At 35.4% G+C, this 288,358-nt stretch overlaps 3 protein-coding genes across 4 annotated transcripts in view; 1 reads left to right on the top strand and 2 right to left on the bottom strand.

Annotated features, from left to right (window-relative positions):
- LOC138693431 (uncharacterized) overlaps window positions 1-94,176 on the top strand; it is a 106,577-nt gene extending 12,401 nt beyond the window's left edge. The window contains exons 2-3 of one of the 2 annotated variants that reach the window (XR_011330309.1): window positions 65,768-66,056; window positions 88,502-88,639. Coding sequence is in view for 1 of the 2 variants with exons in the window: in XM_069817380.1 (XP_069673481.1) it covers window positions 76,169-76,174; window positions 88,502-89,095 (600 nt within the window). In the remaining variant the exon portion in view is untranslated. Of the gene's footprint in view, window positions 1-65,767; window positions 66,057-76,016; window positions 76,175-88,501 lie in introns of those variants that run through there. The other variant, XM_069817380.1, reaches the window with a different exon arrangement.
- A 7,581-nt stretch (window positions 94,177-101,757) lies between these two features.
- Window positions 101,758-110,333, bottom strand: LOC138693432 (uncharacterized). Its single transcript, XM_069817381.1, has 2 exons — window positions 110,185-110,333; window positions 101,758-103,660 (listed from the first exon to the last, which is right to left on the bottom strand). The coding sequence occupies exons 1-2, from the start codon at window positions 110,227-110,229 to the stop codon at window positions 103,259-103,261; spliced, it is 447 nt and encodes a 148-aa protein (XP_069673482.1). The 5' UTR covers window positions 110,230-110,333; the 3' UTR covers window positions 101,758-103,258.
- A 42,794-nt stretch (window positions 110,334-153,127) lies between these two features.
- spz6 (Spaetzle domain-containing protein 6) lies at window positions 153,128-287,387 on the bottom strand. Its single transcript, XM_069817027.1, has 8 exons — window positions 287,234-287,387; window positions 201,552-201,723; window positions 183,591-183,705; window positions 180,876-181,013; window positions 176,385-176,537; window positions 170,128-170,403; window positions 161,359-161,668; window positions 153,128-158,959 (listed from the first exon to the last, which is right to left on the bottom strand). The coding sequence occupies exons 1-8, from the start codon at window positions 287,309-287,311 to the stop codon at window positions 158,852-158,854; spliced, it is 1,350 nt and encodes a 449-aa protein (XP_069673128.1). The 5' UTR covers window positions 287,312-287,387; the 3' UTR covers window positions 153,128-158,851.
- Window positions 287,388-288,358: the final 971 nt, after the last annotated feature.

Here is a 288,358-nt window from a genome sequence, read left to right as displayed (position 1 = left end):
TGTGTAAGAGACGCTAGCCCCAGGGTGCTCTGCGCTGACGACCCCTGATATAATACATCACGCACTACTGCAGGAATGTATGAGAAGGTATACGTCATTCGCTATCTAGTGAAACAAAATGCTTGTGTGCGTCGTAGCTCATAGTAAGAACCTTATGGTGGGAGTAAGCGAGCTAGTTACCTGCAAGTGGAAGTGTAGCGAGGGAGGAAAGTTTCCTAGTCCACTCTTTCTTTCCCCTTACGCGCAATTTTGTTTCACGAGATACTGAATGGCCCAGAGTATGACTACACTATTGGTTAGAGCAGAGGCGTTCAAAGTGGGGTTTTAACTCCAACCCCTGGAAAGAGAAGAAAGGGCACACTACGTAGTGCGTACCTCTTTCCAACACCTCCGCGGGTAGAGACAGTGTTGACATTTAACTTACTGTTGTTAGCAATGTCTGTGTCGAAGGCGTGTTTTTCTGGACCGGTTTATTTCTGAGTGGGAAGAAACGTTCTTTTATCGCGAGCATGAGTGCAACATCCAATGTCTTATTTGTTTTAAAATTATACGTGGAATGTATAAAACTTGCACAACTGCACTGATTTTGAATCCATAATTTCTAGTCACAGAAGCTGCGCGAAAGAAATTGAAGAAGAAAACATGACAGTGGAAAAGAAACAAAATGTCAGTAAAAAGTAAAAAGAATAAAATGAAAATGAAAACGACACTTTGGGGCCGTTAAACATTTTTATTTTTAGAAACTATTTTATGTTAGGCTAATTACCACATGGCTAGAATTATTAATTATGTTAGTGAGTTTACAAGTCAGTGAACGTACAGATTAATTTTTGGTCCTACAGAATATATCTGTTAAGGTAACAATGGTTATTAGAGGAGAAAAATTCGTTCCGGCACAGGGGATAGAACCCGGGTCCTTGTGGATTGAACTTCGGCGAAGCTCAGTGGTTAGAGCACTTAGTACGTAGAACCAAGGACCCAGGTTCGATGCCCGGCCCCGGAATGAATTTTTCTCCTCTAATAAGTTAGTGAACGGTTCATAAACATAATTAATTTGTTTCCTTTGTTAAGGTTAAAAATTTAGGGGTTTATACTGAAGAATAAAGTTGGGCTATGTTATTTGTATACAGGTATTTAAAATGTTTGAATGTAAAAATGAACGGTTTTTGTTTTTGTAAATAGTATTACTCTAAAAGTATCTATATTAGGCCTATATGGTTATTGATTTCATAAAGGTTCACGACACTAAATACGTTTTATTTTCGAACAAGCATCAGCTTTTTTTTTTTAATTTCTTAACACTAATGCAATGAAATGTTTCTCGTTGAAATATTTCTGTTTCTGCCACAATTTCATATAGTCCGGATAGGAAGAAATGTCAACAGCGAAAAATAAGCTGAAACAATATTAGTAAAATCACCAGGTAAGTTTAAAGAGTAGTTGAGAGTTGTTAGAATCTCTCAGTTTGGTTTGTAACATGCAATATATCCACTGCGTATTGGTTAGTTCTGAAGAGCGTCCAACTTTCCCAATATCAAGTCAGTAAACATTTGTAATGTGGAACATTAATTAAACAATTTCAATTAATAACGTAATAAGCAAAAGCTTTTGATTGCTGTGTTGTAAGTGGTCTTGTGTTTGATGAAGCCGTGCTATCAGTTTGGCTTTAAAATAATAACATTGTTTATTTTTAATTAACACCCGTGCATTTAACGCCATGTTCCTATATATAATGTTCGTTGCCTAGTAATACGCCTCCTGTGATCTGTTTTAATTCAAGTTCAGTATATTTTGCAAGTCTGTCAAGTTTTAATGTCTCGTGACAGTTGGGAATTTCTCAGAAGGAAGACCGGGTTTGGAACAATTGCTGCCGATTTTGATATAATATTAGTAGACTACTGGAGAAATACACAGGGTTTTTCCTCATATTGAGATTTCTTATGTCTGTGATGATCAACTGACCATTATTTCGTAATCTTTTCACCTTTATTTTCTTCGCCTCGGATCAGCACAGACACAGATAAGCAATTATGTATATAGAAAAAAAAAATATATATATATACAGGGTGAGTCAGGAGGAGAGGTACATGGTGTGAGGGGTGATAATATTGGTGATTCTAAGCAAAAAAGTTTCTATGATCATATGCCCTGTTCTTAACAGAATCTGATATACAACTGTTTGAAAATCATTGGCGTCAGTCTCATGTCATTCATCAGCACTCATATGCGAACATAACCAAAACGACATTAGGTTGTAGTAGAATCAATGAAATGTATCCTGGGCGTTGGATCGGTTGCGGTGGAGTCATTTCTTGGCCACCTAGGTCACCCGATATTATTGCAATGGATTATTGTGCGTGGAGATGGCTTAAGAGCGAAGTCTATAAGCGCAAAGTAGAAACTTGTCACTTGCATTTTACATGCTTATGCTCAAGTAAAGGAATTTCCTAATCAGATGTTACCAGCAACACAGCAGCTATCTACAAGAGCTGCAAAGTGCATTGAAGTTGGCGACGGACTTTTTCAACATGTTCTGTAAAAAAGTACACAATTGAACAAAACATCAGGTAACAAAGTTTTAATTTACTATCACCTACACTTTTCATGTTCCTCGTTGTTTCTATTAGATTTCTCCGAAACCGTTAAAACAGGATATATGTTCACATGAACTTTTTTGTTCAGAATCACCAATATTATCGATTCTCAAGCCATGTACCTTTCCTTCTGACCCACCCTATATAATAAAAGGTGTAACGGAAAAAGTGGGTGAAACTAAAGGTACGGATTCCTCATATGTAAATACAGAAAAAAAATGATTATATCAACATGGGTCAGGAAATTCTTGGTATCCACCGCTGTGGAGTAACGGTTAGCATGCCTGACCATGAAACGAGCGGGCCCGGGTTCAAATCCTGGTTGAGACAAGTTATCTGGTTGAGGTTTCAACCCATTAAGAGCAAATGCTGGGTAACTTTCGGCGCTGGACCCTGAACTCATTTCGCTGGTATTATCACCTTCATCTCATTCAGACGCTAGATAACCATAGCAGTTGATAAAGCGTAGTAAAATAATCGATTAAACATTTTTGGTTTCTGAGTAGAGCTTGCACGTATGATCATAGTCACTCCAGTGAGTTTGTTTGCTGCAATTATTTTGATGCTTTCTGTTTACACTTCCTTAGACTATCTGTTCAAAATATCCACCACCTGCCTGAATACAGGTTGACGCTCGTCGTTTCATTGAGATCTAAACATACTTCCAAATTCCCGGCATAGTTTTTATTGTCTAACAGTCTTGCAGTACGTATCCGCTGACGAAGAATTCCTTAATTATTTACAGGAGTCGAATATACAAACAACTGTAAGTGTCCCCACAGAAAGAAATGCAATGAGTTGAGATCTGATGATTGTAGACGCCAAGCTTGTTCGGATCTCGATGGCACGACGAGCTGCGGCTTGTTGGTATTCAGGCAGGAGGTCGACGTTTTGGACAGTTCAAGTAAGGACATTTAAACAGAATGTATCAAAATAATTCCAGCAAACGGAAGTACTGCAGTGCACTATGATTATACTTGCATGCCCTATTCAGAAATCAAGAATTTCCGTACTCACGTTAATATAACCGTTTTTCTTCTATACATATGAGGAATCCATATCTGAGGTTATTCACACTTTTTTCATTACATCCTGTATATATTCTTTTCTAAATCGTACTATCAGGGACTGGAATGCTCTACCTGCAGACTTACTAAAGGCTTTCCAATAACCAAAAATGCATTAAAAATAGGCTTAAGTCTATTACGCACACTATTTTGTTCTTTTACAAGTATAGTGAGTAAAGAGAGAAACATAGTGAATTTCCAGTGATTTATATTGGGTGTGCAGTGTGTTGTAGTGAAAGTGCAATGAGCTTCAAGCAAATTCTAAGAGTTATAGTGGCAGAGAAAAGAGATTGATTTACCGTGAAAGTGTGTGGCTTGTAGTGAAAGTACTAAAATAGCCTGCAATAGGGTCTAGGCTAGCGATTCTATGGAATAATAAGAGTGTAATTGATGTTTTGTTATTTGAAGTGTTGTATCAGTGAAGTGTTTTTGTATCAGTGATGTTTTATAGTTTATAGTGATAGTGCAAAGTATTTGAACAGTGAAATGTTTTTGAAGTGTTAGTGAAAGCAGGATAGTGTCAGTGAAATGTGTCGTAGTTCCAGTGCAGTGAGGAAGTTGAGTGCTGAAAGGTTCTTGTGCATGTATGAACATATCATACATACTCGTGGGTTTAAGTTCGAACTTAGGTCTATGATACAAATTAGATTTATTTTAAATGTTATTTTAAGTGATCGTGCTTCATTTAATTTAGAATGCTTCTTGTTAGTATTATTATACTATTATTATTATTATTATTATTATTATTATTATTATTATTATTAGTAGTAGTAGTAGTAGTAGTATTAATTGTAATTCATTATTAATTGTATTTATTAGTAATTGTCAATTATTATTAATAGTCATTATTGAGTGTAATTAGTTACCACTGCCACCGGATATTTACCCATTTGCAGTGTGAAAAGTACATACATATGAAATGCGTGTGCACGTATATTATATACAGTATGTATGTATGCATACATGCGCGTATTTTTTATTTTATTAATCACATGCTCCATTACAACAGTAATGCTACGTACATGTTAGAATGTTCTTTTACTACAGTATTTGAGACGATAATTGTAATGAATATTGAGTTACAATGTCAGACTATAAAGCAATAAGTATTGTTTGCCTTGATATCTATCTTGAGTAAATAGTATATACATTAACTTCTGTTGTTATAATTATACTGTTTACGATAATTATTAATATTTTCTTATTTACTTTACCCTAATTGCAATTATAATGAAGTTGACTGAATTTTAATAATTACCATTTAAAGCAGGTATTGATATTTTATTATCAAAAGTGATTGACTATGTACAATTTACCGTTTTTTGGTATCTATTGAAGTTCATTGAAGTCCATATTTTCAATGATCGTAAGGAAGGCATTTAAGTGCTTCTATAAGAGATCACTATTCGACTGTTACTCATTAGCCTAAAAATTGGAGAAAGACAATGGAGAGATCATGGATGAAGGGGGACTTACTAAAATTGTCATAATATGCAGACCTCCTGGAAAAAGACAAATGGGAATACTGCTCAACAGATGACACCAAGTCAGACAATATCGTCCTGTGAAAACACTCTTGAAACGGGAAAACCTATAAAAATAAGAACATTTGACAAATCAAAAATAAAAACAAAGGTAAATGTATCCTGAAGCAGGAATTACCTAAAATTACTTTGAAATTTATACACACATTTGTAACTTTATATCAACCAGGTAAAATAACAATAGTATTTATTAAATACAAATGTGTACAACTTTCAGCCAATTTTTATTTGTTCTGGAAGCCTGAGCCATAAATTCGCAGAGTGAGAAAGATTGTGGAATATGGTGGATTGATGATAATGGTGAGGGGAAACGGGAGAACCCCGAGAAAAACTCCTCGCGCCCGCTTTGTGCACTACACATTCCTTCGTAACTGAAACGGACATCGAACCCGGGTCGCCACAAACCAAGTAAAATGCCTCCTGTAAAACATCCGAGATAATAGTTGTTAATGATGATGGTGATGATGATGATGATGATGATGCTGCTGCTGAAGATGATGTTGACGACGACGATACAGAAATGCTGGAAGAAATAATATGGAAAATACTTTCTGGGGCTTAATTAAGGGATAATCCCTCCACAAGCGACGTAAAATGAGTTAATGTTTTCTTTCGTTACTTTTTGCGCACTCTGGGGACGGCATTAGTACTTCCAAGTAAAATGAATCCGGATTGAATTAGCAGGTCGAATCTCAGCTGTTCTGTACTGGGAGCAACTTAGATTGCCATGGATACGTTGAACGAGGCCGCGCTCTAGCGGAGCTTGCAGGAATTGTTAAGATCGGGTGGAGAGCGGCCCTTGCAATTAAAGTGGTGATCGACTCCACGGAGACGTCTGCCATGAGGTTTTGCGGTTTCCTCTCGTGCGAGTGATACAGGGGTCACGTGCTTCGTTCCAACCAGCATTCCTGCGAAATCTCACCGTTTAATTTCCTCTTCAGCTTTACTGAATTTAATCTCTTCAACCGGCTACATAGACGGTCGTCAGATTTCGATTGACAGAGGTCGTTAATCTTCCATTGAAACCCATGTGGTACCATTTCCGGCCACAAATCCAGTGGATCTGATTTCGATTCCAGCAGATATGAGAATACTTATGCCTCGTTTTATAGATAGTAATTATGCAATAATTGTCCTTTTCTTTTTTGATATATTCAGATCATCATCATCATCATCATCATCATCATCATCATCATCATCATCATCATCAAACTTTTAAGGGTATAAATTACTATCGACCTTATTTCATTATTAATTTTTGCAATCTTCATCTAGACATTCGGTTTACGCCATAAATTCATTTCGTTTTGTATTTTTTTACTATTTACCCTCCCCCAAAGAGGGGTTACTTTTAGTTCTTAACAAAATTTCGTAATATGGTTTAAGTCTGGTCAATTATTGTATCCTGCTGTTCTTCGCGTAAGTTAAATTTTTATCGGATTTCAATCTGGTTATATCTTTGGCTCTAAATCATGTCAATTCTAATAGTTCTAGTATTAAATTTAAAAAGTTATGTATGAATTTCATAAAAATTGAAGAAATGTAAATTTAAATTTATATATTCTTATTGTATAGTAGTCATAAGACAAATTGTATTATAAACTTCTTAATTTCAATTCAGGAATCAACCCCTGAGCACGAGTTCTACTCTTTCAGGGGCGAGCTAAAGTTTTTCTGTTTATCTACTGTATATTTTATGTTACAATTATTAGCAACATAAATAAATAGATAGATAGGTGGGTGGGTGGGTGGGTGGGTGGGTGGGTGGGTGGGTGGGTGGGTGGGTGGGTAGATAGATAGATAGATAGATAGATAGATAGATAGATAGATAGATAGATAGATAGATAGATAGATAGATAGATAGATAGATAGATAGATAGATAGATAGATAGATAGATAGATAGATAGATGAATGGTTAAATAAATAGATAAATAAATAAACTGTCCAACTTTCACTACCATACAATAACACAGAAAGGAGTTGAAGCGGCCATAACTATATTACTGGTACATCAGAACCTCTAATAAATTCTTAGACTTCAGGATATGCGGTTTATCTCAAATTTATTTTCACCTTAGTGACTCAATATTTATTGAAGATTAAACAAGTTAAACACCCAACATTATTTTTTTGTAACATGAAACTCACACTCAGAATTTGTCTTTCTAAACCAGCGGTGACCAAAACTCGAGCTGCAGTGATTACATGCGACAGACAGCCTATGAAGTAAGAAGACGGAGGAAAGGTACTTGGCTTGAAAACTACAACCAGAGGTGGTTCCTGTACTAACAAATTGATCAATCCTGCGGATAAAAATATCAAGCTTTGCTGTTTCAGTAATGTCACTGCTGTCATTAAGAGCCAGTGAATAATAAACGATTTTTCTTGCTTCTTTTTTTAACCTTCCTCTTGAATACGATCAGAAATACTCATCTCTTATAAACTGTCATGATATGATATGATATGATATGATACTCGTATGATATATGATATGATATGATACGATATGATATGATATGATATGATATGATATGATATGATATGATACTCGTATGATATGATATGATATTTTATTATAGTTCATAGACAAAAAATATACATACATACATACATACAATCATTGAAACTTTATATTACATACTTTATAATTTACATATAGATATGCAATCATTACTCTTTTGAGAAATTCTGTTCTATAGACCAAAAAAAAGATATAGACCTATTTGTCTTTGTAACTTTATGTTATTATTATTCATAAGTTTTCTTATATATATTAATCTGTAGTAACTTTTCATTTATAAATTTCATCCGTATTTATTTTGTATATTGATATTCAAAAACAATATGAATGTCATCTTCCCTATGTCCACATATTTGGACACGTGCTTTGAGGTATATTACCTCTGTTATTTCTTAATCTCCAAATCCCCAGTCTGAACCAGGCTAGTTCAAATCTTTCTTTCATTTTCATATTACCTATACATGTACTCCGTCCCCATATCTTTTTATATTCATTAAAAAATATTAGGGAGCGCATTTCATTGATGCTACTAAAATAAATTTGTCTAGTAATATGTTTACATCTTGATTTAATTTAATTTAGGCTTGCTGCGCTATTTTTAGTATCCAAGTTATCCCATAAAAATAATAATAATCCTATATTCAAAATGGTGTTTTTTATTTTTACGATTGCCATATTTATTTTGTCGTATTTGCAATTTGATTTAATAATTATTGTTTCAAAAACGTATTTTGGTCACTTTGGATTCTTTTAATTAAATATTTTGTGTTTCTAACTAGGATTGTACTCATGATATTGTTCATTCCCATTTCTATTCTGGCTGCATTATTTGAAGAAATAAACGGCCATGAATAACTGCTTGTTTAAGGATAAAATGAGACTGTTGTATAGGAGAAATTCGGACTTGTGTGAAAATGTACAAAGAAAATACAGTAGCATGAAAGCTTATCCGCAAAGGATGTGTTGGTGACTGCTAAAGCGTGTAAGTTAGTTCATGTTTTAGGAGGCGATCAGTGAACATGTTAACTATTCATGAATATGTGAACAGGTACCACAATGGCGGCGTCCTGTCAGCACCAGGAATGTCTAATTAGTCAAGGATTTGTGCCGGCATCATTGTTCTTCCCGCTCCTATTCATGAGCGCATATCACTGTCACCCTCTTTTGCAGGCCGAAGTAAGAAATTGTTTTCCTCTTTGCGAGTTCATGGGGTAATAACTTCAAAGGAATCTGCGAAGATGATCAATTTAAGTTACCGCATGTCCCACGAGTTCCTCTCTATGTAATAAATAAGTAAATTAACACGACACTATCCACATTGCAATTCAAATCCGAAGATCGTTGAGTATGTTTTCGTGACGATCCTATCGAAATAAAAGAATGAAGCTCGACGAGACTACATACTAAACTTGGTGAAAGTGCTAGTGCAAGCCGGTGCATCCGTACCTTCGTAGAATTAAATTGTTTCTTATCGTACGGATTTTAAAAAAGAAAGTATTAAGATGATATTTCGAGATTTCGAGGAAATACGTGTTTTTCAGTATCCTTGATATCGAAAAATTGATTTTGTGCATATTTATATATTTACATCGATATATTATACTGCACTGGACGAACTTTGTTCATATTAAATATTTACAAAAGATCTGGGCGCTATTAGCTCCATTGAGTCATTGTAGACCACTCCTCAACTCCCCACTCCACCTTCCCAGACCGAGACTGTTATGTTTTGCTGCGGTACTAGCGGACAGGTAGGTCAGTGACGAATTGTATCAGACTTTTACGAATTTTCGACTCTTGCTGGTCGCCTAAAATCCACCACTGATGCACAGAGCCTTACTCTGCGTTTGTTTGTAAGGCGGTGTAAGCGAAAAGGACATGGGTGGGGTTACTGCGTCTCTTACACTTTCCCTCTTATACCCAGGGGTGATCTACAAACTAGTTTATCTGGAAATAATGCACATGAAATATAATAATTTTTAAATGTGATAAAACGTTAACAAATTTTTAAATGAGCTAATGGCTTTTAGTTATGCACTGTGTTAAATATGAAAACTTCAAAAAGTACTACGCTTTAGTGACTAGTTTCGGCGTGGTGTCCGTCATTCTCAAACAGTCTGCGGGGGTTTTGAGAGTTGCTCTTCCGATGTCTTGTTGCTTGATGTTATGGGATGGGATGCATGGATAGTAATGTGGGAGTCGGTGTGTTTATGATGGGTAGTATTGTGTCTAACAAGGTGTGTGTTTTGAAATTCAGTTGCGTATTGAGGATTATGTTGTTTGTGTTTTTATGTGTTTATATGTTTCGTATTTTCATATCCTTAATTAATAATTTTATTTTTCTCTTTTCTTAAAAAAATTATAATCATTAAAATAATTTCTTTGGAACCTTTTATTTCATTTCAATCTTGAAAATAATCTCTTTCACAAATATGTGTAATTAAATATTGACATATTAGTCGCCATGGTGGTCTAGTGGCTAGATAATCGTGTGGACCCGGGTTCGATACCCATTTATAACTTGTATTGGGCAAGTCCAGGTAACACAGGGGTTTTCTCCGGGAGCTCCGGTTCCCCTGTGGCATCCCAACAAATCTCCATCATCATCTCATCTCATTGAGGGTGTAGCGTAGACCAGCCTCCTATGACGCATTCTGGGCAACGATTCTGTCGGTAAATTGGTCTACACAACTGGCTTCATATGGGTGAATGACGAACAGTCAAGTACCCACCATTAGTTATATTGACATATCGATGGCTGAGAACCAGACTATTCTAAGTCCAATTTTTTGTAAGAAAGAAATCTCCGTTTCATTGTGTTCCAGTTATTGTCTGCATACATTAACCGAACAGAATTGTAAGTATTCCTTTCTATAAGGTTGTTATGAAGCTATTCCAAATTGTTTCATGAAACTCTGAATGTCAGGACCTTAAAAAAGCTCTCCTGAAAAAAAAATAGTAAAATGGACTTGGAACAGTCTGGTTCTGAGCCATCGATATTTGGACAGAAAGCTTATGATGTTAAAAAATTGTGGAGGAAAATTTGTGTAAAACTGTTGCAGATTTATTCTGTTACGGAACTTGTCATGTAGTTCTCTGTCGTATTTTATTTCAAGTAATTCCAGTTGGAAATGACGAAGCATGTCATTTTCATTAATACTAATTGGAATTATAGATATTTTAAGTCTGCTTCAAAAGTTTAATAACATGGGATCATGATTTCATAAATTATCTGTAAAGAGATATAATTTCTCCGACTACCTGTTAAATTACAGAAAGGAGGAAGATATACTTCTCTTCAAGTAAATCTGACACAGATATTGTGTCTATTAAACAGAACACTGATACGGCACAGCTAATACGTCATTGCCAAGTCTCAAGTCGCCACAAGATTATCGGTATATGGTACAGCACTCAGAACTTCACGCCTATAATTAAGACTGCGCTTGCACGCCAAACCTCAGACGACCACTACTGTATTAAGGCCCCTACTTAACCAGCGCCACTTTGTGGCTTGTTGGTGACGCTTACAAAACGTTGGTGGCCCTACGAACGCGGGTTTGAAGCCCTACTAACGCGTGTTTTAAGCCCTGCTTAATACACTAGATTTCTGTATGTAATTTTCCAGTGTTCCAGTAAGCATGAACATAGGAGGAGATATACTTCTAACGACACTAGTCATACGGAGAAAGAATAGATGCAGAAATAGATGAGTTTGGATCCATCCATTGGTTTTGGAAAGACTGAATCGAGGACTGTTTCAGACTTTATTTGATGATTTACAACAAGAAGTTAAAAAGTTTTTCCCCTTATTTTCTCATATCTAAAAAGTAATTTCACACAATGTGGTGACCCAATAGGTTCTATACTATCATTACGGTGTATAGAATTGATGGTCCAACATTCGTACGTTAGCAGCGCCACATACGCGCTACTAAAATATTGGTGTGGGTGGCAGTTTCGTGAAACTCAAATTTTATTATTCAAGTATACGGTATCACGACGGGAAGCGCCACTTTTCGTGGCCACCACCGGCGGCGAAGTCAACTACACAGACCGTCTGCAGCGCCACTGTTCTGTGACCGTGGCCGTGTGTTGAAGTCCTCATTTATATATATTATTTACAAGCGGCAGCGCTCCTGAGAAGCGCCACTAAATGACCTCGTTTGAAGGCGGGAACTCTAGAAACCCGTTAAGATGTTTTTTTTAGATCTTTCTGACGATCTCTTTCCATAATTTTAGATTTAGAATTTGAGAAGAAATTTGAAAATACTCTGTTAGAGACATAACTTTTTTTTTTCATCGAATTCGATATTTACATACTTAAACACAAAGTTCGAAAGTGTTACGACTATTATTATAATCCTAAAGGGAGAGGGTAAACCCCTAGCTTTGTTAAGGGGTTAGGTACAGCTTACAGCAGTAAAATTTTGTAAATATTCAACATTTTTTTCCTCCATTACTGTATCTTCTACAGCAATGAAAATTAATATGTGTAAAACACTGTCCTTTTGCTATATGAAAAAAAAATTAGGATTTAAAAAAATTATTTACATTTTTTTCTTTTTCAAAATTCAGTTCACAGTGCGGTGATGAAGCGTTTCCCACATAACTAAAAAACTATACAGAATTATGTGATGAATTTTTTATGTGTATTTATGCATGTCATACCTACTATATGGTGCAAGATCACTTCTCTACCTTTGATAGATTGTCTGATAGAAAATAAATTCATTTAAAAATGGTGAAATATCAGTATTTTTTTAACACAAAATAAAAAAAAATATTAGGTATTTATTAAAGAATGTAGTTGAAAGAGCATGATATTGTAAACATTAGTTTTAGCAATAAACCAAAAGAGAGAGAACATGAAAAAGTTAACAAGTTTATGAGTTATGAGGGAAACGCTTCATCACTGCACAGTAAACTACCACCATTTTGATTTTTGAAAAAAAAAAAATAATTTTTTTAAATCGCAAAAATATTTTTTATAGCAGAAGGACAGTGATTGCACATACCAATTTTAATTATTGTACAAGATACAGTAATGGATGAAAAAATGTTGAATATTTCCAAAAATGTTACTGCTGTAAGCTGTACCTAACCCCTTAATCATATTGAACCTTTATTTAACACCTGGTTCGAACCATTCCCACTCACTCCAGTTGACTGCTCTAAGTTCGTTGTGCATCTACTTTTCATGCAGGAAATCCTGCATCTCTGGGCCATTTCTCTTCCATCCGCGCGGTTCGGATTCGATTCCAGTCCTGGAATTTATGATTGATAAAGCAGACGTTGCAGAAAGTTTCTCTCACAGTACTCCCGTTTCCCTACATCATTCCCCCAACACACTCCACCTTCCCTCATTTTATCTTTAATCTTCAATAGAAATAGTCTGGAGTGTAGTATTGGAAGTAATACTGGTTTTCGATGTGGATAAGGAAAGAATTTGGGTCTCCGGGCCTCGGGGTTTATCACATACTCTTATTCATGAGTGTTACCAAGGTCACTTGTCGGACTTGGACATCATAACCAGGCTTCGAGACTTTGGACTCGATACAATAAGTTTACTCTGCATACACTATAGGTTGTTGTCTCGCTGCAGGTAGATAGAGATGTGTTGAGGTAACAACGTTGCTATTTAGAGTAGAGTACGGTAGTATGGGGAAACACACACATATGTACATTCTGAAAGTAAATATACATTACACAATGATAATGTCAAAAGAATGTGAAAAGCATTTATTCTCCTGTCTTTTATAACCATTTGTGTTTAATTATACACAGTGTTAATGGTGGAAATAAACATGTAGCAATTTTAATTTTTTCATTTATCCTATTGGTCGTCTTTAGGAAGTGCAGTTACAGTACCGAAATGCAATGTACTACAAAATACATTCTCAGTGTCTCAAACGTAAATCTTTTTCGGTTATCTGCCATAGTTTGTACTGTAGAAAGTTGCGGTCTACGTCGCATAACGTGATAGGAGCAAAACGAAAAAACGTAACATCATTGCAGTTTCTAAGAGACAGTACTTTATTCTCGGGTGACTCTATGTCCAGTAATTTGCTATTTATGTTACACAATGTTCCATATCCGTTATTTTTACATAAAATTGATTTCCACTTCTGTTTTACACGTTCAGTAACCGGTGTACTTGATGTATCATTAATTCTCTGCATCATTTTCTAAATTAATTTGAGGGCTTCCGGCATCTCTTGCTCTGACTTTTCTAACCGTGTAATATTCAGGCACAGTTTGTATGAAAACCAAATTATTCGTCAGAACCTTCAAATCCAGAGCGTTTTCCTTTGCGTATTTGTTGGCATTCATTCTACAGTACCCCAACCCATTGTACGCTTTACCACTATACTCAGTACGCCGTTATGCGGATTTCCCACTGAACTGCTCTATTGGGTCCGAAGTCTCGAAGCCTGATCATAACATATACGTACAAGCTACATATGGCGTACAATAAGCCAAAAAACAAGAATAAGTGCAAGTTCCGTGCCGGGTTCAGCCTTCGAAAAACTAAGCCAAGCCACTATGGATTTTTCAATTAAAAATTCCAGGCCTGGCCGGAACTCGAACCGGAACCGCCTGCGTGACAAGCTGACGTTCTAGACTCCATGGCCACCGCAGCAATTTTACAGTTATATTAATTCCTGAAAAATTCTATTTCTTTTTTTAGCTAGTCAAGTGTATTCTCCTGCAGTTCCTAAGAATTTCATATTAATTGATACAGTTTTCTTTGACGCTGTGACGATTGAAACAAATCTCAAAACGGTTTGCCAATTAAGGTCAAGCCAGTGTTTTGTTGTTTAGTAAACTATCCGAAGACTGGTTTTAACTTCAAAGGTGACACCAATAAGGCATAATTTATGACGCAACTAAGCCAGGAGATAATGGGATAGGGTGACTAGTTTTTTCCCCTCTTCATTGTATACATCGCTGACTAGTAACATTTTACACTATTTAGACTTCAGATGTATACAAAAAAATATTGTTCTTCCTCTGACACATATCGTCAAGTGAGATATACTGCCTGATAATAGATGTATATATCAGCCAGAACCTCAATCAGAGGTAGCCAGTGTTTTATAGGCTCTTATTTCAGTGCGTTTGTTTTCGGAACAATTTCGGTTTGACATCATGATTTATTATACCCTTGGTTGTATTATATTTTTGCGTTTTTAGCTGTAACATATAGTAGTGCTCCGTTTTGAGTGAGGGGTATTATTTCTAGCTAAAAATGTAATGGACTCGGATTCAAGTCCCGAGAGAGAAGTGGAAATTCATCTACTTCCGCCAGAGAATGGTTATAGGCACCATGTCTTGGGTTTGCCATACGTTATCATAAGAGATAGCTTTACACCAAGCTCATTACATGATTGGCGAGTTATAGTGACTGAAAATATCTTATGTTGGTTTATAATTCCGACAAGAGTAAGGACAAAACTGACCAAGGGGCACAATCTCTAATGATGACTCAAATGTAGTATTCAGATATGCGTGATAAGCTGATAAATGTTGTATAAGATTTGAATTTCAAAATGTACATGGGAGTCAGTATAATTATAATCACATGAAAGAGTATTTTAAACATGTGCAAATTAAAGGATATATTGTATTATTCAATTTTAACAATAAAAGGAAATTAAACAACAAAGATAAGAGTCTGTCTTAAGACCTCATGCCAACTAATTTGAGAACCGTTTAGCGTATTTGGTGGAACACAAATTGCATATGATACACAGTGGGATACTAGTAACGGCATAGTTTTAGAAGTCTTTATAACAGCAAACGGGAAGTCCTGCATGGAGTGCGACACATCGAAAACCTATGACGACCTCCGACTTGGCAATGAGTGTGTTGTGTGAATGTTCTGTATAGAACTCTTTATTGGGTAGATAGAATGTCGAAATGTGAGAGTTCTTTGAAGAAAAATATGTTCTATTCCACTCTATATATTAATAGACAATGGCGGAGGAAATTATTTATTTATAAAATTTGAGATAATCCGTTTATGTAAACAAATTATTTCCGTGATAGAAACGAAAAGTTGCAAACAATATAATTTATTTTAATGCATTAATTTAAATACACTATTTTTTTCATTTAACTACTGAAATTTTTAAATAAGCAGTAAGAATTAGCTGTGCTTAGTTACAATAGAACATTTACTTTGGTTAAGAATAAAAAGGCTTTCTGAAGGAAAGAAGGACTTAAGTAAGTTATTTTACATTAATGTAGCACAGTCTTTAATTTCGAAAGAAGTGAACATTAAATGTCTAATTTATTATAAGGTAATAATAAATATTAAAAAAATATAGAATATATGCTTTCTTTTATGAAGTTAAAAATAACCAAAATTTTAATTATATGGATCATACTGTACTTATAAGCAGGATGTTACAGTTTCTTTGTTATAAATTGTCAGGGTGACAGAGGTCATCAATATTAATCATTTTCATATAGGAACCTATGTCAGCCACCAGCATAGCTCAGGCAGTAGCGCGTTTGCCTGTTTATCCGCAATTGCGCTCGGGCGTGGATCGGTTCTTGCTTGGGCTGATTATCTGGTTGCATTTTTTTGGAGGTTTTCCTCAAGCGCAAGGCGAATGTCAGATAATCTATGACGAATCCTCTGCCTCATCTTGCCAGATACCAGATATTTCCTAATAAGAATCGGATAAGTTTGTGACTTGTCCGTCTTTTTCTAGAAAGATGTTGGACTAATCCGATTTTTGCAGAAACACTACATTTTCAAACACTCATTTCAATGGCACAAATCTGGTTTTTGTTGGAACTTGTTATGTAAATAGATGTCGCTTGAAATGAAGTGAACTGTAATTACTATGATCGGAATTGGAATTTTTGGACTTGTCCGGTTTTTGCTATCAACCCTTCAATTATTGTAATTAGTTTAGAACAATATTTTCCCAATTAAATATGAAGCCAATAAATACAGCGTAAATACAGGAACATTCTCAGCACATTGTGTGTCACTATTGTTTTCTGTATAATTTTACCTTTCCAAGAATCATAGGCCTACTTTCCTCGCTTTGATATTTTCTGAAATTCATAAGTTATATTGTGCATATTGTATTGTTGCACATGACTGTGAGATTAATTAACACAAACTAAAGTCTGTTAATTCACGTCCAAGTACGAAATACAATTTAGTCAATTAAATTAAAATGTACATGAATTGTGCGCTTGAAATTCTGGCACAATATAAGCAAACTCGCCATTATACTCTCACGAACAATAGATCTTGAATTTAAACGATTTTCTATTAACCAAATCAGCAGATAATGACTAAAAGTTACAAAAAATTAATAAATTGACTCTATTTAGTACGCTAATTAAACAACTAACAAACCAAGTCTGTAAACGGCACTTTGACCCACAACTCTTTAACAACTTCAAATCAGACAACGTCTGGCTGAAGTTAAGTATTGGTTATTTATCACCAGACGAAGAGAATACAATACAGACGGTCCTGAAAGAAATATCCAGTTAAGATAGTTGGGCAATACAGGGTGTTTCATAATTATAGCCAGTGAACTAAGACAAACTGTCCTAATGAACATAGATCCGGAAACTAGCCGTTTCCAAAACATATGTTGTTTTATTATGTCTCCAGTACAGGTGCTCTGGGATAACATAACATCCGACATTCACTGAATGAAGAGAACATTATAATTTGTGCTCAATATGGACACCGTTCATGACAGCACATTTCCCCATTGATAATCGTACACGTTCGAATATCCCTGGTCTGTCTCCAATGCGTTGACAACTATCGACAATGTATTTTCAGAGTTCACAATAGGTCTATTACATCCAGCTGCACTTTTTTTTAGGAGATTATTGAAATGATGATAAATATTGGAGTGGAGAGTAGTGGTGGAATGATGAGGGAAACGGGAGAACCCCGAGAAAAACCTTCATAAACTTGATTTTGTCAATCACAAATACAACGCCTCCTCAATCGCCGGGATTTGAGCCCGTATCACATAATATATTTTTTCCTAAAATACGATAAAAAGTGCGTAAAGAAATTTCCAATCGGGAATAAATTTCTTAAGCATGCATCGTAAGGAGAGGTAAGCTTATGCTTCAAGAAGAAATTTGCAAAAGAAACTGATGGATGTAAACATGATACAAAGTAAACTGTGTCCACAGAAACATTCCGTCATTATAAACTGTTATAATTTTGTAGCTATGCGTATTACGAAATTCATACCGGTGCCATAAGAAAAAACTACACAAAGAATTTCAGGAGATACGTAATTGTATGTAATTGTTGGCGGAAAACAATAGATGGCACCATAAGAAAAAAAAAGACGCTGTTCCCGCTCTTTCGTTTGTCATTATGGCATTTTTGGATAGAAGTAAATTATTGTGTTAAATGGTCTAATGTTATATTTCAACTCAGTGTGAATTCTGCAGCATTTAGAGAGTTATGGCGAACCCACAGGAACGTAGTTGGTGTGTATTGTACCAACTCAGACTCATCTTGTCAGTAGATGCCTCATGTTGAAACGCTTCCAGGACGATACGTCCACAGCAGTACGTCCATAAGACAATTATGTCCATTATCTCACTTCCACAGCTATTTTGCCCAAGGAAATTAGTCCAGCAAACATTTCGTCCACCAAAAAATTTGTCCATTAATATTTCGGTCAAGAATTTATTGCGTCCATAATTTTTTTCCCCAATTTTTCTTTGTCCACTAGTTTCTGTGTCAACTACAGTAAATGTTTTGTTCTCGAATATTTAGTTCATTTTTTGGGAACAGGTACTTCCAATATGCAATTTAAAAAAGAAGGGTTGCTATGGAAATGTATTTAAATATTTTGTAGCATAATAATATTAATTTCTATGGAAATATGAAGTTCATTGGTTGAGTATTAAATTTTGAAGTAAATGAAACCATTTAAAATGGCTTCTATGATAACAATCGTAAGAGGGCGGGGCATGCTAGTCCACAACAATATACTTACCACTTTCATTCACATTATTATTATTATTATTATTATTATTATTATTATTATTATTATTATAGTGGTATAGTAGTAATAGTGTATTAGTTTCAAACTATTTATGCTAATGGACAATCAGGAATATTGGACACAGTATTGGACGAGATAATAAAATGGACAACTTATTAAAGAGAACAAAGTTAAATCTAGGACATAATAAAATGTGGACCAAACTTTCAGAGAACAAAATAGCACAATGGACATTTAAACTGTGGACGAAATAATAGTGGACATAAACACCAGAGGACGAAAAAATTTAGTGGACAGAATATCAAAGAGACGTACGAAACAGTCTACTAAATATCCATGGACATAGCGTCTGGGAACCTTTGAAACTCCCGTCTGAAGGCACGCTGAACTCTCACTACACTCCGTGTGGTATGGTATTTCCGTCAATATTTCATTACAATTACACATCCCCTGAAATTCTTTCAGTCATTCTTCCTAATGGCACCAGTATGAATCTCGTAATACGCATAGTTACAAAATTATAGCACTTTACAATCACGAAATGTTCCTGTGGACACACTGTATTTTTTTAAGAAGGTGGATAATTGTATATAATACCCTCTAATCTGATTTTACCAGCGGTGGGGGGGCAGCATGCGCATGCACTCTATGAGATTATTGTTGACGGATAATCCGCTTGAAAGGTTGGCATCTCTGAGATAGTACTCTGTCAACTGAGTACTTGAAGGTGTAAGACTGCTTTAAATTTCAACCGGGTACAAAAAACTTATATTTCCCAGAACCGCCACTGCGTGTAACTGGAAGGACCGTGACTCTCTTTGTAAGAGCGTAAAACAAATTAATTATGAAGGGAATCTGAATTTGTATTTCCATTGTGTTTTGAATAACAACAGCCTACGCTCAAGATATGCCAAGTGCTGCATGAAAACCCGATCTCGTTACGTAAAGTGAAGACAGACCATTAGCTCAGAAGTAACAGTTTCGCACGAATGAATAAAATAAAACAATGTGAGGGAGAAAAAGAGACGTGAAAGAAACAGAAGAGAAAGGATCGAAGCAGCCATTTTACATATCAAATATATAATAAAGAAGAACTGCCCATTCATTTCCTACTAGACATTTCTTTCTGTGTATTAATTTTACTTTCATTATTATATCACTTCAGCATGTTGTATAGGGTAGGCCAAAGGAACGTAAGACTTATAAATAGTGAAATGAAATTTTATATATAGAGTATTAAATTAACTTTTATTATATGAAAATATAGAAAATGTAGAATATGGAATTTGCATGTAACCACTACTTCTTGAAAATTACATCCTTAAAATGCCATCTACCAACGTTCATACATTCTTGTAATCGTTCTTTGAAGTTTATCATTACACTTTGCAACTTTTCGACTGTGATGTTTGAAATTTCTTCACGAACTGCAGTATTCAGTTGTTCAGTGTTTCGCGGTTTGTTTGCGTATACCTCACGTTTTAAGTAACTCCATAAAAAGAAATCACATGCACTTAAATCGGGGGATCGTGCAGACCAGGAAATGTCCCCATTTCTCGATATGACATGATTTCCAAACAAATTTTGCATTTCTGTCATAGAGATGGCTGCAGTATGTGCTGTTGCACTCTCTTGCTGAAACCAAGTTGATCTGTTGATACGAAAATTTCTTCTTCTCAGTTGACCACTTAAATTCATTTAATCATTATCACATAACGAGCTGCATTAACAGTTCTGCACAATTGGCATGCTAAAAAAATATGGCCCAATAATTCTTTCGGAAGAGACAGCACTCCAAACGATCACCTTCTGTGAATTTAGGGACAAACCCAGATTTTAATTGCATGTGAAGAGGGCACAGGTTCATGACAACGGAGTTGAAAGTGGCGACGAAACTCCCTACGAGCAGCTTCAGCACTCCCTACTCCCTAGTGGGCTGAATCATTTTTGGGAAATTTCCTGGGGTAAAAACCGTAGGTTGTTATTCATCTCACATCTACGTCCTGTATACATAAAGGAATTTATGGTTTTGGCTTGGCCTTACGAGAGCTGAACCCAAGGACTGGTCCGTACACTTAAGCATGCTTTGACTCATTCTGCGCCCTACATATGTGATGATTGTTCAAGTCCGACAGGCGGCATTCGTGAATCCGATGTTTCTTCAGCCCCTGTTATAACCAGGTCCATTTCGAAGACGAGTAGCTTAATAACGCTTATGGGTACGGAGCCCAGACCCTTCGTATATAACAGCGGTGACCAAAGCGGGTGTCCTGATTACATCGTGTAATCATAGACATTCAAACGGGTATGAGGAGTTTCCTGTACATTACTGTGTGTTTCATTCAAGTACTGAAGGCAAACAGTGGCGGTACCATGTCGCTCTGCAAACTTTGTCCCTACAAGATGATTTCGTAAAGAATCAGAAGAAGAACTTTTTTGTTTTTCTGTCGGACAAAATGTAATATGTTTACTTTGCTCAACGGTTCAATTAGGAGTATATAGAAATATTAATTGCCATACTAAATAATGTATTATTATTATTATTATTATTATTATTATTACTGACAACTAAGTATGTGTTTCTATAATTCTTCTGTACGTCCATGAATATTGATATGTTTTAGATCTTCTCCCTAGGAAGATAAAATTATTAGGTTTTATCTCAATTTTAATCGTCTTAATCTTTAGAAGAAGGCAACTATTTATTAGTTATTCATTTAATAATATTATTGTAGAAAAACTAATTCAGTATTATGTGCCAACGAACTGTTAAATCCCAGGAATTGACATGTCTTAAATTATAACCAGGAAGAGAAAGATGAGATAAATAAATGTAAGGAAGTCAGCTACCTAATGGGGTTTGAAATATCTCGTGCTCTAAAGTCTTTTAATAGAACAGAATTTCTCAAAAGAGTAATGATTAATAGTACATTATGCAACGAGCCTATAATGGTAGTAATTAAAACGCAAGTATGATTGTTTATGAAACGAGCGCAAGCGAGTTTCATAATTTTCATACGAGCGTCTTAATTACCATTATAGGCAAGTTTCACACGACTTTTTATGCTCGACCATATTTCTAACTTGAAAGTATTCAAAATTATGGTTATGTGCGAACTGACCTGAATTGTGAGATGTGCGCAGACGCGAAAGTATTGATTTTTTTCCGAGGCCGAATTTCATTGACCTTGGCACAGAATAAGATGAACATTACCCTGGTATAACCTGAAAATTGATTTAGAATTGAAAAACGAGATGACAAATTGAATTTATTTGAATATTATTTACAATTAACTCTAATTATTATAGTAACAGAACATAACCTTCTGCGACAGTATTGGATTTCCAGCCTCCGTGACTTTTCGCTAATTCTCTTTCGATTGCATATCCGAGAATAATCGATACTTGCGGTTTTATAACGGTAGAAAGCTGACTTGCCATTGGCTGAGTTTTATAACGGTACAAAGCTGACTTGTCATTGGCTGAACACCTGTACTTTAATGATTAGGTGTACTTTAATGACATGCATTAAAGGACTGTACCAGGTGTAGGTATAATTACTACATTTCGGCATGGTCGAGCATAAAATAGCTTAAATAACTTGTCCATAAAAACTGAAAGTTTTTAATTTTGAAAAACTACGAATTTTTCGACCAAGTATCGAGAGAAGAATTTAGAAAATTCCTAATTATATTCAAGAGGAAGGTTAAAAAAAGAAGCAAGAAACATCTTATAGTATTCACTGGCTCTTGATGACAGCAATGGCATTACTGATACAGCAAAGCTTGAGATTTTTATCCGCGGGATTGATAAAGATGTTAGTACAGGAACCACCACTGATTGTAGTTTTCATGCCAAGAACCTTTCCTCCGTCTCCTGACTTCATAGGCTGTCTGTCGCATGTAATTACTGTAGCTCGAGTTTTGGTCACCGCTGGTATATAGGCTACTCGTAACATCGGAAGCCCGTACTACCTCCAAGTGAACTCCAGCCTATTTTTTACTATTGCAGATGATAGATGAAATAAGGAGGAGGTAGAGTGTGTTGGTGGAATGATAGAAACGGGAATACCTTGAGAAAATCCTCTGAACGTTTGTTTTTTCCATCACAAATCCCATCACGACCTGACCGGAGATCGAACCCGGGCTGCCTGAACGGAAGACTAGCATGCTAACATCTGAGCCACAGACGAGGATGAATTTATGATCTACTTGCAGAGAGACTTGCAACTGACCTTCCACACACATATGCGCATAAGCGCAAGCACACACAATCACATACTCGCGCGCACGCTCGCACACACATGCAGGTCCCGTATGAAAGCTCTGCACTCTCTTAGCCGAGAAGAAAATGAAAGTAACATCAACAGTGAAAGAATTTAACAAAATATAAGTAAAGCGAAAAATATTTTTCATGCTTTAAAATGTGGCGCCGCAGATCTTGACAGTGGTGATTTCTTTTCCTAGAAGTGGTTCAGGCCTTGTTAAGTTGAATGCAAATTCATGCCGCCGTTAAATTTATGTGACATAAGAAAGATGGTAGATACCAGAGCAGAGTGTAAACAATTGATCACGATTGCAGCTCTGTGTCTTCCAGACATACGATTACGTGACTCAACTGGAGACAATGATTTCTGTCTTGTGGTGGCTTCGTCTGTATTTCATTTAGGAGTTCGTGGAACTGTGAAACAATGCGAGATGCAATCTGAATAAAAGCGAATGTGCTTGAAACTTTTATGATCTTAAGTTGACAAGAAGAGAGACACGCTGCCACCTCCACTATGAAAATAGAATGTTGTAGTCTCAGGAGATGATGTTATTACTTCTTAACTGGATTATTTTGTCTTTTACTTTCTTCTTCTTTCTCGTCTTCTTCAATAAAGTCAATTACCGATATAGGCCTACGTCAAATAATAACCGTAGGCCTACTAATAATAAGCTATACTAATAATTTATTTATTTTAAACTTTATTTCATTATTAACATCAAAACCACCTGCATATAGTCAATGACAACCGAGCGAGTTGGCTCATGCATATCGCATGGGACTCGCATTCGGAAAGTCCGTGGTTCGATTCCCGGACCGACCAACCTGACTGTGGTTTTTCCGTGGTTTGCCACAGTTATTTAGGCAAATACCGGGTTGGAATTTTCATTGTCACGGTCCATTTTCCCTTCTCCTCCCGTGTAGAAAAAAACATTAGATTTCATGTTATATCATTCGTCTTTCTCATCCCATTCAATAGACATATTCATGTCAAGACGCATGTCTTCATCCGCTTATGGGAGGGGGCGTCCTCTCTACAACCTTTCCTGAGTTCCCAGCCTTCCGCAGCCTTTGTCAGGATTCATTCCTTAAGAGCACTTCCAAGGGCGCTTCGGGACTTTGCAAGGGCCGTTGGAATGGATCCTGTGCTGCTTGGTCACCTTGGCGGTATGAACTTAGAGTGGGGGAGGGTAGGAGGCTCCCATTGGGTGAGCAGGTGAGGGATCACCTGCGGCCGGTGGGCTGGTACACCCTCATTCTCATTCATCCCATACAATTCGGGGTGTACAATTGGCCTCAGTAGGCCGACGTGCAAAGGGTCGTCTTAACCCGCCCGGTGCCACCGTGATCTTACCTAACCTAGCCTTAGTCAATGACAGGTTAGCGCAAGTAATCACTCTGTGATATAAGTATAGCCTAATACAGTAAAACCTGTTTATAAGAGATCTTGCAATAAATGGAAATCTCTCCATAAAGGTTTTTTTTTCTGGCCCCGTGGATTTACTGATATAAAACTATATGAAAGTATCTTCTTTAGCAGAAAGTAACTCGGGAACGGAAAGGAAAATCTAAGACTATAGGGTAAAGGTTGATAATATTGTGATACTAATAATATTATGATAGTACTTCTTTTGAGAATTTATTACAATTTAGTGAGTGAGAGAAAGACCGATTTTGTGCAGAAACTTGTCCACGAACATTCCCTTAATACGTTGATGCAAATAACCGATCTTCCTCTCGCTTAGTAAAATTGTAAAAAATTCTCAAAAAGAACTATCATAATAATTATTAGTATCACAATATTACCAACCTTTACCCTACTTATTTGTAGTACGTAAAGTTATTCTTACATGTGTATTAATCTAATAATGTGATCTTGTAGATATAGTTACGTTTCGTTCATCCTGTTATTGTTATATATTTCAGTTAATTGTTTGTTACAAATATTCAATAAGCTATACTGCTGGATGAACGAGTAATTCTTACTGGTTACAACAAACTTAAAGTTTTGTGAAACAAAGTAGTTTTTGTTGTTATACTGTAGTAGGTATAATCATAGAGTGTTAAACAAGAAAAATCTATTGTCAATTGCCTGGCTTTTATGTAATATTGCGCAACTATCTTATTTTTACACTTTTTTCGTCACGCATCGCAGCTTTTATATGGACCATTGCAAAGAATATTTCTTCGATAAAAAGGATTATATTCTTTTTCTGAGTAGGCGGGTCTACCACCACTGGAAATGTCGCCACTTAAATGTTGCATGTCTCTTCCATTTACATATCACTCTTCATAGATTCTGTAAGACGCCCACGAGGAAAAGAAATACAGCAACAATCCATTGTAGCCTATACTTTGTGAAGATATGTATATATACATTTTTGATTATACAATTTTTAATCAAGGTATATTTTCTTGGAATTCTTGAACTGAATTCTGGGAACTACTACAAAGAACGCTTTATTAAAACGGAGGAGAATATATGCGCTAATATCACTACGTTTAATTGGCTACTTGAATAAACGTATTTGTAATATTCGTGTTGCACAAGTGTAATATAATAATACAATTTAGATCTTCGAGCTATTTGTTCTATTGTTCGTAGTTTACAATGGGACTGTCTTCTTTTATGAATCAGTGGCTATCTAGCCGGAGATAAACCATAGCATATTTATTAATGTTCCACCCTATTTCTTATTTTGCCTGTTAGAAGCTTCTGCAATGCCATGGCTACAAGGAAATATATAGTTAATCTCCAATAACATCCATAATGAAACCAGGGAACTTCAACCGTATGAAATCGAGAGAGAGTCAGTAAGTTACAAGCGGCTGGCATTTTAATGAGGCGCCTAAACTATCACCGTTAGATGGCAGTATTATCGATGTGCGCACAAGCGAAACAAGAAAGCAGTAGTTGCAAGATGCCGGCACCTCTGCATGAGTCAGTAGTGGCAAAAAAAAAATCCGGACTGACCCCTTGTAGCTGATTTCAGAGCCTTGTTCACTCCAGAGCACGATAGACTGGTAACTAAGACATTTGTGGTTGGAATCCTGCCTGGGAAGGAAACTTTTTTTTTGTTCCTTATTCAAATTTATTCCCAATACTTTTGATTGCTGGTAGAATTCATGTTCTGGGAATAATAAGTTAATTAAGTAGTAAAATATCGCTGCAATTGAAAAGTATTGGGAATAAATTTGAATAAGGAACAAAATAAAAGTTTCCTTCCCAGGCAGGATTCGAACCACGAAAGTCTTAGTTACCAGTCTATCGTGCTCTGGAGTGAACAGGGCTCTGAAATCAGCTACAAGGATCGGTCCGGTTTTTTTGTCACTACTGTACAGTCAATTGCATTAATGCCGTCACGTTTTGAAGTTGTGTTTACAGTCAGTACTTCATCCCCCTCCTACTGCTATGCTAGTAGGTATGTATACAAAACACACAGAAAGCCATTCCTAAGAGCAGTGGCGTGCAGTTGTATCTCTGAAATGTTAGCATACATCGCAAACGAATTGCAATTGTGTAGCCACTGTTCTAGCACGAACACCACTGAAAACAGGAATACACAATATATGTGAGTCAAGCTGCACAGGACTGAGGGTAGAAGACGCAGTTTTGTTGTCAGTACGATTAAAGAACGAGACGGCATTAATGGAATTCAGTGTATTTTTATTTTTTAATTGGTTCTTTTACGGCTCTTTATCAAGTGCTATGGTTATTTAGCTTCTGAACTAGATGAAGGTGATAATGCTAGGGTCCAGCACGGAAAGTTACCTAGCATTTTCTCTTAAAGAAACAAGAAGAATATTTAAACCATGTTTTAAGGATGACTGAATCTAGGTTGCCACATGTCCAATTCCAGTACAACCCACGAAGAGGAAAAAGGAGTAGAGGACGCCCAGAAAAACGATGGGGCAACCATAATAATAACTATTATTATCCTGAATGTGAGAGAAAATTCTAATGCTACGTTCATCTGAGAGAACTATTACGCTGAACCCCTGCAGATGCATTTCCAAACTATATATGCTGACCATGCTAAGGTTCGCTGAATATCCAGGTTTCGAAGCAGGCAATCTCGCTCGTCCTTAGGGCATCCCCTTCCTCGCGTCCCAAGTCGGCGATCATGAATTCTGTGGAGTGATGGTAAAATAGAGTTCGGATGGATTCTGTTCATATGCAACGTGGAGAAACGGAGAACTCCAAGAAAAACCCAAACTGAGACCTTGCCCACTATGAAAAATTCCAGACCTGATCGGGACTCGAACCCGGAACTTCTGTGTGACAAGCTAAACTGTAGCTCCCGGAAGCTATCCTTGTTAAGTAATAGTTCAGCCCACCTCCTGGGTTTGAGGAGAATGGCTCGCTCAATAAGGTGACCTGGCTTTGTGTTAGCAATTCAATCAGTATTCAGTGGCGGATGTAAGTAGATTACAATGTCATCGTGAAGGACATATTACACTATGAATGGAGGAATAATATTTTCTGTACAAGAAACGGTGAAGTCAGATGCTTCATTTGCAATAAAGGATTAGCATATTTCTCTGAGTATAATATTATAGGGCATTTTAAAAGACACCATTATACTGAGTTATGGTATGTTAACCCTTACATTCACAAAGTACCCTATAGGATACGACAGGTTAATAATTATGTGCTATAATTTTAGAACAATAGAAAAATGGTAGGAAAATTAAATTTAACCAAAATTACATAATACTATAATATATTGTACAACATACAAAATATGGACATTGCGATAGTTGTTTTCTTTACAGTCCGACACTGTTTAATAAACTAGTGTGAGAAATGAAGTTTTGCCAATTTAAGGGTTAACGCAGTTAATTTTAATACAGGAAATGTGTAAGAATAGAATTCCAAGTTCTCTATAAAAGAAATTTGACGAAAGAAAAACAAACGACGTAAGTTCCAAACAAGAAAACTTACTTGGCAAAACAGACGAAGTGAGATAAAACACTTGAAAGGAAATTAATAAACTTCAGTATTAGCAATAATTCAAAGCGACAAATAAAAAGTGTGGAAATTTGTTCTTATAATTAGTTTAGTTTTCCAATTTCAATTGAGTTCCTAAATTCATTTGTAATTAATTCTATTGTTATGTCGGGAATTTTATTTGTATCTTAGAAAGCATGTTGAAATGTTCAGATATGTAGTCAATATAATATGATATAATATCTATACTAATAATAAATCTGTAGCCGAAATTTTTCTGGTAATTTTCGATTTTCCAAAAATAATTGGTCCTAACATATATAATTAACCACCCTGAAACCGAAAATTGCTTTTTTGACATTTTTGTTTGTTGTCTGGATGTTTGTTACCTTTTCACGTGATAATGGCTGAACCGATTTGTATGAAAATTGGAATATAAATTAAGTTCGTTGTAACTTAGAATTTAGGCTATATGGCATTCAAAATATTTTATTTAAAAGGGGGGTTATAAGGGGGCTTGAATTAAATAAATCGAAATATTTCCCTTATTATTAATTTTCATGAAAAATATTACATAACAAAAGTTTATTTAAAAATAAGTTCAGATAAGTTTTATTCCATGCAAAATTTTGATAGGACTGATACTTAATGAGATAAATGAGTTTCAAAATTAAAATAACGTCATCTAAGGCGGTGTGATGAAATAAAAAACAAATGACTTCGTCTATAAGGGGCCTTGGACAACAACAATCGAAAGCTATGAAACATAGCCTACAGAGAATGTTTCTGTGTTTGTATGAAGTAATATCGGAAGCTAAATTAACCGATTTGTATAATTAATTATTAATTCACCATTGGAAAGTGTAGTTTCTCTAGATGGACATAATGCTAGGCCTATAATGTTAATACAGTAACTTCTCAGTGAATCGAGGACAGGTAAGATTAAAATAGCTTCTTATGCACAGAAAACTTGATAGGCATTTGTTTCCTGTATTTCATAAAATAATTTTTAGAACCAAATGAGTGGTCTCTGGATCAAAATGATCGCATTTTAATTTTTTTAATACAATTTAAATTAAGTAACATAATAAACGATTTATCCTTCTATCAAACACGAATGTTCCCTGGATCAAATGTCCTATTTTAATTATGTAATTACTTTATATTTATTTCTAACGGGTGCAGCGGAGCGCACGGGTACGGTTAGTAATATAATATTGTTTAATTAATTCAGTCTAATTGACATATCACAAATATAAAAAGTCAATGGCACTTACCCATGTAAGTGATCATTGTGTACTGTACAAATAAAAAAAAAATTAAGCAAACGTTTTCGCCCTTCGGGTATCATCAGGCTTTTTTACATACAATATCTTGTACATTTTGTCTCTTATTGTGGAAAGAATGATTAATCACACCCTTTTTAATAATGAAATAATAACTATTTAAAATTGACTTATGGTAATTAACAATCTAAAATTAATGTACAGATGTGAAAATTTAATACATAATATGATATAAAATAGTGGCTGATGTGCTGTGTTGTGTTTAAATTATAACGTCATAAAACTGTGAACATGATAAAAACATTTCATTCCTCTTTAAACTTAATACTTTCATTAATTGGATGTCTTGCTGCTAGTCTTGTCTCAATGGTTCATTACTTGTTATGGTGAAAGTCTGCAAGATCATCGTAACTAAGTCAACCGCATTTCATCATAAAACCCAGTCTCAAAAATCGTCTCAATGTAAATGTCAACACAGATACCTGTGCAGTTCACACGATCTTAAATGTTGATTTCGCCATAACAAGTAATGAACCATTGAGACAAGACTAGCAGCAAAACATCCAATTAATGAAATTATGAAGTTCAAAGAGGAATGAAATGTTGTTATCAAGTTCACAGTTTTATGCTGTTATAATTTAAACACAACACAGCAGTGCAGCCACAATTATATATCATTATTATGTATTAAATTTTCATATCTGTACATTAATTTTAGATTGTTAATTACCATAAGTCAATTTTAAATAGTTATTATTTTCATTATTAAAAAGGTTGTGATTAATCGTTCGTTCCACAATAAGAGACAAAATGTACAATATATTGTATGTAAAAAAGCCTGATGATGCTCGAAGGGCGAAAACGTTTGCTTAATTTTAATTTTTTTTTTTATATTGGTATAGTACACAATGATAACTTACATGGGTAAGTGTCATTGACTTTTTATATTTGTGATATGTCAATTAGACTGAATTAATTGAATCGCACTTTTTAGAAAGGAACTAAGTCAAAATGTTCTATTTTTCAGGAGTGCAAAAGAACTTACTTTCATGAATAAATACCAGTGTATCAGTGCCGTAATATAAACATCAACTCGATGTTAGAGATACAGAGAAAGGTTTCTTTAAGTTCCTTCCTTTGTTTATCTTTGCGTCTTGGAAGTATTAATCATTTCATCAGAAGAAATAAAAATGACAAATTCTGACTTAGTTCCTTTATAAAAAGTGCGATTCAATTAAACAATAGGCCTATTATATTATATTATATCATATTATATTTGTAGGTGAAGGTAATTTACAAAAATTGGCGATATGAAAGCGCCAAAGTTTCTGACGTTCTGATAATCTCGTAATTTCCGAACTCATTGATAAAAATATAAACCACTTCTTTCTTTCTTTCTTTCTTTCTTTCTTTCTTTCTTTCTTTTCTTTTCTTTTCTTTTCTTTTCTTTTCTTTCTTTCTTTCTTTTCTTTCTTTCCTTCTTTCTTTCTTTCTTTCTTTCTTTCTTCCTTTCTTTCTTTCTTTCTTTCTTTCTTTCGTCAGTTTTACCTTCGTTGTATTACTAAGTATATGATTATGTCTCGTGATCAGAATATTGTACGAAATGGAACTATAAAAGTTGGAGATTTATCCTTCGAAGAGGTGGAAAAATTCAAATATCTTGGAGCAACAGTAACAAATATAAATGACACTCGGGAGGAAATTAAACGCAGAATAAATATGGGAAATGCCTGTTATTATTCAGTTGAGAAGCTTTTGTCATCTAGTCTGCTGTCAAAAAATCTGAAAGTTAGAATTTATAAAACAGTTATATTACCGGTTGTTCTGTATGGCTGTGAAACTTGGACTCTCACTTTGAAAGAGGAACAGAGTTTGAGGGTGTTTGAGAATAAGGTTCTTAGGAAAATATTTGGGGTTAAGAGGGATGAAGTTACAGGAGAATGGAGAAAATTACACAACGCAGAACTGCACGCATTGCATCCTTCACCTGACATAATTAAGAATAAATCCAGACGTTTGAGATGGGCAGGGCATGTAGCACGTATGGGCGAATCCAGAAATGCATATAGAGTGTTAGTTGGGAGGCCAGAGGGGAAAAGACCTTTGGGGAGGCCGAGATGTAGATGGGAAGATAATATTAAAATGGATTTGAGGGAGATGGGATATGATGGTAGAGACCGGATTAATCTTGCTCAGGATAGGGACCAATGGCGGGCTTATGTGAGGGCGGCAATGAACCTTCGGGTTCCTTAAAAGCCAGTAAGTAAGTAAGTAAGTAAGTAAGTAAGTAAGTAAGTAAGTAAGTAAGTAAGTAAGTAAGTAAGTAAGTAAGTATTACCGATTTACAATCTAAAGCGGTGTAGAGGAGGGTATTATGATTTGACCAACACTAGACAAGTACACATTGCTGATTTCCCTGTTCATGTGGTCAGCACTACACAGGGCCACCGCTAAGACTACACAGAACAACATATTTTAAGCAATATACATACAGTTATTTGGACGAAAGATAAATATCTTCCATTGCTCACACAGAGAATCAAACCATGGACCGCTTGGTTGGGGAGAGCATGCCACAGTCTACTATATACAGTCAAGAAGCTTGAGTTTTGAGGGTGCTAGAAACAATAGACTGTGACGGTACTATTTTGCATTGCCTGTAATGAGGCGATATTAGCGATCCTCGTGGTGAGCAACTATCTAATGTTTGCATATTTACTACGTATTGAGCTTCGCGACTGTATATACTAGACTGTGAGCATGCGTTATCCATATAACCAAGGCGATGCAGGGGACTGGAGTCATTTCATAAAAGGAAATTGATAAAATAAACTGTGTGATTATGACAGCTGAAGAAATTTCTCGCAGGTTTCTAGATGCTTTTTTACCTTTTAAGGCTTATTGGGAATACCATGAGAAGGAGTATTGAAGAATTGGGGTAATATAGAAGCATACGACGAAAAGGATGTGAGAAAAAACGGGCTTAAGCCGAACGTTTGCGAAAATAATATTATACATTACTTAATATTTAAAGTGCAGATTCAGAAAAATTTGCAGCTATAATTTCATGTAATTTTTGCAGCCTCATAATCACAAATGGGCATTTAGTGGTTGGTGACCCGGAACTGCATCGAAACTTCCCTCCAACGCCAAGAGATGGGGCTATGACTTATAGTGCCTATTCTCATCAGTTGTTATATACTGTTCAAATCAAAACAATTGAAGGAGTCATAACCAAAGAGGTATAAAAGCACTTACGTTAGTTTTGACAAAATGTGATTGAAAATGTTTAAGCTTTCATAAATTTCATGAAGTTTTAATTTTAATTTTAATGTGTGATCTACAGTAGTTAAAATATATATTCATTTGCCACTAAAATTGCTTATATGCTTTAGTTTACCCTGAATGCGCTTAATTAATTTTTTTTAGAAATGTCATTTGTCTGAGAAGTATAAGTGCATTATAAAGAATGTAAGTTTTAATTTTAATCTCATTTTTCACAAGTTTGCGTTTTATTCAAAAGGAATATTTTCTCAACTTTTTTTTTTATAGAAAAGTGAAATTTTCAGATATGTTTATTTACTAGTCACACAGGTACTGAACCAATGTTTTCGTAAATAAAATATATTTAAATACGTATTACTGAAGTTAGTATGCTGAAAATTTTGAAAATATTCGGATGGAAAATGTTTGTAAGGAAATTAATTAACAAAGCAACTACTGTTACATCATAAACAAAAGATATGCACCCATGTGTGGTAAAAACGTCAGCTCTATAGCTTCAGTAGATATCGAGAAAATAATTTAATATTCTGATGTTAGGAAGTTGCGCACCAATATCACCTTAATAGCATGATGCGATAAGAGTTTTGTTACTGTTAAAACATATACCTAGATAACTTTGCTTTGTACTATAATATTGTTTTGATTAGTTTATTGATTACTTTTATAAGGCTAAAGATACCATCAATATCAATTCCAACTTATTATGTCATACTTAGTCTCTTTATTTGGGATATCACTTGGGATGATGTGTTTCATTCGCTTAATGCAATAGGCCTATAGTTGTTCTACTCTGGAATTTATGTGAATATTCCTTCTTAACTCTTTATTACGTTATTAACATTTAAAACACAACTGCAATATTAAGAAATTAGTGTCAGTACTTTTGTTTTACAGAAAATATAATTATATAATATCGAACAGAAAGAAATCATATAAAAATAACGACATAAAATTTCACATTCCGTTTGAAGTTTGTATACCACTTTTCTTAATTCAACAGGCTGCTTATTCATGTACGTACATAATTCTTCCTCCTTCCATACCTAGTGCTTGATGCCCGCGCACGACGTCAAGGTTAGAAAAAATGCGCTTGTTTTGGCATCACTGATCTCCGGTATGGGAACTCTAATTTAACTTCCCTTAAAATTCATTGTCTTCGATTGCATTTCGAAACAGCGAATTTCGGACCCGACGACATGTGCATGAAACATTACGCCACTGAAAACATCTAATGGTAATGGTTTAGAGCGTAAGAGGTGACAATGTTCATTTGTAATTTTCACTGTTCTAAGTTTACGTATCTTATTTAGTTTTATGGACTTCCTGGTGTGTTTATGCAATATTTGTATGAGACATAAGACTCGTATCGTCCGTATGAATGTGACTTTCATCAAGAAAGTCGTTTCATTTAAGTTAACGATTAATTCTGATTGCCACTATTACGTGTATAACAAGAACGAGGGAACCTGTCTGGCTGAGGTTGTAACAGCTGCATTGAAGTGGGGTTTAGAGCTACGAAACTCTAAAAGGAATGGTTATTGCCCTATAGTCAATGTAGAAATGTTTACAACTTTGATATAAATGACAAAAAATTGTATTATCACTGTCATTAAATATTTAATGACCTCCTTACTTGTTATCTTCCTTTAAAAACTCTAACTCTAATATCACGAACAATTACATTTTCCCCCAGTCTCTTAACTGAGCATAATATTGCACGTCGTAATGAGAAATCCGATTGAAGCTTAATAGCAAATACTATTAACTCTGACTCTTATCTCTATGTGTTTGTTAATTTGTGGAATCATTTCCAATTTACTGTCGATAATATGAATCCAGTCTGGAACATGTATCACCACATGTAATACCGCGAGTGATTTTGAACTTATCGATAAGACTGCGGGTCACTTTACTGACAAGGGGATTTATCTAGAGAAGTTAAAAATTACGAGTTGTATGAACTAATGGGGACTAATAAAACACATAAAATAAGATACTATTTCAAATACAATAAATAACATCTTAATCTCACAACATTGGTCACTGCAGCTACGATCTTAAGGTTGTCAACATAATCTATACTGATAATAAATCTGTAGCCAAAATTTTTCTGGTAATTTTCGATTTTACAAAAATAATTGGTGTTAACATGTATAATTAATCATCCTGAAACCGAAAATCGCTCTTTTGAAATTTTTGTTTGTATGTCTGTCTGTCTGTCTGTTTGTCTGTCTGTCTGGATGTTTGTTACCTTTTCACGCAATAATGGCTGAACGGATTTCGATGAAAATTGGAATATAAATTAAGTTCGTTGTAACTTAGATTTTAGGCTATATGACATTCAAAATACGTTATTTAAAAGGAGGGTTATAAGGGGGCCTGAAATAAATAAATCGAAATATCTCGCTTATTATTGATTTTTGTGAAATGTGTTACATAACAAAAGTTTCTTCTAAAATGATTTCCGATAAGTTTTACTCTTTGAAAAATTTTGATAGGGCTGATATTTAATGTGAGAAATGAGTTTCAAAATTACAATAACAACGCCATCTAAGGCGGTGTAATGAAATAAAAAATAAATGACTTCGTCTATAAGGGGCCTTGGACAACAACAATAGAAAGCTATGAAAGATAGCCTACAGAGAATGTTTCTGTGTTTGCATGAAGTAATATCGGAAGCTAAATTAACCGATTTGTATAATTAATTATTAATTCATCATTGGAAAGTGTAGTTTCTCTAGATGGACATAATGCTATAATGTTATTACAGTAACTTCTGAGTGAATCGAGGACAGGTAAGATTAAAATAGCTTCTTATGCACAGAAAACTTGATAGGCATTCGTTTCCTGTATTTCCTAAAATAAATGACTGGATCAAAATGATCGCATTTTAATTCTTTTAATACAATTTAAATTAAGTAACATAATAAACGATTTATCCTTCTATCAAACACGAATGTTCCCTGGATCAAATGTCCTATTTTAATTATGTAATTACTTTATATTTCTTTCTAATGGGTGCAGCGGAGCGCACGGGTACGGCTAGTTAATAAATATGAATTAAAAGTGGCTCTGGAGATTGTAATAAATAATATGCAGAGTGGAAGTGAAATAATTCTGCAGATTGTAAGGGACGATAGGGTACATTTAAAGAAATAGAAAACCTACATTACGTTTTGTGATTAAATGCACGGTTAATTAGAAAATTAAGTTGGAAGTTTCAGAAGTCTGGCAACATCGCCGCTAACACAGTCCTCTTTCTTCTCGTAATACAGATGTAAGAAGTCGACGAACTCAGATCTGTCTTCCTACGCAAATCTCTCTCTCTGCTACAACGTTGCAATTTGGTTGCATCGTTCAGTGGCTTGAAATGAATGGTTTTTTAATTAAATTTACACGGAAATCATCCACACTATTAAAATACGCCAGAGGGATAAATGATTCTTTATTAGATATTCTATCGATATGGACAGAAATTACGATCCTAGTCGCAATAGTTACCGAATAAGAGAGTGATAAACATTTGGGAAAAAACATTTTTTTCTGAGAAAACCATGAACTTTCCACCAATATGGTATTACACTTTTTTGTTACATACAACATCTGCTATTCTTTCTGAAAATCTGCAGGGTTATTTCACTTCCACCCTGTGTATAATATACGGACTGTACCGTAAGTAATGCCATTAATTTCAGAGGATTAATCTTTGAGATATTTCAAACAAAAAGGTTTAATACAGTTTTGCTCGTTTTTGCTTCCTTTCCAAGATAAAGAGTGTTTTATATGAAACATTCCATAGCATGTTTTTAGGATTTTTTTTGTTTAAAATATATCAAAGAATAATCCCCTGAAATTAATGACATTACTTACGGTTTACTTTGTATAATATATCATTTCTATTCATTTCGATGTTCTAAGGCTTATCGTGTCGAATTAATTTTCTTCCTCATTTGTTGCTTGGACAAATCTTTCAGAAGTCATAATGTCTGAATTTAGCTTACCTCTACAGTACTACCACTGAAGCCAACATTACAATAATGAATACTAACACCAATTACAAATATAACCAACACGGACCATAACGTAACAATCATCGAGATCACAACCATCAACATCAACACAATTGAAGAGCTTATTTCCAAAGTGACTTAAATAAAAAAAAATAATTTTTCATCTTTTTGCTTTCATAAGATAGTTTAAAGGTCCCCTCATCTTACGACAAACATTTTAATCTCAATACGTCTTATATTCCATGTTATTAGATGCGTTTATTTTAAAAGTGACTTAACTCCAATGTGCAATTATTTCCAATGTGTCTTATATCCGTTTTGACCAATGTCTTATATCCGTCACGTGAAGTGATGCAGGAAGATGGCTGCTTAATGCTTGGAGGGGAATACTGTTGGGAACTTATTTTGTGTTTTATAGTGGTAAATCAAGACCATGACTAACTTTGAAGAAGATGTAGAATATTAGTTTGTATGAACTGCCAGGAAAAAGGCACGTACACCGTCGCACTGGATGAAAAATAGAAAGAAAATGAGGAAATGTGCGAGTGGTGGCTCTATTCCGAAAGCAGCATGTGGTCATAATGATGACCATGCCTGGCTACTAAGTTGTTACATACCGGCTGGAGACGTTTTCATACATTATTTTATGAAAGACCAAGCAAAGTTGAACAAGATGCATTCAATAAAAATGCGGTTCAATTGCAGAAAACTAGAAAAGTTGCTGATCAGTTTGCCATTACTGTAACTTAAATATAACATTCATTGTGGCGGGACATAGTTACTTGTCTGTAAATCGCGAATTTAGAAGATTCGAAAAGATGCTGCGAAAAACCAATGGTGTTCTTTTGTCTACGGAATATAACAATATTTTTGGAAATGTTGGCACTGTAAATTTTCTTGGCAAGGACTGTCATCTCTACACATGGATATTCTCAGCTAAGGTACAGGTTATATCGAAACTGGATTTTAATATCTCAAAGTTGAAATCTGTTGAGATAAGTGCAAACAAAGTGTTCTGCAAACGCACATATTCAGGGATTTCAGGATGTTTACACATTATTGAAGAAGGGTAAAAAATGGTCGTCTCTCAAGCTCCGACAAGAACAATTAGGTCACTCAGTGAAACCGGAGAAGATGAAAGACATGAAGATGTTTTTAAATAAACTTGGTATGATAGAGAATCATCCTGCAATGCCACCTTATTAACAAGTTTTTCTTCTCTATTTATAATGGTAGTGACAGTAGCGACGATGATTGAAGACAATGTAATGTACTTCATGTTTTCAATATTATTTTAAAATTTATTTTGCTCATGTAAGATCTGTAATAATTGCTGGAATTCATTTTTTATAATCAGTATTTGAAATATGAGTATAAACTGTTATGTTTAAACCACTTAAACGTTCATAAAAGTCACTCAAAACATATGTTAATATTTAATTTAGTTCTAAAATGTCGTAACTCCACGTTAAATGGTGAAATTTTCACCATTTCCAATGACACGAGGGTTTTTAACACAGTGTCACGATGTGCATAGTCGTACTAGTAATGAATGAAACTACATTTTATTCATAATCCTATCTAAATTTAGTTATAAGAAAACAAAAAATCGTGATTTCTGAGGTTTTGTATTTCAGGAAGTTACGTCACTTTGGAAATAAGCTCTTCAATTATCGATGTCAACGATGACATCAACACCATTACTGTCAATTCCACTTTAGCCACTAGCGTATCTCAGGGACAAGGAACTGGTTTTCTGATTCGAGACTGCGCTCGGGTATGGGTTTGAATCCCAGTTACCTGGTCGGGTTTTTTCTCATAAGGAAAATGCCAGGTAATGCATGTCGAATCTCGATATCATCTCGACAAAATCTCTCGCTATTGCCAATTCCACGATTGCTGTAAAATCTAGCAGTTGATACAGCGTCCTTAAATAACTGATAAGGAAATCAACACCATTATTATAATCATTATGTCTATCACCAACACGACTGTTGTCAAAGTCGTTATCTCCACCATCACCACGACTATGTCTAAGCCTAATAACATTATTACTACCAAAATTGTACCATCACCAACAGCGTTAGTACCATACCACAGTCGACGTCAATGCTACCACCATTGCCATTAAATCGAAACCACAGCCACCATTAATTTTAACTTTCAAAGTATGGCTATTTTCACTACCAACACCACTATGTCCATCGTCAATAAAATACTGAAGGCACCAAATCTTAAAATTCATTGTCAACACAGCCACCATAGCTACCACCACTAAAATAAAAACAACTTCAACTGTAATAATTACAGTATAGAAACACCGTTAGGCGAACGGCTACAACTTTGACTTTCCACTCTGGTAACCCGCGTTCGAATCTCGGCCGGTCCAACTGGAATTTGTACTTGGCAGAGACGGTGCCCAATGGTGGGTCTTCGCTGGGTACTCCTATTTCTCCTATCGGGATTCTACCATTACCCCATTAATCAGCATCATCATTCATAACAGTGCTATGTAGTTTGTCTCTCATGGTGTAGCAAGAGCAAAATAGGTGACCAGTTGAGTGGCTCATTGCCAGAGTTGCCTAAGCCACAATTACACTAAAAAAAGTTATTGAAGTATACATTCAGACCTCGTTTTTTAAAATATATGCTCTTAATTGGAAATTATTTCTCATTTACTCTAATCTAATATTTATCTAGTATATCTACTTTGGTACACATATAAATGACACTTTACAGTCTTTTATGCAGAAATCTGAGGCTAAAAAATTGTGCTTTAGGCAAATCTGGCACTGAGTCATTCAGTTATGAAATTTTTTACAGTTTTTCAGGAGGTCTATAGTAAAAATTGTAAATCAATGCAAGAAATTACTCTGAGTTGTGCTACTAAGTAAGAAAAAAACAGGTGCAATAATTCTGGCCAATGTATGTACGAATGTACAAAGAAATGCCTGTTCAACTCAGCGAAATTGGTCATTACAATTATTTTTCGTAGTAGCAGAGAACTGAATGAAAGCTACTTAAAAAAGCAGGCCATGTACATTTCCGATTATATTTCTTATAAAATCCAAAAATATACCACAACCCTTCTGCTAAGCAATTTTATTATAACAGAACATAAATACTCTTGATTCTTCAGGAAACTTAACCTTACTTAAGAGACGCAGAGAAGGACAGCTTTGACGTCAGGCATCCACAAACAAACATTATACTAACAGCGTACAAACAAACATGTGGCGTAAGCAAGATTCGAATATAATAAGAAGGTACACCACCTCCAGCGCAAATTTAATTAAGTTGGATGTTTGTTATGTAATGTGCAAGTTTTATGCAATACTGATATTTTTAAGAAATATAAAATGAATCTATATAGCCTGCAAACTTTCTTCCTTCTTACCTAATGTGCAAATTCAAAGCTTTCTCCTAAGATCTTGTTTCTCATATCGGTTTCTGAGAGCAATTAACTATGAGCTTATGCAACATCATTTTTTATGCATATGAAGGTAGAGACTTTGGTAGTCCTAAGGGCGTCATTTCTTAGAATTTCAAGAGTCTAGTGACGTCGTTAAATAATGGAAAAGAATAACTTTAGTTTTCTGCATTGCATAAAAGAAAAAAAAATGAATTATGAATTATCAGTCCATAAGCCTAAACTGAAAATTGTCGTATTAATTGATTTATATGTAAATGTTACGGCTTAAGTAGAAGTTTGTAGTTATTTTTTCACAAATTTGCATAATAGCTGTAATAATTATTATATTGAAAACACTTCTGATATTATTTTTCTATTTACACATATAGGGCCGAAGGTCGCGGGTTCTATTTCCGATGGGATTATGGATTTTCTCAATTGATGTAATCCTTCCGGCCGCACTTTGGTACTGGAATTTACTTAGCAATATAATTGAAATGAATACTAAGGTTATTTCTTTGGGGTAAAGGCGACCGGCACGTAGGACTGATATCTCTACTGTCATTAATTCCGACTGTCTGTACAGGTGGGAGCCTTAACCTCTCGCCAACCTGTGGGCCTCCATGGCCTGTAATGAGGATGAAAAAAAAGATACACATATAAATATTAAAACTGATACAAATGTTACCCGATATTAGTGGTGTGTGGAGACTCCTTGCTTTTAACTCTAAATTATTAAGACCTCACTTCAGTGCTTAACCCACGCTTAATGAATGAATGGGCGGTGAACCCTCACTCCCTGTTCTCTGCTGTACCTGCTATGCTGCGTAGTCTATGACGTCTGAGAAGTTAAGAAGTTCGCAACGAAAGGTATAAACAATTCTGACTATAATAAATTGTTATTCACATTCAGAACATTTTTTCACCGATACAAAGTGATCAGTTCCATTTTTCGGTTTATTATGCGTAATAAATAAATTACGAAGAAAATCGTATGATGATTGTTGAAAAAAGTGCCTTTGTGTTTTTGATTTCAAAGGATCCATTAACTTTTAACGAAATTGCCATATTTTTAGGAGAGTCATACATTCGATAATTTGACATAATAGGCCCAGTGATAATATTATGTTCAAAAAATTATTGGTACTGTGAACGCACTTCACAAACAAAACACCTTCTAAAATATTGCCAATCTCTGTTCGAATTCTGATAACTCTATAGAATAAATAGTCTTGGAATAAACGAACGTCTTACAACACGATTCTCCATTTATTCTATAGTTGGACTATTCCAGGATTTATTCCGCGATCGTACAACTGAGCCTTAGACTTTCAAAATCTTAAAGTCAAGTAGTGCATTGAAGGCCGTAACACATGAATAGTGAGCTCCTTTTTTATATAAAAGTTGAGATTAACAGAGTTTACGTGGAGATCTGATTTGTATGTTGTATTAAAATTATAAATGTTTTGATTAATAATAAACGTATCTTGGTTTTTAAAACATAAAACACGATCAGGGGAAGAATGTCCTTGTAAGTTAAATTCAGTATTTCTATATTTTGGAAAATATTTTTACATGATGTCCTTTTATGCACACTCGTCATTATTCTCAGAAGACCGCTTGCTTGAACGCTTCTGATGCTGCTTATACTGCCTTCTCATAAGACCATTCTAACAATGCGTTTGCTGAAATGGTAGATGGGAGCACCAAATGTACTATTTTCATCCGTATGTCTGCTCCAAACTATGAAAAAGTTCGATCTGTTTTATGCCAGTGTGACATATTGAAGTGTGTTAGGAATAATAACCACTAGAAATATGTGTCAGAAACGCTTCTGGATAAATTCGTGATTTAAGGTAGTTTCAAACAGAAACAGTTTTCCGGTTTTTTTGTTCTTTCTAGAGCAAAGAATATAATGGATTGACGAAGAGGAAGAAGAAGCTATTAGAGTCGCGAAACGAAGTAATATTTTATTCACATACCGTACTACAAACATAAAACATATGACCTATATCCACAAGCAACTTCACTGGCCGAAAGGAGCTGTCATCTAGCGACAATTTTTTGCTATTCATTTTACATATTTGACCATTGAGTGAGCAGGCAGTATAAGCAGTCATCGGATGCATGGATGAGTTCGAGCAGGCGGTGTCTTAGGGCATTCTTGGTAAAACAAAAATAGCCTATGTTTATTTTCAGATGAGTTGTCCAAAAATACTAATCCAAATTTAATTAGAGAATGAAAGTATATAAAGTACGTCATTTTAAAACATAAGTGGAATGATAAATGATAAATTTATTGCTAACAAGAAACACATAGACATGAAGAAGATTTCATGTTCTAGTACAGCGTTTCTCAAACTATGGTCCGCGGACCACCTGTGGTCCTCGAGGTCTGCCCTTGTGGTCCTTCAAAAAAGAGAGAAGAAAAAATAAAATTCTATCGAACTGCGTACCACACCATAGCTTAAAATCGCAGGGTTTGGAAATGACACATGCCAATCGAATTTAACTTTTTCTCCATTTTATGAAATTTATTACCCTACCCGTCTATCGACTTCTCACTCTACTCTCAGCAGCAAAAGAGGGATTTAAAGCACTATACACATGGTGTTTCTCGCATCTTTCCCCTGCACATTTGGCGTCGCGCCTGTCACCCAGCCAGGGACCACCCGAATTCATAACAGAGGACCAAAGTACCGAACCTTAATTCAATTTAAAAATATAAGTGTACTGGTATTGAAATATGCTATGAAAATTATAAATTTGCTTTCGAAGGGAACAAAAGTAAGGTGGTCCGAGGAACTGTTCTGACTTTAAAAAGTGGTCCCCACTTCAAAAAAGTTTGAGAAACGCTCTTCTAGTACATCCCTGAAAGAGTAAAACTCATATTCAGGAAGCATAAAGAAAATAAGCAATAGGCTTATTCACTGTGTACATTTCGGAAATCTGAAAGAAATTTTTTGCAGCATCGCAGTTTCTTTTCTAACGAGAAAGTAATAATTGTAAATTAAGAACCAGTAACATGGGGATGTTGGGTACATTACCAGTCCCACACTCCATCCGCCTTCTACCCCAAACGTGCAGGAAAACATGACGCGTCATTTTATAGGAGTCTTGAGTGAACACCCCGCAAGTATTCCGGAAGTCGTGGCGAGTTGAAATTTCCGCCTCCTCCTGGAATTGAATCCGAACTCTTCCACTCTACAGTCGCAGTCGAAGAGAGATTAATATCTTCTCCCCTGCCGGGAATTGAACCCAGACTCGATAGATTGTAGCGGGAAACACTAACACTAGAGCCACAGTGGAGGATTAGATTAAATCAAGGGATGGATAAATGAATTGCTAATAGTCTATGTACTGAAATTGACAGATTGAGAGTAAAGAGTGGGAGTGATGGGTGGATAGACAATCCAATTCAAGGTCGCTCATGTTTTTCGAGACTAATGAACACACATAATTATCAGTGTCCATTACATGCCTGGCTTTAATGAGTGACTGATTATAAGCATTAAGCCGGATGATGCGCTTGATGGGGACACACCGGGCTGCCTAATATTCAGGTGCAGTCGTCTGTGGCAACCCATACGTTTATAAATATTGATCAACTAATTGTGCAGGTATGCTTGTCAAGCATTGATGTAATATATTAAAATGCAAAATTCATTAGTATATTATACAATATTCTCTGGGGGGTTATTTGCTGTAATTACAATGGGTCACATGTTGTGAATATCGAGGTATTTAGCAGTGATATGCAAAATATATTGATATGTTTAACGCATTAATTTTCTTCTCTCTGAACTTCTTTTGGTCGTCTCCATCTTTCATTGTCCCTTTTCCTTCCTTTCGTCTACTTAACCCCTTTTTACTTTCTTGAATGCTTCTCTCTTCATTCTCTTTCTTGTGATCTTTCCCAATTCTCTTCCTTCCTCTTATCTTCTTCTACTTCTCTATTATTTCTATTTTCATTTTATTATTCTTTATAAATGTTATATTTTATTTTCCTTTTGTCACCAATTCTTTCTTTTCTTTATTTCTTTCTTTTTATTTTCATATAATTATTTTGTTCGCTTTTCTTTCATTATTTTTCCTTCTGTCCTAATTCTTTTCCTCTTTCCTTCCTCTTATTCATTACATCTTTTTTCTTCTCTTCACTATCTTATTTTTTCATCCTATTTTCAACTTTTTACTCTCTTTATTTGCATCTTCTTTTCTATTTACATAGTCTACTCGTCTTTTCATCCAGTCGTATACTTTTCATCCCCTTTTGTTCTGTTTTAGTCCCTATTATTCTTTCTGTTGTGTTTTTATTTCTCTCCTCTATCTTCAGTTCCCTTTTCTTTTCTTCCATACCTACCTTTCTTATGGGTTAAAAAAGTATCCAATATTTTAGGAGGTGATGGTATGCATCAAAACAAGAAAATAATGTCTAATAAACATGGGGTCTACAACACATAGCTACTTTCTGAGATCTGAACACTTGTTCATAGGAGGTGCTCAATCTGATGTCCATTCATGACAATGCATTCCTCTGTCCTTCGGCGTAAGGAATCATGCACTCTTTGAAATTTGTTTTAATACGTTAATAAGAAAGTCCTGATAACGATATCCAGTTAATTTCTGTGGTAGCACGTATGGTCCTATTAATCTATCACCAAGAACGCCTGCCTATAAGTAGATTGAGAATCGGTGCTGATGCTTTGTTTCTTCAACTCCAGGGAGATTTTCATCAGCCCACACATGCTGATTGCGAATATTCACAATATCATCTCTGCTGAACCCCGCTCATATCCTCAACCAGACTTTTTTTTCAGTATTCCTTGCGACGTATCATTATTCCCTGCGAAGGGTGTCAACTACGGTATGATTATCTGGTAGTCTGCTGTATTGTAGGGCAGAGAAATGCATTTCCATGAATGGACGCCACATTGAACACCTCCTATGAACAAGTGTTCAGATCTCAGGAAGTGTGTGTTGTAGGACCCATGTTTATTAGACATTATTTTCTTGTTTTGATGCATACTATCACCTCCTAAAATACTGGATACTTTTTTCTTAACACTCTTTATTTTCATAATCATAATTTCCTTCTTTTTATTTCCTTTCTTTCCCTTATTATTTTTATTTTGTTGTACATCTTTTTCCTTTCGTCGTTTTTTCTGTTTTTCCATCTTCTTTCCTCCATTTCTTTTCCTTGTGTTCTTCTTCATTTCTCTTTGAATTTCTTATCTTTTTAGTATCCTTAGAAATTTCCTTTTTTCATCATATTTTCCTCTTTCTAGTCTTATTTTACTGCTCCTCTCTGCGTTATACATAATTCCATAAAGCCTACGTCCTATTTATCCATCATTTTGTTCTAATGATCTCTTTTTATCGTTTCATAACTGAATTTGACTGACTATTACACTCTTACTACGTCATACTACTTTTGACCAATAAAACGGTACGAAAGGACGTATTTCAACCAATCATGGCTGCTTATCGCACAATTTTATCGCGTCCCTAGCATTTGTTTAATTTTATCGCGTCCCTAGCATTTGTTTCTTTGTTTGCCAACATTTGAAACTGCGCTGGTCTGGACGTCAAAAAAAATATATATAAAATTACAAATCACTCCAGTCGATGCACAGCAGTTTCAAATATGACTCGCAATGGCATTCAAGAACAAGAATTAATAAAAATCACTGATCATACCTATGCATCTTCTGAAATCCGATTTACAAATAAATGAAGAGCACCATTCGGAAATCCTGAATAAGATGAATACACCATGTAGGCCTAAATCAACGAGTTCCACTTCTATTACGCACACGTCCAATATAACATCAATTGAACCACCAACCACATTCAAATTTGAAAATTGTACATTCAATAATTATTCCTTTTAAAATTATTCATTCGGAAATCCTGAATAAGTTGAATACACCATGTAGGCCTAAATCAACGAATTCACTTCTATTACGCACACGTCCAATATAACATCAATTGAACCACCAACCACATTCACATTTGAAAATTGTATATTCAATAATTATTCCTTTTAAAATTATTCATGTTTATTTTTTATGTCATCGTCGTTAATTAAAACTTTTCTAACACTTGTGTACAGTATATTAGTTAGGTTATGTTATAGCTTCTGCTATATGATATTATGGATAGTCACGTATCAGAGATTGTTTAATATTAAGATTTATTGAAAATCATCTGTCAAGTGACGTTGATTACTGGGATTCGGATAATTGAAGTGGAATGTTGCATTTTAATAAAAATGAAACTGAATCAACAATGCCTTCTTGACTAGTAACAGTCCACAGAGTTCAATGATGATTCCATAGTTGGCACAACTGATACCGGTAACAAGAAAACATAACCATAAAACACTACTGCCATCTAGCGTAATGTTGAGATGGTACAATAATAATAATAATAATAATAATAATAATAATAATAATACTTATTTGTCAGAAACCAGTGTACAAGGCCTGGATATGACATCGTCAGGTTCGATAGTTGATACATTTGAAGACAGTTGTATTTTCATAAGCCAATTAATATTTTATTGTATTGGAGTACTTTGTTACTTCTAATCTTTATATACTTTCTTCTAATCGTGTAATAGTCAATTAAATCCCACTCGAGTTTTGATTTTCTCTAGATAAATCAAAACCTCTAGTGAGATTACTGTTGATAATTATTCAGTATAGATTTATGTGTGAGACATCATTATTATTCATATTTTATTTAATTATTTAATATTGTGATACTGAAATATTATCGTTAGCGTATGATGATGTTGATAACAATAATAATAATAATAATAATAATAATAATAACAATAATAATAATAATGTAAAAAAATCGAACTTCAATTTCTTTCCGTGCGCTAGCGCTATTGAAGATGTTGTATCAGTAAGTATACAGGAGCGAGAGAATTCCCTGGGCATATGGTTACCAGAGCGAAAGAGAAGCTGTGTTGAAATTAAAATGTCGGTGTAAATCGAAGTAGAAACAACTTGTATTACAACCGCTTTGTTCACAAAATAAGTTAGTGAATTGATCCGGAATGTAAGGCTGCCTGAAGCCATCCACCTAACTGATGAACAGCAAATGAATTGTAATTGTCGCCTACTACTATGACGATTAGTGTCAGAATTGTGGATCTTCAACTTCTACTAAAATAACACAGGACACCCAAAAGCGTTAGGACTGAGTGGGGGTTTGACACGTTCGATGTGCGTTGCAAATAATCGCCGAGTTAATAAAGCCGCTCATGGGGATACAGCGTCAAGTGGTCCTCTCAATGCGTCACTCCAAGCTCACTCTGACGTCACAATTGCTCTTGTGGCCATGGATTTTGTTTTATTATTTCAAGTTCGGTTTTTAAACGTCAAGTTTCGAGGTCACCAACTTTTTTCTCTAATGAGGATATTTACTCCATAAACCCGAACTCTCCTTCTAGTATAATGTATTGTATTGTATTGTATGTGTGTATGTATGTATGTATGTATGTATGTATGTATGTATGTATGTATGTATGTATGTATGTATGTATGTATGTATGTATGTAAGTATGTATGTATGTATGTACAGTATGTGAATATATCCATGCATGCGCGTGTGTATGTGAGTATATACGAGTTATCTTGTGGCATCCCTGGGAGTTTGTCTTTCAAGCGTTGATGAAAATTAACGTCTGTCACCAATTTCGATGTAGTAAATCCATACCTACACAGCTAAAATCATTGAAATATAGGTCTATATAATTCTATATTATAATAATATATATTATATAAAATATAATACTTACTTACTTTCTTATGGCTTTTAAGGAACCAGCAGGTTCAGTGCCCCTCTCACATAAGCCCGCCATCGCTCCTTAACCTGTGCAAGATTAATCTAGTCTCTATCATCATTTCCCACCTCCCTCAAATCCATTTCAATATTATCCTCCCATCTACGTCTCGGCCTCCCTAAAGGTTTTTTTCCCTTGCGGCTTCCCAATTAACACTCTATATACATTTCTGGATTTGTCCATACTTGCTACATGCCCTGCCTATCTCAAACGTCTGGATTTAATGTTCCTAATTATGTCAGGTGAATAATACAATGCGTGCAGTTCTGCGTTGTATAACTTTCTCTATTTTCCTGTAACTTCATACTTCTTAGTCCCAGATATTTTCCTAAGAACCTTATTCTCAAACATCCTTAATCTCTGTTCCTCTCTCAAAGTGAGAGTCCAAGTTTCACAACCAAATAGAACAACCTGGTAATATAACTGTTTTATAAATTCTAACTTTCAGATATTTTGACAGCAGACTAGATGACAAAAGCTTCTCAGTCGAACAATAACAGGCATTTCCCACATTTATTCTGGGTTTAATTTTCTTCCGAGTGTCATTTATATTTGAAGAGTCCACTGCAAGAATGATGGATGTCACTTTCTTGTCGAAAATGAACAAAGACTGTGAAAGCATAGCTTAAGACATATAGAATGTACACAGAGAGTTATATGACATTAACACTGAGAGTCATTGTCCAGTAAAGATCGGAAAATCACAATTAAGCTTTGAGCGCTAAGCATTTCAAACTTTCAATTGCTTCTCCTGCAAAATGTATTCCAAATGACATCCATCATTCTTGCAGTGGACTCTTCATTTGTTACTGTTGCTCCAAGATAAGTTATTTGAATTTTTCCACCTCTTCGAAGTATAAATCTCTAATTTTTATATTTCCACTTCGTATGATATTCTGGTCATAATCGTATACTTTGTCTTTTCGGAATTCACTTCCAACCCTATCTCTTTACTTGCTTCAGTAAAATGTCAGTGTTTTTCCTAATCGTTTGTGGATTTTCTCCTAACATATTCACGTCATCCGCATAGACAAGAAGGTGATGTAACCCGTTCAATTCCAAACCCTTTCTGTTATCATATAAAATATAATAAATATATACAAACATATAATATATGAGTATATTATATAAACATAAAGGTCAACGTTGAAGAAGGTAGTTGCGCTTACTTACTTACAAATGCCTTTTAAGGAACCCGGAGGTTCATTGCCGCTCCCACACAAGCGTGTCATCGATCCCTATCCTGAGCAAGAAATGAACCATGTATAATTGAGAGGAAACAGAAGAATCACGAGTAAAAGACCTCATTCTTTATGTCCATCAGAATTCAGAAGTACAATACCACTATTGTTAAGGCTGAGGATTGAATCGTGCCCTTGATAAGGCCGAATTCACAGAATGTTAAAGTCGCGGTATAAAACTGAGTAATAGGAAGTAAAGATGCAGTAAAATTGGTAAAAATATGTCGAATGACAGGAAAAAAGATGACAATAGGCCTATTGCCTTGACTTAGCAACGAAAGATATGAAACGCCGCGAAAAAGGAGATGACAGATCTCATAAATCGCAATACATATACGCTGTGGATATCGAACTATGCATGTAGTTACCATTATGACTAAAAACATGTTGGTGGGTGGGGATGCACACACGTAATGCTATCACAATCGACACATGCAAATTGACAACGCTGGAGCGGAGCAAAAACTGCTGGCAACTGAGTTGTCAAACACATGCACAAAGCGTGCAGGTCACAAAGCTCACAGCACTCCAGGGTCCTGTCTGCATGCCTGCACTTTATTAGCAGCTTCATAACAGTTATTTCATAGCGCCGTGCTCAGTTGACGTGCTGCTTATAACCATTTTCATTTCCTATTCAATTACTGTTAAATTCTCTAGTATAATAATTAATTGAAGGAAACAAACTTTAGGACAAAGTTGCGTGTTTTCCTGTCCGTTCTCGGCGGGTCCCGTTAGATGTACCACGGAAAAAGTAGTTGTGAGGTAGGTTTCATTTGGAAAATTATGTTTCCTGCTATTCTTATTCAATAATGGTCATATCATTTACCAGCGTGTCTGTGGCTCAATGCTAGCGCGTTGGAAGAAAATGAAATGATAAACTTGATGAAATTAAGGCCCATTCACAGTGAAAATTAAACATAACCGTAACATAAACACAGAAGTTTGCGCCCAGGCTACCAAATGGGATCATTCACAATGATTCACATAAGCATTGACATTACCGTAAAACGTTTAAATGAAAGTTTGCAAACTCCAAACTTTCATGCTTATGCTTACGTGATTTGCAAACAGAACACAATCGTGGAGCGCTAAAGTATACGACAGAATATGAGGAAATGGCGTCATTGTTATGTTTCCATGGTTACCAAGTATGTTTGCTGTTATGTTTATGTTCCCATCGTGAATGATGGTATGACTTCTTGATTTTACCGTAATGTTTATATTCTTAAGTTAACGCTTTCGTTATGTTTAATTTTCATTGTGAATGAGCCTTTAGACTTTGGCCTAGGGGCGTAATAAAAGTACTATAGGTTATTCTGAATGTTGTTATTATTTTACATTGATTTACTATAATAATAATAATAATAATAATAATAATAATAATAATAATAATAATAGAGTTAGCTCTGTGGTAGCACATCTGCCTCTAGATTAGCCGGCCCGGGTTCGGTTCCCGGCGGGGGTCAGAAATTTTCATGTAAAATTTATACCTCAGCACTAGGAGAGAATGGCGGTGCAGAACTTCTAATCACTAAATTATACACCAATATTCCTGAGTTAAATCCCAAATCTCTCTGCAGTGCATATGAAGAGAAGGCATATGTCACTGTTGATAGTGATTCGTCTGTCGGATGGGGATGTTAAGCCTGGCGGACCCCTTGGTGCTATTCGACAGGATTAGGCTACTACCGGCACCGGGTTTCCCCTTCTCGCTTCCCCACTTTCATCGTCATCCTCACACACATTCCCTACACTACACATATACGAACACTTACCCATACACTCACCCTAGTACACGACATAACTCTTCACAGATATACATCATGTACAGCGTGGCTCGCCGAAGTGGTGTACAAATTGAAAATATTTCACAGTACTGTCATCTATCCGCAATATACGGAACCCGAATCACGCAAGTGAAGCGGGTAGGCATTCGATACACACATGATAATAATAATAATAATAATAATACTAATAATCATCATCATAATCATAATAATCCATGACTTTACAGCCCTTTAAGAACCCAGACCGACCACTCGGCTACTGGCCTCACGTCCACAAGCCAAAGCAGAGGTGGGCGATCATTCAACCAGAATGAAGGTTTCTTGTGGTTAGCGTGATGATCCCCCCAGCCGTTATAGCTAGCTTTCGTAACCTAATTTCGCTGCTCCCCAAGTGCATCACGATGCTGTGTGGGCACTGGCCCCATACGCAGGCCGAAGTTTCATGAGAAAATTACTTCCACCATGAGGACTCGAACCAGCGCGCATTCCGTAACACGAGTTCCAGGCAGGATGCCTTAGACCACGACACCACGGCGCGGGACTGATTCCCTTCGCATTTGTTAGTTTTTATAGTGATACTGTTACATTTTGGTTGAAATTACTTGAGTAATTACTTCCATCTAGCAGAGCCGGTGTATGTATGTATAGTATGGTAGTATAGTGTAGTGTAGTGTATGCATGTGGCCTATATTTGTACGTAATAGTATTGTATAATGTAATGACGTAATGTATGCATGTGGACTATATTTGTACGAAGCAGTATTGTATAATGTAATGTAATGTAATGTAATGTAATGTATTCATGTGGACTATATTTGTACGTAGCAATATTGTATGCTGTTGTAGGGTTAAACAATATCGTATTTTTCGTTTGACAAGTTGTGAGACCTTTCTAGCAACTTTCATGAAGTAGTCTGTTAAATTAGTTGTTTAAGAAATGGATCGAGTGGCATTTGTACTGCAGGTTGCCTTCAGCAGCACTGCCCATAATACCCACACAAGTTCTGTCGGAATGCTTTATTGTGACTACTTCTCCTAATGTCCTTTCCTACCAACCTTTCACAATTCATTCCACACAGATTTCTTTAAAATGATTTCTTATTAGATTAAGTAAGGTAAAACATTTTGTTTAAAACATTTTGTTCTTTTAACCAAAACATTAATTTATAAATGTCATTCGGAACCGATGAGTTGATAATATGATAGAAAGAGATTATAATATGATTGGAGCTGCTACCAGGAAGTCAAAAAGAGGATAGCAATGACAAAGGAAGCTTTCAATAAAAAAAGGAGCATCTTCTGCGGACATTTAGAAAAAAGACTAAGAAAGAGACTAGTGAAATGCTTTATGTGGAGTGAGCACTGTACGGGAGCAGAAACATGGACATTACGACGAAGTGAAGAGAAGTGATTAGAAGCACTTGAAATGTGGATATGGAAAAAATAGAGCATGTGAAATGGACAGAGAGAATAACAAACGAAGCTTGTTGGAAAGAGTGGGTGAAGAAAGAATAATGCTGAAACTGATCAGAAAAAGAAAAAGCTGGGTCACTGGCTGAGAAGAAACTGCCTACTGAAGAGTGCACTGGAAGAAATGTGAACGGGAGTAAATTTCTGGACAGAAGAAGTTGTCAGATGATAGAGACATTAAGATAAATGGATCATATGAGGAGACGAAGAGGAAGGCAGAAAATAGTAGACTAGAGAATGCTGGGTTTGCAGTGAAAGACCTGCCCTTGGGCAGAACACTATGAATGAATGAATATGGAATCGGAAATCTACAAGCAGTTTGCCCAATAAAATCAGAAATATTTTATTTATTATCACATTCATTCCGTCTGGTGTGAAGTAAAATAGGCTGTGTTCTTTACCATGCCATACTTGAAGAGTCAGTTGTCAGCATCAATTTCATGCATTCCATTGTTATTTGATTAGTAAATTGTTCGTCGTGAGAAAATCTTGAATAGTAACTTTTGGTAAAATGTTTTACAATGCAGTAAGTCCAGGTTGCTAACTACACCGATTATAAGGCAAGTTTGTGTAGGACTTCAATAGTATGGTAGTATTACGTTCTGATTGATATGCAATTTTATGATATCAATTTTATGCATAATTCCGGACTGTAATATCCCCGTGTTATAGAAAGAAATAAGAATTCCCTTTTTCTCTTTTCTGAAAAAAAAATAGCAATTTCCTTTAATTTACAATTAATGGGCAAACAGAATCAGATTACTCTGAGGAAACATATTTCACTTCAGTCACCGTTTTTGGCGTGTGAAATAAATAATGTGAACGTTAAGTACAAGTGTTTTACCTTTGCCGCAGTAAGTCTGACAACTGTGTTTGGCAAATGGCTGATGTGACGTGTATAGGAAGTGGTACCATTTTCAGCTGTACTAGCAACATGCTCACAAACTGGGCATTATACTCTAGGACACATGCCAAAAACGCTGGCGCCAGCCGTACCACAAACTTTACTTGAATTCGCCACGATTTGAATTCTCGTCTCCAATATGTGAAGGTAGTATTGAATCCGTTCAAGTAATGATGAAATGTGATTAAGGCTCAAGTTGCTTCTCTCAGATATTCAACATGACCGAAGAGCCTTTATGTCAGTTCGTATGTCAGAATGTTGAATGCGAAAAGCATGGAGTTGATTTTTGTTAAATGTACGAGAATAACGCTTGCAGCTAAATGCGTTGCGTTACTTCATACATGTTCTGAACAATGCTCTATGTCTATGTAATCTGTACAAATTTAATGCTGTAATAATGAATTTTCTGTTTCGACGCCATATACCGACATATTAAAAACGCAGTTGTAAATACTGGATAATTATGTGTTGGTTTAGCAGGTCTGTCACAAGCTTCAGTCCTGCATAAAACAAATATAAACATTTTGTCAAGTTTATTTTAAAAGCGCTTCTATAGAGCCCGAGGGCTCGCTTAAGAGCTGTGACCCCATTATTACGTTTCAGCAGTGCCAGAGCAAGAATGACACAAAAGAACATGTCGGCTTCTGCACAGAATCGTGCTTTGTATTCATATGTCCAGGATTTAGCATTTTCATTACCATAAATGTCACCACCTACTGAAGCTACCATAGCCATTATCACCACCTTAATCATAATCATTACCATTACAACCGCCAAAACTACAACTACCATCATAACCACTTTCATAATCACTACCACTACTCTTCTGCTACTACTATCGCCATCACCACTATAATAACCAACGTCACTATCATCGTCATCATTATCAATATCATTATCAACAGTAATCTCACTAGAGTTTTGATTTATCTGGAGAAAATCAAAACTCGAGTGGGATTTAATTGACTATTACACGATTAGAAGAAAATATATAAATATTAGAAGAAATAAAGTACTCCAATGCAATAAAATATTAATTTACTTATTAAAATTCTATTTTACTAATGTTAGCTTCACCAAAACGTTTGAACGTAGCCGTCATTTTCAGTTGATTATCTATGCCGTAAACAAATGACGATCGCAAAGCATGTTTTATAGTACGGTAAAAAAGTTTGCAGTTTGAAATGTTGGCAAACAAAGAAACAAAAGGTAGCGAGGTGATAAAAACAGAAGAAATTATATAAAGATTAGAAGAAATGAAGTAGGCCTACTCTAATACAATAAAATAAGTTTTAATTGATTTACTGAAATTCTATTTCACCACCAAAACGTTTGAACGGAGTCGCAATTTTCAGTTGACTATCTCTGCAGGAAACATATGACGATCGCAAAGCATGTTTTATAGTACGATAAAAAAGTTTGCAGTTTGAAATGTTGGCAAACAAAGAAACAAAAGGTAGCGAGGTGATAAAAACAGAAGAAATTATATAAAGATTAGAAGAAATGAAGTAGGCCTACTCTAATACAATAAAATAGGTTTTAAATGTCGTACTGAAATTCTATTTCACTAATCTTAGCTTCACCAAAACGTTTGAACGGAGCCGCCATTTTCAGTTGACTATCTATGCGGGAAACATATGACGATCGCAAAGCATGTTTTATAGTATCGTAAAGAATTCGCGGTTTGAAATGTTGGCAAACAAAGAAAGAAATGGTGGGGAAGGGATAAAAACAAAAAAAATGCTAGGGAAGAGATAAAACTGTAGCGACAAACATCCATGATAGGCTAAAACACGTCCTTTCGTACCGTTTTATTGGTCAGAAGTAGTATGACGCAGTAAAAGTGTAATAGTCACTAATACTATTAATAATAATAATAATAATAATAATAATAATAATAATTATTATTATTATTATTATTATTATAAACACCGCTTCAACAACCATCACCACAACCATTAGCACAACCACTGTCACAAGTACTACCATCAACACTATTATATCATCACCACCACCACTACAGTCACCAGCGTAGCTCGAGTGGATTGCGCGTTTGCCTGCGCTCGAATGTAGGTTCGGTTCCTACCTGGTTGGATGTTTTTTCGACGAATCCTGGGCCTCGTCTCGCCAAATGCCATCTCGCTATCACCAATTCGATTGACGACGTTAAATAATCTAGTAGGCCTAGTGTGAATGGAATGAGATTTCGGGATGGGGGCACTGCACTGCGACCTTGTCCACTACAAGTGTCACTGAAAAATCCTGAGCCTGATCGGGACTCGAACCCGGATCGCCTGCGTGATAAGCTGAAGGTCTGGCCACTCAGCTCCCGTAGGGGTTTTGGTAATAACTTACTCTCGTACGCCATACCTTGTAAAGAACGTCATTACTTGCGGAAGAGAATACTGATGCCAGTAGACCTCGAAACTTATTACCAAGGTCATTGTCAGATTAAGACAGAGGACACATTGCAGCCAAGACGGATCGTGGCTGGAGAAACTATTGTAACTCGCATGCAAGTCAAGAAATTGATCACGTGCCAAATTTTATGTCTTAAATGCTGCCCGGTAAATCATATATGTATAATTCTTCATTGAAAAAAAATGTCTTTACTCGCGAAAGATATCTACTCAGTTCAGCTTGACCAATTTGTCTGTATCTTGGGGTATTTGGACACTTTGGCGTGCAAGATGCCATTTTAGGAAACTTTACAGAAAATGAGTATATAACAGAAGTTTAAAAAGATTTTCATCTAACTTGCATATTATTACTGTCTTAAAAATCCATGTTGTTTCACTCTGATTTTATAGGATTCTATTTATGTCGGTGGAAAGTTTTTAGGGCTAATAAAAATTTTATTACACTTATCCAGTCCCCTACAGCTGATCAACCCACCTTTGTGTTTTGGATATGAGCGAATGAATTTGATTAATTGCAGTGTTATATATGATAATGAATTTTTATTGTAAATCGCTAGTGAATTTAGTAACAAACTCTTGTTTTTTTTTTTTAGTTGAATAGTTAACGACTCTGTATCAGTTACTAAGTTATGCACTGTCGATGAAATTGGTGATAGCGAGTTGATATTTGGCGATATGGGGCCGAAGATTCGCCATATATTACCTAACATTACCTTTATAGTTGGTGAAAACCTCCGAAAAATTCAACCAGGTAATCAGCTAAAGCGGGAATCGAACCTACGCCTGAGCGCAGTCCCCGATAATTCGAAGACTGAAATATATCTAGGTTCATTTTATTGAAATCTCAGTTAATAAGGTAACGAATTTGAAGTCATTAATTTGTTTCAACAAATTATTACCGGTAGGCCTATATATTATTTTCTAGAAGATACGTAATTGAAGTGTAGCATAAGCGCGGCCTAACTTACAAATACGCTAGATGAGAGCATTTTATTTCCAACTTCAGTAGTACGTGCGTGTTTATTTAAAGTTTAGGCAACTTAATACATTTCGCTGAGAGCCTAAAGATAAGCCTATTCCTTAAAAAAAATCCACACCTGTGGAGTAACGGTTAGAGCGTCTGGCCGCGAAACCAGGTGGCCCGGATTCGATTCCCGGTCGGGGCAAGTTACCTGGTTGAGGTTTTTTCCGGGGTTTTCCCTCAACCCAATATGAGCAAATGCTGGGTAACTTTCGGTGTTGGACCCGGATTCGTTTCACCGGCATTATCACCTTCATCTCATTCAGACGCTAAATAACCAGAGATGTTGATAAAGCGTCGTAAAATAACCTACTAAATATTCCTTAAAACATCGATGCCCAATCTTTTCACTATCACGAAACTCTTGAAGTTCATATCTCATTGGCAGACTCCCAAAACGTTACGTATAATGTAGACTGGTAATCATGTTCTAGTTATTTGCATAATGTAGGGAATTAGATATCCTTAATAAAGTGACAGCGATATTAAATTCCAGTTTTGACTTTTGAATATAATCTGAAAATACATAAATACATAATTATTTTAATTATATCATGTCATTGCTGTGAAAAATGAAAGCGGTCTTTATCAGTAGGATGGTTGATGTTGCTGTGGAAAATTAAACCAGTTTTTTTGTACTTAACATAAAATTATCACTGGGATGGTTGTTGTCCCCCCCCCCGAAGTTTGTCTCAATTGTAGATACTCTTAAATCGCAAGTCTACTGTAACATTAAGTTTACTTCTATATTTGTTTTTCAAGAAAACTCACATAAATATGCTGACGCAAATGGCGTTAAATGTTGTATTGTAATTATTTGGAAACATCGATGTATGTGGATGGTGCACGCAACAAAGACATTGTAGGAAAAATGATGTTTATGCTCGAATCAGAAGTTAATTATTAAAAATTCTAACATCCTTTCTTTTATGGTGTGCAAACTATTGTCATCAAGAAAGGATTTTTCATACAGTTGTTTTTTTTTACTGCAAAAAGGATAATATTTTCTTAATTTTAACGTCAGTCAATGAAGATGTTTTTATACTTACAAAGATATAGAACGACATTTCATCATCGTATGTTGAAGTGATCGAATTCTCCGTTGATAACTCAGCGAGACCACAATTTTAATTTTTTTTATCGTTGCTTCTTTCTTGTCCTGAACGGTGAACAAGATAAAGTTGGACTATGAAGTTTAGAATTAAAAAGAAAAATAAACTGAAATAAGGGGTAGTGACTCAAGACTTGCAAGCCAAGAGAAGTTCCTCAGGCTATCTCAATTTGTTAAACTCAGTGTCTCAAGGTATGAGAAAAAATTTCCAGCAAGCTGATAAAAATCAGTGAACGTGATAAAGTTAAAGTTAGTTAAAATATCGTTTGAAAAGATACCTTGGTTCCGCGGACCCTTTCAAAATAGTAGCGGACCACAAGTTAGGAGCCACAGCTTTAAAATATACTCGTACAATGCTCAGTCATTTATGTTAATAGTACGTAACTCTTCACATGCATAAGTCGAAAATGGAGACTATTCTCTGTTAATCACTGAAGTGTATCAAGATAGGCAACGCTTCATACTTGAATAAAAATAGAACTGGTTTATCAGATAATTCTAAAGCATATTTTGAAAGTAAAAATAATACGGGCAGCAGAAGAAGTTAAGGACTATTGAGTTATAGTATAAACTTCCCAGGTTTTATTTTTCCTTTCGGAGGAACAGCATGCCATGTACATTGAATTTAAACTCGTAAGAAAAAATACAGATGATGATAAACTGTTAGTTTAATTTTTGTGTTTAAACTGTGTTAGATAACGGAGAATGAACATTGCTTGTTTCAGGTTAAACAAAATCTTGGATAATTTAAAATAAACTCTGTGACCTAATTTTAATTAAATATTGAGAGAACACAGGCAATAAGATACGCTTCTTTTAAAATAAATGGATAAGATTAAGAAATATTTCTATACTCCCATTCCAATTTAATATTTTAGAGATCGTAAACAGTAATGACGCATATTTCACATTATACAAACAAAATTTTAAAATATTAAAACTAAAGAAAAAATAAAAATACGATATGCATATTTCACGTTAAAGTGACGAATAAAATTAAAATAGTAATATTATGAAACAAGTATAGGCTATAATGTTAATAGTTTATTGCATGAGTAATTGTTATGAAACGAACGTAGTGAGTATAACTATACATGGGTTTCATATAGACTACTATTTTTTTGTACAACAGTATTATAAAAGAATATTAATAAAGAAATAATATCAGATTTGCAATTATGGTCTATGAGAAAAGAGGTTGCTATGACAAAATTTGATATATTAAATATTATAGCACTGGCAAATAATTTCATAATGTTAACTTTATGATACAAGTTATGCCTTCTTAATAGAATTCATGACGTTTTAGTTATCATGGTAATATTTTACGGCACTGTTACGATAATGTGGCATATTAACACAGTCAAGTATATACAGTCACGAAACTTGAGTTGATGAGGGTACTAGGAACAATAGACTGTGGCGATACTGTTTCACATTGTATGTAATGAGGCGATAGTAGCGATCCTAGTGGTTAGCAACTACCTATGGATGTATATTCCCTACGTATTGAGCTTCGTGACTGTATATACTAGACTATGATATTAAGCACGATTTTCACTAACGATAAATATTGTTTATAATGCTGATGTACAAACAATTTTGTTTTCAAACTCTTCGACTTAATTTTAATTACATGTTCGGTGAACACAGCCAAATAAGAAAAGCTTATTTTACATTATACAAATGAATTAATGGTTTAAAAAATCTCCTTTTGTCGTACTACGGGCATTTTCTTCAGCCAGTTAGAAATATGATGAAAGATGAGTGGAACAGAGAAAAATTCTCTCCGGCACCGGGATTTGAACCCGGGTTTTCAGCTCTACATGCTGACGCTTTATCCACTAAGCCACACCGGATTCCCATCCATAATATATAAATAATATAATATATAATACAGTTAGAAATAGCCTAGTTATCTCCCACTTTAATTTTTAAAGTAGTAATCGGTCTCGTTGTCTTACCCATTCTTTACATACACGAGCTGCATCTGTACAGGCAGCTTTATAGTGTTGTTACAGCGGAGATAGGTTTAAAATTACTTTGTGGAACGGAAACTTCCATACTTTGGATCAAATTTCTGCATATTTAAAGGACAAAACTAAAATTTGTTCAATCATTTATTATCAAAATACACTCCTCTCTTAAACTGACTGAGCATATTGGGATATAATTTCAATGGCTTTCCAAAAATACGCTATGAAATGCTTCATATAAAATATTTTTTTTTCTCGAAAAGAAAAGAAGCACAAAGGAACAAAATTATATTAAACTCTTTTGTTTTAAATAACTCAAGGAATAATCCCTTGAAATTAAAGACTCTCTGTATACTCTTTCTTAAAGATAAACACTGAGATTCCATCACACGCTACGACAGACAGAGATGTATAGATTTTATGGACAAATAGGCCTATAAAGGCTGCATGTAACGTGTAAGCACTGTATGATGTTGAAATGATATCGTAGAGCCATACAACTCAAAAATATAATGATCATGCTGCACTCATACTTCGTAAATTGCAATAATATACAGTTTTAATGTTTTTAATGTTACAATAGGCTTGCCTAAACTTGATATGCATTTATGCTGTAGTAAACTGAAGTTACGGCCATAAAATTCATGACATCTGTTCAAATATTTCAGTAATATAAAAGCTATACTTTATGGAATATGACTGAGTTTTCATAAACTGAATTAAAACTTTCTAACTTTGATAATATAACGAATGAATTTTGTTTTAAGTTGGCTCTTTTTTGTATGACGACGATGAGAATAACTGCGAAATAAATCCAACGGTAAATCCCTTTGAAGTTTCCTGTTTGTTCTGAAGTGGGTTGAGGAAAAAACGCTGGGGAAAGCAAGCTATACAAATTTTACTTTTCAATATACGGGTCTGTGGTCGTCGTAAGTCAGCGTTCTGCCAGCTTAGCCACCAAGAGAGATAAGTCGCTTTACCAGGATATAGACCAGCGATCGGTTTGTGTGCTATGCTTTCGTTTCAATCAAATCATTACTCAAATCTTCCGTAATACTTGTACTTTGAACTCGCGCCACTATGTAGCAACAGACAATATTTTGCTCCCGATTTAATAGTTTCAAGGACCGGAAATGTATATAGTAATCTCGCTTAAGGGGTTAGGTACAGCTTACAGCAGTAAAATTTTGGAAATCTTCAACATTTTTTTCCTCCATTACTGTATCTTGTACAATAATGAAAATTAGTATGTGTAAAACACTATCCTCCTGCTATATGAAAAAATATTTTTACGATTAAAAAAATATTTACATTTTTTTTTTTTTTCAAAATTTCAGTTCACTGTGCATTGATGAAGCGTTTCCGACATAACTAAAAAACTATCCAACATTCTGTGATGAAATTTTGTGTGTGTATATATGCATGTCATATCTACAATGTCATGCAAGATCACTTCTCTGCCTTTCATAGATTCTCTGAAAAACAGTAAATTCATTTCAAAAATTGTCAAATATCAGTATTTTCTTCTAACACAAAATAAAAATTGTATATATTATTTATTAAGGAATGTAGTTGAAAGAGTATGATATTGTAAACATGAGTTTCAGCAATAAAATAAAAGAGAGAGAACATGAAAAATTTAACAAGTTTATGAGTTATGAGGGAAAAACTTTATCACTGCACAGTGAACTACCACCGTTATGAATTTTGAAAAAAAAAAAAAAAAACATACGTATATACCTATATATTTTTTCATATAGCAGAAGGATTGTGTTTTACACCTACCAATTTTCATTATTGTACAAGATACAGTAATGGAGGAAAAAAAAATGTTGAATATTTCCAAAAAATTTACTGCTTTAAGCTGTACCTAATCCCTTAAACGGATTGGAATCCGGGTCTGGTAGATGTACGAGTATGATAAGAAGGGCTACCATAACAGAATAAATAGACGGGACAATTTCAGAGTTTCCCGCAGTATTTTGGTCCATAGAACATTCGCCCTATAATAATAATAATAATAATAATAATAATAATAATAATAATAATAATAATAATAATAATAGTAGTAGTAGTAATAGTCTAATAATAAATACAAATAAATTGTAGTAAATGTACAAAATTCAACCACTCCCCGAAAGAGTGTGATGTTCGTGCTCACATAATAAAGTTACATGCATAAATTACAATAAGATAACATCTAAAAAATTATTTACATATAGTATATTTTAAATTTGAAACTGGAAAAACTGTTTGAGTTAAATAGATGTTATAAATTGTAGGGTTGATATTACTACTATAATTGAAAGCAGAGCTCGTTAAACACTTGGATTGAAACAAACGTATTGTGTCCATGGCTTTGGTTTTGTGTGTGTGATTTTATGATCTGAAATATGTGTGATTTTTATTACCGGACCATTCTATTTGTGGAACGGCAGTCGTTTGTACTAAACAGCGCACCGCTGTTACGTCACCTATGCAGTACGATCGCTTTTTTATTCTAGTCATAGACAATGTCTTTCTCTCTCGTAAGAGTAACAATATAAGATCGCAGCGTCACTGTTTACGTTCCACATACAAAATGGTCACTTACGTATAAAATTTAATAATACAGTACATTGATATAAATTTTATGTATTTTCAAGAATTTAAATTCTAAAAACAATTTTTCGGTAGGATAATCAATAGGTTTTTATACATATTTTGATTATTCTTCTTTGCAACAAATTTAGTGGATTAAGATTAGTTTTATAGTACCATCCTAACCTAATATTCCATACTGGGTTATAGACTGAAATAACACAAGGTAAAGTGTACGTAGTACATCTATTGGTACGTAATTTCGTAATTAAACAAAGTAAAATATAATTCTACGTAATTTGTTACAAACATAGTCGATATGTTTCTCCTATTTCAGATATTTATCAATTATGATCCTTAAATATTTAAATTCATTTATAATTTGGAAATTAGAGCGAATTGCGGAACAACCCGAATTGTATAGTTTAATGTTTAGGGGAGAATTATTTATTTAATTATTTATTTACTCTGGTGGAGTTAAGGGCATCAGGCCTTCTCTTTCACACCACCAGAAATACAATACAACTTCAAGAAAAATTACACATCAATGCAATTAATCTACAGTAATAACGAGTGACAGAATGAATATGATTTAAAAAACAACTGAACATACAAATACAAGTTGAAAATAATAAAAATTACTCTAACATATTAAATGATGCAAGCAATTAGGCAATTTATAACATTTACTAGTTAATGAAAAAAATAACTATAGTCTTAGTAGTGTTAAGATAAATAATGTTCGATTTGAGAGCAGATGCCATCGATCTGAGGAGGCTGCAGAGGAGCATCACAGGGAGACAGAGGTGTTTGTTTTTTTTTGCGTAAAATTAGAATCTGATGAGAAAATTTTAGATTTCCACTTAGAAAACTAAGTTGACCTTAAAATGACCTTGATATCTTCCACTAAATAAAAAATAGTGCCATTATATTTTTCTCTTTAAATGAAGAAACGTTTATTCAAAGTTATATTCTCGCAAACGCGTTGTTTTCGTGTTAAATTATTGGAAAGTTAAAAAAACACCCAGTACTGGTAATGCATTGTAAATAGACTAATTCATTTTACAAGCATAAACAGTTCTTCAATTGAGTAGAAGGTATTAATAGGTATAAATGTTGTTAATTTTTTTCTAAACTTTTCCCTTTGATCCTTTAAAGCTTTAAGATAAGTAGACAGTGCATTAGTCTAAATACATGAATTAATAAAGTTTTTCTTTAATAACAGATGAGAAAAGGTTTTCGATAAAAAGCCCTAAACATTATTTATGCAATCCTGGTATTAAAACACGCTTGTTATGACGCAATTGACCTAATTCTGGCACTGGTGCCAGAAAAGATTACCTAGCAACTAGTATTCCATGACGTCATTACCGACTTCACAACACAATTTTATACAACGTACTGTCAGCGTATTCCGAATCTCACCGGACCGGTGAACAACAATGACGTCACGCTGCAGCAAAATAGGAATAAAACTGCTGGAAGGTTCGATGGCTGTCATGGCGGCTGTACAAGTTGTTGTCTGTGCTACGCTAGCAAGATTTTGCGAAATTTCCGTACTGTCATCCGTTCAAAGAAAAGAGAGCATAAACAATTTATTTCTTGAACCAGTAGTAATAACTGGTCCGTTGACATGTTCGCTCATAAGCCATTAACATATGAAGAGTCCATTGCAAGAATGTTGGATGTCACTTTCTTGTCGAAAATGAACCAAGACTGTCAATGCATAACTTAAGACATATAGAATGTACATAGAGAGTTATATGGCATTAACGCTGATAGTCATTGTCCAGTAATGATCGGAAAATCACAGTTAAGCTTTGAGCGCTAAGCATTTCAATTGCTTCTCCTGAAAAATGTATTCCAAATGACATCCATCATTCTTGCAGTGGACTCTTCATATTGTTTTTACATTGTGCTCATTACAAACAATACAGCAGAACTAAAGCAGAACACACCGCCATGACACAACAGTGCACGATGTCATTCGTCTGCTAATTCCCGCCGTATATAAGAACCAATCAGATTCACTGATGGCGGGTGATGGAGATTGCCACCACCTCTGCAAGCTGATGGAACCGGTGCGACACCAGTGGAGCATCAGTGACGTCATTTATGAAATTCGGAACACTGTGATGCCATCAGATTGCTCAGCGCTGAGATTTGGAATATGCTCTGTAAGAAAAAACTTCAAAACAACAACATAATAACATCGGCTTACAAACGGTTACTTAGCAACCATGCAATATATTACGTCATATCCAGTACTCATGTCTCTACTACGTCATAACATTACATTGCGTAAGTTTATAATAGTTTTTATTTTACATATTTTAATGCTAGAATAGCATAAAAGATTGTATGTAACAATGTATAATCTTAACTATAAACACTCGTGAAAATTGCCAAGATTAGTCCTATACACTAGAGTCGACGGCAATTCGGAAGGTGGTAGTCTGCTAGCGTTTGCGTCGAGAGACAGATAGAGACAGCAAGGCAGCGTACAACATTGCCACATCGTACTTCACGCGCAAGTGCAATACAAATAGCGCAGGAGAGAATTGAAATTATCAAAAGACAATAATGACTTTAGCCGTTGATTACTGTAAGCATTACACCAAACAAACCCCCTTTCCTTCACTAACAGTATTCTTTGCACTGTTCTCAATCCCACACCACATATTTCTGCAGTCGTTTCTTGCGCGTTGGCAACATTACAGCCAGCATCAAGATGGCCGGCAGCGTTCTGCTCTTCAACGTTTTTAAAATAATTATACACCTCAAACACTATTTTGCGCACCTGCCTGTACAATACTTGTCTTTTTACAGTTTTTTCTTCCATTTATTTATCTTAAACGCATACAGTAAATGTTAGTTTTATTTATTCAATGTATTGAAACACTCACACGTGAACAAACGAACACGGGAAGTACTTGTTATAGACTGATTCCGATTGGTTCTACTGTACAAGCTTGTGACGTCACATACCAAAAATGCTACGGCGCATATAGCAGCTGACCGCCTTCCGAAATGCCGTCTAGTCTAGTTACATAAATTACTATTATTGAACTTTAAGAGTGCATGACATTACAATATACCAATCGTCCTTAGAAGTATATATATATATATATATATATATATATATATATATATATATATATATATACTGCATATTTTGCAAGCGGTATTCAATTACCGAAAAGTATTAATCATATTTCGTTGACGAATGATGAGTCATTGCCGTTACTTCGTCTGCTTGTAAGCTGCTAACTAGCTTAAAATGTCGGTGTAAAATATTGTGAGCAAATGGAAGACTATGTAATTGTACAGAGGACTTTGATGGTCATGTTAAGAAATATACGTAAAACAATTAAGTCTACTACATATAAGGAGCCATTAAGTATGGCCACAAAATAAAATATAACTTCGCACTTATGATTTCAGGAGTGAACGTGTTTAGCAGTAGCAGTGGCGGATTCGCTAGGCTGCTGCCATGACACTACTGGTGTTCCCGACATTTTCCGCGTCAGTATGGCTGCTACTGTTCTACACCACGCTGCTGGTGCTCTTCAGCCCGTTCGTGCTGCTAGTGGTGGTGCTGCTACCCGCACAACTACCTCTGCTCCTGCTTCGCAGGATTTCCTCCATCCCGATGGAGTCAATTTGATGATGTCTCGATGCGTTCATCCAATTTCTAACGCTAACTCTAGGATTCATATTGTTCTAACAAAAGGTGAGTTGTATATTGTGTTCTGGAACACAATGAAATGTTATGTAATGAATTAGAGTATAATCACAGTCTAGTATATACAGTCACGAAGCTTGAGTTTATGAGGGGTCCACACCTGTGGAGTAACGGTCAGTGCGTCTGGCCGCGAAACCAGGTTGCCCGGGTTCGAATCCCGGTCGGGGAAAGTTACCTGGTTGAGGTTTTTCCGGGGTTTTCCCTCAATTCAATACGAGCAAATGCTGGGTAACTTTCGGTGCTGGATTCCGGACTCATTTCACCGGCATTATCACCTTCATTTCATTCAGATGCTAAATAACCTAGATGTTGATACAGCGTCGTAAAATAACCCAATTAAAAAAAGGGTACTTGGAACAAGACTGTCCCAACCAGGGTTTGAACCCGGACCCGCTCGTTTCACGATCAGACATGGCATTCGTTACTCCACAGCAATGGACTAGAAGAACTTCCTTGCCCAGGATAAGAGAAAATGCCCACCTCGTTGTTAGGAACCGAATCCGTACCATTTAAATGTAGCTACGTAGATGCGCTGCAATTGAGTCAAAGCAGAGGAGTAATCGACTGACTACAGTAAAATCGAATCACAATATCGTATACCACGTGACAACATGATTTTAATCTTGCATTTTGATTCTCCTTTTTATTGCAACAAAATGCACAAACCTCTGAAAATTTAATCTTGCATTTTGATTCTACTTATCATTGCAACAAAATGCACAAACCTCTGAAAAATACGGTGAGTTATAAAAGCCTCCTGTTTCCGTGAAGCTAGAAAGCAAGGTTACAGCGCTTACTTAAAATAATTGTTCGCTTTGTCTTGTTCTTTAACGAGCAGGAGCGATATGAACTTTCATTTCCTTGTCGAAGTTGTCCTCACATAAACACACGTCAGGTCACATCTCACGCCCGGCTGGAAGTTCAACGGTAGGATGCCACATCTACACGCATTTATAATTCCCGTTCTGGTTCCCACTGATTAACTTCTCCGAATATAATTATTACTGTTTGTATTATAAACATGATTAGTCATTATTTTCTTCTTCCTGAAGAACTTCAGCATGGTTAATTTTTAAACTATATGAAATTCCTCTCAGATATGTTTCCAGCCGACCGTAGTTCTTGTAGTCTTCATACCGTGTAACAATTTCCCTAATGCGTTCATGATTATTGACATATGTCTGACGTAATGGTGCACGGACTTGAGTTTCAACAATTGAGTGATCACCTGCTCATTTGATTCCTGTTCATCCAGCAAAACTTAAAAAACTTCCAAGTGCTGGGATGATGAAAAACCATGCGTTTTTTTTATTTTAATTTACTATGCCAACCTTCGACGGCATTATTAATCTTCTGTTCCCCACTCAAGACTGCTTCTTACACATACCATAACCATGTTTCCGGTGTTATAATTGTATGTGGGAAACACAAATATGTACTTCGGAATATGTATTATATGTCTTTCTCGTGTTAAATTTTACCGTACCTGGTTAACATGTTTCGGCCTGCTAATGGCCTCCTTCGAAACTGGACCGAAAAATGTTAATCAGGTATGGTAAAATTTAACACGAGAAAGACATATAATACATATTCCGAAGTGATATAGTGTTAAAAGTTGTGTAATCAAGATGTACAAAATATGTATTCTAAGATGGACGAAAGGTTATGAACATAAAAAGTGTAGACAAAAAGTATGGGTGGACGTAAATTGTACGAACCAATCGGTTGTGGACAAGAGAACGTGGACGAAAGTGAATGGACAAAAGGTAATGAACGAAACAAGTTGTGGACAAAAGGTAGTGGACGAAAGGCCCACAAACCGTACGAATATGCAATTAAATATTTATAGCTTATGAACATGCGGTTAAATTGATAAACTGTAAAATTTCTGGATGAATAAATATGAATACTATATTAGTATCAATTGAGCTAAGAATTAAATTCATAAACATGCTAAAGTAAATAAACTTTTAAAAATTTCGCAGACTCTGAACAGCGTTCAGAATTTAGAAGACCGAACACGAAAGAATAGGTACAAATTTAATACATAATTAAACTTTTGGTTGTATTTATGTTTTACTGCTTTTAGTTAGTGGCTTTGAGTTTAATTTCTTTTTATACAAAGTGAATTCATTAGTTGTATGTCACAGAATATCAGTACGCCTAACGCACCGCATTGATATGAATAACGTAATGGAATCTTCACGATATATCACAACCATAAGATTTTACCTCTGCCTCGCTTCCTCTGTTTGATGATGAAGCAGTTAATGAACGAAACAATCCTCTTATCTGTGTTGATTAATTGCTTAATGCAGTATGCATTCATCAATCGCTTAAATAAATGGAGGCATATTAGTATGTCACAGAATATACTACCTTCTTTTCATACGTTGTAATCAAACGTGATCAGTTTCCATGCCATCAGGTAAAATCGAAACTTCCTAAATAAGAGATTATTGAACAGATACAGAAATTTAGTTGAGTGCAATGTTACATATTATCATTATGGATATGATCGAGAGTTCGTTCAAAAGTTGCACAAATTTCGAAGTACATTCATCACCTTAAAATTATACATCTTGATTACACAACTTTTAACACTGTATCACTTCGGAATATGTATGGTAAGACTTTCTTATGTTAAATTTTAACGTACCTTGTTTACATGTTTCGACCTATTTATGGGTCATCCTCAGAACTGGTCGTTGTTGGTCTTGGCGCCTCTTGTTGTTTCCTGTGAGGGTGCGTTCGTAGTGTAGAGTCAAAGACTGTATGTGTTTTGAAATTGAGTTATGAGTTGAGAATATCGTTGGGGTGTGTTTTCGTGTGTCTGTATATTTCATATTGTTCTAGTGTGTTTAGTTTCTGGCTTTTTGGTTGGATGTGCAATATTTCCATGTCTGTGTTGATGTCTCTGTAGGTGTGGTTGGCATTTGTGATGTGTTCTGCATATGTGGAGGTGTTTTGTAATTTTGTTATGGCTGTGATGTGTTATTTGTAACGTGTTTGAAATGATCTGCCTATCTGTCCTATGTAGAAGTTGTTGCAGGTGTTACATTTGAGTTTGTATACGCCTGTGTGGTTGTATTTGTTTGTTTGTGTGTTGAGATGTTTTTGTAGAGTGTTATTTGTTCTGTATGCAATGTTGTAATTTAATTTCTTGAATGAGGTTGCAATTTTATGTGTGTTTTTGTTTTCATATATTAGTGTGATGTATTTTTTGTGTTCTTGTGTTTGTGTTGTATTCTTCTGTTTCTTGTGGTTATGTTTTGTCTTACGTATTATGTTGTCTATTATGTTAGGGTTGTATCCGTTTTCTTGTGCTTTGTATTTCATTGTGTTTAGTTCTTCGTTGTAATCCGGTTGGTTCATTGGTATGTTGAGTAGTCTGTGTACCATTGTTCGGAATGCAGCTTGTTTGTGTCGTGTGGGGTGGTTGGATGTGTTGTGTATGTGTGTTGTTGTTGTTGTTGTGGGTTTTCTGTATACTTTGAATGTGTGTTTGTTGTCTACTTTTGTTATTGTATATATAAATTAAATTTGTTATATTATTATATATAATTATTATAAATTATAAATTAAAATTATAATTATTAAATAAGATTTGTTATAACTAGATAGATTAGAATTGCATTTCGGTTACGCGAGCATTTAAAAGGAGGAATTCATTAGCCTTATGATTGGGCGACAAGGGGAACGATAAATATCAAAATTGAATTCTTATAAAAGCGAGGAAAGCTCAGTTTTCTGTGCCATTTTATTCCATTTTACTCCATTGTCTTTGTATCATTACTTTATCACCTCCGTATAGACTTCTCAAATACAAGGAGACGATAATTAAGGAATATATTTGTCAGGCTCAGTTTTCTGTGCCATTTTATTTCATTTTACCCCGTTGACTTTATATTATTACCTTATCGTCTTCGTATAGACTTTTCAATTACAGGGAGACGTTAATTAAATAATTTAATTATCAGGATTAATACTTATGTACCTACTACAGTCACCAAGAAAGCCGTTGTGTTATGTGCGTTTTGTAACTCTAGTTGTCGTGGTCCCCTGCAGCCTCCTGCCAAAGAGAAAGTACGAGTTTGCTGCAGACGCAACTGAAAGTGAAGTCCTTGACCTTGATCTATATTGGCAAGAAATTCGTTGCGCAAGGTGTAAAAGAGCTAATCATTCTTTCGGATGATGTAAAATTGCGTTAGGTATATCTGCAATAGTGTAGATCAACATGAAATATTTGGAACTGTTCACAGTGAGACATGGATTAGCTGAGAGTTGCCCAGATGTTTTACAATGTTGAATGCAAATACCAAATGCAGAGTTACAGGCACATACAAAAATTTCCTCTGAGTCATTCATTTCCTTCTCTTTTGTGTACTTTCCTTTTGACATACCCATTCTTTATTTCTTAAATTTCATTCCTGTTTTTTTTTTTCAAATTACCTCCCAGTAGCTAAACTTCATTGACTTTTATTAATGTTTTGTTTCATGCTCTCTTTCCAATGTTACATTTCCGCACCTTCTTTTCTTACGTTTGTGATTTTCCGTCCTTTAAATTTCGGCCTCTTTATTTCTTGGTCTTAGACTTCAATTCTCTGCTTTGTATTTTCTATTTCTATTTATTCCTTGATCTTGAACTTATATGTATCTGTTTTTGTATTTTCTATTTCTCTTTATTCCTTGGCTTTAGACTTCATGTCTCTGTTTGTGTATTTTCTATTTCTCTTTTCGTTGGAAAGTCATTGTTAATTTATGTCTACTTTTCTTTCTTTTCAATTTATTATCTGCAGTTTATTTCATTGTATTTTGCTTTTATTTATTTATTTATTTATTTTCCCATCTTCTCCACTTAGGCCTACCTTTTCTTTCCTTTCTTCCTTTTTACCTAATATTGCCTATACTTTCTATCATTTTCCCTCAATTTTGTATCTCTTTATCCTTTTCCTTTGCCTGCTCGCTTTCCATTTTAATTACGTTCCTTTCTTATCCTCAATTTTCCTTTACAGGCAGCGGGAAGACATAGAGCAAACCTAAGTACTTCAACCCAAGTAGACTTTTGTGCACTTGTTACGGAATGGTTTGCGTGCCGATTGTACTATACTATCAGGTTAAACCAGCTCCACTATCTGCCACACAGTGAATTCTTCTCCAGCCATCAAATTCATGTACCATACTTCTGGTAGTGGCGCGTCATATCTCACAGATCCATTATCATTTCTCCTGCTGAAAAAGGGGAGGCTCCGATGTTTCTTTTGCAGATCTACAAGTTGACTAGAATCCACTACCACTACTTTCTACCATCTTTGGACAAACTACTAGAAACACCCATCATGACGGACGATCAATTCGACGCCGTGCAAACACAATTAGCACCCTTTTCTTTTTGGAGTCGTAGATGATAATGAAAGTGGAATTTTGAACATTCTTTGTGGAATGACGGAGAAAAAAACGGTAGAGTTCCGAGTAAAAGCCTCACAAACTTAGTTGTCCACCACAAATGCAACCCCACCATTACCGAGATTTGGCCACCGGTGTAGCTCAGTCAGCCGAGGCTTGCTTGCTGATCTGAAGTTGCGCTCGGGCGTGGGTTCGATTCCCGCTTGGGATGATTACCTGGTTGGTTTTTTCCGAGGTTTTCCTCAATCGTAAGGCAAATGTCAGGTAATCTATGGCGAATACGCGACCTCATCTCGCCAAAAACCATCTCGCTATCACCAATTCCGTCGACGCTAAATAACCTAGTAGTTAATACAGCGTCGTTAAATAACCAAGTAAAAGAAATCGCCGAGATTTGAACTCTAGTCCGTAGTCGTCGAAAGGTAGTGTTTTACCAATCCAGCTGTTATGGCAGATACCGTCCCTTTATTTCTCTCGTTCCTCTCTTTTTCTGCCTTTTTCTTCCCTTTCCTTTCTTTTTATTGTCTTCGTTTGTCATTCTTTTACTGTTTCTTGTCTATTATGTTTCTTCACATCTATTTCGATTCCTTCCCTTTCTTTTGTCTTTAAGGTTTTTTCTTTTTCTTGTTATTACTTTCCCTTTATTTTTATATTTCTTTAATTTCCTTTCTTCCTTTTCTTTTCTGTCTTCGCCTTTCCTTCCTATCTCTTATGTTTGCCTATTTTCCTTGATTTTCTTTCCTTCGTATTCCTTCCCTCATTTCTATTCTCTTTCTATACTTTTCCTTCATTTCCTTCTCCTTTTTATTTATTTTCGTATATATTTTCCTCTATAGCTTTCTCCGTTCCATCAGCTTCTCAGCGAGGAATGGCTTCAACAGTTCATTCCGATGTGTTGTGTTTAATACAGCATTAAAACATACTGCACAATAGCGTTGAATTTTCCATATCGCATTTACTGTTACACTTCTTGTCACCAGAAGGCAACTGAAATTGAGACTGGCCTTGATAATCATAATGTCAAGTTCACGAATTAATTTATCAGACTCGAACAACGCTAACTGGAAACCAGTATGCAGCTCAAGGCTGTGGGAAACGTACAAATAACAACTTTGCGTTTTTTCTCTTTTGAATATTTGTTTTAGGAAAAACTGGAGACTGCAGGGTTTGCAGTGAAAGACCTGCCCTTGGGCAGAACACTATGAATGAATGAATGATTAATATTTTTTATACATCTTGATTACACAACTTTTAACACTATATTACTTCGGAGTATGTATTATATGACTTTCTCGTGTTAAATTTTACCGTACTTGGTTAACATGTTTCGGCCCGTTATGGGCCTTCTTCAGAACTAGTTGTTGCTGGTCTTGGCGCCTTTTGTTTTGTTTCCTGTGGGGATGTGTTTGTGTAGTGTAATGTGGAGTCAAAGAGTGTGTGTATTCTGAAATTGAGTTCTGTGTTGAAAATTTCATTTGGATGTGTTTCTGTGTGTCTGTATATTTCGTATTGTTCTATTGTGTTTAGTTTCTGGCTTTTTGGTTGGATGTATAGAATTTCCATGTCTGTGTTGATGTCTCTGTAGGTGTGGTTAGCATTTGTGATGTGTCCTGCATATGTGGAAGTGTTTTGCAATTTTATTATGGCTGCGATGTGTTCTTTGTAACGTGTTTGAAATGATCTGCCTGTCTGTCCTATGTAGAAGTCGTTGCAGGTATTATATTTGAGTTTGTATACGCCTGTGTGGTTGTATTTGTTTGTTTGTGTGTTGAGATGTTTTTGTATAACAGGCCGAAACATATTAACGAAGTACTGTAAAATTTAACACGAGAAAGATATATAATACATATTCCGAAGAATATTTTTTTGCAAATCATGGATCAATAGAATAGAAGTTTTGTGTGTTATTATTCGTTCAGTTTACGAGTTTCGTTTTTAGGTAAGGAAGCCACTCTTTGTAGAGTGATGTAGGTGATAGAGAAGTAAGAGAAGAGGACGCTTCTTGCTGCATTACCCATTCTTGGGAACTTTCACTATAACTATTGGTAAACCTTAAATCCCGCAAGCCCATACTGCCATTTGTTTTTTACCTCAGTAAACTTTTTGAAAGATATTTCAGCATGTATTAGGAAGTTATTGGAACAGTGCAATGTTTCTTAATAAGTTCGGACGCTAATTTCTTCAGTTCCCCTTCTAGTAAATTGATAAAAAAACAAATTAATTGATTTGTACATTATGTGAAGAAGTAGGAATTATACATTCCTTAATTGCTGTATAATTGCAACTTTTTATTATCGAATATCCTCGAGAAAAAATGTATTACCTTGCTTTCAGGAAAGCCTTTGCATGAAGAATTACCTTTACTATGTACATAAATTGTCTTTCTAGTCTGTTGTTTTCGCGTAGTAACAATTTTAAATCAACTCCACTCCTTGAACGATAATGTCAGAGTCTTAAAGCATAACTTGACAAGTTTTTGTTACTATTACGTTCACTTTTGTAATAACAGTAATACTTGGTAAAGGCAACATAGATCGATCTATTCTTTCTTACTGAGATTCCAGTATTGACAAAGCTTCGATAGCTGCAAGTGTTGCATAGTAATCACTGCAGATCTTGAGCTGATGTCATTATAGAATAATACCTGAGGCAAAGTTTTATGGTGGTGATTTTATTTCCAGAGTCCTGTTAGATATCGGATTGCATTAAATATATCTTTTGAGGCAAAGTTTTATGGTGGTGATTTTATTTCCAGAGTCCTGTTAGATATCGGATTGCATTAAATATATCTTTCGTTTAATACCAGAGTTCAGTTTTATCTCAGTTAATTATCTGGCATATCTCATAAAAATACTTGAATTCGATTCTGAACACTGCCTGCGAGATATTTCTTGGACAACCGGCTGTAATGCATATTTTAAATTTATGCTGCTATAATAATTTCACATTTACTCCATTATGGTCTTACGATACCTTGTGTAATATGAATAACTCGTATAGACGAAAACAAATAAATTAAATATTGCTGTGATTGTGTTAATAATTTAATGCCACGATAAAATGAATATTCCTGTTGACTGTGCGAAAGTCTTTCTTTCGATTTGTACGATTATGACAGAGTTCCCGATTTAAAATCCGGCGAAAAATGTTTGGAATCCTGAGAGAGAGAGAGAGAGAGAGAGAGAGAGAGAGAGAGAGAGAGAGAGAGAGAGAGAGAATGAAATTGGAGCCACCTTTTCTTGTGTAAAGCTAACCAGTTTTGGTTAAGAATCTGAACAAATATATTAAATAATCAAACACTGAATGGTTTATAATAATAATAATAATAATAATAATAATAATAATAATAAATGGCCATATTTGAAATATTTTGAAATGTAACAACTAAATTCAATCTACACTGATACAAAAACATGAAAGAATTTTGTCAAACATAAATAATTACAATTCTGTTCCCATATCAATGCTCACGTCATATCCGGTAAAAAGACTATGTGTACTACAGAATGAACCAGCCAAGGCTAGACTCCTAACTGCACTCACGGCGGCTGATTCATATGTAACGACGCTACTATATGCGGAGGATTCGTTCCGCGCTTTTGCGGTTAGTATTGCTTAATGATGTACTTACCGAATTCACAGTTCATGTTCGAAATGACATCCTTGTAATATCTGGCAGGCTGCACATCTCCTGCAGACATGTTCAGCAATTCGCTGCAGTTCGTTCTCCGAAATGACTCGAATTTATGTCATGTAGCGGTTATTTGTGAAAATGGTGTGGATTTTCACTGTTCCAGTAACGATTGTTTTGAGTGTTCACGTAATCACTGAGGTGGAACCATGCTTCATCACTATAACAATTTAAGGTGGAGTCAAGTAGTCCATCATACACACTGTTGGAACCACATGCAAAACCTAAGTCTGCTCTGAGAATCGGATTCCTTGAACCTGCGAACTACACAAATTTTGTAAGGTTTTAATTTTGACTAACACTCTTTATGCATTTCTGGATTCGTCCATATGTGCTACATGCCCTGCCCATCTCAAACGTCTGGATTTAATGTTCCTAAGTATGTCAGATGAAGAATACAATACAAGACGTGCATTGTGTAGGAATTTGTAGAAATCTATAGTCACATTCTAATATTATAATTGAGGTAACAATTTATTTTAAATTTTATTCATACATGTCCTATTGTACTAGCTATTTAAAAAAAATGATCTACGTTTCTAAGCGAAGCAATTTGAGAACACTGCAAAAAAAAAGAAACTTATTTAATTCTGTAATCTTGCAATATTTCAAGCTTCAGTGAGTTGAATAACTGCAGTGTTAGTTTATTTGCAGCAAGAGAAATTTTATAGCGCCCCCTGGACATTTGCCCCTCGTGCCTCGTTTTATAATCTGACAACGCAGCCATAAAAATCAGAGCATAACCGATCTTGAAGCAAGATAAGACACTGAGATATAGCCAAGGTTAGGTTAGGTACGGGTTCCCTGTTTATCGGAGGGAGGGGCGACTCCCGGGTTGCTGTCTGGGTGAAGGCAGTAGCAGCGGCAGTAAGCACTCGAACCCTGAGAGGTGAGTCTCGCTCCGACAGGCTTGGCAATGTATATATAAAGCACCGCCCAGCTTTCAGAGCGCCATTAGCTCTTTGTTTCCTCCTTGGTTCACAGAGAGGACGCCCGGCTGGAGATGAAGGTAAGAAGTAGGAGAAGTGGCATGCCACTCTACCAACTGGTTTCGTTTATATGGGTGAAGTAGGAGAAAAGCAACCGTTACACTAGTGTTACGTAATACATCTGTGTTTTTGTGTCTACATTGGAATGTTTGATTCATGCTATTTTATACCTTGCAACGGAACTGGATGAAGAAGCACTTTTTAAATGACTGTGCCAAATATATCATAGGCCTACTGTGTGCGAACTGTGAATTATTTTCGCGTAGAAATTTGAACGCATCGGCTTTTTATGTCAGAGACCAAGGTTTATGTCCTGGTGAATTTTGGTAGAATTATTTATTAACTTAGGCAATGTTGGGATGTATATTTTCATTGTTAAATATTATTCTGGGTAATTCTTCAGAAGAACTACACTAACGAAGGCACATCTCTCTCCCCCTCTACTAATAAATAATATTCAGTTAGCTAATATGCGAGTGGTCCAGGACGAATTGCTAGGGAAAATGTCCATTTCTCTAGTATTGCGTGCTGGATCCTCGAGTGTTACATTGATAATATATAATATGTGCTAGTCACCAGTGTAGCTCAGTCCAAGGCGCTTTCCTGCCGATCTGGAGTTGCGCTCAGGCGCGGGTTCGATCCCTGCTTGGGCTGATTACTTGGTTGGTTTTTTGTACAGGTTTTTTCCCAACGGTAAGGTGAATGTCAGGTAAGCTATGGTAAATTCTCGGCCTCATCTCGCCAAATAACATCTTGCTGTCATCAATCTGACGACGCTAAATATCCTAGTAATTTATATATCGTCGTTAAATAACCAAGTAAAGAAAAGTATGTGGTACAACGGTGCATTAGAATATACTAGTAAACCTAAGTATCAAATGATTTTCATGTTGGAAATATTTATATATGCTAACTAAAACCACATGTTTATCACTGTATATGTGAGGAGGCGAAACCTGGCATGCGAGCTGCGCGAAAAGGGAAAGAATGAGCTATCAGAAAGAGAGTTTCTTTCAGGATGGTTCATAATATACGGATCTAGTGACACTGAAGTTCATCTCAGACTGAAACTTATCTTCCCCATACCCATTGGTGTTATAGCCACGGCACATGATAAGGTCACAGGACAGGTTTTGGCTCTTCTTCTTTACACTTCTCACAGAAACCAGTAAAGCAAAATAATAATAATAATAATAATAATAATAATAATAATAATATTAATAAGTGCTTCCGTTAGTGTAGGCTGAATTACTATTTCCTGCAACAAAATTCTGCAATATCCCCATTACTTAAAACCATTATTATCGATGAAGAAAAAAATTAAAAAACCACCGATTTTGGTAGGAAACTATATAGACCATCAGTTATGATGGAGGCCCGTTTCAGAATTCTTCTGCGCATTCAGTCACGTGATCCCACGAGCCAAATTTAGTCAGTTTATAAATATTGAAGTGACTTATGAGTTGTAATCTCAATGTGAAAACATTGTTACTTACTGTCTTACCTGGTAGATTACTATCTTTCTCTTTTGTGTTAAATTAATGTTAATGGATAAATCAGAATTTATTTAAACAAACCAGTATATAAACCAATCAAGAGCGGTGTGCAACTGTTGTGGCTAGTTCACCGGCCTGTATTGGTATAAACCAGATCGCTTCACGAGATTGTGTGATAGAGTATGAACAGAAAGTGCTCTAAACTAGGCCACTTTCATACTTGGCGATTATTATAACTAATCATAATCCAATAAGGTCCTTACAAAGGACATTGTTTGTGGTCAAGAAACCACTTAACTTCCTGGAAGTGGTGTTTATACCTGGAACTGATACCAGAGTTTTTGAATACTGACTTGGATGAGGAAGCTTTCTTTCGCTAGTGTCAAAATATCACACAATGTGCAATATTTTTAATTGGTTATTTTACGACGCTTTATCAACTGTTAAAGTTATCTAGCATCTGAATGAGATGAAGGTGATAATGCCAGCGAAATGAGTCCAGGGTCCAGGGCCGAAAGTTACCCAGCGTTTGCTCTTATTAGATTGAGGGAAATCCCTGGAGAAAACTTCAACCAGATAACTTGTCCCAACCAGGATTTGAACCCGGGCCCGCTCGTTCTTCGGTCAGGCATGCTAACCGTTACTCCACAGTGGTGGAATATGTGCAATATTGCAATGAACTCTATTCTAGAGTTTTGGATAGCCATCCGATATGCTATAGGCCCTAACGTGTGATTTCCACATTGAAGATTTTAATTCAGATTACGACAAGTACGAACGGAATTTCTGGTGAATAAGGATAAGGTTAAGCAGATTTTCTCGTAATAGGCTACTCCATCCCCCATCCAATAATTCAATAGACCAACATCTTCATGAGTAATAAGGCTGCTTCTGATTGAGGTTCTGGCTGATATGTATACATCTATTATCAGGCAGTTACATCTCACGATGATGTGTCAGAGGAAGAACAATTTTTTGTATACATCTGAAGTCTGATTAGTGTAATTAGTCAGTGATGTATGAGATGGATGGGGAAAGGAAGTGGTCATCCTCCCTATTAACTCCTGGGTTAGTTGGTTCATGAGTGATGCATTATTGGTGTCTCTTCTGAGGTTCAAACCTGTCTTCGGACAGTTGACTAAACAACAATTAATAAAACAATAGGAAACTTTTGGATCATAACAACTTCTATGGTACACTGATTGTAAGGCATCTCTCGTGATTTGAAGCTGCTTATTTTTTCGGTTATTTTTTCTGAGCTTTAAGGTGAATGTTAAGTAATTGAAAGGTTCAGAGCCATAGTGGGCCAAGTGCCATTTATTGAAAGCAGAGAAAGCAAGGGTTAAATAAAGTTAAGTGATTACCATAGTTTAATGAAGATTGACATATCATTCAGTTTTAATGCGCATACTTTACATTACTGTACTTTTTGCACGTTTCATTAAATTATGGTATTCATTTAAATTTAACCCTTGTTTTATATGTTTTTAATATATGGTGCTTGGCCCACTATGGCTCTGAACTCTTCAATTGAGTAGTAAGTTCTCGGATTCATCATACTATAATACCATCTGATTATGACAAATTCCATGGAAGCTAGATAATAGTGCAGTTGATGTAGTGTCGTTTCTCCTGTTAAAAATTTTCTATGGTGTCTTCAAGCAGTATAATGATTATACTTTCTATTGAGCAAGTAAACACTTGGATCTTTTAAGTTGGCATGGATACCTGAGTATATGCGTATGGCTCCATGCAACCAGTGAGTGCCCTACAAGCTGACTGTATTAGACTAGACTAATATGTAGTACGTGTGAGAGTTGCATAATAGCTGTATTATTTGTGTTTTTATGTACGTGTCGGAATTGAACAACATAATAATATGATGTTATTTCACTACCAATACTTTTGTATGACTGTGAAAGCTAGGACGTTGCATCATATCATAAAATAATAATTGCATGCAGAAAAATATAAAGTTATTGTACTGCTATACAGAATACTTTATCGTGAAAGGAACGAGGTTCGTAACAAAAATTAGTATATGTTTAAAATAGTTATGACACGAACATGCGATATATAAAATAACTGAGAGGATCATCTGTTAATCATGCCTGACCTAAGAATAGCAAAAATTGCGTACTTATACAGTCTTAAAAGAACAGACAAAATACGATGATTGTCGAAGAGATGACATGAACAGCTGTAAAGAGTCTGCATTGATTAAAGATTTATTACTTTATGAAGAAAAGAGAATTTTGATTGTGTATGTTAGCTGAATGAGATGATTTTTTATACATTAGCATTTTACATTTTAAACTCCCGAGTTACGTAAGTGTAGTTCTTTTTAGCGAAAAGCAAAATGTTGATATAAAAATACACGCTACACAGCTTAGAAATTTAGGGTGCTATGCATAGACATTTCGCTAGCCTGCGCTACGAGCGTGCTAAACTAGCCCCGGCTATCGACTGATTACTTGTTCAGGATTCATACCATATTATATCGCTAACACTGGTTTATGAATACGAAAAACGTTAGTTCGCTGATCATCCACCGGAAGCCCGCGTTAAGAATGTCTACGAATATGGCCCTAATAGATTAGAGATGGCTCAAACTGTAGCCTTTGGCTATATGTAAATCCATAAGAACCAGTCTCGGCTTCCTGAAGGCAAGGAAGATTTATCTCCTGCCCTTAGGGACTGGGTGTGTGTCCTTTGTCTTATATTAATTTGTCCCCTACTTACCTGCGTGATGACCTTGAGCCTGGTTGGAACACAGTAACAGGAAGTACCGCTATACGTCAATGCTTTTTGTTCCTTAATAACTTGAACAAGCATATTCAGCGAGAAAATTTACTGCTGTTACTCCAGGACTTGCTACTGCTATCATTACTACTATTGTTCCGACTAGTGATAGTATTATCACTACTGTTACTAATAGGCCTACCACCGTTACTTCTACTACTACTGTTACTACTACTACTACTACTACTACTACTACGACTACTACTACTACTTCTACTACTATTACTACTACTACTACTACTACTACTACTACGACTACTAACTTACTGTTATTTCTACTACCATAGTGCATACATTTTATCTTCATCCGCTCGCAGATGTAGAGGTGACGTAGCAGTGCACAGCACAGCTGCACATATCCGAGCGGAAGAGATAAATGTATGCGCTGTACAACTAGATCTACTACTACTACTATTTACTGATCCTAGTACCATGTCTACTACTATCTGATGCTGGTACCAGGCCTCCTAATACTACCTGATACTGGTATTATACCTACTACTACTACTACTAGTACACTACTACTACTACTACTACTACTACTACTACAAATGTTATTTTAAGTGATCGTGCTTCATTTAATTTAGGATATTCCCTATTATTATTATTATTATTATTATTATTATTATTATTATTATCATTATTGTTCTTATTATAAATTATTGTTAGTATTAATTATTTGTATTAATTATTGGTATTATTATTAACTGTATTTTTAATTAATAAGTTTATTATTGTCATTATTGAGTGTAATTAGTTACCACTGCCACCGGGTATATACCCATTGCAGTGTGAATAAATAAATAAATACATACATACATACATACATACATTCATACATACATACATACATACATACATACATACATACATACATACATACTACTACTACTACTACTACTACTACTACTACTACTACTACTACTACTACTACTACTTTAAATGTTATTTTAGGTGATCGTGCTTCATTTAATTTAGGATATTCCCTATTATTATTATTATTATTATTATTATTATTATTATTATTATTGTTATTATTATAAATTATTGTTAGTATTAATTATTTGTATTAATTATTGGTATTATTATTAACTGTATTTTTAATTAACAAGTTTATTATTGTCATTATTGAGTATAATTAGTTACCACTGCCACCGGGTATATACCCATTGCAGTGTGAATAAATATATACATACATACATACATACATACTACTACTACTACTACTACTACTACTACTACTACTACTACTACTACTACTATTACTATTATTGTTAACTTCTATTACTGACATTTCTACTACTGTTACTACAATGATTGATACTACTAGTACTACTGTTACTAATACTGGTACTGATACTACTGCATACTGTGATTACTACTGCTACTACTATCATTGGTAGTTACTATTACTGTTACTACTTCTACTGCTACTACAAGGGAAAGTCCACAACAGAAGAAGGAAAGGAAGACCTAAGAAGAGATGGCTGGATGGGGTCATCAGGGACCTAGAAATAATGGGAGTGAGGGGTTGGAGAAAGAAGACTGAAGATAGGACAGAATGGAGGACTGTTGTACAAGCGGCCAAAACCCACCCAGGGTTGTAGTGCCATTTGATGATGATGACTTCTACTGCTACTACTAGTACTACTAGTACTCATCGCTATCATTACTGTTAATAATACTGCTGCTACTACTATTCCTGTTACTACTACTGCTCTATTGTTGCTCGTACGATTACTGCCACTATTGCTTACATTACTAGATCTATTATTACTCCTACGCCTGCTATTATTATTAATGTTAGAACTTCTGCCAATGCTATTAGTACTGTTTTGGCTGCTGCCACTTCTACTGTTGCTGCCGACGATTTGTATCTTGACCTATTTTGTGCTGTATATCTTGTGAGGACATTCAACCAACGCTAGACATTCACAAGTAGCGGAATTTCTGGTCATTTCATTTGCATAGCCTAAGGCCGCCGCTTAATTTAACAAGGTACAAACACAAAGCAAGAAAAGGTTGGCATCCTGCTCACTCCATATCACGCGAGTTCTATCTTCTAATATCATTTCGTAAAAACCTGTAAGGAAATTGACAAAGGGGAAAACCCCGTAATAATAATAATATTAATAATAATAATAATAATAATAATAATAATAATAATAATAACGTAGGTTATAAACGCTTACTCTGCTTATAGTGGTTGTACATAACTAATGTAATTTTGTTTATATTTTTTAAAGTATCTCCTGGCTTAGTTGCCTCATGAGTGATGTCTTATGGTGTTACTTATGAGGTTCGGACTATTCACTAAACAAGAAGTTGAACAATGAATTAGCTAGGCTTCTCTAATACAGTTTTAATCGTGGTAATAGGCTACATATAGGCACACAGTTCTACCTTATATAATGAAATCAATTCATATGTGGGGAATCGGGGATAGGCTCCTTGAAAGTCGTGTAAATATTGTAGAGGAAACAATTGAACCGGAATGTTGAGAAACCCTACATGTCTATAAAACTAAACTTTTCAGGATATACAAAAAACATCTCAGGTCCTATATTTGTGCTCTTAGCTAAAATGAATGTTGATGGGAATATGTGGGTTTCTCTTCATAATATCATGAGTTTACATGTTTAGAATACGAAATCATATATAACTCAATTTCGTAAAAAAATGAACATGTGGTGTTTCTCAATATTGTGATTCAATTATGAAATAATTTTTCTCGAAGTACTTAGGTTTTCTTTGCCATTTTAATTTAACTGTTACTCATTTATATTCGTCATATAGCTCGGCAGGTGTGAAAGAGCTTGAAAGTAAATAGGTATATTTATCAATTTAATATATTAAATACAAAGTCAAATGTTTTAGTGCCTACTTTTTCATCATAAATACTAGTATTAGGAGTAGGATGAGAATAATGATTTAATATGTTCAGTTTCCCCACATTATGTATAAAACTTGTGTGTTACCAAGTTTAGCTCGGTTAGACTTGCTTCTGCTCGACTCATGTCCTACTCGACCGCTCTTTGTTTTTTTTTTCCCTTTGGCGTGTATGACATAATCCATTTGAGGTATCGTTTGTTTGGTATTCTCTTCATGTGGTTTGTTCAGTTACTCGTACTTCTAGTTAAATTTTGACATTCAGTCGCTATATATTTTGCTTGTCATACCGTCGTTTATTCTCTGTGTATTGGTGACACCGTAACATATCTCAGGAACCTCGGTTCAGATATTTATTCACATCGTTTACAATTCGCATGCATAAATGTCCGTATTCTTTCATAAATTGTATTAGATCACACTTGTGATACAACTTAAAAACATTGCCGCTTTACTTGTATATACTACGAGTACTACGAGTGTCACAGTGAAAACTTTATACAGTACTTACACGAAAGAAAGAAAAGATAACATTTTGAAGTTTTGTGAGGTAATGGTTATAGGCCTACATGCATTATTTGATGAATCAGAGTGCTGAACTCTAACAAGAAACAGTATCAGCTAGCTGTCAGAATGACTTCCGGCGGCTGATTTTGGCAATTCCGGGAACACAGTTGGATCACTTTCGGCTATTTCCACCTTACATAATTTTCGACATGATATAGGAACTGAGTCCTTTAAACGCATGAAATTTACGTAAAGTGTCACCTTCCAGTATTTTAGTATTATATTTTTCATGACTCCACTCCTATACAGTAAAAGTATTTGTGAATTATCTTATGATTGTTTCTCGGGATCGCCTAGTCGTAAGGTAGTACAAGGATTGTCATTACAATATGGCTGTTCAACTATATTTTAAAATATTGTCATTCGTTTACATTTTGATTTACGTTAAAAACTAAAGAAAGTTAAAATATGTTTTCTACTATTTGATTGTTCATTGATAAATTTAACTCTTATAGAATTCTTCTTCCAAATGGCACATTTTAATTTGTTTCCTTAACTGTATTGAAATTAAAGTGTGTGTTTCTTTTAAGGATATACTTCAAACACTTTCGCGAAGAAGAGGTATATAGACTATTGGAGCTTTTTACTGATGTTCATAAATAAGGAATTTACAAGTTTTCGAAGATTGATTCTATCGTCTTCAGGTGAAAAAGAAGGCGGTGTGAAGTAGAGTACTGCAAAACCGATTGGGAGAAAAGAAATATAGTGCTACTGAACGCCTGACGATGTAGGCAGTATGCAAAGCACTTGCGTCTTGCAACTATCTTAGTGTTCTGTTTAACGAATGATCGATTTATTTTTCTCTGTGATGGACGGCTCTGGGGTATAAAAGGTAGATCACATTGAGTCATCCAGATACTACAATTGGGTATCTTCAAGAGCAACAAGATAATAATAATAATAATAATAATAATAATAATAATAATGATTTATTTTAGCTGGCAGAGTTAAGGCCGTAAGGCCTTCTCTTCCACTCAACCAGCAAAAAGTATACATACATATGTAAGAACTTACAAAGAATTCAACAATTTGATTTAGATAAGAGCTACATGTATACCAGAGTTATTTACGAATTAAACAACAAAATACTATGAACTATTAATTAAACACTGAAATACAAACTATGTAGCAGAATTAAGCTAAAATACATAGAATGTTAATATATTTCGAATAATGTTAGATACTAGAAAGAGATAATTATGAGACAAGTTTGAAAATACAGCACTATCAGGATGCATGTCTAAAGGAAGGAGTAACAATGTAGACAGTGATAGTTTAAGTCAGTATGATTGGAGTGAAATGCTAAGAAGGTTATCTTTTAAGCTGTTGATGTAGAGTGAAACTGCAACCATTAGGAACCTGAAAGTAAAAACAACATTATTTGTTAAAAATAATATTCTTCCTTAAAAATGATTTATTTATGAATGAAATAATAATGCATCTGCTTAGAGTAATTAAAATCATAATATATGGACAACTACTTTTTTTTAGATATAGGCTACATTTTGAGTTTAAAGTGTAAACGTTATAATGGAATGTACGTTCATGCTTGCTGTTTTCTTTTGTGATTAATTGTAATTAGGATATTTTACATTATACATTATGCATATTTCCCTTGCTATTAGCGGTACCCATTTGTTCATCTGTCTAATATTTACGAAATTACTGCAAGTTCAAAAAAATAATAAATGTGTTGAAGTATCTAACCAACTGTTTGCTTATTTGAAGCAAACATATTTTATTTATTTAGACAAAGTAAATTTCCTTCACCTGTTACCTCTATTACTTTCGTACACTCAAAAAATTCAGTGTTTCGTGTATGATAAAGTGCGCCTGGTGTTGTGTCTTACCTGCAAAACATTAAGGGTAACCACTTGAAAGTCGAACTTTCGGTCGGATGCTCCACCTTGACGGATGTTCTCTGGCCACTCAAATATAAACCGGTTTTAATCTCTACTATGAAGCTATAGTGTGAAGGGTACCCTATTCATTGTGATCGTTACAAACGGTTATTCTGTTTGTCTAATCCTTCGGTTTTTCACCTGATGACGGTCAAATCTTCGAAACGTTGTGAATTTCTTGTTCACCAATGGAAAGAGTTCAATTTATATGTTTTCGTAACTATATACGATTGCTTGATCCTTATTTTACATCAATTTTCGTAAAGATTTTTCATCAGGGGTCACGATTATCTGAACTCCGGCATTCAAGAGAGTAAAAACCTTAGTTCACGTAGTAAAATCTTGCAGCTAACTCAATCATTGTTTAATTATTTGATTTTTATAAATAAATATTAAAAACTTCAGAGATTAACTACATCCTTGTTGTAAATTTAAATGTGCACATTTAAAATTGTTACATATGGACAAATGTTGAATGCTCAGTATGGGTTAACTGTAAAATGATAACCTCTTGTAATAAATCAATCATAATCAATTAAAGGTTCTAGTTGTGGTTATTCTCTTCCCAGCCGACATTTTATTTCCTGTTATTATTTTTCAACATGTACACCAATTAAAAATTACACATTCATTAATTTAATAACGCACTAGAAACATTTGTCATTTTATAAAGCCACAAACTTCATACAATGATTTTAATCCTAAATCCATTTTAAAAGAGATACGCGAAAGTGATCATATAAGTTCGTCACTGATATAGCAAGGTATGTTAACCTGGGGTACGAGTAGGTCTATTTAGATCTGTCATTGGCACCGGTTTAATGGCCGGAAGTGGTTTTTTATTATTATTATTATTATTATTATTATTATTATTATTATTATTATTATTATTATTACTATTACTAAAATCATAAATACAGTTTCTTCATAATATAGTACGAAGTTAGAAATCTATATTGGTACAGAATCGTGTTTTGAAACAGGATCAGACAAGATTAAATGGCACGTTTGTTATTCCCAGAACGACTCGACCTCTGTTATTCTGCTATCTGAACGCGTATTCGTATCAGGATGACCTTCATTCGTTAGTCTGGATTTAATTAAAGGATTGTTACAATGCAACTTAATTTACTGTCGTCAGACTCCCCTTCGCCCATGGTAACTTTTCCTTGCCCTATTTCTGAACTCCTTAATCTCATACTACAGACATATGTTGGGATTGTGACTTCGTGGATTAAACGAGATAGGCCTACTGTACCTCTACATGTGATATTGGGAACAATACACAGAAATGTGTATTATTATTATTATTATTATTATTATTATTATTATTAATATTATTATTATTATTATTATTATTATTATTATTATTATTAATTGGATACCACACTCATAATTAGAGCGAAGGTTCCTGGGTTCAGACGTGGATGAGGGAGGTGGATTTTTAGGAATGAAAAATACTTATTATTATTCTGGCTTCTGTCGGACAGAAAATAAAGTTTAGAATCTAGTCCTGGTTTTATGGAATGTAAAAACTATTTATACATTTTTGGGCTTTCATTAATGAATGTGTGCATAAGTAGATTTTTGGGTATTTCAGCCACCATCATCAGGGCAACTAATTGATAATATTGTTAGTACTGGGAAGAAAAAGTCTAGTCATTAAGTCTCATAAATTAGTAATGTGATCAGTAGGGGGCGGATGTTGATGACGTAAAAATCTACTTAAAATGACAAATAAAAATGCCCTTAAATAATGGAAAATGACATAAAATTAAAAGAAAATGACATTTAAATATTATTCATCGCACCACAACTTCTTAAAATTAGTCACCTTATTTCAATGACTGCCTTGCAAATGTCGGAGACAGGAGACAACTTACTGGAATTTGACTAAGATGAAGGAAAAGAGCATGCAACAAAATGGAAGTTTTAAAGGAAAACTATCGATTTTAACGAGGTTTTACAATGTGTTTCAATCAAAGGTGGGTCATGTCAGTGCCTTCATTATCCGTCTCTTCCTCCTCCTGCTCTTCACTTTTGTTACCAGACCTTCTAGATGGGGAGTGTAAATGACAAAACAAATTGTGAGTGCAGCGTGCATTCTTGCAATCTTTGTGTTAAAAATACTATCTACTCTAGTACATTCCTTCCGAACCATATTGGGAACAGTGCATGAGGGTAGGCCACTAGAGGGAACCGAAGAGGTGGAACTTAAACTGAGGGGATTCGATCAGACATCGGGATGGGAATCCCGTGTGCTTATTGGATAGAGCGTCAGCACGTAGAGCTGAAAACCCGGGTTCAAATCCCGGTGCCGGAGAGAATTTTTCTCCGTTCCACTCATCCTTCATCATATGATGACGCAGAATTTCTGCACGGAAATATCATATGTACTTCGGTACATCGTAATAATAGAGATATTTATAAAATTAAAAGTATAAGTAAGTACTTTCAGCTTTGAATATGTAAAGATACAAATGGGTGTTAAACTTCATATAAGCGAAAGTATACACAATGTAATTTTAGAATGGTCTATGTATATATATATATATATATATATATATATATATATATATATATATATATATATGTTTTAAATTGAACAGAAGAAAGAATGAATATGAACAATGTATATTTTTTAAATTTAAAACAAAAAAGTGTATAAAATATGTGTTCTTTCGTCTTTCAGTTGTCAACCGTCTTGGCATGCGCTCTGGTAGCGTTGCTTAGCGACAACGCGTCTGCCGGTCTGCTCAGAGTGCCCAAGGTATACAACGCTCTCATCACCACCAACGAGAAGTTGGTTCCCAGCAGGGCCATCCCCATATCAGCCCCGGTGCTGCATCCCATCAGCTTCGGGCCCGTCGTTCCAGGCGTCGTGGTCACCAGCCCTTACATCAATGTTGGCGACCTTGACGACAAGTCCAACAAGACGGAAACCGAGCCAAAGCCGGAAGAGGAGAAAAAGCCAGAGGACAAGAAGCAAGGTGTTAATAACACTGCCGGGGCAATTCCGGTCATTACGCCATTTTCCCTTCCCCTAGCGTATTACAACTCTATCACTTACTATCATAATCTCTGGCCTTATTCCTATGCGTCCGTTTCTCCTGCCTCTTTTGTTTTCACTGCACCTTTTACGTATCCTGGAATATTCGGTGATATTTATGGTACTGTACCCTGGAATCCTCTTAACAAACAAGATAAAGATTCTTCTAAAACCTCCGATTTGCCGGAAGGAGCTAAAGATGACGCAGAAAAAGATTCAGTCTCCACTGATAGTTAATTATTTAAAAATTAATTTGAGTTCTAAATTCTTCTTCAACGTCTAATAGAACAGTGTTTTCCAAACTCAGATCTACGAGCTCTGCATGGGAACATATTACGTGGTGCGCAAGTTAACTATAATAAATTGTTAAGGGCACTAGGGCAGTGATTTTACAAGAAATTTGAATTTTGTTTTAATTTTATGTCTGGCCTTCAGATGGAAAAACAAGATAAAGATTTTTTTAAACCTATTTTCTCGTGCAAGTACAGCTTATCTAAATCAGAAAGAAGATTTATTCTAAAATGATATTTAATTAAATTAATGAAATACCTACCTGTTATAATTCTTATTTAACGTCTAATAGAAGATTGTTTCCCAAACTCTGGTTCGTGATAGTTCTTGAGAATATATCATATTGTGCGTAAGTTACTGTTTTTGTGGTGAAAAAGTACTAAATATTCCAGACCAGGAATTTTACGATAGACATTGGCTTGTTATAATTTTGTAACCTGCACTCTTTTTGGAAAAAAAAAGGCAAAACTTTGTTTAATACTCTGTTTTAGCTTAAGGAGCAAGTAACGATACAGGAAGAAAATTTAATCTCTCGTATTACCTGATTATTTTAATGAAAACATTTCTGTGGTGTCTGGTCAGAACATGATAATTCCAAAAATGACAATTTTTAGCTGAAAGCGCAGCCCTATATAAAACAATTCTCTTTCGTTTGGTATAGCCGTGATCTATCAATCTAATCTTATGTTATTTTCATTAAAATTTGTGTAGGAAAAGTGAAAATAAAAGTGCTTGTATCTCAAAACAGGTTTTTTTGGTGTTATCATGTTTTGACTAAACACCACAGATTTTACTCTAAATTATTCTTTAATGTCTAGTAGAACAATTTTGTCTAAACTGAGATAATTAAAGTCCTGAACGGTTTACTAATTTCTGACTTAAATATCAAATTTTGTGGAAGATAACTTAAAATGTTGAGGAATAACAAATAAATGTAATGAATTAAAATATGTTATCTTTTTAGAGATAAAGGTAATCATTCAGGCGTTCAGGAAAAAAAGAGCAACTCTCATGCTTTTTGGATGTCAGATTCCTGAGATGAGATCTGTTACTCCATTTTACAATGGAACGGTGATGTCAGGTGCCATTATGGAAGTTAATGACGATTTTGAATAAAACCACAATACGGCCTTGAACTCAAGCTCCTCCAGTTCGTCTAACGACAGAGTCAACTATGCTGTAATTATTGACTTACACAAGGAAAATGCTTACAGCACGCATTTATTAATCATTTTAGAAACTCATAATGTCTGAGAGAGACTAAAATGCCCGTCGTAGAAATGGGTAATGTATCAGATTATAAAGTGGACTTGGGTTCGATTTCCAGCAGGGATATATGTCTACCTTCCGTAGTTCGTAGGCGTGTGATTGTCCTACGTTGACTATAGTGTTATCGTTACGCTCCACATAATAAAGAGAGGTGAGATATCATTTCTATAAGGTAAGGAAAGATAAGACTAGCTTCTCGAATGCTGTTCTTGGTCGTGGGTATTTGTGATTGGCGTGATTTTCCATTGCGAAGAAGTGTGGAATCTGGGAGTTTGGGATTCATTGTACTCAGAGTAGTCCATTATATATATACTGTTATCAGTTCCCATGTTTCACAAATATTAATCCATTTTACTGTCTTTATGTGTGGTTCAATCCTCATACTTAAATATAGTTAAGAGGTATGCAATGCTTTAGTTATTACTATTTAATTACTGAGGAAGGATGATAAATTCATTAGTTGCTTCTTGAGTTAATACAATTCTTATTGGTACATACATATAAAACAAGCTACTGAGACTAAAAATGCCATTGAGGTGATTTAGAATAACAATAAGAGGACAGAAGCTGAAAACTTTGGTCCACACAGAATTTGTCTAGCGGAAATCTAGCAAGATCTGATAAAAATAGTAATTTTACAATTAATGAAGTTGGTCTTTAAATATGAACTAGATTTATGAGAACAGAGTAACAATTAGAAATATAATTTCATGAATTAAATTTAATAAGAACAATCGCTGGAAAGAGTGTTTTATAATATTAAACACAAAATATTTGTAAATTACATCATAGAGGTAGAATGTATGGAAGACGTAAGCGTGAAATAGGGATTTAAATATTTTGTGTTGAAGATATAACACACTCTTTCAAATCTGAAGCTAGAACATATATATGAGAATTTTAGGTTTTGTAGGTAATGATACATTTTAACTTTCGGAGGTACTTCACTCTTATCCATTAACTTCAAGGATCTCCTGTAGGAGCAACGTATTAACATTTATAAGTACTTAGACGTCTTCACACTTTGCCCATGGTTTACCACGGTAAGTGTACATACGTATGTTACACCAGGGTTACGATGATGATTAATGGAATGCAGTTATAAGAAACTGAAATATCACTTATAACTTACCTCGTACACAGCTTTTGTTCATCGCAAATTTCACTTGACTCATCGGGATTTTAACCATGCAAAATTAACGTTGTAAACGTTCTTTTAATGGTTAATAATTTTTATTTTGATGTTGATGAATAATGTTTAAAGATGGTTTTAAAATGATATACAGTTAATAATTTTCATATAATTTTTAAAATTAATGCCCAAATATTTGTGAAACATGGTAATATGTACGATGTTAATAAAAATGTTGTTATAAAAGTATAAGAAGAAAGGAAACAAGCAATGAAATTCTTACCTCTGATCTTTTACAAGTCCAGATCTTATGTCTACTTCGTGCAAAGTGTCAACAGCAGCGGACGTACGTTTCAGGACGGACTTTCCATTGAAATGGTCGATTTCCCCTTTCTTTTATTCTCGCTTTACTGGTAACAAATATTTATTCTGCTGCGTCAACACTGTGTGGCCAGGCAGCTGGGGAACAATTTTGTGGCGGGTTTGTTTAGATACTGACCTCCATATTGCATTGGTAGAGCAACCGAAAGTGAGTGGGAATTGTGAACATTTCGTTATTAGTGGACTAGAGACTAGAAATATATGTATAAAACAATTTTGGTGATAAAACAACAAATTATTTTGAAATTCGTTTTATTTTAAATGACTTTTAGTGGAAGAAGTGTGAAATCGAAATGGAAAGGACTGCTTATTTTGCACATAAATGTTTACAGCTGTTGCCATGGTGATATGTTGAGTCCGAGTATTTATGCAAAGGCAGATACTGAAAACTGAATTAAAAAATTGACCAAAATAATGTAATTACAATACAATTGATATCATTCCTATCAATTTATCGTATTATCTGATGTTGAAGTGTGTTCAAGTACTCAAATTTGTTCCGAATTTTTTTCTTCTGTAAAACTTGTACGTTTGTCACTAAAGAATGTTTTATATAGTGAAAACATTCTTTCTATGTGACAAGACGTTGCCGGTACTCGCATATTAGAGAAACAAAAATGAGTATGGCTGTCATATTTGGTGCACATAATGTAATATTAAATAGATCGAAACTTTTACACTAGCCATTACCGTAAAATTGCTTCTCTCTCTCTCTCTCTCTCTCCCCCTCTCTCTCTCTCAATCAATCAATCAATCAATCGATCAATATGAACCTTATACTGACATACATTTGGAAGTTAATACATTTCTTGTATGAATATAAAATTGCTAATACAAAATAGTTCTTCATCGGAAAACGTATTTACGTGTACCATGAAGTGAATCTAGGTTCGTCGACTAAGGACTAATTGTCACAGAATATTGTTATTATACAGAGGCTATAGATACAATTAGACGATTTAAAATTTGGAGAAGAACACTCTAATTACTAAGTCAATACTTGGTACTTACATGAAAGAAATCTGAGAAAAATAGCATTGCATTATATGTGACTTTATTTAGGTGAAATAATTGTTTCTAGAAAAATCCCAACATTCCACTTAATACTGAAAAATACGTTCTATGAAATAAGTGAAATTTCGACACGAAAGATATGCTTCAAGCTTTGAATGTTGGGGAATGTAATGCATGGAATTTTTATTTCCAATAATTCCATAGAATGAAGAAATACGTTGATAAATGTGGTAAGTCTAAAGCCACTCTACGCCTCTGAAACGAGATAGAGCATATTCTGCCGAATAAGCAAAATTTAAAAACTAATATTATGTTTCAAAGTCTTCAATGATGTGAACTATATTTGCATGCAATTTCTGTTTCCAATAACCCCACAGAAAAAAGTCACATTTTGACATATCTAGTGAGCCCAAAACGTCTCTGAAATTAGACATAGCATGTTATGTAGAATAAGTATAATTTAAACTCGAAAGTAATGTTTCAATGTCTTCAGTGATGTAGACTATATTTGCATGCAATTTATGTTTCTAATAACCCCACAGGAAAAAGTCACATGTTGATAAATCTGATGAGCACAGAGAACACTCTATGTCTCTGAAACGAGGCAAGACATAGTGGGTAATTCATTGCCCAGCAATGATGAAAGGATTCTCATCTATTAGTGCTGGCATAGATTGCACCATAGAAGCTGGATCTATGCTGCATTAGGTTAATAATGCAATGATGGAATGCCGTTATTGGATAAAAAAAGTACTCCGCGAGAATCTGGCACCAAATACAACATATTCCTTTCGAACTCATTAAAGATTTGAACCTGAATAGCCAACGTAAAAGACGACACTCCAGTCATTGCTATTGCATATGACTGAATAATTTTTTTAAATTGTTTCAGTGAATGATAGAACATTTTTAAAAATGCTTTCGTGGCACACTCTCATAATTTCTCTACATATTCTCTGTTAGAACAATGAGCTCTCTATACATCGTCGTTTATTTTGGTTTTCCACGTGGCAAAACAAGATGTTGCCAAATTTAAATAGTCTAATTGTTTCTATATGTCTCAAGATGTTGTATGTAATATGTATTTTGCATACCTTGGACTCTTACGCTATTTATAAAATAAGCAAGAGAGATTCGGTAATGGCTTGTAGATTGTGAATATTATGTTGATTTTCTTCGGTGCTATTTATGTAAAAAGAAATAATAAATAAACATTTGTTTTATTGTTTTATATTTTGTTTACTGTATGTTAATTTGTTATATTAATTTTACCTCTGAGCGATTTGTTATTTAAAAGATTACAAACTTTTGTGTGAGATATTCTTATTTACAACATTAAAACTTATTATTACTGCCTGTATTTAAAATTCATCATTAAAAAGGGAGGACACATGTACAAAAGGTAAGAAGTAAAAATGGGTTATTTGTTTATTTACTTTTCAAATTAAGCTGATGAAAATTTGTTGATATTTGCTCTTTGCTAGATTAATTTTATTTGTTTGTTTGTGTGTGTGTACATGTTTAGAGACACAAGATTATGTATGTGCCAAGTAAATAGATTTTTATTAATTTTTCTCAAAACAGGAGTGTGCAGTATTTCACCAAATCGAGAAAGCCGCACTAGATACAATATTACAAACAACTATTGTCCATCGTCTTTTACTGAACCTGCCAAACATATGCAATAACATTTAAGATTAACTATTATTTTGATGTAGAGAGTGGTTATGACCCCTACATAAGTTAATAGTTTTAAGATACTATTTTACAGGACGTGAATAAAATTGCGGTTACTTTATATAAATTAAGTTGTCTAACATTTTAGAGATACTAGATACACAGTTATATTTTTTAGGGACAAAACAGATGCTGAGCAATAGTACTTGTAAACAAAATAATAATAATAATAATAATAATAATAATAATAATAATAATTTATTTATTTTTATTTTATTTATTATTAATATTTGTTTGCTGAACAACAGCCAGAGGCCAATTATAGTTCAGCACAAAACACAAACAGAAAATACAAAGTTGCAAAACAAAATAAATCATATCTTAAATAAACAAAAACATACATAAATAAAACTGAGAACAATAACAGTAAAAACTAATAATCAAAACGAAACTAAACCTTAAAAGGATCTAAATTGTGCTCATGCAAATTGGCATATTTTATGCATCTACAGACTGGAGAAAGTGATTTTGAATTTCTGTTATAATTTTTTTTTTTTAAATCTTAAACCTTTTGTAGGAATACGAAGGCTGATATTGTTTATGATAGACTCACAATCAATATCACCCTTGATAACTTTGCAAAAAAATTGATAATCAAGATTTAGACATCTAGCATAAAGGCTACAACAGTTAAAATATTTACAGGTAATCTCATAGTTAAAGTCAGAGGAATTGGGTATATATCGAAAAGCACATAAGGAAATAAATTTTCTCTGAATATTTTACAATTTAACCGAATCGGTTATAATAATAATAATAATAATAATAATAATAATAATAATAATATATCGGTAATATATATTATTACATTTTAATTTATTTACTCCGTTGTTTATTGGCCCGTCTATCCAGATCCAGTACTATCAGCAATTCAATCCACCTAATTTCAACTATTCAAAAAATATCTTTCTTGCCTATTGGTTTATGTGCCCGTTCTACTTCTGAGAATTCTGTTATGTATTTCGTTCATTCGCAAGTACATTAACATAGCCAACCACAGAAGTGAAAGGTGCTGTTTCTGCATTGTTTTATATCTGTACAAAGTACTTCCACTTATGATGTCATCTGGTTTATTGACGTCTGCGTGCTTGAACCGAGTGAAAGGGTCGGTAATGATGGCCGGCAGAAAATGCATAAGCCTGTATTAACGCATTTACAGACCTTCGCTTCAGCAGAGGTGAAGGATGGGAAAAGTGTCGAAATCATACATATTGCGGCTGATCTTGAACCCAAGACCTTTATCCTCATGCATTATTGCATCCATGGTACTATTTTGCAAGACAAGCCTGTAATTAAACAGGAATTAATAGTTCGTGAGTTTGTGTTGGCACGTGATGGTGATAGAATCGATACCACGATATTATCTATAGGTAGTTTTATCGATTACTGTCGTAGTAGGAAAAATGAGCATAAGTGCCTCTGCGTGTGTTAATAAGCTGTTAAAAATGAGTTTGAACTAGAACTATTGCATTAATAACATTTTGAAATATTTGGTTTCATCCTGTATAACAGACTTTTACTCTACACGAATCAAGAGCATTTTTCCAATATAGGTCTACAGAGTGCAAAGACATTGAGCGCTTTTAGTTTAAGGAGTAGTAGGGGATAGTATTTGTAGCAAAACAGATTTGTGTAATTTTATTGGTGTATACTTTTAAATTTTTTCTCAGGAATCTAAACGTCAATGTTTCCATATTTTCTTTACCTGTTGTAGATGACAACTTAATGTTAAGGTGAAAGTAGCATTGTTTAAACATACCCGTCACAGCTGATAGTGAGGTATCTAGGAGTGTCATAGTAGTGTGTTGCGAAGGGACGTGCCGTATCGGAAGCAGGTCGCTGCTGTAGGTTTGTTTCATGCATGATGCATTTAGAGGTGATCGTATAACTAATGTCATGTTTTCGTTACAGTATTATTATTATTATTATTATTATTATTATTATTATTATTATTATTATTATTATTTACTTACTTACTTACAAATGGCTTTTAAGGAACCCGAAGGTTCATTGCCGCCCTCACATAAGCCCGCCATCGGTCCCTATCCTGTGCAAGATTAAGCCAGTCTCTATCATCATACCCCACCTCCCTCAAATCCATTTTAATATTATCCTCCCATCTACGTCTCGGCCTCCCTAAAGGTCTTTTTCCCTCCGGTCTCCCAACTAACACTCTATATGCATTTCTGGATTCGCCCATACGTGCTACATGCCCTGCCCATCTCAAACGTCTGGATTTCAAGTTCCTAATTATGTCAGGTGAAGAATACAATGCGTGCAGTTCTGTGTTGTGTAACTTTCTCCATTCTCCTGTAACTTCATCCCACTTAGCCCCAAATATTTTCCTAAGCACCTTATTCTCAAATACCCTTAACCTATGTTCCTCTCTCAGAGTGAGAGTCCAAGTTTCACAGCCATATAGAAGAACCGGTATTATAACTGTTTTATAAATTCTAACTTTCAGATTTTTGGACAGCAGACTGGATGATAAGAGCTTCTCAACCGAATAATAACACGCATTTCCCATATTTATTCTGCGTTTAATTTCCTCCCGAGTGTCATTTACATTTGTTACTGTTGCTCCAAGATATTTGAATTTTTCCACCTCTTCGAAGGATAAATCTCCAATATTTATATTTCCATTTCGTACAATATTCCCGTCACGAGACATAATCATATACTTTGTCTTTTCGGGATTTACTTCCAAACCGATCGCTTTACTTGCTTCAAGTAAAATTTCCGTGTTTTCCCTAACCGTTTGTGTATTTTCTCCTAACATATTCACGTCATCTGCATAGACAAGAAGCTGATGTAGCCCGTTCAATTCCAAACCCTGCCTGTTATCCTGAACTTTCCTAATGGCATATTCTAAAGCGAAGTTAAAAAGTAAAGGTGATAGTGCATCTCCCTGCTTTAGCCCGCAGTGAATTGGAAAAGGATCAGATAGATACTGACCTATACGGACTCTGCTGTATGTTTCACTGAGACACATTTTAATTAATCGAACTAGTTTCTTGGTCTACCTTGTAATATTCTCCACTATGATTCCTATGAATACAGAGATGTAGGACGACCATATCGTATATGGATTGTCCTTAGTCTCAGAACAGAAATTATATTCAGGTGACAGATCGAAAGAAAGAGGAGATTAATTATAACTTTAGTTGGCTATGACAATGCTATATTTTGTTGTTCGTTTATCTGACAAATAAACAGGGATAGAGACTGCATAAGAGCAAGTTCTTGTTGTCGTGTGGTATGTGGAAACAGAGTCAATAATTTGGAGCATGAGAATTACTGATGAATGAACAGAGGAGATGCAACTGATGGGAAGACAATTAAGGCATAGTTGGAGAAGTTTATGGAGGCCGGAAGTGTGCTAAAACAGACCGGGGGAGCACATGAAAGGGATTTTGAAGACAAAGTGTTATAAAGTCGGACGGAGTTTCAGAGTAGTCCAGGCAAATCAATTCACCAAGCATGAAGTCAATTTAATATACAATAGTTCGAGTTATGCACAAGCGTCTTCATTTGTATTCAAACAAAATGTACATTACCCTAGAAGTGATGTCATAAGACAAATCATATCGACAAGAATTTGCTACGGAAATGTTGTGTCGTATCGATACCAACTCCGCCCTTTTCCCAAACACATTGTAATCCAACAAGACACATTCAATAGACCATCATAATATTTGTGTTTGGGTCTCGTAAAATCCACACGTCAAACATGAGCACGTAGAGATAACGTCTTGTGTAGTCTGGCGTGGTCCGTAGAAAACTATAATATTGTATGGTCGTTTATCTTCTGTGAATTAGCATTGGCTGGCGCCGTAAAGGACCTACCTTGATATTACGGAATAGTTCACTTATTCCTAAGTAGCTGAACTGTAGCCCTAAGTTTTCTTTCAACAGAATTGGGTTACCTCATATTGGATTTTGTATGTTCGAGAATATATCAATTACATAATTCCTCGTCTCTTGATCGAACGGAATGGCCCCATGTTGTGGCCACGTAGTCACTCGATGTCACTCCAAAGAATTTCTTTTGCGGAGCTTCGTTAAGGACCGTGTGTATGCGTCTAAGCTACCTGACCTTTTAACTTGACAACTGTGATTGCTACGATGAAAAGTGATATGTTCGAAGGAACATGGGAAGGAAGAAATTAATTTTAGGTTTCATCTTGGCAGTACAGTGTAGGAATTTACTGATAAGCTTTTATGAAGTTTCTTGAGATGCTTTTGCATTTCGTGTAGTTTCATTTTCCAAAATTTCGTATTTTATGCTTTGTGTTTGCATTGGTATAAAAGATGAGCGGTTTGCACGGGATATTCGAACCTTGCTTGACGAAGTTTTTCGTAACAGGTGGATCGGTCGCGCAGGTCCAACTGATTGGCCGTCACGATCTCCAGACTTAACGCCCTGGATTTCATTTTATTAGGATTTGTTAAGGATCAAGTGTTTGGAGATAAACCTCGCACCATGCCAGAATTGATGGAAAGGATGGTTATTCCGAGTGCACGAGGAGTTAGTCTATCACTTGCATTTATGCATTCTTCAGGGTGGCAGACATGTTGAGAATTGTGTAAGTTCATTGCAATTTATTGTAATTTGGATTTTTTGACACTAACCCTAAATTTTAGATTTTATAGCGATAGTTTCATTCATCTCTACATAGGAAAGTGGAGACTTCTGGCGGAAAAACGCGTAACCAAATCCAGTGTATGGCATGTATAGTAGCAGAGATGTAAAAATTAGTCATTACTTATGAAAGACCCTGTATTTCTACAACCTCAGAGATATCAATCGTCCAGTTTCATGAACCTCAGGCAGAGGAGTCCACTGAGTGTGAGTGAAGTTCTATCATGTTTGTCATTAGGACCGAAGTCGTGCGATTTCAACCGGTCGAAGCGGTAGAATCCTGAGTAGCGATATACGGGAGTCATTTCATAAATAATGCACAGGTTGGCATAACTGTGAAATGGATGACGCAAAACCAATGAAAATTACGTCAGTTGCATTGAAGGATTGAGGAAGAAGCTCTTGTATTCGTTTCGTACATAGCATACTCTATGTTCAGGTAATGAGAGCTAGAAATGGAGCCTACACTTGTTTCTCGTTGGGCTCCTCGTTTTCGTGATGATTCTATCAGAAATTTTTTAATGTCCAGGCGTTTCTGCTTCTGTTTAGCAGTCAAGTAGTGAGGGACCCATCGCGGAATGATTTTTCTCTTCTTCAAACGGAATACTGAATTTGGTAAAATCCCCGTACCTTCTGAAAGTTCCTCACACATCCCTCGATGATCTTCTTGAAGAGAATCAGCCACAAATGTCACACTTTTTTCATGTGTTGGTGTTTTCGGTCTCCCTCATATTGCATCATCGTCTAAGCTGACACGAAAACGAGTAGCCCAACGAGAAACTGTACTATGGCCCACTGTAAGCTCACCATAAACATCGCTTCGCTGGGATTTCTATGAGGTTTTTCCACATAAAGGTTCAATCTTTGATCTTCAATCGTCACAGCACCCGAGACACGTGTAGACTCCAATTCTAGCTCTCGTTATCTAAACACAGAATATGCTGTGAACGAAACGAACATTCTTCCTCAATCCTTCAATTGCAAATGGCGTAATTTTCATTGGTGTTGCGAAATCCACTTCACACTCCTGCATTATTTGTGAAATGATCATCGTAGATTCTTAGAGAATATTTCCTCGGAAAGTGAATATATTTCAGAAATAATTCTTATTCCACTTTTCGTCCTTCACCCTAGAAAGCGTTACTGTTAATTTACATAATCATTTATTCTTTTTCCACCTTTTTCTTCGGTAGTTATCTGATGGATTTGGTACTCATCTGAGATTTCTTTGGAGTAATCGGGAGAAATAAAGTGAGTGAGAGATTGCGTAGTGAGCTATTTCGTAGTTGTGTTAGACCTGCATTTCTAAATTCTACCATATTCTTTATGTCCCGCGCCGTGACATCGTGGTCTAAGGCATCACGTCTAGGATTCGCTTTACGGAATGCGCGCTGGGGGAAGAAATTTTCTCATGAGATTTCGGCCAGTGTATGGGACCGGTGCTCACCTAGCATCGTGATGCACTTGGGGAGCTAAGATAGGTAGCGAAATCCGGTTGCGAAAGCCAGCTATAACGGCTGGGAGAATCATCGTGCTAACCACACGATACCTTCTGGTTGGATGATCGTCCACCTCTGCTTCGGCATGTTAGCGTGAGACCAGCAGCCGACTGGAAGGGCTAGGCCCTTCACGGGCTGTAGCGCCACGGATTATTTTTTTAGCATATTCTTTATATTCACTTCTGATCGTTCTTTCATTATACGTACCTATATTTTGTATTCTTGCTTGTTATGATTAAAGTATTTTTGTCAATTTACTAATTTTGTTAATATTACTGAATAGGGCTGTTGTATACTCTACAGTAATTGTTACATTTGTGAGTGTTTTAATTGAACTAGTTTATAATTGACTAATTGCTTACATTAAGTTATATTATTACATACACTAAATAGTAACCATTTAGTTTATATAATTGGAAACTGCAAGCGTTTCATTCATGGTACACATAGACCTCTTTATTCCAGCCACCGGTGCAATCTAATCATTTGTTGCTTCCTGAATATAACGACGAACCGTATCACGACACGGTTATATGCTGTCATGACTCCCTTTTTTGGACCTACGTAGCACTTTTTGGACACGATAACATGAAGAATTGAATGCAGCCAACAATAGAACCAGAGAGCATAATCTCAACTACAGACAAGTATAAGTTGTATAAATGCACAAGCTGAATACATCCTTTTTAGATGGCTCATGGAAAGAGTGAATAAAATAGGTACATAATTATTAGCAATACGGTGTTTTTTTTATTAAATAATGCATTTTTAACCTTAACTAAGGGTAGTAGAATCTATGTAAGAAGGAATAATAATTCTCCATTGGAGGACAAGTTTGGGGCGAGGTACAGGTTTTCAATTGTATAAATTAAGTGTAATTTAGAATTTTATATCTCAGTATCTTTCAGTTCTGGTAAAATGAAATTTGGCATACTTCCAATACATTTCTTCCCCTTTATTCTGCATTTTTAATATTTCCAAAGAACTGTTATTAATTTCTAAAAATTTATAGCAGCTGTCATCAGAACACTGCACTCTCGGGCTAGCGTCTCTTACCCGCAGGTCTCTTACAGCACCAGTGTGCATTCATGGCTGCTGGAGGGTATGCTTCCTCCTGCACGAGGGTGCATGTTGCCATGCACTGTTTACCCGTAACCCATTTCAGCGAGTGCTGACGACCACTGATTTAGACGAAAATGGAGCATTTATCATGCAGTTCCCTGATATTTTCCGCACAAGAATCGCCTAGAATCAAACTGTACTTTCTCTAAATTGTGAAATATGGGATTAGGGCATGTTTCAGTGCTGGAAATGTGATAAACTGCTCGTTCAGAGTCAAACTGGAATTTATCTGCCTTAACTTTAGAGGTACAATCGCCGTTTGGAGTATAATTGCACTAGTTTTTCGTCTTTTCTGAGCAATAAGATTTTTTGATAAAGTGCAGTTTGATTCTAGGCGACTCAAATTTATATGGATTAAAATTATTATTTCTGTAGAATGTTTATAACAATACATGAACAACATAAATGGCAATATTTTTCTGACTTCTTGAAGAAGAATATTTTTCTTAAATGTTTATACAATGCATTATTTTTTTAACATTTTCATTACATGTTACTTCTAAAAAAAACATATCAGAGAAAAGATTCTAGCATATGTTGCTAAGATGTAAAAAAACATATAAGCATACACGCTTTAATTTAAATATATTTAAAGTTTTTGACTTATGAAGGAAAACAAATAGGCTACAACATTTAAAGTTTCGGAAAACGAGCTACAAAGAATAAACTTAGAGGGATAAGTTAAATTGACATGAGCGCATTCTAAAGAGCATATGAAGGGTTCAGAACCATATTGGGCCAAGGGCCATTTACTAAAACCGTAGAAAACAAGGGTTAAAATGAAGTTATTACCATAATTAAATGGAAACATACGCAAGTAATATAAAGTATCATCATCATCATCATCATCATCATCTGTGATCCTACAGCCCTTTTAGTTTAGCCTTGACCTCCTTAAGAATCTTCGCCCAATCCTCTCTATCCAACGCTCTCTACCTCCATCTCCTAATTCCTGCCTTGACAAGATCATCCAGCCATCGTAATTTAATATAAAGTATACACATTCAAACTAAATGATATGTCAATCTTCACTAAACTGTGGTATTCACTTAACTTTAACCCTTGCGTTCTCCGTTTTTAATAAATGGCGCTTGGCCCACTATGGATCTGAACCCTTCGTATCTTGGAAACTATTAGAGATATCTAAGGACTTCTTTCATCATAACATAGAGAACAGTGTAACCTATAAAAATAAATTGATAAATAAATTAATAACTTTCTAGTAGACCATGAAAGTGTAACTCTTCTCCCTTGAATCAAAGATCAATTTGAAGAGTGAATCAGCAACCAAGAAGCGTTCATTCCGAAGTGGACTATGCTTCCACTTCAACTGCGTCTTCAGATACTTCCGTAGCTTCCGCTTCATCCGCAACTGAATCTTCTGGTGCCTCTGGAACAGCTGGTGAAGCCACCACAGAACTCACAACCGTCTGCGGGACAGAAATCACAGCAGGGGCGGCAACGAACGGTGCTGGAGCGTATACAACTGGCTGGGCCGTATATGATACAGCCACGGGCTTGAGGACGTGCTGCACCACGGGGCTTACGGCAGCATAGGCGTGGCCCTCAGCGGTGCTGTAGGCGAAGTTGCCACCCAGGCGATCGGACTGTATGATGGCGCTGTCGAAGCTGGGGGCTCGAACCAGAGTTGTCGATACAAGGCCACAGCTGACAGTCCCCGCCATCAGCGCGATACACGCGGCCACGCAACCAATCTGCATGTTAAATAGGACGCACCTATCAGATCGCTGCCGATTAATTGTTGAAATATAATTGAGTGCAACATGCTTTGCTTGTTTATTTAGGCATTGTATGCGAATTGGGAGTGTCGCTGAATACCTTGTGTCAGCTCAAATGTGAACAGGTTGCAATGAATGGGATATACTCTTAAGTAACTGTTAAAATCAAGTGTTTGACAGGTATTTATGTTGATTAATGTAATGTAGTACACAATATAATATAATATAATATAATATAATATAATATAATATAATATAATATAATATAATATATTCTTCTTATTTTCCCAAAACTTCCAAACTCGCTGGGTCAGCCGCTGCATCTGCTGTTAAAATTAAACGCAATAAGTATCTCGATCTTCTGGATAGATATAATTTTGTCGTTTTCGCCGTAGAATCTATGGGCCCATGGTGTTCCGAGGCGAAGTTGTTAACTTCTGATTATCAGCACTTAACGGTGACTCTCGCTCTACGGCTTTCCTCCGCCAAAGAATTAGTATTGCCATTCAATGAGGGAACGCTGTAAGTGTTATGGGGACTTTTCCAGAATCTAAATCGTTGGAAGAAATATTTTACGTCGTGTAGAGCTGTAGAGAGTATTTCGCATCCTTTAGTTTTGTTGCTAATTTCTAGTTTGTTCCTTACTCAATTGTTTAATTTAATTTCAAAATTGAATTAAAGTTTATTTTGTATATTCGGAAAATGTAAACAAAGAAATAAAAAGTAAATAATTTTGGATATGGATGTATATTGTATGATTCAATATTGTTGCTATTTTGTGCTAGTTGTATTATACTGGAGACATTATACATGCACAAAATATTTGAATATAATATACCTATTTACTTTTATTACTGTGTATTAAAAATGTACATATAGACCTATGTATGCTGACATATTTTTGAATATAGTATAATATATTATGTTCAGTTAAATCTATGTCAATGTAAATTACATAGAATTCATGTTACATTTCGTTAAATGTCACTATTATATATATATATATATATATATATATATATATATATATATATATATATATAATATTGTTAAAATTGAAAAAATATAAGATATTTGTACTTAATGTCTGTGTGAGACAGATTCTACGTGGTGTTACGCAAATATTACTGATGTAACGATTATAATTATTGTTTAGAGAGAAAATAGAAACTAGTTTCAATTACTGTAAAATATATATATATATATAACATATTACATAATATTTAATATAGGCCTGCACTGTATGTACAAAGTGAAGAAAATACTGCTGTGTTTAGATAGCTTGGCCGATGTTATGCGCCAACATCTGAGTAGAGCTGATGTAGAGTGAGTCAGTTTCTCAGCATATTCAGTGGGGCAGGAGGGGAAAGGAGGAGAATTGCATGCATGCTAAGTTAAGTTATAGCTATGTTGATGCAGTGCAGTGATGAAGCATTTCCCTCATAACTCAAAAACTTGTTACCTGAAGAGACACTGAAGACGACGACAAATAGCGTCGAAACGGGCCGTCTGTCGAAGATAAATACCTATTTAACAATTTTAACACTTTTAACGTGTGACAGTAAATTTTATGTTTTTAACAAAGTGTTAACGAGAACTTTAATCAATGAATAAATAATATTTTTTTTTTATTTTGTGTAATAGAAAATACTGATATTTAACCATTTTTAAAATTAATTTATTTTTTTTTATCAGACAATCTATCAAAGTTAGAGAAGTGATCTTGCATCATATTGTAGATATGACATGCATAAATAATAAAAAACAATTTCATCACAGAATGTTGGATAGTTTTTGAGTTATGTGGGAAACGCATCATCACTGCACAGTGAACTGAATTTTGGGGGGGGGGATGTAAATATTTTTTTTTAAATCGTAAATATATATATATTTTTTTTCAAATAGCAGAAGAACAGTGTTTTACACATACTAATTTTCATTATTGTACAAGATACAGTAATGAAGAAAAAAAAAGGCAATGTTGAATGTTTCCAAAATTTTACTACTGTTAGCTGTACCTAACCCGTTAAAAATTGTCTTGAAAATTACACTTGTACACAAGGATAGTAGCTGGTATTTAAGATAAAATTTTACAGCAAAGATTATTGTAATATAAGCTTAAACATTTCACTCAGGGCAGTACATACGTTACAGTTATACCGGTATTTTAAGTTAAAATTTCACAGCAAAGTTCATCGTAATATAAACTTAAACATAGCATTAAAAGCGGTACCTTTGAAACAGTAATATTTTAAGTTAAAATTTTACATAAAAATTATTGTAATATAGGCTTAAATATTTTAAGAGTATAGTGGCTCTGTTGCAGTAACATTTCAAGTTAAAATTTTACATCAAAGATTATTGTAATATAGTATCTTAAAAGTATTTATTTCAGTCACTGACTTCACAGCATATAGGCTTAAAATGCTAAGAGTATAGTATCTCTGATATAGTAACTTTTTAGTTAAATTTTATATCAAAGATTATTGTAATATGGGCTTAAACATGTTAAAGAATAGTGCCTCTGATACAGTAACATTTCAAGTTAAAATATTACATCTGAGGTTATTGTAATATAGCCTTGGAATGTATGTAATATATTTTGTAATATAGGTTTTAATATGTTGAGAGTATAGTGTCTCTGATACAGTAACATTTCAAGTTAAAATTTTACGTCGAATATTATTATAACATAGGCTTAAACATTTCATTAAGAGGAGTGTCTGTGAAGTAACATTTTAAGTTAAGTTTGCAGCAAAGACTATGTTTCTTCTTTTGTAATACTCAACACAGCCCTACTCTTGAAATTATTCTTTTATGTGCGTGTTTGTTGTCTTTGATGCGGGAGTAATCGTACAGCATCACGCGCCACTACTCTTCGTCAAGTCATTTGCCTCATTGCACAAATTCCGTATAACTTAACTTCAAAGAGAAATGACTAAGATTCCGGTCTCTAGTCATAATGACTCCCCAGTAATACCACAGTCTAGTATATACAGTCGCGAAGCTCAATACGTAGTAAATATGCAAACATTAGATAGTTGCTCATCACTAGGATCGCTAATATCGCCTCATTACAGGCAATGCAAAATAGTACCGTCACAGTCTATTGTTTATAGCACCCTCAAAACTCAAGCTTCGTGACTGTATATAGTAGACTATACCAAGACCAAGGTGACAGAATAAGCAAATGACCTAATCGATGCTTTTATCCTTTATCCTCTAGTGATAATGGTAGTTGAGATGAGATCAGTAAAGAAGGAAAACATCTGGATGTAGACGATACCAGCACCGAGAGGAAGAGAGTGTCCTCGGTGTTACAGTCACACATTGGACACTCGTTTCAAGTACCGTTAGAGCAAAGCTGTACTTGTTCCGACTTACAAATGAGGTCGTGAGAAACGAAGGCAAGTTCCGAGGAAATGTCCCCATGTGACACAGTTTTGCCTTTGAAGTGTTAACGACTATTATAACTGTAGCGTCTGGCTAGGCAATAACATGATGTCTGAAAGAATAAAGGATCATTTCAGAGGAAGCTGTTGAGGTGTGTTTCTAGGTGCTAAGTGGAAGAGAAGAAGAGCATGCACATCCTGTGTCGTATTTAATGCGAATTTAATTTAATGTCCCTTACCAGTCGTAGATCACTTGCTGAGCAACTTTTATTGTATAAATATTCAACGGTCTACTGGATAATAGCGAAATATTGTCACAAATCCAACTTAACGATAGAACCATTTTAAGAAATCTTCAATAAATGAAGAGTCCACTGCAAGAATGATGGATGTCATTTGGAATACATTTTGCAGGAGAAGCAATTGAAAGTTTGAAATGCTTAGCGCTCAAAGCTGAACTGTGATTTTCCGATCATTACTGGACAATGACTATCACTGTTAATATCATATAACACTCTATGTACATTCTATATGTCTTAAGCTATGCATTGACAGTCTTGGTTCGTTTTCGACAAGAAAGTGACATCCATAATTCTTGCAGTGGACTCTTCAATTATTACATTACAAAAAACCACAATTCAGCACATAACAATACACCAGTGTTAAAAATGTGTCCATATTTCAATGAAACATGTAAAACATTGGATATAGGCTATAGATTTCGGCATTTTTTACATTAAATATAAACATTATCTTATTAAATTTTCGAAGGTTGTTGATTTTAAATAGTACTGCTATCTATATGTTACTCTGTAATTTTCATATATAGATACAAATTACAACTTTTGCTTTTGCTATGTATATATATTTTTTATTTTGTAGCTTTCATTTATATTAATATGTGTCTTTATTTACGTATATTTTATCTCTTTTTTCTTTTTTTCATTTTCCATTTGTTTTTTTTCCTGTATCTACAATTATTATATCTGTTTTTATCTCTTTTTCATGTTATTACCTCCATTTTTATGTTCTGAGCAACTATTTGTACTGTCTATTGCAATTGGGGCTTTGCCCTGTTAAAGACAAATAAATAAATAAATAAATAAATAAATAAATAAATAAATAAATAAATAAATAAATAAATAAATAAATAAATAAATAAATAAATAAATAAATAAATAAACACATAAATAAATAAATAAATAAATAAATAAATAAATAAATAAATAAATAAATAAATAAATAAATAAATAAATAAATAAATAAATAAATAAATAAATAAGTAAGTACAGTATATAAACAAACAAATAAAAGCAACAGAATTTCCTTACAATTGGTTGCTAGCCAAGAGTAAGTAGAAATAATTGGCAGCAGCACTTCAGCACATAGCTTAATCCCGCATCCCTCGTCAGATTTTGAATTACCATCCAAGAGGAAAGAGATCTTTAGGAAGACCACTCAAACGATGGCACGAGACTGTAACAGGCCACCAGGCCTAATACATGGGAAGAAGAAGAAGAAGAAGGAGAAGAAGAAGAAGAAGAAGAAGAACAACAACAACAACAACAAATGAATGAATGAATGAATGAATGAATAATTAAGTAAGTGAATGAGTGAGTGAGTGAGTAAGTAAGTAAGTAAATTTCTTCATAAAATTAAAAATCGGAAAGCTACAAGAAATGTTCCAAACTTGTTACTGACACTGTTTCTTTATTAACAGATATAGAAGTGTCCACGGAAAGAACGTGCCAAGTAACTTTTTGTTTATTTTTCTTTTGCTGTCACATGCTAGCTCATAAGGTGAACTATCTTTCTAGTAAATCAGAATGACAATAAGCCTGCATTGTAACTTGTTGACTTAGCTAAATCATATATACTAAATTAATAATATTTACGCAGTATCAAAGTTAAGAAAAAATAAAAAAGTGACCTACCGTGTTCTTTCCGAGGACCATTCATTATATTATAGTGCTTTGACGGTAGTCATTTAAAGAAATTATTACTAGCAATTAATGAGTTATTTTTTATTCTAAGCATTTTGAAGTTTGTTAAAATTTTATTTTGTTAACTTTTGATTTATTAGTATTTAATTGTTTTACTGGAATGTTTTATTAATTTATTATTTATTTGTAATTATGATGAAATTAGTAATTTATACATTTATGTTTATGAAATTGTTGTTAACATTTTAAAAGGTAAACAACACAGAGTACAAAAGGGCTATTATTGTGTGGAATAGGTTACTACTCCATTCCATTGTTTCTCTTTGATGTCCCGATTTCTTCGTTTTTTGCTTACGTAATGAAGTAACTTGTATGGAACACTACATATAACATCCTTGAAACGTAATCACGCCAATTGTTTTTGTATTTTTATACTAGGATAAACTAGGAGTATTGACGGGTGAGTGAGAAGAGAAGGGCTCTAAATTCCAAGGATTTTGCCATTTGGTGAAAATTTTTTGAATCTGAAATCCAACAGGTAAAAACATAAGAGAAACAAAAACAATATTATGAAAGCGTCCTGCGTCTAATTGTTTTGAATTGTAACACAGAGAGCTCAAATACATTTTATTCTTCCACGCTTTGAACATCGTCTTTGAAAAGGTAAACATTTTTTAAGAACTGCACAATTTCAAATTGTAAAAAACTGCTTATCTCGCGTGTTCTGACTAATAAGCGAGCCCCGCCTGGGCTTGTTACCTGGTTCGATTATTTGCGAGATTTTTGCCAACTGTGAGGTGAATGTCAATTAATCTATAGCGAATCCTCGGCCTCATCTGCATAATTTTTTTAATATAATGTACAGCATAATGTGTGTTTAATATGTACAGTACATAATTTGTTTGACGGTGTGACAATAATTTTCTCATGGGTATATACCGAGGCTATAAAATTTACATTTCCACTCCATCAGTGTTGCAAAATAAACAGAAACTATTTCACAATAGCATTCTTCCAAGGAAACTGTACGGCGAATTCTGTAAAGGGGAAGTAATCCTGGATTTGGAATCTACTTCTGACATATGCAAGGAAATGAAGAATATGTAACCTATTTATGTCAACATTTTGAATTGTGAATTTTGCTTAGCACTACATGATCACTTACCTTCATCTTTCTGGACGCTGACATCGCAGACAATGCTGGTGACATGCAGCGTATAGTCTCTTTTATAGCGATTATGTAGCATTATACTCTCGTTGTTACACATCACCACGCCCTGACAATCCGATGCAAAAGGCGGATCCCATCTGCAAGGCCGCCTGCGGATCACCGACAAGCAGAGCCACATACTAGTGGGTGACATCGGAGGAGCGAGAATGTAGGTGTGGCCGTTTGCAGTGGCTACTCATGCCTTGATTCAAATATTACAGATAAATACAATAAGTCCGTAAATCAATGAGAATATTAAATAATGAACTAATAGTAAACAAAACATATATACTAAATATTAAAGATTAAAATGTACAGAGACATCATTTTATTTTTACTAATATTTTTAATATTAACTTGCCTATACCTGTGGATCAACGCCGTTTGCTACCCCCTTCCACGACTGGAGTTCGATTTTACTGGCGTAATATACAAACAAATCACTTTACTAGGTATAGGAGGGAAGAAAAGTAGTTCATCCATTTACGTAAACTAGGAAATATTGCGCTTTTGAGTTTGATCATTTTTATTAGGTTTTTTTTAATCAAAATACAGTACTGTATTAACAATGAGTGTTTTTACTCACGAACTGAGCTGTCCATGTGGACGTATTCGTTATGCAGTGTATATTATACTGTCTACAGTACATTAGCGTACAATATAGAGAATGAAGTTAAATTGAAAAATAATCATAATATGGATATTTAAAAACATTTTTGAAAATAGTGGCCGTTCATTTCGATACAGGCTACAGTTATAATGTGCATATTATCGCACTATAGACTATTGTACCTAATCCCAATTACCAGTTTCGTTCTTCGTACTAGTAACTCATATTGAAATAATTCTGTATCTTTTCTATAAAAGAGTACCTTACGTACTGTAAATTTAATCTTCACTTCTGCCCGATCCGAAAAGATAAAATTACTCAGACATACTATCTACTGTCCGTCCAAATGGTTATGTTGTAGGGTCGTAGAAAGGGAGGAAATCACGTGACAGTTAATTACTTAACGAGGCCCTTTTATTTAAGTTATTTTAAACAGTTGTATAATATTACGTAGACTTCCAATTCCTAACAGAAATTAATGTTCTCAGGAAAGAGCTAAGACAGTCCAGCCACTAGCTGGCGAATAAAAGCTGGTGGGGGAAACCGGGATACGACGTAGGCAAACGGACGACAGTACCTGTGCGAAAATGATTTAATATTGAAAGCTCTTTCGTCACTGGAAAACGCGAACATATTTTTGAAACGTACTGTTTACTACGACCTTAAGGCTACTCTGACTGTATATGCGGTCTTAGTTCTGTGTGGAGGACGGTTGAACTTCATTAGTAGAAGTGGTGGGAGTGAAGTACATTAAAAAACTCAGGTACAATAAAAATTGAAGTAAAAATAAAATGATGTCCCTGTATTAGCACTATGAAAAGTGAAGATCTTCATTCGATATCGAAAGTTTCCGCTATTAGGTTGATACTGAAGTTCGTAGATCGCAGCCGCCAAATTGCTCTTCAAGGAACGGCCACTCACATAAATTGAAGGACAGTTTTCTTTTCTCGATTGTACTATCAGACACTGGAATGCTTTATCTGCAGACTTACTAAAAACTTTACCAGTAACAACAAATGTTTTAAAAAATAGGCTTAAGAACTTGACTAACAGGATGGTGCTATAAAATGCACGCTATTGACTGACTAAATTTACAGTACTTATACTTATAGCGTGTAAGCAGAGCGTAATAGTCAAAATGCAGTGAGTTATAGTGTGTGTGCAGTGAGTTACAGATCCAATTCACTGAATTATAGTGACCGAGTAATGAGTCAGATTTTCAGTAAAAGTGAGTGAGTTATAGTGAATGTGCAGTGCATTGTTGTGTAAGTGCAGTGAATTGTAATGCATGTACAGTGTTTATGTAGTGAAAGTTTAGTGAGCTACACAGCTAGTTCAGTGATTTTTAGTGACCGAGTAATGAGTGAAGTTAATGTGTACTGATTAGAGAATGTACAAGAGATGTTGAAAATATAGTAGTACCACAGTCTAGTATATACAGTCACGAAGCTCAATACGTAGAGAATATGCGTCCATAGGTAGTTGCTAACCACTAGGATCGCTACTATCGCCTCATCACAGACAATGCGAAATAGTACCGGCACAGTCTATTGTTCCTAGTACCCTCAACAACTAAAGCTTCGTGACTGTATATACTAGACTGTGGTAGTACTGTATAACATATCTCTTTTAGAGACTTGTTCGTTCTCTTTTTGCTGTCCTTGACTTGTTTTGTTCATATTCCTACTCTGTATTTCTTTAGTTTTACTGTCTGTATATCCAGAGGTGTAGTAGAGAGAAGCAACATTTTTTAGTTCCGTAATGTATATTTTTTAACTCCAGTGCGAGCCCCGAATCCCTTAGCCAATGGAGGCTGGATAAGTCACTCGTCTTTCTGGCGCCACACACGAAACTAACACGGCATTTCCACATAGCTATATTCCCCAACTTTCCTTCCGCGCTTATTTACCTGTCCGTCCACCCGCCCGCCCTCCAGATGATTGTCTTCCATTGGATAAGGGGTAGGGAAATGCTGTTTAGGCCTAGTTACAACGTCGCACTTTGGAGAATAGATTGTACATTTCATATGCTTTACTAGACACGTCAGAAGTTGCATCCTTTCCTCTGACCATTATAATAGTGCAATCCAGGAAATGAGAATTCATCTTATTTGAGCGCGTAGTAAACATTTGTCTATGTAGCCTATGTCTTTAGAAAAAAAAATAAAAAAATAGATTATGAAGTATAACATGATTCGCAATGTTATGAAGGAATTGATACATTAAGGAATGTGTAAAAAAAGTATAGGCCTAATGTAGAAGTAGGAGTCAGTATTTATGACACTCTTTTTTCTATTTGTCGATATTTTGAGAAACATGGGTAAATAATCTCTCACATTTTGATGTAGAATACATTTTTCCTCTCACCGGGAATGATCACTCGTTCCGGGTTCTGTGGTGAAAAAAAAAAGACAGAATTTCAAAAGTTTACTGTAATGACGAGGAAATGAATTTATAGATGCCAAAAAGAGAGATTGAGGACTTTATAAAATCCTGTTTACGACTTTTAGGAGTTTATATACCGTAAAATTAAATTTTACTTTAGTGAATATTGCATTTTAGGAGGAATTTATGTACAAGGAACTGGTGCTGCTGAATGAAGACTCAGATTCTATTAGTGAAAGAGACTGATTCCTGATCGGTTAGTTTCATTTCGTCCAACCTGAACAACCTACACTTCTTTTATATAAGGATGGACTTTTCGAAACAAACTTCGGTTCCAGGGAATTAGGTAAAATCTTTTTCCTTCTCCTTCTAAGACGAATATGAAACGAACTTACCAGACCATTGTTAGTCCGTATAATATATATATACATATATATATAATGTGATAATAGATACATATGATACACTTTTAGTGAACCACAGCGAATAATTTATTCGCTGGGACTAATAATTAGTGACGTCCTGAAATAATTTTGGAATGTTGCTTCATATGAAGAGAAAATATATTACATATCCTTTTAGTATATATATGCAGAGTGTAAAAAAATACGGGGCATAATTTCAGGTATGCATTTTCCACATGTAGACAATCAAAATAGTTCATTACAACATGTGTCCGGAAATGCTTCATTTCTGAGTTACGGCCTTCACAACATTGAAATTCACCGGAACGTTTTTCTTTCCGCAGGTTGTTGTCATTACAGAAGATGTTCAAAATGTCCACCTCCTGCTTGAATACAGACCTCACATCGATGTCTCATTGACCTGCGAACACGATCCCAAACTCCAGGAGTATTGCGTATGTCCTCAGAACATACCACAATTCGATTCCGAAGGGATTCCAAATCAGGCACCGGAGACGAATAAACCAATGATTTTAATTGGCCCCACAAGTAGAAATCAAGAGGGTTCAGATCAGGTGAGTGTGGAGGCCAAGCAATTGGGCCACCTCTACCTATCCATCGATCAGGAAACCTTCGATCCAAGTACCGGCGAGCCGTACGACTGAAGTGTGCAGGAGCGCCATCATGCAAGAAGTGAATGTGTTGACGATTGATCAGTGGAGTGTCTTCTAAAACATGAGGTATGGTGTTTTCCAGGAAGTTTGTGTACGCCTGCCCCGTAAGTCTGTTTACAAGTACATGGGATCCAACTAATCGATCGTTAATGATACCAGCCCACATGTTGAGGGAGAACCGCACCTGGTGATGAGATGGAACAGTTGCACGTGGGTTTTCATACCCCCATACATGCTGATTGTGGAAATTTGTTATGCCATCTCGTGTGAACTGTGCTTCATCTGTAAATAATACTAAGGCAGGAAAGTTCGGATTTACACCACACTGCTGCAAGAACCACTGACAGAACCTAACTCGTGCAGGGTAATCTGCTGGTGACAGGGCCTGTACACGTTGCAAATGATAAGGATACAATTGTTACCTACTCTTTCAACAGTCTCCAGACAGTCGTATGAGGAACATTGGCTTGCAACGCTACCCTTCGTGTGCTGATAGAAGGAGTCATGTTCACAGCCTTCAGAATCTCCTCCTGTACTTCTGGAGTTGTAGATCTTGGTCGTCCCCTTCCCAAACCAGGAGAGTTAAATTTTCCATACTCGCACAGACGGTAATGGAGACGTACAAATGTCTTCCGATCTGGACATTGTCGCTGTGGGCACCTCTCCTGGTACAAACGACGAGCCAGCGCAGCATTGCCGTCCGCCTTACCGTACATGAAGTGTATCTCTGCCAGCTCTTGATTTGAATACATGTCGCACAGTCTAATGTCTACACAACACTGAATGTAACCTTCGCCTCGGAATGAACTGTCAGAGTGCCCTCTTAATATCTCCTTTGACGGCAACGACCTGCGGAAAGAAAAACGTTCCGGTGAATTTCAATGTTGTGAAGGCCATAACTCGGAAATAAAGCATTTCCGGACACATGTTGTAATTAACTATTTTGATTGTCTACATGTGGGAAATACATACCTGAAATTATGCCCCGTATTTTTGAAACACCCTGTATATATTACAGACTAACAATGGTCTATATATACAGTACATACATTTTAAATAACATTTTTGTAGTTTTTTTTGGATATTTTTGCATTTTCTGTACTGATATTTTTATTTCAGATGTACGAAAATTAATAAAAAGTCGTTCTTCAGGCACAAACACAATGTTTAGGAATTTATAGGAGTTTGTGATTAATTTAGGCGTTTTAGGTCCGATAGAATTTTAATAGAGAGATCCTGTGTACATGAAACGTAGAGATATTTGAATAACATAGTCTAGGACGTAACAAGCAAAATAGGTACGGAACTAGAAATTCGTTCCCTAGTAATAATACTATGAGTCACAGCGTTAGTTAGGCCTTGATCCAATGTAACTTGTGTGAACACGTCCAATGATTCCGCTTCCCCTCGCTACGAATTTATGTATATAATTAGCAGTGTCATGCTGCCTCTCTCAGTAATATCTCGGCATCGACAGTAGCTACAGTCCTGTGCAATCAGTCATATGATTTGTAATATCAAGTTTCGCAATATTAAATGTGATAATAGATACATACGATACACTTTTATTGAACCACAGTGAATACGAGTAATTTATCAGCTGGGACTAATAATATAATTAGTGGCATTCCGAAATAATTTCGGAATGTTGCTTCATATGAAGAAAAATGTATTACATGCATTTCCTAAATTAATTCCTTTATCATACTTAGATCCATACTCTCCAATTGTAAACTGAAACAAAAATAAGGATGTAATGGAATTGGTTTCCAAATCTGTGAATCGGTTCCCAGTTCGTCCCAGAGCTATAACAGAATTGATTCCAGGTTGATTTCATCTGTGTACTGCAATTGGTTCCCGCGCTAGATCAAGTCAGAAAACATTTCCCTTCCCATTTTATACAGACTTAGGACTGTCAACTACTGTCTACAGCAGTAGATAGGTTAAAAATGTTTTGTGCTTGGCGGACACGCTGCGTCGAATAACTTCATTTATTTCTCTACTGGTAAAAATTGGTAACAAACGTGTCGGAGGAATGTATATATATTTACACCGCCATCAGAAAGTTTTTCCATCCAACGTTGCACAAAAGTTACCTTTTGTTGCATTATCTTAGGCCTACATTTACTTTTGCTTCTAAAGACTGGTTCACAATAAACCGGGAACGCAAACGACAAGAAGAACGAGAACGGAAATATTGTTAAAATAAATGTATTCAAGTGTGAGCATTCAAAATTAACTATTGTGAATACTCACATTTAAATACATTTATTTTAACATTATATCCGTTCTCGTTCTCATAGTCGTTTCCGTTCCCGGTTTATTGTGAACCAACCTTAATCGATTAACGTCCCCGTCCCACATAGCCTTGGAAAGTGCGTTGTTGATATTTGAACACGGGGAACCTATTCACGTTGTTGATATTTTGTTTGGAAACCGACTGAAGAACAGCGAAAAATAAAACATTCAAACCAACACAACTGTAGTTTTATTCCCGAAACTGATGTATTCTTCATACAGGGCAGAATTTTTTTTTCATAAAAGCACAGCATTTTATTATTGACACTGCACAGTTGTGTAGGTTGTAAATACGTAAGTGATTTAATCAAACGCTTCACTGTTTACATCTTATTTGTAACACCTGCTTCATTGATTTACAACTTCAGAAGACATTCCTTCCTTTTTTCCTCTCCTGTCGTCCTTGGGTGAACAGTTACCAAGGTTGCTATGACAATAGCTATTTTCAACGTCATACAGAAGCCGTTAGGAGTCTATGAACCAGATGAAGAGATAGAACGTGATGACGATAGTTTTCTTACAAATAATCGTAAAAGACTGGAAACCATTCAGATGGAAGCAATGGACCATGGCCCATAGATTATAAGCATTCGACGATAAAAAATACATTTTTGTCTTACATCATGAGTTCCGCTTTCGTCCACTTCTGCGAAGAGTGGGCATAAACACATGATAATAAGTCAATTGCATCAAGGAATGTTCAAAATAAGTGCCTGGAAATACGGGCGGATATCTTGATATGAACTAGACCTGCATAAATGTACAGTAATGGCAAAAAAAAAAAAACCGGACCGACCCTTGTAGCTGATTTCAGAGCCTTGTTCACTCCAGAGCACAATATATTAGTAACTAAGACTTTCGTGGTTCGAATGCTGCCTGGGAAGGAAACTTTGTTTTTTTGTTCCTTATTCAAATTTATTCTCAATACTTTTCGATTGCAGCGATATTTTACTACTTATTTAACTTATTATTCCCAGAACATAAATTTCTCCAGCAATCGAAAATCATTGGGAATAAATTTGAATAAGGAACAAAAAAAAGTTTCCTTCCCACGCAGGATTCGAACCACGAAAGTCTTAGTTACCAGTCTATGGTGCTCTGGAGTGAACAAGGCTCTGAAATCAGCTACAAGGGTCGGTCCGTTTCTTTTGCCACTACTGTACATTATTATTTAGATACGTCACTCATCGCATCGTACTGTATGGATATCGTCACGTCTCTGTTCTCAAGACATCTCAATCTCGCAGACAAAATAATCCTTGCAAGTGACCATACGATGCCTATACTACTGAGACATCTTTTTTCACTTCATGGTATATAAGTAACTATCTGCCTATTTCGCCTTCAAAGGTCTTCCGTCATCGCTTACTTGGTGTCGGCCTAGTTGGCGCAGTTGGTATAACGCTGGCATTCTATGTCCGAGATTGCGGGTTCGATCCCGGGCCAGGTCGATAGTATTTAAATGTGCTTAAATGCGACAGGCTCATGTCAGTAGATTTACTGGCATGTAAAAGAACTCCTGTGGGACAAAATTCAGGCACACCGGCAACGCTGATATAACCTCGGCAGTTGCGAGCGTCGTAACATAACATTTATTTCTTACTTGGTCTGCCTACAGATGTTTCCATAGGTTCATATTTCCATAGTTTGGGCAATATTGTGTCTGACAATTTTTTAAAATATGCTATCCATTGTAGTTTATAGTCTTTCAAATGTTAACATTTGTAATTCTTCTCTTATGTCTTCGTTTTTTATTTGATCACGTTTTGTACATATTTTAACTCCTTTCAAAACTTAATTTCCCAGGTCTGTATTTTACTTCCGTATTTTTTTTTTGGTTCACTTCCGTAGAATAGTATAAATATACCCATAACTTTGTAGAATTTTAATTTGTCACTTGCGTACTTTATTTCCAAAAGTACGGTTAAAGATAGGCGCTCGCTTACCGGAAAAAATTCGTTCGTTGCGTTCGAATTTTTATTATAGTATCGCTCACTTGTCCGTTTTTCCGAATGAATCATCAAAATATTTAATAGTGTTGTAATTTACCGCTAGAGTGCATTATTTCAATGTAGTGCTCTGAACTGAACCTGGAAATAAAACAAATAGCTCTGTAACTTAAATAAACTATGAAAGACATATCTGGTTAATTTAGTATTTTCCCAATCTCATCCCTTATGATCTTTCTCCATATTACATTGCTATAATTTTAATTTCATAAAGTATAAAGCTCTTCATACTGTTTGACTTAATAAAATAAGCTACGCATCACCCATTTAATTATACCTTCAATATTATTGGAGGCCTTGCAATCGATATATTTGCCATGACATTCTCTATTTCGATTTTAGATCGTACAGAAATTGGTTTAGTTATTCTCTAGCAAGAATTCTGATCGGAATTCAGTCATGCAAGCAGAAGCGATACGGTCAAGTGGACGAGGCTCCATTTAAAATAATGCAAAGAATTAAAATCCGAACGCGCCGTACGGATCCGTTATATCTGTAGAACAATATTATGGTAGGCGCTCGCCCACCATAATTGTTCTACAGATATTCTGGAGTATTGAAATACAGAACGTTCCAGCGATAAGTACCGGTTTATTCTTCGGCCGCTTGAGCGAATGCCGGCAACCGGGCTCTTAAACTCAGCGCTTCACTAACTTACATACTTACCAGTAGCGGCTGGTGGTCAAAACAATGAATGTGCTACAATCTCTATATCGGCCTACTGTATAGGCCTACACTTACAGTATATGTATTTATCTTAATTTGAGTCTCGCCTAGTGACGAAATATGAAGTCCATACGACGTTCCTTCCTACTGCAGAACTTGTCAATTACCCTGGTATTAAACCCTCCATCTTGGACATCATACTCTTTTCTGTTGACAGTACTGCAAGAGCAGTGAGACGATCCTGGGACATAGTGTTCCTTAAACATAGTTTTTATGCGTTTCAAGCAAGAAAAACAATTTTCTGGCTCAGCAATGGTCATTGGTGTTGTAACCAAAATATTTAACAACTTCGTTACTTCACAGAATGGATCCTGTAAATTGTTGGAGACATGTATTGTAACAATTGAACAGACATCTATATTTTGGAAGTCGGGTTTTCCGTATAGAACTCCAAGTTGTGTCTTTAACACTCTTTTGTTCAGTATAGTATAGCTGTTGACAGCAGCTTCAAGTTCGCGTTCACGATAATTATACGAAAAATTCTCAAAAATTTTGCTGTTTAACAATTTTTTGCGTCTAGGTAGCTTAAAGACTGGAAACGGTGAGTAGTTTCCTGAATTATACAGTCACATACTTCCTTGGCTTCAATTTTCTGGGATTCCATTTTCCGTCGCTTGCTAGCTGATTCAGGAGGAACCTCATAGGCCTACAGGTAGATGGCAGCAGCAGTCTGATATTTGAATTACCAAATACATTGTAAATAGTTCCGAGTTCTTCCACAAACAAGCATTCTTTCGTTACGCTTTACCTTTGCAATCTCCATGCTGTGTTGTGCTGAAGCTGACTACAGCACTTCCCCGCGTAAAAATAGCCAATCAGAACAGTGATTTCAGCTTCGCACATGCGCATAAATGTCTACATTCTCATACGAAGTTCAGAATAGCACAACGAACCCCTTGAGGCACCAAAGAGCGAAGAGCGAAGACTAAACACTCGATAATGCGTCATGAATATAACCACGGGAAATTTTTAAATGACAGATCAGATACTATGGCATTACAAAAACATTATTTGAGCAAAAATTATCAGTGTGCTGTAGCACCGTAGCACATAGGGACGGGCCGCCCCTGATACTTACTAACCATAATATGTTGTATTTAACATTAATTATTATATGTTATATTAACAGAGTGTGTGCAAATAATCCTCGCACAATTGAACAACTGAAAGATAACATTCGTGACGCAATTAGGCAAATCAGTGCAGTGGAGCTAATGAATGTGAACGATGCTTTTTTTTTTTGGCGATATGAACTCTGTATAGCGCAAAATGGTCAACATTTCCAACAGCTACTGTCATGAGGGTGAGTCCAAAATTCTATAATTAATATAACATATTATAGCATGCCTCGACTGGCATACCGTATTAAGGACGGTGCTCTCAGCACGAGGGAGCAATCATGTCCACACCCAGTCTCTCTCAAAGTCGTAATTAACGAACTATCCTATGCCCCTTTATATTAATCACAGTTAGTTCTCCACATAGCTAATATCAGAGTTCTTTTTCAGCGAGGCGATTCCTCGGCCTCATCTTGCCAATACCATTTCGCTATCACTAATTCCATCGGCGCTATAAACCCAGCAGTTGATACCGCGTCGTTAAATAACTAAGTAATAAAAGTACATACTGTATCAAACTTTGACTATGTGGGTTTATTGGTTCGCATTTTAATCACTAGTCCATATAAACGTCTATTGTATCTGAGCTGAAATTTTGGACAAATACAGTACATCTTATATGTGTATGAACAAAGATTGCTTTGGATTTCAACATCGAATGTAATTTTTACTGTTCAAGATTTTTTCTTTAATTCTTTTATTTAAAAACGGATCACTATTGCAATTAAACCTGTGAAAATTTATACTAGGACTAAAGTCTTTCCTCTTTTAGTTTGGGCCCTAATATAAAAATTAACCACGTGCCAGTGACTGCAAGATATTCTACTCGCAGAGAAGTGGTGAACGGAGTATAAATATGCATAAAAACCCACATCACATTTTAATCCTTGTACATATTATAACATTCTCAGTAATTTTAAACTGATTTGGATGAGGACTGCGTCACAAGGATCATTTAATACACGGAAAAATGCTGAAAATTAAAGAAACTAAACTAACGAATGAAAATCTAAGTTACTCTTTCACAGTCCAATAACATAGATTTATTTTTAAGACTTCTTTCTTTTAAAGTTATTTTCTGCCATATTTATTGCCCTCAGCCCATTTTCTATTGATCACAGTTACTCTTTCTGCTTTGAATAACACGTCCGATGTCTTGTGACTTAAGAGGGCAAACCTGTAGTGTGAGGAATGGTGCACTGTTAAAAGAATGAACTACTTTCAATGGCTTATAATGCCCCATATTGAACTCACTAACAGTATTGCATATCCTAATCTGGAATCTAATGGAAAGTAAGAGAATCACTAGTTATTAATGTTGAATGTTCTGAATAAGTGCAACATAGAAATGAATGTAGACTCTATCTGATCAATCGTGCAATACAGATTTTTTCTAATTTATTACATGCAGCGTATAAACATTGTAATCGCGTCAATTTCCTTCATGCCAGTCACATTTATCACACTCATTTATTTTCAAAATCCCACGCGCTGGTTCATTTTACATATTCAATTATTACGGTCCATGTATTACAGTTGTGATGTCCATTTTTAAATATTTTTTCGTCCGTTCTGTAATTATATAATTTATGCTACTGCACAACGCTGAATCATAATCCTCTCTCGTTTTAATTAAAAAAATTATCTGGGTTGAAAAATCAGATGAAATCTTTTTAAAAATTAATTCTGCTCGTGCATATACATTCAAATCGCATTAGAACGATATTTGCGGATCATAATAGACAACAAACGCTACCGCGATGTGTAGGCCTACAACGGCTGAGACGCAAATGTACGTTGACTGGAACCCATGGTCATAATTTTGAATAAGGGTAAGAGAATGCATCCATTAGTTCCCTTCAGGGGAGGGCGCCGGAGACTGCCCTCGCACCTAGGTCACTTGGGTGGGCCTATTGTACTTTCCGGAATGGAATGATGAGCATGCCCTAAGCCCCCATGAGCTACTGATTCCCCTGCGGACTACACCGAACTCTCCTACAGAATTATTTTTACCTTTTTACGTAGTCATCACCGCGGTCCCTCAACTCCGATTCTATAACATAGGCCTACCACAACCCAGGAAAGAGTCCACGGTACATAGCACTACCACCAGCAACTAATGAGCACATACCACGGAGTCCAAGTTCGATAGTTGACCGTAGCCGACTCTACATCGGACGCAAGCTCGAGTTATGGGAAAGGAGGTGATGATGAAAGAGGGAAAGTGTAATTATGATGGCAAAATGAGCCCGAGTTCCAACGCCGAAACTTACCCAGCAATTCTGCTTCAATTGGTTGAGGGGAAATCTCGGAATAAACCTCAAGAAGGACGACTCGCCCATCAGCGTCGATTCACGAATGCCACCCAGGCTACCAGTTGGACTTGGGCAATCATGACATGTAGGGCGCACAATGGGGCAAAACTTGCAAAGTGTACGAATCGATACCTTGTCCCGGGTAAAGCGAAATCATCAAAAGCCAAGCCAATGTCAAGCCAGGCCAAGTCAAGACAAGCCAAATTTCTTAGTTGAACCATATTAAAGGAAACCTCAGTCTTCGTTGGTAATCTAAATAACTTGTAATAAGTCCCCCAAAGAAACTGGAAGAATCGAAAGAAGACGACTACTACCGCTTACTTACTTACAAATGGCTTTTAGAGAACCCGGAGGTTCATTGGCGCCTCATATAAGCCGGTCATAAGTCCCTATCCTGAGCAAGATTAATCAAGTCCCTACCATCATATCCCACCTCCCTCAAATCCATTTTAATATTATCCTCCCATCTACGTCTCCCAAAGGTCTTTTTCCTTCTGGCCTCCCAACTAACACTCTATATGCATTTCTGGATTCACTCATACGTGCTATATGCCCTGCCTATCTCAAGATGAAACAATTGTTTCATCTTAATAACTATTCAAAAGATTGCCCGTCTGGATTTAATGTTCCTAATTATGTCAGGTGAAGAATACAATGCCTGAAGTTCTGCGTTGTGTAACTTTCTCCACTCTTCTGTAACTTCATTCCTCTTAGCCCCAAATATTTTCCTAAGTACCTTATTCTCGAACACCCTTAACCTCTGTTCCTCTCTCAAAGTGAGAGTCCAAGTTTCACAACCATACAGAACAAGCGGAATATAACTATTTTATAAATTTCAACTTTTAACTTTTTTGAGAGCAGACTGGATGACAAAAGCTTCTCAACCGAATAATAACAGGTATTTCTCGTATTTATTCTGCGTTTTATTTCCTTCTGAGTGCCATTTATATTTGTTACTGTTCCTTCAACTACTGCTGCTACTGCGAATAATAATAATAATAATAATAATAATAATAATAATAATAATAATAATAATAATAATATAAAGCTTTTATTAACATTTTAACATTTCTTTATTTTCAAATCTCCTCATGCGTACATGGGTTTTCTCAACAGATAAAACTTTAATTTATATTTTACATAGATAGGCCTAATTCCAAAATCATTGGCAATATTAGCTTCCTTAGCTGTGTCTAATGTAAGCCGGTAGTATGAGATGGAATGGTGCCTGATAGTCTATGTGTTAGCTGTAAGTTATAAGTTAATAATCTCATAATTGTAATCCAAATGCAGTGGATGTAACAATAATACTTTTTTCTGCAACATCAAAAATAAATGTTTAGCAAATACGAGTAAAGATTCTTGACTAAGATGCTCGTTGTCACACGGCTGCCCAACTGGTTAATTTGTCCAACAGTGGAAATGGGAAATTCTAGAGCATCTTCTTCCGTATTATTCATATATGAGTCTCTGTGAACACGGCCTTTTCACTAAGATGATTGAACCACTGACCAGAAGAATACTCTTTAGAGACAGACAGGCCATTACAAGAGCTGTAGAGCAGGCAATTAGAATCTTAGTGTTAGAGCAATGTGACGCTGTAGATGGCAATCGTCGCTTTCCAGAGGTATGGGGACATGTACGTAATACTGGTCAGGTTGATGTTTAAGAAGTGCAATTATATAAATTGTGAATTAATAAGGTTTTAATTTTTAATTAAATTGTTTTCGCTGATCTTCGAATGACTGTGTAATATAGGGAAACTTTAAATGTCTGTAATGAGTTAGTACGTCCCGCGCCTGAGCGCTGGTTCGAGTCCTCATGGGAGAAGTCATTTTCTCATGAAATTTCGGCCAGTGTATGGGACCGGTGTCCACCCAGCTTCGTGATGCACTTGGGGAGCTACAGTAGATAGCGAAATCCGGTTGCGAAATCCAGCTATAACGACTGGAAGGATCATCGTGCTAACCACACGATACCTTCATTCTGGTTGAATGATCGTCCACCTCTGCTTCGGCATGTGAACGTGAAGCCAGCAGCCGGCTGGTCGGTCTGGGCTCTTCAAGGGCTGTGGCGCCACGGATTATTAATGAGTTAGTACACTTCCTTATTAAAGTCTGTTACTATTGTATAATGTTAGAATGGAAGTATTTCTTATTGTGGTGAGATCATTGCATTTATAGAGTCCTCAGTAAATTTACAACTAGGTATACGAAACATTTCATATTGAGCCAATACCCTGAATGTTTATTTCAATTCGTGGCTATTCTATTGGATGAAAGAAGTGGTTGAAGATCGGATGTCGACGACCTTTGAACCTAAAACTGTCGCTATGCTCCTTAATTTTCGTGATGACCTTCCTCAACCGTTTTATTGCACTCTTAATGGCAGAGTATTTCCTCGCCAATTCCAAGACCGTAAAAGCTTGCGCAATAAATTCCATATTTCCTGTAAGGAAAGGAAGTAAACTTAGAGGGGATTTTGTTTATAGGTCTTTTTCTCGTGCTATTTTACTGTAGTGGGGAAATATCCTACATTTTATCTCGAAGGTATATGAGGTTCCGTCGTAGAGATTACCGAACCCAGATTCCAGTTTCTTGCCACATCTGGCTGCACGCTTCTGATACTTTGTTGTGTTAAAATTCTGTTCTTTGACAATTCCTATGGTTTTAACTCTTTCACGGACAAATAAAAATGAAATAATAAGCAATAACATAACGGCCGTGAATTAGCTAGGTAAAGTTCGGAAAATAGAGGCTAATGACAACTTTATTGTAATACAGAGAAATGGAAATGTTGCCGTCCTACGCATGACTATCAAATTGCAAGGCCATGGGGTGTGGCATCGACTTCCTTTTTGTTTTATTGTATGTGGTGACTGAACAGACACAAAGGATCTTTGTGTTTGTTTCTTTTAAGGATATCTAGAACTATTTTTTTATTTCCCGCAAGTCAAGTTTTGAATAGATAGAAGAAAATTCGTGTACGGTACCGGTACTTTTATTCTCACATGAATTGAGCTGCGACTAATTTATGGGGAACTTTGTTACATAAAGACGCCCATTTCCAGTAGCATATTAATTTATTTTATCACAAAACTTTTCTTCTTCATTAGTTCAAAAGCTTCTTCTGGTCTTCCTACACATTAAGGAAAGGTAATATTGAAATGACATTAGCATCTCGTTATAAAGCTGTCACATTTTGTTAAACGTTTTTGTTACTTTGTAATGGAAAGCCAATGACAAAATAATTGCCTCACTGTTATATCACGCCTCCTGGACAAGCAAATAAACGCAAGGACTGGGAATGTTTATTACCACCAATTTTTCATTTCCCATTTGGTTTATATCGCCACTATACGATATCGACAAATTGCCTTAGGCAGAAATAAGGGGTATACAACAATACGAAGTGTAATGACAGTAGTTTATAGAAGTGTTGGGGTGTATGTTAATAGGCTATATTCTAATGCGTGAGATTTTAAACGAAGGAATGATACGGCTTCTGGGAATGTACAGCTTATGAGTCACACACTCACTACCAGGCGCTTTGTTTGAATCTGTGGCAGAGGGCCTGCGTGACGCCAACATTTCAAGATATCTAAAATTAAACTTGTCTTGTTTTCCCTGTAACTGATTTCAATGATTTTAAAATGAGATAAATTTATTATAATGCTTTATTAAATTTTATGCACACAATCTCAATGAATTGAAATTGTATCATTATAAAAACATAACTAAAATTTTCCACCGCTGTGGAGTAACGGTTAACATGCCTGACGATTAAACGAGTGGGCCCGAATTCAAATCCTGGTTGGGACAAGTTACCTGGTTGAGGTTTCTTAAATATGACTTGAAAAATGACATCTTACAAATACTCGTACATAATATTGTAGGCCTATATTAATTATGTCATTTTTATTTTATGTACAGAATACAGTATAATCTTGCAATAAATCATTTTTGGACTTGAAGGATAATATTTTGAGAGAAGCGTATTTTAAAAGTTAACAGATCGTTCTTTCCAGTAGGCTTAACATAAATACTATTGTAAATCCACGAAATGATAATACAGATATAATTTAGCAATAACACATATTCGGACATGAGCAACAATATTTTGAAAGACATATAATTTAGAATTGAGGCAGGTTCCGGAATAGGGGCACATAGGCTTATCGAGCATCTCGTGTGCATCGGCCATTCACTGCTCATAGGTATATCATTCTGTCCGTACGCTGTTGTGCAGTTGGTTCGACCGTTTATAGATTGAGGCCTACAGAGTGTGATGTTTTATTTGTAACAATTTAAAAACTTATCTTTTAATTATTATTAAATAATGGAAGATACTTGGAGTAACTCTGTTATCATATTATTATCATCAAACACTTTCCCTAAACAGGGATTGCCTAGAGGACAAAGTATACCATTTACAAAAACAAAATTTTGAATAGTACGTATTACATGGATAATTTGTTAGGAATATAAAAACCAATGCAAGAAAGAGAAAAAAAATGCAGTGCAAAGTCTTATCTGAGGTGATTTCTTAACAATGCAATCGAACCTTTCAACCTTTTAATGCTTCATCGAAACTCCTACCTTATTTAATAAGTTGGCTCTTTGAAATCAAGAGGAAGAAGCCGAAACTACATAGTGTCTCTGCAGTTAATTATCGTTGTATTTTTTATTTATGGATTAAGTAAATGTGGCCTTAAATTGGTTATGTAAACATTTTGCAATGTAACAAGGTCATAATAAGACAGGATGATGTCCTTGTCAAGAAATTTACGTCTTACCTCTTTGCTCTTAATTTCAAACCACAAAATTAAGCCAAATTTTCACTCATTTAATGATAGAAATGTTCTAATAATTGTACCCATATACAGTAAAACCTGTTTATGTTAACCACCTCCGGTTTCATTTAACTTGATTCATTCATAACAGGTAGCCAGCTTACGAGAAATCTTGTTTTGTTACTTTTAATTATATAAACTGGTGATCACCTTACTTAAAGAAATGACACAGGCTGTATGAATTCAAGAGTCTTTACATCTATTTCTGTGCTTTACTAAATGTAGCATTTTTATTTATCATTATATGAAGTAGGCCTACAATACTGCAGCAAGTCGATTCCGGCATTTTCAAGGAAATGCACATTTTCAACATAATTGATATCCAAAAGCTGGTTTTGGATTTGCCGTCCTGGATTTCAGCATATCGGTTACAGTAATTGAATAGTTGGAACTGAAATATATCTTTTGCTGAACTGGACTTGGCTTATTTAAAGAGTAATATTTTATTAAGCGATCAACGCATGTAGAAATCTGTGAGAGTAGCTGTCTTTAATTTATGAATTTAGAGTTGTTATAAGACACAGCAGAAAAATGTTGTACCGCAACTTTTACTTTCCTGTAATAAAATACCATGTTTTGTTCTCAGAATGGAGATTGGACACTGATCAGCTTAACTGATTACATCTTATTGTTTGAGCAACAGCAACAAACACTGAAGTGCAGAAGTCCGACGTTTCTTAAAGCGTCCTTAGTAAAGCTGAAGAGCTCCACTCAAAACACATTTCGCCTCTCTTTAACTTAAGTGAATACTATCACGTATTGAGCTACTTAATATAGAATTCACCAACTACATTCATATGCGCCATTTACTTACAAGCGACATCTTCAGTCACTTGTAGTCCACACCTGTGGAGTAACGGTCAGCGCGTCTCGCCGCGAAACCAGGTGGCCCGGGTTCGAATCCCGCTCGGGGCAAGTTACGTGGTTGAGGTTTTTTCCGGGGTTTTCCCTCAACCCAATACGAGCAAATGCTGGGTAACTTTCGGTGCTGGACCCCGGACTCATTTCACCGGCATTGTCACCTTCATTTCATTCAGACGCTAAATAACCTAGATGTTGATACAGCGTCGTAAAATAACCCAATAAAATAAATTCAGTCACTTGTAGTAGCTGCTTTAACTGCCGAGTCTGTTGACTATTGGTAGTTGCACTGGGATCCTGCTCAGATAAATTATTTCGAATTCATCAAGTTATTTCTATCATTTAACTTTTGGTAATGTGTTTGTTTTACATTTTTATCAACTTTCGAAAGTTATTTTGTGTATTATAAATGCCAAATTTTCCAATTGTATTCCAACACTATTTCGCTGAGGGAAATTTTCCATGTTTGACATTATTCACTTATTCATAGTGTTTCTGCTCAAAGGCAGGTCTTTCACTGCAAACACAGCATTCTCCAATCTTTCCTATTTTCGCCTTCCTCTTAGTCTCTGCATATGATTAATTTAGGCCTATCTTAATTTTGTCTACTACCTGATATCTTCTTCTGCCCCGAACTTTTCTTCCTTTCATCATTCTTTCCAGTGCGTTCTTTAGTAGACAGTTTCTTCTTAACCAGGGTCCAGTCAATTTATTTTTCTCTTTCTGAAAAATCATATTAGCAAAGAAAAATCATGTTCCAAATAGGTACTTGCTATACTCTTTAATTTACAGTATGTAAGACTTCTGAATGCAAATATAAACTTAAATGGGAGTATCATTGGCAACATGCATAAAGAATAGGATTGTTGCGAAACGAGTTTAAAGCATAGTAATCTTCAAGATAAATTTTTTTGGCGTGAATACGTCTTTTTTAAAGGAAAAATTAATCAGAAAACCCAACATTTTTAGCGTAACACAAAGTTCAATAAGCCTCCACTAGAGGCTATGTATGATAAAGAGTAGGCCTACACGTACTGTCATCTGTTGAGTATTGCGCAATCTACTTGCAAGTAAATTACAATAAAATACAAAACAACAAAGATATTTTCACGCATTTTATTTTCTTTTACTATCATAAGCGACTTTTCTATAAAACTTTGCGCATTTCTAATAGGAATATGCCAGCTGTTGAACCATATTCTGGACATTTAAGTCGTTGTATATACGACTGTACAAATTAAAGCAACCAGCACAGAACCAAACCTAAGAGATGTGGGCAATTGCTAGGAACTCAAAATTGTGCTGCAAACATCACACGTAGCTGATTAAAACAGGGGCTCACACTCCCTCGCCTCTGATTTCACGCACAACTGACCAAGATCGAAGTGGCACCTCCCCTTACCACTACCGCCGCTCTCCCCTCTTCTCGCACGTCCGTGGCAACTAAGCTAGAATGGGAAGGATCAGAATAAACAGAGAGTTTTAGGATTAAACAGTGGGTCTGTAGTGATATTGTTCTTTCTCTGTGACTAAAGGTTACGGCCACAGTCATCTACAAGTGGTTCTTTTAACCAAAAATATCGGGTATCGATAACGTAAGGCCCCTAGAAAGATACAACAGTTTCCTGCGAGTACTTCTTCCTTCTGCATCCATCCACCGATCCATTCACCCAGCTACATAATTCATTCTTTTATCCAGCCATAATTATATCATCGCATCCATCCATCCATCCATCCATCCATCCATCCATCCATCCATCCATCCAATGTCTAAATGAGGCAGTAGAGCAAGTGGACAGCTTCAAATACTTGGGGGTGTACTATAAACAGTAACATGAGTTATTGTTATTCATCATCTTTTACACTTGTTATTCATAATCTTTTACAGTATCCACCTTGCGTCAATGGAATTCCTTGTCACAAAGTATTAGGGGCTGCAAGACAATAAACACCTTTAAAATAGCTTAAAAGATAACCTTATTAGCATTTCACTCCAATCATACTGCTTTAAACTATCACTGACTACATTGTTACTTATTTCTTTAGACATCATCTTGATAGTGCTGTATTTTCAAAATTGTCTCATAATCTCTTTCTATTATCTAATATTATTTGAAATATATTAACATTCTATGTATTTTAGCTTAATTCTGCTACACAGTTTATTTCAGTGTTTAATTAATAGTTCATAGTATTTTGTTGTTCAATTCGTAAATAACTCTTGTATACATGTAACTCTCATCTAAATCAAATTGTTGAATTCTTTGTAAGTTCATGCATATGTATATATACTTTTTGCTGGTTGAGTGGAAGAGAAGGCCTTACGGCCTTAACTCTGCCAGCTAAAATAAATCATTATTATTATTATTATTATTATTATTATTATTATTATTATTATTATTATTATTATGAGTTGCTGCCAGGAAGTCAAAAGAAGGATAGCAATGGCAAATGAAGCTTTTAATAGAAAAATGAGAATCTTCTGCGGACCTCTGGAAAAAGAACTAAGGAAGAGACTAGTGAAGTGCTCTGTATAGAGTGTGGCATTGTATGGGGCAGAAACATGGAAATTACGACGAAGTGAAGAGAAGCGAATAGGAGCATTTGAAATGTGGATATGGAGAAGAATGGAGTGTATGAAATGGACAGACAGAATAAGAAATGAAGCTGTGTTGGAAAGAGTGGGTGAAGAAAGAAAGTTGTTGAAACTGATTAGAAAGAGAGAAAGGAATTGGCTGAGTAACTGGCTGGGAAGAAACTACCTACTGCAGGATACACTGGAAGGAATGGTGAACGGGTGAAGAGTTCGGGGCAGAAAAAGATAACGGATGATAGACGACATTAAGATATATGGATGAAATGCGGAGACTAAGAAAAAGGCAGAAAATAGAAAAGATCGGAGAATGCTGGGTTTGCAGTGAGAGACCTGTCATTTGGCAGAACACTATGTAAGTATGTATTAGGCCTATCACAGATATATATGCCTACTGTCTATTTGAGCAAAACAAAGGTAAAACATTAAAAATAACAGAATTGTAGTTTCATTTCCAGAGCTGGGTGACCCATTCTATGTGTTGATGTATGCTTCATACAGCGCTGAAATTCTTTTGTTACATACGACTGATTCAGGCTATAGACGCTGTAAGAAGTCGGCGACAATAACGTATGCAATGGTGCAATATGAATCAGAGAGGAAATAGAACACTTTGATGTATCCTGCCACACTGCTTCTCTGCATACCATAGAGGTACAGGATCTTCTACTCCTTTGAGACGACAACCATATCTATTTCAAATTATAACAGCGACTTTTGTTTAAGCGGGCTTGACAGACCAAAAACGAGATCGAGGCGAGACAGACTGAAAGCACAGTCTAGTATATACAGCCGCGAAGCTCAATACGTAGTAAATATGCATCCATAAATAGTTGCTAACCACTTGGATCGCTATTATCACCTCATTATAGACAATACGAAATAGTACCGGCACAGTCTATTGTTCCTAGCACCCTCACAACTCAAGCTTCGCGACTGTAAATACTAGACTGTGCTGAAAGGTACAACAGCGACATTTGTTTAGGCGGCTCGAATACATCTCAGCTGTTAGGGGAGGCTTCCTTGATAATCCAGTTCCTGCCCTCTATGAGTACAACATTAAACGAGCACGTATAACATGGCTAACCTAGTCGATGAAGATTTTTCGTAACTAAACTAAACGAGTCGTGAATATAAATAGCTGACGTGTGTATAATAGAATTTGGTAACAATAATGTATTTCATTTTTTCATAGATCTATTTAAATTATAGAAATAGAACGTGGTGACAGATGCTAAAATTTATTTTTCACAAAGAGATTACGACTAATTATGACATCACAGGCGCCCCTCTGCGGTAAGTTAGGCAACTTTTAGTCCAACTAACCTCACCGAAATTCCTATAGATATGTTATCTATTAAAAATGTTTCTTTGTCTTATATAAGCTGAGACTCGTAATTAATAATCCAACTAACTATAAAAATGTTAACAACGATAATTAATGACTCTAATTTTTGTTAATTTATTTTCATGTAACAACTTCACTTATTTTTTATCCCAACGATTATCTTACACAGTCATAACCATTTTATAAAAGTGAAGGCACCCATATGATGGCGTAATCGAACTACAGTCTAGTATATACAGTCACGAAGCTCAATACGTAGTAAATATGCATCCATAGATAGTTGCTGACCCCTAGGATAGCTAATATCGCCTCATTGCAGACAATGCGAAATATTACCGGCACAGTCTTTTGTTCCTAGCACCTTCACAACTCAAACTTCGTGACTGTATATACCAGACTGTGATCGAAGGAATATAATTGTGTGTTTGGCGGTGTTTCGGGTTCGATCTCTTATTTTGTGGCATCAGTGCAAGTAGAATAGATATTAACGTTTTTATCAGTGAAACTTCACGTAATTCATATCTTTGTATGAATTCAAGTACTTGAATGAAATTTTTAACATAAATATTATTTTCAAACTTTGTAGATGTTGTAACATCACAGAGTGAGAGTTAAATTATTAACCTCATTCACTATGTAGAGCTCCATATCTTGTAAGGAATAGCACTGACTGCGATTATGGAATAACAGGTTCAAGGCTAACTTGCAATATATTGGTTTATATCTTCGTCCAGAGTGTGTTGTGAAGTGAAGTGGTGCTTTTTACGCAAGAGAAATCTTAAGGATATACAACATGGAGACAACGTACGTCATTTCAACCTGTGAGTATTTTTTTTAAGTTAATAGTTACACTAGCTCATGTCTATTCTTCATCTCTTAGATACTGACAGCGCTGTGTCTACGGCTGAAGGTTTCTATATTTATCCTGTAGCACATTTTGGTTCGTTCTCGTTTGGCAAACCTATTGCCAACGGTGAAAACAATGTTTATCTGAATATGTATAGAAGTTTGTCTCCCCACTAGTGATAACACACCTTTAGTTAACGGATAGATTTCTTTGGTATACGTACTAGTATTTAATACAAGCTATTACACTTTACACAATGCTATGCCTATTATTTACTAAATAATAATCTTACAATTGGAGGCTAAACTAGCCTAGAGTTAGTGCCCTTAGTACTCCGTTTATCTACCCTCAAGTGTTTAAAACTTTCTTCACTCATATCAACATAACTTTTGTGACATTACGAAAGTTTCACGCTAGTGTTCACTCACACTATGCCATGTATATACGAATCCGTGACAGGTTAGGTTAGTGTAGGCTTCTGTTATGCCTCGCATATACGAATCTGTGCAGTATTTTTAAGCGCTGGGCAAAAGTTGGTGATTTTATGTTTTTTGATGTCAGTATTGGTCACTTCCGAAATCATCAAAACTGGCTATGCGCTAGTTATACCCGAAATTGTTAAGGTAAATGAGTTCCGTAATGTTGGTGTGCGGTATTTCGGATCCACGTAAAGGCTCGCAATTTGGTTCTAGAGCTGCAGGTGGATACACAATTTTAGGTGTAAGTACGATCGTGGCACACGAGAAAAGACCTGAAATCACTGAAATGTCTGGTAATTTCATAGAAACGGCGCACAGAATTTCAACTGCCGTGATTTTATGTGGTACGACACGATGTAACCGATGCCATAATAATATATGGTAAAAATATAAATAAATACTGTATTTTTATATCATATAAGGGTAAGCGAAACAAGTGCAGTGTAAGTTACGGTAATTTTGAAAGTGAAAATCATCGAATTTTAAGGAATTTTTTGTGTGGAGATATAGTAATATACGTTACAAGAGCGGTATGTTGACGTTTTCATGGTCGAGGAAAAGATTGAAAAAGCGAAACGTAGTTGAGCTTTTTTAATTTCCGAGAACATGAAAACAAACATACCGCTCGTGTATCGTACATTATTTTGTGCGAAGATCGTTTATTACATACCTGAAAGACGAATTTCTAATTAGTTGCAATGAAATCTCCATGTTGGTTTCTGTTTAATGACGGCAACTTCGGAAAACCAAAATATCTTTCATCAACATTGTTGCTATAAAATGTTTTCTGTGTTTACTATACTCCAGCAGGCCGTGATATACGTCTGTCTTTTTTTTCCCACAGTCTATAAATGCGAACTTAAAACAAACGGTAAGGTTATGTAATGATTTATTTTTCATTTTAATATTTTAACAATATTATTTAAATAACATACTGCAGTAATAACATCGGCATCTGGAATCTTGTTGATTTTTTCACGGCTTCCTTAATGTTACTTGCATTACAAATGCAGTAACTTTTGTGGTGTTGTAGAGTTTACTTAATTTTTGCAAATACAATACAAAAAACAATAATTAACATTGCAATTTAGGTGAAATTGCAGTGGTAAGTTTCCAATTTATAATTATTACTATGTTAAACGTCTCTAAAAATAATATGTTAAAAGCCTAAAGCAGTAAAATGACTATGGCGCTTAAGCGGTAAGAAGAGGGAAATTGTTATGTGTGTTACGTTGGGAATACTGAATGTGGTATTTCACACTTACCGCGTATTGGTTCTGTGAGGAAAACAAGCAAATACGCACGATCTCGCACAAAAGATTACATATTACAGTTATATGAACACTAATAAATATAATATAATTATTAAAGACATTAGTAGGCCTAATAGTCAGACATGTTTCGGAGATGCTTCTCCATCCTCAGTGACTATTTACCACGACGGATGGTTCAGGTGATCGAACCTCGTTGTTGCTTGGCTTAAAGGCAGTCTCCTTTAAGCCAAGCAACAACGAGGTTCGATCACTTGAACCAGTCGTCGTGGTAAATAGTCACTGAGGATGGAGAAGCATCTCCGAAACATGTCTATTACTAATTTCTTTAATAATTATATTATATTTATTAGTGTTCATATAACTGTAATATATAATCTTTTACGTTTCTTATAATTACTATATTTCAATTACTTACAAATTACATTTACCTTCGATCCAACTTCACTTCTATGTTCTACCTAACAAAGTAATGTATTGGCCATATCTCAACCTAATTCGGAATGTAATTTTGTGTTTATTGGGGAGCCTACAGCCCCCCCCCCCATATTCCCTGCTTGTACTCTGTCCCCCCAAAACCCCTACTGGCGCTTAATACAAATAAGACAGCATTAAAAACCAATTAAATACACAAAGACAACAAGTAGTAGGCCTACTTCCAGTGAGTTTAACTCAGCGAAAAACGTCATATTATGTAGAAGGTAGGCCTCTCCGACACAATTACCGAAATTTTTATACTTTACATATTTCTACGAGAGAATTCCTTCGCGATAAAAATCTGACATTAGGCCGCTTTTCTAGTACTGCCAACTTATGCAATGCATAATCCCCAACTCTAATATTATGTTTTGTCACTTAACTAACCTCTCATAAAATACACTCTAACCTTTAGACAAACTTCGGCGGGTTACGCTGATTTTACGGTTCAAGGAAACTTTAGAAGCGAATATCCGAGCAAAGAATGTACATATAGGATTGTAGGAGATCACGTGGATTGTCGGGAGAGGGATCCTTTCTGTAGAAACGTGTGTAATAGGGTGGAGTGAATCTATACATGAAATTGTTTTTTATCATTTTTCTAAATGTAATAGTTGCAAAAATCTGTTTTTTCACTTAACTTAGGAATGTGAAAATATGGGGTTTCTATATTTAATTTTTGGGGTGCTCCAAGGGCTTTGAAGTTCCTTAAAATCATAATTTTTTTTGCCCTTTTCTATATATTTTCCATTATCTTGTTTTTCATTATATAGTTAGTGAATTGCTGTAAGGTCAGGTATTTAAACAATATTTTTGAAGACTGTAAATTGGGGTTGCGGTAAACAGTATTTTTCTGTATTGATCATGGTAAGCACGAACCAGTTGTACTATTCTTGTATGACTGACTGTCAGAATAGATGCCTTTTCCCAGATTTCCTTTCTTTTGATAGCAACGCTTTCCGAAATCTCTCCAACAGCAAGTTCTTTTGATTTGAAGTCAGGTTTTAATTCATTTTTGACCATAGATAATATTTCATTACGTCATGATAGGTTCAGCCCCTCCGACATTCCGAATACAGGGCAGAAGGTCAGATTTCTTGTATTAATTGGAGCCATTGTTTTGATTTAAATACCCTGAAATATAAGAAGAATGGATTTTCATTAATTATATTAATATCTTACCTAAGAGTTTTGCGATTATGTCCAATTTCCTTATAAATTGAGGTTTCTGTGACCCTTTAAGACAGGCCTGCAGAACTGTAGATCTTGAGAGCGACTGCTTTCCTCCCCGCTTTTACCCCACCCACCTTTTCTACCTGTGCGGTCACGGCGTTCTAGTTACGCTCGGCTGCATCAACATTCATTCTCGGGGCGGAAGTCGATCATCCCCAATAGAAGTGGAGTGAGGCTGACGTCATAGTTCTCCTACTTTGCGAGATCTGCAGGCCTGCTTTAAGATGAAATGACAGGGGACCAAAAATATGCATAGCCTTTTAACATGCATTTTTTAAATATTTTCCTGGTATCCTGTTCAGATTAAACTACTGGAGAATGTTCTCACTAAAAATCATAACCTCCAAATTGTGTGAAAATATCAAAATATGGTGCTCTTGGGGCACCTCTAAATATTAAGCTAGAGAAAAAATATTTTGCACTGTTCCTTATGATATCAAACCACTAGTTTTCCCTAGTAGCATATTTCATTTTAATTCCATAAACTTCATATTTTCACTCCACCCTAGTGTGTAACCCACCTGGCCGCTGTAAATACTACAATTTATTTTGTACAAGAATCAGAAGAAGAGAAAGAATATTAGTCATTTAAAGTAAGGGAAACCGTTGAAGTAATGTTGTCAGTATTTGAAAAGTGGTAGTGTAGTTGATTAAGGGAAATGCATTTTTTTTATATTGGGTTATTTTACGACGCTGTATCAACATCTAGGTTATTTAGCGTCTGAATGTGATAATGCCGGTGAAATGAGTCCGGCGTCCAGCACCGAAAGTTACCCAGCATTTGCTCGTATCGGGCTGAGGGAAAACCCCGGAAAAAACCTCAACCAGGTAACTTGCCCCGACCGGGATTCGAACCCGGGCCACCTGGTTTCGCAGCCAGACGCGCTGACCGTTACTCCACAGATGTGGACAGTTGATTAAGGGAAATGCATTTCGGCATTTAACCTAGCCCTTCAATTAACCCACCCCACCGTGTCACATTCCTCGTCCTCCTATACCTTGGTCTAGGTTAAATAATTTTCATTCTTTACGCGTAGTGTTTTAATATTTTTGGTTCAAGGAAAATATTATTTTATTCACACGAAATTTTACGTTGTCGTCACCTATAATGTTGGTAGACAGAATGGAAGGAGAGGAGAATGAGGAGAATGTTGCTAGCAGTCGTTTCTCATTGGATACACTAGCACAGACGATTTTTTATTGCGTCGCAACATTTGTCGTCGTGCGGTGAAGGTTACAGTAGATTGTCGAAATATATACATGCGTGCTTTTAATGTAGCAACTTTCCACGTGTATGCAAAATCTCAATATTATAGCCATTGCAAAGACAGGTTCTTATAAAAAGCTACAGACTTGTAAATCTACTGGACATTTTACCAAATGTTTTGGAACGACTCTTTCAGACACGACTGAGTCCCTTTTTAAATTCACCCAACAAAGTTCATCTTAAACACTTTGGATTTAAAACTCATCATCACAGTTGAAAGGAAGCTATTCGTAGACTCACTGTATGTATATGGATTTCGTGAGGAACAACATATCGTTACCATATTCCTGGATATTGAACAATCATTAGGTTATGGCTTTCTGTACAAAATCAACATTTCCGTCCACACCTGTGGAGCAACGGTCAGCGCGTCTGGTCGCGAAACCAAGTGGCCCGAGTTCGAATCCCGGTCGGGGGAAGTTACCTAGTACAGGTTTTTTCCGGAGTTTTCCCTCAGCCCAATACGAGCAAATGCTGGGTAACTTTCGGTGCTGGACCCCGGACTCATTTCACCGGCATTATCACCTTTATTTTATTCAGACGCTAAATAATCTAGATGTTGATACAGCGTCGTAAAATAGCCCAATTAAATAAAAATAAATAAATAAACATTTTCGATCTAGGTAACCATTGTTATTTCCAATCTATTAAAAAATTTATAGTAGTTTATGTGAAGAACAGAAATGTCCCAAGTAAATTTCTTTCCACAACCATAATAAAATTATAGACGCAGAAATCTGTTTTGGGTCCTGTATTCTCCTAACCAGACATACGCTCCCTGAATGCAGACGACACAATAATATAAACAAGTGAAGCAAAAGAGTAATGAGAGGTATAGACTAATGAGTGGCAGCTGAGAGCACTGTGTCAGGTCTGTCACGTGATCAGAGTTTTTGTCTTTACTAATGGCGAGCACTTGATTTACGTCATTCATCCATATGAAGTCCGTTATGTACATAATCGTTGCCCAGAGTGCGTCATAGGAGGTTTGTCTACGCTACACCCGCGATGAGATGATTATGGAGATTTGTTGGGAACCAGAGCTTCCCGGAGAAAACCCTGTGTTACCTGAACTACGGGCTTGCCCACCACAAGTTATAAATCGAAGGATATATCGGGTATCGAGCCCGGGTTCGCAGGATTATAAGTCTTGTAAGTCCAGTGCTCTAGCCACAAGACCATCGTGACGGAATGTGATCCGAGGTGGATTCATACATTTGACTTCAGTACGATAGCACTTAAAAAAAAAACACCTTGATTTTCTTAAATACTTTGAAAAGAATTGATTTAAACTAATTGATGATGGAATAACTAAACACACTAGAACAATATGAAATATACAGACACACAAAAACATACCCCAACGAAATTCTCAACACACAACTTAACTTCAAAACATACACATTCTTTGACTCTACACTATACCACAGGAACACACACTCACAGGAAACAGAACAAGTGGCGCCAAGACCAACAACGACCAGTTCCGAAGATGACCCATAAATAGGTCGAAACATGTAGGTACGTTGAAATTTAACACGGGAAAGTCTTACCATGCATATTCCGAAGTTTTTACTGTAAATATTTAGATATGAACAAGTGTATAGATTGTTATAAATATTTAGAATATAGCAGATATTTAGCTATATATGTCTCATATTCTTGGAACAGATCAGACTTATTTAAATAAATATAAATACACACACGCACGCACACACAGTGAATCGTAAGCAATGTCATTAATATCAGGGGGTTATTCTTTGAGATATTTCAAACAAAAAAGTTTAATACAATTCTGCTTCCTTTTCAAGATAAAAATTGTATGAGTTTTAGGACCCATGTTTGTTAAACTTTTTATTCTTGTTTTGGTGTATACTACTTTCTCTCAAAATAAGCTCTCAACTGTTTCATGAGCAATATCATCATTAATTATTATTTTCAGAATTATTACTTTAAAATTGACGGTATAATAATAATTGACACACTATCCAATTAGAAAATGAGATATTTTTACAAGTAGTTTTTAGTTCATTATCATACATATTTAGTGTACATTTGTAGCAAATTCCTATGAGAATCGGGACAGATGAAGAATTTTTTCCCCAAAGAGAAACGAAGATAAATGCAATTAATTTTATCGCTGCTACATTACCTTGAAGAAGAAAAGGGAAAATAAACATTGAACAGTTTGTAGTGGAAATGTGTGATTTACGTCATGCAAATGAACTCTTGAGGTACGATAGCTGTCTCTCGGCAAAATTAATGTTCAATTGTCGCCAAAAATTGAATTTTGACGCTACATAACTCAGTTCTTGAAAAGTGTCGTTAAATAATATTTTGCCAAATATCACGAATATTTACAATGTATTGACTATTCTCGGTGTTCCGTATTTTGTTGCACAGTAATAAATTATTGTACGTCACAAGGAGGAAGTTCTGACGGTAGTTACATAAAAAAGTAAATCATGTATGCATAGGGCGTACTTATAGTTGAACATCATTATAATACTCTATTAAGCGCTATAATTATACCGATTGTGTAAGGTTATTTTCTCAGATACGAATGTTCTATCTGAAATATATTTAGGCCAGTTAGTTCATTCTCATTTAAAGCCTATTAATTGTTGAGAGAATAAATATGGCTCCTCTTATATGCATACGTGATATACATCTGTAATTTGTAATCCGTTTCTGCACAACTGTTTTGCACTGAAGAGCTTGCTGTAGTATTTCGTGGGCAAGAGCCGCTCTCCCCTGCTCCAAGGGCCGTTCAGTTGCACGGCCCCGATATGTTCAAAGCACTTCTTGTCTAGAACAGCGATGGGCGTTTGAGTGCATTTGCCCTCCGTGCGCACGGGGAATTCCAAGTGTGAGCGCTGCAGCGCGCTGTAATGTGCCAGCAGCTATAACAGAGCTTACAGCTTTTAAATGAGCTGAATTTAGGACTTATGGGGAAAGAAATTCTTAATACACAATTTGCAGACAGAATTGCAGCTTTTAAGGAGAAATTGCTGTTATAGATACGTCAAATGCAAAAGGGCGAAATATATCATTTCCCATCCTTATCTAAGCGCATAGAATTTTGAACAATGAAAATTTCGAAATGTACACATGTATTCTATCCGGTCTATTAGAGGAATTTACATCAAGGTTCCACGATTTAGATTGCCTGGAAATGGATTTGCGTATTTTTGCTACATGTTCTGATTCCAACTGATTATTGGTAACGTCCCCCCTTCATTATTGTGTGAATTGATTGACTTGCGATGTGATCGAGAGATGCGAGCGAAATATGATTCAAGGTCGAGTCTTATGCAGTTTTATGACGGATTCCCAAGAGGACGCTTTCCCAATCTGCATAAGCTGTGTGAGAAAGTTTTGTGTTTATTTGGTTCCACTTATAGATGTGAAGAGTTATTTTCTATTACGAAAATAAACAAATCTCAAACGAGAAATGATGGGCTTTTAACGACAGTTCTTCGCATAGCTTGTGCTAATACAGTTTCTCCAAATCTTGAGAAATTGAGTAATATGAATTAATGTGCAACAGACATGTTTTGTTTTGTGTTTAAGGAAGTGTTTTATTACTTTGTGTTCTTACTTAGTTTGGTAGAATAACATTTTCTTTTGAAACACACAGTACGTACCGCAACTTGAATAAACCGGTTTTCGTGCACTCTATAAGCACACTTCTCTCGTAGTACACCGTGCAAGCACAAAGTGCATAATTCTGCCCAACCCTGGTCTAGAAGTACAAACTGCTCTTTACAGTCTCACTCAATAGTGTACTAAAATGGCGAAAGTTAAAAGATAAGTGTGTGTAATACAAGAAAAAAATTGAAATAAAAAATGAAGACAAGTGAAGTATAGCAAAATAGAATTGAGTTTTAGAAAAGAAATGCCATCGTAATTCCTAATACTATAGAAATATACATTAACGGTAGATTTTCACAATTAGCGTGAGTTCCTGCATAGGTGTTAATAACGAAGTAATTAACTAAGTGGTGAATAAACAAGTAATTGGGTAATAAAAATATACTGTCCATGTATGGTATACCTTCGCTTACTGTAGGATGCCTTTATTGATGTAACAGTAATTACGTAAATTAATATGGAGCGGATTGACTAAATTGAAAAACAGCATTCTGTCCCCTCTTTACCGGACATAATATAATTTAACATAATCAGACCCGATCCTGTTTAACCAAATTCAGCCAAGAAAAATCTTCTACACTCTAATTGAAGAAATGTGTGTTATTTCAACGAATATGAGGTAACTATGGTGTACGATGTCAAATTCAGAAATTGTCTGCCTATGTAATGTAATATATGCCGGAAAATTTAGTACTTGTTATGAAAAATTCCCTTTTTATTATCTTAATGTCATCCCTTCAGTCTGTTTAGTGAAATTAATGTTTGAATATAAAAATAATACTTAACATTTGATGTCATCTTATGGGGATATGTACACCTTTCACTAGTATAAATTTATTAAAATTCAAAATTTAATTTCTACATATCCTGAACTAATTTTCTACTGGATTTGGGTACAGTCATTAGACAATACGAGAATGTTTAGATTAATAAAGAATTCTTAGAATCCAAAAAAAAAAAATTGTTAGAGGTAATTGTTGTTGTTTAATCAACTGTTCGAAGACAGATTGGAACTTTAAAAGTGACACCAATACGGCATCACTTATGAGGCAACTAAGCCAGAGATAATGGGATAAGGTGTCCAGTTCCTCCGCATGACCATTGTATACATCACTGACTAGTAGTATATTTCACTAATCAGACATAAATTGATACAAACAGTTGTCCTTCCTCCGTTAAGTGAAATGTGCTGTCTAATCATAGATGTACATATCAGGCAGAATTTCAATCAGAGGTAAAGGGTAATTATATTTTTTAATTGGAAGAGACCAATTTATGCAGGAAAAATTAGTTTCTTTGATACCTTATAGAATTTTGAATATTTTCTAATGCTTTCTTCTCTTTTTATTTATGATGAATGTGTTAAATCCTGTCCCTTTTCTCCATGAGTCGAAATTTTTTTTTTTACATAAAATTTGAGAGGTGTTTGGCAAAAATGTCAGTTGTCCAAAATGTGATAATTTTAGTTAGAGCGCCATCTGATGCTCCTCTGTGACATGCATGAACACATGTATTCAGTTTTTTAAAAAACGTCAATAGTACAGTGTCGAATGGCTTCTAAAAAATTGTTTCCGTTAAAACGTCAGTATTCCACAATAGGGTAAACTGTATAGTGATTGACCACTTAAGCTAATGTATAATAAAACAATGAAATAGTGGAAAACAGTGGTAACTTATTGAGAGAATTTTAAAGGCATTGGGTCAAGTGAAGATTCAGAAACAAATCAAAATAAAAAAAACAAAAGAAAAAATAAAATTTTAATGCAAAGGTAAATTAAATAAACATAACAAGTCCATTTTTACAGTTATTGACCTTCTACTGCACAGTTATTGACCACACACTTATTAGTGATTGACCGTCTACTGCACAGTTATTGAATACTCACTTATCAGTGATTGAACAACACATTTTCACAGTTTTCACTTTTTTTCTTGTCTGTTTCGTTTCTCTTGTTCTGGTCTTTCTCATTAAGAACTCTTCGCTACCGGCGTAGCTCTGTCGGATAAGGCGTTTGCCTGCCGATCCGGAGTTTCGTTCGGGCGCGGGTTCAATTCCCTCTTGGGCTGATTACCTGGTTGGGTTTTTTCCGAGGTTTTACCCAACCGTAAGGCAAATGTCAGGTAATCTATGACGAATCCTCGGCCTCATCTCGCCAAATACCATCTCGTGATCACCAATCCCATCGACGCTAAATAACCTCGTAGTTGATACAGTGTCGTTAAATAACCAAGTTAAAAAAATAAGAAAAGAACTCTTCTCGCTGCCTTTTCTTTCATCTCTTATTCGCTTCCTTTCTTCTCTTGCCTCTTCTTCCATTTTTCTCTTTTGTGCCTTATCAGAAGCAAGTGTGTGTCATTTCTCTGATGTTATTACAAATGGCTTCACCCAGCACTGGGCGAGGACCAAAGAACACTTTTCCTTCCACGGGATATTTGTTTCTGGACGCTAAGGTTGCTTTTAGGACACCAAACTTCTTGGCAGCTTCATTTAAACCAATTCCACTGCGGACAGGTTCTATAGCGTTTCGTAAAGCTTCCCCTGTATAATGCACTTTACCTGGCTTAGGCATTACAATATAGTATCAGTCCTGTAAAAATCCCCATCATTTAACCGATAAAATATATAGAATTGGAGCAAATTGGTCGTTATTCTAACCAATAATTTATAAACGACCAATCACTGTAGTTTGCGGACATTCACTTTATAGTGATTGACCACGGGCCATTTTTATGTCATATAAGAGCTTTTACAAAATAATATTCTGTGGACGGAAACCTTATACCTTTTCTCACACTGTGAGTGTAAAAACGAGCACCAGAATTTATGTATTCTTTGCAGAATAAATAAATTATTGCGTGCATTATTTTTAGCAATTACTCTAGTTACTTACACTTGTTTACGTTCAGTTGCATTTCCAGTCGATTTCAGTCCTCTCAGACAACAGACACTAACTCAGTGGGATGAACAGCGACAAGTAACCACAAATAAGGGTTGTTACTAGAGGTCTATGCAGAAAAAAGTGAAATCACGATCGTGGTTTATTCACAATATACTTGAAAAAAGGAAGCGGTCAATCACCGTATACTGGTCAATAACTATCTAGTTTACCCTATTTCTTGTAAAAATAAATAGATAGATAGATAGATAGATAGATAGATAGATAGATAGATAGATAGATAGATAGATAGATAGATAGATAGATAAAGTAAATAAATAAGTAGATAAGTAAATAAATAAATAAATAAATAAATAAATAAATAAATAAATAAATAAATAAATAAATAAATAAATAAATAAATAAATAAATAAATAAGCAAATAAACAAATAAACAAATAAATAAATAAATAAGTAAGTAAATAAATAAATAAATAACTAAATAAATAAATAAATAGTTAAATAAATAAATAAATAAATAAATAAATAAATAAATAAATAAATAAATAAATAAATAAATAAATAAATAAATAAATAAATAAATAAATAAATAGCAAGCAAGGAAGCAGATTAGTTACGTTAATTAGTAGGTAAGTAGATTAGTAAGTAGATAGGTTACTAAATAAGTAGATTAGTTAGTAGGTAGGCCTAAGTAAGTTAATAGGTTAGTAAGTAGATAAATTGTTAGGTTAGTAGGCTAGTTATCAGAAGGTAAGTAAGTTAGTACGTAATTAGTTAAGTTAGTAGGTAAGTAGGTTAGTAAGTTGGTAAGTTAGTGAATTAGTAAATAGGTAAGTTAGTAGGTAAGTAAGTTAGTAAGTGGGTAAGTTAGGTTAATTAGTAGGTAATTAGATTAGTAGGTAAATAGATTAATAAGTAGGAAAGTTAGTAGATTAGTTAGTAGGTAAGTAAGTAAGTTAGTAAGTAGATAAATTGGTAGTTAGGTAAGGAGGTTAGTAAGTAGGTACGTTAGTAGGTTAGTAAGTAGGAAAGTTATTAGGTTAGTTAGTAGAAAAGTTAGTAGGTTAGTAAGTTGGATATTATGTTAGTTAGTAAATAATTAAGTGAATAAGTCAATGAATGAATCAATAAATTATTGAATAAATTAATAAGTTAATAAATTAACAATTATTGAATTAATAATTTAGTCTAACGAATTTTATAAGTTAACGAATTTATGATGTAACAAATAAATGTGTTATCGAATTAATCATTTAACATACTAATAAATTAACGAACTAATATGTATTAAAATGAATATGTTAACAAATTAATAAATTAGTAAATAAATTAATAAAGAGATAAATTGATAGATTATCAGATAAATATGCATATTATGTTCTAGAAGCTAAAGGATTTTTTGAGTAAAACTGGCCGAGACTAGAATTTTAGATTAAAATATAGTGAATTGATGAGCAACAGTGATTTGCGCGAAACAGTGCACTTTGAGGTTTTATTTCTGTTTAGTTTCTGTGAACTCTCATTTTCTCTTGTTATAGCTTTAAGGAGATACAACGAACCATGTTTATCGCAGCGTGTATTGTGAACAATCTTGAACTCGGACTACATCATTACTTTATAGTCGTTTCAGGGTTCATGAACTGGCTGAGTTTCTCTCTCGAGTTTTTCTTGTTGATGTTCGTTTCGCTTTTAGTCTTTCCTTCGTAAGCAGCAAATTAGCATAAACAACCCAAGTCACAGAACTGTGTTGTATCTTCAAACAAATTGCTCCCATATTCAAGTGTTTACATCATTACAGAAAATCCTGCATCAGCGACTTTTATGCCCTCTACCACATTCCCAACTAAAATTATAGAAACAGCCTGAGATTTCAATTGGAGCTCAGTTCCAAGTAAATCTTTGTCACATTGGAGATTAGCTTACTGTGGGATGGGTTTCTCGAGAATACTTCGATTCCCCTTCAAAATTAATCCAAAGTTACTTTGTTTCCTTCTCCATCTTCTGAGCAACGGAAGAGCGACTCTTTCTTCGAGGCTACGATCTGATATGGGTTCGTATCTCCCTTGCACTGATTACATTTTTAGAGATTTTTACCGACTGCTATGCGAATTTAAGGTCATTCAATGGAGAATTATCGGTCTAACCACCCCAAAATACTATCTCGTAGTCAGCAACTGCTAATTGAACACTAGATAATCGGATACAGCATCGTTAAATAATCAATACAAATTCTCCATCTTCTTTTACTGCATTTCCTAGCCCAATTTTTATGTTCATTACCATAAACAAGGAATGATCGGTGGAGTGCAAAAACGAAGAAGTAGAATACGTGTAGCTACTCCCTAGAAATTCTTCTTTATTGTTAGTAATATTATTATTATTAATTATTATTATTATTATTATTATTATTATTATTATTATTATTAATATTATTATTATTATTATATTTAATAGCTTACGAAATATGATGATGATAATAGTACTTACTTACTTACTTACAAATGGCTTTTAAGGAACCCGAAGGTTCATTGCCGCCCTCACATAAGCCCGCCATCGGTCCCTATCCTGTGCAAGATTAAGCCAGTCTCTATCATCATACCCCACCTCCCTCAAATCCATTTTAATATTATCCTCCCATCTACGTCTCGGCCTCCCTAAAGGTCTTTTTCCCTCCGGTCTCCCAACTAACACTCTATATGCATTTCTGGATTCGCCCATACGTGCTACATGCCCTGCCCATCTCAAACGTCTGGATTTCAAGTTCCTAATTATGTCAGGTGAAGAATACAATGCGTGCAGTTCTGTGTTGTGTAACTTTCTCCATTCTCCTGTAACTTCATCCCGCTTAGCCCCAAATATTTTCCTAAGCACCTTATTCTCAAACACCCTTAACCTATGTTCCTCTCTCAGAGTGAGAGTCCAAGTTTCACAGCCATATAGAAGAACCGGTAATATAACTGTTTTATAAATTCTAACTTTCAGATTTTTGGACAGCAGACTGGATGATAAGAGCTTCTCAACCGAATAATAACACGCATTTCCCATATTTATTCTGCGTTTAATTTCCTCCCGAGTGTCATTTATATTTGTTACTGTTGCTCCAAGATATTTGAATTTTTCCACCTCTTCGAAGGATAAATCTCCAATATTTATATTTCCATTTCGTGCAATATTCCCGTCACGAGACATAATCATATACTTTGTCTTTTCGGGATTTACTTCCAAACCGATCGCTTTACTTGCTTCAAGTAAAATTGCCGTGTTTTCCCTAACCGTTTGTGTATTTTCTCCTAACATATTCACGTCATCCGCATAGACAAGAAGCTGATGTAGCCCGTTCAATTCCAAACCCTGCCTGTTATCCTGAACTTTCCTAATGGCATATTCTAAAGCGAAGTTAAAAAGTAAAGGTGATAGTGCATCTCCCTGCTTTAGCCCGCAGTGAATTGGAAAAGGATCAGATAGAAACTGACCTATACGGACTCTGCTGTATGTTTCACTAAGACACATTTTAATTAATCGAACTAGTTTCTTGGGAATACCAAATTCAATAAGAATATCATATAATACTTCCCTCTTAACCGAGTCATATGCCTTTTTGAAATCTATGAATAACTGATGTACTGTACCCTTATACTCCCATTTTTTCTCCATTATCTGCCGAATACAAAAAATCTGATCAATAGTCGATCTATTACGCCGAAAACCGCACTGATGATCCCCAATAATTTCATCTACGTACGGAGTTAATCTCCTCAAAAGAATATTGGACAAAATTTTGTACGACGTCAACAAAAGTGATATTCCTCGAAAGTTACCACAGTTGGTTTTGTCCCCCTTTTTAAAAATAGGTACAATTATGGACTCCTTCCATTGTTCTGGTACAATTTCCTTTTCCCAAATAGCAAGTACAAGTTTATAAATTTCGCTATATAATGCACTTCCACCCTCTTGTATTAATTCTGCTGGAATTTGATCGATACCTGGAGACTTGTACTTTTTCAGATTTTCTATCGCAATTTCGACTTCTGAAAGCGTGGGTTCGGGTATAAATGGCTCAGCAGTTTGTATTTCAATATCGTCCCGATCATTTCTATTTGGCCTATGTACATTTAGTGATGATAATAGTAATAATAATAATAATAATAATAATAATAATAATAATAATAATAATAATAATAATAATAAATTCGAAAGTTAAATTATAGGATACATGCTTCTTAAAAAGCCTGCCTCCCTGCTCTGAGCGTGTTCAGAATCGTCTTTCATTGACTAATAACTAGTGTCAACCAGAGCAGTGTATATTGGAGAGTACCGCATTCTTTTGATCCGGCAAATGCCGACGCGGCGGCCATATTTACTCCTGCGGAAACTCAGTACAACGCAAGACTTGCGTAGGGACATAGATTTCTAGTGTGATATTCCATTGCTATCTTGAAGAATGCCGTGTTGTTGTGCAGTTAATCAAACTGTACCGGTAATCAATTGCTGTTGTACAAAATTAGCATTAATTCACAAACAAGACGAGGAATATACTTCACTGATTAATTTTCTCAACGACATAATATTTTCACTGCGGACTAAAGCAAGGAGATGCACTGTCACCTTTACTTCAGTCTTAACTTTGCTCTAGAATATGCCGTTAGGGAAGTTGAGGTTAACAGAGAGGGTTTGGAATTGAACGGGTTACATCAGCTGCTTGTCTATGCGGATGACGTGAATATGTTAGGAGAAAATCCACAAACGATTAGTGAAAACACGGGAATTTTACTTCAAGCAAGTAAAGCGATAGGTTTGGAAATAAATCCTGAAAAGACAAAGTATATGATTATGTCTCGTGACCAGAATATTATACGAAATGGAAATATAAAAATTGGAAATTTATCCTTCGAAGAGGTAGAAAAATTAATATATCTTGGAGCAACAGTAACAGATATAAATGAGACTCGGGAGGAAATGAAACTCAGGATAATTATGGGAAATGTTTGTTATTCGGTTGAGAAGATTTTGTCATCTAGTCTATCAACAAATCTGAAAGTTAGAATTTATAAAACAGTTATATTATCTGTTATGTATGGTTGTGAAACTTGGACTCTCACTTTGAGAGAGGAACGGGATTAACCCTTCGCTGGGCATGTGAGGTCTTTTGAGACCCCATGACACATTTGTCAATACACGTAACATTTTTGAACGTGTCCAGCGGAGGGTTAAGTGTGTTGGAGAATAAGGTAATTAGAAAAATATTTGGGACTAAGAGGGATGAAATCACAGGAGAAAGTTACACAACACAGAACTGCACGCATTGTATTCTTCACCTGACATAATTAGGAACACTAAATCCAGACGTTCGAGATAGGCAGGACTTGTAGCACGTATGAGCGAATCCAGAAATGCATATAGAGTGTTAGTTGAGAAGCCGGAGGAAAAAAGACCTTTGGGAAGGCCGTAGATGGGAGGAGAATATTAAAATGGATTTGAGAGAGGTGGAATATGATGATAGAAACTAGATTAATCTTGCACAGGAGAGGGACCGATGGCGGACATATGTGTGGGCGGCAATGAACCTTCGGATTCCTTAAAACCCATAAGTAAGTAATGACAAAATATTTATAATTGAGAACATCGAGGTGAGCAAAAGGGGAAGCCATCCCCAACTGGAATAATATTGGTAAAAAAACAGTTCTTGATTTTAAAGAAAATTGTCTTAATAAAGCGAACTTCAAATATATTATTCCAGATAGGTGCATGCAGAATGCGTTAGAAAATGTATTTTCTACTGTGTGTTCCATAAATCCTATCCCGGATACAAAATAATTCAAAACTGCATTAAGATTTCCCAGTTTTTCTCAAAAACGAAGCATGGAAATTACGCAGTTTGTGATTCTGAACAATTAATTGAGTTTCTAGGTACAAATGTAAGTAAATCCGAAACAGAAAGATATAGTGAAGATGAATGTTAGTAAAAGGAAATTGTTATAGGCTAAATTGTAATTTAACTGAAAATAGAAATAGTGACTTGAGTGTACAATAAGCTCTTTACTGTTTGTTGGGATCAGTTTTGTTCAAAATAAAACAAAATAAGTTATAAAGTATTTGTGAAAACTGTTTTTCATCTCTAATAACTGATAACAGGGATGAATCTACAAATTTTATTAGCACATTAGTGACTCTCAAGTCGTATAAGGTAATGTCACTTGTAGCCTATACCCTTGTAAATTCGTTTTTGATATAATTCTAAATGCAGAAAAATGTGAAACGTTGGTAGAAAATGAGTTGAAAATAAAGGATTTGAAGTCTTTATTCATTAACACTTCAACTCATACGTTCCCAACATGTTATAATATTTTTGAAAGCGTCTTATGACTGTATTTTAGGACTAGAATATATTTATTGTTAAGAAAATTGTCTGTTATAGCAAATGCACTACAAAAATCTGCTAAATGTGGCGGTCGAAGTGTTGGTATGAGAATTGCAGTAGAAAATTGCTGATGTTATCCCTATTGAAATGGACATAACATAAATAATGAAGTGTTATCTCTTGAGTCATTTCACTATGACAATAACGTTTATTAATCCTTGTCTCCTGAATTCAATAAACCACAACAACTTGTATGATATCGCCTTTAATGACCTTCCTTCTAGCATTAAGTTACTGTTTAGCTTCTATGCCGAGCAAGGAGTAAATATGGCAGCCGCCGCCGCCGCCGAGAATGCGGTACTCTCTGGTGTCAAAGAGTGATTATTCATTCATAGTGTTTTGTCAAAGGACACGTCTTTCCTATTTTCTGCCTTTCTCTTAGTCTTGGCATATGATCCTTTATCTTAACGGTGTCCATCACTTCATACAGGCTACTCTTCTGCCCTGAACATTTCTTCCGTTCACCATTTCTTCCATTGCATTCTTTAGTAAGCAGTTTCTTTTTAGGCAGTAGCACAGCCAATTTATTTTTCTCTTCCTGATCAGTTTCAGCATCATTCTTTCTTCACCCACTCTTTCCAACACAGCTTCATTTCTTAATCTATGTGTTCATTTCACACGTTCCATTCTTCACCATATCCACATTTTAAATGCTTCTAGTCGTTTCTCTTCACTTCGCCGTGATGTCAACGAATGATTAAATCGTAGTTTATCAGTTTTGATGTCTTCCATTTTGGTTTAAATAACCATTAGAATTAAATTTCTGTCACCGCCACCACCACCGCAACCACCACCACCACCACCACCACCACCACCACCACCACCACCACCACCAACACATTATTACAGCTTATACAGGCTGGAATGAAATACCTTGCAGATTTTCAGAGCTAATAGCTCATGTTGTATGTATTTTTTTTCCTATGACCATGCTCTTCGTCTTCACCACGTGTTGCTGAAATAAGTTGTAAATTCAGGATGAAGGGACCGGAGTCTGAACATGGGTCTCCTAGTTTATAAACGCAATATGCTAGCACTGAGTCATTGTGATGATTTGAATAAATATAATTCATAATGTTGCGAATTGTGTAAAATTGAAATGTTCATATAAAACTATATTTCGTGTTGGCCCTTTTACCAGAAGCTTACATTTTAGATATAGTTCAAAGATTTTTACGAAATCATTCGACAGTTGTAGATACTCGTATAATTAAAAATAACGATATTTTCATTCCCTCGCTGTTATTTATACTCGCTTTAACATCTTGGTCATATTGCGAGTTAATCTTTGGTTTAAATCCGAAGGCCTGTGTACTATTGTTGAGACTGGTTCTATTGTTGTGAACTAGATGGCGACTGTATATATGTTACTGCTTTGTTATGAATATGATTTATATGATTTCGGTGATGAATGAGGCCGGTGATTTTCAGGGATGTTGTGGCCCGAATTTCCTGGCATTTGCCTTACGGTTGAGGAAAACCCTGAAAAACCTCAACCAGGAAATTCAATCCGACCGGGAATCGAACCCGGGTCCTCGGCGTAAGAGACCAGCATACTGACCCCTACACCACAGAGGTACTCTATTTCTTTTATTATAGCACTTCCATGCATTAAGATTCCATTAATGTGGAAGATTAAATTATACACAGTAAGAGTACTTTTGGTTACGGATTGTAGCTATATCGACTTATTTTATCTTACATTTCTTGTCTAACGCCCAAATTGGCACAGTGCTAGCGAGATGGATTTATAATTCAGGGGGTCCATGTTCAAATCCTGTTTGATTCACCCTGAATTTATACTTTGTGTTTGACAAGAACGTGGTTCAGGCTGCAGAGGGGTTTTCTTCAGACACTACGGTTTCCCTGTGACATACCAACAGTTTTCCAACATCATTCATTATAATTCATTACGAATGCAATATAGACCCTCTGCCTCTGGTGCACTCTCGATAGTCTCTGACGAACTAAGTGGTCTACACTTCTCTACACTAGTGACATCTATGAATGACTCGTAGAGTCTGGCGGATAACGACAAGTTAAGTACTTATTAAAAAAAACAATTTTCTCTTCTTAATGGTCTGCAAAGTCATATTTAATTACTTTCTACATTTGTAGAATAAATGTGAAATATCTTTCAGGACATATTAATAAAATACAATATAATATGGCAGTCTTAATTTATTTCATTTAAATTGTTGTACATTACATTATTTGCAATTCCATATCTTAATCTTAACATCTGATTTTATAAAAATACACATGCATTCATTCATATCATCTCTCTACTTCTCTCTGCATGAAAAAAACAATAGAAAACGTTTTTTGGTATTTGTTGATTCTATCATTATAAAATACAATTTATCTCTAATTTTATAAATATTAAAGAAATTAGTACTAATTTACCATTGAAGTTCATAATAATCACTTCAGCTTTGCAATCAGATCTTTATTATGGCAGTAATTTAAAGTAACATGTTAAAAAAACTTCTCTTTAATAACTTGTGATTTGAAATATAGCCCCTAAATTAAAACAGTATCTCGATATAGCTCCTGAATAAATATGATGATATTTCGTTGTTGTTTCAAGATTTTCATGAACTTAAAAATATTGTTTTAAACAAGTACATAGAAAAAAATACAGGAAAATTGACAGATTTACAAATTGTATATTGCGCAACTCATATTTACCGTAGAAATGAAAAATGAACTTCAAATTTCTTACAAGTAAATCTTGTTACTTAAAAATATTTTATTTAAAATTCTTTCTTCTTTAATTTACATTAAATTTACCGTATGTATGTAATAAAAAATCAATATCGCTTAAATGGTTTCGCTGTTTGATAACATCATTCTGGTTTTTGAGAAACTAATAAGAAAACTGAAATATATTGTTTGTTGACAATAATACTAAACGAGATATTTTGTTTTGTACTAATTATGAAATTACATTCTTGAAATTTTAATGACTCTTGAGTTAGGTTAATTAGCGCTTGTACTAGAAAAACAAACATGAACAACAGGGAAGATAATTAACATGACTACATAGAATGTAAACCCAACTAAGTGGAATACGAGGGTTCATTTTTGTGGATTCTCTTTGTGCCTCAAACTAGAAGCGCACTTACGTATTTTCTTGTATGTTTGTCAGAAACATACTGAAAATAATAATATTTAGGCTATATTTAAAACTGAAATCAAATAATTAGGCCTGTTGGAAATACTGAGAGAGCATATATCTTGGAATTGTATATTAACTACACTAATAACAGCAAATAAAATATAAATAAATAAATAAATAATCTTAAATATATGTACACAATTAATATTCAAATACGAGAAATTTCTTACATTAGTTTTTAGTTAAGTACTGAATTCATTTGTTTCCCCAAACTTTCTTAGATGTAAACTTTACATGAGTCGCCGTCGACAATTTGCAGATTACTATTGCCACTGCATCTGATTTCATTTACAGTGGACTTTCCTTAGTTCGACAGAACAGAATTGAAAGTTCAGTCCAATAAGGATAGTGGGTGTGGCAAGTGAAATGAATACAAATTCTTATTGGTCATCCATCAACGAACACAGTACTGTACTTGCATTTCCTGCCCGCCCCGAGACTTGTGTATGCGCTTCTAGTACCACAGTGGGTTTCGACAGTTCCGTCTCACAAACGGCACAATTCTCAAATAGAAAAAGAAGAGTTCATTAATTTAAAATCAGTGATCAATATGGATTTCCTAATCAATAAAATATTCTGTTTTCCTTTAACAAAAGTATCACTACAAGACACAGGACCAATTCCCATTCAAACGGCAAACCCATTTCTTAGTGCCCGTATAGGGGCGCGTCTAATTCTCCTACGTAAGCAGTCGATCTATAGGATGTCGAACTTGATTTCCGTCGAACTTAAGAGCTTCCACTGTATTTCATACTCGGCAGAGGACAAACATTTTGATATCTAGTCTCTAAATGACAGGACTTCAGGCCATTTCCTCAGTTTATCTTACTTTGGTTGGATGTTTCTGCAGTTTCTGTGAGACTGAAATTATTGCTATCTAATATTTGAATTAGGAAAACGGAAGAATCACTTCCTTTTAGCATTTCAAAGGTACGTAGGGTTTTTAAAAGTTGTTGAAATTAGAAAAACTGAACGAAATCTTTTAAGTATATTAGCCACAATTGGTCCGTTTGATATTAAGTGTTCACTTTTTGGTCCAATCTAAGAACATGAAATTCTTACGGAACTGTAATTCAAGTTACAATTTTTCAACGTGAAACGTTTATGCGCTTAATATTCGAGAAATTTGGTCAACAATACACAGACTCGTTATTTAAAATAGGCATTCAGTGCCTAAAATAATATGCGTTTAAAACATAGTAGTTCCGAATTCAGCTTGCTGTAACAAAACATAAAGGAGGAAAAGTGAATGTAACATCATAATGAATTCATTATTATTCTTACACAAATGGAGAAATTAATAGTCCAGTTGTAAAGTACTTAAATATGTGGTATTAATTTCCAAATTAATCCAGTTGTCTGTATTGAAATACAGTATTTATCAATCATTATATTTCAAAGAAATCATTGGCATCATAATGGTGTGTCTGCTGTTAATTCTATTGTTGTTTTGGGACTAGACCTCATGGAATGTGAAAGAAATTATGAAGTAATTAACAAGGAGGCTTCGCCTTGTTGAATTAAATGCGGAGAATAAAAGACAAAAAAAATTATTTGAAATCCCAAACATCCTTACAATTCCAACCATGCTCACAATAACAGTTACGAACAGCATACACGTTTCACGCAATTACAAGAATTCGATTAATCCCTTGTCACTTTTTAATATGTAATATCCATGAGCGACAACTGTTACTAAAGGAACTGATTTTTCTTCCCAGACAAACTCTTAGAGGTTAATAATGTAATATTCAATCCTCGTATTTGAATATATCTGAAAATAGGGTATAATATGAGCAACTTATTAAAATACAGTAATTTCTTTGTAATTACATTAAAGATTAGCTTTTCATAATTTTAAAGGTACTAATTTGTATGCCCATAAGAATCAACTGAAAATACATATTAGTTCGAATCACCTCACTCTAAAGAAGTATAGTATAGACCTTTCTCCATTGCTAGTAATATAAAGGTTCAAAAGTGAGGAAGCTAGAATCTCCTTCATTATTTTTTTTATAAGTTTTATTTATACACGTTTTAACATGTCATATCGTGTGTACGATCTTTGGGTCGTTTTTATTATTGAGTTCCTCTTTCTATTGTCGTGTGTTGTGTTCACGTAACTGACATTAGATTTTAATTAATGCATATGATATTGGTGATTGAAGCGGTGATGAATCATGATATGTACATAAATTTCCAATCCGGCATTTGCCTTTGTGACTTAGGGAAATCATGAAAAAAAACCGATCAAATTGACTGGAGACGGGGTTTGAACCCGGGACCTCCCGAATGCGAGTCTCAAACGTTACCGTCTGAAACAACTCGCTTCTTTAGGGTCTTCCTTCGTGTGTTTTGTTAGTTTTTATTTAACGACGCTCTATCAACTACTAGGTATTAGCGTCGATGGGATTGATGATAGCGAGATAGTATTTACCGATATGAAGTCGAGATTTGTCGTACATTACCTGACATTCGCCTTACAGTTGGGGAAAACCTCGAAAGAGACCTAAGCGAGTATCCGAGTGCAACTCAGGATCGGCAGGCAAGCGCCAGCAACGCCGGTGTCGTTCCTTCGTGTTCAGGCGAATAAAGAGTAAGAATTTTGTAATTCATCGCAGTCCGTCACGTGGATTTAATCATTTGTAACAATCCTAATGAATTAGATATCCTTCTCACTCCTCTGTTAAATTGAAAGTGAATGTATATCCAATATCCGAAACTTTGAGAGTTTTTTTTTTTCCTATACTTTGCTAGCAATGGAAAAAAAAAATCAAAGCTACATCTCTTCTCTTTCCGTCTAACTCTGTTAGAATTGTGTATATAGTCAATTAACATTACGGGCTCTTATATTTACCAAATGAATCAACATGTGAAGGATATAGCCTACTCAAATTTACAGCCATAAAGAGACTAAATAATCTACATTTTAAATGTGGAATTAAAAATAGAAAAAGAATTACATTAACAACGTCTGCTTCATTTTTCTGAACCATACACTTCGATAAATATTAGAAATGCTGTGTTCATACTACCGACAAAGTAATTACGATTGAAATACCAATGGTAAGGTTTCTGAAAATTTTGATGAATTATTTTAGGTATACGGTGGATAATTTTTTCCTCAGTGAAAATAAATTAAGTAAATAAATAAAAAAAAAGAAATAGTCCACACCTGTGGAGTAACGGTCAGCGCGTCTGGCCGCGAAACCAGGTGGCCCGGGTTCGAATCCCGGTCGGGGCAAGTTACCTGGTTGAGTTGTTTTCCAGGGTTTTCTCTCAACCCAATATGAGCAAATGCTGGGTAACTATCGGTGCTGGACCCCGGACTCATTTTACCGGCATTATCACCTTCATATCATTCAGACGCTAAATAACCCGAGATGTTGATACAGCGTCGTAAAATAACCCAATAAAAATAAAACAAAGAAATAAGTAAAATAAAAAACATATATAGTGAATCAATAAAGAGAGAACCAGAATTAAAATGTGAGCTACATTTAAATTAATGTTAAATATTTTATTATAAACGGTAACGATATCTTTGACAATTTGTTGTTCAGAAAAATTGAAAGATACTTTGTTAATGCATTTTTTTTCTCATATTCAGTTTGTTACATTCGAAATTGGTATATTTTACAGTATAATATCGATTATCCTTGCGCGGTTTATCCGGTTTGCGGATTATCCCTGCATGGCTTGCCTTCGAAAATAATTTATTACTTATTAATATAAAGTGACAAGAAACCATGAAAACATTATACTGGAATTCAAATTAAAACAGTAGGTTGTGAACGAAGCCTTGCTCCTTCGAAGTTAACGGTTCTCTGTTGAGGGAGTGGGAAAACAAATTTACTTCTGCATTCTACAATCTTAAATTGTAAGTGAATTTTAATCTTATGTATAAAATGATATATACCTATTGTGTGTATTACAGTAAAATAAATATGAAGTTAAATATAGATTTAAAAGTATTTTTTCACCAAATAGGTCTATATACTACATAGTACATGCAAAATAATAAACTTTCGTATTATCTATTTTTTCGCATTACCCAGGTACCTCTTCCCGGTCATTAGCCCGGATAATCGAGAGCATATGGATTTTAAAAAATTCAATCTTTTGTTTTAAAAATACTGCTCTGTTAGTTGTACGATGCTCTTCAACACATATCTCTGAGTAGTTGAATGTCCATTAGAACGGCATCTTAATATATTAACCCATACGGAAAATTCATCTGAAATATTCGAGGGCAGGATTTTGATCTCTTGAAAAGAGGGAATTTCCTTTCAGATCACCTTCTGAATTCATCACTGGCACTCAGTATAATGTAAACATCCTCTCAGTGTATGCGTCCACAATCAGTATAAACAAATAAATATAGAAATTGCTTTAAACAACACTTGGAACACGACTCTTTCTTTTCTAAATTGTCAGAAATTAACAATTCATGAAAACTGGTAGTAAAATTAATAAAACTGAAATTGGCTTAATTAGGCCTAAAAATTAAAACAGAAATTTATTGAGTAAAGTAATATCTGCAGACCGATTGTATTTAAATTTATCTCTTACGGTCATGCAAACGTAACGTCAAAATTAGGAAAAGCTTTGTTGAATCGTTCCCAATGTGTCACTGTTATTATTTATCAGCTGATAATAAATAACAGTATATTATTTTACAGTCGATGACCGGTCCATGTAAGCTGTTAGAGATCTGAGCTAATGACCTTCCGCCTTATGAAGCGCGAAAAATAATCAGGTCTCCAGCATTTACAGCTGCCAGGGATGAGGAACCAGTCGTAGTAGAGACGAACCTGAAATCAAGAAGAATAATAATAATACTTACTTACTTATTGGCTTTTAAGGAACCCGGAGGTTCATTGCCGCCCTCACATAAGCCCGCCATTGGTCCCTATCCTGAGCAAGATTAATCCATTCTCTATCATCATATCCCACCTCCCTCAAATCCGTTTTAATATTATCCTCCCATCTACGTTTCGGCCTTCCCAAAGGTCTTTTTCTCTCCGGCCTCCCAACTAACACTCTATATGCATTTCTGGATTCGCCCATACGTGCTACATGCCCTGCCCATCTCAAACGTCTGGATTTAATGTTCCTAATTATGTCAGGTGAAGAATACAATGCATGCAGTTCTGTGTTGTGTAACTTTCTCCATTTCCCATGTATTGTGGGTCCCTATCACCACGGCATGGCGCGGCCTCAGCTTGCGGATAGAGGAGACGGCCTCCAGATATGGAGGGTAGCTGTGAATATATTGAATAAGCAGTCGCGGGCAGCCGAAGAGGGTGGTCCTCCAGCTTGGGGGTTGGGCGAAGGGCTAACAACCCATCACCGTAAAAAACAGCTTGTTACGAATCCTTCAAATAAGCCTCGGAATGGGACTGATTCTCTGGCACGACCACAGCAAAGGAATAATAATAATAATAATAATAATAATAATAATAATAATAATAATAATAACAGCTACAGGTGACTCCAAGTTTAGCTATTCCTAGCCACTTCGGTAATAAGTTTTAGCTACTTTTCGTCACTAGGTTTTGAAAACATCGAAGTAACTAAATTTGCTGTATTATGCCATTTATGTGAGACTTGACACTAATATCACAGTCTAGTATATACAGTCACGAAGCTCAATACGTAGTAAATATGCATCCATAGATAGTTGCTAACCACTAGGATCGCTACTATCGCCTCATTACAGGCAATGCGAAATAGTACCTGCACAGTCTATTGTTTCTAGTACCCTCATAAACACAAGCTTCGTTACTGTATATACTTGACTGTGCTAGTATCGTCGTTGTTCTTGCAATAACTCCTATGTGCAAAATATGAAATTTTTCAGTAGGAAGAAAGAACACATTTATTCTTCTATGGCAGTAGTGAGTAGGAGATTGTGAATTCTTACATTTTCGAAAGAAAGAAATATAATTACATAAAGGAGATTTTATTATTTGCTGTATCACTATTTAAGTTATTTAATAGAGCAAAAATATGAAAATCGATAAATATGTCGCAAAGGAGTTATTGCCGGAATAACGACGATAAATCATGCTCCCATGGGATCAACACATTCTACTCTTAAATTCAAACAGCATTGCCAACTTGGAGGCTAAAGAATGTGGTTAAAATGTACAATGATATAAAATGTACAATGATATAAAAGAATAACCATAGCACATTGTTTGTCATTTTAATACTGCGTACTTGGTTTTAGATTTTGATGTCACACATATGTTCATAATCACATACGTTTATATTGCCATAATTTTAACCTTGTTTGTCCAGACATATTTTAATGATTGTATTTAAACCAGAAATAGAAGTGTTCATTATGTGTCTTCGTTACTGTGAGATCTGAGGATGCCATTCGTTTGGCGAAAACGTTCGTATCTCGTTATGTATTACCTTATGTCATAATCTAATGACTTGAATTGTTGATTCTTGATAAGCAATTTTGACGGTAATAAACCTATATATATTTAAAATTATATTTAAAATTGTAGAATTCGTAATGTCGAGATTGGTTCTTCCTTGGTCGAATTTAGAAGCCGAAATAATTTTTAGTCAGTTAAACCATGTTAAAACAAGGTCTAGAAACAGAATGTGTGCAGATATGGTGAATGCAATTTCGAAAATCCGTGCTGCGTCTATACAGAAAAAAATCAGTGCTGCTTAACAATATTATTAACTTCCTGCATCAATCCTTAAAAAAATAGGACCAACTGTGGTATACAAATTACATCAAACTCCAACTTCTACAGCTGTGGGCTACTATATAGGTTGGTCTGACAAGATATTAATGATAACTAGATAGCCATTGATTTTTAGGCGAATAACAGTGTAAAGCTATCTTTAATTAATTATTTAATATAATCAATATCATTTGGATGATAATTACCAAAAAACAAAGTTGTTTGGCGTATGTTTTTGCTTTTGACTGCGTTTTTAGTTGGAAAATGTTTTACTGTTGGCAACACTGAATTCAAATTCTCAGTTATAGTTAAGCCATAATGTGGAACAGCATTTTCTGAATATTAGACTAATTCCAACACGGACACAACTCAATTTCTGTGATGTGAAGATAACATCCCCTGCCAGGAATCTTACCCGGATCAATTAGAGATGCATCTAAAAACAGGTATTGCCTAAGGCACACGGAAGGACATTTAACTAAACTAAAGTGAGTCATTACCTGAAAGCAGCCTATATCGTCTACTCCGTCACAATGATTATTTTTTATAGGTGTTTGTGTTGTCAAAGAAGGCGTTTCCGTTGAAGCAGGTGCTTGAACTCCAGCCCTTTTCCGTAGGTATTGTTGATAATTCTGGAAATCATGTACAGGAGGTGGGTTTTCTCCAGTTACAGGATTTCTGTGAGATGGCCACTTTCCTCCTGGAGCTGCCGGTAAGAAAGTGTCAGGGTAATATATTTCTGCCACCAGGAGACTTGTCCATCTTGGAGAAGATAGACATCCACCCTCCAAGTAATGACATCGTGATTGTCTGAAAACAGGAAGTTTAATTCATGTATTAGACATTTTCTGAACACAACGTAAACATCAGTACATTAAACCCTCTTTACTAATACACCTTCTTTGAAGGATTTTTATTTTCTTCCCATGAAACAGAGGTTACCCAGTACTAGACTTGAATATTCTGTGTGTTTCAGCCTTTCGTCCCTTAACTGAGGCATATGGGTCTTCAGACTTGTGATTAATCACAATCAATATTAAAAATTCACAGTACAGTACTCCTTGGTTCTTTGATCAACTTAGCATAATGTTATCACAAGATTACGTGAGAGAAATAAGTGAATAAATTGAAGGGTTCAGAATCATAGTGGACCAAGCGCCATTTATTAAAACCGTAGAAAACAAGGATGAAAATGAAGTTATTGCCATAATTCATTGGAAACATATAGCAAGTAAAATAAAGTATACACATTAAAACTAAGTGATATATCAATCTTCATTAAACTATGGTATTCACTTAACTTTAACTCTTGCTTTCTCCGTTGTTAATAAATGGCGCTTGGCCCACTATGGCTCTGAACCCTTCAATTGTAGAAGTTTAAATGTAATAGACCTGTACTGCATTCTCTACCTCCTGACGTACTCGTGGACGAAATTTAATTACATTTCTGGCATGTGTAGTGTGTACCCTTAGTTCACACCGTATTGTGCGACTCACTGTCAGGGTCTAAAGTTAAAGGGAGCGAGTGTGAGCCATTTGTCTACCGTAGTCTGTTTTCATAGGCGCACTTTCTCCCCTCCGTCGAGTAAGGTCCAAAGATATACAGACTGACTGAATGACTTTTTCAAAATTTGGGGGTGTAGAGGGTGATATGGTGAAGATTTTTCACCCAGGAACCCATAATCGGAAATGACAATTGAAGTGTCTATAGCACTGTGAGATGTTGCTTTTCCTGTTCTTATGATGGCGAACTTCTACACATTTAATAGGCTAGTATGTGGTATCAGCACGACGGTGCTCCATCGCATTTCGATCTCACAGATATTTTCGGGCAGAGAGTAATTTGAAGGGGACGTCAAGTCCCTTGGCCTGCGCGCTTCCCTGACCTCACTCCTCCTGAAGGTCATTGTGTACGCAACACCGGTAGAAACAGTGAATGAGCTTACTCAGCGCATCTTTACAGCGTTTGGTACTATAAGCGGGGAGCGTGGAATCTTCCAGAGAGTAAGACAAAACACGGTTCAACGTTACACACTTTGTAACTAAGTTGGCGGTCGTCATATTGAAAATTTATTGCAAATGTGAAAGTCAATAAAGTTGGTGTTTTATTTAGCCTATTGAATGCGTAAAAAGTTCGTCATCACAAGAATACGAAAAGCAATTCTCATTTCTGGTCATGGGTTTCTTGGTAGAAAATCTTCACCTAATGATCTTCTACATCCGCCCAAATTTTGAAAAAGTAATTCAGTTACACCGTTTAAAAATAGTTCTCTTGCCTCCCGTTCTAAAGCCTACTGTAGTTCCCTTCCCGTTACTACCTATAAACATGTCAGATGACAATAGTGTTCGGAAATATCGATCGATATGCACTTTAATGCATCAGAAAATATTGGCGACTTTGAAATTCCTCTATGCACAGGACGATAAGATCAGTATTTCCGAACGTTAATGAGATTGGGTTGAAATCTATGTAGTTTGGACTGATTATTTAATTGGACTTACGCCGAGGTTTAAGTGACTGTCAGGCAATTGATTCCATGATTAATCTTCAGATTCAGCGCGTCAAATACCATACTTCTGTCACAAACTTCATCGATGTTAGATAATTACATAGTTGACATTAAGTAACTCTATCAATTTTTTATCTTTGTCGTAAGGTAGCAAGGTGATCTCGCAGTGTTTTCGGCTAATTTTGCAACGTTTATTATTACACAAATGCAAGAAATAAAAGACATCATTCCTGTGTGGCTTACGTGCATACATATACATACATACATACATACATACATACATACATACATACATACACACATACATACACACATACATACATACACACATATATACACACATACATACATACATACATACATACATACATACATAATGGGAAAGTGAATGGTAAACTACTTCCAAAGGTACTCTGGCCAAGGCGTTCTTCCCTAGTGTCCAAGATAGACTGAAATTGAAGATAGAAGTAACTCCTAACTTGACGACTCTGTTGACCGGACAAGGAAGACTCAACGCATATTTTCATCGATTTGAAATCAAGAATAGTGCGACATGTGTCTGTGGGGATGGGGATCAGACAGTGGATCATATCATTTATGACTGTACGAAATTAGGAAAGGAAAGAAGAACACTAATCCTGTCAATACATAAATGTGGTGGGAAGTGGCCTGTGGACAAGACAAAATTAGTGAAAAGTTATGTAAAATATTTTATAAAGTTTGCAAATAGTATAGACTTTGAACAACTACAGTAGGCTGGCTAGTATATAAGGATATGTTATTTGGGAAGATAGGTTAAAAGTCAGAATTAAGTGATAAGGGTAAAAAATAGGTTACTTACATTCTGTAAATAAGCTAGAATATTAGAGGATATAATTTATCTGAAAATAGGCTCATCAAGAGATAGTAAATATGTAAATACTGTAAATATTTAAATGATAGAATATGTAAACAGATTCTTGTACTTCATAGGTTAGGAATAGGAAAATAAGTTAGATTAAGAAGTACCAATATTATCTTGGCAGTTACACATCGTAGATGAACTACACTAATCCATATTTAATCTAGAATGGCAACATAATAGTATATAATGTAAATGGATTATGTACTTGAAGGTAAACCTAGGCATGTAGTATTACTTTCCATTTGTAATGGAACATGCTGCTCAAAAAAAGGTTACATACATACATACATACATACATACATACATACATACATACATACATACATACATACATACATACATACATACATACATACATACATACATACATACATACGTGCATTGGTTGAATTACGCGAAAGGATGGTATGATTCTGTGTGATCAATGTTTTCAAGAAAACATTCTTAATGCATTCATATTTTCGGTTCAGGCAGTGTACTATAAGCAAATAGCCGGCATTCGAAACTTTCTTTAGAATTTTCTACTGTAACGCTTCTAGATTTTTCGTTATACAGAGTGAATCTAAACTCAACCGACAAATTTCCAGAAGTTACAGAGGACACCCAACGAAACAAATAGAGGTAGGAAATCAGTGGTCAGAAACCAAACTGTTCACAAAAATAGGCTGTTAATTATTTTGTTTTTAAAACTTATGTGAGCTTTATCACCTACTTATAACACAATCATACTCGTAATTATTTTAATAAAACATAATTAGTTAACAAAACATCAAATTAATACTACAGAATTGTGCATACAAAAAGGAAAAATTTAACATTGTTAATTAATTAATTAATTCATAGTTTGATGCCCAAGTGCAGGTCCTTCACTGTGATAAAGTTTCTCTTCGTCTTCTAAAGGTTTCATATAACCTATGATTAAATAAAACAAAACGAATATCACATTTAATTATTTTCTCAATGATAAACCTTCTTCTTTTTAAATGGAAAGGTGCTTTTAATTTTCTGTGACTCTTATATCTAATAAATTAATATGCGACACCTAAAGGTTTCGTGTAAACTATTCATGTGAAGTCATAAATGTGACTGTAATTAAATCATTTGAGAAAAGAAATATGATGATTTAGATCTTTACTGCTTTGTTTGCCACTATTTACACAAAAATAAAGGAACAATTTATTGAAAATTTTCTAATTTTATGTTTAGTTTTGAAATGAAATTTATATTTTATAAAAATATATTTCACAAAATTTATTCTCATATGAACGAGTTCCTAGTCATAATATTGGTCCAATAATTTAGACGAAATCGTATGACAGAAGCTACTTTTTCTCTATGAGTTGTAATAGAAACTGAATTTCAGTTAAATGTCGATGTAATTGTTTGCTGTCTCTCAGTACATTCTATGAACTACATGTAGGCCTACTGTAATGAGGGAGTAAAACTAAAATTAGCGTATTATTGAACGAGCCAATGATTCCCAAAGCGCACTTTAATATTTTAAACCAATAGGCTATATTTAATCATGCTAATTGATATTTCATTCCCATAGCGTTCCACAGTGTATTTGTTGGAGAACAAGTTCAAATGTTTAATGAAGCCCGAAGCATTCTCCTGAGATCGTATCATTTCACACACGTGTTACTGTAATGTAAACCTTGGTATTAAACAAAGGGATCAACCTGGTAAAGCAATCAGTTCGGCAGTATGGTTGTTCAAACATTCTTGCCAAAATACACTTCCTCACGAAGCTACTGATCTGTTTTGAAGGAGCAAGTGATGTAGTATTCAGAATGTATGTTGTTTCGTCCTTAAAATGGTTTGTCATCCATGATATTTTTTCGTAGAAGTCTTTCTCAGTTCTATAATAATCTTTTTCTTCTTTTCCACTTCAAGGTGTAGACTGTTTGCCTCTTTAGAGGTCTACGAAACAGTAATTTCTTGCTGTATCGAATTTCTCTTGTGTCTGTTCCTTTGGTTGAAATATTATTCTACCGTTGTAACCTGCTATTTTTTTTCCTCTCGGAGGAGAGCCCGCAGGCAACCACCGCAGCCTTAGGCTTATTGTGCAACCTCGTTATGTTGGAAAGAGTGTTGAAGTCCATTAAGGATCAGTCTTAAAGCGCATGATTCACTGCATGGTGTCATCGTATCGATTCAGCCACAGCATTCAGTCCTGACTGGAGACCTGATCCTCCGCCTGTCTGTGATGTTATTCTGCGGCCTCCTCAGATCGATGGCATCTGTTCGAAATTCTGTACCTAAATCTGTACCTAAATTCTGTACCTAAATCTGCTGTATCCTTAACCAGAAGAACATGTTGCAGTCGATTCTGCGACTCACCAAGACACCATCTATCCGAGGGAGCTACACTACCCTGGTTGCCCATAGTTCGCTTAAAAGCCCCTACGGCTCCGCTGGATATGTGGAGCTCCCGCAGACAGATGCCGCCTATAGGCAGATCCTGGCACCGCGTCCGCCATGTACTCCTGGTCAACCTGTAAACTATTTAACGACGCTGTATCAGCTAAGAGGTTATTTAGCGTCGATGGAATTGGTGATAGCGAAATGATATTTGGCGAGATGAAGCCGAGGATTCGCCATAGATTACCTGACATTTGCCTCGGAAAAAACCCAACCAGGTAATCAGCCCAAGCGGGAATCGAACCCGCGCCCGAACGCAACTCCGGATCGGCAGGCAAGCGCCTTAGCCGACAGAGCTACGCCGGTGGCTCCTGTAAACTATTAAGATGATTAATGGAATGATACAAATGAAGGCGAAATGAGTCCGAGGTCCAATGCCTAAAGTTACCCAGCAATTCTGCTTCGAGTGGTTGAGGAAAAACCTCACAAAAAACCCCAACCAGGATTTGAACCCGGGCCCGCTCGTTTCACGGCGAAGAAGGCTAACCGTTACTCCACAACGATGGGCAACTTGCTATTTTAATAAACATTGTCAATTTTTTTGTGTTACTATATACAATTCTTAGTTGCTGAATTTAATAAGCAATTAGCCTATTTCTTGTAGATTGACTTTATGCAGTTTTGTATAACCTTCAAAATACATAATTCAAAATCATATTTCAGCAGTTCTTGCTCGTGTATGTCACTAATAGATATTTTGGCTGTTTGCATCGGGTCATATAGGCCTATGCAGATACTTGCAAATTTTCGGAGCTAAGTCTCGGCTGCATCATTAGGGAAGACAGGGAAAGGGAAAACATATTTGTTGGATCCACTATCGAGAGCTCTTGTCAAGGATTGTAGCTCTATATAGGTATATGACGCGTTGAAAACACCTAAAAATCTCGTGTCACGATAAACACCATGAAAGTGTACCATAAAACAGATTGATTACTGCGATACCAGGAGCCGAACGGGGAGTTTGAAAGGTAGAGTGGATAAGGGTGCTGAGATTCCTGGGAAGAATAAGAAAGGTTATTTATCTTTTCAGAAAATCAGACTTCGTGTTAATAAAAAATTATATAAAAACATTCGAGAATAAAACAGACTACTAAAATTGATCAAATCTATCTCAGCCTTCCTATTTCAATGTAGAAGTTGAGTAATAAGAAAAAGTCGAATTTTCAAATGAGTTAAATATATGTACAGTAAATAAATAAAGATCTACATATATTGATGTGAACAAAATTGTAATGCAAAACAAAATGAAATGTGTTACAGAGTGTTAGTGAAATGTGTGCTAAAGTGTCAGTGAAATGCGTCATAGTGCCACTACAGGGAATGAGATGAGAGTAAAATGAAAGACTATTGAAACTTATGTAGGACCTATAGATAATTATGTAGGTTGTATTGTAAAATTAGGTATTTTATTTTATGTTTTATTATTATTGTGTTAAATTGTATTGTGTATTATTATTGTATTGTGTGTAAAATTGTATATGTGTTGTAAAATTGTATTGTGTATTGTAAATTTTATTGTGTATTGGTTATCATTTTATTGTGTATTGTTAATATTGTGTATACCACTGCCACCGGGTGCTTGCCCACTTGCAGTGTAAATAAATACATACATACATACATACAAAACAAAATGAAACGGATATTTCGAATGGAAAGACAACTGAAGAATATTCCCACTACAAATTTTTACTTAAAGAAAAAATAATTGCAAAACTAGACATTGAGTGACCTCACAAAATATTAACGAATAAGTTTCATCTGTAACAAACAGCACTATTAAATATGTAAAGAAGGAACAGAATTAAAAAAAAAAAAAACTTCACCAGACTTACAAAAATATAACTAGCAGGTTATTTTTTCCAGTTCACTTTTAAACTGTAGCAATAATTAAACGCAGAAACTGGTCAACCAACAAGTGGCAGTGTAATAATAAATAGGTAGCTATATGGTTGTAACACAAAACCAAGCCTTTCCGTTGAATTTCCAGCAGATTTCCATTTTGTTGTCATACGTTCTAATCTTGCAAATGGGGCTTTTCCCACGAGGCTTGTAGACAACATATTAATTTAATATCTTGTCCCCTCATGTATGATAATTTTGCGTCAACATCAACTTCTTGTTTATTAATCTTCACATGGTTTATTTCGGTGTAGCAAGTTTTAGAGGTGGCCTTGATATTACATATGCCTTACATTAAATAATATTCTGTCTAACGGCAATGACGAGGATGAATAAACATAACTTATACATTCTGAACGTTTGTGAGCGTAGAAATTTCTTAAACATCATGTAATATTGTATATCATAGTGCGAAATAAAGTACGAAAGAATAGCGAAAGTGAAGGAATAGAGAGAGGAAGCAAAAAACGAAAATAAGGAAGAGACAAAGTGAAGATTAGAAGAAAAATGGAAGACGGAATGCAAAAATGACGAAGCGGACGCAAGAATAGAAAGATAGGAAGGAGAAAAGGAGAATAATGACGGAAGAATGGGGAATATTGTCGGAAATGTATAAATTTTGGACAATAATTAACGATTTACGTTTACGGACACAAAAGTTAGAGGTAACATGCTCATGAAAATAATCTACTCATTTTCTTAAAGGACTTAAGCACAAGCAGAAACACTTTGATATTATGATTAATTTTTAGTTTATGAAATACTCATCATGTACTGTAGGTACACATGTTGCTTGGAACACAAGGTCATGTGATTCTCTAGTCTAAACTTCAAGTGCATAAACTTGGTGACTAGGTTTGGAGACTGAATACAGAAAGATGATTCTCGAAAGGTCTAATTGAAAATATGTAATAACTTATTCTATTCCATATACTGAAATGAAAATGGGGAGGCAGCGTCATGAGGATACAGCAGGGAAGATGGACCTACGCAACCACGGTATAGGACAACCGACTAGGAAAGAGAGAGGTAGGCCACCCGTGTTAGAGATGGTCTGACGAATTTGTGAAAATGACAAAGAGGAGATGAGTATCAGCAACCAGGGATCAATCATTATGGAGACACACTACAATGAACTAGAAAAAAAACGGAGTCATGTCTATTACTGTTGAATGGAAGACATGAAAGTAACAATGTGTAACTAACTTTAACTAGACAGTCTATGAAATACGTTAGATTTCTCATGGACTGGTTTACAATATGAGACTAATGCACAGCATAAAGGATGATTATTAACTGTCTTTCTTTAGCAGCAGTTCAACATGTATCTTTACTTCCCTTTTTTTCTAATCACGATGTTGTATTGGCCCTATTTCAAACACTATATCATTGAAATATAAGCCTGTGTATATTCGGGAATCCAAGCAGCTATCTCTTCGTTCATAGTCAGTAAAGATAATCACAACACAAAGAAGGCGTCCATATTAAATGTTACTAGTATCGTAAGTTAAAGCTAGGATAGCTGCACTCACAGGCATCTTGTGACTTCTACCGTCTGAGTGAAGTAGCCCTCATATGGGATCTGCACCACATAGCGCCACACACCCTGATAGTTCTTGGCAAATACAGGGGTGGCATAGTCCACTTTGGCAGGGCAGGGCGTCGGCGGGAGGGAAGGGTCGTGGTGTCCAATAGACGCACTTTCACCACGTCGGTACTCAGGCGCTTCTCCGCTGAAGTCGTCCCGACGTTCGACGACGCCCGAAGCGAGGGGCTCTCCGTTGAATGCTCTGTATAGCATGCAGAACCTGTACACAGAAAGAATGAATTTATTGCAAAATGCCTTAAGTCCAGTGACTACATTACTTACTAAGAACTCCGAAGAAGTCCTTGGAATAGTCGATACCAGAAGAGTTCGGTTTATTGACATTAATACATTTGAGCCGGAAGAGACGAAGTTGTTGTAGTTGTTGTTGTGGGTCTAACCATCAGATTCGAGACGCATCAGTGTCAACCCGACTTCAACATCTAACTCCGCTCCATCTTCAACATCGTGTCTTAATCAACTCATCGACTCGAGTGACAAATTTTTCCATAGAACTTCAGTTTTCAACTACCATAAAAATATGGCATTTTAACTTTCAGCATACACATATCTTACGTTTATATTCTTGTAATCATTAACAATCCAAAAGATATATATGCATATGCATCACTTCTTGAATGCATGTTATCATTGAATTTTATGAGTTATTCTAATATTTTGACATATGATAATGTTACTATACTGTTTTATTCATCATGTATGCATTTTATATTTCACTTGTGTTCAATTTGTCTAATTTATTGCTTCCACCTGATGATGATTTTTTGTAAAATCGAAAATATTCGTGGATACAACCAAGAATTATAATGTGATCATTGTAACAAAATTTGTTTTTGTACCAATCTGATAAGTTGTTGGCTGAAATTGTAATATAATTTTTCTTATCATATTATTCAACTTATCTGAACTTTAACTACAACATGACTTTTAAATTTAACCCGAGGAGATTAATATGCAGAGTATCTCTTAATACTAGATTACGGATATTTATGTGCTAAAAAGTTGGAAAATACGCATGCGTTTATGCACTGAATACGCATTTATATACCTATCGAAATTGAAGAAATATACAGTAAAATGGTAGCAATAGATATATAATATTTACAATTTAATATCATTTCATTAGGCCTAAAGTTACTGGATTAATGTTCTTTAGGAAAAGTACCTTAACTTTTTAAGTACAGTAGTAGTTGTGGTAATATACAGTTTATATCTTTTCGACAGTTTCCAATTGTGGAGTGCCTCCGTTTGTTAATGAAAATTTATTTGTATGCTGAGAAGGCTCTCTCATCTTCGAAAGAAGTGACTGGGTCATTTTTATTCGAACTGACGGTAGTTGAATTGCTATGAATCGAATTTAGTTTTCTTCATCACTCTTAAAAAGCTGATAGTGAAGAAAAGAATTAAAATCTTCCGTATGAGAGTATTGAGAAGGGAAAAAATTGATAGAATGACGAAAAGCTCAATATATTATAAATATAAAAAATAAATTAAAATATGCTTTTATGGCAAACAACGTCAATACATGCAAAATATTCAACATCCACATGATTTCATTTTAACCTGAAAGATATGATCGGCAAAGGTATACAAAGTTTATATTATGCAATAGTATGAACTTTCTCAGTCTACTTATTACAAAGCATCGTGTTATGCAATATTAAGGAAATTTCTATGATAGCTTTGAAGGGTTCTCTACAGGTTTTACGGCGAAATTTGTACTTCTATTTAAACTACAAATTTCATTTTGTCATTTTATTTATTTATTTTTTTCCTTTATTTCGAATTTTCATGGTCTTAAATTGTAAATCACTTAATTTTCTATAAATTTTAATTTATGTAAATCATGTTTGTAATACATTTATATGTAGCACACCTTAAATGTTACTGTTTAACATTCGTTGTCTTTGGAAACCACACCAAATTGAGAAGATTACTAAAAAAAAATTGTGGGTAATTATGAATTTTTTTCGAAGACTCGTTTATGGATTGAAATACTTTAATACTTCAATGTGACATATATATGTACATATAAAGTGTTCTGCCCAAGAGCAGATTTTTTCACTGCAAACCCAGCATTCTCCAATCTTTCTTATTTTCTGTCTTCCTCTTAGTCTCCGCATAATGCCAAGTTTACAGTTTTTCTTGTAAAGGACAAATGCGGTAGCTTCTCGTTACTTTGCGCACACCACTCTCACTTTCGTATCTTAAAAGATCCCAGGGAGCCCCAGCATGGAGGTGAGGAGTGTGGATTTTATTAATTAGGCCCTCCGGACTTCACCGAAATTCACCGCAAAGGTTAAATATAAGTTCTATCAGGGTTTTTGACCCGATCAGAGAGCTAGAAATCCCAATTATTGTGACATAGTTCATCTGTAATTTCGGTCTTGAACACAAATCAGCGCCATTATTTTCTTCAGTAATTATGAACTTAATGAAATAAAGTAAGAAATCGACATACGCGAGGTAGCGTTTATAGGTGGAGATTAAATGACAAGGTCAAGACGGACTCTAGCTTAAACCCACAGTTCCTTACTCATTCGTGTCCATTGTGGTAATTCCAAATTTTGACTCTGGCGAAGAAATGGCAGGTAAATTTACTTAGGACACTGTAATACAGGGACAGAATTCCTTCACATACCTTAAATTTACGGCAAAAGTAATCTTAATTTTACTTCTTTTCGAAATGATGTCATGTAATAGTAATATGCGTTACAAGAGCGGTATGTTGACGTTTTCATGTTCGAGGAAAAGATTGAAAAAGCGAAACCTAGTTGAGCTTTTTTAATTTCCGAGAACATGAAAACAAACATACCGCTCGTGTATCGTACATTATTTTGTGCGAAGATCTTTTATTACATACCTGAAAGAGGAATTTCTAATTAGTTGCAATGAAATCTCCTTCTTGGTTTCTGTTCAATGATGGCAACTTTGGAAAACAAATATATCTATCATCAACATTGTTCCTATAAAATGTTTTCTGTGTTTACTATACTGCAGCAGGCCGTGATATACGTGTCTTTTTTTTCCCTCAGTCTATGATGAGTCTGGAATCTTGTTGATTTTTCACGGCTTCCTTAATGTTACTTGCATTACAAATGCAGTAACTTTTGTGGTGTTGTAGAGTTTACTTAATTTTTACAAATATTTAAAAACAATAATTAACAGTGCAATTTAGGTGAAATTGCAGTGGTAAGTTTCCAATTTATAATTATTACTATATTGAACGTCTTTAAAAATAATATGTTAAAAGCCTAAAGCAGTAAAATGAATATGACGCTTAAGCGGTAAGAAGAGGGAAATTGTTATGTGTGTTACGTTGGGAATACTGAATGTGGTATTTCACACTTACCGCGTATTGGTTTTGTGCGGAAAGCAAGCAAATACGCACGATCTCGCACAAAAGATTTTTATCACTCTTAGAAATCTGTCATTTTCTCCGAGTTCGAACTCGCGATTCCGGATCTGATATCGAGCAGTTTAAACAGTAAAACAGTAAAAATATGAATGACTACACGAAACAGGAGAAAAAAAGAGATATTGTAGGTTATGTACTCTTGTAGTTGTAAAGGTTTATTTTTATTCAATGCTACTACTGCGAACAGCTTTTATGACTTTTTAGGAAAGAAATTACTTTGTTAAGAGCAATATCTAATTGACAATTGTAATTCTGAATATCTCTCTAGAGATACATCCATACATGCATTCTTTGTTCATTATTTATGGAATAAATTTCTGTATACCTGTTTCAAAAGCCCTTGATGCTTGATGTGATGAAATGCAATAATACTTCCTTTGTGTTTTATGAGGAAAGATATTCAAAAGAGTATACATTTTGATTTCTACGAATTCCTTTGTAGATTGCATTTGTATCATCCGCCTTGCAAATATACTTGGAGTAGTGATGCAAGTAATTATGTTTATATTATTGTATCGAGTTCCACGTAGCTAACATACATTCCTTGCTGAATCAACAGCATTTATTTAAAGCTTTATATACTGAATTCGAAATATACGGTGCCACAAAAATTACGAGTATTTTCTCACTATAACATCTTCCATTTACTTCTTACGACATATTTATGACTTTCTCAACTGCATGTGTTATGTGGTGTAAATATTCTCTTCGGAAAATATGGCGACGTCAAAGTCTCGAAAGTTTTATAATGAAAAGAAGAATGTAAGAATATCTATCTCTTTTTAACTGAAAACATTCGTAGGTTTATGTCCGTAATATTATTTCTGTCCACGAGCGCGAATATAGAAGTTGTTTGGCACGTTTTCTCAAATTTCTTCCCTTTCTCCCCCGGAAACCTAAGCATTTAGTTATAATTCATAATTATCTTTCCTGTTTGCTCATCAGAAACTGAAAACTACTACACCGTACTATCATGCACAGGAGACCAATTTTTTGGGATCCATACGACGAAGAACTCTTAATGTAAAATATAAATGGAATCGAATTGGATATATATTTAAAGAAAACTGTAATATTAATTTAAACGATCATATTTTCCTCAGCCATTAGCAAGTTAATATTAGCTGTAAGGCTCTGTACTACATGTGTTTAAAAATATTCATTTCTTTTTAAAAGACTGGGTAATTACTAATTTATGAACTAATAATCGTTGGTGTTGATGTTTATTCGAAAATTTAAACCTAAAAAATTGTACAAAACGTAATTAATTACAGTAGAGCGTCTCGTTTAGGCACAGTGAAAGCGTAAACAAAGTGCAGGTAACGTGTGGGGGAGGACGAGCCGTACGATAAACACGAGGGATGCACAAGATTTTAGTTACAATATTTATGGCGGAGTATTAATTAAAATTATATTTTCCAAAAACACACAAAAGAAAAGAACACGAATTGCATAACGTTATCATATACACATTTTTACAGACAAGCAATTGTAACTTTGAAATAATTAAATATAACAAATCAAATGTTGCTACTTACAATATGATGTTGCTTTCAAGCACGAATTTTTACGGTCATGAATTTCATTCTCTGTTTGACTAACATAATACCACCGTTTTCTGTGGCCAAATTAACAAAACTACAGTATATTGGTCTGAAGTGTCAACGCTATTTCCTAAACATAATGATCGCTTCTCAAAGTTCAATTTATTCAGGTAGACCAATATACTGTAGTTTTATTAATTCGACCACAGAAGACGGAGATATTATGTTAGTCATGCAGAGAATGAAATTCATGGCCGTAAAAAATGCTGCTTGAAAGTAGCATCGTATTTGTAGCAAAATTTGATTTGTTATATTGAATTATTTCAACGTTACAATTGCTTGCCTGTTAAAATGTTTATATGATAACGTTATGCAATTTGTGTTCTTTTTTTTGTGTTTTTGGAAAATATAATTTCAATTAATCCTCCGCCATGCATATTGTAACTAAAACCTTGTGCATCTCTCGTGTTTATCGTACAGCTCGTCCTACACCCCCCCCCCGTCCACACGTTACCTGCACTTTGTTTACGTTTTCACTGTATCTAAACGAGACGCTCTACTGTACAATGATAATAAAGTTACTGTCAGAAAATATCAAAATTAAGACGTTTCTAAGTGGAAGGTTTGTCTATGTAACTTAAAAAAACTGAGATAAATATGTCAACAATAGTTCCAAGTGTAATAGGAACAGAGTTGTAAGAACGGAGTGCCAGTCATGGCGTTTAGACACAGAGTTTATCCTGTGCGGTGCTTTATCGACATAATGCGTAGGGTAGATTCGAGGTATTGATGTCATAAACAGCTAATTCCTTGCTTGTTAATTTACTTCAAGATATTCGTGTAATTCATTCTCTTTAAGCCTTACCACTTTTACGAGTTTTTACGACGAAGCTTTGAGTTTATTAATTATTATGTATAAAATTACGTATCACTCTAAAATAAATATGTTTTGAGATACAATGCTTACGGTTATTGTCAGTAAAATTTCAACTAAGCTTCTTGGTATAATACGATTTAGCATCGAACCGAAGTAGTCCGACCTAATCTACCTTACAGCTATTTTTCCCAGTTTCGTTCTCACATAATTTTATTTTCCTGGAATAGAATCTTAATTCTTTTACTGAGAATCTGTTAGCTAACTGAGCTTGTTTCCTAATAAAACCTGAAAGCCTTATTCTGTAATTAACACAAATATACTTATGGGCAATTTACTGTACTTACACTCCGCCTCCATTTTCGCAGAATTTTCTTGCTTCCCTTTTGATTGTGTTGACGAACGTTTTGTCGTCGCTTTCTCTTGGACTTTCAGTTGCGTTTTCACTTTCTGTATTATCTGCTTCCCTCTTGTTACGTTGACTATAATCTGGTGCTATTCTGAAAACAAATAAAAGTCAAAATATAGAAAAGCACATTTTTCCATACAGATGTACGAATTGTACTTGGATCTCATTGCTTTGTCTGAAGTACTAAAATTTGTTTATTTATAACCCATTGTGTACAAATGTTCGTTCTCTGAAAGTAAAATGACAGTGTCTTTTTATCCTATCTGGAAAGGGATAATGTAGATTGGCATATAAGATTTCGGCATTAGAACCCATAGAATATATTTCGTAAAGAATCTTGCTCCAGAAGATAATTCCTTCACATGCAGACAAAACTATGTAAGGAGTAAATTATAGAAAAACCCATATATACTGTATGTCGAAATCTGTGTATAACATAAACTTGTCGCTACGAAAACGTTGTGCGGAAAAATTTATTCAGAAGCGGATTAAATTAGTTTTGGATACTTCCGTAGTAATCAGTTCTTTATGTTTATATTTTTAACTTCAAAACTATCTAAAATTGTTAAGAGGAATCTGCAGGCCTACACCAAATTTTGAAAAAAAAATTACAGTTTTTCGGTAGTTTAATATGTGTTAAATGATACTATTATTTTATTTCTTCTAATTGTCAACTTTTAGCCCATCTTCAGAAAAAATATTGTAGTAATTCTTAATGTAAAAAATGTTATCAATGAACAATTTTTTTACCAACCTCTCAGTGGAAATTTAAATTTATTTAGCCGGTTGTATGCATAAAAGTATGTTACAGCTCGCGCAAGGAACGATTACCGAAAAGCAATGGTGGTGTTGCTGTCTGTTTTGATGCGTGTATATATAGGCACCCCAAAGGGCAGATGGAAGTACTCTCTCTTCCAAGAAGATGAACAAATGAGGACGTCGCTGTGAAAATAAAGAACGTAGCAAGAGAAAAATTCGAAGCTAATTAAACGCTCAACATATGTTTACTAATGAACACGCAGTACAAGAAACGTATTCACATGCAATGGAACAAACTAAAGTTGTAATGTAACTATCACAACGCAAGACTGATTCTATCGATGTCATTTCTCTTCCAACTGTACTCTTGAATATCATTTAAGCTATCCCGTGACCTTTTCTGTCGCTCGCTCTTCCTTATCGCATTGTTTCATTCGCATTCCTTCCGTAAGTACTCCCTGCTTGCGAGACCTATACATATACCCTATTTTTCTACATTTGTATCTTTGATCACTTCTGAGAAAAGTGTACCAAAAATTGAAGAATTTAACATTGTGAGGTGTGTAAGTATAGACTCCTCTTAAGCTAGTTCCGTTTTTGTAAGTACAGTATTAACGACCTTGAAAAGTTACGACCTTTGCAACGATACTAGGACCAAATTGCAAACATGCGTTATATATTTAAGTTGATATACAGAGTATTCATTAAGTATGGGATATTATTCATACTCTTTGCAATAAAACTAAATTAAGTAATTTACGCATTTTCGAACGTATATGAAATAATAGAAGTAAATCTAATTACTGTAAGTAAGCATGGTACTTAAAATATAAACTTTTATATTGCTTATAAATAAAATTATATATTAGCTTAATTTTATTTCCAATAACCAAATAAATGGAATAGATTTACTTTTGTTACTTTACATCGTAATAAAATATGTAAATAACTTTAAAATATGTAAATAACTTATTTTAGTTATATTACAAAGAGGGGGATGTCCGCTAAGAAGACGTCTATACCCAATGGTGTTTTCTAAACTCCGAACGCCCTCTGTGGCACCATAACCAACCTGTTGGTCGCGACCCCCCTAGAAGAGCTGGAAAATAGGATTTGTGGAAACATCGCCTTCATTTCTCAATGACAACTACAGAGAGCTGTTCGTCACGTCTTAAAAGCGACGAATGTTTCGAACAAGAAGGCCGATAGTTTCAATAGCATTTGTTCTGGAAGCTTGGCTAGGTACCTCGCAGTATGAGGGTGACTGTGAACCTATTGGTGGAATAACGATAAAAATTATGAGGAGAATCGGGAGAAATCCGAGAAATATCCCTCATATCCGCTTCATTCATCACAATTTCTTTCATGACTCAGAAGGGGATCGAACCATGGTCGCCACGGTGGAAGGCAGAGATACCAATCACTAGGCTATGGAAATATTATAAGGAGATAATGGAACATGTGACTAGCACTACAATCCAGCCGCCTTTATCCCTCAGAATTTCCTGTGATTGTTTTATTTTGCAATTAATTTTTATAGTTTTCAGAGAAGTCTGTATTGTATATTAAAAGTATTTATTTCAGTCACTGACTTCACAGCATATGTTTAATATCATAACCATGTTGGTTTTTAGTATGTTTTATTTTGCATGCCACTAAATATGTTTTGTATTTGTAGATATTATGTAGAGATTATTGATATTGCTGAAATGTACGTCGTATCTGATGATGTTGGCGTAGTCCAACGAAAACGCTCATATGTCTTTTAAACATGTAATGCAAAGGTTTAACACCTTAAACATATGCTGTGAAGTCAGTGACTGAAATAAATACTTTTAATATGTGATTGTTTTGGTAGAAAACTAAATAGATCCACGGACCCTACCGAAAGTTACGATGAGATGGAAAACCCGCCTTCACTAAGGTTTGAATACCAGCTCTTACAGACAGCGGGTAAATACTGTACTTTATAACATAGCTAATTTGGTTTCATTTTGTACTCTAGCAGATATGTAGATCCTTAATTGAATGTTGATATTTAGCTGATGTGAAATTTCATGAATACAGCATGATCATTAAGAGTTAGTAGGATTGTTTGAAGATGGGCACGATTCAGAAACATATTAAATTCTGAGCTACGATATATTAATTCAAACACGTAATTGTTATGACACCCAAGGGAACGCAGAAAGCGGCGTTTACAGATCAAACAAAGGAAGTTGATTTGCTTTCATCCTCAGAATTATACGATGTGGAATGGTTTGCAGAATTCTGAAGCACGTAGTGGCAACATAATTCAATTCCGTACCTTTCATTCCTTTTCACGATAATAATGATAATAATGATAATAATAATAATAATATTAATTATTATTATTATTATTATTATTATTATTATTATTATTATTATTATTATTATTATTATTCCTATCGCAAGGGTCATGGAGTAGGTGTAGTTCTCTTGTGTTTTCGATTTCACAATTTAAATTTTTAAATTTGTAACTTGTTCTATTATATTATCATTGATTAAAATTTTACATCATAGTTGAGTTTTACCTTGGAAAGCCAAAATTTTTGTTTTTGTTGAAGATATAGTTAGATTATAACTTGAGGTTATGTTTTATAGCCCATGTACTAATTTCTGGAGATTGTCTTCTGATGCAGCTAGTTCTATTTGAACGTCGGTGAATATGAGAGTTTTTAAAGGTTATGATAAAGTTAGAACATTTAAGAGGGAGCGTTTGTAACAGATTTGGTTATTGTTCAGGAACAAGAGAAAGTCTATTTTGAGAATAGGTATTATTGAAATTTAAATGAAAATTTGTAATAATCATTTAATATAATTATAATATGTGCCGACGCATTTTTCTGAAACTTACCCACCGTTCTACATGGTGGTATTTGGTCACCATAGAAACATACTGTATTACGAGCGCCGTTTTTCGAAAAGTGAACTCGTATATCACATGACATACCGGCATTATCATGTTTTTTTTTTTACAAAAAATAAAATTAATACGTTATCTTTTTTTTCTGTTTTAATAACTTTATACTTCGTCGTCTACGGTCTACAGTAATTGACGTAGATCGCGATAGATGTTTATATATTATTATTTTTTCAAATTCCAAAATAGATTTTTTCCTCACTTTATTCAGTCGGTAATGAACAAGGGAATATTGTGGCAAAACTAAATTCCTTGGCACTTCTTTAATGCGCTCCATAGTTTTTAATAATGGATCGATAATGACGTAGTCTATGCCGACCTTGCAAGTACATCTTGATGGTCGTGTTCCCGGCCAGGAACCGAACTGAACGCTCTATACTTCGAGGCCGGATACAATGATACAATCAAATATATTCTATTCCGTACAAGGAAACGGAGGAGTTCTTAGAACAATAACAATAATAACAGAAATAATAATGAAATTAATAATAACATGTTTGGGGGTTCAAAATCTGTCAGAATTCAGAATGCTTTCTTTTGTCAAAATGTATTGTTATACTTTAGATATCACATCCACACAGTGCTGGTAAAATCGTGATACAGCTGCCCCAAAGCCCTATCGCAAACAACGTTCTTACATCTAGGCTATATAGGACAAAGAGAGTAATAAAAATTAACATGCAAATAAAAAACTTAATTGTTATGAACTTATTGGCGGATACGTACGAATTATGACCAAGCTGGCTACTTCCCCACAAGTCTTGATCCTGGCGATATTTGGCAACTCTGGGCAAAGTCTCATCCGCCTTTAAGATGGGAAGAGTCTTGCTGAAGAACTCCAGTGTTTTGTTTCTTACGAGTTCACTAGCAAACAAACAAATTTTAAATAAATTAAGGAGAATTATCATTCAAATAAATGTGAAATACAATACGTATATGAACATACAGATAATTCAGCAAGTTTAGACACAAGAAAACAAGTAAATTATTCTACAAATACATACAAATCTATTGAAAAGAGAATAAATGTAGGCTATTACGCTGCTTGTACACGATCAAGTTTTTCTTCCAATCCAATATCTTACAAGGAAACTTGTCAAAGTTTATAAATAATGAAAAAGATTTGCCAAAAACTGTTTCATGTTGCTAGAGATTTGACAAGATTTTTGAATTTGTACTTCAAGGTCATTCTAACCTAGGTAGACATACGACAAAATATTACAATACAACTTAAATATGTAAATTTTCTGGAGAATAACTAGACTGTAAAAAACAATATTTATTTTGTGTTACTTAACTGTACTGTACCTTAAAACGAAGAACATTACGATTGCATATTGCTTTAAAACACAATATTTACGATTCGTATTCGCCTAGGTAATAGATTAGAATATTCTTCAGTGAAAAAATACATATACTTAACTCTTGATATCTGCCTTGCAATTTCCTCACATGCATTATTTTCCTTTATTTTATTGTGGTATTTCATAGAACACACGGCATATAGGTTAGGCATGAATTTATTTAATATAATTAAATTAATTAGCAAAGACCTTCTCTCGGCCAGGGCGCCAGTTTTTTGTGGTTCTTGGCGCCATAATAGTTTCGAATACTATTGGTCAATTCCTTCAAATAATTCTAAAGTGTTGGATCAATTATTAGAACATGTTCTTATTTACTTTCAAGACAATCGAAGTCTTTTAAAGTACTGTAAATGATTTGACAATAAAACTTGTGAAGTATTGGCAAGCGTTGAGAAGTCTTAAGAAGCTTGAATTTTATGAAAATCTGATCGTGTACAGGCAATTTTAGTATAGTAAATAAACATAATGTAAGTAAACACTTGGACAAATGAACAAATAAATAATAAACACATTAAATGAGAAGTTGAAAGAAAAATAAATGAGCAGCCTTTGGCGTGAGACGAACTCGATAACTCAGTGGTAGAGCACCTGACCGGAGACCAGGAAGTCGCAGGTTCGATTCCCGCTCGAGGTTGCGAAATTTTTCTTTCATACCATGGCATGATTGTGACTGTAATAGCATTTAATTCATAATAAAATGAGTTAATAACTACATGGGGCAAATCGCAATATAGCGAACGTAGAAGCTCCGCCCACAACCCCTTCCACTTTTCCCCTACTAGCTCATCAGACACTCTACGTGATAGGCAAGTGTGTGTAGAATACACATTTCATGTGGGTTGGGATAACTTCCCCTACTGGCGTTCGCTATATTGCGATTTATCCACTACATGAATTAAAAAAGTATATACAAACATGTTGTGTGCATATAGGACAAAAATGGTCTAGGAATGATATATGCTAGAATGTAGTATTATGACCCCTACTTGTAATATACTGTCCAAATTTCACGAGAGGATCCCTGCGAGGAGAGTATGGTCCTTGCGGGGTAAGAGGAGAGAGTAAGCCAGTAACTCAGCGTTCTTGAAGGAGCAGGTGGATGAGAGTGATGTCATTGGCCGGCTGGGACAAACAAGACTCAGTCAATGGCCGGCCGGTTCCATGTTGAGGGTAGGTTATAACAGTGAGGGAAAAACTCGCATACCTTGCTCGGATCTTCTCGTGAAATGCGGACAGTAGTACCCTTGCTATCTGAATGAATTGTGTTTTGTGTTACACAAAATAAATAAATTTTTAATTTTAAATCCGGTGATAGTTACAATATTTCAAGTCACTCCAGTCTGGCTAGCATGATGCCAGTCGTGCTAGTGAGTTCTGTCTGTAAACGTTTTCTACGTAGTGTGTTTTTTATATTTTAGTTTTTATTGAATTTTTTGTGTGTAAGTAATTTGCTTTATATTACGCATTTTTGTGTTTATTTTTCAGTATTCTCTGTTACTAAGCGTGTAATATCTAGTGACGTAAAGTGTAAACTTCGATAGCCCGTGCAAAATTAATGTTTGAAGGCTATAAGACAATGTGTAAATGATAGTAATATATCCTTCCCCAATTTATTTGCGATGCCGTATTATATGCACGTTCTAATAAATGAGATTGCAAATGCCTTCAGTGATGTAATACAAAATCAGTTGAAGTGAGCGTACTGGGTTACAAATTAAATCATACATTTTTTATAAATAATGTCACTATCTACATATATATTATTGTAATAACTACACAAGCGCTAATTAAATTAAAATAAAACTGAGAGTGCTCAGTTTCTAGAAAAAATGACACATCATCTGGAATTGTTGAAATTTAAATTGCTTAACTAAATCTATCAGATTTACTATGTGACGTAATCAATTTGGTGTGTTTATATTACATGCATTTCTCTTCGGAGAATAGAGAGTACTTCCAGGTTTATGTTAAGTATAGTTTAATGATGTAGTGACCATGCCCATGCCCTATTTCACATGTTGCATAGCTAATCAGTACAGTCACGTGGTATTAGAGTGATGTATGCGAAGTAGCTTACAAAGGATAGGCCGCTCCCAGTACTTTCTGTCCCATGGGATTCCTCGGGATGAAGCCTTTGTTGAGGTCCCCGCACAAGTTGTGGAGAGAGTTGTGCGGGCCGGAGCCGTGTATACCTGCCAACAAGTAGAACATTGAATTAAGAGGCATGCTGCCAAGAGCCTAATTGATACAGATCGCAGACGGGAGGAGAGCGGGAAGGATTTCTCTCTCGTTTCAGTGGCTTTTTACGTTGTTACTTTCCGAAGTAACTTATAGTGAAGGTAGGCCTATTGTGAGCCTAAATTATTTGTTGAAATCCTTTCAATTACAATTTATATATACAAAACACCTACTTTATAACCTTATCAGCAGAGACCGGAAGTTTAGGCATTATGAATCATTAAAATAGGCAGGCAAAAAGGCATAATAAATAGCTAAAATAGGCAGGCAAAAAGGCATTATAAATAGCTAAAAAACGCAATAAAAGGCAATTATAAAAACCTTGCACTAGACACTCAACCTTGCACTTTCCACAAAGGGATTTCAGCAGCAAGAAAAGCTTTACATAAGTCGAATACAAATTGAGATTTTCGACTCGATGTTGCAATTACTGTTGGAAGCAAAGAAATCTTCTTCCCAGTAGCCTTGGAAAGTGCGTTTTTGTGTTTGGTTGTACTGATATGTTGCGATATGAAATATTTCTTTTCGTAGTTCACTGACTGCTCACATATTTTGCATGTAAGTACTTTACCGTCAATACAAAATACGTCGAAACCAAAAGTATTAACGTAACTGCAATTTACTGCGTAAAGGAACACTGAATTTCGGCATCTTGCTGCTATTAGTCCCGACGCTGTTATTTCCGGCGTGACTCCGCCTCTTTGCTTAAGTCTTAGAAAGTGAAGGCTCTATAAAGTCTAGGTAGGTAGTATCGTTCGCCATTTTCGTTCTTACGTTGCCGAGCTACTATACGAGGAATCTATTTGCCACACCGTTAAACATTATCATGTCGTAGCTGATAATAAATCAAACGCAATGTAATTCAGCAAATAATTGAGCGGCAAATAACGTCTTCGTGTGTTTTCTGCGAACGCCAACGAAAGAGCTAAAATGGCGGGCGATTATATTAAGTATTTATCGAGCCTTAAGAAATGAATCAGCGAATCACAAGACGCACACGTTTAAATGTAGGCGACCTGCAACGCGATTGGCTGCCGGAAATTAGAGCGACGGGACTATAGCTACAACAACGTCGCAATAAAAACTGAAAGAAAAATAACCATTAAAAATAACGTTAGACCCGTACTCATTGTTGCCTTGTCAAATAAACACGAGCGATAATAATTAAAACGCTTGCTGTTATACATTTTTGCACGGCAGCACTCATTGTTGCAAAGAGAATATGAACTGACTGAAAGACAATAATATACATTCGATGAAGTCACTTTCATTGTAGCGGTTATAGAAATAAATTAAAATATACCTGTAGGCAATTTTTAATAATAAATTAATAAATAATAGATAAATAATCAAATAAAGGCAAAAAAGCATTTATTTTGTAAATTAGGCATTTATATTAAAAAGGCAGAAAAGGGCAACATAGAACTGTGACGTTTCAATTAAAAAGGTACAATTCGTACAGATTTACTTAAAAAAAATAAGATAGATTTAACACATTTAAAATGGCATTCTGCCAAAGTTCCGGTGTCTGCTTATCACTAAGCTTCATTTCATTACCAAGATGTGTTACTAATGAATTTCCTTTATGTAAAAGCTGGCTGTGATCAAGGCAAACGATCGCAGTGAAATAACATAGGATAAACATAAAAATTACACTAATCCAGTCTCTCTGGAAAGAGTTAGGTTTCTTACAGAATCTGACTGTCAACTCGAGGGAGTATTTTTTGTGGTGATCGTGTGACTAGAATATTCGGTTCTTGGTTTGGCCTACAATCCCAAGTGTTTGTTTCTCACTAATATAATCTCTCCGACGAAGCAAAGTATATTTGCGGACAAATAAGGTCCCAAATAAGGGTATATGTACGTGAACGGCCAAAAATATTATCAGAAAATGCAGGCTCTAAATTTCTAAAATTTTAAAAGAAAATGAACTCACAATTGGACCAAAATTACAAGGTACCACAACAAGACTTATTAGAACTTCCAGGGTTCGATTCCCGGTGAGGACGAGTTACCTGGGTGAGGTTTTTTTCGTTTTTTTTCCCTCCTATCAGGTAATTTTATCAGGCGATTTGAACCCCACTCATCTTCGCCACTTCCTTTCCTCTTCCATCATCCTTTCCTCATCATCCCGTTTCTGGTTTTTCAGATCACTCTACCGGCGGCCTCCCAAACCTGCTGACTTTCTCAACTGGGCTCCGTGGATTGTAGTTCAGCGATGTTGGATGTTTTCTGCAATGGCACCCGAAGCGGACCTACTCGGGGGAGGAGTTTCACCACGGACCGACAGGGGGGTCTTGGAGAAATTTGCCGAAGCAGGAATGGTATATGGATTCTGTCGGCTGTAGGGACCTGTCGTTAAGGGAGTCATGTGGTTAGGGCGGTGCGCGTAGGGGTTCTGTGGCATGCAACTCATTCCATATCGAGGGTTAGCGCAATAGATCTCAATAGGTCGTAGTGCTGGGCCGTCCGTACCCCCTCAGTTAAATTCCATTCCATTAACTCACTATTTTAGTTGCGGAAACAATATTTACTCATATTAGAATAAGAATTATTCAGCTTCTAGCATACTAAACTGAGTTTCCTATCATGAACTAACAAAAATCACCAAAGAGATTGATTTCTTAGATTTATGTTCATACAAATAAAAACTAAGTTTTTTTTTTAATTTTTATCAATGAAAGTAAAACCTAATTAATCCGGACTAATTGGGAGGATAAGTTGACCAGTTTAACGAAAGCCCGGATTAACTGAAATAACCTAAAAGAACAGTAGAAAGTGCATTAATACTCCGTTTATAGCAACAAAACACGTTTATTGTGGTGTACGTATTTAAAGGGCATAGGCTTACACTATGCAGTACAGCAAAATATAAAGCAATAGGCTACACTGCAGTACATACGTGATAATTGTATTTGTTTGTATAGTTTAATTATTTTAATCCAAACTTGATTTATTTTCTTTATTTTCGATAGTGGAGATGTAATATTGTAATTATTGTAATTCCGTACTTCTAATGTATAAAAGTAAGTCTTAAAACAAGGGTCTTTAATTTTTTCTAAACTCATCGTTTTTCTTGCCTGTCCGGATTATGCGAAGTCCGGTTTATCGGGTTCCGGATTAACGAGGTTTTATTGTATTTGTGAAATCCAAACATTTTATTCCGTGGTGCATTAAATCATATATTCATTTTCTCTCTAGATCGTCTATTTCTTCACCTTTCTCTTCCATCCAGTCTTCTTCGCCTTGCCAGTTACATAATTATAATGTAATGTAGCCTATGTAATATATATTGTGTGTATATAATGTAATGTAGCTGTGTGTGTGTGTGTGTATTTTCAGCCGAATATCTGTAACATTTTTTACATTGTTCAGAATTTTTAAGTTTATTGTTCTGGGATTGTACCTCATCCAGAGAAGGGAAGCCGTAAAATTGATTTAATATTCGCATTTGATTGAGTGAAATAAGAATCGTGGTACAGATAATTTAAAATTCTCATTGCTTTCGTATGTAGATAACAACTTTTTCCAGTAAGTCCACAGTATAGGGATGAAAAATTTCAAGCCACAGAAGTTTACAGGAGGATAAGAATTAAACGCTCTCACCTTCATTGACAATCGGCACTAGACGTCAGACAGGGATGTTAATATGATCTACCTTACCCAAGAAATACTATTTAGTACTCGTTCATTTAGGGACTAAGTAAATCTCAGGGTCGTAGTATGATAAAAGAATTCTTTCAGTTGCAAATGTTTAATGATTTTATTTGGAATCGAACTAGCGACCTGTCGGAGTTACAAGAATGTTGTAGCCCTAATGTTAAAGGAGGGAAGCTAGCATTTATAGTGCAGTTTTGCAGAGTGTATCTTTCATGGACGGCCAGCGTACAGTTTGGTTCCCGTCCTACTGTATGCATGAATTTTCTAAGGGTTCAGTGTGCCCCGTCAGTAATCCCATCTCCCCACGGAGCTGCTCTCTTGGGAAGGAGTTTATAATACACTGTTTTCCGTTATGAAGGCATCTATATTAAGAATGACTGCGAATTATGTAGGAGCTGTGGATTTGTGGCATTATAGCGGGATCCTATTGACGTGGGTTCACCATGGCACCGGACCCAGTCCCGTCATTTCTGAAAATTATCTTATATATATCGCAATAGAAATACAGTCAACTCCGGATATAGTGAACCTCTGTGGATTTACATATTTTGTTTACTACATCCCAGGTTCACTAAATCCGAAGTGTCTCTCCTCTAAACTTAAATGTCAGGGATGAATGAAATTTTGAACAAGGAAATAAAATACTATACAGTAATTAAAATATTTCATTTTTGTGGAATAGATTACAATGTACACTGTACACTGTTACTCGCAGTTGATTTACATAAACTATGCTGTCGACCCACGTTCGCTTGAGAAAGACCACGTTCAATTTCACTTATAATATTCGCCTTATCTTCCAAAGAAAACATTTTAAGCTTCGACATTTTTATACAGTACATTTACTGTTCGAACAGTAGAAACAGACTGATCAGGTAGGAATGACAAACGCTGTTAAGGGTGACTGTGTACTCAGCCTTGGAATTTCCCGGGTCACTTAATGGAAACTGGGAGGGGGTTGATGGAGTTTGAAAACTATCGGAATCTTACCTTCATTTATGCTCTGGACATAATGTCCGTCCCCTTTTAATAAAAGAAGGCAATTTCATTTTCCGTTGTTTCGATGCTATCCGTCATAATGGAAATGTTTCTGAGAACAAAAAATAACCCTTTGACTGTGGAGGATTAGAAATAACAGTAGAGTAGTGTGCGTGAGAATAGAATGGCAGCCCTTTGACGGTGGAGTGAGGCAAGGTAGTCACGCGTTGCTTGGATTTACAGTACAGCTCGTTGTCTAGCAATCACTAATCCAACTTTTGTCCTTTGACTAAAGAAGTAAGAAACCTAGAATGTTGTTCTCAGCACATTTTTTCAATTTTATACAAGAAGATCTGACTTCAAATAAAAATTATTCAGGCCAAAACTCTTGTAACTTCAATTTTTTAAGTTCACTATATAACCGAAGCGAGGGTTCACTATAAACGGAAAATTTATGTACTTTTTAATGTATCCGGGTCGGGACCAACGATTTAGGTTCACTATAACCACAGTCTAGTATATACAGTCGCGAAGCTCAATACGTAGTAAATATGCAAACATTAGATAGTTGCTCACCACTAGGATCGCTAATTTCGCCTCATTACAGGCAATGCAAAATAGTACCGTCACAATCTATTGTTTCTAGCACCCTCAAAACTCAAGCTTCGTGACTATATATAGTAGACTGTGCTATAACCGAGTTCACTATATCCAGAGTTGACTGTATTACAAATATTTGAATATTGAAAACGATTAAAAACATGAGTAATATCTTTTTCTGAAGTTCGAATAAAACAAAAAATGAATTAATATACTTTCTTGCTTTAATCAAGTATAATTATTGGAATGTAAGTTGGGATTGTAAAATATGATTTATGTTCCGTTGTGCGTATGTATTTAACGAGTAAAAATCGCCTCTATTTTCTCAGTCACTGCGTAGTGTTCAGTCAGAGGTAAATTTAAGTGCGACGGACGGTTGGTAGCAGAGACTTCGTATGAAATCGAATCACATACTTCGCTAGCTACAAGGCGTGTGACTTCACACGCATCCTCAGAGGACTTTTTATATGCATTAAATTAATCTATGCAAAAATATTCACAGTGATAAAAGAACATGGATACGAAAGCTAAGAGAATTTTTGGACCTTCTACTGCAAGAGATGAATTTGGAACGAAAGAGGTCTATTGTTCGTAATTTATTTTTTTTTCATGATACGAAATAAATATAAGCAGAATATCGGCATCTAAATTCGTAAGGATATACACGTTTCTTATTAATTGTATCAAAAAAGTAAATTTTAGCATAATTATTGGATGTTTTTTCTGTCTGTAGACAGGAATTTCTCCTAAATATTTGGAATAATTTTTGTTTTTAATGTTAACAAGTTAACTGACTCGTCAATTATGCAACGGAAATGCAATAGTTTATACTTCATAGGCATGAGATTAATTAATGCACTTAATTATAAAATTATTAATATCAGATTTTGCGCTCTTAGACAAGATACATAGAGTAAATTTTATCAGTAATACTAAACAGAGTCTTGTGTTTTGATGACGATCTTTATTAATTTATTTTTGCATATACTGTATAGCCTATGTAAACATACGTTTCAATGTAAATACAATTTAATATTGACTTTAGTTAATTGAATCCCGAAACAGATAAATAAATCTAGCAACAAGAATCATTTTAAATCGTTCAAATAACTGGATTTGTATTACATATCACTAGAAAAGTAATGATTGAGTAGAGGTAGTGTAAAAATTCCGTATCAAAATTCAGTTAATTAAGTAACATAAGGAACAAAAACAGTAGAGGTGGACGATCTTGAGTGGAAGCGTGGAAGTTTTAGTGCAATTACTCGCCAAAAAAATAAGAAAAGTAATGTTTTAATAGTGGTACCAAATTATTAGTCAATGAAAAAATTTTATAGACGAAATATGTAGAAGAGTTAAATGAGACAGGGAATCGTCCAGATGACTTAGCTATAGAAGCCGAAGCAGCTGTATCAGAAGACGAAAAATAATTTCCAATTTCAAAGGAAGAAGTTGAACCAGCGCGTAAGGAAATGAAGAATGGGAAGGCAACAGGAGTTGTTGGAATCCCCAATGAATTAATGAAATACGTGAATGAAGACAAGAAGGAAATTCTATCATTATGCAACGAAATATATGAGAGAGGCGAATGGCCTGCAGATTTTACGGAGACAGTGAGTCTTTTTTATAATGTTAGAATTCTTTACAAACAGGAAAATAGACTTAATACAGTTTATCAAAATAGACTACGAGATTATTCCATATAAATTAGTATGGGTGAACGACTAGTGGACGGATTGATAAGTAAGTCGCTTGGCGCATACGTAGAAATTAATAAAAATATCTAATTGCATTAAATTTTGATCGAATTCCCTTTGGTTGACTGTATTAACAACGTGAAAGTCTATACATAATCCAGAATATAATTCGTTTTAAATTGAATGCCGTATATCCTCGTAACGGTAACGGTATCAGTATTATTCCTGTAATGTGATCGCCTTTAGAGATGATAACTGCCTATTAAAGTTTTGTACATAAAGTTTCACATTGTTTTTGTCGAGACAAGAATCAAATGAATGAATAAATGAGCAAAGTAACCTTCTAGGAAAACTTCACTGAATTTATTTTCTCCCAACTGCCGAAATCTCCTTTTTCATTTATATTATTTTTGAGGTGTCATAAAACGATTGAAACTTACTACTCGAAACGTGTTTTATTATCCTAAGAATAATAAACTTGACGAAATGTTAAAAAGTTTCATGGATGTCTCACTCTTTCAGTGAGCTATCCATCGTAATTGATGTAGTGGTTATCATTATTGCCACTGAGTTCGAGATTCGCGGGTTCACACCTATGGAAAATGATAGATTTTTAAGGTCAATGTAATTGTTTGTTCTAGTGATGGAAATTTTCTGAAAAAGAAAGGGTCCTAAAAATGTTTCCTTATTAAGCAGCTATTACTTTATTTATTTTGGTAAGTTTTATAATTGTGCTGATATAATCAAAATTTTTCTACTTATTAAGCATTTTTTAGGTTATTGATTTTACTCTGTTTTATACAGAGAGAGGCAGCGAAAAGTTAACGCACTATGCAGGAGACGTGTTATTTGAGCACATGTTATTACGTAGTGTTGCATTGCTACACTTATTATTGAACATTATTTGTGTTATTTGTAACTCCACTCGTCAATTAAATATATCGTACGCTTCCCGCTGTCCGCGCACTCCATCCCCACCACTCAGGAATTTTAAGTGCGATAACTTTTCTCTGCCTGTCTTTGTAATATTTGTACTGATATAATAATTAAAGTGTTGAGAATGATATACTCCTAAGTCACAGAAACAAACTTTCACAGTAGAGCGTATTAGGAGTTTAGAGGCCAATTAAGTGCGATATCATAATTTCTTGAGCGTATACTTGTGTTATTTGTTGATTAAATTGTATAGTATTCTACTAGTAGCTTTCCTATATTATGTATAAGAAATGAACTCACGCAAAAAACTGGTTTTATTGAAAGTGTGGTTTTGGATTATCTCATTCTTACACCTTCAATCATCATTCACGTGCCATCTTGAATGTTAAATGAACTAATGCTGCTCAAAACGAAATCTGTACTTGTGTAATTTTAACTATTAAACATTAAATTTACCTGGAAATTAACTACACGAAACGATCATCGATCACTTTCAATACAACGTAGAACAGTGGTCATCAGCACTCGCTGAAATGGGTAAAGGATAAGCGGAGCAATGTGTTGTACCAGGTCGTGCAGCAGGAAGAGGTAGAGAGCATACCCACTAGCAGCTACGAATGCACCATAGTGCAGTGTCTTCTCCGTGGGTAAGAGACACTAGCTCCAGGGTGCTTTGTGCTGATGACTGCTGGTCTAAATCATAATATTTCATAAGTCTATGTATCTGCGCACTTCAGCTGTTTTTAAATACATTGCGAGTATAACAGTGTATCGCACAATGCACGTGATGTCAGACTACTGATGTACTCTACCTACACTTCCTCTCTCCCCTTTCTCCGTGTATCTAGTGTTTCTAATTTTCGCCGCAACGTGGCAGGAGCACGATCCGCTTGTTCAGGTTATACATATAGCAGTCTTTGTAAATATTTATAAAATTAATTTCATTTATCTAATAAAAATTAGGAGATGCGGATAGTGTCGCAGATAAGGCGTAAAGCCTTGGTTTTTCTGAACCGACGCATGCGACGTGCGAGGTGCGAGATCCGCCTCGCATAAATCCTGACTTCACGAGAGATAGTGAGTGGTTTCTATAACTGCGAGATGCGAGGTCTGCGCACCTCGCAACTATAGAAACCACTCACTATCTCTCATGTAGTCCGGATTTGTGCGATGCCTCGCACCTCGCACGTCGCATGCGTAGGTTCAGAAAAACCAAGGATTTACCACAGTCTAGTATATACTGTCACGAAGCTTGAGTTGTGAGGGTGCTAGGAACAATAGACTGTGCCGGTACTATTTCGCATTGTCTGTAATGAGGCGATATTAGCGATCCTAGTGGTTAGCAACTCTCTATGAATGCATATTTACTATGTATTTAGCTTCGTGACTGTACATGGTAGACTGTGGCTTTACGCTGCAAGCTGAGAGGTCGTGCGTTCGACTTCCGATGGGTTCATGAATTTTCTCCATTGTTCTAATCGTTCCGGACGCATTTTCGCCCTCAGAATTACTCAACATCTAACCGAAATTAGTACCAGGGATATTTCCTTGGGGTGAGGGCGGCGGGCAATTAGACTGACATTTCTACTATGTCATTAATGCCGACTAGGGACTATCTATACTGGTTGGAGCCCTAAACTCCCGTTACCCTGTGGGGCTCCGTGGCCTATTTTGGGGATAACTTTACTAAAACATAGAGTTTACAAATTAAGTTGAATATCTCCTTTGGTCAATATTTGATATATTATTCTCTCTTTATTGCATTTTGTCTTTATTTGTTTCTTCTTTCATAGAGGCGTTCGGTTGTCAGAGCGGGAATCTTAGTGAAAGACATGTTTGCAATAAGTCAAGAGCCTGCAATGTACCTTAAAAAGCTGTAACGAACCCCCAAAAAAGATTACAATGGGTCTCTATATCTAATAAAACATCACCTATGAATCACTAGCTATCTGCAGTGCAGATCACAGGTTGAATAAATAATAGTTTTCTCTTCGTGATACGTATAATTTTTATGACCTGCGAGTTTTTTTTAAATATTTTGTTCTCGTGATACTAGCTCATCGACAGTTACAAAGAGAATCAGTATAAATTATATTGTGCATAGGCTCAGAAGAATTCCATACGTTTTTTCAGCCGTGAAAAATGTAGAGAGGAAAAGAGAGAGAGACAAAATCAATGTAGTTTTATTATACGTTCCTGATAATTTCCAGTGTAACGAAAGCCTAGAGACACGAAGTCTTTGCCAATTAGTTTCCCCATGCCTTGTTATCTACAGAGCCGTGTTACATGGGACTCTGCACCACGCCTTCATTAAATTGGACATTTCACGCTATAGGAGCAGACATGTCAGTTATCAGGACGAAGAACATTTTGAAATTCGATACAAAACACCAGGCGCAGATGTTCACGCCGAAGAATAAAACGGATTCACGGGAAGAAATGCAACCTAACAAGCACGAATAACAGGGACATCTCTTCTTACACTATTTACACAGTTAACACTCTTCTACGCTGTTGCAGAAGACTGGCTGAATAATAGCTCAGTTTGCTGACGGCGTCTGATTAAGAATACTGTGGTTCGATATCAGATTCAGTGAAACTTAAGGCATGCAGAGGATTTGTTAGTCAGGTTCTTTCAGAATATTTCCATTAGGCTGTCTTTACTATCATTCCTCATGTACCACCAAATAATTAAACAGAACTAATTAAAACGCATAGCACAATAATAATAATAATAATAATAATAATAATAATAATAATAATAATAATAATAATACAGTAATATAGCAATAACCGTCTCTACTGCCACCACCAGCACCATCATCATCATCATCATCTACAACAATTAATGGGTTAAACTGTTAAATGTAATTAATATGTGCTTTACTTTTTTAAAATGTTTTATTTAATGACGCACGCAACTGCCGAGGTTATATCAGCGTTGCCGGTGTGACGGAATTTTGTTCCGCAGGAGTTCTTTTACATGCCAGTAAATCTACTGACCTGAGCTTGTCGCATTTAGCCACACTTAAATGCCATCGGCCTAGGCCGGGATCGAAACCGCAACCTCAGGCATAGAAAGTCAACACTCTACCGACTGCGCCACCTCGTCAGAATAATTTATTACATAATAATGATTAAAAAAACAACATGATGTTATTACATTTTTACATGCATAATTTTGTTATTGCATCAATATAAATTATTTAATCATTAATGTTTTCGTCTTCTAGGGTGTCTTCAGATGACATTTTGAAATATCTAATAATGTTACATATGAATAGTTGGTGTGTTTTTTGTAACAAGTTGAAATTTAATTACACATAATGAATATAGCTGTTGTATATCATCTATTATGTATAAGGGCAAGTTAATAATTGTATATATTGCTAAAAAATTTACATAGTTATACATATGCAATAGAAAGTTAAATTTTTTTAAAATCAATATTGCAAAACATTAAGACATACTTAATGATTTACAGAATTACATAATAGGTCTATATACTTTGTACTGTCAACACCTTTAGAGTAACGGTTAGCGCGTCTGGCCGTTAAACCAGGTGGCCCGGGTTCGATTCCCGGTCGGGGCAAGTTTAGTCTCTGAATATGATCCATATAATTTTCTTAGTATGGTATATTTTAGCATTAGATTGGTTGTATTTCATCGTTAGACTGGGAATTCTTTGCGGAGACATAGGGTAAAGTTGCCTAATTCCGTGATACTTTTTTTTTTACTGAATGTCACGGGGTTGGATATCTTGCTAGGGAGTTCACCGATGTCTCAAAAGTAGGTGAAAGATGCACTCCTTCGAGAAAGATGTCTGGCGCTATGGTCGAACGACAAAGCTTTGACTGACATTCAATTTAAAAAAAGTATCACGGGATTAAGGGTATCACAGAAATAGGCAACTTTACCCTATGTATGTTCTTCCCAGTGCTTGTGTACTGGCTTGCTTTATCTGTTACTTATTAAACTAAAAATTTTTCCGTACATATTCACAGTCTTCTCTTGTACAGCCTTTCACAGATTCTGTAAGAAATATTTTTTTTCCAGTAACATTTTATTCGAGTCGTTCAGTGGAATTTTTATTTAAGTAAATTAGTAATAACGAGAGTACTGCGATCTCTGAGAAGTGATTACTCTCTACTCTTTAAAAGGAAGGTGGTGTTTGGGTTTGTAATTTCATCGTAACTGCCACTCACTCACCCGCAGTCGTCTAAATGCTAAAATTGCTTCATTGTTTGTGTTCTACATTAACCCACTTTACTTCATGTCCTTTCTTGGCAGTGCAATCTGTTGGGCAGCTTTGTTCTGTGCGCACAAACCAAAATGGAGATATATCCTAGGAGAAATATGCTCCTTATTTAAATCTGAGATACCGTCTCTTGAAAGACTCTTGTCACAGAAGTGACAGTACAGAATTACAGTAATCATTTAAGAGGAAGTTTCTGGCTGTTCTTACGTCCGCACAAGTATGAGTGCAGAATATTCCACTGACTAAATTTCTCATTAGGGATTAGGCTTAAATAAAGGATGCGGTATAAATTACTGTGCTTCCTTCCTTACAGTAAATATTAAATGCATGAATTTTATCGCTTTGCCTGTAAATAGGAAGAAACTAGAGTAGATTATGTCGAAATACGATCAGTATTGTATTTTATAGTTTTTTCCTTACGTATGATTTTAGAGAAATTTTATGAATTTAACTTACCGTTACACCAGTTGTATATTGATTTTAAACAAGCATTTGATACAATAAATAGGAATTATATATTTGATGCAATGGCAGAATTTGGAATCCCTAGAAAGTTAATTGCCTTAACCAAGATGACCTTAATGAATACACAAAATAAAGTTAAAATACAGAATAAATTATCAGAAAAGTTCATAACTCATAATGGAATTAGACAGGGTGACTCCTTATCAACACTCTTATTTAATATTGGTCTAGAGCGAGTGATTAGAAAGATTGCCATTAATCCAGGGGGAACCATATTTAATAGAATGTTTCAATACTTTGCTTTTGCTGATGATGTAGCTGTATTTGCACGGAATGTGTCATCCTTAGATGATGTCCTCAAACAGATACATAATGAGACAAATGCTTCAAATTTAAATATTAACAGAACAAAGACAAAGTATATGAATAACATAACCACGAGAGACAATACTGTAAAAACTGTTGTCTTAAATGAGGTTACTTTTGAGAAAGTGTCAAGGTTCCGATATCTCGGCTCGATAGTCACCGAGGATAACAACATATTAACTGAGATCAAGGATAAAATAGCCATTGGCAATCGAAGCCTCAGAGCATTAGATAAAATTATAAGAACCAGATATATCTCCAAAAAAATGAAGGTGAGGATTTATAAAACAATTATTAAACCTACGGTGACTTTTGGAAGCGAAACCTGGACTCTACCTGAACGAGCAATAACCATCTTAAATACGTGGGAAAGGAAAATTTTAAGAAAAATTTATGGCCCTATTTATGATAAGGGAGAGTGGAGAATTAGGACCAATTCTGAACTACAAAAACTATAGAAAGATTCAAGTATTGTCACTGATATAAATATTAGACGGCTGGAGTGGCTGGGCCACATTATCAGAATGGACAATAATAATATTCCTAAAAGATTACTAGATGCCACGCTAAGTGATAAAAGAAGAGCAGGAAGACCTAAACTACGATGGTTGGATGATGTTCAGGATGATCTAGTTAAAGCAGGAATTAAGAGATGGAGACGGAGAGCCCTAGAGAGGGAAGATTGGGCGGCAATTCTTAAGGAGGTCAAGGCTAAACTAAAAGGACTGTATGACCACAGATGATGATGATGATGATTGTATTTTATAATGTTTCCACTGCACGGATTGTTCAGTGTTGATATTCCACATAAATCTAAACAGTAATTTTGTCTGAAAAATATTTGTATGTTCTGTGATACACGAAGGTTTAAGCTACAATATTTTTCTTTAACGTATTGCTCCGAATATGGTGTATTGGTCACTTTTGGTCCTACAAATGTCTTTAACAAATATATTTCAGGGTATATTTTAGAAAACATATATTTTCATACTGTGAAAGTTTTAATTAACATGATGAGTGTACACGTATAAATAATAATAATAATAATAATAATAATAATAATAATAATAATAATAATAATAATAATAATAATTCTTTATTTATACTGGCAGAGTTAAGGCCATAGGGCCTTCTCTTACACTCTACCAGCTCACAAAGTATACAAGCAGTTAAAATTTAACAAAAAGTTAAAGAACAGAATACTAACATATTACAAAAAAAATAATAATAATAGCATAATAAAATCGACACTAAACAACATGAAAAATAATACCACAATAGAAAAAAGAAAGTAAAATACATTGGAATATAGTAAAAGCAACTAATTTAGTACAAATAGTTAATATGGAAAACGTAAGGTAGAATATAACAAAATGGAATGTAATAAAATAATAATAAAAAAGAAAAGAAATACGAATATTAAATAAAATTCACAATAAAATGGCTATGCTAATAAGTTCATCGGCTGATAAAGAGAACAAAAAGGGGAAAGGAAGGAAAGAAATATATAGCCTATATTTTTACAAAACTATCGCAGAGAAAAGGGCTTATAACTGAAAGGAATCTGATTAAAAAAGTGCAATTTTAATTTATTTTTTAAACTAGACAGTGTCCGACAATCTCTGACATATTGTGGTAGAGAGTTCCAGAGATGAGCTGCAGAGACCGTGAAAGATGAAGAGTAGAATGATGTTCTGTGTTTAGGAATGGAGAGTGTGATATGGTGTTGTGAGCGAGTGTCTATTTCGTGATATGAGGACAAATTTTGTAAACGAGAAGCTAAGTAGCTAGGGTTAGAGGTTTGAAGAATACTGAAGAGTAAAGTGAGAGAGTGAATAGTTCTTCGCTCTTTGAGACGGGCCCAGGACAGCATATTTAGGGAAAGGTGTGATACGGTCAGATCTACGGACGTTGCAAATAAATCGAACATATGCATTACAAACATTGTTACTAGAAATATTATGTATTTATATATACACCGTGTGACACAGAAGTCAGTTGACAAATGGGAAACATTACCCCAATTGGAAATACAATTGTGTACAGTATGTTCACTACCACATATGTTCAAAATATGTTCCAGTTACTTGAAGACAGTGCCTCACTCGATCCTGACATTTTTCTGTCACTCTTAAAAGTGTTACAGGTGGGATGTGCTGGATAACATGGGTGATCCTTTGTTTGAAGTCATCTATGTATAGCTGTAGGCTTCAGCTGTAGTAATGTGGAACGTAAATAGCGGCTTTGCGATTTTATGCTATTACTTTGTACGAGAGAGAAAGACATAGCCTATGACTAGAATAAGAGGACGATCGTACCACAGTCTAGTATATACAGTCACAAAGCTTGAGTTGTGAGGATGCTAGGAACAATAGACTGTGCCGGTACTATTTCGCATTGCCTGTGATGAGGAGATTTTAGCGATCCTAGTGGTTAACAACTACTTATGGATGCATATTTACTACGTATTGAGCTTCGTGACTGTATATACTAGACTGTGATCGTACTGTACAGGTGACATAACAGCGGCGCGTTGTGTACTACAAGCGACTAGCGTTCCACAAACAGACAGTGTTGCCAACTCTATTCTTAGAAATCCTAAGGTACAGAGCAGAAACCGCTAAATTGCTATATTGTCAATGTAAAATAAAACTATTTTACCGCTGTGAGTGTTAAAAAAGACCGCTAAATCCCTATATGAGCAATAGAAATTTCATAAATTTTACCCACTAAACTAACACTGAAAAACGCTAGATCTAGCGAGAAAACCGCTGAATTGGCAACACTGCAAACAGAAAGGTCGGGTATTACTCGGCCGAGGACAGTGGAGTCCTGCAGCCCGTAGCGCCACTTGTAGGCTACTGTTCCTGCGTTCTTACAGCGTCATCGCTATAGATCACATTATGCCCGCGGCTACACTCGCCTCGGTCGAGTAATAATAAATGTGTAGGCTGTTATTCCCAATCAAATGTAAATATTTTGTTCGTGAGTTGTTTACGTATATTAAATGGGTTGAAAAACGATGATGTTAATGTCGATAAAAAATGCTTCCTATCAGAAATTAGGTACACAAATGTTTCACTTTTCATAGCATTTCTTTTTTCACTTTTAATCCTTTATTTTATAAGTAGTGAGGTAAGAAAGGGAAGGGAAGATTCCAGCGCATTATTCTTCAAGGACTAGCATATCAGCATGCCTTTCTTAGACACTCTTCTACACATGTATGAATTACTGAAGCAAAATGCAATATATTTTAATATTTGCATAATTTTTAAAAGCGATTTTCGTAAGCAGAAATAGGCTATGTTGAAATAGTACTGGGTGTTCATTTCAAAGTGTGTCATGACGTCACTGTTGTGAGTCAGCGATTTGAAGCGAGTTTCAGCTTTTATGTGAGAGAAGTTGCCTATTATTCAAGGCGTTCAATCTGAACTTGAGAACGTGTACGGTATAACTTGAACGTCGTAGCAACAGATGGCGGTCTGTACGGTCTAATAACCTCTTTGGAACTGTGTTTTGCGCGGGCAAGTCGTACACAGGGTATTTGTTATCATCGGTTTCGTACTGCAACATTCCACAACACAAATCAAATGCTCCGTGTCCATGTTGACCGTCCAAGTTAATGTCAACAAATACGTAAGTAATCGTCTTAACCCTCTCGCCATATCTCGACAATAAAAAAAAACTCACCTCAGTACGTGTTTCCAAACAGTTCACATTCTTGCCACTACCGGAGTTACCGTAGGTATAGGTACGTACTCTTCAGAATGAATGCTGTACTTGCTAGGCTACTTCTCTGGCACATAGGTAATACGCCTTTGTGCGAGATCGTGCGTATTTGCTTGTTTTCCGCACAGAACCAATACGCGGTAAGTGTGAAATACCACATTCAGTATTCCCAACGTAACACACACAACAATTTCCCTCTTCTTACCGCTTAAGCGCGACATTCATTTTACTGCTTTAGGCTTTTAACATATTATTTTTAGAGACGTTTAACATAGTAATAATTATAAATTGGAAACTTACCACTGCAATTTCACCTAAATTGCAATGTTAATTATTGTTTTTAAATATTGCAAAAATTAAGTAAAGTCTACTACTCCACGAAACTTATTGCATTCCTGATACAAGTAACATTAAGGAAGCCGTGAAAAAATCGACAAGATTCCAGATGTCGATGTTATTATACTGCAATATGTTATATAAATAATATTGTTAAAATATTAAAATGAAAAATAAATCATTACATAACCTTACCGTTTGTTTTAAGTTCGCATTTATAGACTGGGGGGGGGGAAAGACAGACGTATATCACGGCCTGCTGGATTATAGTAAACACAGAAAACATTTTATAGCAACAATGTTGAAGAAAGATATTTTGGTGTTCCGAAGTTGTCGTCATTAAACAGAAACCAAGATGGAGATTTCATTGCAACTAATTAGAAATTCGTCTTTCAGGTATGTAATAAACGATCTTCGCACAAAATAATGTACGATACACGAGCGGTATGTTTGTTTTCATGTTCTCGGAAATTAAAAAAGCTCAACTACTTTTCGCTTTTTCAATCTTTTCCTCGACCATGAAAACGTCAACATACCGCTCTTGTAACGTATATTACTATTGCGGAAGTGTAGGAAGATTGAATTCTCTAGATTCATCGGCTAGCCATATGACTGCATACGGCGAGCCATGACACACTTTGAACTGAACACGCAGCAGTAGCAGTAGCAGTAGCAGTAGCAGTAGCAGTAGCAGTAGCAGTAGTAGTAGCAGTAGCAGTAGCAGTTTCAAACATTATCTGAATTTGGCTATTATCATTGTCTGTTTAGAACTAACCTAGACACTCCTTGTCAGAATGCAGGTAGGGTGGTCGCCTTACACGAGGAGGCTCCGCGTTCGGGGACTCCACGAAGGCGTAATATCCCTCTGGAGGTTCCTGCACTGTTTCTGCCCGCTGACTGGCTCCCATTTCGGCAAAGAACAGAGTCACATAGCACAGCACACATATCTGTAACAGTACAAAATGCACTCATTAATTATGGTCTACATGAAATTCATCGTAGTACATGCTAGTTTCATTGAGACTTTCCATTGATGAGACCGTTAATTCTTAAGAACAAAACTGTGAATATCACTCATGCTATAGAAGCGGACTTGTCGCACTTGCATATCGTCGCTGTTCCTGCAATAACTCTTATGTGCAAAATATAAAATTTTTCAGTAGGAAGAGAAAACACATTTATTCATCCTATGGCAGCCGTACATAGGAGACTGTGAATTCTTGCATTTTCGAAACAAAGAAATATAATTAAATATAGGAGATTTTATTATTTGCTGTATTACTATTTAAGTTATTTAATAGAGCAAAAATCTGAAAATCGATAAATATATCACATAGAAGTTATTGCAGGAACAATGACAGCATGGGACTCATTTAGCTGGTGGAGTAAAAATATTATAAATTATGTTTTATTTAACGACGCTCGCAATTGCCAAGGTTATAACAGTGTCGCCGTTGTGCCGGAGTTTTGTCCCACAGGAGTTTTTTTATATGCATGTAAATCTACTGACGGATTGTCACATTTAAGCACACTTTAATGCCATCGACCTGGCCGGGAACGAACTCGCAACCTCAGGCATAGAAGACCAGTACTTTGCCGATTGCGCCACCTAGGCCGACGCTAGTGGAGTATTAACCAGATATGCATGGTATTAACTAATGTGTTGAAACTTTGAGGAATAGACAAAATATATAAAAATACGTGAAATGTTAATATAGCCAAACATATAGTCCATTTTTTTAATGAAGTTTTTAGTTCATATATGCTTGCTTTTATAGGCTATTACGACTTCATTTTCACATTTTTGTTTACAAATACATGTATAATTCTGCAGAATGTGCTCGAAATTACCACCATGAGTTCTATTAATATTGAACGCCTCATCATGGTCTATCATACTCTCTTCCATACTTCTTTAATAAACACGACCCACTAATGTAAGAGTAATTAAACCATATGAAATAAAAAGCGAAATTGACTGTGTCCCTACATATTATACTATGTAATTCCTGTATTATTATGCACACCCGGCATTAATTATTAATTTCGGTTTTAAAACGGAAATATAGTGGATTCCGCTTAATAGGACCACATTGGGACCAAGCGTTTTGGTCCAATAATGCAACTAGTCTTTTTAACCGGAATTAGATACATATATTGACGTGTACTGTATTTGTCCATCTAAGCTTGGTCCTTATACGCAACTTTATTGGACCAAAACGCATGGTCCCAACGTGGAATCCACTGTATATAAATTGTTTTTGCAGACTTTCCTCTAAAAAACTTCTTAAGAATATTGTCTTAATTTTTATGTTATATTGAAATTAATTGTTTCATTTTGTAATGTATCTTGTTTATATTTTTACATTATCTTAATGTATATTTTACCTCAGGAGCACAAACTTCTAGCTTTTTCGGGAATGAGTTAATTATTAATTATATGATTTTAATTTTTGTTGAGCACTTTAAATAATAAATAGTAATTTTTATATTATTATTTTACGACGCTTTAACAATTGCTATGGTTATGTAGCGTCTGGGTGAGATGAAGGTGATAAGACTAGCGGGATTGTCCAGGGTCCAGCGCCGAAAGTTACCCAGCATTTGCTCTTGATTGGTTGAGGGAAAATCCCGGAATAAACCTCAGTCAGATAACTTGTCCTAACCAGGATTTAAACCAGGGCCCGCCCGTTTCAAGATCAGATATGATACTCCACAGCGATGGAAGGGTACAGTTTTCTCAAGATTAGTTCGCAGTTCCCTGCAGTTCTGATGTATCGTTGCAGTATTATCATAATATACCATCTTTTCTGAATTGTTTTGTTTGCTTAAAAGCGAAGTTAAACTTAAATTTTCATCTTACTGGCTCTTTCGAACCAGTCAGACATTTAGTATTATATCTGTTAATTACTATGTTTTATTTTCTAGCACTTGTGTTGAATCATTATAATAACATTTGTGAGCAATCTTTTGTCCATGAGAGGATGACCGAACGAGTTGCAAAACATAGCCTATTATATGTAATTTGGTATTTCCCATAGTACGGAGCAGCAATTTTCTCTTGTAATCTTTTCCTTTTTATTTATTTTTTTGCCGCGTGGATGAAGATGATCGTGAATTGGTGATTGAGTGACAACAATACCAACTGAAGTACTCTGGAATTTTTCTCGTAAAAGTTTCTGCGCACCACAAATTTCAGTTGGGTTCTCCTGAATTAAAAATTTTATCTCTAGATTGGAAATATGGCTAACGGAGTGGCTGGTATTTTGCAGCAATCTAACATTCCAAGCGTTCTGCACAAAGCATCACACCGCGAGAGCTTAAACTCTCTTTCATGTAATGCAATTTGTACGATTCCATAAACAGGTTATTCGGTGGCTAATTGTGTTAAAATTTGTCGAGGGTGATTTACATTTACAACTAACGATGGGAAGCAGCGCTGGGAACTCGACGTGACACCCGTCATTAGGTACCGTTAAGTGAAATTACTAATTGGATTGCAGCGAACATCTGCTGCAGAGAGCAAAGTACTTTCATGAATTTTAGTGCAAGTTGAAACAGGATTGTCGCTGTGCGAAACCGCTCTGACATCCAATGGGCAGTTTTTCTAAATTCTGCTTCACGTTAAGTGGAGGTCGTGTTTTTGGGATTCAAATTCTCGAATTATTTCGATATTTCTGTTCGTGTCCTACATTATTTGAGAATCGAATAATCTGTTCTCGAGTAATATTAAGAATCGAATAATCTGTTCTCGAGCAATATTAAGAATCGAATAATCTGTTCTCGAGTAATATTAAGAATTGAATAATCTGTTCTCGAGTAATATTAAGAATCGAATAATCTGCTCTCGAGTAATATTAAGAATCGAATAACCTGTTCTCGAGTAATATTAAGAATCGAATAATCTGTCCTCGAGTAATATTAAGAATCGAATAATCTGTTCTCGAGTAATATTAAAAATGGAATAATTTGTTCTCGAGTAATATTAAAAGTCGAATAATCTGTTCTCGAGTAATATTAAGAATCGAATGATCTGTTCTCGAGTAATATTAAGAATCGAATAATCTGTTCTCGAGTAATATTAAGAATCGAATAATTTGTTCTCTAATAATATTAAGAATCGAATAATCTGTTCTCGAGTAATATTAAAAATCGAATAATTTATTCAAATAAATATTCTCGAATATCTTCATCATCCGAACAGCGATTTCATTACTCACCGGCAGATTTTCGCTTCTGGGTTCTCTTATCCAACATCTAGCATGACAGCGATAACGATAGCAGTGACAGCAGCGTATTGTGCAAGCACAAGAGTTTATTATTTGTATTATTTTAATCACATACTGGTAGCTACATTCGCGTCGCTGTTATTTCCGACGTGACTCCTTCTCTTTGCTCACGCCTTAAGAAAGTGAAAACTCTAGGGTAGAGCAGGGTAATTGTAAACATTTTTCATTGATTTAAAATATATTTCAACATTACACAACCCTCAGTAACGGTAAGCAACACAAAGAAACATTGTATTATTTTTAGATCTTTCTTTTACCTAAAAATGGGTTTAAAATAACAAGGTTGACTTTTTTAATTTTTTAATTGCTAGTTTACATTTATCCCACTTGTTTACATTTACCCCTTTGAGAGGGGGTAATTGTAAACACAAATTTTCGCACGGGCTATCAGACACTGAACATTTTTTGTTTTGTTTAGAAGAAAGAATTGTACTCCTTCCAACTCCAATTTTGGTCACTGGTACATTTCTTCCCTTTAACCTAAGATAATTGACGGATATAGGAACTCAGTACCTCTCCTGAGCTTCACGATAACTGTAGTAACTATTTTTCACATCTGTGACAACCATCTCTAAAGCCTCTACAGTGTAGTTGAGTGGGGGTGTCTTTGATTACTGAAAAGTACGAAATGTTACCATAGTAAAATATGTTTACAATTACCCCCAAGCAATTAAAACTATGGGGCAAATGTAAACACGTCATAATTTAATGAACTGAGGTTATGGGAGATCTCCAAATCATTGTAATAAATGTTAACTACTATATATTACTCATAAAAACATCATATTCTTAAAAAAATAGCACTGTACGTTTATTTACAATGCCAAAAATGAAGGTGAAGCAAAATTTTTTCTCAACTTTTTTTGTAGACTCTTACAAAATATTCGTTCACAACTAAGTAGTTACTCCTATTTGGCGCCAAACTGTTTTGTACGTTAGCCAACATATTAATTTAAATATTACCCCGAATTAAAATTTTAAATTGATAGTTTTGTATTTCTCACAGCATTTGTTTACAATTGGTAAGAATTGCTACTTCTGTGATAAAACCAATAGTTACGAAGCGCGATGATAAAAAGTGAATGATACATTAAACATAAAATTCTCAAGTGGTGTGCAATTAGAAAACTGTTCAGGTAATTATGCAAATCTGGCTTTCAAGTAGAAGCTCCCTGTAAAGCAGGCTTGAATAATTGCAAGGGAAAAATTGTTCCGGGGACGGGTATCGATCCCGGGACCCTTCGCTTAGCGTACGAATGCTCTACCGACTGAGCTACTAGCACAGAATTGTGTGCATTCAAAGTTGGGTTTCTGGCGTCTTGTCAACCCATTTGAGTTGTGTGGATATAAAGGGAAGAATTGTGACTGTCGTGTATTGTACCGGTAATGTTAAGATTAATATTATGACATGTACTATGTAATTTCTTGTTTGTGGTCTACTATTTTTTGCTACGTTAATTTCTTACTCGGTTCTTATTAAGAGAGAGAGTCAAAAAGTAACCTTAATAGCTGTTTTATTAATTGAATATGTACAATAAGACTACAAACACTTTGTCACTTTTCAACATAGTCCCAACTACGTTCAATGCAAGTGTTCCTGTTATACTATGTTAAAAGTGATGAAGTGTTTGTAGTCTTATTATACATATTCAATTAATAAAACAATTATTAAGGTTACTTTTTGACTCTCCCTCGTATATATTACATTTCTTTTTACTTGTGCTATTCGTACTCTTTTGTTCTTTATTGTTATTATACTGTTTTTCTTGCCTTCGTCTTGAATTTACTTATTTCTTTTCTTATTCTGGATTGATTTATTCTGTTTTCATTCAGTTATATTCAGATTTCGCTTTGTTCTTATTTCAGTCTGTTCTTGTTCTCATTATACTCTCTTATTGTTTTGCCTTGTTGTTGTTTAGTTCTGGTCTTATTTCACATTGTTCATTTTTTAACATTATCCTGTTCATGATTTTTACGTTCTTGTTCAGGCTTCTGTTCTTTTCTTTTTACTTTACGTTCTTGCTGTAATCTAATTATTTTATGTGCTTCGCATATCCTTGTTCTATTGTAGTCTTTGTACCGTTCTTGCCCTTGTATAATCTATGCGCTTTATTTTTGTTTTGTTCTGTTCCACTTTTATTCTTTTCCACTCTTGAAAAATATTTTTGTCTTACGTTATGTTCTTGTGTTTTCATTGGCCTAGTTCTGTTGTTATCTTTATTTTCTGCCCTCGTTCGTCTTTGTTGTTCCTGTTCTGTTCTTATATTGTGTTCTTAGTCTATTTTAATCACGTTCAGTCATGGTCTTGCTTCGATATGCTCTGTTCTAGTTTGATCTGTTGTTCTATTCTTTCTATTCTCGTCCTTTCCTGCTATGTTTTTAGTCTGTTGTCTCCTTATACTGATCTGTTATATGTATCAGCTCGATGTCATCTCTTTTTTAGGTTCACATCTATACCTTTTCTGGATGTAGAATCCAAAAAATTTTTATAGCGGCATATGGCGCTATTTCCATGACAGGTTTCGGTATGATGCCGGTCTTTCATCTAAAACAATAGAGATCATCACTTCGGGATATGTATGGTAGGATTTTCCTCTGTTAAATTTCAACGTACCTCGTTTACACGTTTCGACCTATTTATGGGTCATCTTCAGAACTGGTCGTTGTTGGTCTTAGCGCCACTTGTTCTGTTTACTGTGAGAGTGTGTTCCTGTGGTATAGTGTAGAGTCAAAGAGTGTGTGTGTTTTGAAGTTGAGTTGTGTGTTGAGAATTTCGTTTGGGTGTGTTTTCATGAGTCCGTATAGGTCAGTTTCTATCTGATGCTTTTCCAATTCACTGAGGGCTAAAGCAGTGAGATGCACTATCACCTTTACTTTTTAACTTCGCTTTAGAATATGCCATTAGGAAAGTTCAGGATAACAGGCAGGGTTTGGAATTGAACGGGTTACATCAGCTTCTTGTCTATGCGGATGACGTGAATATGTTAGGAGAAAATCAACAAACGATTAGGGAAAACACGGAAATTTTACTTGAAGCAAGTAAAGCGATCGGTTTGGAAGTAAATCCCGAAAAGACGAAGTATATGATTATGTCTCGTGACCAGAATATTGTACGAAATGGAAATATAAAAATTGGAAATTTATCCTTCGAAGGGGTGGAAAAAATCAAATATCTTGGAGCAACAGTAACAAATATAAATGACACTCGGGAGGAAATTAAACACAGAATAAATATGGGAAATGCGTGTTATTATTCGGTTGAGAAGCTTTTATCATCCAGTCTGCTGTCAAAAAATCTGAAAGTTAGAATTTATAAAACAGTTATATTACCGGTTGTTCTGTATGGTTGTGAAACGTGGACTCTCACTCTGAGAGAGGAACATAGGTTAAGGGTGTGTGAGAATAAGGCGCTTAGGAAAATATTTGGGGCTAAGAGGGATGAAGTTACAGGAGAATGGAGAAAGTTACACAACGCAGAACTGCACGCATTGTATTCTTCACCTGACATAATTAGGAACATTAAATCCAGACGTTCAAGATGGGCAGGGCATGTAGCACGTATGGGCGAATCCAGGAATGCATATAGAGTGTTAGTCGGGAGACCGGAGGGAAAAAGACCTTTGGGGAGGCCGAGACGTAGATGGGAGGATAATATTAAAATGGATTTGAGGGAGGTGGGATATGATGATAGGGACTGGATTAATCTTGCACAGGATAGGGACCGATGGCGGGCTTATGTGAGGGCGGCAATGAACCTTCGGGTTCCTTAAAAGCCATTTGTAAGTAAGTAAGTAAGTGTTTTCATGTGTCTGTATATTTCATATTGTTCTAGTGTGTTAGACATTACAAAAAACACATCACAGCCATAACAAAATTACAAAACACCTCCACATATGCAGAACACATCACAAATGCTAACCACACCCACAGAGACATCAACACAGACATGGAAATACTACACATCCAACCAAAAAGCCATAAACTAAACACACTAGAACAATATGAAATATACAGACACATAAAAACACACCCCAACGAGATTCTCAACACACAACTCAACTTCAAAACACACACACTCTTTGACTCTACACTATACCACAGGAACACACTCTCACAGGAAACAGAACAAGTGGCGCTAAGACCAACAATGACCAGTTCTGAAGATGACCCATAAATAGGTCGAAACATGTAAATGATGTACGTTGAAATTTAACACAGGAAAGTCCTACCATGCATATTCCGAAGTGATACAGTGTTAAAAGTTGTGTAATCAAGATGTATAGAGAATATCAGATTGAAAATAGATAAATTTCTATCTTCAATGCAGTGGCGGTTCCTCGGGGGAGGGAAGGGAGGAACGTCCTCCTCACATTTTCTTCTTTTGAAAGTAAATACCAAATAAAATATGTGCCTTGAAATTCGAGGAAGATTCTATAATTTTTAAGTTCACAGCTATAAGAAAAACTGGGTTGATCGAGTTTTAAACGACGCGCGCTGTGAGAAAGATGCGAGATTGTCTGTGTAGAGGAAAGGCACTCCATTCCTCCTCTACTGCAGTTAACACACATAGACAACAGCGCACTAGCGGCCAGAGAAAGAAGCAGAGTTTTAAAGCAAGTAAATGAACGGAGAGGGAGGAGATCCTCCTCTGAATCAATCATGGGCGGGAAATAGAAACCGATTGGTCGTGCAGCAAGCTCGCTACCGCTGCCACCTAACGATGTTGCATTCAACCGGACTATAACAAATCTAGGAGGAGACACAACAAAAACAGTTTTAACGCAACGCTATGAAAGACGCCATGTAAACCTTTTCTTTAAATTAAAAATAAAAAATATTATTCATTGTACTTTATATAGGCTACTATTCATGGTTTGAAACTTTCGTGGATATTTGAAAGTTAAAGTCGGGTTTATGTAAAACAAAGAGGAAGTAGTTTTACGTAGTTGGCCCCTGAAATTCACTTCTATTCATTGTTTACTAGACAGGGCAACAACCAAGTTGTCAGTTTTGTACAAATATATTTGAAACTGAAAGTAGGTACTCCAAACTACATCATTTTTAACATAAAAAATTAATCGGCCACCGGCAGCTTGGAACAATAAGAACTGACATTCTTCAAAAGTATGTGATACTGAACTTGTAAAATGTACATGTGGCAAGACTGACCACATGGGTGGGTGCAGTGTTCTCGCTTTCCTCAGATTATTTCCCGTTCCCATTTCCATTTCCGTAAAACGGTTCCGGTTACGAGTTAGTAGCTAGTCTCTTCCAACACGTGTGATGCTGTAGTGTGCTCGAAAAATGTTGTGAGATTGTGATTTCCTTGTAATTGTTAATTTGTGCAATTATTCAACAATGAATGGAAGTGAAATCATAATATATTTTGGACAATTTAGGAAACTCAGTTTACAAGAACAGATTATTGCTATATAGAAGGGAAGGCCAACCCCAACACTACCTGGTCTTACATGTATGCAAGTAGGCTAATTTGTAGCATGTTTCATTCAAGAAGGTGTCATTTAGTGCTGTTAATTTCTTTCCTCCTCTTAAGAATGTGCAGGAGCCTCCACTGCTTAAATGGGATTTAAACCAGCAATCGAAGTTTATTTAGTTCTATAGCCAGTGCTATTTGACTTTATGCATTCATGTATGACTACTTTGTTAAGTTGAAGGTATGACACTTCTTTTCATTAGGAGCGGGTGTGTAGAGAGGAGTAAAATGTAGACGGACCAGATATACAGTAGATTGTCTTGTACGGCTGTGAGTAATGTTGACAGAGAAATATCTGTAGTGCGTTTTGGGAGATTTAAAGAGACGTTTTGGATCGATTTTAATGAATTTACATGAAACGAACTACATTATTGAGACGAAGAGTGTTATTCAACATGAAGGCAAACAGGCTGGAGTTCTCAATACAACTAACTAATTGGCTTCTGGGCTGAATGGTTCAATTCACATCAAACCAGTAGCAGCAGCACGTTTCATCCGACACCCCTGAGGCCTCCGTCGTCCTTTCGAAAACGAGTTAGATCCTTTCCAGTCCTGACCGTCTCAATTGTTGTGAAAGAGAAGACGGCCGATACCTCTACTGCTACTTTGAAAATAAAATATAGCACCCATCCTCCCCTGCCGCGTTCTCTGACGGAAGAATTTCAACTATGCTGTTCTTAACCCGTTGTTGCTGAAGGCTAGCCGTATCGTCTCAGAGAAGTAGAGCTGTTGCTTAAAATTTGTTGTGTTTTAACAAGGGTATTGTGCTGATACATGTTAGGCTTGTTCTGCTAGGGAATTTCAGGAATGGGGAGGGCTTGGTGTTTACCAAAGAGCGGAGGCATAAACTTATCATAACTCGAGGTATTTCTGGAGTCATAGTTGTAAAATAGAAATAAACCGACCAGTAGGGCTTTGGGCATAGTGGAAAGCATTTCATTCTTACGCACATTTGTAACTCGTCGAGGAAAGTCGGGTATCAAGCGACCAAGATCGTTTTTGGTTGTCTGTTGGTGACAATTAATAGATTTAGCCGTTTTTAGAGAAGGGAAAGTTAGAATTTGAGCGAGATAGCATGTCTGTCACGAAATGTGTTAACTTTAATTAAATCCTTATTGTACATGTCTGACTTAAGCCGTTCATTTTTGTGTACTTGCATGCAGCTCAAATAACAGTCGAGACATGTAGGGGAGTATTTAATGGTTTTGTACGCGGGATCAGAGGCTAAGAGAGATGAAGTTATAAGAGAATGATGAAAGTTACACAACGCAGAACTGTAAGTTTTGTATTCTTCACCTAACAATTAGTAACATTAAATCTCAATGAAGCGTACAGCAGAGTCCGTATTGGCCAGATTCTGTCGGATGCTTTTCCAATTTACTGCGGATATGTTCTAAAACCTACCGTGGATAATAGCGAACTCCATAAGTAAGTATTTTTTCGGTAACATACATATCTATGATAATTGACAATAAACATTAGGAGAAGCAAATAATAACATTATAATAATGTTAATGATAATGATAATAAAAATAATAATACATAGGGTACGTTGTGATGCCATTAAGTACAGTGTTGGTTATAACCACAGTCTATAAATAATTACAGAGTGGGACTACATTCTAGATGTCCCGCGCCGTGGCGTCGAGGTCTAAGGCATCCTGCCTAAGACTCGCGTTACGGAATGATTCGAGTCTTCATGGGGGAAGAAGATTTCTCACGAAATTTAGGCTAGTGTATGGGACCGGTGCCCATCCAGCATCGTGATGCACTTGGGGAGCTATGATAGTAGCGAAAATCCGGTCTCGAAAACCAGCTATAACGGCTGGGGGGATCATCGTGCTAACCAGACGATACCTCCATTCTGGTTGGATGATCGTCCACCTCTGCTTCGGCATGTGGACGTGAGACCAGCAGCCGGCTGGTCGATCTTGGCCCTTCATGGGCTGTAGCGCCATGAATTTACTTTACTTTACTTTAATACATTCTAGATTTTCTACAAAATCCTTTGGATTAAGATGCTAGGGGCCCACATCTGTGGAGTAACGGTCAGCGCATCTGGCCGCGAAACCAGGTGGCCCGGGTTCGATTCCCGGTCGGGGCAAGTTACCTGGTTGAGGTTTTTTCCGGGGTTTTTCCCTCAACCCAATATGAGCAAATGCTGGGTAACTTTCGGTGCTGGACCCCGGACTCATTTCACCGGCATTATCATCTTCATCTCATTCAGACGCTAAATAACCTAAGATGTTGATAAAGCGTCGTAAAATAACCTACTAAAAATAAAAAAAAGATGCTAGGCAATGAAATACGTAAAGTAATGTCGTCAAGATTAACCACAGATAACTGAAACTGCGGATAAAGATTCCACAGATAAGGTGGGTTACTGTAGATATGACTACCGACAGTGACGCTGTCCCTTTTATAATCAAGGAAGTTTTCTACAATTTAGTCGAATTCTTGTCTTGCGATTGCCATACTGGCTAGCAGAGACACGATTCTTTTAATTGCCGTAAATCTACGACATGAGCTTCCCATCTTTACTTTCCTTCTGGAGTAAGTAATGACAAGAATTTTACCGCCCTTTAAAATCCATGGCCCTAAGCCGGGTTTGAACCCACAAACTTCGGATCCAAAGGCCAGTATGGTAACTAGGCTACATATGAAACCACCGAGGACGGCGAAATTTTATTAACTAGTCGCATATTTAATAGTACATTATGCAACGAGCCTATAATGAAGGTAATTAAGAAGTGAGTATGGATATTTATGAAACGAGCGCAAGCGAGTTTCATAATTTTCATACGAGCTTCTTAATTACCATTATAGGTGAGTTTCATACGACTTTTTATGCTCGACCATATTTCTAACTTGATATTATTAATTTTAATTGTATCTGACCTTCAGCAATGTTCCGTATGTTGTGAGATGTGCGCAGACGCGAAAGTATTGATTTTTTCCGAGGAACAGATGTCCACATTGACCTTGCTAGGCCATAACAACCTACAAAGATAGCATTGAGATTAAATTAGACATAGAAAAACGAGATGACAAATTGAATTTATTTGAATATTATTTACAATTAACGCTAATTATTATAGTAACAGAACATAACCTTCTGCGACAGTATTGGATTTCCAGCCTCCGTGACTTTTCGCTAATTCTCTTTCGATTGCATATCCGAGAATAATCGATACTTGCGGTTTTATAACGGTAGAAAGCTCACCTGTCATTGGCTGAACAGTTGTAACCTGAGTCGTCATTGGCTGAAAGACCTGACCTTTAATTAGTAGGTGTACTTTAATGACATGCATTAAAGGTCTGCTACCATGTGTATAATTACTACGTTTCGGCATGGTCGAGCATAAAATAATATATCATCGAAATACCTTATATTTGTCTGATTTACATATCACAATTGCTCTTCGAATAGAAGATGATGTGGAATCAATACCGTATGCACATTAACTTATCGACAGCTGAAGACGGGGGTGGTGTGTTGATAGCAGGGCAACTTTCTTGACAACGGGTGTTCCATTTCTTTCCATTAGGGAAACTTCTCCTCCTTTCCTGCAGCATGGGGAGAGAGTTTATTGAATTGTACATCACATATCCGAGGGGAGAACCATCCTATTCTTTTCTTAAAGACCATTATATCTGGTAGTGAAAAGGGTGCTTCCTATCGCTCTGGACAAATCCTTTCTAAAAAGAGCAACGTTTCCTCTTCGAACAACGCTTCGTTTATCGTCACCTTTAATGCAGTACGTGTGCAATCAACAAAAAAGTGACTGTCGTTGATAAGAAAACAAAAAAATGAGTGGAGAATCAACAAAAGACAGTCGTTTTTGCAAAGGATGAGTAATGGAAAAATGAACAAATAACACTTAGGCCTATCGTTACACGAAAGGACAAGTGTTGGAAAATGAATAAACAACAGCTGTAGTTGCGATTTATTGGACTGGTGGAGTGAGTTAATCAAAATGAGACGAAAAGAAATTAAGACTAATTAAAGTGAACGCAGATCGAGTGTTAGACTGCTTAATAAATGACGAATATTACACGAGATACCTGAGATCATTTGTAGATAAATTATTCGTCATCCAGTAGGCGATGTATTGTTTTGGAGTAATAAAATCAGTAAATAATAAGTAAATAAATAAATAAATAAATAAGAAAATAAATAAGTAAATAAATAAATATGAGAATTATTGAATAAATGGATAAATGAATAAATAAAAACAGTGTCCACAGTTACAGACTTTGATAAGTGATTCTTTCTACGTCTGGTCAAAAAGGAGAAAAACGTTGATTTGAATGAGTTAGCAGGAATTGATACTGCTACGAAGATAATGTATGAATGAATGACAGGATGCATGCATTTATTGCATTATGAATGGGCAGATACCCGGTGGTAATGTCAATGCAATACAGAAGAAAACAAACACAATTTACACAGAACGCAATTACAAAACATAACACAAAATCACAACGAAATGCAAATACTAAACTAAATTCAAAATAACCAGTCACTTCTCTCGTTTTACTTCAGGCCACCGATCTACTTTTGTTTTTATTCATTTTCATTTGAATAATTTCAAGGGAAAAATTGTTTCGTGGCTGGATATCGATCCCGGGACCTCTGGTTGGACGTACCAGCGCTCTACCAACTGAGCTACCCAGGAACTCCATCCGAAACTGTCTGAAATTTTCCCCTTATATCCACACAACTCGAGTGGGCTGACAAGACGCCAGAGACCCACATCGAGTGCAAACAAAAAAAATTGAGACTGTGTCGGGTGGAGTTCCTGGGTAGCTCAGTTGGTAGAGCGCTGATACGTTCAACCAGAGGTTCTGGGATAGATACCCGGTCCCGGAACAATTTTTCCCTTGAAATTATTCAAGTCTACTTCACAGGGAGCTTTACCTGAAAAACTACACTTGTATTTTCATTTTGATTACCTTATCCCACTTACCTACCTTATCAAGATCCTTCTGTAATGTCACTATGTCTGAAGAATCCCTAATAATTCCGTATATGTTGCAGTTATCAGAAAATAGCCTGTCTTAGGAACAAAGGTGGGTAATGTGTTGAAAGAAGAAGTCTAGAGAGGCCCAATACTTTGAAAGAAGTGCGAGATTAATTACGTATAAGAATTTAAGAAACAATTCGGGTTGAACCGTGTTACACAACATTAAGACTACGGAATTTTAGATGAGGGAAAGAATCTTTACCAATGAAAGTAAATATTCTTGTGGCCAGATGGTTAGCAAATGGTATGGCGAAAGAATACCAAGTTCTATTTCTAAACTTGATCCCCACTGTCAAACACAGTACGCACAGACTCTTAACTCTCTGCTACCGACTTCAGAACAATCGTATCTGGATTTTGTTCGATTTCGAACACAATAAACCGCTTGTCGCAATTTATAAGAGATTGTGGACGTCCTTTCCTTGGCTTGTTTTGTTGCTTTTGTTACGGCAAAACGGTCTATCACAGGCTGGATATCGACCGTGGTCCACTAGTAATGTTACACTGTATGTGCTGTATAAATCTCATGCAATGATCTGTACTGATAGTTAAATCTATAAATTCCCGTCTAGCTTTATTAAGTACTCTACATTTCTTTGTGTTCCATTTGATGCACTGTACTCCTAGTCGGACAAATCACAAACGAATGGTAGTCGAAGACAACTTGCCTTTTCCTCAACCGTGTGTTGAGACTTAGGCCTAGTCCACAATAAACCGGAAAGGGAAAAATTGTTTAAATACATATACTGTATTTAAATGTGAGCATTCACAATTAACGAGAAGCTTGGCGGAGCCCGGAAACGGAAACCTGAAAGTTGGCGAAGTTGTAACTTTGCCATTCTTGTTTCCGATCACAGCCTATTAGATTCTTTCCGTTGTAATCATAAAGCATATTTTGTGGCAAGGAGGCCGTGACATAATTTCTTCGTGCATCGTTTCTAACTCAGAAATTTAATAGAATCACTTTCAATATACGCCACTTGTATATGTGACCAAATTACTACGTGAATTGAATTCTTAAATATTGTGTGTCGTAAATTTTGAATTTGGTTAACCTGTGTTTATGTTCGCTAGCTTGTACTCAAGAGGGAACGCCATTGGTCAATTATACACAAATAACATCAGAATGCGTGATAACGACTTTACATATCGTTATTGAGATACATATCGATATGTATAGCCGTTTCCGTTCTCGATTTACTGTCTGTGAATAAAATAACTTCACGTTCACTTTTTCTGCTTTTCCGTTCTCGTTCCCGGTTTATTGTGAACTATCCATTAATGTCTCCAATGGTTCGGATCTACTTTCAATTTCATTATGAGGACAAAATTTCCCTAGAGCAGAAGGGTCGCCTAAATATTGTACGAACAGATGTGTAGGCTAACCAGATATAATGGATGTAAATGACCTTTCATATGAATCCTTACTTACTTACTGGCTTTTAAGGAACCCGGAGGTTCATTGCCGCCCTCACATAAGCCCGCCATTGGTCCCTATCCTGAGCAAGATTAATCCAGTCTCTATCGTCATATTCCACCTCCCTCAAATCCATTTTAATATTATCTTCCCATCTACGTCTCGGCCTCCCTAAAGGCCTTTTTCCCTTCGGCCTCCCAACTAACACTCTATATGTATTTCTAGATTCACCCATATGTGCTATATGCCCTGTCCAGCTTTTGTGTGTGTGTGTGTGTGTGTGTGTATATATATATATATATATATATATATATATATATATATATATATTTTTTTTTTTTTTGTACCTGAATACGTATACCTAGGACAGCTAGTCTCCTTTCACCAGAAGACAGAGAAGGAAATAAAACGAAGGATTTCTCTCGCGTGGAAGGCATTCTGGACTCTCAAGTTCATCGTACTGGAGAGAACACTCAGCAAGAAACTCAAAAATAGAAATATTGGAGACCTGCCTAACTCCTGTACTGTTATATGAGTGCCAGACATGGTCTCTCACTGCCAAACTTCGTAACAATCTCCAAATATGCCAAAGAAAGATGCAGCGAAGGATACTAGACTTATCACTGAGGGACAGAGTTCCAAACGAAGTGCTACAAAATATGTCAGCAATTAAAGATCCAGCACTGCAAGCAACCGACACCAACTGGAAGTGGGGAGGCCATGTTGTACGACTTAGAGACGGAAGATGGACGCAGACAGTCACACTATGGAATCCCCGCATTGGCAAGAGATCACGCGGAAGACCAAGAAGAAGATGGGCCGACCTCTTCAGTGAACGTGTAGGAAGCCATTGGTCAAGCAGAGCAAGACATAGGGAAGACTGGAAAAACCTAAGAAGACAAGTGAACAGCGACAGAAACAAGCGAGCAATATCAAACAGTGCAGAATGTGAACTAAGTGAACAATTCCAAACATGAAAAAATCCTCTTACGCGGAGTAGGTCTCCGCGTGAGATAGATAGAGCTCTCCCTCTATAGGAGGAGGCCTTTGCCCTTAACGGGACATTTTTAGGCTAATCATTTCATCATTTCATATATATATATATATATATATATATATATTTGTAAAATTAAAATTTAAGAAATTATTAGCAATATTCCATACTTATTGTCCACTTTGTATATATTTCCCATAATCACGATGATAATAGCTTTCGACTGAGACATCACACAACCTCATAACTGTTATAGTTTTCACAAAATGTTCATGCCAAGTTCGAATTGAATGTATAGTTTTTACAATGGATAATTTAGTAAAGTTTTGAAGTAGTTTTGTGAATATTTCTTCAGCTTTTTCATACATATCAGAGCTCTCTAATAATGCTTTTATACAGCATTTTTTTCAGAAAGTTTCCTATTTCAGCTCACATAAGAAAGGCTACGTTGTGCTCATTTATTTCGTGCATAAATGTTTTTTTTAGCCTTGTTCAAAATTCAAATGAATGGTACTATAAATAATTGCAATTATAGATAATAACGAGCAGTGTCTGACTCCTGAAAAAAGTGTAAAAACATCACTTGTCGCCTTAACCTTAGCCGAGAAAGAGAGAAAAACAGAGAGAAACAGAGAGAAAGTCATATGACAGAGAGAGAGAGAGAAAGATGGAAGAGCGCTATTGTTAAAATATCTTGCGTTATGCTTTTGTTTTGTGTGTGGTCCTCCGCAATTAAATCAGATTTTATCTCGTGTTGCAGCTTGTTTTTCAGTGTTGCCTCATTTAAAACAAACATGTACTGACCCAAGTTCGCTTTTATGAGGGTGTTTGTGTTTAACTGTAGAGCTTTGTAATTATATACACAATGTAACGTTGTGGGAATTCAGTCTCGTAGTAACCTGTATTATGAGATTTCTTATTAACCTAGAAATTATCATCTTACCGGCTAATAAATCTAATTTTTAGCTCAAGAATGCACATGAATGTGTGGTTAAATTACGCTCCATAAAAAATTAAATTGTTAACTGCCTCCCATTGGAGGTAGCCCAGAAGGACTCAGTATACTCTCCTACATGAATTTTACAATATTAAATGTTTACATAAATTTTGTTGACAGAAAATTAAAATAAACATATATGAATTATAAAGTGAAGAAAAAGAAATTAAACAGAGTGAATACAAATTTGGCAAGAGCATTTCAAAACTGAAGTTATGATGTCAGTAGTAAGTGTCTTTGGCAGTTAAAAACCTTCCTGAAGCTTTCAAAGAACTTGGGAATTACACCACGAGCTCCAATAAGACCAATCACCTCAGTGTTTTGAAGCTGGTATTTTGCTTTGAAGTAATCAACTGTTGGCAGACAAATGTTGGTCTTTTCTTGATTGACCTCCTCCGGCTGGCTACTTCCCGTTTTAATCCTTATGGTAGGATCAATTATAAAACCTTTCTTTGTAGTCTGGGAATACGCTATGATGTCAGTACGTCTAGAGGAGCCATTAGTAGCAAGGCAAAAAACTACTACTATCCAAGATTTCTTTTTTCAAAGCAGTTGCAATTAAGGATCGAACATGATGGTGTCTGGCATTTCGGAGGAGTAAACCTCTGTTAAGCCTTGGTTTTTCTGAACCGACGCATGCAACGTGCGAGATGCGAAGCCCGCCTCGCACAAATCTGGACAACACGTGAGATAGTGAGTGGTTTCTATAGTTGCGAGGTGCGCAGACCTCACATCTCGCAGTTATAGAAACCACTCACTATCTCTCGTGTAGTCCGGATTTGTGCGAGGCGGGCCTCGCATCTCGCAAGTCGCATGCGTCGGTTCAGAAAAACCAAGGCTTTACACTGACACTGCATATTTAAGCCAGCATTTGTTAATCTTTTCTCCGAAGCATTCTTTGAATTTTCAAAATCTGTTGTCAAACTTCGTGAAAAGTCTGTTCTTTTTTTATTTAAGTATGTGTATTCCAACTTCCCATACATCTGAACCCTTAAGAGAAAGAATACAATGGACATCAATCACTGGAAGAATATTTAGGCACTTGATTTAAGATTTACAAGAAAAAGTAATTAATTAAATTATGTTGTTGTTTAGTCAACTGCCCGAAACAGGTCTGCACCCCACAAGTGACACCATCAAGGCATCACTCATGAGGCAACTAGACCAGGAGATAATGGAGTAAGGTGGCCAGTTCCTTTCCCCCTTCATTGTACACATCACTGACTAGCTACATATTTCACTAATGAGATATAAGATCCATACAAACAATAATTGTTCTTCCTCTGACACGTATCGTCAAGTGAGATGTACTGTTAGCTGAATTAATCTTGCTCAGGATAGAGACCGATGGCGGGCTTATGTGAGGGCGGTAATGAACCTCTGGGTTCCTTAAAAGTCATTTGTAAGTAAGTAAATAAAAAGTGAGAGATTGTTGTTTCTTCATGGTGACTGTCTTCAGAAAAACAATATTTGGTTTTATACCCTGTGTGAGACGAGAGACAATCCTGAAATTTTATAAAGTGTTATCAGTTTCGGCCCTTACTTAAGACGCCGAGAAATGGGAGCTTATATTACTTATAGAAATAAAGAAGAGAATGTGTTGAGGTGAGGTTCCTAAGTTATGGGCATGTCCATAAGATAGTGTCCAAAATATTTGCACATAATCCAAAAAGGTTTCTCTAATCAAATCTAATCTAACTTGAAAGATGTACACTAATAATTGTGGTGATATGTATTCATTAACTGCAAATTAATTTTCAAGAATTTTCAATTTATTTGTAACATTTTAAACCATAATATGAAAATAAACAAAGTCACACTACTGACGTCACAGCACTAACATTTTTAGTACTAGGTAATTTCTGTTCAAATTCCTGTGTATTTTCAAAAGGTAATTATTTAGTTTATATAGTCGGCCTGGATGACGCGATCAGTAGAGTGCTTTCCTTCTTTGCTCGAGGTTGCGGGTTCGGTCCCGGCCTAGGTCGGTGGCATTTAAGTGTGCGTAAATGCGACAGGCTCATGTCAGATTTACTAGCGCGTAAAATAACGCCTGTGGGACAAAATTCCGGTACACCGATGAAGCTGATATAATCTCGACAGTTTCGAACATTGTTAAATAAAACATAACTTTTTTTAAGTTTACTATAATCCTTCAGTTTAGGAGAACAATAAAATACATGTATGTTGTATGTTTAAATGTTCCAGATTTTGTAACACCACTGGACTGACATGTATACAAACTCATATTTAATGCACATAATATAACCTGACTGTGCAGAGCATTGTAGTTATGTACAATATAGCATAAAGATTAATTACAATATAATAAAATTAATAATAAACAAAAAAGCTTCATTTGAACAATTTTATTTTGTACAAAATTACTAAAAATGTCCCATCGCTAACGATGGACGAGCCCATGTATAACGGGAAATAAGTTATCGGACCATAAACCCAGCCAAAAATTGAGAGAAGAATTATATTTAAACATTATTGATAAGTGTAAAAATCCCTAGAAAGAATCTGTTTTATTTTTGAAATATTCAAGATTACCACAGAAACTATAGCAAATTATATATAAAGGGATGGACGTTGAGGAAAACTTTGGAACGTTGATGTTAAATGAATTTTATTTTAACGAACTCTTACGGACTTTAAATAGACATTAGACAATAAATTCCTGTTAAACTGAAACAGGTCTAATGGCTTAAAGCAACGGCCATCAAAACACCGCACGCTCGGGCTAGCGTCTCTTACCCGCGGACAAGACGCTGCCCTAGCGTGCCATCGTCGCTGGTGGCGGGTATACTGTCTCTCTATCCCTTGTGCACGACGGAGCAGAGTTCCTTATCCTCCGTGCACTCTAAACATTTCAGCGAGTGCTGACGACCGCTGGGTTAAAGCCTGTTGTTTATGAAGAATATAGTGATAGTGGTGATGCTGATGATAATAAACTGAAGGTGAAGATACGTGCAAACAAGATGAAGCGATGTTTATCAAAAGAAAAAAGAAAAGATAAACGTGCGAATTTGAAATGAGACACTCTAATAAGTGGATAGTTTCAAATACTTGGAGTGTACTACATGTAGTAATATGAAGTCAAAAGGAGGATAGCAATGACAAATGAAGCTTTTAAGAAAGAGACAGGGGAATGCTTTATGTGGAGTAAGACAGAATCACGGATATTACGACGAAGTGAAGAGAAAAGACTAGGCGCACTTGAATTGTGGATATGGAGGAGACTGGAGCGTGTGAATTGGAAACAGAGAATAGGAAATGAAGCTGTGCTAGAAAGAGTGGCTAGAAAGAGGAAAATAAATTTGCTGGCTCACTGGCTAAGAAGAAATTGCCTACTGAAAGATGCACTGGAAGGAATGGTGAACGGGAGAAAAGTTCGGGGCAGAAGAAGTTATCAGATGATATACAACATTAAGATATACGAATCATATGCGAAGATTAGAGGAAGGCGAAAAATAGGAAAGAATGGAGAATACTGAGTTCTCAGTGAGACCTGCATTTGGGCAGAAAAGTGTGAATGAATGTATAATTAACTGATGTGGGATTGTATTATCCTAATTGTGGAAACGTTGGAACCCGTAAGTAGTTTGAAGTGTTGGCAGAATTAATTTTGAGCACATGGTAGCAGGATTGGGCGAGTAAATTACCTGTACGTATTTTGCGTGTAATTTACATGTAAAATACGTAATGTTGAAAACTGTTTTATGCACGGAGTAATAAACTAACTTTTATTGATTTTGACAATCTAAACATTAATTACTTCATTCCCTTTAAGTCCTGATAAGAAAAATGTCTGTTGCAGCAGAAAAAAAATTATTTATTTATTTTTTTTTTGTGATTTTATACTGCAGTTTTTACATAGATTATAACATTTGTTCATACTTTCATTCACTCTAATACTTAGAAAAATATGAAGGCTTTGATTACTTTCATTCACTCTAATACTTAGAAAAATATGAAGGCTTTGATTACTTTCAGCTTGTTTGTTGGAAAAACCCCAACACAACCTAACTGACTTAATTTTCTTGGGGGGGGACTTTATATATATTATAAAATACCTAACATTTAGCAACTAATATCATCTTAAAGAGATTTTGACGTCCACACCCGTGGAGTAACGGTTAGTGCGTCTGGCCGTGAAACCTGGTGGCCCGGGTTCGAATCCTGGTCGGGGCAAGTTACCTGGTTGAGATTTTTTTCCGGGTTTTCCCTCAACCCAATTCGAGCAAATGCTAGGTAACTTTCGGTGCTGGACCTCGAACTCATTTCACCGGGGTGCTATTCATAGACATTTCGCAGCACGCGCTACGAGCGTACTAAGCTAGCCTCGGCTATCCACTGGTTACTTGTACAGAATTCAAATCATATCCTATCGCTAACACTGGTTTATGAATACGAAAAACGCTGATCATCCACCGAAAGCCCGCGCTAAAATGTCTATGAATACGGCCCTTAAGAACCTAAGATGTTGATACAGCGTCGTAAGATAACCTACTTAAAAATAGATTTTGACAATTAAAATATAATTAATTAAACTAAGTTTTGTTTTTGTCATTTGTGGGGTTTTAAAAATAAACGATTCTAGTGATAAAGTCCAAAAGTTTAAGGTAAACATTATGATTTAAACATAACTCATTAAATGTAATAATGTTCCAAATTTTATGTGGTAAATGACTGATCATCAACGAGCTGGAAAGCATGGCTGAATAGACTTTTTTGTGTAGAACATTAATAATCTTATTTTTTCAATCTTCGTTGGTCGTAGACCAGGTGTACAGTTCTGTATAGAAACCTTTGACTTCATCCGGTATGAATTGCAAAATCTTCTTAAGATCTCCACTTTTTTTATACATTAATTGGTAGCCTCGAGTTATATGCTAGGTTTGTTGGCAGTTCAAACGGTAAATTTTTATCACAAACTGAACAAAGAAAGACTAAAAATAAAAGTTCTTGGAGGTTTTTTTTTACGTATTTTACATTTAGTACGTTAATTACGCATTATTTACGCTTATTTTATTATAATGTAAATAACTTTTTAAGCGTAAAGTCCCAACCCTGCATGGTAGAAAACTCCTAACATTTTATCTAAAGAATAAAATGTTTGAAAATAAAAAAAACTCATGGTGGTTGTTATATTCACAACTGAGATCACAATGAGACTCCCTGTGATAACATGCTGAGTGGTTTGTTACCTGTTTAATTAATTAGAAAAATACATTTGCAGCAGTTCTGCTCTTGGAATAGGAGCATGGAATTATTCCGGGCACGGTGATTCATATCAGCCTCTCTTCTGACTTTTATGTCCCTGCCTGCGTGTGGAACGCATTACTGTAGGTAGCGCTTCTGGTTTACTGGCAAACATATTGTATAATTTACATAAGAGACGCGGAGTTTGACTATTGCTGCATTTTTTAACTCTTTCCTCTTCAGTGGAATGCGCTGTGACCAAGTTTTGTATGCTCTCTATTTCATGAGGTCAGACTGCCTACAACGAATATGGGAATAGGGATTTTTTTTTTAAGTTTATTGTTGCAAACCTTGTAAGGTACATCTCATATAAGGTCGTTCCTGATGTAAACAAGTTAAGATAGAAGTTGTAAAATGCTTCACGTGATTGAATGAAAGAAAAATGTACGTACTTGCTGGGCACAAGTAATCTGCGTTTGTGTTTGTGCTCAATAATAATAATAATAATAATAATAATAATAATAATAATAATAATAATAATAATAATAATAATAATAATAATTGATGTTTTGAAAATATTAGGAGACACGTGAGAAATAATTCAGTTAGAATCATAGACAACATTAGTGGCGTATTGTTTCAGAAACCTACTGCTTCCGGATCAGAATTAAGGTTATTTTCAAAATAGGAAAGTAAACGCAAACAAAACAATTTGACTCGGACAGTAACATAACATATAAGCACCATTTACTCACAATGGTGAATAGTTAATAATAATAATAATAATAATAATAATAATAATAATAATAATAATAATGATAATGATAATGATAATGATAATGATAGTGGCTTTATTTAACCTGGCAGCGTTAAGGCCGTAGGGTCTTCTCTTACACTCAACCAGACTTAAAACTTGCTTACGTAGTTCAAAATACATTGAATCGGATTTAAGTAATTACATATAGATACAATTTACGTAATGATGTCAAAAGAGGCAGTTAAGTAAAAATTTACCTAATAAAATATGTTATATTCAACAACAAATGGTCCACACCTGTGGAGTAACGGTCAGAGCGTCTGGCTGCGAAACCAGGTGGCCCGGGTTCGATTTCCGGTTGGGGCAAGTTACCTGGTTGAGGTTTTTTCCGGGGTTTTCCCTCAACCCAATATGAGCAAATGCTGGGTAACTGTCGGTGTTGGACCCCGGACTCATTTCACCGGCATTATCACTTTCATCTCATTCAGACGCTGAATAACCTTAGATGTTGATAAAGCGTCGTAAAATAACCAACAAAAAAAACAACAAATGAATAAATAAAAAATAAAAAAATAAATAAAATAAAAACAAAAAGAAACATTGTGCTATTTTTAGATCTTTATTTTCTCTGAAAATGGGTTTAAAATAATAAGGTTGACTTTTTTCATCTTTTAATTGCTAGTTTATATTTACCCCTTTGAGAGGGAGTAATTGTAAAACCAATTTTCGCACGGACTATTAGACACTGAGTTGTTCTGTTTCAGAAGAAAGAGCCGTAGTCCTCCGAACTCCAATTTTGGTCACTGGTACATTTCGTCCCTTTAACCTATGATATATGACCAGGCTTCGAGACTTTGGACCCGATACAATAAGTTTACTGTACATGCACTATAGGTTGTTGACTCGCTGCAGGTAGAGATGTGTTGAGGTAACAACGTTGCTATATTTTAGAGTAGAGTACGATAGTATGGGGAAACACACATATGTACATTCTGAAAGTAAATATACATTACACAATGATAATGTCAAAAGAATGTGAAAAGCATTTATTCTCCTGTCTTTTATAAGCATTTGTGTTTAATTATACACAGTGTTAATGGTGGAAATAAGCATGTAGCAATTTTAATTTTTTAATTTATCCCATTGGTCGTCTTTAGGAAGTGTAGTTACAGTACCGAATTGCAATGTAACTACAAGATACATTCTCAATGTCTCAAACGTAAATATTTTTCGGTTATCTGCCAAAGTTTGTACTGTAGAAAGCTGCGCTCTACGTCGCATGACGTGATAGGAGCAAAACGAAAGAACCTAACAACATTGCAGTCTCTAAGAGACAGTCCTTTATTCTCGGGTGACTCTATGTACACTAATTTGGTGTTTATGTTACACAATGTTCCATATCCGTTATTTTTACTTAAAATTGATTTCCACTTCTGTTTTACACATTCAGTAACCGGTCTACTTGATGTCTCATTAATTCTCTGCATCATTTTCTAAATTAATTTGAGGGCTTCCGGCATCTCTTGCTCTCACTTTTCTAACCGTGTAGTAGTTTCAGACACAGTTTGTATGAAAACCAAATTATTCGTCAGAACCTTCAAATTCAGAGCGTTTTCCTTTGCGTATTTGTTGGCATTCATTCTACAGTACTTCCACCCACTGTACGCTTTACCACTATACTCAGTACGCCGTTATGCGAATTTCCCACTGAACTGCTCTATTGGGTCCTATGTCTCGAAGCCTGTATATGACGATACAGGAACTCAGTACCTCTCCTGAGCTTCACGATAACTGTAGTTACTATTTTTCACATCTGTGTCAACCCTCTATAAATCCTCTACAGTGTAGTTGGGTGGAAGTCTCTTTCTAATATTATTTCTTGGCATTTTGATAGTGAAAAGTACGAAATGTAGCCATAGTAAAACATGTTTACAAATACCCCCAAACAATTAAAACTATGGGACAAATGTAAACATGTCATAATTTAATGAACTGAGGTTATGGGAAATCTCAAAACCATTGTAATAAATGTTAACTACTATACATTACTCATAAAAACAACACATTCTTAAAAAATAGCACTGTACGTTTACTTACAATGCCAAAAATGAAGGTGAAGTAAAATTCTTTCTCAGCTTTTTTTTTTTTTTGTAGACTCTTACAAAACATTCGTTCACGACTAAGTAGTTACTCCTATTTGGCGCCAAACTACTTTGTAGGTTAGCCAACATGTTAATTTAAATATTCCCCCGAATTAAAATTTTTAAATTGACAGTTTTGTATTTCTCACAGCATTTGTTTACAATTACACCTTGTTTACAATTACCCTCATCTACCTTAAGCTTGCCTGGGAGCTTTTTACAGAAAGAAAACAATTTCATGGAAAGATTTATTGGAAAAATATAGTAATTGTTGAGCTTTTTTCAACATAATCCTCACCGGAAGTGAGTCATTTTTCATACCATGGAATCCCTGTGTAGGCTATTAGAAATCTGCCGCCTGGGATTGAAACCAGTGTGTGACAGTCGTCTGCACTTCTCTGCTGATCTCGCGGTATGAGAAATGCCTCAATTGCTATGGGGGATATGTTTAAAAATACCTCAACAATTGCTATATCTGCTGTAATAAATCTTTCCTTGAAATTGTGTTTTATTTCTGTAAAGGAAACTTACTTTCGGGACAGCCTTTTAATCGCGCACTTGTATAAGCACTTGTTTTGGCATTATTAGCATGATGGAAGAAAAAAATAACATTTTTATTTGCTCCCATGAGAATGTTTGACTGTAAGTAAAAATCTCGAATATCGAACCTTGGAACTACGAAATACGAATCCAGCACGCTTGAGCACGGGCATGTTGTCGAAGTCCTGTACATTGCAAAGCGATTCCGATGCTATGGCGTGATAGTGTCACGCGCTGAGGAATGCAGCCTAACCTTACAATAGCAGCGTTACTCGTACAACCTACACCTGTCTAGCTATGGAATGGGGACAAGAGGAAATAGAACATCGCTGATTGTGAACGTAGTTGCTTGAAGGTAAGGTGGAGTCATGTCTCGACAGTTCAAACACATCCTGTAAGATGACCGGTATTCGATATATACTGCAAATACTCTTAAGAAATGTAGTGGGCGAAGTAATTGGTGTTGGAGGGCAGCTTTGCTTCGAACATTCGTTTCATCACTCAGTTTTAACACACGATATGTCGAATAATGTTTATCGTTGAGATAGATGACTGTTGACAGCATTTTATTTCCGATATGAATGATACGAGGTTTTCGGAATATTGCACTGCCATAGATACAGAAATTCCTGTCAGATGCAGTAATACGCACTGCAAAACACAAAACTTCCCAGCGAATTCATCTTCTATTGATATTGTAGAAATTCGTTTAATACGGTGAAAAAGTCGACCAATCTTGTGCAAACTTAAACTTCACTGTCCACCGCTTTTAGAGTAATGGCTAACATGTCTGACCGTGAAATGATCGGGCCCAGGTTCAATTCCTGGTTGGAACAAGTTACCTGGTTGAGGTTTTTTCCGGGGCTTTCCTCAACCTTTTAGGAAATACTGATTCAATTCAATTCAATTTAATTCAGTTTGGCCATTAGACATACAGTTTTAGGCTTCGTCAAAATAAATTGAGAAACATATAAATACATTTTAAAAAACACTAATAAAAGAAACAGTAAAGTTTAAATAATACAATGAAAACATGAAATAATTTGAAACTTTTAAATTAAAGAAAGCTAACTAAATTGCAATTAAACTTATTTATTAAAATACAATTTCATACAAATTTGTGTTGAAAAACTCAGCAACAGAATAAAAAGGATTATTTAATAACCAATTGTAAAATCTAGTTTTGAAGCTATTGATTGGTAATTTATAATATTGACTTGGGAGCTTATTATATAATTTCATCTCCATAATTAAAAAGTTTTTGTTTCTCCTGTGTAATCTACAATATGGAATATTAATTTGTTCACTATTTCTAATTTCATGATCATGTATATTGGCCACTAATGAGTAATTGTCGATATTTTGTCGAGTATAAAGTACTAGATCATATATATACAAATTTATGATTGTTAAACGCTAGATAACCATAACACTTGATAAAGCGTCGTAAAATGAACCAAATAAAAATAGATCTACTTTTGTTGAGACTATAGAGACATTTGAAACACAACTTTCCACGAAATTCAACTTCTGCTGGACTTGTAGAAAAAGATATAGGAATTGAAGAGTTCGGAGCTATAGTGGGCCAAGCGCCATTTATTAAAACGGAGAAAACAAGAGTTAAAATTAAATTATTACCAACATTTAACTAAAACATAACAAGTGAGATAAAGTATGCACTTAACCCCTTCAGACCTGAATTTATATTAAACAAGATTGAAAAAAAAAAAATGATCACATAATCATTCTGGGGATCCAAAATTCCCAAATCAAGTCTTCACAGAAAATCAAAATTTGGGGACAATTTTGACCCTTGAGGCCCCAAAATTTTAAATTTTATTTTTAATTCAGGTATAGAAATGTTTAAAAAATAATATTCTCCATTTCTATCACATTGAATTTTTCTAAATATTTAAAAGTATCGAAGACATTCCAAAAAAGAAAAGAAAAAAGAAATAATGTACACTATAATGTACATCAGGGTTAAAATTAAGTAATATGTCAATCTTCATTAAGTTATGGTGTTTACTTAACTTTAACTCTTGCTTTCTCCGTTTTTAATAAATGGCGCTTGGCCAGCTATGGCTCTGAACCCTTCAATTGTTGCGTTATTTTTCAACATAATTCCCCACCGGAATTGAGACTTTTTCTTCGCACTATTCTTTTAATCATGTTGTAAAGAAAATATGTCGTTGTAAAAAAGTCATAAACTCTCACCTCAAATTCAAACATGAAGTTTTTATAAAATTCTGTGACACAGTGAAATTACAGATTGTAAAGAAATTTACGGCACAGTGAAGACATATAACTTCACACCAAAGTGAACTTGTTTTCAGATACAGAAGTAGCTGATTCGTTCAAAAACTCTCAAATCTCGCACCTAAACATTGTATGACACTGTGAAAAAAAATACTTGTACCAAATTGAGTTTCTTTTCACATTGTAGAATAATTGGTGCAAAAACCTAAAATTTCGCATGACTCTGAAAATGAATTTTCTCGAATGGGTGGATACTGAACAAAGAAAATTAAATTTACGCAGTTCCAAGGTGTCAAAATGTGATACATGCCTTACAGTGGAGCTGAAGAAGAAGTAAAAGAGAAAAGATGATAATGTTCTTAAACTGTAATTCAAGACGAAATACCATTTATTCTTTTTTTTTTTTTCATTTGTCAGAGATCGATTATATCTCCCGCTCTTCTCGTTATGTAGGTTAGGGGTTCTGAGAAAGGATGGCTCTTCTCGGAAAACAAATTATTTCCAGCAGCATGGATTAGTAGAAGCAGTAATCATTTACATTAGGATGGAATTTCATACATTAAGGTCAGTATGACCCAACAAAGACAAATGCAAGACATGAAAAAATCATAAATTGCTGTGGAAAATAAAATTATACCAATTTCCCAACCGGAAACCAAACCGTGCACGTTGAATTTTTAGCTGGATATATCACCACTTCAGCCATAAAGAGGGTCTGTTAACAATAAGCTACATGAAAGAGTAAAACCATTTTATATTATAATTTAGAAATTAACTGTGCTCTTAAAATGTCTACCTTGGTTTTACAAACACTGTTTACATATGGCTATTTAAGTAATTTTTATCTGAATTTAAAAATAAATCGAGCATGATCCGACATGCTGCAAAGAGTTGTCATGTGTCATTTAATGGTGTCGGACTAATCTGGATGGCTTCGCATGACGGCGGCTACAAGGCTTTGATTCTCACGCCGTTTCTTGAAACCTACAGTAAGAAAATGTTCCTAGGAGGCGCATTTCTTTTGTTAAAATGTTTCCGCAGCTCCCGCTGTGTAATTGAGTTTCGTCTAATAGATTTACAAGGAGAATATCGTTCGAGAATAAATGCTTCACCAATGCCGTATAGCCGGTACACACGGTTTTCTCAGGTTACCTCCGTTCCTCCTTCGCCAATCTACAGTATCTTCATAATTCCTTCTGGATGAACTAGCAACAAGCATTTATTGAACCCTACCATCATCTCAACAAAACACATTCAATTTTGTCAAATTACGCAGATTTTCAGCTTAATTTTCTAATTAACTATGCACTTAATAACAAAACGCATAATAGTTTTTTAAAATTATTTTGATAAAAATTGGAAATTTATCTTTGAAGATATGGAAAAATTCAAATATCTTGGAGCAACAGTAACAAATATAAATGACACTCGGGAGAAAATTAAACGCAGAATAAATATGAGAAATACTGTTATTATTCGGTTGAGAAGCTTTTGTCATCCAGTCTGCTGTCAAAAAAAGCTGAAAGTTAGAATTTATATTACCGGTTGTTCTGTATGGTTGTGAAGCTTGGACTGTCACGTTGAGAGAGAGGAAAAGAAATTAAGGGTGTTTGAGAATAAGGTTCTTAGGAAAATATTTGGGGCTAAGAAGGATGAGGTTACAGGAGAATGGAGAAAGTTACACAACGCAGAACTCTACGAATTGTATTCTTCACCTGACATAATTAGGAACATTAAATTCAGACGTTTGAGATGGGCAGGGCATGTAGCACGTATGGGCGAATCCAGAAATGCATATAGTTGGGAGGCCGGAGGGAAAAAGACTGATATAACCTCGGCAGTTGTGAGTGTCGGTAAATAAAACATAATTAAAAATTTCTTAACGTCATTGCGTTGAATTCCACCACTAAATAGAGAATACAAACCCGCTCTACCGTATCATATGAATGACCCGTTTGATATTGAGGGAAGAGGTGAATGATGTAATCCGGCTTGTGACTATGCCACAACTGAGGCTCAGTTTTGCATCCTTGCACAAGATAAAATGTTTTCCGCTCTCTTTTCTTACTACAAAATCGGTGTCAAAGCCATTTAATAAAAACTTTGAATCTAAGTTACCTTTTCAAAATTGTATTACATATTTGCCTACATATTTTTGCCAATTTTTACTACATATTTAACCAATTTTTACTACATATTTATGTACATATTTCTTACTTTTGTATGTTATAAAATCCGGGCTCTAGACATAACACACACCGTAACATGCAAGCGAGGTATATTCTGCCTTCAGTTTATGACACTATCGTGACTGAAATTGTAAAAATAAAAAGTACTGTGATAATGAAAAGTTAGTTTTGTTCCATCAAAATTCTCGTGACGTCTGATAATGAACAACTGTATTTTAAAATCGCAAATGCTGCGGTGTCAACGTTATTACGAACAGAATACCGCAGACGCTTCGTGATTTAGTGATGGGACAGGAGATTCAAGTAATCATTTCTGGTGGATTTAAAACGCTTTGTTCTCGTATATCTGCTTGACTGGCGTGACGAATTACCTAGTGTCATGCTGACATTAATAGAATAATAGACCGTTGATGTAACCTTGTTTTGTTGAACTCTGCCACAACGGAAGCAGGGAATTAATAGATGCTGATAATTACTTTAACGATCTCGTTACATGCGTATATAGGTCTGTCTTGGTATTAGGAAGATCCTCTTACGTTCTCCAATTTGAAATCATTGACAGATTTTTCACTATCTTCCTCAGTCTCGTCAGAAATATTCCGTGATATTCTCTTAACGGTAAATCTTATCCCGAGAACTAAAAGGCTCTCAGAATTTAGATCTAATCATGTAGATCTTACTAATAAACCGTGTATAATTTTTATACCAGATTTACATAAAGTTGGGATAGAAAACCTTACTAATAAAGCATGTGTAAGCGATGGATGTATGAGCAGTGTGTAATAATTATGCATAGAAATTACTTTGCTCTAGTTATGCACACGAAACTTCCTGTTTAAGATATAGGCCTACGTAAAGATTAAGTTTTTGGTCCTGCAGAATATATCTGTTATGGTAACAATGATTATTAGGTGTTACCATAACAGATATATTCTGTAGGACCAAAAAATTAATCTTTGCGTAGATTCTACTCCCAACAGTGCATATTACTGTGGAATCTCGGTCACCAAGTCACTCAATTGAGTGCGCTCCTTGAATAAAAGCAGTTGACTTAATATGTGTCAACATGTATGTCGAACATTGAGACAAGCCACAAAGGGAAGAAACACTAGAGGAGTGGGATTCGATCCGGTGCTGTGGATTGAACTTCGACGTAGCTCAGTGATTAGAACACTTGGTACGTAGAACTAAGAACCAGGGTTCGATCTCCGTCGCCGGAGGGAATTTTTCTCCTCTAATAATTAATCATTATTTCCATAACAGATATATTCTGAGGATCAAAAAATTAATCTTTACGTAGATTATACGCTCGACAGTGCATATTATTGTGGAATCCCGGCCACCAAGTCACTCCTTGTATAATGACAGCTGACTTAATATATGTCAACATATATGTCGAACTTGGAGTCAGGCCACAAAGGGAAAAACATTAGAGGAGTGGGATTCTATCCGGTGCTGTGGATTAAACTTCGGCGTAGCTAAGTGATTAGAGCACTTGGTACGTAGAACCAAGAACCCGGGTTCGATCACCGGCGTCGGAGAGAATTTTTCTCCTCTAATAATAATTATTTCCATAACAGATATGTTCTGAGGATCAAAAAATTAATCTTTACGTAGATTCTACGCCCAACAGTGGATATTACTGTGGAATCCCGGCCATCAAGTCACTCAATTGAGTGCGCTCCTTGTGTAATGACAGTTGACTTAATATATGTCGAACTTGGAGTCAGGTCACAAAGGGAAAAACACTATAGGAGAAGGATTCGATCCGGTGCTGTGGATTGAACTTCGGCGTAGCTCAGTGGTTAGAGCACGTGGTACGTAGAACTAAGGACCAGGGTTCGACCCCCGGCGCCAGAGCGAATTTTTCTCCTCTAATAATAATCCTGTTTAAGAGTTGTATGCAGAGAAAAAAAATGGCCGCCTCTTTAACAGCTGTTCGTATCGATTGTCACTTTTTGATGGTGGTTGCCTTGTAACCACAGAACAATAAATCCAAGAGCACAGAATAATTAGAGTAATATTGCTGTAGCGTCTACTCTTTGATCAAAATATAGCGTGGTAATCGATCAAGCCCTGTTGTACTATCGATACTTAGCGCGGCACACTGGCGCATACTAATCGGATGCAATAAAGAATCTCAGTTATTCTGTTACCTTTTGTAGTAATGTAATGACGAAACTATGACATAGTTGTATAACAGTTGTATTGTTATACCCGACGTATATAGCGATTATTAGTCAGGAATTTACACACCACTTATTAACGAGCTATTCGCTGTAGGGAAGTATAACGAGTTAAACGTTTGTGTAAGAGTTTTTATTGGTAAGACCTTTAGTCTATTATGCTTTTCTTTCGTAGTGATTAAACGGGCAACTCAAAGAGTAGTGTGAACTTTCCTAAGTGAAATGGTTTCATTGCCCTCGAATTCTCTTGAGGACCACTTTGAAGAATAGATAAAAGAAAACTTACATAAAAATTTTAGGGTATGTTGCAGGCTACAGATATTCAGAATAGATTTAATGTATTGAGAAGAGAAGAAATTAAACATATTTCAGTTCCATGAAAGAGTGGAAATACAAAACGAGAAATGATGTGAACTGATTTTAAGCAAGATTAATAATGAAAGGTTTTCGACGAAAACTTTTAATACAAAATAAAAACTAAGAGAAAAAAAGCTTTATCCTTCTATGTCTTCTCATGGGTGAAATAGTAAATCAAGGAATGTGAATAGGATAGCGGGAACATCTCAATAAAAGCTGCTACATCATCGTTTTCGTTCAACACAAATTGCACTTGGACTAATTGGGATCTGAAATCGAGTCTCGGTGGTAGAAAGCCAAGGCCGCTAAACCTTGGATAACGGTGTGCAGTCAAGCCGTGTAGAATTTTGAAACAGTTTCGGGTCACTGCGTTTAATATTCTTACTATTTTATTATTTCTAATAATTTAACTTTTTTCTATCTACTTTAAATAATTTATACATTTCATGCGTCATTATAAGCAATAAAATATTAGTGTTTTCTGATGTACGTAGTCCTACATAGGAGATAATCTTGGTAGTTAGGTATTATAATGGTGGAGTGTATTACTCATATAATGGTCGTCATGATTGTAGAGTGAAGGAAAAGTAAGGAGCCACACTAATAGCTTAAGGTTAAGGATAATCTCATCATTACTGTTGTGTATTAGACTGCATATTGTTGTTGTTTAGCCACCAGGTCTGAACCTCATAAATAGGGCTAGGATTCTTAGGTAAATAAATATTTTAATGGAAACTCGTAATTGTGTTTTAAGTTTCAGACGTCACCTGAGCACACATTTCAATTTTTTAAACATAAAAACACATATTTTGAATTTTTTTAAAAATGTAAATACTTATTTTCAAATATTCACTTAAAAACACATAGAAATTAAGTTTTCAAGAAATAATTTTCGACAAAAGCCCCATTTCAGATTAATCATCACCCCAATGTTCAGTGCAGTTGCTTAGACGCGACAGTTGGCAACTATTTTCCGGAATTGCCTATCTATGGACCTGTGGAACTGCACTTTACTCTCTCACCACAAGCGATAAAAGCAGTCACCACTAAAAAATTGTACTGTAACTAGCACAGATAAGCACTGATGTGTCATTTAGGAGTGCATTGGAAGTTACCATAACGCTAATTCAGGAAGTAATTATAATTTCATAAACATCAGCTGTCTCTCTTTTCGTTTTGCAATCATAAACATGTCTCTAGGGAGTGCATGTTGTTTCTCAATGGCCAGGACGCTCTTTTTCTAGGTACAAAGCGGGTGTTCTACGATAATCGTTAGTCATTTGTGTTGGATAACTTGAGGATGAATCTCATTGTGTACTGCAATTCTTCAGCAGTTGGCGAGACAGCCTAATTTATATTAGTGAGTACTACATATTGTTTATATTCCTATAAAATAATTTAAATATAATTAAATATTTTTGTCACATATTTTTCCGATTTTTAGCACATAAAAATCCGAGCCCTACTCATTAGTCACATCAATATGGCATCACTCAGTCAATTAATCCAGGAGATTAGGAGATAATGGGGTAGGGTGGCCAGATCATTCCCCCCTATTACGTATATCGCTGACTAGCTAATCGTACGTACGTACATACGTACGTACATACGTAAATACATACACACATACACACATACATACATACATACATACATACATACATACATACATACATACATACATACATACATACATACATACATACATACATACATGAACGAATATATGAATAAGTAGCTCGGCATATGAAATAGAAAGTAGTTCAAAATTTATAACAATAGGATATTTTTATGGATTTCTGGGGAAGGTTGCAATGGTCTCTACACGAGATTGAATTATAATTGATGGTCTTGTATATAAAATTAAACAAACATGATGAATAACTGATTGTGCTTACAACAAATCAAATTTAGTGGCATGAATATATTGAAAGAAATCGTCGACCTGGTTGGCGAGTTGGTATAGCGCTGGCCTTCAATGCCCAAGGTTGCGGGTTCGATCCCGGGCCAGGTCGATGGCATTTAAGTGTGCTTAAATGCGACAGCCTCATGTCAGTAGATTTACTGGCACGTAAAAGAACTCCTGCGGGACAAAATTCCGGCACATCCGGCGACGCTGATATAACCTCTGCAGTTGCGAGCGTCGTTAAATAAAAAACATAACATTAACATTGAAAGAAATCTAGAGAAATATTGCTATGGAGAGTTTTTGAATGGTGCTACTTGGAAGAACGAAACGAGGGTGGTCATGAATTGCTTGGAATGCAAAGTAAATATTTAAGGAATAGTAATAGTAAATATATAGTTAAGAATGCATAAAATAAGACCAACAAAAAAGCTCCTTAAAAATATGTGATAGGCCTACTGAGTGTTGTAAATTCTGAAATACGATACTCGTAGATTAAAAGCATTCTGTACCTGATTGAGAAGGTTCAGTCGAAATTTATCGGCTCGCATTTACAGTTCTTTGCTGCCCAAAGTCATTATTGAGACTGCAAATGCTTTTACAATACACTATTTTGTGAACTACAGATATTCTGGTAGAAATCAGAATAGGAAAAGGTCAAATAAGAGGACAGTACAATAAGTCAGTGTGATCAATTAGGAGTAGATCACAAATAAAATTAGGCACTCACCACATCTGCAAATGTAACTATGTAACCGTCCCGCAGCAAGAGATCAATTTGGAATAAGTCTATAAAATAGATGCAAATATACATTTTATGGTAGATTATACTGTGTAATAACTTTTCGACAAATACAGAGATGACGTTAACAATGTGACTAATCTAGCATTCAGAGCTGTACATGTATTTAGGTAGTTATTTGCTTTTGGCTCATCCTGTATCGCTTTATTTGTGTTTTACGTGCAGCAGTAATGACTTTAGGGATTTCATCTCTTGAAACAGAGGGAAATTTAACAACCGTTACGGTAACACAGCAAGAATAGCAATTTAGGGTTTACTCTCTACTTCGTACAATTTTATGTATTCGTTTCGTTAATTCCATTATAAAACGAATAAGACATTCAAAATGAGCGGTTATTACGACCCTGTTTTATGTATTCCGTTAAAGAGATAACATTAAACTAAATCTGTAACTTAAAGTACAAGATTTGCTAGCTCTTCGCATACATATTGTAATCACTTATCGGTCTTATGAGTATATTACTACCTTTAAGTACGTAAATTTGAAATTGTAATTCCTTATATAACTTCCTTTTAATCTTCACAGGCTATTCAAAGTTGCTGGGAGGATAATAGAGCAATGGTGAATCGACACACTGACAAGGAAAACTGAAGTGCTCGGAGAAAACCTATTTTTACAGGATTTTTATCAAAGGATGTCTTCGTATCTTTCTCTCCCTCTCACTCTTTTTCTTTTCTTTTTTTTCATAAGTAGCTTAATTAACTGCGATTGGCGGTAATTCCCAAATATCTGAGGTTTATTTTCCTTATTTTTTTATCTCTTTCCACTGAAGATTTGGGATGTAAATCACTTTGTGTTAATAGTTTATTGAAAGAAATTGCACCTATAACTCGCCTACGGAACAAAGTACTTCATACACAGATGCTCTGCAAGTACGTAATGTAGATTTTCTTCTGTTCATAAATGGATGTTTTGAGAGTTCAGTTAGGTACCTTTTCAAATGCAGCTATGCTTCATTCTTAAATTTTACTACAAAATCGGAAGATTTTCAGCATTGACGAGTCATCGTTACAGAAGGAGTTACGGTGAGAAGTTAAGTACAAACAAAAAGTACACAGTTTCATTGGAAAAGCTCTGGGGATTGTAGGGAATTAATAATCGTGTAGAACAGCCCAAGGAAAAACATATTATGTAAGTAAATGTTTACGGTACATAGCGATGATGACGATAATAATGATGATGATGATGATGATGATGATGATGATTTTAATGAAGACTGTGATGATAATAATAATGATGATGAAAACTGTGTGATGAAAAAGAGGGTGATGACTGATGACAAAGATTGTGGCGAGGAAAAAGGAATAATTGTGGCGAGGAACAAGGTGGTGGCAAGGAAGAGGGAATAATTTTGGCGACGAAGAAGATGGTGGTGAGGAAGAAGGGATAATTGTGGCGAAGAAGAAGATGGTGGTGAGGAAGAAGAAATAATTGTGGCGAAGAAGAAGATGGTGTGAGGAAGAAGGAATAACTGTGGTGAGGAAGAAGGAATAATTGTGGCGAAGAAGATGATGGTGGTGAGGAAGAAGGAATAACTGTGGTGAGGAAGAAGGAATAATTGTGGCGAAGAAGAAGATGGTGGTGAGGAAGAAGGAACAATTGTGGCGAAGAAGAAGAAGAAGATGGTGGTGAGGAATAAGGAATAATTGTGGCGAAGAAGAAGATGGTGGTGAAGAAGAAGGAATAATTGTGGCGAAGAAGAAAATGATGGTGAGGAATAAGGAATAATTGTGGCGAAGAAGGTGGTGGCGAGGAAGAAGAAATAATTGTGGCGAAGAAGAAGGTGGTGGCGAGGAAGAAGGAATAATTGTGGCGAAGAAGAAGGTGGTGGCGAGGAAGAAGAAATAATTGTGGCGAAGGAGAAAATGATCGTGAGGAAGAAGGAATAATTGTGGCGAAGGAGAAGGTGGTGTCGAATAAGAAGAAATAATTGTGGCGAAGAATATGGTGGCGAGGAAGAAGGTGGTGATGAGAAAGAAGGAAATTGTCATGGATAGGAAGAAGACTGTCTTGAGGAAGAAGATTGTCTTGAGGAAGATGACTCTGATGATGAAGGACTTATGATAATGAAGGAGGAGATTGTGATGAAAAAGACGAAGACTGTGATGATAAGCAAGATTATGATGAAGATGTAGATTATGGAAAAAATTATAGTTATAATGAAGTGATAGTCATGAAGGAGATTCTTATAATGAATATGGTGATTGTGATGATGTGATAAAGATAGTAACATAAATGGAAATTGTAATGAAGATGATATCATTGGGTTACAAGCAAAAACACACACACACACACACACATACATACATACATACATACATACATACATACATACATACATACATACATACATACATACATACATACATACATACATACATACATACATACATACATGTTCTGTCCTAGGTCAAGCCTTTCACTACAAAATCAGCATTCTCCAGGTCTTTCCTATTTTCTGCCTTCCTCTTTGTCTTCACATATGATCCATATATTTTAATGTCGTCTATCATCTGATATTTTCTTCTGCCTCGAATTCTTCTCCCGTTCACTATTCCTTCAAGTGCATCCTTCAGTAGGTAGTTTCTTCTCAACCAGTTCCTTTTTCTTTTTCTGATCAGTTTCAACATCTTTCTTTGTTCATCCACTCTTTCCAACAGAACTTCTTTCCTTATTCTGTCTGTCCATTTCACACGCTCCATTCTTCTCCATATCCACATTTCAAATGCTTCTAGTCGCTTCTCTTCACTTCGTCGTAATGTCCATATTTCTGCTCCATACAATGAATAACACATTAAGTCAAAATATTAAATCTGAGAAAAAGGCGTTTTAGAAGCCTTTGACAAAACTGAATTCTCAAAATATTATTTTTAGTAAGTTTTTCTCTTTATGTGTATTTAATTTTTCAATTCTCAGTTTATACATATACATTATATATGCCCTTTTCTGAGAAGTAACATTTTTGAATTCATGTGTTTTGCTTGTAAACCTACGATATGACGAAAATGAAGATTGTGATGAATACGAACCTTGTGACAAAGAATAATATTGTAATGAACGAGATGGTAGTGGTGATGTTATGAAGAATGTGTTGAAGCAGGTTGTGATAAAGTTGACAATGATGATAACTACGATGGCGATGATGACTATGAAGGCAGTATTTCGGCCGTGCTTCGCCTCTCACGTGTTTCCCTCTATGAGCGCTCCTAGTTTTCTATTTCGTTGTGGTCGAGTGCATTACTGTTACTTTCATAACTAGCCGAAGTAATTTGGACGCGTTGCTTTCAACTGTTTTTGCCCGTCGCGCCTCGACGCAAATTCTTCACGGTCATATCCGCACCTGAGGCTGTAGGTTGGACTGTAAAGAATTCCTCCACAGTTTTAATATATTCATGGGATTCATCTGTATGGAATGTCAGTTGCGTCATCTTCTAATCGCTTCCAATTCATTTCCTCGGCCGCTAGAGGCAGCCTTGCCGAACTCCGGGTCAGTAGGCCCCGTTACAGGTTTCTAGCCTAACGGTACCACCTCGGAGGATCGTGTTTCTTTCCTTCGCTCCCTAGCAGCCACAGAGGCGGTTTGAACGAAATTATCAATCTTGTATCATCCATGCTAATTGTGGCGTGTTAGCTCCTTGGAGGCCCAATCGCTAATCTGTCGGCCCTTAGCGAGTGAGACCCTGTTTGTTGATGGACATATCTTATTATTTGTAGTGTGTGATGCAGCTCAGGAACAGACTCGTTTCGAGTACTGCGTTTTTCCCTATCGTTTTTAGTGCCATTGATGGATTTCCCAGTATACGTCGATAAACTATTTCTACATGTCTTGGGTATAGATAGGCACACGATATCTAGATCTATAAACTGATTGAGGGTGACAGCTTTTGTCTATTATCCCTTAAGACTGAAAATAGTCGAATTTTGACAAATTTTTATTTTCGCGCTAAAAGATGTATGGTTTCATGAGGAGTACTTTCGTGAAAATTGTATCTCAGTATCTTAATTATAAGTATGCTTTTATATAAATTGATAGAAATTGTGTTAATGCACGAATTATGTGTAACCAAAAACTTTAAATTTAATTATCTCAGAAAATAAATTTTCTCCGTTTTCAGTCACAAGTATTCATTTTATTTCTCAGAGGTTAAAGCTGCAATGTTGAAACTTGGCATACTTATTCATTAATATCTCTGTTGTGGAATTGAGCTGTATTCAGCATCGTTTTATTGCTAAAAATTATACGTAAAGCAGTATTATTTTTTATTAATGTTTGAACATTGAAGAAATTAGATCTTTTTACAAATGAACAAATGAGAATAGTAATTACTAATGCTCCATTGCACAATATGTACTGTTACCTTTAAGGAAAAATTATACTAAAAAATAATATTTCTTTTAGAAATAGAATTTTCACTAAGAAAATTAAAATAAATAATAAAACAAAATAAGTTTAATTCTTTTTTAAGTGTTTACGAGAAAAGATTGAAATTTACAATGTGTGATTATGATATAATTCATTAAAAATTTCAACTCTCAGGCTCAAAAATTGTAAATTTTAGAAATTTAAGTAGCCCATTCCTTAACATTATCATCTTATTTTATTATCGCCGTATCACTGCCTAGTAGTCTATCATATCATGGTCTAATCTTCACTGTAGTTGAAATGGAGTTTTAGTGGTCTATTATCACTGTATAATTATATTATATTAGTCTCAGGTTATGGTCTATGTTTCAAAGGGGCATTAAATTCAGGATTTCTACATTACGCATAACCATGAAATTGTCTCATAATTTCGTTTGTATTTGAGAATAGTAATTAAATTTAGATTTTTTTCTATTGTAGAAAATTTATATTAAATTAAATTAAATTTCACAATATCCCCAGCATTTAAAAAGTATTTGTATTTTGTATTTTTGTTTTTATTTATTTATTTATTTATTTATTTACTTTGATGAGGTTAAGATCACCAGGCCTTCACTTCCACATCACCAGAAATACAATACAACAACAAGAAAAATTATACATCATCATGCAATTAATCTAATGTAATAATGCGACACAGAAAGAATATGATATAAAAACAACTGAACATAGAAGTAGAAATTGAAAATAATAAAAATTAATATAAAATATTAAGATGAAAGAGTAATGGAACGGAGAAAAATTCTCTCCGGTGCCGGGATTTGAACCCGGGTTTTCAGCTCTACGTGCTGATGCTTTATCCACTAAGCCACACCGGATACTCACCCTGGCGTCGGACAGAATCGTCTCAGATTAAGTTCCAACTCTTGGGTTCCCTCTAGTGGCCGCCCTCTGCACTACGCATAGATGTCTATGAACGTAGGACTGAAGTCCACACATGTGCTGAGGTGCACTCGTTATGAGTGACTAGTTGGCCGGGATCCGACGGAATAAGCGCCGTCTTAAATCACGAAGTGATTTACCCATATCATATATATTATTTTAATGTACCGAAGTACATATGATATTTCCATGCAGATATTCTGCGTCATCATACGATGAAAGAGTAATGGAACGGAGAAAAATTCTCTCATAACGAGTGCATCTCAGCACATCTGTAGACTACAGTCCTACGTTGATAGACATCTATGACGTAGTGCAGAGGGCAGCCACTAGAGGGAACCCAAGAGTTGGAATTTAATCTGAGACGATTCTGTCCGACGCCGGGGTGGGTATCCGGTGTGGCTTAGTGGATAAAGCATCAGCACGTAGAGCTGAAAACCCGGGTTCAAATCCCGGCGCCGGAGAGAATTTTTCTCCGTTCCATTACTCTTTCATCGTATGATGACGCAGAATATCTGCATGGAAATATCATATGTACTTCGGTACATTAAAATAATATATAAAATATTAAGTTATGATACGAAAATGTAAAACATATATAAAAACATATAACAACTATAGACACAAAATAACAGTGACACTCAGCACCATTGTTAATCAAGGGAAGATAATCTGTTCTAGTATCCTGGCATAAAGGAAAGAGAAAGGGAATTATTGCCAAAATACTAAAGATAAAAACTTCAGCATAAATCTATCAGCTTCTTAGCAGCGGATTTCGTGGTATAAAACATACTTTTCTAGTTTAATTGTAAACTGTGATAGTGTCCGGCAATCTCTGACTTCACTAGGTAACGAACTGGAGAGACTTTTAAACTTTTCTGTATTATTGTCATGTATTGTAAATATTCATAATTTAAATATGTATGCCTCTATTGTGTTCATTAAGAGTGATTGAGTGGAAGAGAAGGCCTTATGGCATTAACTCTGTCAACTAAATAAAACATTCTATTCTATTGTCCACAGTTACAGTATTTCTATGAGACATTTTAAGTTATAAATGTACTTCAGTTGCCCAAGTTCCTACAACACACTAAGAAATGGCATGATAAATTTCATACTTGAAGTTTTTTGTTTCTCCTGAAAATGTGTGTTTTTGGACTATGGTTGTGGACTATGGTTGTTTGTTTCCAAAAATACCTTCAATTATGTTATCTTTGTATCACCAACAAAAAGTCGATTAGTGGAGTAATGACTAGTATGTCCAACCGTGAAATGAGTAGACCCGAGTTCAAATCCAGACTGAGACAAGTTACCAGCTTGGGTTTTTTTTCCCGAGATTTCCCCTCAAACTAATATAAGCAGAATTGCTGGATAACTTTCAGCGTTGAACCTCAGATTCATTTCACCTTCATTAATGTCAGCTTCCTCTATCATCTTTCAATAGTCACAGGTCGAACGAAGATATAGCAGATGATGTCGTATTGTGATTTGCATACAGTTGACAACTGTCTGAGGGAGCTGCATAAGCCCCAGGGGGACGGAGACGCTTTCATAGCGGACTGCGTCGTAGCGGAGTGCTGTGTATTTGACTCGACACATGACACCAAATAGTGAATCATTATATCTATAGTAATGTGATCTTCAGTATGTAGGATGTAGTAATGTGATTTGCGAACAGATAACATCGATCTGAGGAGACTGGAGAAATTCCAGGGGAACGGACGGGCGTCCTTGGTTGTTCCGCGCGGACTCCATCGGACTTGAGTGTTGTGACTGAATCGTTGGACGCCACGGAACAGTGAATCACGATACTTACAGGAATGCAGTCCTGAGGACGTCAATAATCATCCCCACATTAAGCTTCTAGGTATAGTGTAAACTTTCGGGTCCTCTTTAGAATAGAAATAAAAAAAAATCACCAATAAATTCTCACTATGTCAAGTACATTTGGAAAGAGGCATTGAATTCTATTGCTCTTGTATTACCATATCACTCTTGATTATCTGGTTGGTTTTTCCGAGGTTTTCCTCAACAGTAAGGGGAATGTCAGGTAATCTATGACTAATCCCAAGGCTCATCTTTCCAAATACCATCTCGATATCACAAATTTCATAGAAGCTAAATAACACAGTAGTTGATACAGCGTCATTAAATAACTAAGTAAAGAATATAGAATATTGCAAGCAAGTAAAGAATTATTCTGATTGTATCTTATCATCATCTTTTGTCATATCCTACCACTGCATATTCTCTGAATATCGTCTGTCCCGGTGTTTTTAAAAGGACGGTGAATAAAAAAGTCTCTCCACTTTCTTTTTGGCATTAAATCGCGGACTTCCAGTATTTTATGTATTTGTAACAGGACATTTTTACTTTAATTATTGTATCTCTCCTTTCTTAGATACAACTGTCATTTAATTGATGACTTCACATTAAGGCGATGTGCTACTAAAAATAGACGAATTTTGAAAAAAAATGTTATATTTTTTATTTTCGCGCTAAACATTTACCGTTTCATGAGGAGTAGAACTATTTTCGTCAAAATTTTATCTCAATATCTTAATTATAAGTATACTTTTATATGTTTAGGTAGAAGTTATGTCAATGCACGAGTTATGTGTAGCGAAACTTTAAATGTAATTATCTCACAAAATATATTTTTTACGTTTTCAACAACAAGTATTCATTTTTTTCTCAGTGGTTAAAGCTAGAGTGATGTAACTTGGCATAATTATTAATTAATATCTCTGTTGTGAAATGGAGCATATGATTGACTGTATTCAACATAGTTTTATTGCTACAGACTTATACGTAAAGCAGTATTATTATTTTTATTAATGTTTAAATGAAGAAATTACATATAATTTTTTACAAATATACAAATTAGAGTAGAACATTACTAATGCTTCATTGCACAATATACAGTATTCACTTTAAGAAAAATTAGATTATAAACAACAAGATGTATAAAAAATAGCAGTTATATATATTTTTTTAAATAGGATTTACACTAAGAAAATGAAAGAAAACAAAATAAGTTAATTTTTTAAGTGTTTATGAGAAAAGATTGAAATTTACAATTTGTGACTATGATGTTGATATGCATATTCAGTAAAGAATTCAACTCTCTAGCTAAAAAATTGTGGATTTTATAAATTTGAGCAGCGCAACGCCTTAAAGAAACTGGACTTCAATTTTTGTTGGTGGACAAAGTGGCTTTGCCTGCTTCCTCGTCATTGTTGCTCCATTATTATCTGATCTTATAGATGCTGTAAAGTCTTTATGTTGAAAATGTGGCTTTGGTATACAGAATTACGAATATAACTTCAACCTTGAAAATATGTATAAACCACGGTCATGGTCTCTAATTCAGCCTGAGGCATGCATTCCCGTTGTATACATGACGTCTTGTAATATCAGAAACTCAGATCTACTGTCGTGCTAGTCTCACATCATAGTGACCTTACCATGTGTCTACTGTAATAAGGCCCGGAAGAGAATGGAAAATGTTAATTCCCTGGAAGATTTACAGAAAACTTTACCTAGATAAAACTTCGTTATATATTGATGTGGATCATAAAGAATTAACATCGATCCCCGGTAAATGCTGCGAGAACTGAGGGAATCTGAGTGTATCTGAGTATTATAATTTCTTGAGTTATGCGACTTTCCCTGCCATTCTTATTCCACAGCATTTCCACATAATATTACTCTAAATAACGTCTGTACACTAAGAAAGTTTTTACATAGATAAAGAATGGGTCAATTGAATAAAAAGAGTGAACTCTTTTACTTGCATAAATGTCAGTGATTACTCGGTGTTAATTGAATAAGACTTGAGTAATAACTCGTAGTTTACAGTTTATTGAATACTGATCAGTTATTATTTTTTTTATTCAGTAAGCACTTATCTTTCCAGTGAATACTTAAAATATTTGGCATAAAATCAATCATCTTAATAATATTATCTAAAAAAAACTAGCTTTCTATGGGATTAGATGCAAGGAGTGTAAATTGATTGAAATGACTCCAAAAATATGAAATAGATAGTGTAATGTAATGGAATTAATTTTTCTTTTAATATTACCCTAGATCATATATGTAACAGATATGTCGGGCTTATAGGCTTTGAGGTTAACTTTTGTCAGGTTTACTACGCTGCCATCTAGTTGTTACATAAGGAGTCACGTCATAATTCCCATTTGAATTGTATTAGCGACTGTGCTGCCATCTCGTGTTCGTTTACGGCGGACGGGTGGCGATCCTGGCGGTTGTTCTCTTCAAAGTGCTGCCGATTTTAACGTAGCGAGGAGTTATCTGTTACATATATGATCTAGGATATTACTTAACAAGTGGTGTACCTTAAGGTTCCATTCTTGGATCTTTTCTTTTTATTGTAGCTGTAAATGTTTTACTTATATGGATTCCTAATCGTATGATTATGTATCCTGATGCTACGGTTTTTAAAATAATTAATGATGTAAATTTGGATACTACTACTGTTATGAATAATCTAACGAAATGGTTCAGTGCAAATAGATTAATTTTAAATTTAAGTAAGACCCAGACTATGTGTTTTAGTTTAAAAAGAGACGCTGAAACTTCTACTGTAGTGAAATTACGAGGTTTTCATATTGACAGCAAGTTCAATTCGGTTAATCACACCAATGAAATCTAAAATGTTAAATAAGGTCATTTTTATGTTAAGAAAAACTTAAAGATTGTATCACAATAAAAACTGTACTAAGTGCCTATTATGCATTTTTTCAGATTATTATAAGTTATGGGATTATATTATGGAGAAACAGTAGTGGTGCTAAATATACTTTTATTTTTTATTCGCATTATCTTTGGATGTTCTCCATAGGAGTATTGTAAATCCCTATTTAAACAATTATCTATATTAACACTTCCTAGTTATATATTTCAATGTGTAAAATATGTACACTTTAATAATTTGATCTACCAAAGAGAAGAAGGTAGACATAATTATAATATAAGAACTAGAATCAACTTGGCAATTCCTGATGGCAGATTAACTAAAACATTTGATAGTTTTGTTTTTTAGGTGTCAAATTTTGTAATAAATTACCAAAACATTTAAAAGAAGACATTAATTTAAGTAATTCTGTTAGGACTAAAATACTTTTTATAGCATAGATGAGTTTCTTAACACTTAATGATTGTATGATTCTGTATTGACATAGCCTATTATAATTGTAAAGATTATTATTATTATTATTATTATTATTATTATTATTATTATTATTATTATTACTTGTCTGATTCTGTAATTACTTCACATTTTTAAGTTTGCAAAAGACTTGACTTAAGTGTTTGTTGTTAGATTATAAAGTAAATGACAGCTTTTGTATCTATATCTCAGAGGTCTATCAGTTCCAGTAATTCAGAGAAGCTTCTGAGATCTGAAAGAGGAAGTACCAAATTCTTAAGAAACTATTTTATACCTGACACCGATGAAAGAAGGGATTAAGCATTAAGTTCATAGCAGATAATGAGTATTCTTTTACGTACATTATTTAGCAAGGAATCTGCAATATAGTCTATCATATTTATGTATGTACTTATTTTAATTCCCCTTATAGGGGGCTGGCTTTGCAAACAAAGTATACAAAGAAACAATAGAAAATACAAAAAGAAGAGCAAAGTATGTATGATACTTATTAGTGGGCCATCAAATCAATATAATCTGTTAGGATGTGTACAAAATAATTCCATAAGATGTAAACGCAGTATTTCATTAGGTATTTGTTCATTTGTTTATTCAATATGCAACGTTTTCCATGCATTACTTATCAGTGAAACTAATCTTATTATTCAATTGAAAATAAATGGTTGCTTTTACTGATCAGTAAGGTTCGGATGAAGTATCAGGATAGACATCCTTGGCCCGTGAGCTTTGTTTACAAACAATACAGTAACTAGTTGTTGCGTGTCCCCCAGCCGGCAGTACTGATGACGTATATTCAATTCCTATCGACTGTACTGTCCATTCACTGATGTTTTAGTTAGGGCTTGGGGAGCCCTCTTCGCAGCAGGTAGAGTTTAGCTAGTGGAAGGGGTAGTGTATACTTAGTCTGAGCAAGTCAAAGCTATACAGCCTAATGTTTTAGCTAGGGCTTGGGGAGCCCTCTTCCCAGTGGGTAGAGTTTTAGCTAGTGGAAGGGGTAGTGTTTACTTAGTCTGAGCAAGTCAAAGCTATATAGCCTATACTGATGCAGCTACTTTATGCGGACCTCATCAGTTCCAGCATTATTCTTCTTTCATATAGGCCTACTCTTTCCAGCACAGCTTCATTTCTTATTTTGTTTGTCCATTTTTTCTATATTCATTTTTCAAAAGCTTCTAGTCGCTTATCTTCACTTTGTCGTAATGTCCATGTTCCTGCCCTAAACAACGTCACGTTCTTTCTTAGCTATTTTTCAGAGGTTCGCAGAATATGCTTCTTATCATATTGAAAGCTTCCTTTGTCATTGATATCTTCCTTTTGGCATCCTGCAAGCTTATGAACCTACTCATAATACACCCAAAGTATTCCAAGCTGTCATGTTCTAGAGTCTCATTTAGAATTCGCACATTCACCTTCCTTATTTTTCTTCCGATAACTATGGTATTCATCTCGTTTGCATTTATCTTCATCTATACTGCTCATAGCTGTCATTTAGCTCCCCTTAGTATTATCTCCCCTTCTGCTAACGCCATATGAATGGCATATCTTACACATTTTATTCTTCTTCCTCCTAATGTTACCCTTCCCATATTCTGAAATCAATTCTTCACTAAATCCTTCAAGTAGATGTTGAACATGGCAGAAGATAAAGAGCATCCTATTCGACTTCTTCTTCAATCCTGATTTTGACTCATTGTTCCATATGAAGAATACTAAGTGACTGAGTAATTTTAATTCATTTCTTATTGTCTACTGAAACATTTTTATAACACAACTGCATGAGCCGCCACTGAGGACTGCAAAGTTCTTTCTTGTTACATGCGCCACCGCAAAGAAAAACTTATTTTACAAATTCAGAAATTTCTAGCGCTTGTGTACTAGCCGCCACTGTGGAATTCGAAATTCTTTCTTGTCACCTGCTGAACGCTTATCGTGGTTACCGCTGTTGTTGGTCCTCTGTACGTCGACTTTACCGGTAAAGGAGAAACCGCAGCGTGGCACAACAGCTGGCCCGAGACTCGCAGGTCACTCAACCCGTTCCCGCAGTGGGTTACTGGCAAGGGCACGCGAGGCGGGTACCCTCACCTTCCTAAATTCGTTACTATGGAACGAAGGTCGTATATAGAAGCCTGACTTTCAGTTTCCAGTGTGTAGCGAAAATTGAATTTGTAGGAAGTTTGACAAGCGTTCAAGAAAGGAAGACGGAAACTTTGGGTGGAGTTTGTGTTCAATACGCGACGAGTGTGATGACACTGATGACTATACCTGGCATTCAGGAAGTCCTTTTATTGAAGCTGTTAACCTTCGCGTATCCTGTCTAGATGTGTTCTGTAGCAAATTATAAACTTTTTATGCGTACAGACTGTAGTTTATGTCTTGTAACGATTGTGGATGCCTCTGGTAGAAAATGTAGAGTTTGTGTTTAAATCTTATGATGCTAGATGTATCATCATAGGAGTTCCGTAGTTTACCGCAGAGGAGTCGGAGAATTGCTAACTGTGTTCCGTTGGGAATGGTGGAAAAAAAAAAAAAAACTTCTTTAAGTGTGTATGACTTGAGGCTTTCCCGGCGTTTGATGTAGAATAACTCTTCTCGGGTTCTCAGCCAGGTGAGCTGGAGATTTGCTTTCAAGCTTTCGATGGCTAGCTCTGCCATCTTCTTCAGGGAATGAAGTAAGTTGTAATTGAAAAAAAAAATGTTTAAAAATTAAACATTATGTAAATAATTATGTAAAATGCCTTTGGATTTCTTTAAGATATTTAAACAAATATTTTTAATATCTTGGGACTTCACATCATAGTGTTTAAAAATGTCAGTAGTATATTTACAGGTCGATCTGCGGGCACCAAAAAGCAAACCCCTCACTTCCTATGTGTAATCAATTGCATTAGTAATGCCCTACTCTAATTTGTACAAGACCAAGAATCCGCTGGTTAGATGATACCATCTTCGAGGACTGAACAGGCCACCAGGAAGAAGAAGAAGAAGAAGAAAAATGTTAATTACAGAAAGCTGAAACCAATTGAAGAGCTCTTTTCCAAAATCAAGCAAAAAAAAAAAAAACAATTAGACTTCTTAGGAGGACACATTTTCTGTCTGTAAACAGCAAAGTATCGCTTATTTATTTCCGCTCAGTCGTCCGGATCAGCCTACAGAGTAGGCGACCTCTCTGGTCTTACCTGCTGATGGAACCTGTATATAGGTTCGAAACTTTGGAAATCTCAAGTTCCAGGAAACGGTGGATTACTCAAAAGCCTAATTCCAACCACAGTCATTGTAAAGGTCTAAAACCTCGGGAGATTCTTGTTTGTAAAAAGAGGTCTAACTACAAAAAAAAAAAAAAAAAAAAAAAAAAAAAGAGAGAGAGAGAGAGAGAGAGAGAGAGAAGAAATAGAAATCTTGAAATTTTCTTCTTTATTTATTTATTTTATTGCTAGTAAGTTTGAAATGAATACAAGTTAATACAATGAAAGATAAACTAGCCCACTCCTGAATGAGAGTTAAGGTTGGTTCACAATAAACTGGGAACGGAAACGACAACGAGAACGAGAACGGAAATATTGTTAAAATAAATGTATTTAAATGTGTGTATATACAATTAACTATTGTGAATGTTCACATTTAAATACATTTATTTTAACGTTATTTCCGTTCTCGTTCTCGTTGTCGTTTCCGATCCCGGTTTATTGTGAACCAGCCTTAAGGCTCGTGCTCAGGAAGAGATTCCAATACAGACAAAAATAAAACTAAAATTGAGGGTGAATATAGATTAAAAAGTGTTTAATATGTTTAAACCCAAACTATAAATCCAATATAAATATTTTTATTTTTTTATTAATTTAGAGAGGATTCATGGTTAAAATAATATTAGAATAAAATTTGTTTAATAATCTGGGACCTTGACTCATGCTGTGATAAAAAGCTGCTTTGGTTTTACATTTGGGTTCAGACTCACGCAGAGAATTCATATTTTTAGTTCTATATTTATGTGTATACCTTTCGAAGTTATTAAGATTTCTGTGAAAAATATTTAAATAAAATGAAATAGTAAATTTCTGTTTTTAAACAAATTTTTAATACCTTTTTTCTGTATAAAAATTAACGGATATAGGTTGGACTTATAAGTCCCCAACCTATAATATCATACATAAATATAGATTGAAATAATGCTAAATAAATTATAAGTAAACAGTTGACAAAATATTTCTTAGCACAACAAAGTAATATAATGTATTACTGTTGGAAGTTCATGTATAATATGTATCTCTTTTTCTTTTGTGAAGGAAGTTACGCTGAAAACTTTTACGCCATTGCCCTCGGACAAGTATCAACCTACGAACTATTCAAAATCATTGTAGCCTCTCCAGCCACTAAAAATGATGCACCGATCTCAAAGAGGGAAGTTCTGTTCTTCATTTAATAGGGGACTGAGAGATGTTCTACAGGTTATGGAGTTGAGAAAAATCAATTGCCTCAGCGCTGTCAGTTCCTTTACCCACTGAGATAACTCGACTGGCACTGGAGAAATAAATAACAGTCTGAAATTCAATATGACATGATACTTAGGAAGGGTTTTAGCCAGCTGTCAATTACTGGATTGGTGTCAATCATAAGGGTTTTATGTCAAACCGAATTTGTCTTCTCACTCTTTCCTCTTCGGCACACTGTTTCTGAAGAGGAGAGTGGAATGCGTGTCTTTCATGATGGCGTTATATGTCGCTTATGTCAAGGGAGTAATATGAGATAATGGGATCTTTGTTTAACAGTCCTGTTAAGGAAGAAACGCTACTCAAAGTGGATCGGTAATGATATTACGATAACCAAGAGATTAACGTATTGATAACGGTAGATTAAGCCTAAGTAATCACACAAAGAATCTTCTTCACTTGGTTTGTGTTTAGATTTCGGAGGATCAAAGATTACAGCAGAGTTCGGAAAATATAGTACATTTAGTACAAGTAGAACGCGACTTTTAACTCCCACCCTCTAGTTCACCTGGACAGGCAGGTTCGTTGAGTCTAGCATAAGAGATGAATGAGCTAGGTAGGTTTGCTATAACTACTGTAGGATGGCTGAAGGTATAAAATGCCGACCACTGGGTTATAACTTTAGGTTGATCAGTCAGTCAGTCAGTCAGTCAGTCAGTCAGTCAGTCAGTCAGTCAGTCAGTCAGTCAGTCAGTCAGTCAGTCAGTCAGTCAGTCAGTCAGTCACATAACGTCTCGTCAAAAATGTGTTTCAGTAGCATGCAGATCTTGTGAGATTTATATACTAAATAATAATTAACCAGAAAAAGTTAAAAAAGTAAAATTACATGTAAAAATATCAACTTAAAATACAGATCACAACTGTGATCCACGCTACCACTAACGTTGCATTTTAGTGCTCAACCACTGGAGGATTAAGAACCTGATTCTGGTATTAGATTTTTAAATTTTGGTTTAGAAACAATATAGTTGCATTAGTAAATTGTGTGTAATTTCTTTAATACTCCTGTTATGTTATCAAAACGGGACTGTCCCCAAATATGAGTTTTTCTTTTTTCGGGTATTTTTACCATCGTTTTATTTAACCTTTCACTAATAAATAAATAAATAAATAAATAAATAAATAAATAAATAAATAAATAAATAAATAAATAAATAAATAAATAAATAAATAAAATAATAACAACACAATTATGAATTCAGAGCACTACCTGTAGCTGCGAAGTAGCTTTCTTTCAATGTTCGCTTTACTCTTTCATTTACATTTCATTGTTGGTCCAATATTTGATGCACACTCTGAATTGTGCCTATAGAATTAAACACGATCGAAGTACAGAACTGCCTTGTTTGTTTATGTGAACTGGTAAATTATTTGTACAGAAAGAATAACGATACACCCTAATGAGTAACCCACAACTCTCCTGTTTACGATACAGCTAATGAGTAACCCACAACTCTCCTGTTTATACAGATACAATTTAACATAACGTTATTCATCTTTACACACGTGGGATTTGTAGTAAACAAAGCGACTATATGGCATGTTTATTCTCAATATTCCGGTGTCCTCAGCATTTCTCATTACATCTACTTTATCGGCTTATCTGCGCATCATTTGTCGCCAGCCAGAATCTGCAGTTAATTAAAGCTGATGTTAAATAAAGAATTCCAAGTGTCATTTAAATTTTCGCTGAATCTGCAGGAGATCCAACCTCTGTTCTGTAGGTGCGAAGGCGTCTTTTTATCTCGTAAGGTGCTCCTAATATCTAGCCGTCAGTCCCAGTTCTCATTATTACCATGGTTACCCACACCTCAGAACAGTTGACGTCCTGGGAAAGACGATACTAGTATATTACGATACAAGGTTGGAAAATGCTTTTTACAAAATCAAGGAAAAGTTTGAAAAACGAGCAGAGCTAGTTTTTCAATTTCCGAGATTTTGTAATGCACTGCACAAACGTGTATTGTAGGCCACAACATTTTTTGCACGGTTATATTTTTAAAACTGCAAATACAATACATCGTGTTTCATAAAGATTTGAGGGGTTACAAAATTTTATTGCAAGTAAACTATTGAACTTACGTTAATAAAACCAGTCCAGAACAACTTGTGTGTGTATGTTTTGTTAAGCCCAGAGTTCACATTCATGCTGCTAGGTCGTTTTGTTTTGTTCAGCTGCAAGCGTATTCCTTATTGTTGTGTAATGGTTGCTACGTGGGTGGAGAAATCGTTCTGCGTTTTAGAATTTCACACTACTAGGTCAGTGATTACTGTCCTACATGAATTTCGCATAAAATTCGAAAAGAACCCACTTAGCGAAAAATCAGTTTGCAAATAATTGAAAGAAACAGGTTTTCTGTGCAAAGAAAAATCACCTGGTCGCCCATTAAACTCAAAGTAAGACAAGAATCATGTGCGGATATGTTTTGTGAGCAGCCCACAGAAATCAACAGAAATTGTAGCTAGAGAACTGGACATGTAAAAAACAATATGGCCCCCACGATCACCGGATCTGACACAGTGTGACTTTTTTTTTTCATGCAGTTACATCAAAGGCAAGGTATTCATCCCACCGATGCCGCGTAATATCAGAAACCTACAGCAGTGTATCATCGCAGCAGTTGACACTATCGACAGGTCCATGTTGATGCGAGTGTGACAAAAACTAGACCATCGTGTGGATGTGTGCCGTGTCAACCATGGTACACACATTGAAATTAGTAGATGTAAAACAAACTGTTTGAGTTTCTCGTTCGTTCTGGACTGGTTTCATTGACGTAAGTTCAATAGTTTACACACAATAAAGTTTTTAACCTCTCAAATCTTCATGAAACACGGTGTATATTTTGCATTGAACATTTAAAGCAATATTATTCCAAAGCCTTCGCAAAACTGCACTGTACTGGTAACTAAATAACAATAAGTGCATTGTAATGGGTCTATTTCAGTACAGTTTTATGGTTTCTCTAGCTAAAAGTTTCTGTGTGGGAATTCTAACTTACAAGGCCTAACAACAATAGCTGTAAATAAGGCAAAAAACACGATCGTAAAAAAAAACATTGTTTTCTGTTGCTACCCGTGGATTAGGAACAATAATGAATTGTGAACAAATTAGTGTCATAAACACAGAGAAAATGAGAATAATAAATTAAACACGCTTCAGTAATGGCTTTGTCTACTGTAAATTCTATTCGTACTCTGCAAGTTAGTGCAGTAAAATTTGTGTAAATTTTTTACTCGGTAGTCACCTTAGTGCCCACTAATTCAAATGTTATTGTCGCTTTTAAAATGTAACTCGACACTTTAGAATCACCCTTATAAGTTTTTCTGTACATTTCTTCAAAATTTTACCACACAAAGCATATATAAATATAAGCTAACTACAGTGAAATAAATCAGTTCTGTTAACAATGTGTTCTGTAATAATAGTAAATCATTGTTAATGTAGAGATTCTTTTCAATTGCTCTAAATTCTATTGCAACCATGATAGATTCATTACTCTTTTTATTTCAAAATTGTGAAATTAACTTAATGAAGGACCATATATTAAAATATGTAATGTGTATAGTGTTTTGAGTGTAAAAAATAATATATTCATTGCCAAAAACTTGAGCATTTTTTACATCAATATTCGGTTTTAATTTTATAATAAGTAAAGATTATGTTCAGAGAAGTTCAAGCTCCAGTCTAATAAATAAGGTTTAAACGAAAAAATGAATCACGTAAATAGGTTGAATTGTTTTATAACTATCACTATTTAAATGTTTCAATGTATCGTAAAATCAGTACGCCAGAAAATAAGCGATGACACTTGAGCCTACTTTGATTCTAAATATGCAAAGTTGCATTAAAATGTTTATTTCTCGAAAACTATTTATCAAATTTACAATAAAGGAAACATAATTGTAAATCTCAAGAATTAGAGGACAAAATGACGTCAAATTTAAAAGATGGTAAAATTGACTAATTTTGGTCTTCGCTAGTGCCAAGTTAGGAATGTCAAGCGCGGGCAGATTGTACCCTCTGACTAGGAATCTAGAGACCTTTCCGCTTATAGAATCGCATGTAGGTATGCAGAAATTCTACGTCACTGTTATATCCCATTTAAATAATAGAAATGTCCGCGCTTGATAGGCCTGCCATAATTTACATTAAGTGAATTATTTTTCCACCCTTTATTACCTGCTGTGGTTATCTGGCGTCTGAATCATATAAAGGTGATAATGCCGGTGAAATGAGTCCAGGATTCAGCGCCGAAAGTTACCCAACATTTGCTCTTGCTGAGTTGAGGGAAAACCCGAAAAACCTCAACCAGGTAACTTGTTTCAACCAGAATTTGAACCCGGGGTCGCTCGTTCCACGATCAGGCAGGCTAACCGTTGTCTGCCTTAAAGTGTATATACAGAATGAGGTACAGTGTTGACAGAATTAAAGAAAATGTGTGTTTAACAGTTGTGTATGTATATACATGCATTTTGTTTGTGTGTATGCATCTGTGTATGATTATCAAAGAGCTATATAAACACTACAGTGATGATGGTGATAGCGGTATCAGTATTACCACAGTCTAGTACATACAGTCACGAAGCGTGAGTTGTGAGGGTGCTAGGAACAATAGAATATGCAGATACTTTTTCACATTGTCTGTAATGAGGCGATATTAGCGATCCTAGTGGTTAGCAACTATCTATGGATGATAGGCCTTTCCCCTCTACTCACACTCTCTACCATCAGTGAAGGGGAAGATGCTTCTGTCCATTTCACAAACATTCGACTAATTGACTTTCAACACAGTGACAAATTTCATTATTTAACATTTTTACCAGTAATCTTTATTTCGGAAGTCTACACTAAGCGTTTGTGTTTAATTTTCATTGCTGTTAAAATCAACTGACAAATTAAAAAGCTACTGACAGTAGAAGATAAATGTTTTCTTCACAGCTAGTTGCTACTCTACGGCGTACAGAATGGGACAGTCTGCACTGTGTCGTTCCCCTCTAAATGAATACTAGAAGCTAACGTTCCTTCATTTAATTAATTATTAGTTGAAAATATTGTATGAACGGCACTAAAATATACATAAACATGTAATTGTCAAACATCTGTATGGCTGTATTTTATTATTTACTTAGTACTTTATTTAATATTTTATTTTCTCGTGTGTTCAGCTTGGGGGTTGCAGGCATAAGAAGTAACAGCTACCAGCTCTGTCGCTGACGGACTAGGTGCAAGTAGAAGGGGAAAGAAATGCCTTCGCAACCTCTCAAATTGTATGAAATGTCGTTTACGTATTGAGCTTCGTGACTGTCTATATTAGGCTGTGGTATTATTATTTAATGACACTTTCAATTGCAGCTAATATTGAGTGTTGAAATTCTACATGAGTGAGAAGTGACTGACAAAATATGCCTGGAGCCCTCAAACTAGAATATTTTTTTATGTACCATAAACATACGACACAGACCTTCCAGATTTACTTCCATTTCGGAGGAAGCCATGCTGAAGATTTATCGCCCTCAGCCGGGTTTCAAACCGCCGATCTCGGGTCGAAATATTAAGTTACCATGTCATTCGCTAGATCATCGTGGAAAACAATATTATAATGTTTGTTGTTTGTTTTATGTGTAATAATTACAACTTTTTCTGTTTCGTATACTTATTGTTTTGACTTACTAAATATAAATGGATTTAAATTGTGAAAGTACATGCATACTATAATACTGTTTAGGATTAGAATAGCGTCCACATTCCAACATTTGTTCGCCGTAATTCGCCAGTTATCTTGTGTAAAGGACCACTTTTTTCAGAAAATTGTGTGACAGCTTAACACAGATATTATATACCGTAATTTCCCCTAACTGTGGTCCACATTTGTCACATTTTTCTTTGTATATTCAATACTATTCATCCAGATTAAGTGAAATTTTTGCTTCGGACTCTTATACTGTCAGTGACAGTTCATCTGTCCTGGAAGGAATGCGGGATTGTGGTAGTGGTTTCGCACTAGTAGTGGATGGAGGGAAAGTTAGAAATACAATGTAGCATGCATTATAAAAACATTGATTTACCAATTCCGCGCCAAGTTACTATGGAGTACACTACACATGAAAGTTATATTGCTACGTCTCAACTTTCAATATATCTTTACACCAGCAATTCTATTAAGCAAACGTTCACCTTCGTCTTCCAAGTACAAATGAAGAGAGAGAAATGTTTTTTTGGAGAAAATAGAAAGGGGATTAAGCAGAGGATATTCACACCAAAAGTACCGTTAGCCAGCCGCTTGCTCCAAAGGTAGCCTCACACCCCTCTAAACAACACCCCTAACTTCCCCCAGGTTCAGGGCAGATGAGCTGTGTCATCGACAGTAAGTGTATATTAAATAAATATCGACATATGTGTTTGAAATTATTTAATTACAAGTGTTGAAAAAATAATAAGCATTGGTACATAGTTGTATTATGGTCCACTCATATATTCATGCTTGAAAGCATGAATGGACTATAGCTGGATCTGTAATTATTCGTAAATCAATAAATTGAGTTTCTAATTTCAGGGTAGAAACATAATCTACCACAGAAATATTAGAAATAAATGAAAAGTACATGGAATCTTTTTATTAGTACACATTACATAAACACTCAATAAACAAGTGAAATCTGAAAGTCATTTTTCTGCAATAATGAACAACTACACTCACCGGCAAAAAAACCGGGCCACCTATAGTTTCTCAACTTTTTTTATGAGATGAGAATCAGAAAACCCATTATAAAATGAAGAAAACATTGCTTCCCAGAAAAAACTCTTTCTTATTATCACTTGCGCTACTATTTTCAACGCCAAATAATGGATATAATTAAAAGGTGTAAAAACTTACAAATTGTTTCAATTTGCTTCCAAATATTCAACTGATTTTGTGGCCACCCAGATGTTACTAATAGAGGATATTGCCTCCCCTCAGTAATTGCCGCTTCTTACTATACATGAAACAACAGCTCCATTGTTCTTCACTTCCAAAACTTTCCCTGGCCACAATTCCTCCTCATAAGTAACTACCATATAACTATGTGCCTTTAGCATTATTTTAACAGATTTTGTCTTCTTTACCACATCTGACTCACTGTCTGTAAATATGGAGAGTACACCGGAAACATCATAATCTGTATCCAATTCAATTTCATCGCTCTCATAGTCACTTACAGGGACGGTTGTGATCCTTCTACTCTGAAGTTTTCGTTTTACCGGACCATTATTCGTGCTAGTACCATTGATGCTGGAACAGCCTGTTTCTTTATTTACTGGACTATAATCTTAAATGGTGTTTTAGAATATACTGAGATACCGTATTTGCAGAAGTAAATAATCAAATTGTTCACATTTCATTAAAACAAATATTTCAAAATGAAATACAACTATGGTCCACGAAAAATTGTGGTACATAGTTGAGGACTGACTTCTAGCCTTAAGGTTAAACATTTTTCACGCAGAGTCCTTAACCTCTGCCAGTCTAATTATTACGTGAAAGTAAACACTACAGACGTGGACAAATTATTAGCAAAATTGAAGATTTTTATTACATATTCTTACAAAATATGATTCTTCAATTTAGACTACAGTTGAAATTTTTGCGTATTTCGAAATTATTAGCAAAATTGAAGATTTGTATTGTATATTTTTTACAAAATTTGACTCTTCAATTTGGACTACATTTTATATTTTTGCATATTTACAAATTATTAGCAAAACTGAAGATTTTTGTTATATATTTTTACAGAATTTGACTCTTCAATTTGGACTACAGTTTACATTTGGGGTATTTCCAAATTATTAGCAAAACTGAAGATTTTTATTTTATATTTTTACAAAATTTGACTCTTCAATTTAGACTGCAGTTGACATTTTTGCATATTTACAAATTATTAGCAAAATATGAAGATTTTATTTTATATTTTTCCAAAATTTGACTCTTCAATTTAACCTACAGTTGACATTTTTGCATATTTCTATCTACTGTAATGATAGAAATATGTAAAATTGTCAACTGTAGTCTAAATTGAAAAGTCAAATTTTGTAAACAGAATGATCATAAAAATCGTCAATTTTGTTAATAATTTGTCCACGTCTGTATATAGCCAGGTTCAATTGTACAAACAATCATATATATATAATTTACCAGTTCTACAGACAAACACAAACTGAATGATTTCGTGTCTTCACACATTCAATAGAACGATGCACACTGATCTTGTTAAGCATCCATATCATTGCCACGAGTAATGGTAGATAGAAGCATCTATGGGGAACACAATTCCATCACAGTGGCGCCTTAAATGGCAAACACCGATCTCTTGGGGGACTAAGTAGTACATAATGCGTTTTGGACCATAGTTGGGTGCCTGGACCATAGTTATGGGAAATTACGGTACCGTATGTTTGATGTTTGACACTCGTATGGAGAATTTTACCTTTATTTGATTAGTTTCTTTTGTTGCGATTATTTATCTTCTCTTTACTTAGTGAAATTTGCTAGTAAAATGTTGAACATATTAAATGGAATAACAATAATTATTGCTAAGTATGAAGCTGACTACTGATTGCAAGACGACAACAAAAAGTAAACATTAACGGTACGAAGTAAACGAAATCGAATATTTAACCTTGTCCACGTAACAGCATGCCCAGGTGTGCGGAATGAGTCGGTGATTTTTGTCACCTGTTGGTACAATATTATAACTGTATTCACAAAGCGTCCTGACTACGTGACAAGACGACCATGCAGTTCCTCATGTTAAACCACTTCTGGAGACTGCTTAGCAATGCAAACAACAGTAATCTGGACGAGCTTGCTATATTGCTAGCTACAGGAAACATGAGAATTAAAACAGATTTTAAGTGAAACTTTAAAGAACATTGAAAGAAAAAGATAAAAATAAAGAGTGGGCAGCCGAGTTGAGATTTCCGATATACAAACTGAAAGTTTTAAAAACAACGTGAGAAGAAAAGTAGCCTACTCGTACATACGTGCGAAGCGAATTGAACATTTTCTTCATGTAATAAGATAGAAGACTATGGAAGACTTCGATTAGACATGTGCAGTGAATAGACGAATGAAAGGATGAAGTTAATGAATTAATAAATTAATGTATAAACGAATCAGTGTTTTTAAATGCATGCAACTGTGGGATTCCTGAAGAAGAAACTGTCATTGCAGTTCTATTTCAACGGACTTACAAAGTTAAATTATAGGATAAGGATAAGAAAGTGATGATAATGATGGAAAATTTGTGAAATTACATAGTAAAAAAGGAAAATCCTCCGAGAAAACTCGGCCCAATATCATTTGTCCTCTAGCTTTGAAATTGGTCGTGCGTATTTGAAAAACTAATCTTAAGATCACTCGACCTACGAGTATATACGTTGCCGCGGGGTGTTCCGTTTTTATTGATGGAACATTATCCACAACCAAGCTAGAAATTAAAATTAAATATACTGGGTGAACCGTAAGTAATGTTATTAATTTTAGGGGGTTAGCTATTCTTTAAGATATTTCAAACAAAAAAGTTTAATACAATTTTTCTAGTTTTTGCATCCTTTTCGAAATAATCGTTGTTTTGTATGAAACATTTCAGATCTTGTTTTGAGAAAGCTACTGAATTAATTGCCAAAATTCTAAGTCAGTTTAAGAGAGCAGTGTATTATGATTATAAATTATTGAAAGAATTTTAGTTTTGTCCTTTAAATGTGTAGAAATTTTATCCCAACATATGTAACTTTTCGTTCTGCAAAGGAATTTTACAATGTTATATTTATTCGTATTAAATTTCTGCACATTTAAAGGACAAAAGTAAAATTCTTTCATTCATTTATTATCATTATATACACTTAAAGTAACTGAGAATTTTGGGAATTCGATCAATGGCTTCCCCAAAATAGGCTATGAACTATTTCATATAAAACAATTTTTATCTGGAAAAGGAAGCAAAATTGTATTAAACTTTTTTTGTTTGAAATGTCTCAAAGAAAGCCCGCATAAAATTAATGACATTACTTACGATTTAATCCCCTGATTGAGGTTCTGGCTGATATGTACATCTATTATCGGGCAGTACATCTCACTTGACTATATGTATCAGAGGAAAAACAAATTGTTTGTATGCATCTGAAGCCTGATTAGTGTAATATGTAGCTAATCGGCGATGTATACAATGGAGGGGGAAAGGAGCTGGCCACACTAACCCATTATTTTCTGGCCTTGTTGCCTCATAAATAGTGTCTTCTTGGTATCACTTGTGAGGTTCAAACCTGTCTTCGGACAGTTGACTAAACAACAACTTACGGTTCACTATGTATAACCAGATAACTGGAATGAGAGCCCAACGTTCTTAAAAGATTCTTAAAGTGTGTGCGGGAAGCAAATTCTAAGGATTCCGATTTTTATATTTTATTTTATAGTTAGGAATTATTTTCTGATTGAGGTTCTTCCTGATATGTACAGCATTAGACACAAAAATGACAGCTCTCCTTGGACGTGAATTTTCCTAAGTTTACTTCGGGCAGCGCCTGGTTCACACGACTAGGGAAAAAATGTTTATTTTGAACATAATTTACTCCTTGAATATATCTTGGTTCTAGATTATTCACAACATTTGACCATAAACCGACGGAATATACAACAAAAGAAGAAAACAAAGGAAAAGCAGTGCGGAGTCGTGCATAAGAAATTCCTTCACGTGTAACCCTAAGCTCTCACGGAATCAACCGAAGTCTTCCGAAGGAGACTTAGCGTATGACAGTCTGTCAATTTTTTTTTGTTTAAGACTTTACATATAGGCTATTATCAGGCAATGCATCTCACTTGACGGTATGTGTCAAAGAAACAACAATTATTGTTTGTATACATCTGAAGTCTGATTAACTATTCACCGATGTATGAAATGGAGCGGGAAAGAAACTGGCCACTCTACCACATTGTGTCCTGGCTTATTTATCTAATGAGTGGTGCCTTTTTGGTGTCACTTATGAGGTTCCAACCAGTCTTCGGACTGCAGGCTAAACAAAAAACTTAGGGAATACAACAAAATATAAGATCACGAATATATGAATCAGTAATAACAAGAAATTTCACCGATAATAATAATAATAATAATAATAATAATAATAATAATAGTAATAATAACAATAATAATAATATGAATTATTATTACTAGTAAACACTTAAAACGAAAAATAATATTCATCATTTATCACTTCTATTACAAAATACCGAAACAGACTAAATGCAGAAGGAGAAATTTGGTTACAACTTTCCATCATTAAACCAGATACAAGAAGAATTTGAAGGCTTACAAAACAAACACAATCATCGCAATATAAGCTTTCACATGTTAGTTGATTATTAAAATTAATAACACAATACATTTTATATCATATATATATATATATATATATATATATATATATATATGAATGTCTTTTTATTTTTTTAAGTTCTTAGAATAAGAATAAGGATAATAATAAGAACAGCCCATGAAATCCCAAGGGCTTCCTGTGTCCACTGTTGTAGGGCTAGCTCAATTACTCTCAATTATCAAGCCAATCCAATTGAGATTTTCGCCTGCTCTCCTCTCTTTCTCTGGTTAATTCCTACCTCTATGTTTGTGCTTTCGATTTTTATACTACATAAAGTACATTATATTATACACTTCCGGATGAGGAATTTAAAACAGGTCACCTGAATAGCATGGCCATTTGTAGTGATAGAAGACAAATCTTCAGACAAAAGTTGTTTGGCGTGAAGGAGGACATAATTGTGGTATAGATATTAGTTTGATAGGTGCAGGTGTAGATAAGATATTGTGCAGCGAGGTCATAATGTTCCTAAAGGAAGAAGAAGAAGTACTTAAAGGAAACTTGCCCTGACGCTGTTTTTGTTTACCATAAAATCCACTTGGGCACAGCGGGATTTCAACGCTGTAAGGCCAACCCTATTCCTTGACGCTGTCTTCGCTCCATATGTCTCTAGTTGTACATTGAAATGGGGTCAAGTGTGACAGATGGACAACTCGACACATTCATTGCGTGACGCTCCTCCCGATGGCCCCCCCCCCCCGGCCCTGCCGCACGCAAGTCGGATTCCATATTCCTGGCCGGCGCGACGTGTTACGGTGCTTGGAATAAACAATGACCAGCCGATAGGAAGCGCGGTCACGTGATTTACACCCACTCGCGTGACTAAAGTGCGTGTGACCTTGCCCGGGTTCGAAATTAATACAAATGTACAGCTATTTATTCGTATTTTTCTCAGAGTTCTTTTCCGGCTTCTGCCACCCACAGTATTTCAATAATACGGGGCCTTCTATACAATCTCATTTTGTAAAGCAGCGTTCCTCAACTGTTTGTACTGTATACAGCTATTGTAGTGTAACTTTGAGACTGAGCGGAGGCTACGTTTTTCGTTAAAATAAACTTCAGACAGATATTGGCTCATTGTTACGGGAATTCTATCACATGTTTAGGGTAGTGAAAGAGGTTGATGCTGCCTGAAAGAGCAAAACAAATCATAGTTGGAAAGGATGAGATATCATAAACTAGAATTAAAGGAAATAAATAGAAGAAACTGAGAAAAATATAAAAGAGAGAAAGATATGAAGGGAATTAGATGAAGTTGGGAGAAAGATCAGAAGGGAAGGACAAAAAATTGAAGAGAAGGGAGAAATATATGAAAGGAAGAGAGAAAGATATGAAGGGAAGAGAGAAAGATATGAAGGGAAGAGAGAAAAATATGAAGGGAAGAGAGAAAAATATGAAGGGAAGAGTGAAAGATTTGAAGGGAAGGCAGAAAGATATGAAGGGAAGAGAAAAGATATGAAGGGAAGAGGGAAATATATGAAGGGAAGAGAGAAAGATATGAAGGGAAGAGAGAAAGATATGAAGGGAAGAGAGAAAGATATGAAGGGAAGGCAGAAAGATATGAAGGGAAGAGGAAAGATATGAAGGGAAGAGGGAAAGATATGAAGGGAAGAGGGAAAGATTTGAAGGGAAGGCATGAAGATATAAAGGGAAGAGGAAAGATATGAAGGGAAGAGGGAAAGATTTGAAGGGAAGTGGGAAAGATATGAAGGAAAGATATAAAGGGAAGAGAGAAAGATATGAAGGGAAGAGTGGGAAAGAAATAAAAGGAAAAGAGGAATTAAGAGAAGAGAGGAAGATATGAAGGGAAGAGGGAAAGATATGAAGAGTGAAAAACATGAAGGAAAGAGAGAAGGATACGAAGGGAAGAGAGAAAGGTATGAAGGGAAGATTGAAAGATTAGAAGGGAAGGCAGGAAGATATGAAGGGAAGAGAAAAGATATGAAGGGAAGTGGGAAAGATATGAAGGGAAGAGAGAAAGATATGAAGGGAAGAGAGAAAGATATGAAGAGTGAAAAACATGAAGGAAAGAGAGAAGGATACGAAGGGAAGAGAGAAAGGTATGAAGGGAAGAGTGAAAGATTAGAATGGAAGGCAGGAAGATATGAAGGGAAGAGAAAAGATATGAAGGGAAGAGGGAAAGATCTGAAGGGAAGTGGGAAAGATATGAAGGGAAGAGAGAAAGATATGAAGGGAAGAGTGAAAGATTTGAAGGGAAGGCAGAAAGATATGAAGGGAAGAGGAAAGATATGAAGGAAAGAGGGAAAGATATGAAGGGAAGAGTGAAAGATTAGAAGGGAAGGCAGGAAGATATGAAGGGAAGAGAAAAGATATGAAGGGAAGAGGGAAAGATCTGAAGGGAAGTGGGAAAGATATGAAGGGAAGAGAGAAAGATATGAAGGGAAGGGAGAAAGATATGAAGAGTGAAAAACATGAAGGAAAGAGAGAAGGATACGAAGGGAAGAGAGAAAGGTATGAAGGGAAAAGTGAAAGATTAGAAGGGAAGGCAGGAAGATATGAAGGGAAGAAAAAAGATATGAAGGGAAGAGGGAAAGATCTGAAGGGAACTGGGAAAGATATGAAGGGAAGGGAGAAAGATATGAAGGGAAGAGAGAAAGATATGAAGAGTGAAAAACATGAAGGAAAGAGAGAAGGATACGAAGGGAAGAGAGAAAGGTATGAAGGGAAGAGTGAAAGATTAGAAGGGAAGGCAGGAAGATATGAAGGGAAGAAAAAAGATATGAAGGGAAGAGGGAAAGATCTGAAGGGAACTGGGAAAGATATGAAGGGAAGGGAGAAAGATATGAAGGGAAGAGAGAAAGATATGAAGAGTGAAAAACATGAAGGAAAGAGAGAAGGATACGAAGGGAAGAGAGAAAGGTGTGAAGGGAAGAGTGAAAGATTAGAATGGAAGGCAGGAAGATATGAAGGGAAGAGAAAAGATATGAAGGGAAGAGCGAAAGATTTGAAGGGAAGTGGGAAAGATTTGAAGGGAAGGGAGAAAGATATGAAGGGAAGAGAGAAAGATAAAAAGGGAAGAGGGAATGAAATGAAAGGAAAAGAGGAATGAAGGGAAGAGAGGAAGATATGAAGGGAAGAGAGGAAGATATGAAGGAAAGAGGGAAAGGTAAATGAAGGAAAGAGGGAAAGGTAAATGAAGGAAAGAGGGAAAGGTAAATGAAGGGAAGAGGGAAAGATAAATGAAGGGAAGAGGGAAAGATAAGTGAAGGAAGAGTGGATGAAATAAAGGGAACCGAGGAAGATATGAAGGAAAGAAGGAAAGATAAATGAGGAATAGAGCATGAAATAAAGGAAACAGAGGAAGATGTGAAGGGAAGAGAGAAAGATATGAAGGAAAGAGAAAAAGTAAATGAAGGGAAGAGGAAATGGTAAATGAAGAAAAGGAAGGACGATATGAAGTTAAGATAGGAAAATATGAAGGAAAAGAAGGAAGATATGAAGGGAAGATAGGAAAGTAAATGAAGGGAAGAGGAAAAGTTAAATGAAGAAAAGGGAGGAAGATATGAAGGTAAGATAGGAAAATATGAAGGAAAAGAAGGAAGATATGATGGGAAGAGGAATAGATATGAAGGGAAGAGGGAAAAATATGAAGGGAAGAGGGAAAGATATGTAGGGAAGAGAGAAAGATATGAAGAGTGAAAGGCGTGAAGGAAAGAGAGAAGGATATGAAGGGAAGAGAGAAAGATATGAAGGGAAGAGTAAGAGATATGAAGAAAGGGGAGAAAAATATGAAGGGAAGAGGGGAAAGATGCGAAGGAGAGAAGGAGTGATACAAAGGTATTTTGAAGAACAAGATACAACAATATGAAAGGGACAAACATGTGGAGAACAAGATAAAAAAATCTGAAGGGGATAATGAAAACAAATTGAACTGAGCCAGCAAGTTCCTTCGGTAATGCTAGATCTCTTACAAAATGATTGTGTTCAGACTCAGTAAATTGTTGAGAAATTTGAACTTCTATATCAAACTAAAATGTAATTCCTTTTCATCCAGATCTGAATCAAAATCACCAGTACAAAGAGTCGTTCGTTATTTTTGTTTAAAATCTAAAATTCACTTTCATATAATAATGTGGCTTACTTAGTTCATTAGAAAATATCAACAAAAGTTTTCTCATTTGTTTACTGAAGACTATCTTAAGACTCCATTAATATAATCATATTTTGGGTACGTTCTCCTATTCCCTGTTTCCTCACATTAACAGTCCTAGTACATGAAGTATCTCACCTGTTAAATAATTTTGTCGTACATTACTATTTTGTTCTTCTTATATCCTTCTTCAAAGGTCATAGTTTTAGTTCTTTTCCGATGAATAATATTATTTTAATTCTATCTTTTCTTTAATTAAGGGAATTACATAATGAATTGGAGGTCAGTATTGAGTTCTTAAAATGTAGGCCTATGTAAAAATGAAGTATGGAATTGTTTCAATATATAATTATAAGCTATAGGAAGTGTTACAAAAATATGGAATACCATTTTATTGTTTTCGTTTTGGAACCTATATGTTTTTTTTTTAATACTGAACTTAAAGTATTGTCCTATTTATTGCTGAAAGTCCCTGTGAATGGTACACCGGACTTAGAAGTTCTTAAGACATAAAATGTTTGAAAAAAATAATTTCCTCAAAATCTAACATATTTACTTCATAAAAATGGAGGTACAAATATGGAATGCTATTAAGTTACAAGATCAACAGAATTGTTAAGTCAAAATAGCATCTACTAAGAAAAGTACAGAACAAGCATTCAGCTTCTCCATTGGAAGTTTTCCTAACCGTAATACTGAATCCAGATGAATCGTTTCTCACGTGTTTTCTCGAACTTGTTTGATGGCTTTTTGAATTGCCTTTTCATTTCACTATTTTCTAAGTTTGTTGAAAGGTGAGATTTTCCCTCCTCCTACAGGTGCCAACATTAGTAACCAAGCAAAAAACCAGGGTAGGCCAATATACAAAGATGGAATACTAATAATACTAGTATTTCATATTTGTGACACACTGATGTTGTAAGTCATAAACTCAAAACATATAATTTAAAGCGAAATCAATTAGACATACATTGCTATAAACGTCGATTATGTCTCTTTAAAAATATATATCATTAATATTTCTAACAATGAGAAATAATAATGTACATTCAAGGAAAGAATTTACCGCCAAAATTTTCACTTTCCTTGAAAACTTAATAACGATAAACGTTTCAACAGTTCAGCGCATAACTGCAAACTAACACATTCCCACGAAAGAGAGTATCACTGTGTAGTAATTTGGAAGGCTTCCGCTAGAATACAACATGTCTCAGGTCGCATATCACACTACTTCATATTTGTACCCCTAATTTCACATTTATAACACTTCCTCTATATATATAACATATAGGCCTATAATTTTATTTATACAAAAATAATTACATAATTCACTTTCAAGTTCTACCTCGGTGCGGTGCGTCGGCCTGGGAGTGTAGTCGGTATAGCGCTGGCCTTCTGTGCTCGAGGTTGCGGGTTCGATCCCGGTTCAGGTTGATGGCATTTAAGTGTGCTTAAATGCCACAGGTTCATGTCAGTAGATTTACTGGCATGTAAAAGAACTCCTGCGGGACAACATTTCGGCACACCGGCGACGCTGATATAACCTCGGCAGTTGCGAGCGTCGTTAAATAAACCATAATTAAAATTTTTTATACATCGGTGCTATGATAATGAGTTCGAACTCAACGTGGACTTCTTAAATATGTGTTTAAATGTAACAAAAGAGAGAACCGTTATATAATCTTTTGTCTTCAAATTCTTTCCTGTCTAAGATTATCAATACGTGTCTACCATTATGTCAGAACGAATCACTCAGTGAATTACTAAAACTCAATGCAACTGTTAGAACAGCCTCGGAACTTCAAGTGATTAACCTTTTCTGGCTGGTGTGTTAATTTTATGTTCCAGGCGTAATCTCGATTCTGATGACACTGACCGAGTTAATCGATATTTTCCTCATTTTCGTGAAATTAGGTCACTGCTACATCGTTCACAGCAATTACTGGAAACAAGGCGATTTACATGGCACAGTACCAAACTAATTTTTAACAAACGCCGTCGTCGGCAGTAAAGGTCCGGTCAGAATAGACAATCAGATGTAATTAAGCACATAATATGAAGATCAGCAAAACTGCAAGACCGCGAACGGAATAGAACAATAATTCAGAGTTGTACAGGGACATCATTTTATTTTTACTAACATTTTTAATATTAACCTGGCTATACCTTTGGATTAATGGTTCAGAGCCGGAAACACCGTTTGCAACCCCCTTCCACGACTGGAGTTCAATGATACTGGCGTAAAATACAAACAAACCACTTTGCTAGGAATAGGAGGGAAGAAAAGTAGTTCATCCATTTACATAAACTAGGAGATATCATAATTTTGAATTTGATAGTTTTCATTAGGTTTTTGTTTAATCAAAATACAGAACAGTATTAACAATAAGTGTTTTTACTCACGAACTGAGTTATCCATGCGAACGTATTCATTATGCAGTGTATATTATACTGTGTATAGCACATTAGCGTACAATATAGAGAATGAAGTTAAATTGAAAAATAATCATAATATGGATATTTAAACACATTTTTGAAAATGGTGGCCGTTCATTTCGATACAGACCAGTTCTTTTGTGCATATTATCGCACTATAGACTGTTGCATCTAATTCCAATTACCAGTTTCGTCCTTCGTACTAGTAAATCATGTTGAAATAATTCTATAACTATTATATAAAAGAGTGCCTTACGTACTGTAAATTCAATCTTCACTTCTACCCGACCCGCACAGATAACATTACTCAGACATGCTATCTACTGTCCGTCCAAGTGGTTATGTCGCAGGATCGTAGAAAGGGGGGAAATCACGTGACAGTTAATTACTTTTATTTAAGTTATTTTAAACAGTTGCGGGTGAGGGAAATCGGGATGCGACGTAGGCAAACGGACTACAGTACCTATGTGAAAATATGATTCAATATTGAAAGCTCTTTCGTCACTGGAAAACGAGAACATATTTCTGGAACGTACTATACTCACTAACTCAAAACTGTTTGTGTTTACTACGATCTTAAGGCGACTTTGAATGTATACGCTTGGTTCTGTGAGGCGAACAGTTGGAAGTTCACTAGTAGAGGGGGTGGGAGTGAAGTACATTCAAAAACTCAGGTACAATAAAAATTGAAGTAAAAATAAAATGTCGTCCTTGTAGATTCGTAAGAGAAAACTAAATCTGAGTTTTAGCAATCGTACGTATTCCAATTTTGATACGGTTAGTGAAAATTTATAAAAAAAACGCATTAGATTAAACATTTATTATTTTTTTGTTTGACATTTTCCACTCTCCAACGATGTGCTTCTCATTTATTTATACCCTGTACACAGAGAGAGGTAGGATAAATGTAATGCAGTATATTTTCAATGGAACTGAGTTAGCGTATGCTTTTGCTACCATGTCTCGTATTTTATATTGGTGTCACATTGCGCAGCGGTTATGTATTTTTATTTAAAGGGAAAAATCAAAGATAAAATAAACTAATAACAGGACGTAAAAATATTAACGACATACTGAAGGGAAACATTAAATGCAGGAACGACAGCAAATATAATAACAGCGTTCTACATTGAGGACTTGGCAAGAGAATATTTCAGATAGCGCACTATATTTGAATGAGTATCTACAGGAAAGAGGTTAATTGTGTTCATTACCATGCTCCGACTTCCTTATTTATTGGGAAGAACTTTGTTGTTCATTTTGTAGGAAATCAGCAGCACCCAGCCGTTCTTGATTTTATGTGAAGAGAAATATCTTTTCTTTCTGAGAGAGAGACTTTGCCCTTAGCGCATCTCTCTACGGCGTGTGTTTTATAAATTTCAAGTAAAATAATATATCTCTCTCAATAGTGAGAAATATGTTAATTATAAGATATGTATTAATTGTATTATTCTTTCTTATTAACCAATATTTACGGACATAATTGTTTGTGGAGTAAATGGATTTCGAGATTAAAGCACATACACTTTTATAGTTCTCGTACAGAAAGGAAACTATTTTTCCTGTTCTGTTCGCCTATGTCTCTACCTATACGACTATCCGTCTATAATTAACATTTTATTGTATACTACTATACAGATTTTGTCCGAAGTAGTTCATCAACGTATAATAATGTAATGACATTTATTTTAGCCGCCACGGCGGTCAAGTGGTTAGAACACTGGACTCATAACACTGTGGACCTGGGTTTGATACCAGGCGTACCTCCGATTTATGAATTTTATTGAGCGAACTCGTGATCCAGGTAACACAGGGGTTTTCTTAGGGAGTTCCTGTTCCCCTGTGCCAACCCAACAAATCTCCATTACCTCACCTCACCTCACCTCACCTCACCTCACCTCACCTCACCTCACCTCACCTCACCTCACCTCACCTCACCTCACCTCACCTCACCTCACCTCACCTCACCTCACCTCACCTCACCTCACCTCACCTCACCTCACCTCACCTCACCTCACCTCTCTCGAGACCTCAGTCGCCCGTCCAATTCGTCCCAAAGGTGCTCAATGGGATTGAGATCAGAACTCTGTGCAGACCAGTCCAACCGGTGAACATTACTGTTTGCATACCATTGCATATTAGCCGCCGAAACATGGGGTCAACTTCCACTGTCCAACTGAGTGCCATGTTGCAAGAGGAATGGCGACGCATTCCAGTGGATATCTACACAAACTAGTGGAGAGCATGCCTGACAGGGTAGCTGGTGTTATAGCAACAAGAGGTGGTACCACGAGGTTCTAAAGGAGCAAAAACAGTGCCCAATTACTTTTTGGTAGATAGTGTAGTTGTAGCGTTAGTTCATATTTCGTAGTGGTGATGATTTTAATAATTTTAGTGATGATAATAGTATTCTAGACTGAATGAAATTAGTGATGGTGATAGTTGTAGTTATAGTGTTGGTGGTCTTAGTAATTGTAATGGTAGTGATAGTAGAAGTTGTTGTAGTAGTGAAGATCTTAGTAGTTGTAATGATGGTTGATATTTAGTTGTGGTGATAATTTTAATAATTTTAGTGGTAGTGATAGTAGTGTAGTGTGGGTGAAATTAGTAGTTAAAGTGTTGGTGATATTTTGTAATAATAATCGTAATGTGAGTAGTTGTGTTGTATCTATGCTAGTGATAGTAAATAGTAGCTGTAGTGTTGGTGGTGGTTGTAGTTTTAATGATGATTACTGTGTTAGTATTGATGGTAATGGTACTTGTAATAACATTGGTAGAGCAACAGTAATTGCAGTGGCCGCAATGGTAATAATATTAGAATGCAATACCCATTGCGGCTCTAGCTCTAATTCCGGGAATTCCTGTGATTGCAGAAGTACGGATGTTGTGATACATTTGCATGTGTTTGCAATACGTATGTTCTTATTCTGAAAGTTATAAAGTTTGAAGTGTTTAGAAATAGAGAAGTTTGTAAACGTGACCCATTAATTTAAATACTATACAGTGAAACATCCGCGAGTAGAAAAGGAAAATAAATTTCGCTCGCAAAGGTTTGGTTTGCCTTGCTACATAAACGTCTACCCACACAGAAACCATCATCTTAATGTAAATGTAACCAGGAATTGTCTTTTTAATGCAGCTGTAGAAGACATGGTAATTTCATAAAACAGTTACAACATAATAGTTGCCTTAGGAAATTGAAATTTCCACAGAAATAACATACTCCAACATTTAAGCGTCTGCTCTTGGTATCTAAGCTTCAGATTTTGACAAATGATATTTCTATTTCTAATTATTTACAGTCATTGTTCACAATGTGTTTTAAACTTAGTCCAAAATAAATATACATTAAAATTTACAAATTATCACACTCAGTATTAAAAAAATTCACTAATATTATGAACTCTCTATAGGTCTAACAAAATTTTTGTCTCATCTTCTCACCTACCTTGACAGGCTGGTCATCTGTCAGATAAATATTGCAACTGACTGTGTGATCTTCTATTTGAAGAAGAAAGATCATTTGACGCATAATAAAAAGTACAGCGTGATCACAAAGTCTTTACCTGATTATAAACATTTATTAGGTGTACTGAAAAACTACGCTGGATACAGGAATGCGGTTTTAGCAAATAATACCTCAACCTTCACAGTTTTCATGGATACACCTCAATATGTGCTCCATTTGCTGGCCGGAGAACGTCAGATGGAAACCCGATTTCATGCCATGTTTTCGCCAACATCTCAATTTTCCGGCCCCAAATCCGACTTTTCCGGAGATATGAAAAGTGTTCTCTAAGAAGACGCCTATACAGGATGAAAATAAAATAACCCTTCAAGTGTTCAGAGTGAATAGTTCATGTTGTATGTAACAAATAAGTGTAATACCATATTGGTGAAACATTAATAGTTTTCTAAAAAAAAAAAGGATGTTTTTTCCCCTAATGTTCAACACCCCCTTAATCAGTAACTATTAAGGGTAGGATCGTGATTTTTGTCCATATCGATAGAAAATCTAATAAAGAATGATTTATCTCTCTGACGTATTTAAATTTCGTGTAAATTTAATTTAAAAACCTCTAATTTCAAGCCACTAAACGATGCAAGCAGATTACAACGTCGTAGACAGAGAGGGAGGTGGAAAGTACTTCACGTAGGCAGACAGACCTGAGTTCGTCGATCTCTTACATTTGTATTTCAAATCCGACTGACCGACCTGACAGTATGTTTTCTGTGGTTTTACATAGTTACTTAAGAAAATGCTGGGTTAGAAGTTTCATTGCCACAGTCCATTTCCCTTCCTTTTCCCTGTATAAAAAGAATTTAGATTTCATATCATACCATTAATCTTCATCATCTCATTCCAAAGGCATGACTCATGTCTTCGTCCGTTTACGGGAGGTGTGTCCTCTCCGAAATAGTCTCTGGCTTCCATCCGCAATATCTCTGCCAAAATTCATTCCTTAAGTGCACTTCCAAGGGCGCTTCGACTCCTTAGAAGGGCTGTCGGAATAGATTCTGTGCTGCTTGGTTACCTTGGCGGAATGAACTTAGGGCGGGAGGATGTAGGGGGCCAATTGGGTGAGCGGGTGAGGGATCTCATGCGGCCGGTGGGCTGGTAAACCTTATCCTCATTTATCCCATAATTTAGGATGCAGAATAGGCCTCAGTTTGGCCCAACCCGCCCCTAGCCACCGTTCCCTAATCCATAAATATGTATTACGAGAAGAAAGAAGAGTGTGTTAGCGGCAATGTTGCCAGAGTGCTGAAACTTCCAACTTAATTTTCTAATTAACCATGCATTTAATCACAAAACGTAATATAGGTTTTCTATTCATTTAAGTGTACTGTAATGCCCTTTCAATCTGCAGGATTATTTCACTTCCATCCAGTATACATAATATGGTCAGAGGCAGATATTTATTGAGATTAATCTTATCAGTTGTGTTTTTTTAATATTGGTATCGGCGGAGATTGTTGGAGATTGATTTGCACTCTTGTCGGAGATTAATGGAAATTTTGAAAAATACAATTGTTTTGGAATTGGATTATTAACTCAGTATGAATATTACTTTCCAAATAATTAACATTAAAGGTTCATTGGATACTGGTAAAGGTGCTGTATGGCCAGTAGACAATATTTGTTGGATTGAGACTGTATTTAACACATATTCATTAAAAATGAAAAAAAAAAAAAAAAAAAAAAAAGCTTACAGCCTTCAAATTAACACTTTCAAATTATTAGTGAAATGTTGAATTCTCCGTCTTTTGAGTTGAGTAACATAATCAGAACACCTGGAATACCATGTAATGTAGGCTACTTGGATATATAACAAATTTAAGTAAGAAAAAAATCCGAAAAAACTCAGAGTATGAAATTCGCTATAAAACGACGCAATAGTAATAATTCGCGAATATGTTCATATTTCGCTATTAGAACTCTATTTCGCGGTTTGTTGCAATTGTTTTATCAGCATATTATTAATCAGAATCATTTAATTCGTAAAGATTAACAAAAATCTATTGTATATCTATTATGTCGTGATTTTCGCGATCTCCATAAATATCCTGCCCTGATAATGGTATTTTATAAAGTCTCAACGCTCTATTGGACAACGAGATTCTGAAATAGGAGGAAATGTTGGAATGTTGGTATTAGAAACTGTCAAAGTATCCCGAGAAAATCAGCCAAAAACTGTCTTTATCTATCACAATTTCTAATCGTAGTAGACGAATACTGAACTTGGTTCTCCAGCGTGGAAAGCCCCCCTTGGATACGCATCAGTTTAGTATTGAGGCTGTATTGAATTATGTTTTGCAATTGAACAGGTTCTGTGCACCTGTTCGCGGGCGGCAGATCAATGAAGGACCGCAACTAGCGATTCAAGTCCATATTAATTGGAGGCTCCTTCACTCCCGGTTCAATGTACTTACATAGAATTTTGGCAAAGTGCCAACTGGAACTGTATATGGGTGTGTACGTACAATTTTGTTCGACTGCGTTGTTTATAATCTTCAGAACATGTATCTGAAAAATGTTGAATGGGTTGGCCGAAAACTGCGAACTCATTCACATCGTTTTCTGCCAGCTTCCATATGGTGTTTTATATCCAGGAAGATCAGCCAGGGCGAGCCTTGTTAGTCCTGGATCTATTAGCAGCGCATGGAACGGGTTTATGACTGAATTCGGCAGTAAACATTCTCTTTTAAAACACCGCAGCTACAGAGAGAATGAAAAACTAAGTTGCCATAATGACCTCATTCGCATATCCATCTGCCGACCCGCAAAGAAAGAACTCAAAATGCATGAAGAGGCTTATACACAATTGTGTAAATTGTTATTTTGACCCACCTTTAACTGTACATAGAGAACGCCAGTTTTAATACTTCAAAACGTGAGTATAATTTCAGACAATTTTAACTGGAAACTACGGTGGATAAGGGTGTTGTAGGCCTAGTTGGTTATTTTAACGACATTATATAAACTACTAGATTATCAAGTTAAGTATTACGAAATAATAGTCGACCAACACTTACGTTGGGAAAAACATGTCCTTTTCTGTTACACTAGATTAAGAAAAATTATTCACTATTTTGTTATCCTATGAAGTTACTTGACTATCCATACTTAGAGACTGATTTACCTCGCATTAGTACAGGATACATTAAAATATGGTATTATAGAATGGGGTTGTGCTCTTAGTACCTCCCTCATGTCAATAACACTGCCACAGATACAGAAAAGAATAATGAAAATATGTCTTAATAAACCTCAGAACTGTTGTTTTCTGAATTTAAATATTTAATATCCATCAAATTTATAACAATGCCTTATTGAATTTTGTACATAAAAGCGAAATAGGCCTACACTGAATTAAATTCACATAAATATGAAACTAAAAGGTCCACGCCTGTGGAGTAACGGCTAGCGCGTCTGGCCGCGAAACCAGGTGGCCCGGGTTCGATTCCCGGTCGGGCAAGTTACCTGGTTGAGGTTTTTTTCCGGGGTTTTCCCTCAACCTAATGTGAGCAAATGCTGGGTAACTTTCGGTGCTGGACCCCGGACTCATTTCACCGGCATTATCACCTTCAACTCATTCAGACGCTAAATAACCGAATATGTTGATAAAGCGTCGCAAAATAACCTACTAAAATAAAAATAAAACTAAAACATGAGACAACATAATATGCTTGACAGAACCTGAATATACCACAACTGTAGCTTATAATAATAGTAGCAACTTCAGTCCATGGCTCTATAGTGAATAACAAGGTAACAGCTAATTTCCCAAAATTTGAACTTGCTAATGTTCTTTATTTTAAGAAATAAATTAAAAAGTTTTTCTTAAGATAGGAAATATGAAGTTTCAAGTATTGTAATATCTGTGTTATTCTTTTTCTATTATTACTTTTTATTATGTTAATTAATAGAATACTTTATCCTAAAATTTTGTGAAATGCCCCCAGAGCTCGACTAGGCCTATATAATCTTTCCTGTGGTGCTAGTGATTTTTTAAATGACTATTATACTTTGACTACGTCATACTACTTTTGACCAATAAAACGGTACGAAAGGACGTGTATCAACCAATCATGACTGTTTATCGCTACAATTTTGTCACCTCCCTAGCATTTGTTTGTTTTTATCACTTCCCTAGCATTTGTTTCTTTGTTTGCCAACATTTCAAACTGCAAATTCTTTATGGTACTATAAAACATGCTTTGCGATCGTCATTTGTTTACCGCATATATAGCCAACTGAAAATGACTCCGTTCAAACGTTTTGGTGAAGCTAACATTAGTGAAATAGAATTTTAGTAAGCCATTTAATACCCATGTTGGATCCGATAAGTTGTATTGAATTATCAAGTGTTTTTCACATAAGACCGTCATAAACTTATCTCATTTGATATAATAGTACACTATTTGATTTAATTATAAACGTTTTCGATTTAAAAAAAAAACCATCATTAGATCATCATTAACCCTTAAAATGAGCAGTTATTACATTATAAACAATGAAAGACAATGGGTTACATAAAGGTGAATCATGTTGAAAGTGTGAGATTATGCAAAATGAATAAATATCATAAAACATTAAATGTATATAGAAATTTAAAATTGTTAAAATATTAAAATCAAGCAGTGGGTCCAATATGAAAATTATGTGGTATAAGCAGCATGCGCCAGTGGGTCCGATAACAATTTTAAATTTGTATATACATTCAGCATGTTGGGAATAATTACATCAATGGCTTTCCCAAAACACGCTATGAAATATTTCATATAAAACTGTTTTTATCTGGAAAAGGAAGCAAAAAGGAGCAGAATCATACTAAACTCTTTTGTTTGAAATACAATAGAATCCCGATTGGCGTATTAACCGATTGTCTTTCTCTCGCTCTTTCCTTTTCTCTTTATTTTTTTTCTCTCTTTTTTTTAACGCAGAAGAAATATGAAGTACTGTATATTATGTTAGTACATTTTTTTCTAGAGTGTGTTATTAGAAATTTTTATCAATACTCAGTATGGTGTACTGTCCGAATGGCTGTACGTCTAACTTCTATGTGAAATGTCTTCCACGGCTGTGAAAAGAAAACGTGTTGTGCTTTGTTAGTATCGAAAAAAGTGTAGGCCTAATTAATAGTTTGGGAAAAGATAAATTATGGTTCATTTCGCATCAGAATACGAAATTGAAGTTAAAACTATACGCGATTTAATAAAAAAATAATAAATTTTATAAAGTATGTAAATCTATAAGATGAGATCTCAACTATTCCTATTTTTCCACAGACAGCCATTATAAAGTCTCCTTTACCCTTAAAACCCCGTCATTGACGACCAGACTTAAATTAGTGAACTTCTGATCCATTACATAACGTGTTAAAATAAAATGAAGGAAATTACGAAACTGTATCATGCATTTAATTTGTGAAAATATTTTATGGGTCGGATTAAACGATTTTTTACGATTAACCCTTCAGTCCACCCCTTTCATTACCACGCATAATAGAGGTTCTATTATATCTCAAAGAATAACCCCCTGAAATTAATGACATTACCTATGGTTCACTTTGTATAAGTGTTTGTGGATTGGAACTATAAATAAGTAATTCAGGATTAATACTATAACAAACGCAAGGGTGTTGAGGTAGTTGCTGAAATACCTGTGGCAAATAGCTAAAGTAAGAAGAAACACGATTTGAGTAATTTTGAATGGAGGGATGTGTCAAAATGACAGGAATTGTCGCTTCAGTACGCAGTCTTCTGGACGCACCTCCGGTACAGCCCACTGTCGTCACTGCAGTGTGTATGAAACGTTGCCTCATGTGATTGAAAGCTGTCCTCAAGGCGAGCCTCTATGAATTAAACGACACATCATTAGCTGCTGCTTTACATGTTAAAGGGTTCGGAACCCTCGAGGAGGTTTATTGCCTGGCCGACGGCGAAAGTGCAAGACGCATCGACATTATCGCTAACAATAAATCTAAAGACCGAGGAAGTAGGCTCAAACGATAACGTTTGATATTCGGGAGGTCCAGGTTCAAACCCCATGGTCGGCCAATCTGACAGGGGTTTTTATGGTTTCCCTTAGTCACAAAGGCAAATGCTGGATTGGAGATTTAAATACCATGAATCATCATCGCCTCAATCACCAATATTATAAACATAAACTTAATCCATTAATTCTGTTACACAGAAGATTAATAAAAATTTGTCTAACCAAAAATATGAATTATCCAACAAATTTAATTTATACAGATTTTAAAGTATTAACTATTGAAGAAATTAATAAATATAGTTTACTAACTAACTACCACAAAAATCAAATAAAACATAAATCTAATCGACATGAATATCATACTCGAAGACAAAAGTCTACTTTCCCATTAATTGAGCCTAAATGTCATACAAGTGCAACTCTTAAACATGGTGCTAGTTTCAGCCCAAGACTTTACAATAAAATTACGAACCATTTTCCAAATTTAAAATATTTAAAAAATGAAGCTTTTAAAAAAGAAATTTATAAAATTATTCATGATATATAATATTAAAAAATGTGTGTATTTTTATTACCTTTTATTTCTGTCGACTATATTTATGTTTTTATTGAATATCACTGGATTCTGTCCGATTGTCAATTAAAAATAAATGTGTTTTTTCTCTCTCTTTCTCTTTCTTGTTTTTGCTGTTGTGTGTTATTTATTGGTCTGAATTAAGTTACTTACTGTATTTAGTAAACTGTCCTTGTAAAGTTTATGTTATATTATTGACTAAGACCACACCGTACACGAGCCTGGCTCTTACGGTATGGCTAGGAACATTTTTGTTTTATAATTTTAATTAGTACGCACTAGCTAGCTAGTTAAAATAAATTAGTTAAATCTTTTCGACAGTACTATGAGCTGGGTGGAATCATACCTGCGTGGTCACCGACAATGCGTCTCTGACGGCAATCGATCTTCTTCTTGGCGATCCACAAAAAGGGGGATTCAACAGGGCTCAGTTCTCGCTCCGCTACTCTTTTCAATTTACGTAAATGACGTCTCAACGAATATAGTACATTGTCGCTACCATCTATATGCTGATGATCTCCAACTCTTATGTACATTTCCGACCTGATACATTAAATGATTCTATCCACAAATTAAACAGTAATCTCATTTCAGTCTCGGCATGGGCCAGCAGATTCAGACTTAGACTTAATACAGCTAGGACCCAGGCCATAATCATCGGAACCAAAAGACTGCTGAACACTTTGGACGATAGTCAAATTCCGGCCATTACGCTTAATAATATTGAAATTCCTTACTCACCTATCGTGAAAAATCTAGGAATATATTTTGATAACAAACTAAGTTGGAATTACCAAGTAAAGCACACTTGTAAAAAAATCTGCTCGTCTATTCACTCGTTAAGCCGGTTCAAGCATTTCTTTTCCGAGCCACTTAAACATACATTAGTTCAAACACTCATAATGCCGCACTTTGACTATTGTGACGTGTTATTCACTGACTTAAACACCGAATTCTCGAACAAAAGTACAACTTGTTCATAATGTGTGCAATGTCCGACGATGCAATCATATTTCACCATTTTTCGAATTTCAACGGTCGTAGAACTTTACATCGTTTTCTCTTCTATTTCAAATTATGCGCACCTCAACTCCAAGTTATTTGTAATCTCGTTTTGTGTACTTATGCTCCAATCATAACCTAAATAGTCAATATCAGATCAATGACATATTGAGTATATCTCATCACAACACTTTCCGATACTCTTCATCATTCGCCGTTTCAATTTCTCGCCATTGAAACTCCCTACCTCATACCTTAAGGGGCTACCAATGTTGAACTGCTCAGATAAGGTTCGCAGTTGGATCCGCCGGTCGTTCAAAATTTCCGCTTCAATGCCTGTGACATTCCGCTGGGTTGCAGCTGCTACCGGCCCCCGGAACTTGGCGAATCACAAAGTTCTCATGGCCGTCTGCGAAGAATGCGCAACACCTGGAGATGTTGCTATGTTCCATACAGTTTTCCCCGTACCCGCCACACATGTCCCTGTGAATTTTACTCTGCTTATGTCCCTTAGCTCACAAAAATCGCAAAACACTTCGCTGCTCTTCACAAGTTAACGACAGTAACATGCGCACCATCTTTGTTGCGTAGTTCTCGCTTCTCTCGCTAGAGCTGTATATGCAAAATAAATTGTGTCTGTAGTGAAAACTTCAAACTGTATCTCGGTGAAATGTCAACATCCCAGCCGCAGTACCAACGCAGAAAAAAATCATTGTGCGTTACTTTCCGATCCATTCTCGTAGTAGTAGTTGTTGTAGTAATAGTAGCAGCAGCAGTGGTAGTAGTAGTAGTAGTAGTAGTAGTAGTAGTAGTAGTAGTAGTAGTAGTAGTAGTAGTAGTAGTGGGAGTAGCAGTAGTGAGTAGTGATGGTATTAGCAGTAGTGGGAGTAGTGGTGGTAGTGGGAGTAGCAGTAGTGGTGGAGTAGTGGTGGTGGTGGTGGGAGTAGTAGTTGTAGTGGTGGTGGTAGTAGTAGTAGTAGTAGTAGTAGTAGTAGTAGTAGCAATGGGAGTAGCAGTAGTGAGTAGTGGTGGAAGTAGCAGTAGTGGGAGTAGTAGTTGTGGTGGTGGTGGTGGGAGTAGCAGTAGTGGTGGGATTAGTAGTAATAGTGGTAGTGGTAGTAGTAGTGGTGGTGGTGGTGGTGGCGGTGGTGAGGAGAGCAGCAATAATAATAATAATAATAATAATAATAATAATAATAATAATAAAAATTAACAGAGAAGGTGAGAACTTGGTAAGTACAGAGGATTTTGTTATGTGAAACTGCTTTGTTTTGTTAAGAGTCTTCTGTAAAAGAAAATCTCTCTCCGGATCCGCCTCTATGGAAAGGGGGACATTTTTCTTTATTTAAATCTTCTGTGCATTTTATAATAGAAGAGTTTATTTCCTACTTTTACTGTTGGATTACTGTCACCATCTATGTAACTCTATCCAACGAAAAAATAGTGGTGTAAACCATAGAACACCAGTAAATCGGTTCACATAATAACGTACAAGAGAATCACTGCCAATTGAAAGATGTCAAGACCACGTGCATGGATTTACATAACTTAATTCTTTCGTTAGACAGACTTTACATAACCTATTTATTCCTTTAATCTCTATAAATTCCCTTATGAATATTGCAGTTTTACTTACATTAGGATTTACAGTAACTTGAACACATAAAGAAATTTTAGAAAATAATATACATTCATTACAGGGATTATTATTGACAAACTTTCTGGGAATTTATTTTACTAATATACAAGCTTACAAATCAATTCCCAATCATGTTCATTCGCCTAATTGAAATTAATATTTCTCTTACTATTCCGGCAAATTAAACTTCTCGATAATAAGAACAGTTAGGAGCTGCTGATAGTAAAAAGCGAGAATTAAATTACCGATCAACGATATGAGAAAAATGGAATATTAATAATGAATTTCATTTATGACGCTATCTTGCATTTGGGATCTTGTCATCATAGCATCTTGTGGACACCAAACACGTTGACTCTATAGCTTACAGTTGCGACTAAACTAATGGAAGACGAATTAGACGAAATTGGATTTATGTCTTTCAGTGAAGTTGAATCGGAGCAACAGCTCAAAGACCTGTTGACTGGTGTATAAATACTTGGCCGGCGGGCCTCCTATGTGTGTGTGGACTAGTGTAAATAAAAGTCAGTTGCGCGGAGGATCTGTTTGTCCATATTTCAGACCACTTGCTTATTTCTCAGTCAGTTTACTCAGTGAAAAGGAGGTGTTTGTCTTTGTACGGCTTGCCCATTTCAGTCTGTTTGTCCACATCTCAGACCCTCCGTTCCTATTATCCTTTGTTTTGCCATCTTGCCTTTGTACGAATTCTGCCTTCCTGTGTACAGAATGATTTTCTGGGATGAAGTAATATAGTTCTTTCTTGCGGTCTTAGTCACAATTATTATCTTAATTTTATCATTGTCAAAATCGGATTGGAACCAGCGCGTGGAGTAGTGGTCTGCATGTTGGACTGCGAAACTAGGGACCCGGGTTCGAATTATGGTTGAGGTTTTTTATATGGTTTTCAAATAAGATTACTGGATTACTTTCAGTGGCGTTATCACCTTCATTTCACTCAATCGCTAGATAACATCGCAGTTGGTAAAGTATTGTAAAATAAACCAATTGTGAGGATTGTGATCGCTCATCAGACATTAATTACTGGAGAATTTTCTTTCTTATGTGGTCACCAAGCGCACGACTTTCACTTAAGACAACGCAGTACTAAAACTAGAACTGAGATCATAGGATTTGGTGACAGAAGACGTAAACAGCAGAAGGTATGCACACTTTTTAATGAAACCCGTTCAAGTGAACCACCTATTTTTATAAAGCGATACTAAAAATGTTCAGATGACATAGGAACTCACACAATAATGACAAGAATATTTTGTTTTCATAAAAATATTTCCTTCCAAAGATTTGATGTGACTTGAGATTTTTGTTCAAAACTTCACTCATTAATTTACTAAAGAGTATTATTTTTTTGATCCTACAGAATATATCTGTTATGGTAACAATTAATATCGGAGGAGAAAAATTCGCTCCGGCGCCGGGGACCTAACCCGGGTCTTTGGTTCTATATGCCAAGCGCTCTCACCATTGAGCTACGCCGAAGTCCAATCCACAGCAACTGTTCGAACTCCCCTCCTCCAGTGTTTTTCCCTTTGCGGCCTGACTCCAAGTTGGGCATGTATGTTGACATTTTATTAAGCGAACTGCCATTATACAAGGAGCGCACTCAGTTGAGTGACTTGGTGGCGGGGATTATTAATTAATAATTATTAATTACTGATTCGCTCATTAAAATTTAATAACACTTATGGGTTACTTTTAAAAAAATCTTGGCTACATGTAAAAGAGAACTGTAATAGTTCAATCGTGATTAATAAAGCTAAGTTCCAGAACGCTGGTTCAGTACTCAATATTCTACTTCTGATATGTATTATTATTTAATTTTTAATTTTATTATTATTATTGTTATTATTATTATTATTATTATTATTATTATTATTATTATTATTATTATTATTATTATTATTTGTCTTCATTGAAAGTTTTGAATTGATACTGGTTACTCATAAGCATTAAGCGTATAACTCTTTCGTTATTTGGTCATGTGACGGACAACTACCACATACGATATACAACAAATACAAGATAGAAAGACCCTTGTGGAGCATCCATGCTGGAAATCAACACTACGGAACGTTGAGCTGTAACCAGCAACGAATACAACCGGTGTCATATTATTATTATTATTATTATTATTATTATTATTATTATTATTATTATTATTATTAAAAAGTAAAGTTCAAAATAATATACGAGTGAAATGTTAAGAGAAGACAGCAAATTAAATAGAGAATTCTTACATTGAAACCATATGGAAAAAGGAAGCGTGGAAGACCACAACCTACATAGAATGAAGGCTTAAAGGAATTGTGACATTTGGAAAAAGAAGACTATTTGTCATTAGAACCATAGCAGAGAGTAATAAACATATGGTGTACCAATACGGAGTAAAGAAAAATTGTCTGGTCAAATTTTTTGGGGTGATAGATAAGAGGAACATTTATACTTCATATACAAGAAAGTAACCATAATTGAAGGGTTCAGAGCCATAGTGGGCCAAGCGCCATTTATTAAAAACAGAGAAAGCAAGGGTTAAAGTTAAGTGAATACCATAGTTTAATGAAGATTGACGTATCATTTAGTTTTAATGTATATACTTTATATTACTTGCTATATGTTTCCATTGAATTATGGTGATAACTTAATTTTAACCCTTGTTTTCTACGGTTTTAGTAAACGGCGCTTGGCCCACTATGGTTCTGAACCCTTCAATTGCTTGTTACGACATTACGCTAGACCACTAACGCGTTAAAGTCTGAAAAGAGAATGAATACTTTGTATTCATTTTATTGCACACCATGGTCACTAACTTTCGTCCAGAGCTATAAATTATGCATAAGAGATTACATAACGGGTTTTAAAATTCTGACATCTTGTGTTGACACTACTACTTCTGCAACATAATATCAGAATAAATATCTAAATACGATTACAGTTAGCCTACAGATGAATAAGTTATTAACCAGAATTTTCTTGATCCATGCTGCAGTCGATGTGTTTTATTTATCAGCTGTTAGATTTCGGAGACTTGAGCACCAGACCTATAAACCTTCGCAACGGACACCGCATCCAATCTAGTATATTCGGTGGAACTCTTTTCTTATGCTTTCAAAATATATAGGCCTACTTTTCTTTAAAGCCTTTTAACTTTATTTATTTAATTATATTTGAGGAGAAAAATTCGCTTCGGCGCCTGGGATCGAACCTGAGTCCTTGGTTCTACGTACCAAGCGCTCTGTCCACTGAGCTACGCTGAATTCAATCCACAGCACCGGATCGAACCCTCGTCCTTCAATGTTTCCCTTTGATCCCCGGCGCCGGAGCGAATTTTTCTCCTCAAATATTAATTGTCAATATTACAGATATATCATTCTGTAGGACAAACTAATAAATCTAAAATATTTATTTATTTTGCTTTTAGTGCATATAAATATCATGAGTAGAGTAATGAATAATGACATAAGAAGAAAATTATAAATATACGAGACAAATATCTAAATAAATGATTACATATACGAATTATTAATTCATGTAACTAGAATAAACAGTTCCAGATTAGCATCCCAATTTCGGAAGTGGAAATTCAGCTGTAAAATGATGTACAGGAAGACTACAAGTACTGAAGTGTTAAGTGACAAAATGTAGCAGTTACAAGACAAAAGTGCCTAAATTGCGAGGGATTATAATCATAATTATTATAAAAGTTCATCAGATTTAAACAACATACTTAAAGAGATAAGACACATGGGAAGGTCCAGAATGAGTTTGTCAGCGGTTCTATGTTCGGTGTCAGAGGAGATCAGATTAGGATTTATTATTTAGTATGTTTGCAGTATTTTACTCAACTTGTGTTTGTATGACTATGTACATTTTTTATTAGTGTTCTTCAAATATTTGTCTGTAAAATTGTATCAGCTTCTTTTGTTTCTGGCTAAGTGGAAGAGAAGACCTGATGGCCTTAACTTCGCCAGAATAAAATAAATATTATTATTATTATTTATTATTATTATTATTATTATTATTATTATTATTATTATTATTATTATTATTATTATTATTATTATTATGGCACTGCGATGACGACGACGAAAACGTCCTCTTATTGGAAGGAATACAAGTCTTAATATCGCAGTGCCAATGAAGGCCACGAATTTTGTACTCTACGAAAGTTGCAGTAGAACGTATTCCTTCTTATGAAGTTACATTGTGGCAGTGTCTTACCGTAACTGTATTGAAATCGATGAACGTGGCGGAGAATTTCCTGCTCCCGGACACTGCGTGCTTGGCGTAGATCCCCATGGCACTGAACACTACAAGGCGACACGGATCCGGCGCGTTCCTGGATCGCACTGGGAAGCCAGCAGGTACCGCTCAGTCAGTCCACGGCGGACTGGATCGAGGCCACCGGCCGAGTTCATCGCGTACTTACCTGATCATTGGGTGCTTCCTTCTTGTGCCCGCAGTGAAATCTCTAACAGCTAGCGAGCGAGGGCGGAAACATCGAACCCCATCATTATCATATTCACCACCATTATCGTTGTCGTAGACCCTCCTGACGTCCACCACTGTGGAGTAACGGTTAGCACGTCTGACGTAAAACAATCGGGTTCAAATCCTGGTTGGGGCAAGTTACCTTCTTGAGGTTTTGCCCGAGGTTTTCCCTCAACTAATTGAAGCAGAATTACTGGGTGATTTTCGGCGGTGAACCTCGGATTCATTTCGTCATCATAATTACACTTCCCCTCTTTCATCTTCATCCCCGTTTCTTCTCTAGGTTTCGAACTTGCCTCGATGTAGAGTCGTCTGCCGGCCGTCACTGAAATTATATATTATTATAATTATCTCTTAAATCCAATGCCCGGGTCTTCTGACCGTACATGCTTTGTACCTAAAACAAGTCCTACTTTGTAAGCTTCACCCCCCCCCCCTCATCTACAGTTAGATCCAACCACTCTCCAAAAGAACACACAGATTAAAATAAAAATGACACAAACAAAAAACATTATATAATATATCCTAATCTAAACAGGCATAAAAATATATAATTGAGCATCCCTTCGTTAGTTCGCATCACACGCTTCAACAGCTGGAATTCTAATCTGTCTCGCCTTCAAGAGGAACAATCCAGTTTTTTGTTCCCATTGTCTATTCCCCATGAGGTCAAGACATCCTATTCTGACTTAGCATCGAGGGTGGTAGATATTTTTTCCAAATATTTTCCAATTCGACACACTGTAATAAAATATGTGTCGAGGAGTCCTTTTCTCCGCACAGTGAACAAAGGCGCTCTCCTTCTTCGTTGACAATTTTATTACCCTTCCATGCCCCCAATCTTATCCACGCGAA

The sequence above is a fragment of the Periplaneta americana genome, chromosome 17 (assembly GCF_040183065.1).
Source record: "Periplaneta americana isolate PAMFEO1 chromosome 17, P.americana_PAMFEO1_priV1, whole genome shotgun sequence".
Lineage (NCBI taxonomy): Eukaryota > Metazoa > Arthropoda > Insecta > Blattodea > Blattidae > Periplaneta > Periplaneta americana.
The sequence above is the reverse complement of the archived record's forward strand: the minus strand, read 5'-3'. Positions and strand labels throughout refer to the sequence as shown.

Bases quoted from the DNA above. Each gene is read 5' to 3' on its own strand.
- LOC138693432 (XM_069817381.1), bottom strand. From the start codon at position 110,229: ATGTCACCAGCATTGTCTGCGATGTCAGCGTCCAGAAAGATGAAG. The intron at 103,661-110,184 runs GTAAGTGATCAT...TTTAACATGCAG, and splicing joins CAGCGTCCAGAAAGATGAAG to ATTGGTTGCGTGGCCGCGTG.
- spz6 (XM_069817027.1), bottom strand. From the start codon at position 287,311: ATGGGGATCTACGCCAAGCACGCAGTGTCCGGGAGCAGGAAATTCTCC. The intron at 201,724-287,233 runs GTAAGACACTGC...GTACTGTTACAG, and splicing joins TCGATTTCAATACAGTTACG to ATATGTGTGCTGTGCTATGT. The intron at 170,404-176,384 runs GTAAGTACAGTA...TTCTGTGTACAG, and splicing joins TGCGAAAATGGAGGCGGAGT to GTTCTGCATGCTATACAGAG.